At 40.1% G+C, this 288,358-nt stretch overlaps 5 protein-coding genes across 8 annotated transcripts in view; 4 read left to right on the top strand and 1 right to left on the bottom strand.

The window, feature by feature from the left end:
* SPMIP4 (sperm microtubule inner protein 4) overlaps positions 1 to 8,484 on the top strand; it is a gene marked incomplete at its 5' end in the record, with an annotated part of 12,103 nt that extends 3,619 nt beyond the window's left edge. Inside the window, 7 exon segments of the mRNA XM_059490133.1 lie at positions 2,582 to 2,766; positions 2,876 to 2,883; positions 5,346 to 5,367; positions 5,370 to 5,465; positions 7,643 to 7,659; positions 8,095 to 8,146; positions 8,297 to 8,484. Of these exon segments, the coding sequence (XP_059346116.1) occupies positions 2,582 to 2,766; positions 2,876 to 2,883; positions 5,346 to 5,367; positions 5,370 to 5,465; positions 7,643 to 7,659; positions 8,095 to 8,146; positions 8,297 to 8,484 (568 nt within the window).
* A 9,603-nt stretch (positions 8,485 to 18,087) lies between these two features.
* Positions 18,088 to 19,702, top strand: LOC132072144 (cytochrome c). Its single transcript, XM_059470185.1, has 3 exons — positions 18,088 to 18,216; positions 18,985 to 19,161; positions 19,310 to 19,702. The coding sequence occupies exons 2-3, from the start codon at positions 18,993 to 18,995 to the stop codon at positions 19,456 to 19,458; spliced, it is 318 nt and encodes a 105-aa protein (XP_059326168.1). The 5' UTR covers positions 18,088 to 18,216; positions 18,985 to 18,992; the 3' UTR covers positions 19,459 to 19,702.
* A 39,601-nt stretch (positions 19,703 to 59,303) lies between these two features.
* Positions 59,304 to 145,725, top strand: OSBPL3 (oxysterol binding protein like 3). Its single transcript, XM_059476546.1, has 24 exons — positions 59,304 to 59,419; positions 78,671 to 78,790; positions 99,778 to 100,020; positions 106,351 to 106,470; positions 106,672 to 106,725; positions 106,934 to 107,047; positions 107,792 to 107,962; positions 111,780 to 111,906; positions 112,702 to 112,805; positions 112,950 to 113,042; positions 113,650 to 113,806; positions 116,200 to 116,330; positions 118,805 to 118,912; positions 121,660 to 121,794; positions 122,546 to 122,639; positions 125,658 to 125,908; positions 127,710 to 127,847; positions 130,571 to 130,634; positions 133,658 to 133,736; positions 135,850 to 135,994; positions 137,300 to 137,444; positions 138,110 to 138,236; positions 138,779 to 138,901; positions 140,461 to 145,725. The coding sequence occupies exons 3-24, from the start codon at positions 99,928 to 99,930 to the stop codon at positions 140,555 to 140,557; spliced, it is 2,670 nt and encodes an 889-aa protein (XP_059332529.1). The 5' UTR covers positions 59,304 to 59,419; positions 78,671 to 78,790; positions 99,778 to 99,927; the 3' UTR covers positions 140,558 to 145,725.
* Positions 145,726 to 155,922: 10,197 nt separating this feature from the next.
* On the top strand, positions 155,923 to 181,629 carry GSDME (gasdermin E). Of its 2 annotated transcripts, none has more exons than XM_059489411.1 (11): positions 155,923 to 156,149; positions 157,598 to 157,709; positions 159,988 to 160,185; positions 161,346 to 161,538; positions 169,090 to 169,261; positions 170,245 to 170,365; positions 175,120 to 175,308; positions 176,930 to 177,057; positions 177,174 to 177,360; positions 178,727 to 178,800; positions 180,006 to 181,629. In XM_059489411.1, the coding sequence occupies exons 2-11, from the start codon at positions 157,619 to 157,621 to the stop codon at positions 180,234 to 180,236; spliced, it is 1,584 nt and encodes a 527-aa protein (XP_059345394.1). In that variant the 5' UTR covers positions 155,923 to 156,149; positions 157,598 to 157,618; the 3' UTR covers positions 180,237 to 181,629. The 2 variants fall into 2 exon arrangements, with proteins under 2 accessions (XP_059345394.1, XP_059345402.1); XM_059489419.1 differs by having other exon boundaries at positions 156,129 to 156,149; positions 159,955 to 160,185.
* Positions 181,630 to 182,308: 679 nt separating this feature from the next.
* PALS2 (protein associated with LIN7 2, MAGUK p55 family member) lies at positions 182,309 to 241,301 on the bottom strand. 3 transcript variants are annotated; one of them, XM_059480119.1, is made up of 12 exons: positions 241,167 to 241,301; positions 213,226 to 213,344; positions 208,451 to 208,603; positions 200,159 to 200,311; positions 199,429 to 199,656; positions 198,130 to 198,261; positions 196,052 to 196,151; positions 195,470 to 195,538; positions 194,772 to 194,933; positions 192,058 to 192,260; positions 191,500 to 191,628; positions 182,309 to 189,212 (listed from the first exon to the last, which is right to left on the bottom strand). In XM_059480119.1, the coding sequence occupies exons 2-12, from the start codon at positions 213,340 to 213,342 to the stop codon at positions 189,036 to 189,038; spliced, it is 1,623 nt and encodes a 540-aa protein (XP_059336102.1). In that variant the 5' UTR covers positions 213,343 to 213,344; positions 241,167 to 241,301; the 3' UTR covers positions 182,309 to 189,035. The 3 variants fall into 3 exon arrangements, with proteins under 3 accessions (XP_059336102.1, XP_059336094.1, XP_059336112.1); XM_059480111.1 differs by having other exon boundaries at positions 241,162 to 241,293; XM_059480129.1 differs by having other exon boundaries at positions 213,226 to 213,347; positions 241,167 to 241,272.
* Positions 241,302 to 288,358: the final 47,057 nt, after the last annotated feature.

The raw sequence follows: 288,358 nt of genomic DNA, 5'->3' as shown, positions 1-288,358 counted from the left end.
AGCACCACACATTAAAAGCAGATCTTTTGTTCAGCTCAGCTGAAGCATGAGTTATGCTGGCACAGCAATTTGTGAGATATCACACCTCATGTTGATTGCAGTGAGTCCCAGAGCATCACAGCACAGATTTCACAATGAAGTGCATGACTTGTGTATCTTGTATCAGAATGTGTGAATAAAATTGATCAGGCAGTTGAAGTTTATCTTTAAAACACCCGTGTTAGTATGGAAAGAAATAAGCACACGACTGTATTTAAACTCTTTTTTGTGAAGGGACTTATTTCCTCTTTGTAACTCTGCAACGCTTATTTTTATAGAGATCAATTCAGTGATGGAGTGGCCCAGCTGCACCCTGAGTCACAGATGACATGGAGAGAGCTTGGGTGCAGCTCCTATGCCACAGCTATGTCATTAACCAGGCTACTGAACAAACCCCAGCCATGGGAGGATAGAGCCCCTGCAGGAACTGCTAAGGCTGAAATGAAAGAATTCCTGCAGGGCTGATTAACATCCCAACTGTTCTATGTCCTCAAGATGAGGAAGGGGAGGAGCCTTGAAGTTACCATCACCTCCTGCTTGGAAATTAATCTGGGACATCACTCTTCTCATTGAGGAAAAGAAGGGGTTTTAGCAATATGCAGGTTTTGGTACACAGCTTTTGAAAAAACATTGTGTGACAATATACAAATAATAAAGCTTTAAAAAGGGCTCTCATCTGACAACATCTCCTACCCATTTACAATAAATACCCTTTGAAGCAAGGCCTGGAAGATAAGCCTTTCTTATGAAATACACAAAATTTTGGAGCTCTAGGTGAACTACTTAGATTAGCCCAGTAGTACTTCAGGCATTTGTTTTATTTTTTATTATACCAAAAAGAACCATTAAGCAAATAATTACTTTTTCAACCTTAGATGTTTTCTGACTTGGTAAAATTGTCAAGAGACTCTTAGCTAGGCTTAGTGATTAAATTCTTGCCCTTTAAAGTTAGTGGGTTTCTTTGCTTGCCTTGAAATAAATAAGTCTCCAAGGTAAAATATAAATAATGTATTAGCATAGTATGAAGAGGTAATTTCTCTGCAAGTATAAACAGGGTATGATTTTTGTTTTGCATTAATGATAAAAGGAATTTTTTAAAAATTATTTTTGTACTAATAGCACATACCATTGTTAACTAATATAGAGCTTATTACACAAAAGTCTAAGGAGATAGATTTTTTATTCCTTCACTCTGTTTTAAAAAGACATTCCACACATTACATGTTCCTGATGTCTTTTCAGTCTTTGGCACCCGGCAACACAAAACATTCCTCATGTAATGAATAGTGTGAGTAAGAACACTGCCTGCACTGCTTACACATTGATTTGTCCCTGACGTATATTGACTGCACCGATTCAGATAAAGGGTGGGAGATGCAAATGACAGTGGGTCACTTCAGATAATTCTTCCCTTACACAGGCTTCCCAAACCACCAGACACTTTGCCTAGGTACATTTTACCTGTATCTTACCTTTCCTTAATGAAATAAAAGGGCAAGTTGTTGTTCTCAGTCATAATTGCACAGTGCATGTTCCTTGGCAATAAGCAGCAGCAACACTATAAAGCACAAAAATCTCTCTATTGAACAAAGCATGCAAAGATTAGGTTTAGAAGATTAGCACTGTTTACTTAGCACACACACTCTCCTAACAAATAGTGATCTCACTGACTTGCCTATGGGTTAACTGGGTTTTCTTGGCTGTGTTGTTCATGGCTTCTTTACCTGATGTGAGTTGAAGTGTCTAAGAGCACCTACAAAGCACAACTTCTCTCTCATAAAGCAGATTTATGAGAGAGAAGCCTCAGAAAAGTCCAGCTTGGTGAGACCTCGTTATGTCATGACACACAGTTCCAGAAACTGAATTAATCTGGCTCCTGTACAAGACCATGACTTTGCTTTACACAGCAGCTGGGGGGAGGTGTTTGCTCTCAGCAAGCTGCTGTATGCAGTGGTGCTAAAGTTAAATGAATCCAAACAGGGATTCATTTAACAGCCTGCTCTTTCTTACTGGAATAAACTGCCACATTAGTTTTCCTCAGATTTCATGATACTCCTGATTTTATTAAGTCTTAAATTTCTATCATTAAAAATTTATAGCTGAAAAGAACAGCCACAGGAACATGGGCGCTCCATGAAATGCCAGTTCTCAGTATCCCATAAAATCTCCAGCTTAGCTTTATCCTCCTTCCTCACAGAAATAAATGTCATCTTAGAGGCAAGTTTTGATTACACAAGCACAAACTCAGTTACTATTAATTGGAGCTGTGCAAGAATCTTAAATTCCCTTAAGCCACATAAAAGTAAATGAGAATCAGTATGATTGATCATGTAAAAAAGCTGCAAGGGCAGCATCATTGGGAATTCTTGCTTGCAGGGTGCGAGAAAAAGGGGATTAAAAAACTAAGATATCACCTTTTTGATTCTCACATCTCTCCCCGTTTTTGCAAAGTGTTATATTTAATCCAAAGCTCAGTGAAATGTGATATAAGGAAATTTTCTTTCTTTCTGTCCTTCTTCCTGACAACTTAAACTAACCCAAGATCATTGTGCCTGCCATTTTCCCCCTCTTACCCCTACCCTACACACATTTCTAGGTGCACCATGTTCCCAAACTTCAGATCACTTGAGGGTTGAGACACTGGGGTCAATTCAAGCAGTCATCAATCTTTCTATCCCAGTATCTCTAGCAAGACTTTTGACCTGGTTGTTCTGAGGAAGACCAGAGGCAAGAGAGAACTCCACTGGTTTACCCTTTATTCTTGAAACTTACCTAAAACCACTATGGCAGCTGGGACTCATTTCTGCTGAAGTTTAACAGAATCTGACTACACCAGTGGTCAAGGTAAGCAGTTTGGCCTAAAATAAAGCTGTATGTGCTGATAGTTGCAGTCTCAATGGAGGATGTCTCAGCACTGAGAATAAAAGCAATTTGTGGCCCCTTGTAGCCACAGAAGCCAAGAGAGCTATTAGCACAGCTCCCATTCCGCACAAAAGCTGATGGATCTCTTCGTGTGTCTGATATCTTCTGCCAGACAACTAACTCTCCACAGTTCAAAACAGGGAAAGAAAAATGAAAGAAAAAAATCATCAGTGGGACACAAAAGTAGCATTTTTTGAGCCAAAGTCATGCCTGCCACCTGCATTGGGGTCAACAGAAATACCCATGGAACAAGAGCTGAATGATTTAAAACATTTTATCACTACACAAAGAGTAGAACAAGATCCAGAGAGAAAAAACAATTCTTCCTATCCCTTATGAAGCCTGAGACGAAACCCTGGACATTCACCATTTGCAGAACACTATGAAAGTCATCATGAGGTGCTTGTTTTTAACCCCAGCAGCATCTTACCCTGAGAGTGTTTTACATCAAATATTAGAGGAAAAGGGCATGAAATTATTGTTCTTAACTGACAGGTACTATGTTTCAGAAGACTTCAAAGATCATCTTTGTGAACTGATGAGGAGCACTTGGCAGCTACTGACTGCACAGGGTTAGGGGGAATTTGGGACAGGAAAAAGCCAGCACCTCTGTGTGCCATGGCAGTGCTTGTCAGGAAAGGTTTGACAGCAACGGTTTGAAACACAAAAAGCACATGCTGGCGTGGATAAGAAGCTTTTCAGGAAAGTAAAAGCTGATAATGTTAAGTGGGAGGTCAATTTGCATTAATTAGCTGCCATTCCCAGTCAGTACAATGCTGTACTGTTATTTATATAATTAGGTATATGAGTGATTTTTAGTGAAGTATTTGTCCATCCAAAACCAAAATCCTGCCATAGAATATGTAATGCTAGTAGTAGTAATTTTTAGTCAGTTTTCACTGATCACTGGTCAATTTAAGAAACACTAATCGTGTGGAGGTGGATTTACAAAGCCTATTTTTGCACAACAGGAGGATCATCAGAGACCAAAATCTATTTCCAGCAACGTTTAACAGGTTCAGAATTATCAGCTAAGGGGACAGTTACCATGGGCACTAGGGAAATAGTTTAATTTCATTTGCTGTTCCCTCCCTATGTTTTGACTTTCTCAGAGACTGGGACACTCCAGTTCTCATGGCCGAAGGAGAAATCCCTGGTTAAATACAGATAACCCAGACAACAGCCTGGTGACTTTTACGAACAGTTGATTGTGCTTAAAAGCTTTGGGTCTTTTCCACATCTCTCCTTTAAACTCATAATATCTATTATGTAATTAATGCTGGCAGCATCACTGTGAGGTAAATAAGGGAACAAGAGGCAGAAGGACTGGAGAAAGAAAAAACAGTGACAGAAACAGGGTTGGAACTAATTCCATTGCAGTTTCATTTTTAAAAGACATCTAGAAAAACTTAGTTATTCCTGATGGTGACATTAGGAATTCAGAATGAGCATCACAATTCAATAAGTTTTAGAGTCTGCTGTTCCTGTTTGTAAAATCATGCACAGAAAATGAAATAAGAACCTTCCCTGCTGGTGTGTGAATCAACCCAGAGATCCTGCAGTTGGCAATGGCAAGGTGGCCTTCTGCAAAGGCAGCTTTTTTCTGGTATAAGATCGAGCTCTCAGCTGCCTGTCACCACCTCTTCGCCTGAGACAATTAGATTTCCAGATCTAGTGCTGCAGATGATCATGTAGAGTACTTCCACTAAGACTTCATCACACATCATTGGGTTAACTGATGCTGATAAAATAGCTTATCTGGTCTAATCTTGCTGATTTTGTACCAAAAGAGTGAGCTCTGTTTGCACATCCATCAGCCCAGTTTCCAAAGGCAAAAGAGACATTAGCAGCAGCTCACAGAAAGCACCTCTCCCACCATCACAGCTGTCTTTATAGTGAGCATTCATCTACAGCTAAAAATGCAGATCCATCTGTCATTCTGCTCCATGCACACACTGTTTACAGATGTGGCAATGGAAACAACAGGCAGTTCATTTTAAGGCAGTTTATAACTGTGACTACGACAAAAAAAGCTTACAAAGCTTTCCCTGCCTACCATATGTGACTACCATGAGAACTTGGATTCCAAGTTATTTGACCCAAGTTCAGCACAAGTACATACCTGTTGAAACTTCCAGTTGAGTACTAATACTGCAGCAAATATATTTTCCTCCCACCAGATTTAAATTTTATTAGCATTTGCTAAACAAATAACTGAGGGAGAGGAGGGTTACCACAGCTTATTTCAAGTCTTTAAAATAGTCTTCCCCATACAGCACACATATTTATTTTGCACCTTAGCTGTTTCTTCTTATCCTTTGGCTTTCCAAGTTTGAAGAAGAAAATGGTCAAATATATTATCCAAATCTAAACATTATCCAAAGATAGTGGCCCCTAACCCCATTTTAAAGAGCTCAAATATAACTTTTCTCCAATTATAACCAATATGCTACAAAACACTGAAAGGGCTCTGAAGATCACAACATACAGTCAGGTCTTCACAGGTAAGCAATTTTTATTAAATTAATTTAGTTGGGATAGCAATGTGAGACCACAAATTTTTAGGCCCTAAATTACTCAAAGACACTGATTTTTTGTCATTTAGTAACAAAGGACACATAAACTGTAAATTATCTGAGGCTTTTCAGGGGGATTGTGCATTAGTCCTTATTTTCCTAACCCATAAAAATGTGTGACAATAAAACATGTCTCTGTTTAGGAAGAGTTCCAATATATTTCCTTATATAAAAGCAGTTTGCAGATTGGCTGAACAACTAGGTGGAGAACTAATAAATACTGAATTTGCTAAGAATCTCACACTTCCACCACAAGTAATACTGGCAGGAGTATTATCAGAATCAGCTGACAGAACTAAGCCTTCTCTTTGACAATACTTAAGCACAGGGCAAAGCTCACTCCAAAGCAGAGGCAAAAGTTCAGAATACTAAATCAGTCCTGACACAGCAGGCTGACAGAATGGATTAATGGCTTCTTTGGGGTTTGCAGAAGGGGAAGTTACTGTGATTATCTGCTTACTTTTTATCTTACTCTTTTAAGTCGGCACCAACACACAACAGAAATTCAAAAGACCTTTAGCCTTGAGCAGTATGTGTAACAGTGTCCATAAAATGAGCTGGCAGCTGTCATGTGAATGGGGACAATCAGGACAGCCTGACTGAACTCACCAATTTACTATCCTTATTGCATTATGTGTTTGATAAGTGACTTATTACCATTGCAGACTATTGCTTCCTTACTAACCATACCAGTTCAAGTTTGGCAGAGTTTCTATGATTCCATTCCCATGAGTGATTTGCCTTTCTTCCTCCAGGGTGCATCAATAACACTGGCAAATTCTATTTTAATGCCAAGATTTACTCTTAAGGATGTATAAAACAGTATTGAAAAACTGTGTTTGTTGTCTTCAACACTTTTTATATTCTCTGTGACCTGTATAAAAGTGAAAAGATATTATCTGCATTAAATGTTACTCATGCAAGCAGGGCATAATGTGGTATATAAGCAGAGCAAATCAAGTTGAGAGTTGTTTTGCTAACGCCTCATTACTTGTGATGGCTTTATAGACACAGTTCTGATTGATTGCAGCTCTAAGCAATTGTAACTGACTAAGCAATTCTGCAGGTAAAACAGAAGGAGCACATTCCTGCTCTGCTGGCTTTATAGCACCTTGTCCTAGGGTGAACTACACCAGAACACACTTCCAGATTCAAACTGCATGGACTTACATAAAGCAGGGCAACTAAGTAAGATGCTGTCATTTTCTTAGTTATAGTCCCAAATGGCCCTGGATAAGAAGTTCCCAGATTGTCCTGCTTTTCTTCTATTGGATTAAAACAAATCCAAGTAAGGAAATCCCTTCTGATTTACATTTTACATTTTCGGATGCATTTACAAATTTCTGATAATTGAATCTCTGTACCTGAAATGGAAAAGATGTCTAACTTTTTTTTCAGTGTGATGAAGGAAAAAAAAATGGCTTGCTTTATGACTTCAAAGAACACTTTCAACAGTTTGTCTCTGGAAATGAAAATCCAGACCAGCACCTTACATAATTCAAAACTGAGCAGTTTTATTGCCCTCTGGCTTCCAAAGTGTGATTGGCAGAGGCCTATCCTGGGCCATGGTGATTTACCTGAACAACACTCATCTACCTAAAGCATACATATGTTGAATATCAAACACTGACATTGTTCAGCACAGTAACTGCTGAAGTTCATTCTTTGGCCATGGGACTCAAATGTACTTTATGTTTGAACAGTTCCTTTGGCTCTGCACCAGCATCTAAAGCCTCAACAATGTAAAGGATTGATAAAGGTTAACAGTATGTGAGCAGTGGATCAAATTGTGGTTGAGAAAGCTAAAAAGTCACATGCAAGTGAGCATCCTAAAAACCACCTGCAGCTGCTCCTAAAAGAACTTAAAAACACACTAATTCAAGTCACCATTTACACGATCACTCATTTGAGAAGACAGATGCTTATAGAAGAAAGAAAAAAGCACAAGACATTTATACCCATTTATATCTTATGCACCAGGGTGGAAAAGAATATTTAGTTCTCCAAAGTATAAAGAGTGACTCTGAGTTCCCTATAAGACAGAGCAGTAGTGAAGGTCTGGGCTGTTTCTCTTTACTGAGTGACCTCTAACTGTGCCTTTTCAGGGCAGTCAGGGTCAATGGTCTGCTAAAATAAGCAGTCCCTGCTAAGAGACATAGATGGCAGTATAAATCCTGCTACGTTCTTCATACAGAAACACTTCTGCTGGTCTGTCACAAGTGACACCTCCTGAGGGGTGAACTGCATGCTTACTTCAAGGTGAACATCCCCATTAATCAATTCTGCAAAACAATACTCCTTCAGAAGCCTTCACCTGTACTCAGCATTCCCACTGTTGTCACCAGCTACTAAGGCACAAAGCTGAGTGAAATAAAAAGAGCAGCCAGCCTAGGTCAGCAGTGCAAAGTGACAGAAAGCACAGACCAGAAATGGGATGTCAGCCAAGAGCAGGACACTCTGTCTCAGAGATGCTACCAGAAAGTTCCTTATCTTGATTCAAGCCCCACAATAAACCACCTTCTGAAAATCACTGATGTTGCAAAAAGAGGCATTGTAGAGGTGGCAGCTTTCAGGAAGGCCCAAATTTGAAGCCCTTCCAAAATCTGCATGTTCACTTTCCTATGAAGACTTCAAGCCCAGATATTTGGATCAACATACAATATTGAAAAACCCAGTTAGCCTAAGTAAGCCAAGCTTGCCACTGGCTGTTAAGCATGAAGAAAGTGGAATTTTGTTGCACAGACTTTGCCATCAAGAAGCATGTCTGCCTGCATGGAGACCAGAGGATGGGCCAAGAGAGATAACACTGCCTGAATGGATCCCCAGCTGTGAAGTTCCCCAGCTCCAGACAGGGCTGATGGAGCTGCAGCATTCCCTCTCTATGACAGCAGCACAAAAACATGTACATGATTCTCTAAAAGGAGAGAGAGAAAATCCTCACAGATAACACTACTGAAAAAGACACAAGAACTATGGTTTCAATAATTTTTTTATTTCTTTAATTGACAATTTTTTTTAAAAATGGAGTAACAAATAAAAAGAACTTCAATACAAATTGTCTGGCCTTTCCCAGGGAACCATAATAAATTCAAACAGTAAAGAGAAGAGCAATTAGAGTAGCCCAGGACATGTGCAGACCATTTTAGAACACTAGAAAAGCTTGAGCTAGAGGCCATGAAAATATGACTACTCTAGAGAAACACATTAGTGGGAAAAACACTAGTTTGGAAAGAGTTGGTTCATTAAAGGCCAAATGGATTAATAAATGAGCATTACAGTCGGACTGGGAATAAACTTAGGGTGGGTATGACAAGATGATTTTTAATGTTCACAGCATGGAGCTTCAGGAATAGCTGAGGATCAGAAGAGGCTGAAAGAGGAGGATCAGAATAGAGGCTGCTTCCATTTTTGAAAGGAGCCATGACACAGTTGCCAACAACAGCTGGGGACCAGCGTCACTGCCCCAGTAAGGCCCTTTGCAGGCCCTCCCAAACAGCAAACTTCCACCTGAAAAGGATCCTCTGCTACTCTGCAGAGGGTCAAATGCCAACAAAGACAGCACTGCTGCACACACACACATGGGGACAAACATGATTCTTATGAGCCATGGTGTCTCTGTGCACAGAACATTCCCAAAGTCTCCAGCTCTAAGGCTGACCGGCCTCTCCCAACACACATTCCTATATCAGACTATTGTGGCCTGTGTTTCACACTCTACTCTCTCCTTTTTCACTCATTGTCTGAGGCAGGAATGTTTTAGAGAACTGGAAAGGCCACAGAGACTATTTAAACTGAAGGGAAGTCTGGTAGAGGGAGAGTGAGATTTAGTAGTCCTGCCAGGGATTTGAAGAACGTTTAGGATGAAGTAGGAAAGCTACCAAAAACATGCAATCTGTTATTAGGAGTCAGGCCTAAGTGGCTGAAAGTGATAAATATAGTAGCCAGAGATTAATAATGAGCATTAACTTGGGGGTTATAAAAAAATTAATACAAAGAGATAAGGAAAGAATAGTCCTGCTGCCATGTTGTGGTCACAGAGCTGTTTTCAGTTCCTGAGAAGTGTGAACAAAAATCAACTAAACAAAACAGTCCCCAAATACAATATATTTAAATATCTAAAGTAATTTTGTAAATATTTTTGAAAATAAGGAAGCAGCAAAGGAAACTTTTGTGGAACACTATCTCATAATAGTATGCAAAGAATACACTTAAATTGCTATTTTCTGTGTGCTGACAGATTTATGATGCCGCTACACAGATTTCAGGAACATAATATTGGAGCAGCTTTTTCAGGAACAGCTCATATTGGTTCAATGCATTTCTTAAGAAGCTGCAGCCAAGTGGGGATTAGAGAAGCAGAAACTGCACACAGACATTCATTAGGGGCTTTTAAAACTTTAAATAAATGAGGAATTATTCAGTCATTTCCTAGAGTGAACATGAAGAGGGAGCAAAATACCATTGTGCTTTTCACTGAGAATTTTTTCATTGCATTCTTTCAAGCTGTCCCATCAAGGAATCAGATATATTTCCCTCTCCCTTCAAGCAAATCACCAGAGTTCAGGAGACTGGCAGGATCATACCCCGAATACAAGGCTCAAACAGAACATTGCTTCCAGCTAATCCTTATCAACTGAACTTGCCCTTACAAAAAAGAGATACCAGCAAAGAATCATGGCACAAATCACTTATGACTTTATTCATGTGTGAGGTCCTCAGGAGGTTAGCCAGGACACAGTGCCCCAGCAGTGCACTATTTTCTGGGCAAGTATTAAGAGTACAAAGGGCTCCAAGGCTACCAAAAGGATACAACTAAAATGACATTGCAGGAGTCAGAGAACTTATTTTCCACTAGGAGAAGATACTCACTTTCTATCCCACCTTCACATATTTCAGAAACAAGGAGACTTTTAGCTGTTAAAACAGAGGTGATTTATGCATTTATTAGGACACAAGGAGAGTACAGGAGAGCATCTAGAGGACTTTGCACAAAAATAACCAAGCAGCATAATAACAGCTGAAATTTAAAAGTGAAGTATGAAGAAACTTACTGCAAAGATCTGCTCATGACAACTCAGCCATAAATGGGTTTTTAGATGGTTGTTACCTCATGGAGCAAATATTTTAAAATAAATGCAGACCTCTGCCTTTTGCTCTGCCTAGTACAGAATATTTTGTTACTTGGATATCTTGCATTTAGTTTTGTTCAGCACACTTCCTAAGTAACAAAAAGCAAAAAAGTTTGGGAATATGATAAAGGCAAAAGGATTGACATAATTTTTTTAAAAGCCTTAGAGATATGTCCTAACATCATAAGAAAAACATCATCCACCCTAGCAGTTTGGATTAAGTGTTCTCAGAACTCTGAAGCTCCATGCCTTAGGATCATAAACTCATCCTGAGTAGTTTACTGTGTCTGCAAAACATCCAGCATTCATCACTGTCAGAAACAGCACAAAACCTCTAATCTGGTCTGATAGAAAACCTGACACATACCTGAAGTCTGATGTAAAAAGAAGCAATGAAACTGGGCTATTAAAATCTGGTTCTAAAACTACCAGCCAGGTGATTACTTGGTGACCAAACTCATGAAAACTTGACACAACAGGCAGCAAAGATCCTTACAGGGAGGAAACCCGTCTGTCCACTGACAGGAACACCCCATGTGTTCCACCACCTGCAGGAGTGACTTCCTCTCTAGGAAGAAGACAATCCATGAATGTGTTGTCTTGGGACTTGGTCAGGCTTCACATTCAACAGAGGCCTCACAGCTCTGCAGAGAGCTGGGTTTACATTACAAGAATTAAGCCTGCCAAAGCACACCAATTCCCTTTCTGTCAGAGAGCGGATAGAAATTCACCAGTTTATGGCCTTATCTCTATTTATGTTATAAAAGGTTTCTCCTTTGAAAATTCTAAGGTGAGCAAAGCTTTTCTTTTTAAGATTCTCATGTGATTCTTGGGATCACACTAGTGCTCATATTTCAGGCAAGGTTTTCCTGTCTGGCCTATACCTTAAGACACAAGAACTGCATAGGCTCTGGTAGATTACATTAAATTAGCATCATTACATAAGGAGACCAACCATACAAATCTCCTTACAAAAGGACTCTTAATTTTAAGCTTTTCTTGGGGCTAAGTTGATGCTTTGGAGACTAATCTCACAATGTGTGAATTTAGGCTGTTGCAGAGGTACTTCTCACTCGACAGCTTGGATTATTCAGAAGACTATATCCTAGCTGATCATGTAAGTGAGAGGACAATAATCCTTGGCTCCCACAGATAAACAAAGCAAATGTGTTATCAATGTAACTAATTATCATCCCCTCCAAAGAGGATATTCCAGAAACTTTTTCCAACAGTTTGATTCATTACAAAGAAAAAAAATATGGAAAATGGGGTAGTTTTGACCAACTAATTGCCATCCAAAAGTTGAAATTGAGGCCAGTAAAAATTACTGTTATCGTAGCATGATTTTTGTCAGATGAATCAGACAATGTTCAAGGACATTTATTATACCTCTATTATTTTAAGCTTTCCAGTAAACTGTGGCAGGCTCCACAATAGCATGAGACTAACTCTAAAGTTAAAAACATAATGGACTGGATAAAAGAATATCCTTTCATTTGCCCTTCTGTTACTGAAGCCCTAAAGTTAATTTTGAAGCTCTATTCCAAAAGAAAAAGTTATGTCCTTAAGAAAAGCTGAATCTTTCAAATGTGAATGTCCTTCTTGGTTAACTTAATTAACTCTGTCCTTGAAATAAAGAAGTTTTTTTTTTAACCTACTTTCACTATGTGAACTGGATTATAATGATTCAGAATTATTTTCCTGATAGTAAACCAGAAGTTGATGCAGTTCCATCCTAGGACAAGTCTTGCATTCAGTCCTTTTTTGCTGTTCTGTGCTTCAGAGCAAATTACCCCAACTTAATGCACTTATGTTTCATACTCACTACTCCTCTGTACTCATTCAAACAAGATGGCTCTGTTGTGTCACTTTAATCAAACCATCATCTTATGACAGAGAAGTTGTATCCCACACATCGTATTTTAAAGCCCAAGGATATTTTTCTGTGAGCCCACAGATAAGAAGGCATCTATCAGTAGATGCAAACAGCTACTGGGGCAAGTGCTTCAGCAGGGCAACCCCATATCTCCACACAGTAAAGGCAGGTATTGAGTCAATGTGCTCAGTTTGGGGTCTGTGTTTGCTTTAAGTGACAAAGTGTGACTCTGAACCCTGGATCTCCTTATCTGCCAGGCCAGATGAATGACAGAGACTTCTACCTATCCCAGTCCTGGGTCGCTTTATCATACAATAAATGGCTGCTGAATAAATCTTCATGCCTGAGGCTTAGAACCACAGCATCACAGAATGGTCAAAGTGCTTTGCAATTTTCACACCTGTTAAACTCATCAGTAAATTTATCACTCAGTAAGCCATGGCATTATAATGGTTGTGCGATTGATTCAGCTAGGAAAGCTTGGCAATCTCCCAGCTTCCCACTCTGGCTGGATTGGCTGCTGTCTCTCCCTGTGCCTCCTGTAGTTTGTTTTTTTTACAGCTCACTGTGATGCTGAGCATCATTGCTTCACCCTCTGCCTAAGTGGAACCTACAACATCCTGGCCAGGCAATTCTCATTACTTGGAACTTAAGAGACATTCTTACGTCCCTTAGTGCCAAGTAGTTGCTTTCACAGTTTAACAAAACTCACTCTCCAAAAACTTAGGAACAGAAGCAAGAATTCCAAGTTCTGCTTTCCTCTGTCAAGACAATTCTTTCAACTGCCACTCTACGCATTGGCTGTGGAAGATATTTTTATGTCCCACTTCCAAATAATTTGTCTTTATAATATAGGAATGGGAAAATACATCAGCAGTTCTTTTAAATGTGGGAATAGTTTTTTCCTGTTCAATTATGGCAATTAAGCATTGAATGCAATCTAGATACTCAAGTCAATGTTATATTTGTCATTAAAAAAAAACCCCACAATATTGTCAGAGACAACTGCACAAGGAATAAATATATTGCCACAAGAAATTACTAAAAGCAGTCCTTAAAATAAAACCAAGAATTGTTTGGTAAAATATTACACAAAAGCTTTGTCTTAAGAAGGAATACAATCACCTTTAGGAACTGCAGCATCTCAGAAACTGCCCTTGCAACTATTTAAAGCAGTAGCAAAATTGGCTTCCCTGTCTTAGACTGTACAAAACACAATAAACAGTAGAGATTAGAGGCACACCATTCATTAGGCATTTTTATTTCCTTTTGAGTCTCTAATGCTTTTCAACTTTGTTCCCTTTCTGTTTGGGTATACATGTTCCTGTCTTTCCCCAGAATAGCCTGTAAAAGACATAATAAACATAAGGCCAGCTGTATATTCCAAGTGACAGGACATGTCCCATAAATGTGTTGGAAAGTAACCCTAAACCCATATATTTGCCACTGTGGAATATTCCTTTCTGAAGGATACTAGCATAAAAAACTTTTCAAGCCCAGCCCAGAATAACTCTCATCTTTTTAAACTGGCCTATGCAAAACCCAGGAAGAGATATACCTTTCTCCCAAACACTTCCAAAAGCAAAAATCAGAAGAAAGAAGAAAAAAAACCCTTCAGGTTTTCTGAACTGCTTCAATACAATTTAGAAATCATAATGGTGCAAATCAGTCAGTACTGCTCTGTGATGGGGTAAGATTTATGACTCAGGTCATAACTCCAACTCTTTCTTAAAACCAGCTCACACCACAATGCATCCAGCACAAATCACACACTCCCCATTGCTGGCACAGTCTGCTGATAACCAGCAACAGCTCAGGGTTGTCCCACTTCCACATGGTAAGGGGATGAAAACGAGGTAGTCAAGCTGCTCAGGGATGAGGTGATGATTTCCATAAGAAATGTGTTCTAAGTTATTCGTCAAAGACCAAACCAGAAGTTTAGCCAGAGTGGAAAAAAAAAAAATCACACTTTCTCCTCAGTTCCAGTGTAGGTCTATAATTCAGGGCAACATTTTTTCTTTCATTTGCAGTGTCCCTTTTAAGGAGATCTGGATGCCTCTTTTGACATACTTTATTTGTTATTGGACTTGACACATTTGGTTTATTTTTCCTTCCTTTGGGACAGAATTACATAGAGTTACACATGGAATTCTGACTGCAAAATAACTGTAATTCCAGTGTGTAATGGCCTGAGCTAGGAAAGAGTATTCCAGGTGTAACCAGAGTGAATAACTGAAAGACTAAAATATGAGCCTTCTAGGCAAACCACACCAAGGCAAACAGTCTAATGAATGTTAATGTGTGTAAAGTATAGAGCACTGAAATTGCACCCCAAGTAATTTTCATTTACTCCAGCAATTCAAACCCACAAAACCAGAAAAGTCCTGCCTTTGTCTTCAGTGCTGCCTCTCAAAGTCCCACACCACGCTCTGCCCTACACAGAAAGCCAGATGCAGGATTTCACATATATTTCATACATAACTGCAACGGATGTTGCCGATGCCACATTTAGCAGAGAAGGCAAAAATGTCACTATTAGTTTGTCCTATCACAGAACATTTCAAAAAGCAAACACTGGGCACCTTGAACAACATCCTTTCCTGCACCTTCTACGTTACTTACAGGTCAGTTCTAACCACAGTGTTGCCTCAGAATCACCCTTAGTAATGCCCAAGTGGCCTCAAACAGATATGAAAAATCCTCTCCAATTGAGATACCTCTTTTTACTGGTGAAAACACAGCCCTAAGCTACTATCTTGTTATATCAGAACCTCTGCTTCCAGTATTAATACAGTAAGGGAACCCACTAATACTCTGTTTGCATCATTTACACCTTCAGGAAAGAATATTATATCATGAGTGCATCCAGTTGTCTTGAATTAAGCTGCAGTTTTCAAAAAAAGCTTCTTTTTTCTTGGAAAAAAACTAAAAAAAATATTGCTACAGTGTCCCTCCACATCAGAAAGGTTAACTGTGAAACACAACATGCAATTCTCAGCATGGAGCATACATATTTAAAAGGCAAAATGCAACAGAAATTAAGAGAGCTACAGATGCCTGAAGTGTGTGTTCTGTGAAGAAAGGGAGAACCTCAGAATAGATGTCAGCACAAATCAGTCCACAACAAGTGCTTAAAGAGGCTTAAGAATTCACACTGGGGCAATTTCTTAGAGCAGCTTAAAAAGTGCTTTCAGCTCCCTTCTTCTTTGCAAATAGAAGAGACATGATTTTATCACGAGTCTTGTGATTTTAAGCTACATCTGGCCCTTGGAATCATCTAAGACACAGAAGCCTTACTAAATGAAATTCAGCCCCTACAATCATGATAAAAAGTCTAAAAACAAGAGTGAAAGGCACAATGAAGGTTCAAAACCAAAAACAAATACAAGAAAGAGAGGATGCCTTTAGTTTATAAAATAATTTTTTTCCAGTCAACCTCATAATTATGGGAGTCTGACATGATTTGAGGTTTGAGTTGGGCAACAACAGCAGAATTCAAGATCCTGATTTAAAGCGGTTTCATTGCACATATTTCCTCACTTTTCATGAAGTACATGAATTTATCTGTATATTGTAAGCAAAACAGTTTTACTGTGGCCAGTGAGCTGTCAATAAGATTACAGCATAAATTGTTAAAAGTTTAAGAATGCATATTTTGCATGTACCTTGTGATGAAGTGTTAAAACATGCACAAAACCTGTGTCTTGTCTAAACACCATGAGCTTTGGAAGGCAATGCACTGTCTGAACTAGGAAGTGATGATGAATGGTCTTGTGTATTATATACAAAATTCTGCCACCAGAGGAACCCGTGATGTATTTTTACAGTCCTCACTCCTTTCTGCTTCATGTTGACACTTCACATGAGCCCTGCCCCATAGGCAATTACAGGGGCACACCCATACCAGTTCCAGGACAACATAAAAGCACACACAGAAAATAAATGTTTTTCCAGTGCCAGACAATAGAAAATTCTGACAGTTTTGATGTCCATAGTTAAATCAAACAGTTCAACTCTTTTGAATACTGGACATTATTACATTGGGCTTTTCCAACAGCTCTTCCTCCTCCTGGCCAAGCAGAGTGAGATGGCAGTCATGTCTGGAATTCACCATTCAAATTCTGCTTGGAAGGCCACAATGAATATTGGCATGTCCTCTTTGAGCTTGCACCTGTGGCCCACCAGGCTGAGCCTGGGCCATGGCATTTCCAGCACCAGAGGGACTGAGCTGAGCTGCAACCTGGGGAGCAGACTTTCTGAGTTTGTCATCTCTTTTATGGCAGCAGAGTTTTATTGTTTAATATTGCTTAAGTTTTATTGTTTAATAAACAGGTTCTTTCCCACTTTTCTCCAAAGAAGTATTTTTCTGCCGGATCAGTTGGGGGGAGGTACCAATTGAATCTGCTTTCCTTGAAGAGCCCCTTTGAGGGGTTCTCTCCAAAATTTGCCCTGAAGCAGGACAAATACATCTAGTGGACTGGCGTTTGGGATGTTTCCATCCCTCTCAGTGGCAGTCCCTTCAATAACCCTTTCTTTTTTGTCAGAGCAGTGTGGCTGTGGTGTCCCCTGCAGATGGAGGATCCAGCCACACGCCTGCTCCTCTCCAGCCCCTAGTGGGGCCATGGTGGCAGGCATGGGGATTCTCCAGGGGGATTTCCCCTCACTTTGGCTACTACAACACTTCCACATCATTACTCCCTTGGCTCCCCTGGAGAAGGTTTTAAAATTCATGGACAAGCTAATGCAGGGTCTGGAGCACATGCCCTGTGAGGAAAAGCAAAAGGAGCTGTGGGTGTTTATCCTGGAGAAAAGGAGGCTCAGGGAACACATCCTCTGTGCAAGTGTCTGAAAGGAGGCTGTAGCCACGAGGGTCAGCCTCTTCTCCCAGGCAGCCAGCGACAGGAGAGGATCCAGTCTTAAATTACCCCAGGGAAGGTTCAGGTTGGACATCAGGAAGAATTTCTTCCCAGAAAGAGTGATTAGACATTGGAATGGGCTGCGTAGGGAGGGGGTGGAGTCGCTGTCCTTGGCGATATTTAGACAGGGCACTGCGCTTAGTGCTGTGGTATAAATGACAGGGCGGTGTTCATTCCATAGAACGGACTCGGCGACAGAAGCGTTTCCCGCCGTCACCGATGCGGCAATTCCGTCACCGCGCCCTTCGCTCCCGCCCTCATGGCCCGGCCGCCACAGGCCGCCCCCGCCACCCGGCCGCGACTCCCGCCGCGTCACTGCCCAGGCCCCGCCCACCGCCTCGTGCTGAGGGCACCGCGCGACCCTTGCTTCCACTTGCGCTGTGCGCATGCGCCCGCAACACTCTCACGTGGCTGCTGCGCGCCCCCTCGGCAGCAGAGGGACGTCTGACGTCACTCCGCCGCGATTGGAGGGAAGAGGGGCAGGAAGGAAGGAAGTCCGGGGGCCCGCCGGTCGCAACCTACCCCACTAGCTGCCGGCGGCGTGACGTCATTGATTGTAACCAATCAGCACTCCAGAAGCCGGCGCTTGATTGGCTGTCAGGCGGGGAGGCGGGCGGTGGGCGCGCGCAGGGGTTGGTTGCGGCGGTGCCGGGTTACATAGGGCGGAGTACAGCGTGTCCTTGGGCGCAGACGGAGCGGGAGGCGCCGGGTGTGCGGTCACCGTGTCTGAGGGCGCAGCGGGCCAGCCGGGCAGGCAGGTGCGGCCGGGCCCCGCGGGGTGGTGACGGCTGGCAGGGACGTGGGGCGGGCGGGCGTTGCTCTCGGCCTTTCTGAGGGCCGTTCTCCCCTGCCGGGGCCGCGGCCTGAGGCGGCGGCCGGGCTGCGGCGGAAGGTCACCGTGGGGCCGGGCGGCCGCGCCGCGGGCGGGGGTCTGAGGGGAGGCTCGGGGCCAAGCTGGGCGCGGGTAGAGCCGGAGCCGGGCGGTGCGGGCGCCCTTGGGCCCTCCCGCCTCCTCACGCGTGGCTGCCGGCGGGACCGCTGGGGTCATCCCGGGTCACGGTGACCGCCGGGTGCCCGCCAGCCCTCCCCGGGCAACAAAAAAAAAAAAGTAAATGTGTCTGGTGCGCTTTTTCAGCTCCAAAGGAAAAGCCTGCCAAAAGTCCTGTGCTTTTACACGAGGTCGTTCACGACTAGGAAACTCCTGTACAGTTGTACAAGTTATGTTCAATTTGTTCTTCAGAAATTGTCGCCGTACCCTTTAAACAATTCGTTTGTCCGAGGGAAGGTTTTTCCTGCCCTTCAAGCATGTTTAATCACCTTGATACCTTTTGGGTAGTCTCGTGGTTTCATAATAACCTTCAAGCCCACGAGCTGTGGCTTGAGGTTAGACAATGTGCTGGAGAATTGCCAGGTTCACCTGCTGCGTTTGGTGGTTCAGTAAACCTGCAGGATACTTTTTAAGGTTTCAGCTCAGTTGGTGACCTTGAGGTTGCAATACTGACCTCGTGTGTGTGTTCTTGGTCTAGTATTGACAATGGGAGACGTCGAGAAAGGCAAGAAGATCTTTGTCCAGAAATGCTCCCAGTGCCACACGGTTGAAAAGGGAGGCAAGCACAAGACTGGACCCAACTTGAACGGCCTGTTTGGACGCAAGACTGGGCAAGCCGAAGGTTTCTCTTACACGGATGCTAATAAGAACAAAGGTAAACTTAAAGCTGTCCTTAGGGGACAGAAATACTCAGTTCTTGGGGATAATTTTAAAAATCTGCCAAAAATTGAGCAGAGGACAAGAATATTAGTGTTTATTATTTTGAATTTATTAACTGTTTGGATTTTTTTACCTTCTTTTAGGTATCACCTGGGGTGAGGATACTCTGATGGAGTATTTGGAAAATCCAAAGAAGTATATTCCTGGAACAAAGATGATTTTTGCGGGTATTAAGAAGAAGAACGAGAGAGCAGACTTAATAGCATACCTCAAAGTTGCCACTGCAAAGTAAAAGTTATCTGCTGCCTTATTTATTTCACAAAGGAGATGGCAATGGAAATGTATGTGATGAGATTGGTTTTTAAACTTTCTATTTTTACATGTACTATGTCTAACCTGAAAATCACCCATCAGATAACTTTGCTCAAGGTGGGTCACTGGAGTACACACTTGTTTGGCAGCCACTAACTTAACAAAGACTATGTAATTGGGTTTAGTCATCCTTGATGATAAAAATTAAAAAAAATACATAAACATTTCCTGCCTCTTCATTGTTTAAAAAATATGTAAGTAAACAAATGAGTAATCATCAGCAGCATAATAGCTTTGACAGCTCAGCTCTTTAACATCAAAAAGCAGGGTCCTTTTGGCATCTTCTGCCATACATCTTCTCTTACATTAACAACAAAACAACAAAGGCTATTAAAAAGAAAAACAGTCCCAGTATAATATTTTTCTAAATTTAATCAGTGCTAGGTGTTGCAATATGCATTAATCTGTCTAAAGCTTGTGATAAAAACGTATTTCATCTGATTTAAGTACAATTTGTGAACTGCCAGTTGTGCCCAGCCACTTGTCTTTAATCTAGGGGAAGCATGTTACCTAATTCATCCAGACTCTGACAGCTGCATGCTCCTATAGAGTACAACTCCCCTTCAGAAACATCTCCAGTTTTGATGTGTTATTGGTGCCCTTTGCTCAGTAAATCTGATAACAGCCATTCTTAGCGTGAGAGAAAGCATCCTGTTCTGGGAATACGAGTGCTAGTGGCCAAGATGAGAGTTACCTAATCTTCTCAATTCAGCAGAAACACTCACCTAGAATCCATTGTTACAGGAAGTTTCAGATGAAGGGATGCAGGAGTGAATGTGCTGGTAGACTAAAAGACAAAATCAAGCAGTCTTCCTCTGTGCCTGGCTGTAGCCACCACCATTACTTCTGAAGGTTCTGTTTCACACATTGTAAAGCAGTATTTTTGATGTTTTATCTGCGTTTTTTCATACTAAGTTGTTCAGAAGAATGTATTTACTGTGTACCAACAGTAAGGCATAATTTGGAGCAATCAATACTGTAAATTAAAAAAAAAAATTAAAAGTCTTGCTTGCTGTATGTCTATGAAATTAAGTGAAAAACAATGGGAATACAGAGCAAAGTTGTGTGCCCAGATTTACATCATTAGGAAATGAGACCAAAAAAAGCTCCACATGGAAAAAGGTAAGTTCTAATTGAGTTGGTGGGGGAAGTATAAATGTGGCAAAGTTAGTATTTTGGACCAGAGCCAGCAACCTCTTTCAGGGATGTGCTGTTCAGTAGCATTTTCTGCTGTGCTTCCAGAGTGAGATGGGAGCAAATTCAAGGTAACTGAGAAGTTGTAGGATGGGCTGCATTTGATTTATATGGAGTAGTGTACCTAATGATGGAATGGCAAAGTGCTTTACTCAGAGTAAATGAGTGAAAGGAACTAAGATTACTAACAGTAGTCTTGGTGATTGCTGTTACATGTGTTGTGATGATTTTTTTCTTTCCAGACCAACCTGCAAACAGCATTTCTTGCAGTTATGGATCCACTATTAATAGCATTTTTTTTTCTAAAAAAAAAACATTTTTACTTTATTTGTTAGCAGAAAACTTCAAATTGTAGTAGTTTATTGCTGTTCCAATTTCTGTAAGGAGCGTTTGTCATGGCACTTTTATGGCTATGCAGAACTGAGGCTTTTTCCATGCCAAAATCCTGATAGAGCAGTTGTAGATACAGAATGTAACTGTACCCAGCTCTGCAGTCTTCCAGGATGATGATGGTGATGACACTTGTGACACTGTGTTCTGTTAGCACCTTTGTGAAAGAAGACACTGACCTCCAAGCTGCTCTTCTTTACAGCGTGTTTCTTCTCTAGATCAATTAGAGAAGAGGATTTTTCAGTAAAGTGTGGCAATTTCTGCACAGATTACAATTTGCAACAAGTAAGTTACCCATCCTCAGAAAAGCTTGAGGAAGCAGTTATCCTTTGCCCAAAGGAAGCAGAGGACAAAATTTAGCTTGGCTCTTCTATCTGTGTATGCAAAGGTAAATGTTGCTTCTACATAACACTGAAAACTGAGACAATTTAAATGTATACTCAGCATTCATTCTTGATAACGTGTTAGGGAAAAGACTCTTCAGGCCTTTAAAATTTCATCTTTCTATGTGTATAGCCCTGGACTGCAATGGCTTAAAAGTTTTGTGGTAGGTAATAAGCAGCCATTTGCCACTGGAGAAATGCAATACTAGGGTCTTTTACTAATGGATAAGCAAAGAATATTGCAAGGAGGTTAGATTATCACTTGAGTAAGTGTTAATGCAAGGGCTTGCTTGGGTGGGAAGGAGACATCATGATCAGTTACATAATCAAGGTTTAGTTCTTCATTTCTTAGTTTATATTACAGAGTAAAGGGATGGGGTTTTGCCTATGAAGTATCAAGTTTAGTGGTTTTCATTCTGAGGGTTATACCAGTCTAGACACTTGGTATTTCAGTAGTTCCTTTACAGTTGCCAATTAGAGAATCAAAGCACCACTGCCAAACATTGCACCATCCTGTAAAAATTCTGCTTGGCTACTAGTTCACAACTTTGCTTGGGCATGCCTTTGAAACTGATCTTGTGATATTTTCATGTGTAGTTATGCAAATGAATGAAGATAGTTAATGACTGGAAAAAAGGTGAAATCCAAAAGCGCACCTTTTCATAGTGTGACTTCCAAATAAGTAGGATACTTACAAAGCTACAAAACTTATTAGTTGTACATCCAATTGAAATATAGTGATACAGAAGCTGCCTTGTTTATTTAGAGTCTTAACAATTCAAGTGTAACCACTCTAAAACCAGCTTGAGAAAGTTCCATTTGTTGCTGCCTGTACAATTGTAAATAATTTCTTCAGATAAAGATCTTCATTTTGATAGATTTAGTTTTGTATGGGATTATGTAATGCTTTCCTTTTTTTGGTATAAAATATAGCATCAATTTCTAAAAGGAATGTGGTACACTATCCTCCTCCTGTTTACGAGGGAGAACAAAACCAGCCAATAGGTAATAATTAGATATTCTAGTCTGTCACATATATCAAAGCCCATTGATGTGCACACATTTACCTTTATAGTAAGCCTTGTCATTGGCCTTTATCCAAAACAAATCTCATTTAGGGCTAAAGGCAGCAGAAATCTGTTTTACTACATACAGGATGAGTTGTACCCTTTCAAGCTGATGTCCTGAAAACCAAGTGGTTGTGGGAGGTGAGCAGCCCAGAGCTAGCAGTAGGACATGCTAACCCTGGGAAGGAGTATGAAATCCTGCCCCTTCCCAGTGCTGCAATTGCTGAGTCAGGACTCCAGGTAGATGTCCCTCTGCTCATGATTTAGAGCTTGCATATGAGTACTTGCATGCTTTTTTCCAGGATTGTTCTTGTGATCTGAAATACAGTAAGTGTGATGGTCACGTTTTGAATGATTGCTTTCAGCTTAGAGGTCAATGTCACAGGATGTGAAAGAAGTGGGTGGTGTTTGCTTCTGTAACACCATTGAGATTCACATCCTCAGTTTCCAGAAAGCTGCAATAACCAACAAACTGAACCTGTGTTCTGGGAAGAAGATGCTCTATGCCTCTGTTGAAGCTGTCATGAAAAAGGAAAGCCAAAAAAAAAAATTAGCAAAAGAGGAGCTAACTATAGCACAGTGTTCAAAATACATACCTGGGAGCAGGGGAGGTGTGTTCTCTCCAGGTTATTTATGCATTTAATTAATTAATTTTAAACAGCCTTGGATAAAAATAAACCTGTCAGTGGGGATCAGAAGTCATTACTCTGCTGGTTTTACATCTCGTTAAAGCTGTTCAATGCAGCTTGCTTATGCAATGTGAGCCACTGCTTTTTTCCTTTCAGAATCACCCACTCTCCAGATACATCTTCCCTTTCCTCTATGTGTTAAAGCATATTTTTGTGTGGAAGGCTGTGCTGTCCCTGTCTTACCCCACCACCAGTCTTCTGGTCATAAGCACTCAAATGAAAAGCTGTTAGCAGAAATACCAAGCTGTATTCTTACCCTTACAAAACTCACAGAAATTGACTTTTGATGACCCCATTCAGTTGTGTGTGTCTGGTGACAATTTCTTTTTAAGATATCTCATGATTCTTAAGATATGGGACATTGCCTTTTATTGGTGTTTTTTAATTCTAAATTTTTAAGAGCTAAGTAAAGCAGGTGGTTTTATGTGGCTTTTACCTGCACTATGCCTCAGGTGTTTTTTTAGTATGAGATACAACATGATTATATGAGCATTCCCTGATGTCTAGTCCTTTCAGATAAGAAAGATGCACACACACTGCATTTTAAAATCATCGTGGTTGTCACCTATGTGGCACCAGTGCCCTCAGTGATCTGGTGCTCTTACTCACCCAGGTTTTGTTGCAGGAGTTTTCCTACATTGACTGTAACCAGCCTTTCCTTGGAAGTGTGTCTCATATTTCTACTTCCACTGTTGATTTTTTGGTTTGGAGAACAGAGAGGAAAGGAAGTCAGACTTCTCCCTACCTTGCCTTGTTTCCTATAACACTGACATTTTATTTCCAGTTATTTAATCAGTTTGTTTGCTATTGATCACAGAATCACTGAATCATTTCAGTTGAAAAAGCCCTCCAAGATCAAGTCCAACCTGTGACCGACCACCGCCTTGCCAGCTGGACCATGGCACTAAGTGCAAACTATGTCCACTTGTTCTCGAACAGCTCCAGGAATGGTGACCACCACCTCCCTGAGCAGTCCATTCCAATGCTTAACAACCCTTTCCATGAAGAAATTCATCCTGATGTGCAACCTGAAACTCCCCTGGAACAGCTTGAGGCTGTGTCCTCCTGTTGCAGGTTGTGTGGGAGAAGAGGCTGATCCTCACTTGGCTACAACCTCCTTTCAGGCAGAGTAGAGAGTGATAAGGTCTCTAGAGAGAATTGTAGAGAGTGATAAGGTCTCTCCTGAGCCTTCTTTTCTACAGGTTGAACACTCTCAACCCCAGGTCCCTCAGATTTCCTTGCATGACATGTTCTCCAGACCCTTCAATAGCTTTGTTGTCCTTCTGTGGACTCACTCCAGCACCTCAATGTTTTTTCCTGTAGTGAGGGGCCCAGAAGTAGACACAGGACTTGTGGTGCAGCTTCACCAGTGCCAAGTAGGGGGACAATAATTTATCTGAGTATTAGATATTAGGTCTGTATTCCTTCCAGTGGTATTTTTAAGGAAAGGTACCACATTTTTGATTCCACAGATTTTTTGCCATAGTGAGTAATTTTAGTTCCAATTCTCATGTAGAAATTGTCGCTTGTTAGCTTGCCCTTCTGGTCTTACTTTTCTTCATTTCACATATTACTGTTACAATATACTTTTCATTTCTGAACTGCATGCAGCATCTTGTAGTTTACTATTCAAATGTAGTATTTATTTATACATTTCTTAACTCTGCAGTGGACTCTAAAATGTACATCTCTAACTCTAATGTGGACTCTAAAGGTAAAGACTTTACTTGAAGAATCCTTCTACATTGTTTCAAAGTTGTTTTTTTTTGCTTTAAATTCACTGAAAGAGGTTCCGTTTCAACTGGATACCTAAGAAAATCCTTGCTTGTGATCCTCAGAAACACAAATAACGATGGAAGTGCTGAGAAATGTCTTTAACTGGCTGCACCTGATCAGTTTCTTGCTTGTGCTCAATGAACAGGAGAGGGAGCCAATGTACAAAAAAAGCTGCAGAGGAGTTGTATCATGTTCTTGAAGGTAATTTTAAAAAAGCTTCAGTTTGAAAGACAAATTTCATTTGTATCCAAAGCAGTTTGAATGCAAGTGCTCAGCAAAAAACGCTGGAGGTGATTATCCAGCTGAATATAGTGATATGTCTGCAATAAGTCTGTGGAATTCTGAAGTCCTAAACCAATTCATGTTTTATATTTCATCAGGCATGCTCAAGTTTGAAATAATCTGTATTAAATTTCAGCTATTCAAATGGTAAAAGATTCAGCTAGGAAGCAAAATGTTTCTTTCTAACTTCTCAAAAGAATCTTAAATCAAAAGTGGCAATCTCTAATGTGTATTCTGGCTTTGTTCCTACTCTGGAGCTCACTTTGATGTCACCAGTTGAAGTATTAAGCGTGAAATGGATATACAGGTAATATAGTTTCTCCACTAGCTGTTAGGCAGAAACATTGTGACTTTTGTTAGCAAAAAATGCACTTTTAAGTCTGTTTTTAATACTGCTGTATAGGTTGTGTTTGGTGACAGTCTCAAATTGCCCTGAAAACCATGATGCTTTACAATACATGTGTATCTAAATACTTGCATTGATTCTATATAAGATCCTAGGAAAACTAAGATTTCTAACATTTAGTTAGCATTTTACTTAGAGATATTTCTTAGGAGGATGTCAATGTTAATTTAAGTATCAGTATGGATTTTCTAGCACATAGGCATGTGCTAGATCATGAAGCCTTTGCAACTCTTCAAAAGACCATGCTGCCTTTTGTCCTGTCAGTTCATGGTCAATGTTTATGTTTCAAGTTAAGCTTGTTTTGCAGTGCCTAACTCTACCAAGAGCAGTCTGATCAGACATTAAAAATTTAGCTCATATATGTGTTTGCTGTCACTCTGAATTCTCAGAAAGATGACATCTCTCTCTGTACCAGCATCCAGTGACACATCAGAAAAAACTCCTCAAAGAGAGATGCAATCAAAGACAGAGCTTTGCAGATAAAAGATACTTCCACATCAGAAAATCTATCAAAAACATAGGGTAGTCTTCTACAAATGAACTGGATCATAGGATGAAAATCAAGATGACACAAATGAAGCAAAGAAAGGGGAAGCAAAGTGGAAATTAAACAAGGTTAGTTCAGGGTGACATGTTGTATGTTCAACAGGGACAAAGAATGCACCTGTGATTTCACCTATTGCAGAATGAAGAGAAAAGCAGTGGAAACCCAGAAGCAACAAAACCCAAACTTGTGTATCTTCAGTTTAAGTTTTAGAGGGAGTGGGTGTGTGTGTTCAGTGAGTATCTCTTTGGTTGGATGCATTTAATTTTGCTTCAGCTAACTGAAGTCATCCAGTTGAGGCCACCTGGCTCCAGCAGTCTGCACTTCACTTCCACTGGTTTTACTGATATATGTCCCACGTTAGCAAATCAGCCAGCTGAGAAATGGTGTGATGTTTACTCAGTGCACACATCAAATGATGTTTTGTGGGGCTGTCAGCTCTGATTCTTCAGGAACACCAAAGCCTAATGTCCCTACTCACACAATATGCTTGAGTTACACTGCAGTTGGTGGCATAGCTTTAAATTTTGCTCCAGCTTCAGATCTTACCTGAAAAATACAGGTCAGTAATCTTTAGTAGATGCAGTGAACATTTTGTAGATGAAAAGGTAACAAGATGGGCTCTAGCAGAGGAGAGAGTTGTACAGTAGAATCAGCATGAAAAAGAGCCTTTGTTCCTTAGCCAGAATATATAAAAGGTATTGATGGGGAGCTTGGCTTAAATTACATTTACATTGCTGATATATTTTATTTTAAATATAAGGATGATAGTTCTCTGAGCTGCTCTGTGCCAATCCAGAATGCAGTTGAAAGTCAAGTCATCATGAAAGTCTCCAGAAGTGAAGATGAAAGGACCAGTGAATCCACATCTACTGCAGTGCCATCTGTCTGGCTCTTTGCCTGTCTGGCTCTTTAACAGCAGTTTTCAGTTTCTAGGTAGTGCAGGCTGATGTTCTGACTGATCAGGTTAGCCAAATTTATATTTTTCTCTTAGAAAATGGTTTTCAATAATCTTTTTTATATCATCTTAAGATTTCAAGTAAACTATTCCTTTGCTAAAGCGGTTGGTTTTATTTTTTCTCATACAATCAAATCAGTGCTGTGCATACAACTGGTGCTATTGCCAGGAAAGCAGGAGAGGGAAATGTCCCCATGAAGGCTTCCCCTGCTGCCTGAGTGAGCTGGATAATCCCCTCCCAGGGCTTCACACCATGACCCAAGGACAGCACTGTCCCAAATTTTGCACCTGTGACATTTTGGTGTCTGGCAGCTGGAGGGTTTTTGCCACAGCTCTAGAAAGCCTTTCTGGGTTCCATGCCCTCTGCTACCGTGGCTAAAAGGGTGAGGGATGGAGGGAGAGATGGAAACTGTTGTCAGTCTCTACACTGTGGTTGCAGTTTGGGATGGTGTGCCAAGAGATGCTTTTCCACCCAGATTTATTTTAAATCTTGATCTTCCCACTGCCCATTTCCAATAATGTCTGCTGCCTCTCACATCCTCTCAGTGCTGCTTCTCTTCCTGCATGGCTGCAGCAGGAACTTCCAGTAACCAGGTCACAGACACTGGTTTGACTCCTTCAAAAAGGGGAGCAGTCTCCAATTGTCTTACTGGTGTGGGAAGTTTTCTTTCTACTGTGTTAAAATTTCCAAACATCCTTTCTTTTTCATTTTAGGGTTACAGATTTTGGTTCTTACTTTAAAGAACAGCACAGGATCTCAGGATCACTAAGAACAGAAATCTTTACATTTCTCCATGCCTTTGGAGCATTCCAGTCACTCATCTGCTTTAAATGAAAGTGTTGGGATCCTCACTTTCTGTAAGGTCTTCTAAGCTTCGGGGAGTGTTTTTAATTTCTTTTTCCTGGGTGGATTGTTTGTTTCTTTGTTGTTTGCTTGTTCATTTGTTTTGCAAGAGCTACTAATAGGTTTTAATTAAGAGAGTCTTTGAAAGGCCCAGCCAGTCCCTTCCACATGGGAGAAGAATATAATACCATAAACAGGAAGGCTTTTCTTTTATTTTCTATGTGCTTGAATTTGACCCTGAGGGACTTCAAATACAGGGTAATTATTGGGTGAGTATTTCTTACTGCTTCATCTGCATATAATCACTTTTTTGGTGCACATCCTGTGCTCAATTTCTCTTTATTTATGGACCTAATGTAACACAAGAGCTTGTAACTTTACTGAAAGTAATAGTAAGTATAAAGTGTACATTTTATGACAGCACTCGACATGAAAATGTTTCAGAGACAGATTCCTTAACTTTCAGTAGTACAGGTGCTTAATTCTAAGCAAAAGTTTTCTGGTAGCACAATGAGAATCTTTAACTTGGATTTTCATATAAAAACAAGAAAATATTAATGAAATTCTGAAATGTTTGATCCTCTGGTGACCCATCCTGTTTTCTTTTGCTGTCTACAGCTATTACAGCTACATTTTTCCAGGAAATCAAATATATGTTTGTAGTGATTGCTAAAACATTCAGCTAGCAAATGCTTGGTTTAAGCTGTTTTTAGGAGACATTCTGCATAAACACAATAGTTGTTCATTTTTCTTTTATTTTTATTTAATTGAAGGCCTTGGCTCTATCTCACACGCATGGAGGGTAGAAGAGGAAAGAGGGGCTCATGAGCTCTGACTGCTGTATAGAGCTTTTTCCCATAGCTGTGGATGCAATTCATATGGGTGAGACTTTCTTTTTTTCCTGTGACTTGTTCATGCCTGCAGTTTCTTTCCAATCACAGAGAAGGAGACCTTCTCCTTCTTCATGAAGCCACCTTTTAAGGCAAAGCCTGGTGTTTTGTTACCTAAGCCCATCTTTTCCAGTAAATATAGGTACATGCAGTCTGGAGTTTGCACAGTCTTGTGACTTTCTCTGTTTCTGTTGCAAGTTTTAAGTGGTGCAGGGGTTTTATTTTATAAACGGAAAAGTATTCACTCTTCTCAGGAGTGGTATCCACTTACAATTGTAAAATTATATGCTTTGAACTTTCTAGCTGAGGGAAAATATACATTTGTCTAAATTTTGCAAGTAGGTGGAATTTTTCTGTCTTGCCAAGCTTTGAAGGAATTACATAGCACTATAAGCATTTTCTAAGTATTTAATAGACTTTGGTGAGTTCAGAAATGCTGGGGCATTTTTCTTGTGCTTTAATGCATATATGAGACTGGGAACCTGCCAATAACTAACTAATTCCAGAAAATGCAAGTGCCAGGAAGTCTACACAGCATGTATAAAGCATGCCAGACATATGAACTTGACTTTTATTTCTTGTCAGTCTCAGGGAACCCAAGGTCTTAAAACATTGCAGGTGTTGACTATATATCAGTGTGGATGTGTGTCCCACGTCTGCCTAAAATTTGGCTCCTACACCCAGACTTCATTGGATAGGATTTACTCTCCATATCTGCCTTGGTTTTATTTCCCTGCCACCATAACGAAAATTAAAACCTCAGATGGGGTAATTTCACATGTAAACACCACTTATTAAGGCATCTCAATAGGGTCTTGCAAGGCTAGTGTTCATGTATATTTATTTGTTTGTTTATAGGTTTGGGCTTCTGTCTTCCAGCATTGATTGCTTCTGTGATTCTGTGTCTTTTCCTGAATTGTTTCTCTGTAGCTTCAAAGTCTGTCTCAGAAAGGCTTAGAGGCCAATAGCTGTATTTTTTGCTTAAATTCCATATTATGGAAGACATAAAGGAGGCAGCCCAATAATTACACAGAAGTGAATATTTTGCTGCTCTTGCATTGAATGTCATATAGCAAGAAAATCTAATTTAATGACTGAAGCAAAAAAAAAATGGTTAAAAAGACTTCCTATATGTGGAATCCTGGATTTACGTTCTTTATATCCCTAGAGGGATCAACTCTTCATCCTTCATTTATTCAGCATTAAATAGTCCATTCAGGATGAACTTGTCTACCATGAATGGATGCTGAACTTTCCACCATCCCCAGCCCAGATCCTTCTGAAAAAGTTGTGGTTTCTCCATTCTCTTTGAATGAAGACTTGTTTTTGTTTTGCTCTACTGTTTGCTCATTGATTACTATCTCAAATATATATATATATATATATATATATATATATATATATATATGAGTCTGTGTGTGTGTGTTCTGTAGTCTCTTGCTGCTTCACAGTTTATGAAAGATAAAGATATAGAAGATAATTTTTAGATAATAAGACATTTAACGTCTGCAGCATATAAATTATTTCACTAATGATTACATTAGTGCATCAGATTGGATGCAGTGATGGATTTTTTTTTTTTTAAGTAATGATCCCTAGTAATTCAGAACTCACAAATAGGATGTGGGATAAAGATATGTAGCCCAGGACAACGTTTTCAGCAATTCTGTTTTTGCAGCTCCTTTCCTCCTATTCAGATGCATTTTCTTGATTTTTGTCTGAAGCTCAGGAGGAAAATAATCAGCTTTTGTGAGATTTAGGCATTACAGTGCATCTCTGTTTTTAAGCACTCAAGTAATAAAGGCTTTGTGAATTATCTCCTGCATACAATATTACTATCTTCCAAAATTGTCATTGCAGTTGAGTTTAATGGCTACTCTACAACTTAGAAGTAGCTATAAAAATCAAAAAGGATGGCACAACAGCTACAGACTGAAATGCAGAAAGCTCTAGTTCTCACTCCAAGAAAAATATCAAATGCATTAGCAGAACATGACTTCATTAGCAGCATTAAAAATTATCATTTACGGGAAGGCAAGCTCTACTTTGGCAAGTATTTCAGTGAATGACAACAGCGTCTTCATATTTCAAATAAAATGCATTGACAGCTGGTTTAGGGCAGCAGGTCTAAAAGCATTTAAAATTACAGGAGTGTTCCTTAGTATAAAGAATTGCCACTGCACTAATTTTTTTCATTCTAAAAATACATTTTCTCAAGTGTTAGTGTATACTAATATTCATAAGTAAGTAAAGGCACAGATGTGTCTCCTAGCTAATTATTTTGCCCAGTATGTTCTAAAATATAGTTTTTGAGTGGGGGGGTGGGGGCTGGGGGAGTGTTTTGGTTTGGAGTTTTTTTGTTGGTTTGTGGGGTTTTGGATGGGGGGGGGTGAGTTTTTTATGTCACCGTAGAAAAGGAAACATATTCTACATTTTGCTATTTTGTGACTTAAAGTTTTTCTTACAGTTGACTCAATTTGGGGACTGTGGAGAGTTGTATTTTTTCCTTCTGCTTCTTCTCCATCTTCACCTCTGTACATGAAACCTAAAAATGCTCATAATTCCTTCCTTCAGCTCTGGCAGGATTTGTTTATGATCTCATGTTTCTGTGTAGCCTGCAGTGAGTCCTGCCCTAGGCTGCTGCCACTGCCACGCTGAGGTTTAGCTTTTGTGACATTATCCTTCTGGGAACACTAGGATAGATTTCTTGGATTGCTGCAAGCCACCTATCTGAATAAGAATATACCACTCTGTAGTTCAAAGACTGGTATTGTTTCCTGAGCCAGCAAACCAATACTGATAATATTTCTTAGCTGTTTTGACAGATATTTTCTTTCTCTTCAATCTCATGATTGTTAAAAAGATAGCTGCTATAATTTTGATTTAGGGCAGCATCATTCAATGTTTCAGAAAATCAAGATCAATTTTAATTAGGCTTTTTAAATTATCTTTTACTTACAAGAAAAGAAAATTAAAGTGGGTAGAAATGCTATTGTGTCTTTGAGGATTTCTTGTTTACACATGTAAGGCTTGATTCTCTTCTGTTTTATAGTGACACAAATGAGGCATAAATGTTAGGCACAATGTAAATGTAGACTGGTGCAAAGCAGGGGGGAGGAGAAAGAATTTGGGCTTAAGATGGGCAAAACAGAGAATATTTAGATGCAGGTGGAGTGCATGATCTTCAAAGAAGAGAAGGCAAAGACAGAAAGTCCATGAATCTGAAGTGGACAGGAATCTGAACTCAAATCCTGCAGGGAAGTACAGGGGGTAGCTGGTTTGATGCCCCTTCCCAGTCCTGCAGTAATTGTTTCCAAATAGGCCTCTTCAGACAGCAAGATGTGCTGACAAGACATTTGACACACAGAAGGGGAACATAACCATATCATGCAAGCCTTCCCTGCAGCTCCAGGGGCTGGGACAGGAGAGGAAAGGCAGACACGCTGTTCCCATGTCCCGTTTGGTTCTGCCTGGCTGCAGAGACCAAACGCACCTTGCCATACCCAAGAGTGCCCAGGGGGTTTCTGGAAAACAGGAGAACCTTGCCATACCCAAGAGTACCCAGGGGGTTTCTGGAAAACAGGAGAGCCCTGAGGTGCTGCAGAGCCACCAGCACCTGCCTTTGCTGGGACCAGGCCTGGGAGCAACTGGCTTAAAGGAAATTCCTCTCCCAGGCAGTCAGAGGAGTCATGCAAGCCTCATTTGCTGCCACCTCATCTCAACAGAGCCACGAGCCTTTTCTGTAGTGGAGCTGGATGTTGTGTCTGTCCTGGCTGCCACTTACTAACAGGAGCTTTGGCATCCCTGACCCAGCTGCAATGTCACCAAAACAAGAAAAGTTTCCTCGAGTCACTGAAAAATTGACTACATAATTCTCATTTGGCAAGTGTGTGGAGAGGAAAGAACAACTCATGCAAGTGTTTTTAGTGTGCTCCATATCCAGCACCTAGATGGAGAAATGCATGGGTACTTGTATAGAAAGATGAAAATGCAGTTGCAGAAGGGAGTAAGGGAAATGTGGAAGGGGCTGAGGAGATGGTGAAGAGGCTTTGTGGTAGGAAGAAAGCCCCCAGGGTTCCCATTCTCTGGGAAGAAGGGAACAAAATACTGTAGATAATCAAGGGAAAGGAAAGCTGGTGAAGTGCTCCCACAAAAATTAGGGAGGCAGTCATGATTACCTACATCAGGGAGACAGCACTGAAGGGAGGACAGTCATAGGAAAAGCAGGCAGCTTTTAGAAGGAGCAAAGCAAATACCATTTAAAAGAATGAAAGAATTTCCATCGAAAGAGTGAGACATGAAGAAGACTGCAGAAAGCTTATCCAGACATGAAAGGATGGCGGTGGAGAAAAAGAAGGTAAGAATCAGAGCAGGACTAGGATGTTATTGACTCTGTTTTATTGAGTGCTTGGCCCATCAAGCATTCTGCCCTGTAAATGACTAATAGCTTGCTTCCCTCCCTAGATTCTACATTCAATACAGCCTACACCATCCTCTTTTTGCTTCCTTCTGAAAAGCTGCCTGATCTTGCACTCATACAGCTGAAAGTCCATAAAAATTCAAAAAAGTAATCTTACAGCAAAAAGCAATATTACAATAGAGAATCACTGTGCCTCCACAGGCAGCAGCTGCAGGAATGGGGTCTAATTTTCACTCTGATCAGCTCTTCAGCTGAGCATTTTCATATGCCTATGGTCTCATTCTGTGCAATAACTGAGAGGTAACAACTGAAAACTGAGGAGAAGCTTCATGTTATTAATTATGTAGTTACTTCATTAGTAAGTAGAATATACATAACAGGAGTACATATGCACTGAAACAATTATAAATTATTCAGTTGAAACCATACTTACCAAAATGCCTAGGAAAACTGTGTTCTATTTCATATGGTTTTAAACTTTGTATCTTATTTGTCCATAAGATATGAATCCTCTAATTTCTTTCATTTGTTCTTATACAGAAGAAAAAGAACACCCATGATTCCCCTTTCTTTGGAGGAATTTCAGAGCATAGAATAGCACTGGTAGCACTAAATAGCTCATTTAGCTAAGACTTATTTTCAAACTGATAAAATAATAGTAATTTGTGGAAGCATCTTTCATTGCTGAAATTGATAGTCCTGAAGTGTGATCTTCTGGTTAAAGTTGTTTTGGAAATAAAGAGTAGAGAAAAATACTACCCAAGTTCTGTTGGTGCTCCTTTTAATGATATTGGCCTACAGTTCAGTATTAACCAAAATATTGATTATATGTAAATACATAGAAAGTTTCTATCCTCTGATAATAAATAAAAGTCTTGGACCATCTGAAGGTTTAATTTCAACTGAAAATGAAGTTTTAAAATGGTTTTTGTGCCTGACAGACCAGGAACATTATTGGGTCTTTGGCTAAAGTATTTTAATTTCTGATCAGCTTCCTCTCTTCTTCTTAAATGTGTGCTTAGGAAATGGCCTGGTTAAAAGGATGTTTAGCAGTCAAGTAAAAGCTCCTTTAGGAAGCAACATTTCTGTACTCCCAGGTGGCAGCAGAAATGGGGGCTTCTGCAATTCTCTTCCATTCTAAGCCTGCTTATCTTTTCACTCTCAGAGGTAGGTGCACCTATGCTGTACAATGCAGCACAGTGTACAGATTTCCAGGCTAATTTTAACAGAGCTATCATTGGCAGCAAAAAGAGAAGAGCTGCATTAGCAGAGCACTGCATCAGAGCCAAGTCCTCCAGCTGAGAAACAACCCTGGCTGCCTCCACTCGTTTAGCACTGAGCATCACAGGCAGGCACTGTGTGCAGGCATGGAAACACAGGCAGTGTTTCTGAGGGGGAGAGCATTGACCGCTTCCCCCAGTGATTCACCAGCTCAGCCTGCTTCTTAACAATCCATGCTTGGAGTCCTGTGGCCTTCCAAAGGACCTGTTCAGTCATGGGTGACACACACAGGCCAAGAGACCTTTGCATCTTTGGCCCCCGACCAACTCCTCCAAGGGAGAAGAGGCAGCGGCTGCCTGGGAACATCGATCTGGCTATTGGCTGCTTTCTTTCCCTATTGACTGGTTTCTTTCTCTAGCCTAAGCAGAGCAGGATCCCTCCTTTCTAAGGGAACTGGCTGTGCGAGGTCCTGAGGCAGCAGCATGTGTGAAGTGCCCCTGGGAATGCCTGGGGAGGCTCTGAAGTCATTACAGGCAGTGTTTCATCCAGCACCAGGAACAGTGCTATTGATTTTGCTCTGTTCTCTTGTCTTCAAGCTGAGTCAAGGTTCTGTTCTTCTGAAAGCTGCATCAGAAAAGTGTCAGCAGAGGATCTGCTGCACCTCCACATACTGTTCAGGGAGCTCAGGGGTTTAGCTAGGCCTGGTGTGGTAGGACAGTATATCATCTTTCTGATTGATTGCTGGAAATCTGTTGTTATGCCAGGCTCTGTCTGTCCTGAGAAAGAAGGACTATCGTGCCAAGTTTCATACTGAGTGAGTGCAATTCTATAAATCAGCTTTAGTGCTTGGCTTATTAGAACCAGAGGCAAATGAGAGGCTAAATGAGCAATTCTGGTATTTAACTATGCATGAGATATGATTCAAGCAGCACAAGGCCTGCTTGTTGGATGCACTGTCAGTGGACTCAGTAATGAAGCTCTTTACTGGGGAACACTCACTTTCCCTTAGCCAAATGACAAGAAATGCTTTTTGGCATCATATGACTGTGATACTGCAAAACTTGCAGTGCAGAAAAAACCTCGAGAATCTAATTTAACACTGAGCTGATGACTTGCTGATCACAGGCTGTTAGATTTATCTTTAGGTAAATTACCTTCCTCTGGACAACAGCAATTGATGTTTAGACATAGTGGTATAACGGGCAGTTCAAAAAGAAGAGTAATGTCTTCATCCCCATGTCTCCTAAACTCATTGTCCAAAATACATGTAGCTCTACTTAACCTTCACCAATGTCCTCTGCAGGACTTACTGCAAGTGTTCCAGGCATTTACTGCTTAAAGAATGATCAAAAATATGAGATAAAAATGGTTGTGATTTATTCTTGAAGCTGTTTGTTGCAAGATTTGGACCGAGATTCAGCCCTCCTTAGGGCAGTTTTGTGCTGCACCCTGGGCAGAGTGCCCTTGAAAAGGGCAGAGCTAGCATTGTGTTTATGGACTACACTCCAAGGTGTACTAAGCAGCAAAGGTCAAATTCTGCTTGCTCTGTGAACTTTTTTTAAAAAGTCAGAAAAAGCTAAAGGCAAAAAAAGAAAAGTACTTAGTCTGTAAAGAATATGCTGTCTAAAACCTGTGTTGAGATCATATTTGGGAAACAGTGCATTAACAAGAAATCAGTGTAATTCCTCCAGTAAATCTGAAATCAGACCTTATTGTTGAAAAAAAAAAAAAAACAAACAAAAGAGGCAATAAACCATTCAAGCAATGTTTGCACTTCGGTACTGATGCCAGAAGTGCCAAGCTGTCACTCAGAGTCCAGCTTTACAAGCATAACTCTACCTTTTACCTTTTACTGAAGTGCTCTGTTACATAATAGCATTCTCTTCTTTTTTTTTTTTTTTTCCTGAGATGAAATTTTGTCATCCTAGTTCTGCTAAGAAAAAGAAGGACTCATAGGAAACACCATTTTGTCCACTGGCTTTATCTCATACCTGAAATTCATTTTTCTTCTGCCAGTCTGTCCTGTCTGCATTCTCCTTCCTCCCATCCCATTCTCATTTGTCTTCTTCACCCTTCTCTGTCTCCTTGAGCAGGTATGACCAGACACCTCCATGACAGCTGGATTAGAAAGCTGTGCTTTAAAGAGGCTGAATGCTAATGCCAGCTCACCAGATTCCACAGGCTGTGGGTTTAACCTAGCTGCAAGGGTGCAAGGAGTGCTGCAGCAGCACAAGCCCCATCTGTATCCCCTGCATTTTCACATTGCTGTGTCTACATTATTTTGTTTATGCAGAAACACAGCTAATTTCTCAATGACTCTCTCTTGGTCAGTTCTTCTTTTCTAGAGACTCTTTCCAGACATGCTTCAGCCACTGAGATGATCAGCTAAGGGCATCAGTAAGGATTTTTGTCTCACTGCTGCTAGACCAGACAAATTCACCTTGATACATAGCAAACAAAATTTCCTTTCCTTTCCTTTACACACACAGACATTAATACATGTATAGCCTCCTACCTCATGTTTCTCATCCCTTTGGTCTTGATTGTCACACCAGCAGGCTATATAGAATGATGGAATGGAGTCTCCATTCCCATATGATTACATTGGCCCAGTGACATCCCAACCCATGAAAAACAGACAAGAACCAGAGCAGCCCTCATAATCTGGAGTTTGTGGCTGAGGAACACCACTGTGCATTGGGATTGCCAGCAAATATTTTAATCCTCTGTCTGTGAAGAACCTGTACATCACTGTTTTGCCTGAATTGTCTCACTATCCATCTTAAGGACTGAGAGGACTGCAGTTGTTGAACTCAGCACTCCAAACTGTGTGTAACTGTTACTGTCATTCAGAGATATGAATATGCTAGATCTGCTCATTCACCTGGCCTCTTTTACCACCAAAGTTTGCCCAGCACTTTCCACACAAATATCTTTTACTTAGAAATCATTATATAGTTACATAAGAGCACTGATAGGACACTTTTGCATGTCTAATAGAGGAGGCCAGCACAGCTGATCTGCAGAGCCTGGGGCCTAATTCTTCAACATGAATGAAGCTAAGATGGAAATATCTTCCCACACTTCAGCTCATGCAGAAGTCAGAATGCAGAAAACCTTTGCTGTGACTGATAGCACAAGTAGACCATAGACAATCCCAAGCTGCAGGAAATGCATGCTACAAGATTAGGTAAGCATGTCAAAAGAGTCAAACACTGAGGCAATCTGTATGGTTTCTATCAGTGTCAGAGTTTCTGTTTTCCTCATTGGAAAATAAATGCTTTTGTATTTTCTTCAATGGAAGATTTTAAAACAAGAGTGAAGCAGGTGTGCACGTGTCAGGAATAATCCCCATGTTCTCCTTGCTGCCAGTGTCCTTGGAAGCTGAGATTGGATTGAGATTTTCCTTCCTTAATTATGTCAATTTTAACTTGCTGGCTGCTCATAAGAAGCTGCTTGCCTGGAACAGCTGCTGGGGCTGTGTAAAATTAACCTGAGCCATGTCCAGGGTCTAGCAGATGGGTGCTGCTCTGTACAAGATGACGCATTTGGTGCTGACATCCCATCCTATCTTGAAGCTGAATGCAGAAGGCTGAAAGCTGGATATGCCCTGGAGATCAGCATGTCCTGCCTTCCTCTGGCTTTATCTTCTTAGGCCTTGCAGAGATGGATTTGCAGGGGGAAGTCAGGAGGAATGTAATTCTCCTCATCTCTAAGTACTGCAGTGTGTTTTGTGTCAGATGGGGAAGTGCCCATGGCAGGGACTGCTTTCTCCCTCAAAGTGTCATCATGACTCTCTTACAACTAACTCTGAGTGGTGAAATACCTTTGGGAAACCCTAACTCTCTCCTTTCCACCCTGAAGGACATGACAAAGTTTCTTGAACTAAGGCAAACCTGCCCTGGCTGGCTTCCTGCAGCTACAACACAAGGTGATTCCTAGGGGGTAAGGGTGGTTTACCCTGGCATCAGTGTCTTGTGTGCTGCTGGCCCAGAGTGGCTACCACTGGGCTTTTGCCTAGAAATTTTTATCTCATGGCAAGTCAGGTTAGTGTTTTGCCCTGGTTTTACCTGTTGTCTGAATTACATTATTCAGCCTCCAGTGCTCCCAATAGAATCCTTGGCTGCAGTTTTCCCAAGACTAGTTCTGTCCTGTCACTCTAAATGTTCATGTTTCAAATTCAGCTTGTGTTTCATGGGGAAAATCAGCAACATCATGGTGAGTCAAGGAGAAGTATGAAGTCAGTTGACATGACTAGAAAAGGGAGAAACCTGCACATTGAGATTCTATTCTACAAAATGCCTTTGAATCAATTCAGAGCACTCTTTCATCAAGGACTAAATCCCCAAGGACTGAGGACCACTTTAGTCACATTAGGACCGCTTTAATCCTAAAGGAGCACAGCCATTTGGGGCTTAGTGCATGCTGATTTTCCACGGACAGATAAATTGGCTTAACTTGTTAAAGTGTGTCTCTTTGCTTACAAACCCAGATCTCCTTTGTTTTGCACTTGTGCCGTGTCCTACAGGAAAGGAGTGCTGCGTCACGCCCGCTGCCCCACGTGTGCACAATCCTCTTTCCTTCTCTAAGTCACTGACTCATCCCTTCCGGCAACTCCTGACTCTCTTTGCAGAGTTTTGTATGCTGCAAGCTATATAAGGAAACAAATTTTATTCAACTGTATTAGCAAGTAGCCTGGAGGAGTTTTTATTTTGGGAGGGGTGAGGGGGGCTCTGTACAGAAACCAATTTTCCTAAATCTCCAAACTTTCTGATAGACTTGACTCATATTCCTGAGTTGTCAGGACTACTTTGTGGTTGTGTCTTACTTCTTCATTCACTGTGTTCTTTATTCAGAGCTGATATTTTTTCCAAAATTATTCAAATGATGCTACAATTGCCATATTTCACATAAAAATAACAAGTCCATCTATTCTCTCACTGTAATTAGAGATAACATAATGCATTTGAAAATAAATAGCCCAGGCATGAGGTGGTTTTATGGAACAATGCAGAACAAGTGGGTGAACAGGAATGTGGAAATAAAGCCAGGATTTGAGTGGTAAAAATTGGCTCATCTCCCTTAGCTTTCCAGAGCTACAATAGCTTGAACTCTTGCATTTGGCAATGAGTGGTAAAATTATAAAAATATGTAGTATCAGGAGAAACATGTCCTTTTAAGCTTTCTTTCAGTGAATTTCTGCTGGCAGCAGCACAGCTTCAGAACAAATGATCTAAAGTTAGATTTCTGTAGTTGCACTCTTGGATATAACTCATGGAATTACAGCAGAGATGCTGTATAGAATGGGGGGGTGTCTCTGTTATAGTTGGAATGACTGATAATATAAGATTACTCCATATTGTAGTGAACTGAATGACTAAGAAATACAACAGCACAGACCAACATTTTATGATTTGTAATTTTATGTCACTGAACAATGGAGAGTAAGGAACATTGAAAAATTTCTTTGATTTTCCCCTCTTCTTGCTAGCATAGCGGCTTCTTTTCCGCTGGAGGGCTGTTTTTGAACAAAAGACATAAAAGGCTATATACCTTTAATAAAAATCAGGATACAGGTTTCAAATCCAAGGTGCTGCTGGATGTTGTATTCCCACCCTGCCAGTCATCCCTAATTTCATATCACGAGTCTCCTACACCACAGCTTCTGTTTATAGTTCCTTACAGGCAGATTTCTGGTTTGTGTAGATTGGTTGGTCTCCCTTGGCATCTTTCAGAAGATCATAGCCAGTGCTCAAAAAAGAATGAAGCACCTAAAATCTGCTTCAGCCATCATTTTGTTAGCATTAGGAGGAGAAAATTAGATCTTTGTGGCCCAGCTTTCTGGTGCAGAATCTATGGATAGAAAAGTGCATTGAAATAAGACCTTATCTACTTGTTTGTTGCTGCTTAAGGAAGTCAGGTTCATTAAATCCAGTTATTCATATCAATCTTTACTTGAGAATTTTGTCTGTTCTATTTTTTCTACAAGTCAAAATATGACAGCTTAGAAACATCTGATCATAGCTGTGCTATATTTATTAGTTAGGAGTCTTGATAGGATGTGGCCTTATGACTCTCCAAATATATTCTTTCACTCTTTTCAAATAGCACATAAATATCATGAATTTGCAAAATATGGAGCATCAAAGGGAAGACTTACATCATACTCTGTCCTCCCTTATTTCTCAGGCTAATATAAAATGTCATATGCTTGTGTTATTGAACAGGAAACAAGTTGTTGCTTTTCTTAAAATTTAAGTTATGGTAAAAGGCTAAACTCCTACACACTTCCATGGGAAATATCATATATATGAATAAACATCACTGCATTTTCCTCCTCCCTGATGCCAGCTGTAGGGTTTCTGATCTCTCCCAGCAGTGAGATTGTGTTTGCTGTCCCATGCCTGGTAGGATGGCTGAGGTTGTGACCTGTATGTGGCTTTCACAGTTGTTGGCTGAGTTTCACACTTACACTACTCCTATCCTGAAATTAGCAAAAGTATTTACGCAGAGCTCTAGTGAGCTGTTACATTGTTTTGTGTGGCTATCTCAGGTTCCCTACAATGACTGATCCAACACTCCTCTGTATTACCACCCATCAAGCTGGAGTATTGGAGGACCTAAATTCGTTTAGAATTGTTAATACTGATAACAGCTGAGGTATCTGTGACCTTTTAGATGATATCTGCAGCTCTGGGAAGGCTGAGTAGGGAGAAGTCAGAATTGAGAACTTGCTCGGTACCTCCCTTGTCAGACGACAGCTGCCAGGGCTTGCCATCATCACTTATGTGCAGACAGAAGGACATGAGTAATGCTTTGGATGTCACCCACACCTCTCCTGCTGCAGAGCAGTGCTCCTGCTGCTGCTGCAGAGCCACAGTCGCCCCCTGGAATCCAGGTGGCAGCAGGAATGCAGTCCCACTCCTATTTTATACCACTGGGCATAAATGACACTTTGGCCTTGGCTAGGAAGAAATACAGAGCTGATTCTGAGTTTTCTTCCCTAGATTTTTGGTAGTTCTTCCCTTACTTGGAGCAGCACACACCTCCTATCCTTCACCAGGTTCTCGCTTCTGTAGGTTCCATTGAATAAGGATGCTAAGTGTGCACATCCTTTGTGGGTTGTTTTTCTTAGAGAGAGAAAGAAAGAAAGAAAGAGCAAGTTGATTTGTATTTCTCACTGACACATCTTAAGAAAATAAAGTGTATGTCAAAGAGGGATGGCTGAGCAGCCATCTCTGAGATGTGAAGGTCTGACAGATGACTGGATGGGAGCAGGACAGAGGGAGCAGCAGGGGGAACTCAGATGAGATTTCTCTCTGATAGCAGCTGGTTAACCAGTGACTGAGGTCTTCATGTGCTCTTCATACCATGTGTTCATTTGTGCTCATTTGTGCTCAGCAGAAAACCCAAAGGCTGTAAATAAGGGACAAAAGTAGATCTTCGGATGCTGCATGAATGGGACAAGGGACTGTAAGAGGAGTTTGAGGTGAGGAGAATTTACAAGAGACAGAGACTGGGGACATGGTAATGGCAGTACTGCATGAAACATGGTGAGGGGATGGATTACTAATACATGTTAGGGCTCAGGACACACAACACATATTTGTAGCTTGGTAGACTTAGTTTGCTTTTCTGCTAGTGGAATAAGTTATTTCCCTCTTTAGTCCCAATCACCATAGCTTTGTCATTGTATCAGCTCCCCCATCAACAATGACTAGGAAGGCAGACACAAACTTCCACAGCAGCTTGAAAATTTTGTGTGGCAAAAAAGAGTGTTTCCCAGCCAGGGAACATCTCCTGAATAACCACAGTTAGCAGATGGAAGAGCCACAGCTCTGAAGTGTGTGTATGCTTGTGTCAGCACTGGTTCTCTCTTTTGGTGCAGCAATCTCTACAAATTAGAGGCAGAAGTCACTACAGAGCCAGCTCATGAAAGCAGAGCTTACCCAAAGTGTAGTGTTCAGCACCTTTTCCCAGTCTTGGACTTCTGATGTGTTTAGTGTGGGTGTTCTGCAAACATGGATAGGATTTATCAAGCTGTGACCTTGAAAGAGCTGCTGCTGTGCAAGAAACCAGATTCTGCTGTACAATGCCTGTGGAAAAGTCACTAGCAGTCTACAGTAGAGTAATCTGCCACTTCCTTGGTGACTGGATTTTTTTCACCTGGCAGCATGCCTAGTTCAGAGTTAGTACCAAATAGAGACTGTGTCTTGATCTGTTACCTACTTCCAAGAATACCACTTGCAGTAGATCTTATCACTGTTCCCTTTGTCAAGGTATGGTATCACCCTTTTGCAGTTCACTATTATGTTTTCATATGACTTGTGTTTTATGGAAGTCCTAAGGCAAAACACAACAGCAATAATATTTTTGTAAGCCTCCAAGGAAGTAGTGGGATATAAAAAAGTGAAAAGACTTAGGGTAATTACCGCCAGATTTCCAGGATCTGTGTTACTCCTCACGTATGTGATTTGATGTAAAGCATTGTGGAAGTTTGTGGGACCTGTTAAAAAAAGTGTTGTGCCTTGTGAGGAAACCAATGGCCACTGGAAAGCCTGGTGTCAGAGAGTAAACCAGAGGCTTTGCATGGTATTTTTTTCACCAGGCTGAAAGATGCTGCAACAGTATTCTTTGTAGACAGAAAATGGGTCCAGTCTGCCAAAAAAAAAGGTCAGAAAGAGATCACAAGTTTGCTCTTCAAAAAATAAGACAGCCAACATTTTTTATTTTCCTAATCTAGGCCTGTGAAGATTTAGCAGTAAAAGTGAAATGGAAATTGCATGCCAAACTGATGACACCATCTTTTTCCTTCCAAGAGTTCTATCACAGACAGAGTTCTCACTACTTTGTCTTGCTGCCCTTATTAGTAAGTTTCAGAAACTCTCTAAGAAGATAATTGTTTGCAGCTTTTATGATTGCATCACTGGAATGCTGTCAGAAGAAAATGCCTGCCCTGAGCAAGGTATTGAGCTGCCAAAGAAGGTGGCTCTTTGTAATCAAGGAACTAGAGATCTCTGACTTTTCTCAGCTCTGCTTACAAGGCTTGGTTGAAAACAATGAAAAAAACTGCTACATCCACATGGACAGCTTAACATGCCCTTAAAGCAAGTATCTGACCTTCAGAAAGCGTTGTCAAGACTGTGTGGAGACAGAGGAGAGAAGAGAAGCAGATTGCTAATACAAGGCTAGTTCTTATTATCTAGATGGGCTTTAAACACAGGGAGACAGAGGATGTCATTGCAAATCTCCAGTGCTTCACTTCACGCCACAAAAAGGACTTGGGCTTAGTTACTCAGGAATATTCACTGTTAGATGTGGGCAATTCCTTTGAAAAATAAATATTGCTATGACTCAGCCATACACCAGTCAATTTTATTGCATTGTAAATCAATCATATTCCTGATAATTTAATTTTTCTTGCACACATTTTAACAGTTTACAGACTTCTTAATATTGATGAGTTTCCATATTAAATTTTTCAAATTGCATCCAGAAAAGGCCTTTGCCATACACATACTTAAAATACCAGCTTTTTTTTAAAATCAGACCAGTGTCTACTTTTCATGCTGCATTACTTTGGTTCAGGTGCCTCCTTTCAAGGTTAAAAGTGTCAGTGTTCCTTTCCCACTGAGAGGTGTGCTTTGGAGTGCTTTTGTACCAGCTGAGAAATCTTTGGAGGAAAACAGTAATTATATGACAATGTTCTTTTTTTGTCTTTTGTATTACAATAGCAAAGAAATGCACAAAAGTCACAAGATCTGACATCATCACTAGCCCTGGAAATTCAGACTGCTTTAAATAAGGCAATGTCACGGATGAGACAGAGCAAATGACAACCCACCATTGATCCAGGAACTGAGCATTACTTAAAAACCAACAAGACTATAACTTTTACCCTTTTTAATTATTTCATCTACTCAGTCCTACTGTCGGTGTTATGACCTCTAAGTCTCCACTTCCCAGCAGGATCATCACTATTCAACCAGCAAGGCCATCCCCTGGCATTCACCTACACACAGCACCCAGGTCTCCAGGGTCTTCCTCCACATTCAGGAACATCCCTCCAGCTCAGACCTCCACCTTTCTTTTTGCAGACCACCTTCTTTTTATTCAGACCACTTCTTATTGAGAACCTGTCATTTTATCACCAGCTCTTCTTTACAGAATTCAAGGACCCCATTTTCTCTGGTCTCAGTAGTCTGAAGCACAATGAATATGATCAGCCTTGTGACTGGTGGCTCTGTCTTATGTCTCTTCATTAATTGTATTAATTGATTCAGGATGTACCACTTCTGTTTACTCCAGGTGTTACCAAAATTTGCTGTTAGCCTGGACCAGTTGCAGTTAGTAACTGGCTTCTAGGCTGAACTTGATGGTGGAGAAGTTCAGCTTTAGACATTCTCTCCCATACACATACACCCAAATATCTCTCCCCTATAGCTTTCACAATTTAAGTCTTTTTTATATAGTGCAGACAGGACGGAGACTTTCTACCTTCCTCACCCAGTGTTAGCCTGGACCAGGATTAAATTCTTGGGGCAAATGCTTGAGGACAAACAGACACTGAAGAGTATTCTGGCTGGGGAAACACTGCTGAATCCTACCTGGGTTCTGCTGGAAGAGACTAGTTGGGAATAACTTGTACATTTCTATAATCTCTGGCAGTCTGTAAAGGTCACCCTCAGGTTGCCAAACCAGATTCAGCAGCACAATCCTGCAAAGTTAGTCAGCATAATCCTGCAAATTTAGTAATGAGGGAGGTGTTAGGATGAGTTAGACTAGACAATCCCAGAGTTAATAAAAACACTGGTAAAAATTGACATCAGCACACACAAAGAGTAGGCAACTCAGTAGGCAACTCTGCATTACAAGGCTTTTCAAACTAGCATAAACTCAGTGCAATAAGTCCTCGAGTGCATCCTCATGAGACCATGGCTGTATTGCCTCCAGATTCAACCCAGCTCACATGGAGCCTCTGGGGACAGACATCTCCACACTGAGCAGAGTTACCATGCCACCTAGTTCTCTCCCAGCTGACTAGGAGGAGACTGTCATTATTTTGGGTTTTATAAACTCAAGCCCACTTGGCTATATTTCATACAAGCTATAAAGGACAAGAATTAATCTGGTGGCTAAGATGATATTATTTTACTGCAAATCTCCTCCGCATTTGCAGTACTTTCAAGGCAGATTTTATTAGAGACACTCCTGTCTTTTTCTTCTTCTGCATTTCCAGGAGCTAATTCCCATTTGCAAAGTTATTTCAGCTGGATCAGATAGCTAAGCTTCACTTCCTTTAAAATGGCTGAAAATTATTTAAGTCTGTTCATTGTGAAAAGAGTCCCCAGAGTGTTGGGCATTTACCACAGAAAACTATTTTTAGACTGTTTTCTTAAGGAAGCAGTGCCTGTTCAGCCAAGTTGTTTGTTCACCCATCTATCAATTTAGCTCTAATAACTATGAACATCTGACTGATTTCAGGCAGATTTGGCAAATTTGCAACATTCCTGCAAATTGTATTAAAACCCTGTAGTTAGGTAGGAAAAGCCTATTATTTCCTTCATGATGCAGGAAAAGGAGGCACTCAGGCACTGATCTTTTGGGTGAGAGCAGGCTGACCTGTTCATCTTGTTACTGATTGACCAGGTGCTGAGCTTGAATTCAGCTGCAGCACATCTGGCCTCTTCCCTGCCTGGTAATTAGAGGACCTGGAGTGAGGTGAGAGTGAGGTGAAGCTATTGTAGGAGAGCTGAGGGACATGTAGGTGAACTTTGCAAGATGAAGGGAAATCCATGGCTATTGAATTGAGCTTCGTGAGAAGCATGTAAAGAAACAAATCTGTAAGACAGCAAACTGCTTTCATTCTGCTGCCCATTTCATACTGTCTTCTCTTTCCCTCTGAAGTTTCTTACTCTGATTTTTTTTTCTTCCATTTACGTTCAGCAATCTCACCTGAGTGATTCAGATCTTTTCAGCTGCCAGTTTGAAGATGTCTGTCATTGCCATTGAGCCTACATTTGCTGAATAAAAAGACAGTCAGTCACCTTTCTGGGCACCTCCTCCCTGAGCTGCTCAGGCAGACAGAAGTTCGAGCAGCACATCCATTCTTTGCCAAACATTTTGTGTCACTTGCCTTCCTTTTATTTTTTGGGCAGTGGATACTGAATATACAACTCACATTGACACTGGGGACCTTTTATGGTGACAGTTATGATTTGTCATGCTGGTTATGTGTGGATAATTTTCTTTCAGGTGGGAGATTTCAAGAATTGAAAAGATAGAGATTTTTAGCAAAAAGGGCTTTTCAAATTCAGCGTCAAATATATAAGTGATAGGATGGCCACCTGAGGAAGTGAGAGGGGGGAAAAAGGAAAAATAGCAGAAGAATTGTTTGGGTGTGCACTTAATGCATTTGTGAGTCTGGTGAAGGAACAAAAGAGAAAAGAGGGTGATGAAATGAGGGAGTGAAAATGCAAAATCTACCCAAAAAAGCAATGTGGGATGCCTTTGAAAAATGCCTTTAAGTTTCAAGGGCTCTGATACAGCCTGTTGTTAACTGGCAAAGTGAAAACCAAAGGAAGGCTGCATGGTATCATATTGTTTTGTCTATTACTTTTCATTTTCTTCTTAAAAATGTTAATACTTCACTCACTTCTTGACAATTGCTGAGCACTCAGCAGATGTCTTCAATGAACTGACAGCATGCATTTGCATCCTGAGCACCACAAATTGATTTGACAGCTAAACTGGACAATTTAAACAAAAAATGGTTACAATCAAGACTACAGTTTATCTTCTTGTCAAAAGACACCCTGGAAAACACTGGTTCATTTGATGCAAATATTCCATTCAGCCTCCAAGAAATACTTAGCTCAGAAGAAAAATAGAAGAAAATTTAGTCTAACCCTCCAATTTTATTGTTCCTGCTCCTTCAGTGAGTAAGCTTGTAGTGGGAACCCTAACCTCCTGTCTAAAGCATTTTCTGAGAATCAAGCATTTCCTGACAGGAATCAAGGTTTTTTTTTGTGAGGGAATACCACTAATTAAACACACTGGATTGGCAGAGGCATTAAAGCACTGCATCTTCTTAGGAATAGCTTAATCACTGCCAAGGTCAGGGATTCATTATTTTCCTTTTTATTCTGCCAGGAAATGAAACAATTCAATCTGCACCCTCTGGCACGGCTTATGCTGTGGTAGCCCTGTGGCATTCCCCCATGACATGGGGACTTCCCTTACAGGAAGGAAGGGGAACTGGCTCTCATGCATCTTTTCCAAGTGTTCCAGTTACTACTTCACTTTTCTGAACCTGGCCCTTGACATTTTTTGGGTCTTTTCTTGCTGAAACTCTTTGGCTAGTCAGTTCATATTTGCAAACAGTCTCGAGATGACAGCAACTGCACACTGGCAGTTCTACTGGTGCTTTTTTAATGGTCTTCTTGCCATTTGTGCTCAGGGCTGTCCTTGGAGGTTGCAGTTCAACCAGAGCCCACTGCACACAAGTATGCTAAAACTTACATTCCTTCCAACAAGCCTTATCTTGAGCTTGCTTTCTTGGTGTCCTGATTTTGGCTGAGTCAGGGTTAATTTTCTTCCTAGCAGCTGGTGCAAGGCTGTGTTTTGGATTAAGGGTGAGCATGATGTTGACAACACACTGGTGTTTAGTTGTTGCTAAGTAGTGCTTTCTCCAAACCAAGGACTTTGCAGTTTTCCATGCTTTGCCAGTGAGGAGGCACAAACAAGCTGTGAGGGAGCAGCACAGCCAGGGCAGCTGATCCAAAGTGACCAAAGGGATATTCCACACCTCAGAACATCATGTTCAGTACATAAACTGGGGGGAGTTGGCTGGGAGGTGCAATCTCTGGTCAGGGATGGGCTGGGCATCATTCAGTGGATGGTGAGTGACTGTAGTAGTGTGCATCACTGGGATTTTTTCCCTTGAGTTTTATTTCTCCCTCTCTCTTTGTTACCTCTCTTTTCATTACTATTATTATTAGTAGTATTAGTATTATACTTGACTTTATTTCAATTATGAAACTGTTACTATTTCAAACCACAAGTTTTACCCCTTCTCAATTCTCCTGCCTGTCCCACTGGGGTTAAGGAGAGTGAGAGGCAGTGTGGTACTTAGATTTCTTGCTAGGGTTAAACCATGACAGTTGGTATTTCATTTACAATTATATTGCTTCCAAACGTTTACAGTAGCTTTATTAGATCCATCTGGCACTCTTCATGATCCTCCCAAACTGTGCCAAACCCAAATAATCTGTATCAGAAACAAATTTTACTACCAGACCATTCATCCTGTCAGACTCTGAACACTGCACAGAACAGTGGCTCCAGACAGGCTCCTTGGGGCCTCCTGCTATTAACCTTTCTCCACTTTAAGAGGCAGTAATTTACTCTAGCTCTTTATAGTCTCTCAGATAGTTTTTAACTCATGATGTGACTTTACCTTTCCTGTGTGATTCTCAAGTTCCTTTACAGCTTCCTGGAAAAAGACCTTATTGACAGTGTTTCAAGGCTCTCAATTAATTTCATCTCTTCATCCTTCACTAGCCAGTATTTTAATACCGAAATAATGTTTACATCTTAGAAAATAAATGCTCTTCCTGACATTTGTAAGTGACTTGATTTTGGCTTATCCAAACCGGTGCATGGGAGGCATATTTACTAGTTTTTCGCCCCCTATTGTTATGACTGTTTGCTTCCAGTCTATAATAGTCCCCCCCAGCTGCCACAGAAATAGACCTTAAATTCTTTACCTCAACACTGATTAAAAGTCTATAACCTGTGTGATTCCTAAAATCAACACGAGTTCCATTTTAGAGAGTGAATATTGTGTTTTTTCATTTTCTCCTTGCAAAGTAAATGTTTGCCACAACACATTGTCTTAGCTTTTTGAGGTCAGTTTAACAGCCCATTTAATTCAAAGGGCATTTTTCATTTTGTGGGATGGATTTTTTGAATTCAGATGCTTCTTATTTTAGTTCTTTCTAGACATTCTTATGTCACCTGCTCCCAGTTATGTAATATGATTTAATTCACCTTTTCAAAGATGTCTCCAGGAGTCTTTTGCCTATATTGCTTGTAAAAACAAAGAAACCCCTGAATTCCCCGCAGGCAGTTATTTCCTGCCATTTGATTTTACTAATCACTGTGATAATCATAAAATCTTTAGGCTGGATAAGGCTTTTAAAATCAGCCATTAACCCAGCACTGCCTGTTTCACCTCTAAACCATGTCCCAAAGTGCCATATCTACATTTTTTTTAAAATACTTCCAGGAGTGGTGATTCCACCACACCCCTGGGCAGCCTGTTCCAATGCCTCACAACCCTTCTGGTGAAGAAATTTTTTCTGATGTCCTATCTAAACCTCCCCTGGTGCGCCTTGAGGATGTTTCCTCTCATTCCATAGTTAGTTACTTGGGAGAAGGGGCTGACCCCTACCTGGCTACACCCTCCTTTCAGGCAGCTGTAGGGAGTGATAAGGTTCCCTGGAGCCTCCTTTTCTCCAGACTAAACTCCCCCAGCTCCCTCAGACACTCCTCATAGGATTTTGCTCCAGACCCTTCCCCAGCTCAGCTGCCCTTCTCTGGACACTCTCCAGCACCTCAACGTCTCTCTTGTAGAACGGAGTCCAAAACTGAGCACAGGGTTTGAGGTGTGATCTCAGCAGTGCTGGGTACAGGGGGGAAATAAATTCACTGCCCTGGTCCTGCTGGCCACACCTTTGCTGATCCAGGCCAGGATGCCACTGGTCCTGGCCACATGGGCACACTGACAGCGCATGTTCAGCCACTGTCAACCAGCACTACCAGGTCCTCTTCTGCCAGGCAGCTTTCCAGCCACTCTGCCCCCAGCCTGCAGCACTGTCTGGGGCTGCTGTGACCCAAGTGCAGGACTCAGCACTTCACCCTGTTATGTCACAGCCTTGGCCTTGGCCCATTGATCCAGCTTGTTCTGATCCTACTGCAGAGCCTTCCTACCTCCTGCAGGTCAAAACTCCTGCCCAGCTTGGTGTTGTCTGCAAACTGACTGAGAGGGCAGCCAGTGTCCTTACCCAGGTCATGGATAAACATATTGAACAGGACTGGCCCCAACACTGAGCCCAGGGGGATGATGAGTGTGCATAAACAGGTCTGTGTCTCTGCCAAATGTTTTCCTTCTTCAGTTATGAATGGAGCACTTGGTGTTTTTGAAGGTTATAGTATACACTTCACCCTCAGCTCCTTCAAATGTGTACAGACCAATCACCTCAACGTAAATATTCAGCAAATATTACTGAAATATTATTTCAGTAATATTTGCTGAACTTTTCAACAGCTGGTGAATCTCTATCTATTTGTATTCAAAAATAAATTTTAGAGGTGGCTGACTTAAAAACCTTATACAGATATCTGTTTCCAACACCTCTTCTGGAGGCAGAAAAGTGGAAAGGCAGCTGCACATCTCTGTCGTGGCTGAGACTGAACTTGTGCTAAGTGACTGAGCAGCAACTGAGCTGACTGAGATGACTGAAGAACTGGCTATACCTGGGCTGCAGCTGAGTAAACTTCCCTTCATACCTTTTGCTCATGACCTCTCTATTTGTATTTGCCCAAGGTGGACTGTGTGGGAGGTTTGCTTTTCCTCTATTTTACTTTGTCAGCCAGTGTGTCAAAGTGTGGCACTAGTGCCATAAATGCTCTTGTTCTTCTCTTTCTCAGCAATCACCTTTGAGTTCAATTTTCATTGCTTTGTCATTGTCAAAACTTTCTTAACCACAGAGACCCATTCTCAGCAGTAAACCCTTAGAAGAACAGCATGGATGAAAGGATGGATGCATTGAGCAACAGCCTGTGTGGCACATCTCAATTATCACAAGGCAATAGTGACAGGGAGTACTTGTCTTCCCTGGATTCTCATCAGTATCTTAAGATGCAAGGGGAAATCACAGCCACTCAACATTTTGATCCATTAGGTGAGGCATCTGACACATTGAATTTACAGGATGATTTTTCCATTGATTTCAACAGCTCTAGATATTGTCTGATGCTGCTGTCTGGAATGGTAATGTTACTTCAAATAAAGCAGAAGATTTGATTTCTTGGATGTTCCTTCTCCCTGGAACCATTGCTGACCTCTGGCAAATAAAAAGATAAAGTCTGCTTGGACTTATTGACTTGTTTTGTGTGGAGCCAGGGTTATGGTGTCTGGGAAGACATATTTTTCTGTCAAATAAGGTCCACTAGCAGCAGTAAAAGTGGGAAGTAAGCTTACTAGTATGCATCTGAGCTGTTTTAAAACTCAGGCCATGGCACCAATGGCTGCAGTACAGAAAGAGCAGAGGCTGCTACTGTACCCCAGCAGAACTCAACCCACCTAGCTTATTTTCCCTCAGCTAACAGTAGCTTGGCAGTCAGACTGAATGGTTTTCCTGATGGAAATCTCTAAATGCAAATAAGCAGTTCATTCACAGCAGAAACAGGCATGCTTTCTACAGTCATCTGGTGAAATTCTGACCCATGTACATGTGTCTAGCAGCTGTGACAGTGGTTAGTTTTGCTACATTAAGTGTTGGTGAGGTGCAGGTGTGGGGGGTTGTGCTTGTTTTAGCTGGGGCAGTGCTAATTTTCTTCACAGTAGCTAGACTTGGGCTGTCTTTTGAATTTGTGCTGAGCACAGTGGTGATAGAGGAGATAGTTTTTGTTATTGCTGAGCAGGTCTTGCACACAGCCAAGGCCTTTTCTGCTTTTTATACTGTAATGGAGGTGAGGGGACTGGGGGTGCATGAGAGGTTGGGAGGAGACACAGACAGGTGACTCCAGCTGTCCAAAGGGATATTCCAGACCATGTGACATCATGTATATAAAGTGGGGGGAAGAAGGAAGAAGAGGGGGACATTTGGAGTTTGTCTTCCCAAGTACATGTGGGACATGATGGAGCCCTGCTCTGCTGAAGATGACTGAACACCTGGCTGCCTTGTGAAGCTGTGAATTCCTTGTTCTGCTTTGCTTGTGTGTGCAGCTTTTCCTTGCCTATTAAACTGTCTCTATCTCAACCCATAAGCTTTCTGGCTTTATCCTTCTGATTCTCTCCCTGATCTCACTGGTGGGGCAGTGAGGGAGTGACTGAGGGGTTAAACCACGATAGGGTGAGAGGTATCAACAGGCACAAAGTGGGTGTAACTGTGCCCAGTCTGAGAGCCAGGAGACTGTCTGATCACTGGAGCAGGAAGGCTCTGGAACAGCTCTTTGGTTGGAGGCCAGAAGCCTAACTCTCAAGTGAGTATGAGGAGAGTTGGTTCTCTGTTCTTCTGCTCTGATGCCGGCCAGGAATAACTGTTTGTTAAGTTTAATGTCTGTCAAGCTGGACTTGCACACATTGTCAAGGTCGTGCTTGTTACTGCCATTATTGACACTTGCTGAGTATCACATGCACTCAAATGAAGTACCAGCAATTTCAGGAGTTCACACAATGGAAAACATTGTTCATACTGGCAGGAAATGTACCTTGTAGATCAAATTTACAAGGTTTGAGCAATATAATTTATTTTCCTTTGAATCTAAATGCAAAGGTATCTGTCCCATGGTTTATCACTGGCTGGGGGTATAGGTACAAATCACAAGTGGGATGGGATTGCTGAGGAATGTGCCTTGAGCTGGTTTATTTTTCAGCATCAGTCTCATTACATGGTTATAACAATGGGAAGATGCCATCAGCTCACATCCCAGGCAGCAGACGAAGAACTTAATATTACAACTTACTTTATAAGTTTTTTGACAAATCACACAAAGCAAAAGCATATTGACAGTAGTTCTATCCAACCACTATAAGCATATGTACCCTTGGTTAAAACAATCCTTGCTTATTTCAAATACAATACTACTTGTATGCCTTAAAACACAATGCATAGAACTCCATTATTGAGCTTCAGACTTCCTAATGTCTTGCTAGATAAACTTTTCTGTAGCTTAGGGAGTTTTTCTACAGGAGTGTAAATACACAGACCATTGTTCTACTTGTCCTTGCTTTTCTACTTTTTAAATAATTTTTCTGCTGACCTATCTCATGGCTACTGCTTAGCTCTAATCACAGTTCTGCTGTCTCTGAGGCCTGCCTTTTGCAGCTTTCCCAAAACTCTCTGATTTTGTGGACTCCCGCACCATGGTCTTCCAGATAACAACTCAGTGTCTTATCTTACCATCTGTGTCTCAAAAGAATTAAATAACTTGGCATCAGCAGTTTTTGTGTACTAGTGTATCTGAATTTTTTCCTCGTGTGTATTCAAAGGAAAGGAACAGCAAAGCTAGTACTAATAAGAGAAACTGGGATCCTACTCTCAAAGCAGAAAGCATGACAGTCATCAAAGATTAAAGAATCTGCGTGCAGATCCTCTGAGAAAAGAACAGGGACCTAACCTCTGGGTTTGAAGTGCTCCATGCTGTGTGCAATACTTGAAGGAGAAAGAAGAACACGAGAGGTGTGCCTGGGCCTCACCCAGAGGCCAGAAAGTAAGGAGAAACTTTGGTTGCAATAGACAATATATTAAGTCTTCCATCTGCATCTAGGTGAGACTCTAAAAAGCTGAAGGAGCCATGGGCATGGAGTATTTTGCTAATCCTTTGTGCCCCACAGGAGGTTTCTGTCTCTCCTAGTCCAGGCAGAACCCCTCAGCAGCAATCTGAATAACCAGGCCTGCATCAGCAGGGAGGGATAACCTGGCCTGCAGTGCACTGAATTCCAGAGTTGCCCAATGGCTGCATTGCCCTCTGCCAGCTGAACAGCGTCTGGCTGCCAGATTCTGCAGAGACCTGTATCACATCTCTGTAAACATGCTTTCTAAATATGGTAAACCTCCATGTACTCTGATGTTTTTTGCCTTAAGTAATACAAAAAAAAATTAGGACTAAATTTTTTTTTCCATCTGACTGCCTTTTAGATAAATACTAAAATCCCAGAACGCTGGGACAAATGAGTAATAGTCACCAATGAGGGGGAGGAGGACAAATGTTATAAAACAGCATCTGGTATGTATGAAACCAGCACAAGACTGAGAAATCCAGAATCTCCAATTGCCAGTTTGTTTATCTTCTCTTCTTAAGTACTACAAAAAAAAAAAAAAATCAGAATAACTTTCTCTTGAAAATCTTGGATTTTCCTCTCATTTCTGAGGCAGTATTAAGTTACTACTTGAAAAATGTCCTTGTCTGTGTGAAGAAAAAATTCAGTGATTCTTTATTCCCTGTTTCTCTAGAGGTCTTGATGTTAATTTTACTCATCCACCACACAGTGACCACTTGACATTCAAAACTGGCTCTCAAATGCAGTAAGCCCGGGAGCCAGACCAAATGCAAGTGAGCCCGCACAGTTTCCCTGGATCTAAGTAAAGCAGACAAATAAAACTCAAATCAACAGCGAGAAATGTACTTTTAATACTCATGATGAACATTACTATTTGGAATTCAGTGACTGCCAAGTCCACAGATCCTACTGTGGCAGGTAATGCACAAAACCACACACACTCACAAAAGACAGGGTTCCTGGGAGTCTGCATTTTGGCTTTTGGGTCTTTTCTGAGCAATATATGTTGCCTGCCTTCTCTATTTCTTTGGTGTGCATTGGTGCCTTCTGGGACAGATCAGCAGTGTTGTGGAAAGAGGCTGTGAAGCCATGTTGTGTTATGTTATCCTGTCATGTTATGTATGTCATGTTGTGTTGTGTATATCATGTCATGTAACACAGCTATACACTATGCATGGTCATTCATGGCAGCCACAGTAAATCTGTGCATCTTTTTAGTGTTTGCTGCCTGGCTCATCCTATCCAGCTCTGTACATTTGTACAGGTCAAACTTCTTTTGACCATTTGGCACAGGAACTCTCTTCCTGAGGGCCCAGCTGGTGGATATTAATTCCTTTTCAGTTTTTCATCTTCCCATTTTGACTTCCTTCTGCCCACCCACCTGCTTTGCCAACATGGAAAGACTACAAGCCTTCCTGCTCTCTCTCTGCCCTCATCTGAATAAGTAAACAAAAATCAATATAAGAAGAAAAAGAGTAAAGGGTGCTGTGACAGCAGGTCTGCTTTCCCCCACAGCTGTAGAGCTCTTATCACCATACAAATGGTAAGGCACAGTCAAGATTGCTAAAAGTATTGCAAAAATTAATGAATTTTGCAACACATATGATATGCTTTTGCCTTGGAGGTATCCAGAAGGACTCCCAAGGGAATCTGACAAGGCTAATTCTAGCTGGGAAGCCAGACAAGTCATGGAAGACCCAGTAACCATGGTCATGTGAAAAGAGGCCTGGGCAGCCCAGGGAGATAAGAATTTAGAAATACCAGCAAGAAAGACACGTGAAAGGTGGTGCCAAGAGCTTCCATACTACCAGCCAGTAAGTGCAACAGGACAACAGCCACGTTTGCCACAGCACTTGTCAGAGGGATAGAGGCTCCTCAGTGGTGACCAAGAATAACACAGAAGGGACTGGCATAAGGACAGACATTACATCATGGGGAGGGCTGGTGGAAAGAAAAAAGCTCTCAAGGACAGATTTATTTTTGTGCATGAAGAAAGATGTTTCTGAATTACAAGATAGATAACTCCTGTCCAGGATTGAAAATATATGTGCATAGTCATCAGAAGAGTTAGACAGATGAATGCAATAACTTTGCAATGTGCACAACTTGTGCTGCTCACATCTCAGCCACACAAATGCCGATAAATATATCCATCTGCTGTAAATGTAGAAACTCTTTGCAAAACTTATTTGTCAGTTGTTCAGCTCAAACCGCAGGACAAAACTTGTGTCTCATAATGAGCCTTTCTCTTTGTGGTCCATATACGTGGAATGGAAGCTGGCTCACTCACCAGACTAAGACTGCTTAAACATGAGACATCATTTCTTTGAGTTCAATAGGGATGCAATAATTATTTTTACCTAATAATTAAAGGAAAAAATCAAGCTGGAAATCAAAAGACAATCCCTTTCATTGCACCACTGGAAACATTATTATGAACTGTCTTTACAAAACCACAGGAAAGAGCAAGCCGAAAGAACACACGTTTTGGTAGAGTTTTAATTCAGACCATGTAATTTAATTCTGAATTACAATAGATCAAAGGGAAATTGAATTAAAAAAATACCTGTTGGATTATGCAGAATGGAGTTCCTCTTCTTAATAGCTCTGAAAAGATTACTGTGTCATGAGGCTCCATCAATCAGAAAACCCAAAGAGCAAGGATAAATCGAAGGTTAAGTGCATGTTGCTGAGGAACACCCTAACCACCTTCCTTTTATGATTATAAACCGGATGAGTTTGTGTTGATGGATCTATTAAGAACAAAAAACCAGCAATCTATATTCACACAGAGGCTTTCTGCCCATACATTTCCTCCAATGTGTACGACCACATTGTATCTTGCCATCTCAGATAATGAACTGCCACTATTTCTCTGTATGTTGCTTTTCTAACAGAAAGAACCTTGTTCTCAAAAGGCTGGTTATTACTTTATTTCAAAACTTTTCTTTAGCACAGGAAAACAGAGCACTCTGATATTTTTTCATTGTTTCTGTGTGACAGAAGGAAAGAACAAAAGGAAAGGAAACAAAGCCCTAAATCCATAAGAAGATCAAACTCCTTCCCAAAGTAACTCCAGGGAAATAATGTAATACAGCCCGTGGATGCACCCAGGCCATATTTTTTACACAGGAACAATAGAAGTCCTAAATATTTCAGGAATCTCAAATAGGCCAGCATCTATACAGAAGGACTCAATATGAAGATTTTGGTCTGGAAGATAATTTTATTTTTGCAGTTGGGGTCTTTTTTCTTGCAGGGTCTGGAGTTTGTACATTTTCAGGTAGACACATGGTTACTTTCTAAATAAAGAGGTGGTCTGAGTTTGATTTCAATGGAAATTGGAAGAGGCCACACATGCATAGGAAACATGCCGTTACCTAGCAATGTGCATCATTGTGCATCCTAACATCATGGGAACAATAGAAAGGTATATGATCAACATATTCCAGGTGTCTAATTTTTCCTTAACTGAATGGATGCTGCAGGCTGTTTGGTGCCTTTAGTTCAAAAATTGTGCTCTTTAAAATGACACACACTGGTAATTTAGTCCTAAAACTGGGATTTATAAAATCAAACTTTTATAAAATCTGAAACCCAAGGAATTGATAAATGTTATTGTTAAACTCTACTTGCTTGCAAACAGATATATACCCTCTGGCAATGCCTGAACTCCCACAGCAGTGACTTGGAGCTACAGTAAACAATACTATGAAAATTAAAACTACTTCTGTTGCTTTTCATTGAGTTTGATGCTAAAAAGTCATTTCTTGAGCTTTCATTGTGTAGGCAGCATCTCCTTAAGCCACAGTCAGTCTGTACAGCTGCAGCCAGCAGCAGAGGCATCAGGAGCAGAAGCATTTCTCCCTGCTGTAGCATCACACAGGCCAGCTCTGAAAGCAGCTTTCAGGGTGTTTGGGTCACGCTGCTGCTAATGGTTTGGGAAGCCTTCCGTGGATGCTGTCCTTACTAAAAGTGATGTTCTGCAGCATCTCTCATGCCCTTACAAGACTTTGTTCAAGGTGCTATGTACTATGCTGCCTTAAGTTCCAGTCTGTAAACACCATTCCTAACTTTCAGGATGTTACTTAAGCTTGCTCTTACAAATGCTTCTGCTCTTTTTTAATGCTGTATGAATGCTATTCATGAAGAAAAACGTTTCTGTTTCCCTCCAGTCGAGAAAAGCACCAAATTCTGAATGGAATTGAGAAGCAGCTGATCAGTTTTGGGCATGTGAGTCTGAGTAAAGAAACCGGGGTGGTTCTTCCCGCCCCCCTCCGTTTCCCCTAAGTGTGAATTAAATCGCACTTTGTAAGTAAAGACGGTGTGAATGGTGTGCCAGGTCACATCCCGTCTACCTCCTCGCAAGCAGTAACAATTTCTGAAAGATTTAGTGCACACATTAAGGGTTCATGGAAGCCGTCCAGCGCGCTTCCAACGGCTTGGATGTAATTAGTCATTCAAGATGTTTATTTTTAAATAAGGTACAGAGAAATTTTATAATTTTAGGATGCCGGTTCAGGGAAGGAGTAGCGGGGGAAGGCGGGGAGGGGTGGTTCTCCCACGGAGGAGCCCTTCCCGAGGCGGATGGCGAGGTGGGGCGCGGGAAGCGCTCGCCGTGCGCGGGAAGTGATGCCCGCAGGCTGCTGTGGATGCGGCGATCCCCCGGCAAACCCTCTGCCTCGCACTTCGCCCCTGCGGCGCGGGGAGCGCTCCCTCGGGACCCGGCGGCGCCGGGAGCCATCGCTGCCGAGGCTCCCTCGGGTCGCTGCGGGATCAGCTCCGCGCCTGCCCTGCCCCGCCCCAGCCGCTTAGGGCGGGCTCGGGGGCTCAGCTGCGGCTTAGCCCGGGGCTCCTGTCCCCGGGGCTCCTGTCCCCGCGTCCCCTCGGCTCCGCTCCCCACCTGTCCGCGGGCGCTGCCCCTGACGTCATGGAAACACCCCCTGCCCCCGCCCCGCCGCCCGGGAAGGCGGGCACGGCACCGGCAGCGGCCCCGGGCGGCGGCGGGGCGGGGGCAGCGCAGGCTCCTCCCGTTGGCCGGCGCGGCCGTCACTCGAGCGCGGCGGTCCCGCCGCCGGTCCCGCTCGTGGGTGTTCCCTGCCAGCCGAGCGAGCGCTCCGCTGGACCGGCCCTGTATGCTGGCTGTCGCTCCTGCCGGGCTCCTTCCTTCCTCGCTCCTGCCTGCGGGGCGCCGCTGCCCGGGGGCCATGGCGGGGGCGCCCGGCCGGCCGTAGGCGTGGGGCTCAGGTGGGTGTCCGCCGTAGGGATGCGATGCGGTGGGATGGGACGGGACGGGACGGGCTGGCGGGGCGCAGCGGGAGCGCTGCGGGGCGAGCCGGGGCTCCGCGGGACGGGGCGGGCCGGCAGCCGGCGAACTCGGCACACGGGAAAAGTGTCGCTTTGGCGCTCAGCAAGCGCCTTTCACGCCCGGCTGGCAGCGAGGGCGCCCGCGGCTGCCGGCCGGGGCGCGGGCGGGCGGACAGGCAGCGGCTGCTGCTGCCGGTGCCGCGCTCATCCCGCCAGCCTCCTCCCGCCGCCCGCGGGTCTCCGGCCGCTCTGTCACAGCCACACGAGGCTGTTCCGAGCGACTGCCAACTTAGACACCTCCCCTGCTCCGGGAGCTGCTGCTGAGGGGTTCATGCTCCTGCCGGGGCGCTCCATGCGGCACCAGCCGGAGCGAATTCCCGGTGAGCCGGGACGCACCGGGCAGCCGCTGCCCCGGGGACGGGCTGGAGCCGCTCTCCCCGCGGCTGCGGCTCCGGGGCATCGCCCGGCAGCCGGCTGGCTGTGAAATCCCTGGAACTTCAGAAATCTTGGGCGCGTTTGCAAAGCCATCGATCTCTGCTCAATCTTTGGTTCTCTGTGCTCATGTAAAATAAAGAAGAAAAAAAAGCCACCATTATTATTATTATTATTATTATTATTATTATTATTATTATTACTATTTCTTGTCTCTATCTTAAATAGGTTAATTAAATCCAGCTTGTTTTTAGGTTGATTTAATTTCCATTTGAGGACCAGTTAGACAATATGAGCTGTTACATACTCCATTATTTGAAAACTGTTTGGTGTACAGTACTTCACAGCTCAGTGACAGTGAAGTACTCTTCATTGAGCCTGTTTCGTTTTTACTAGGAGGATATCTAGGACAGCTAGAGAAATGGATATTTGATAAATGTAAGGTAATTTTCTGCCGTATGTTTTTGTCCTAGGCCGCTAATGATGGTAACCGTGTTTTTCTTTCTCTGTTTTCTTGAGAAGGCACAAAGGGAACAGTTGCTTCATGCCTTGACTTTCATCGATTAATCATAGAGTTCAGAGTGTTTCACTCATAGAGTTCAGAGTGTTTCACTCTACTTAATTTCAACAGAGCTTGTAAGTCCGGTTTGGGTATTTAAAGCGTGTGTTTTCATGGACATTTTCTGTAAAGCCCTGGGTAGCGACAGTTTTAATTTCCATGAGCTTTGGGTTTTTATTGTTTAAAATGTTTTTTTTTTAAAGATATATTTAAATAATGCTCCCCAGTCTGCACTCCCAATAGATTTAAACTAGTTAATAGATTAATAAATTAACTAGTTTCCCATTGTGGCTTCTGTCCATTTTCAAAGCAACAGCATTTACAAGTCTTAATTCTCTTTCTCTTTACTCTTATACTGCCTTCCCCACACATTGCATTAGGCCCACTTATGTCATCTCTTTTTTGATTTTGTTTGCATGCAGGAAAGGTGGGAGGGGACTTTTAGGTGTTGGAGATGTTCTCTGTGTGTGCACTGAAGAGTTGTGGTTGTGCTGAAATTATTGGTGTGTTCACCAAGGACAGGAAATGATGGTAAGGCTCTGCTGGAGTCTGCCTGTTGCGACACTCTGTGTGTGGCCAGCTCATTCACTGTTGCAAATGTACGTATGCTGTATTTTATACAAAACCTTATTTGGGTTTTTAAGTAGATATGTGTACGTTGTTGTAGAGAATTGGGTCTTGTTCAAACCACATCTATTATAAACAGATGCGTGTCAGCTTAATTCTCGCATTTGTTGCATTCTCTAGATCTTGTTACATACTGAGGAGAAAATAGAGTCAAACATGGCATTTCCCGGACCTTATGGTTTCTAACTGTAAAGCTGAGTTTTCAGTTTCTACAAATGATGCTCTTAGCTGCCAAATGACAAAAGTCTTTCTATAGAAAAGTTAATTCATATCTAAAGTACTAATATGTTTTAGATTAAATTGAATTTGCTGCAAAGTGCATTTTAAAACCATGCAGTGATGAACGAGGCAGCAGAATGAGTGTGTTACCATGCATGGGGTCCTTTTCTATGTCAGAAGCAGTGTACTATCTGTGTCAGCATATTTTGATCTCATTAAATTTAATCTACTTTAGTGCAGGTAAGATTTGACCTACCGAATTAGCAAAGTTTTGCTCATAAAAGGCTGTGGTATAGATACTGTGATGCATTGCTACTAAGGTAGCAAAGGAACTTCTAGGAGAATCTAATTGCTTTTTTTCTGTATCAAGTTTCAGATAATAGGATGCAGATACACTGAGATCTGACAAACAACTCTCTGGACCGGGACTAATATGTTTCCAAATTTACCCTGCTCTGCTCTTTGAGATGCTGGATTTGCATGTCTGTCTTCTGCATTAGTGATTATGTTCAAACATTATACTTTGGGGGGCAGACACTGTTTTTGGGCTCCTGCAGCTGTCACTTGTGCAACGTGCTTTAATACTGTGCCTTGAAATACATATTTGATTCCTTAAGACTGTCATTTATCTGAAGGACAAGGAGGTTTTGGGTGTTGTAACATTCTGTCCTGTTGTAGGTGGGTAGTTGTCTTTATTCTACTAACATAACACGTATCTCTTCCATGTTAATTTCTAATTACCTTAGAGGGAGGTTTTCTGTCTGCCTTCAAGGTTGAGTGATGTGGGTGTTGATGCTAATGACTATGATAGCCTAGGTGAAGCTGCAGGCATGATAGCTAAGAAAAGCACAGCTCTGGGTCTGACCCTGGGAGGCAGGATATCTCTAACTCCTTCCTTAAATCTGTTTTAGCTTGTTACATGGGCAGAGTTCTTGAAGATGCTTGTGGCTTTCACATAGGGTGTATGCTCAGAAATAGATTCTATTATATATGAAGTTATGACATGAATGAACAGCGTTGGGGTTTTGGAACTCTGTCAGCATGGAGCTCATGCACGCTGTTGCAAGTCACTTGAAACATTTAAAAATAAAGTTGAGGACTGCCTCAGCTGGGGAAGAAAATGGCAAACTTGAACAAATTCTTTCTGATTTTCTGTGTTCAGCTGTTGCAACTAAGATAATTTTTAAATGGTCAGAGCTGTTGTGGCTGCTGGGTTTGTTTGTTTGTTCAGGGAGTTTGGTTTTGTTTTGTTTTTTTCTAAAATACAAATTCAATGGCAAGTCTGGTACCTGCCTTGCTGCTAAAAGCAGTGAGGACTCTTGGAATGGTAGCTGAAAGTGGGAAATGTACTTGGCCATTGCAGCTCAGCCTCCGCTGTCCTGCCTGTCTGGTGTGCCTGGCTCAGTGCAAGCTCCTTAGGGTACGAGTCACGTGTTGGTGTGAGGCACTGAGCGCAGCAGGGCCTAATCCTATTGCAGTGTCTGGGCACTCCGTGATGTTAACCATGAAAGTCAAGAAACAGAGTTGAGCTGCTTTCAATCTGGCGGGTGCTGAGCAGGTTTTGCAATGTCTGTTTGCTATTTGCTAATGATTCTCAGTCTTTGAATGCAGGCCATTCTAGACATGCCCCTTGAATTGTGGAAAATACGTACTGATAAGCAAGACTTGACAGGAATCCCTGTCATGTGCAACAGGAGGAACAAATAGAGAGAACTGACTTTCACTGACATCTAAGCCCTAAGCTTAGGGAGTACACTGAGAGCTGCTATATGCATCTAGCTCTTAGAGATATCTCTAAACTAAATAATTGTACATCTGGCCGTGAGACAGACATCCTGACAAAAAGATAGTGGCTGTCTAATAGCATCTGGTAAGTCACAGCAGAAAGGCTGCAGATAGGATGTCTTGTGTGTCTCTGTTGTTTGTCAATATTGTAACTGCTTAGACTGAATGTGAGAACTTGTCCTTTGAAGTCATTAAAAAGCGTACTAGACAAGCTCTGCATTCCTTGTGCAGCCATGAGGTGTGTATTTTATCTGTGGTTTTAGATTTGACATTTTAAAGTCCAGTTGTTAAACTACAAGTACCTGAACTGAACATTTGCTTTCTGGTCTTTAAGTTGTGGGGGTTTGATACCTGAATCATATTTAGTTTGGCAAACACAGCTGCTGCCATGTCAACACTTAATTATTTCCTTCTGAACATTTTCTTTGGCAATTATATTAACAAGAGTGTGCAAACAAATCTCCCTTTCCTCTGCTTTCCAATGTAATGCATAGGCTGAGAATTAATGACATTTTTCTTTTGATTCATCTTTATATATTAGCAGCTTTTTAACTGAATCTTCAATTCAGAATCTTCAGATTCTGCCTCCGTGCTAGTTGAACTTAATCCTGAAAAAATCACAGCAAAACCATGGTAGTATGTGGTGCTATAGCTGTCATGCAGCAGTTGCATGTAATTGCTGTACTAGAACAAAGACAGTAACAAGACAAAGCAGTAAAGGTGAGAAACTCATCCTTATTTGTGTTTCTGTGTTTACTGTAGTGGTATCTATTGAATTTCAGTAGTGACTTTTTATTATCATTGGGGGAAAAAAAGTATTGGGCTTTCTGGCTATTCTGTGTATCCTCTGATGAATATTTTCAGGCTAAAAATTTGAAATATTTCTTTTACTGAATGTAGTCATACTTTTCTCCCATCTTGGCTGCAGCCAATTTTTTTTATTATTGCTAATGATGATACTGCAGAGTCTGTTATCACACTGTAATCTCCTATCTCTTGTGCCAGTCACTTGGGCCACTTCTCTCTTATCTGGTGCCCCTTACTCTCGCCATTCTGGAGGCTTTTCCTAGTCATAGTGAACACTTTTTTACTGCTCCAATTTTAGTCTGTTCCACTTTCATGGAGCTGTTGGTGAAAATGAATGAAGCTCCTGGTGTTCATGGTTCTGCTAAGGAGCAGCTGTGTGGATATACTCCATTTGCCTCCCATGTACACTCTGCCCAGAGAGTAGCTGAAACCCCTGGAGAGACAATTTCTGAACAGCCTGGCAATCAGGGAAAGAACCATGTGTGCTGGAGACTTTATCCTTCTCAGTGCACAAGCCCATCTGTGTCACTGTTAATTCTGCTTGTTACAGAAGGTCAAGTCCTGCCCTTCAAGTTTTCATGTGAGCAGGGTAGGATGTAGGTCTCTGGTACTACTTTTTTCCATCTTGCCAATCACACATGTTAAAAACATTTTGTTGCAACCTCTCCCTCTTCTCCAAGATAATTGCTTTGTCAGTGTGCCTAGAAAAATAGCCTTGAGGAGGGATAGAGTTACTTCATGCTCACAGTTGCTGAAGTGAAATATACAGTTCTTATTTTTACAGGACTTTTTCCATCCTGTCTGCAGTGACAACATACGACTTTGAGACCAGTCTTGCTAAGTGTGTCTGTCAAAAAGGTTCTGGTGCTACCTCAGGCTGTGAGGCATAACCCTGGCAGCTGCCCTGAATATGATGTGGAATGCATCCTGCTCATACTGGCAGCCGAGACTACTTTAACTGTAACTGTGCTGCCAGAAAAGAAGTTTGTTTAATAGTCTGATAAAATACCGTATTCTGAAGGAGGGTGAATGATTCTATCATTTTTCAATATTTCTTGCTTGTGACAAATATGAGTGCTGAGATGCCCTACAAAGCTTTGACAGCATAAAATCTGAATTCAGGTGCAATTTGTGATGGGAGGAAGAGAGGAAGTTTCACTATGAACGTGATTCAGTCACTGGCAGTCTCGTATACCTCAAAAAAGGAAACAGCAAGTGTCTGTTAATCTTCTGTGGTATTCTTGACTGATTTAAAAGAACAACGTGTAAATGATCAGCAGCAACAGCAGTCCTGAAGACAGGCAAGTGATTATGCTCTGTGTGTTTGGGGGCAGATGAAGTGAGCCCCAAAGGAAGTGGCTGCTGAGTCTCTGCTGGTTGCAGATGACTGTGGTTAGGAGGTTGAGGTGGCTCTCTCAGGTTCACTCCCTGATGCCTTGCTGCTTGCCAGAGAGATGCCTTTCCACAGTTTGGTAGCTGTGTGGGGTTTTCCCCCTTATTTGCATGTATCTGTGTCTGTGCAGCACAGAGGCACGTGAGCTCTTAGCTCATGGCAGCTGTGCAGCCATTTAGCTAGCAGGTCCATCTTTTTAGCAATGATTCACTGCCTCCAAGGAAGGTAGGCCACCTAGAATGCATCAGGCTCTTTGGAGCTGATATTTTTGCTGAAAGATTGAAGGTATTTGCTTATTAAATAAGCAATATTGGAATAAAAAATAATAAAAAAGAAAAGGTGTTAAGATTATGCCTGAAGAGAAGGCTTCTCCCTAACTTTTTTTTTTTTTGCTAATGAAAGTAATTAACAGGACTCTGTGGTCTACCCTGGGAACTTGTCAGAACTCCATCTTACATGCTGTTACTGTTACGTAGGATTAGCTGAATCATTCAGAACAGCCGTGTTCAGTTTCCTTAAAAGATAACATCCTGATAACAGCTTTGTCACTTCTTAAGATATGTGAGAGGACCGGAGACAGTGGGCATTGAAACTGGGGAAGTTCCATATGAACATCAGGAAGTTTTTCCTTCACTGGGAGGGTGAGTGAGCACTGGCACAGCTTACCCAGAGAAGATGGAGTCTCCCTCCTTGGAGATGCTCAAGAGCTTTCTGGACGTGATCCTGGATAACCCATTTCAGGTCATTCTGCTTGAGGGGGGGGTTGGACCAGATGCCCTCCAACTGAGGGGATCTCTTCCACCTTGAACCATTCTGTGATAATTTTACTAGGGTATTTTGAAGCTCAGTGTGGTTCAATTCTGCTTTTCAAAATCTTAGACAAACAAATTAATTTTTAAAAGCCAGCCAGGGTCTTGATCTTTTTTTCCAGTTTGGCTGTGCCTTGAAGTCAATGAGCAGCCTTGTGGTTGGGGTACAGGTCATCTCGCATACAGCAGGGTGCATCCATTGTTGGAGTAGGCTTCCTGTGGAGATTGGTGATGTCTGTCTGAGACAATTTGAGTTTTAAAAAGAGCTAGAGCTACTGGGGTTTTCTAATTGGCTTGATACTGAAGTCAAGTAACAGCATTTGTATATGAAGAGAGGAGAATCTCTGCTAGATCTTGCCTTGTTATGGAACTCTAACAACCCTGTTAGGAAAGAAGAGTTAATATTTCTTGTTTGCTTTCTGGTTAAGGTCAAACAATGGAAGGAAAAGAGTTTAGGTGTTGGTCTGCAGGATTTTGTCATGTCTTGGCAAGAAAGATGCTGGTTTTTAACATGTGAATTCAGTAGGTGTGCTCTTACTAGTGTCAACAAATACTATTTAGTGAATAGAATGATGGATGACAAAGATGTATCATGGACCCTCATTTGCTTACAGTTGTGGTATCTGTACCACTTCTAGGCTGAGAAAGCAGCCAGCTGGGTTTAGATTCCAGGAAAATTTCTGTGCCAAAAATATCGAGTCAAAGTATTATGATTGATTCTTGTCTTCCTTAACTGAATGGCACTGATATTGTTTTACTGAGTGACCTAAGTAGGAAGTTAACAATTCATAGTTCTTACACTACTGCCACAGCTGCTGAAATTCAGGAAGTATAAAACAGATTCATTCTTTCCTGTTGTTTAAAAAGAAAAAAAAAAACAAGGTATATCAGTGAGTTCACTTGGAGATTTCTTGCTCTCTTTCAAATCCACCAATTTCAACTGTAAGGCATTAAACCAGAAGCACTCATAATTATAACTTTGTAAACCTTATAAAACTAAGGTTCACTTATCAAATATCTCCCAGTGCTTAGAGAGTGTCAAATTGTTGAGGAAGGAGAACTTGCTGGGGGAGGGAAGTGCTACTGTGGATAAAGTAAGTTCTTGCCTTTTAGCTGATAGCCAGATTGTTTTGTTGAAACAATCTTTTCTAACATCCTATTTCTTAGAACAAGAATACAAATGCTTTGCTGAAATAATGTTTTTTCACTCACTGAATAAATATGGAACTTCAGATTCAGAGATAAGAGATTAGAATTTTCCACAGGATGGCTGAATCGTAGTCTTCTCTCCACACATGGACACAATTTTACAGCTTATTTTCCTGTGTGTAATACTATATTGTACTTTACTACTTGAAGTTCAGCAGGATCAATGCTTGCACTTGAAAATCAACAGCAGAGCTATTGCCAGGATAACACTTTCACAGATGACACTTGCTGTTTGTTTGCTTGTTTTTGAAAGAAGAAAAAGGAAGTAATGTCAGGCTTTTACAAAGTGGCATATTTTATGTGTGGTTTATAATTTTTTTTCCTTTATTGCCAGAATGCTTAAGTGCACAATATCACTTTCTTGTGCCATGTCACATGTGTGCAGTTGTTGGTGTACTGAAGATCCCTTACAGATAATATTACATTTTAAAAGATCAGGTTTCAAGTAATGGGACACCTTTGAGTGTTTTTAAATGAATGCAAGTAATTGTTTCCACCAGAGAAGTTTAATAATCTGCTTTTAGTCCTAGTTGATTACATTGATAAGCTGAGTGGGGAAAATGCAACTTCCCATTTATTTCTGGTTGTAGTATCAGCCACCTCTGTTTTTAAAGTGGATTCCTTAATCTCATAATAATTTGGTGCTAGAACAGTGGCTGTATCTCAGTGACACCAAGTGACTGTTCTCACTTTGGGAGATAACAGCTTCCTATTTGAAGAGACTTGGGAAATCTTGCTTTTGGGGCACAGCTCAGCATTTGAAAATATTGATGTTTTCCTAAGTGTGGATGCCATTTCAGTCCTGGCATTCCAGACATGACAGGTCACATGGAACTACCTAACACTCCTTGTCAAGTGAGTTTGCATTATTTACTTTAATATGACTAGAATGCATGGTTAGCATAAACACACCCTTCTGTTCAGTGCAGGATGAGAGTTATTTGCTCAAATTTAAATTGCAGTTCAGTCTCCAGAGCCCTTCTACAAAAGAATCATCTTTGCTTGCTGTTAAGTGAATTTTGTGTTCTAAGCTAAAAAGAGAAAAAGTTGTCTTTTGACCATTAGAAAGATGCAATGCCTTTCTCACCACAGCCTGTCTCCCAGCACTCACATCTTGCAGAACTAGAATTCTTGAGGGATTTTCTTTCTTAATATCATTACTCAACACTCTTCAAGTGCATTAAGAAGAGAGATGGTACAGGCTGTGCATTTGTTGTACATTAATTTATTGATAAAAACATGTCTTATATTAGTCCAGCATAATGCACTTAAAACTGAGAGGAGCAGTGGTACTCAGTAATGGAACTAGGGATGAAGGGCAGGGAAACAGGATTTTCTATTTTTTCTTAAATATTAATGTCCAAAACTTAAATTCTTCTCTTTTGATTCTGGCTTACCAACTTCTTTTTTATTTCCTTGTGGGTTTTTTTGGCCCTTGAAAATCATGAGGGTGTTTTGAGTAAACACAGCTACGTCATCTTATGAAGCTGTTTTGCCCAGTCTTTGAATGCCACTGACACATTTGCACGCAAAAATGCTTTGTGAAATGTGGGAGTGCAGAAAAATTGCAAGGCATAGATGGGTTAGATTTGTGCTGGGATTGACTTTGAAGAAGGGAATTGTTCTATAATCTCCCACTTCCTCCTTGCATTGAGATTCTGAAGTGCTTGTTTCTCTGTGTCTGGGGAGTGTGGCTGTCTTTGGAAAGGCAAGGACATGCAAAGCATTGACATCAAATCAAGAAGAAAATATGCATAACTTTCATTGTCAGAATTGATGTAATTGAAGCCAGCTATTACTGGTAGTCTAAACATAGATTATAAAACCTAAACATAGATTCTAAAACATACCATTTCTGTGATCTACCACTTTAAAAAATTGCATTCCTTAAAAAATACCCATAAAGACACACAAAAACTTTGCACAAAAGAAATACATGTAAGTGAGTAAAGATGCAGTAATTTCTTTTTATTAATGGAAACCTAAGAGTATTAAAGCAAGGTCAGTTTTCAGCTCAGATTAAATCAGCGATAATAACATTGGCAAGTGATATATAAAGACTTCCTTGCTGAAGCTGGCTGTACTGACACATAATACAACTGGAAGAGAGTTCCTGGATTCTCATGTTCAGTATTTGTTGCAGTCAATGCATTTGTATATTCCCTTTTGCAAAGTTCCCAAGCATCATCTTAAAGTAGCCAAAGCTTGTCTCATTAACAAATTATTTCAAAGCTTATGTGTTTGGACTAAAATTTTATTCCAGGATCCTGGCTAAAAGTACTCACAACCAGCTTGTATGCCCAGTTGGATAAAACTGGTATTTTCTCTCAGTATTTATAAAAGCATTTCCACCCTTTGTAAAGTGGTTTTCTCTCTGTTTGTGTAGGGGTGACTCTCTTTCTCCCAGTCAGTGAAGGAGACTTGCATTTAGATTTGAAGAGATGCAGGGAATCTTGTGATTTGGCTGATTAGGTATGCTTGTGGTACTCATTTCAGAACAATATTATGCTGTCAATCTTCCTTGCATAAACTTACATATATCTCACCTGTGTCTTAGGTGCTATTTTTAAATCTTCTGACCAGATTAGATACTGGCAGTGCCTTTTTTTGATGTTTCCCTACAGAGCTCTGAAGGAAATGCCTTAATTTATGTAATGGGTGGCTCTTTTCTCTTTTCATACCTTCATTAATTTGATAATGTTGATCAGACACATATTCCATGCATGTGAGTGCCTTCCTCTCCTTGGTCACTTCCCAGAGTCTCAGCAGGACTTGTGCTTGGCTTAATCCTTGGACCCTGACTGTGAAAAATGCCAATCACTTGTTTTTAAAATTTTATAAGTTTAATAGCAATAAAATGGTTATAAAAATAGTAATACAATTAGAGTAATAATAATTTGGACAATTTGAACTGGGACAATATGAGACAACAGAAACAAAGAGTTACGGAAGTCTGGGTACCTTTTTTTGGGTAGCATAAGCCTGAAAAAGGACACCCGTTAACAGAGGATTAACCCTTAAAAACAGCAGCCTGTTGCATATTCATACATCTCACACATGATGCATAAATTCCATTCAAACACAGGATTCTGTCTGGTCAGTGTCAGCTTCTTCCTCTTAATCCTGACGGCGTCGTCCTGACTGTGTGAGGCTGGAAGAAGTTCGTTTCTCCTGATAAGGGAGCAATAATTCTCGTTCTCTGAAAGATTTAGGTGTCCTGTGGCTGCTATCTCAGTGTGAGTCCTTGCTTTAGGGGAAGAAAAAAGTATCCTACATAGCATAGTTTCTATTTTAACATTTTGTTATAACCTAAAACTATATTTACCACACTACTTAAGAGAATTAATACAGGATTACTTTCTAACACAACACATTTAATATTCATTTTAATATTTGCGAAAGGCCAATCATAAAATACGCATTTTTCACACTGACCTTGCCTCCAGGGCTGATAAACTGCATTCCCTGTCACTGCTTGTGTTCATGTGGCTCCTCTCACCTGGTGTCCTAGTTGTTCAGTGCATCAGATGTGCCTCTGTGCCTTTTGTCAGCAGCAACTTTTGGTAGACACCTCAATTCCCTTATTAAATAAAACTAGCTCCCAGACAATTCTTGGCAACTTCTTCTGGTGATCCAGGTCCAGCCTGATAATTTTTTATTGTCTGTGGCCAGTCAGTCACTTTGCAATTCTTCTACCAAGTAAGATCCTTACTAACTTTTTTCAATTCAGCTATTGTCAAGTCCGGATGTGATCTAAGATTTCTCCTGTTTGTTTTTAACTGTTTGTAAAAAGTTACTCTGTTACTATGGACTGCATGGTACTGATTGTAGTAGGGCTGATGTCTTTTTACTTTTCTCCTCTCTGTTTCAACTCTAAAGACAGGTATTCTGTTTATTCTCGTGCCATCATCTCCAACTGTGTTTTTTTGTGTGCTTTAGAAATACAGATTGTAGGTTTTAAATTATTTCATTGGCTCAATGTAAAGTAGACACAAAAGCTTGAGAATACATCAAAGTTTTATTTGCAACTCTATGTGCAATCTTCCATTTTTTTTTTTTTTTTGCAGAAATCTGCAGTGGTTTCATCTATTTTTCTTCACACATGCTCAAGAAGATGTTACTTTTAATTTCATGCTGGTTTTTGTAGTTTCCAGGTCTGTTTCATAGTCAACATCCTATATTTCTTTCTTTACTCAGAAATTTTCACTTCCAGGTTACTACTTCTCATAGTTGCTATGAGGTATTGAAGAATTTAGTTTCTAATATCTTTTAAATCAGAATTTTTTTAAGCTGGAACTTTATTCCTGTACTTTAACATCTGAAGTGCAACTTCTTCAATCAACTTGTTCTCTGTCTTTTGGGAGCTGTGGTGAAGTGCTTATCTAGTTGGGGCTGCTGCATCCCATGAGGCATTTCCAGATTTGTTTATGCACATTTAATGAAGCAGCAACTCAGCATTTTCAGTTTAGAGTCTGAACTCCTCAATCTACATGACAACTTTAAACTTCATGTGAGTCATAAGTTAATCTCTTCTAATGCCCAACTCACTGGGATATTTTTCATTCTAATAAAATAAAGTCTGTAGCAATGCTGGTTTCTTTGAATCTACTGCAGACTCTGAGCAAGGCTGTCCTTTTTAAGTGTGCTTGGTTTTGGTGTTTTTTTGGTTTTTTTTTTGTTTTTTGTTTTTTTTGTTGTTTTTTTTTTGTTTGTTTGTTTTACTCAGTTGTATTCTGTAAGTTCTCTTGCAATGGTGTGTTTGGGGTGTTTTTGGTTTTTTTAATCTATCACAATATTAAGTGGTGTATATTTAAACACACCCTGCCTCTATGGGCTTTTTTTGAATAGCATGTGCATTTCATTATGTCTTAGCCACTAAGATGCTGTTGTCCCTATGATATTTAATCTTGTATTTAATTCAGGTGCATTAGTTTTGTAGAGGAGGCCTCTTTTTTTGTAAGTACACAAATGCTTTAGAATGTTTTATCTCGTCATGCCTGTTTACCCGGGCAGACTGCGTTTCTGCCTGAACCCTGTTCTAATCTGTGCTAGGACTTTCAGCCCTTTATCAAAACATCAGAGATAAGAGTCCTTCTTGGTCACATTCTCATTTTCCTTTACTTGTGCCTTGAGGTTGGATGTGAGGTTGTGTGGGTGCCCAACGACTCTCACTGCTCACTTTCATCTGTAATTCCCTCCCTGGGTGTGTCACCTTCATGGTCAGTGTCCTTGTCTCGTAACTGAGAGTCCTTGAGCAGGAGAGTCCTGCTGAGTGACTCTGAAATGCTGTCATGTTTCACCCATCTTTCTCTCTGCTCATTATTTTAATGCCTTTTTATCAAGTCACTTGAGATGTAGCTGGATCAATTGTTTGAAGTCTTGCCATATAAATAATCTCTAGAGTCTGTCCCCCCCTCCTTAAGTAACCTTGTACACTCAGATAGAATATAGCTTTGAATCAGCAGGGAAATACTCAAAGAGCAAGAGAGGAGGAGAAAGCCAATACATGTGAAACTGTTCACTTAAATGTGGCTTTTTTATATTTTATAAACATTAGAAGTGCCTCATGTTGCATTTAAGTGAGTATAAATAATTAACTGAAAATTATTATATGTAATTTTCTTTCAGTCACAAGTACAGTAGTAGATGTTGCCCAGGTTGCTATTGCTACAGCTAAGGCAAATTTGCAGGTCATCAGATGCAGAGGAAAACATCTGGTAAATAAATAGATTCTGGAATTTGTCGACATCTGGACTGGTCACATCTGTTTGATTTTTTTTTTTTCTTCCTTTTTTGTTCAGGAAAATGTCTCTGAATAAACTTACTGTGATTAGGTTGAAGCTTCTGCAGGATGGTATTTATTTATGCTGGTGGATGCCATATATTTACTCTGATGGATCTTCGTGTTTTAACATAATTGCTTTTGAATTAATGCTTTCATGACAATTTTGGGAATATTTAGGCCACAACTGTCCTGACCTGAAGCTGATAATGCCTTTTTTTTTTTTTTTTTTGTGGCTTTTTTTATATACATGTGACTCTTAGGAGGGGAAGGAGTTACACTGTACACGTTCCAATTTTGGAGAGGAGAGCAAAATCTCTTCAGTATTACGGATGATGAGAAAACAAATTACCTTTTTGTGGTATCTTTTCTCTCCTGCTAATCCCCAGATCCAGATTTAGAGGCACTGTGTGTCTGTGCACCGTCGCTGCGTGCTTCCTTTCCGCTCTGATGCTGCAGTTGCCTTGGCTGATCTCCTCTGTTCCTCCCTCCCTTCTCTTGTGTGGGTTTGTCGCTTTTTTTCTTCAGAGGCAGCATGTGGTGTGTCCCTGCTCTCTGCACCTCACATGGTGGTTTCAGAAGTGGTGGTTTTGGGACCTGTGCACCCTGGCTGTCAGGCTGCCTGCCCTGCCCCTGCCTGGTTGGCGCTGCCTGGGAGCGGAATGGCTCAGCTCGGACGGGCCCCATGGAGTTCTGGGGCACTGAGCTCTGATCCATGGCAGCTAACACAGAGCTGCTCTAGGACTATATTTATCCACAGTACAGGCATGATGTTTTGTACACTTTGGGATTTTTCAACCTTCATTTGTTCCAAATAGTCTGTTGTGATCAGCAGAGTTTTAAAATAAAAACGTATTCTGTCAGAGTAGCTAGATCTAGTATACAAAGTATCCTCCAGTACTCATCCTTATTTTTGGTGCTATTTATCCAAACTTTGATTTGTTACTTCAGGAGGAAGAATCTTAATGGGAATGAGTGCCATGATTCTGTTGGCAAATGAAGTCTGTGCCTGCGCTGACAGTAGGGAGCCTTTCTGTTCTGGGGCAGCTCAGCTAGCAGCAGAGCACACATTTCCCAGTGCAGAATGGCAACATGACAGGAGACTTGCTTTAAAACCTCTCCTAAACAGCAAACAGACATAGTTCCTTTAACCTGTTCTATTCAGCCTGGTCTGCACCTCACAAATGGTAGGTCAGAGGGCAGAAAAATCAGTCGCATTCTACCTTTGGTCTTGTTCAGTGTTGTAGGTACTTCTTGGCAGCCCTCCAGGCAGTGTCTCTAAAGTGCTTGCACAGCTCTAACACAGCCAGTCTTGGAGTTTTACAGCTCAAGTGAAGCGCCAGGTAATGTGGCATTTGGTGATTCATATGGTCTGGTAAATACTTTATTTTCCATAAGTAGCATTATTCTTCTTTTCCCCACTCAGTAAAGGAGAGAGGGATGGATGAAACCAGGGAGAAAATAGTAAGATGGTCAGATGACAGTTTGGGGGAGAGAGAACAAAGTTTGGAGTTCTGGCCTGAGGGAAAGTGGGAAGACTTGTCATTGCAGCAGTGGTTACTTTTAATTTAACTCCATGGATTGTGGAAAAACTGTGAGCACTTTAATTACATAATGACCTTTAAAATGAAGGTGAACAGAAATGCTGAATTCAGAGAACACATTTCTAAGCTGTCAGCCAAATTTTCTGAGTGAAACCCGTTATCAGCACAGAGAGGAAAATGAAGCTTGCTATATGAGTCTTTTCGTTACATTTTTTGAGATCTTTATTGGGTATTAGAAGGCAGAGGACAGAATTTGATTCATGCCTTTATCAGAGTGCTGCAGTCTCAGCTGTTCCAGCAGATTTTGGAGCCTCTCATGCAAGCTGTGCCCATCCAGTGGCTGCAGGGAAGGGGCAGGCTGTGGGTGAGTGTGTAGCCTTGCTCCTCTTCCTGCCCCATGGTGCCAGCGAGGTGGCACAGGAAGAAGTGTGTGGGCACCACAAAAGCTTGCTGGCAAAGACACATCTTTGACTGGAAACACAGGGCAAGCAAGATCTACAGTCTGCTAACAAAGCAGCAAAATGGCTTAGTTTAAAAAGGTATGCATGCTTCCATCACCTGCTGTAAGTGGAAGCAGAGTGGTGGAGCAGGGAAACATTTGGTCTCTGGAAAAGCAGGAGTTCTGAATGAGTGTTGGAGACTAATGTAATCATCCAAATGGTTTGCTTCCTGCCTCGCTGTGCTAGCATGCCACTCTGCATGCCTGGCTGCTTTTTCTAACAAGAAGGTTTTTCCCTCCTTGAAAGACAGAAAAGCTGAGGGGGAGCTATTAAATTCTGAAAGCTATATTTAGCTGGGAGCAATTAAAGCTAGCACTGTATAATGATACTTGAGATTAGCTTATCCATCAGGCAAACAGTAAGATTTTAATGTTTGGTTTCAGTCAGACTTGGCTTTACTGTTAACTTCTGCTTACATTCATGAAATTACACATTTTAGAAGGTGTGTCTGGTGCAGGTTGTTCTGGAGAAGTTATTTGCTTGCTTACCGTTCCCACTTTGTTCCTACTTCCATTTTCAGTGTAAACCCTGTAGTCCCATGTTGCTTTTGAAAGAGAGAGTTCTGCTCTACCCTCCAGTCAGCAGATGCCTGGTTTGTTCTTTTCATCATCTTTATGCTTGCAGCATGTTGGTGCAGTGAAATGACTCTGCAAACACTATGGCTAAAAATTTGGCTTTTTCCTTCTTCAGTTATTAATGGAATTAATTTTCTACTCTAATTCCTGTCTGTAGTGGTGTTGCTACTGGCTTTAGTAGAACATGCTGAGGGCATAAATGGCTAACTTTGAGAAGGGAGGGAACTGGCTGGTTCCTCCCCAAGAGCCCAGTTCTGCTTGATGCAGGCTTACACCAAATTGCAGTCTATTGCCAGACTGAGTCTTTGTTACACTCCTGGTAGGCTCTTCTGGAAACTGTTAGAAATATTAGTCCTTCCTTAGGACTAATACAGTACAAACCAGCTTAATTAATTGCTGTAGATTTGTTAAAAGGTCACTTATTGCATGTTCATTCTTTTTTTTTCTCTTGGGTACGAAATAATTAATTTTCTCCATTCTGCATTAAATGAACATCCCTCTGTGATGCTCACATGATCTATGGCCATCCACTGCCAGACCTGTTTATTGCTTAGTTTGTTTTTCTATTCCAGTGCATCAGGCTCGAGAGTTTTTCTGGTTTAATGTTCTTGAGTATGTCTGTACAACTATGGGTTACTTTTTTATTACACAGGCGCAGAAAAAGTTAAAAATCAATCAACAGTGCTGTTAAGCTAATCTTGATTTACCAGTTGGTTTTAGAATTTGTGTACCTGTGTTGCAAAATATTCAGAAACAAAATCATAGGTGTGCTTCTTTATGCTCACTGATCAGAAGAGATCTCTTGAGTGCAGTGGTTTGGGGACCAAGGGGGAACATGGAGCCTTTTTTGGACCAGCAAACTGTTGGGGAAATTTCATTTTGGAAGGAGGAAAACTCGATGTCTGTGCAAAAATGGGGAAGGACTGTGGAATGGCAAAGGCATCACTTGGCTTTATGGGGTGCCTAAGTGGTTGATACCTTGGCTTCCTGAGCTGCTGATGGCCTAAGGTGCCCAGTGAAGGATGCTTAGACTGTCTCCTTATGTCTGTCATTTTCCTTTAGGGTCCTTCTAGGGTCCCTCTTACTTCAATACGATATGTGATATACTCCTAGTAACTAACGTAGTTCTTTGTAACCTGTATCAGATAATTTTTTTCACTGTTTTTCTTACAGTGTTCATGCAAACAGCACAGAGAATTCAAGGCACAAATTTTTCAGATCTAGCTTGTTGGGTTGTTTTTTTTTGAAGGCTTTTTGTAAGGTTATTCTGTTGCCTTAGCCATGAGAAGTTTTTAATATATGATTACTTGGAAGTTTTGAATGTAGAACAGCTTAATTTTTGAGTTACTGGGAAAAATGCCAGCCATAGATTTGGGAAAGTCTGAGTAATATAATCATAAAGCTGGTTCATCACTCAAATATGTTGTTATTTCAGCTGCCTCTGCCCACTGCATGTTCCTACAGGCTAAAAATGTCAATAGGCTCTTATATTAATAGCTATTTTAGGACTCTAATCTTAAAAAGCAGTACAATGAAAGAACCTTAGATTAATCAAAAATATCAAAGTTGACACATCAAGTGTTCTTTCTTACTCTAGTTTAAAAAACTTCCACCCTTAATACTTAGATGATTAAAAATACACAAGTTCATGTGTTGACTTATCCTAAAATTAAATCACAGATTTTTAAGCTACAAACCAGATGGGAACAGTGGCATTTTTAGGAATCGATATAGAAGAAGCAAGAAATTGAGTGTAAAATGTGAAATTAGGAGATATTAAATGTAGACAGATGATAGGAGAAGGCAAAAGTATAGCTCAACACTCTGAGTCGAAAACAGGGAAAAGAAATTCCTTTTTCCTTGGAAAATATGCGAAGACTGTAAGAATAATATTAAATAAGGGCAGTAATGTCAATTCAAGAAATGCAGAAGAATTTAATTTCATTACTGAATTAAAGCTGTAGTCTATGACAGCATGTAGAAGTAATAGCTAAGAAAAAGTTAAATGGTAACAGTAACTGAAATTCAAAACTGTTATCACAAGTAATTTGAAGAATTCTCTTTTTCTCAATTTTGGAAAAAGATCAGGAAAGCCTCAGCCTCAGAGAAAGCTTAACAGTGTGCTTGTTTTTATAAACAGTATGTGGTAGTCAGACACTGGTTTGTCTGGGGCTGATTGATTGCAGACTTTTGGAAAATTTATCATCCAGCTGATATGGGAACTGACTCGGGGCAATAGAAATTCAAATCTAATAATTGGAATGAAGAACCATGCAGACCATGAAAATAAAGGCAGACTAAACCATTGTTCCTTTTTAGCTGAAATGAAGCACGCTAAACTTTATCATAATGTCTTTTTGGTAGTGTTCATGTTGTACAGAAAAGTCTTGCAGGCTGCTAAAACTGTAAAATTGGATGGTCCTCAAAAAAAGTGCATTTGACTAAACATCAAAGCCCTGTGTTAGCTGCTTCAAAGCAATGGCTGAGTAATGTTACAAGTTTGTAAAGAGTAGTACCCCGGCATCTATTTCTATTCAGGATTCTTCTTTCTCATTTTAGTGCTGACAAGGTGTTTGGGTGGGTTCCCCACAGCCTCAGGAGTGTTACACACTTGTGCAGAGTTCTGCATCTTTGGAGAAAGGAGGGTTTCTGTTACAAAATGCATTGTTCTCATACTGTATTAGTAGACTAAACACAACTTGCTTAATTATATGCAAGAATGTGGGTAACCTTAATTTTTAATGCATATTTTCCAGGGAAAAAACGTCACCTGTAGATGCTGTAATTTAGGGAAATGTTTTGGGAGGGGAGAATACACAAAAATCAAGGCAGAAAAATTTTCAGCTATTCATATATGCTACTTGTTACTTCCCTTGTGCTTCTCAGGTATGAAAGGACAATGCAGCGGGACGTTTTATTTCTCATCTGATTTTTTTGGTTTGTTTTTCAGATCCAACACAAGACTCATGTGAGCTTGCCACATCTTGCCTAATGGAATAGCTCATCCTTTCACTTCTGTGAGAGAAGAGATTTGGATTCTTCCTGGTGGCAGTGATCATACCCAGTCACTGTAAGTCAGCCATCCTTCTCTCACAGCTGTGTTGCCCTCCTTCTGGGAAAGAAGAGGTTAAATTGCTGTGGAGCCTGTTCTAGCCTAGAGAGAGCATGATCAAAGAAGCAGTCTAAGAAGCTTCCTGGTATGAAGAATCACTCAGTCAGTGGAGAATGGGAGGGGTCTGCAGTGTAGCTGAGAAGGGGCAGCAGTTCATCCCCTTTTGGGGTAAGACGTGGTGCTTAATTAAATGTCTAGAGAAGAAAGTTGCTAGAAGAAAGTAACAAAGAAATAGAATAGGTAAACCTGAAGTTGTGCTAATGTAACCTTTTATTCTGCTTAGACAAGAGTAATTGTTCAAAAATACCTCAAAGCTGTGTTACTTTTGAGGGAAATGGGGAAAAAAATACCATTTGTTGGGTTGTACTGTGTTTGGGCTCCCTTCAGTCCAAGGCTTTGGGGTTTTCACTGATCACCCACTGAGTCAGGAAGGGGGACTCTCACCCATTGCAGCACTGGACTGTGTGGTTTGTGGCTCATTCTGAAATGCTTTCTTAGACTGCAGCCAAATATAGGACTTGGGCAAGGTTGAGATTATGTTATCAGTGACATTGAAAAACTTCCTGTACTGCTGGTGGGATTTTTTGCCTGAGTGTTCACTAATTGTGAGATTTAGCACTGGGAGAAAACTCTGTCCTGAGTCATAATTCCATGGCACTTGTGGCATTTTATCTTCTCTAATAGTATGTAAATGTAGTCACAATGCATTCTGAATACTTAATTTCTCTCTTGGTGTAGGAACGTTGATAATGTATTTGAACTTTCTGGCTAGCTGCTTGGGCTGCATTTCAACTTTTAATGTTTGTATTTGTGCATGTGTTTATAAATATATCTATTCTTGTCCTTTTAAACCTGTAGGGACTAGATTAGTATTTTAGAGCACATAAGCTGGTTAGGATGTTTTAGGCCTTATGTGCATGTAATTTACATATTTTATTGCAGTTTTGGAAGGCTGGGTGTTCTGAACTTTGCAGTTCTTATAGTCCTGTGTATAAATTGATGTTTTTAAAGTCAGTCTTGATAGACTTACGTGGATCTCATACTTGTAGACCAGAATAGAGCACTGCTGTTTGCACTAATTTCTTACTGCATTTGCACCTGTGTTTGTGTAGGCTTAATCACTGTTTAAAGTTGGTGAATTTTTAGGCAGAATTTCTGTTTCTCTTGTGAGCATGGAAAAGGTATCACTGGCTCTGTGGTGCCCAGGAGGAACTTGGTTTCCTCTGGAAAGCTGGAGAGGAGTCATGAGAACTGAAGTACGGAGCAGGCACAAGGACTGAATCTTTGCTGGATCTGACTGCTGTAAAGCACATTAAAAACCACATATGTTTTCAGCTTCTCTAAATTAGAAGCTGTAAAGGTGTCAGTGGAGGAGAGCAAGGAGTGGAAAATACTTTCACTTGGTTGTTTCTGTTGGTAGGTACTGCCATGCTGCTCCAATGGGAGGTGCCCAGTTGCATAGGATCCTTTTACCTGTGAAGATAGTGGAGTTTATCAACACTATTATAAAACAGCTCACTGATAAAGTTGGGAAGTTTTATGTTTAAGTAGCAAGCCAAAGATTTTTTTATTGCCTAATGACTTTCAAAACATTTCTGTACCAGGCAGAAATGAACACAGACCTGCCCCACCCCAGTGTGCAACACGTGGCAATTTTATTTACAGAGGGGGTTCCTGTGGAACATATAGGCTTGTGAATTCACATGGAGTCATGCAGGAAACCTGTGAAAAACTCTGGTCAAGACCTTATCTGCTTGTCCTAATCTTTCCAGTGTTCCCCATTGAAAGGCAACTTGGATAGCAAGGGTGGTAGATTTACAGGGATACAGAACTGACAGCATTTGAACAGTTGCAAAAAGGGAATTTTTCATTGCTCCTCTAACACTGGCAGCAGAATACTGAAATGAGAATTAGGATTTACTTTAACTATAATACTTCCATTTCCATACTGATGCAGTGCAATCCTGTCGGTGTATGTTCTTGGAATGCATTAACACTTTTGTAACACCCTGTTTTTTGAGATACATTAAATCTCACATTGACACATGGAATAATTTCACTAAATAGCTCTGTGTCTTTTGAAAAAGGAAAGAAACAGTAGCTGGTGCTCAAAGTGAATTCACCTTTAAGGGGCTATTTAAATTCATTTTTACAAGCTTGAAAATTGAATCCATGGCTGTTACAGAAGCAACTTCCATGTCATTGCGCCCTTAGAGGAATTCTTTACTGCTCTCCCAAATATAGGAAAATATAGTGAAAGAATGATCCCCAGTCCACATAATTTTTTTAAAGAAACTTAATAGAAACCTTGTGTATTCTGGTCTTTGTTGGTATCTTCTGTTAGTTTTGCCAACCTAAAGTTCCAGCCTGAGTTCTTTCGTACAAATATTATGTACCTCGACTATTTGGTTTTATCTCACTTGTGAAAGGTATTTAATTTTACTTTTTAAGCTGAATATCAGCAGCTCAATGCTGTCTGCTGCTCTTTACTAATAGCGTTATATGAAAAACTCTTCATACAGAACAAAATTCTCTGTTAAAATACATCATTTAATACTTCCTCTGAAGGAAAAAGAGGCCAAATCATAGCACGCATATGCTTGTAAATGCAAAAATAATATATGTACAATCCTAGTTTTTGTGTACAAGCTCAGAACTATAAATTTAAGCCACTTCTCTCAGATGTGTTTCTTTTGGAATTAGCTATGAATATTTGTACTAACTTGTCCAGTGAATAGTAGCATAGGTAAACCCCCTGCAAAAAAAAGTGCAGGGAAGAAAGACTCTTTGTTAACTTCTTGTTTCACTAGTGGCTATTGAAACAAATCAGTTTTGTTATTTTTTTAAGACTAAAACAAACTGTTACAGCTGAGTATAATGGATTGCATCTTTGATTGGGGGAAGTGAATAAGCAGGTTACTTACCTCATGAAAGCATAATTTGTATATTTTAGTTTTATTCATAGATACTTTGGTCTAAAACAGAAAACACCTGTTTAGACAGAGGAACTGTTTGAAGCAAGCAGACTGATGATTTTATACAATCTCAGAATAAAGTCATTTTTAAAGACTTGTTTCAGTAGAAAATAAGTGTGAAATTACAAAAAGGTGAATGAAATATACATCACAATTTCATTAAGACAGTAGGATATTATTTATCATTTAAATGCATCTTTTAGGGAAAATTGTTGCTTGTGCCAAACGTGTCAAGCTGATGTTTGGCTTGAGGTGGTGTGACAAGCTTGGTGGTGCCAAGGTGACAGACCATTCTCCCTGGATTAAGGGCACACTATGCCACACACATGCAAATTCAGGTCTTTTTAATAGTTACTGTTTCCTGCTTTGGCAGAGACCATGAACTTTAGGTGCTTGAAGCAGCTAATTAGCATAGCCAAAAGTAACTTAGGAGATCATGAGTCTTGTCTCCTGTTATGGAAACTTTTGATTCCTCAAGCTTAAATGCAGAGAAAAGTAGCAACTGCTGTGTGTCTGGTTGTTCCAGAGACAATCAGCTGGGTCACCCTTCCCATTTCAGCAGTGGGAACAAGTTGCCTTCTTACTGACATTACAGTGAGGATTTTATGAAGTGAGATTCTGCATTTTGCTTACAGAAAGTGATACAGATAGTCCCTATTCCTGCACCAGTGAAAATGTTTGCATCACACCCTCACTGAGCAGAAGCATGCACTTTTCATGAACTCAATCCTCTGATGTACAGAATTTTTTGCTTGGAAAAGCCAAAAGAACTTGCATCTTCTTTTAAGAGTAGCTCTAAGAGATCATCTCTGTCTTTTAGTATATGCTTGAACATGTACTTCTGCCAGGCTTATCTTTTTTTTTTAAAAAGATTTTTCCTGTCTTTGCTTATGTAGACCCTGGTAATTTATTTGTCCACCAGCTGAAGAATAAAATAAAGAAATAATAGTAAAGAAATAATAGAAATGATGCCACAGATACATCAGAAGATTTGTCATGTTTCAAAGGTGGCCTTGGAAATTAATTATGACCAACAGCTGTATAGCTATGTAGCTTCAGGGCTCTTGTGTGCAAAAGAAATGCAGGAGGATGGAAGAGAAGGTTCCAGTGCTTGGTGGGCTCCTCTAGTGTGGTAATGAGGATGTGAGACTGAATCCCCAATGCTGCCATGTGTAACAGTGAATGAGGGATGGCTTTGGCCTCTTAGTCACTGCTGCTTATTCACTGATTCCTAGTTTATGTGCCTTATACTCACATTTGCTTCAGGGAAAAGGTCATATTCTTGTTTAGTTCATAAGTCAGGTTCTCATAGCACCAGGTACTTGAAGACAAAATGAAAATTAAATTGTTACCTTAGGTAGGAAAAGGCTTCCTGCTAAGCAGAAAAATATGATTATTGAAGTAGTCACTTCTCAAGGAGAAATAAAGATTAAAGGCTGAGTAAAATGTTAACAGTATAATTTTTTTTGAGCTACATGTATAAAGCTGAGTGGCTTTTTCGGTTTCCATCAGTGGGCTTCTCTTACATTAATGTGTTTAAATTTTATCCCTGTGTGCTTTCCCAAGAATCGTAGATTTTTTTGTTGCACTTCTTATCAAACCATATAAGAGGGATGAAAAATGGTCAAACCTGGTGAAGTATAAGTATCAATAGTGATGAATAAACAGAGATTTTTTATGCAATGTAAAATCTGCAGTATTTAATGAGTTTCTTTAACTTACCCAACTTTATGCATCTCACAAAATGTCTGTTGTGGAGACATGTGCATAGCAAGAGCTTTTCAGAATAGAAGTACATTCTCACATCAGCTTATGTTTCAGGAGCATTAACATTCTGAGAGAAATCCAGGAAAGGTGTTACCTGATAGGGAGTAAAACACACTGTCTGGTAACTTGGAGACACAAGAGTGAGCATCAGAGTAAGGATGGAAATAAATTGATGATAAAATGATGGTGATAAAATAAAATGATGAAAAGGCTTTAAGAAGCTCTCAGTGCAGCAGCATGTTTTACTGTGACTTTCACTGCTTTTACCTTCAGAAAAGTACAGGTGACTTCTCTGTCTTCAGATCTGGAGGAGACCTTGGCTCTGCTGCTGTATTTTTGAAGGTTGGCAAGTTATTAAAGAAAGGAAAAGATTTTGATCTAAGACCAGATTTCATATGATGCTTTACTTTGAAAAGTAACAAAAATTTTCTTTTTTTTCCCATTAAGTTCTGCCCGTGGTGTGTTTGTACCCTGGAGTTTTTTACTTCCAGTGCTTAAATATCTGAACAATTTGATGACTGTCCACAGGTGTGCTTGAACTTACTTCAAGATGTATTTTATTTTAAACAGCAGGAATTATGCTTTCAGAAAAATCAAAGATACTCAAGTTATTATTCTACTATAGAAGTCTAATAATAAAGGATTAATCAAAATGTTGACACTAATCTTTCTGTAGCACAGCATTTGTTTGGAACTTCTGACAAGCTGTCAAATGCTCCAAAAAGAAATAATTTTAATTATTGGGGGCACTTACATTAGCTAAAAGGCAGAAACTCTCAGCTGCTTGAATGGTCCAGAGGTAGCAATACTCACTGTGGTGACAGAAAAAAAGCTGTGTGTTTCTGGCTGAGGGACACCAATGGAATTTGGTGTTGGTGATGGCAAGGTGGACTGGAGAATGGCCCTGTCCCTTTGTGTGTGATTTTTTTTTTTTTTAATGCCAACTTTTACTGGGCATTTTTTTGCTTCTAAAGATTTCAACTGTTAATGTTGTTTCTAACACATTGTAATGAAACCTGCTTGTTTGTTTTTTTTTTTTTTTTTTTTGCCAGCACTGGACAAGATCATAGTAACAGGTGGTTAGCAAAGTAAAATGTACTCTAAGAAAAGCTGGTTTATAGTTTTACCCTTAATACCATTCAGCATCTGGCCAGCAGCTTTTGAGGGAAAACCTTTTTTTTTCAGGAGAAATAGGAAAAGCATTCATTGTTTAGTTCAAGCTTTGGGACTCTGAAGGAAATTGGATTTTCCACTCTATGGAGTGAGACAGGCTGTAAAATCTAGAACTTAAAAGTTCAATGGATTTTGATTTGTCATGAGGGTAGTATAAAATAAACATTTTCTATGCCTGTAATTGGCTGTTTGTTTTATCTTACACAAATTATAGTTTATACTTCACCTTTAACATTTTTACATGTGGTTTATGTTTTGAGCTAGAATTGTTGGGTTTTTGTTTGCTGGGTTGCCTTTTTTTCCTCTTTTTGTTGTTTTGTGGGGTTTTTTTGGTTCCATATAGCTATTGAGGAAATCTAAAAGAAGGCACTAATTAAGAGGTGGCGCTGGCAAAGTGACAGCTGGTAAAGGCATGATTCAGCATCTCCTGCTACAACTAGCTTCCCCTGCAAGTTGTGGAGTCTCAATCTATTCTTTCTTTGCAAAATCCTTGGTGAAGTGCAGGTAACCAGGGTGCAGGGGCTGCCACAATGGCTGTGTGGTGGGTTGGCAGCACCTAAGCCACCCTGTCACTCCCCTCGGCTGGATGGGACAGAGAAAATGGAGTGGAAGGCTCATGGGTCAAGGTAAGGACACACAGAGATCACTCAGCAATTGCTGTCAGGGGCGAAACCGAGGGAAAGGAATGTAATTGAATGCCTGTCAAATATGGGGTCATGAGAAATAAACCCAAATCTTAAAACACCTTCCCTTCAGCTCTCCCTTCTTTCTGGGCTCAACCTCCAAATCCTCTCCTAGTGAGCAGGGAGTGGGGAATGAGGGCTGTAGTCACATCATCACACGTTGTCTCTGCTGCTCTTTTCTCCTCAGGGGAAGGACTCCTGACTCTCTTGCCCTGCTCCAGGATGGGGTCCCTCCCATGGGAGACACTCCTCCAGGAGTTGCTCCTTTCCATGCACTGCCGCTCCAGCGTGCAGAGCCACAGAACTTGTGCTGTACTTCTGAAATGGGATTGTGGCTTTAGGCTGGAGGCCCTTTTAGCAGTACCCTGTAAGAAATGAGGAACCACTAATGCAATCTTTGCCTCGGTGGCTGGCTCTGTGTGGGATGCTCCAACTGTGCTCTACAGGCTATTCACTGCAGACTTGGACTCAGTGATCCTTGTGGGTCCCTTCCAACTCAGAGTATTCTGTGATTCAATTGTCACTTGTGGGAAGATAAATTCATGGGTTTTTTTCACTTACATAACCATGCATCACATTTCATTTAACTTATAGCCCAGAAATGTGACTGTAATGCACTCGATATGATGTGTGCATTTAAAACACAAAGGCACTGTCATAGAGAAAATAAATGTGCATATTAAGACTTGATTAAAAAAGGGATCATTAACACTTGAACAAGGTGCTAGTATACTTCAGATGCATATATAGAAAACATGAGTATCAATATGCAATATACCAATATATCACTATACCTATACATAGGTATACCTATGCATAGGTCTTGGAAATGAAACAGTTTTATCATCACCAAGAATTATGGGGTTTGCCATGGCAAGTGCAGCAGAAGTTCTTAGCCTGATGGATGGAACAGAGCTGGTGAAGGTGTATTTGGAAGAGAGGAAGGCTGCAGTCCCCCTGAGTGCCCACTTAGGCAGATGGCAGGCTGACTGACCTGGGTACAGGGGCCAGCTCAGAAGGCCCAGCCATGCAGGTGCTGAGGGAAATGTCCAGATCTGAGTCTCTGCAGTGAGTCAGGGCTTAGGGGCTTCTGCCTTTGCTTCCAATTGTGCTGCCATCAGTCTGGTGTAATCTAATAGGCAGGGACCTTTAATTGCCTTTTGGCCTTGTGGCATCAAGCTGCTACTGCCACAAATGACAATTAGGAAAATTCCTCTCATTAGACAGCAGTGAACAAGGGTTAACATGATAGGAAGATGTATTTTCCTTTATAAAGGATATTTTATTGCTATCACAAAAGCATCCATATGACTGCATGTGTTTGAATTTCAGAGTGTTCTGAAATGATTGTGAAAACTGGCATTGTTGCTACTTATTTATTTAAGTTAGCAGTTGCAAAGAAGTTCTGGTTCAGTATGTTAAAAGGAAGATCAAATGGAAGACTGTTCTGTGGTTTTGGATAAATTGTGGCAACTCAGTTTGAATTGTTTGCTTTCACCTGATTTATTTAATTTGCTACCTGTGAAATACCCTGTTTCTTTCCATGGGCACATGAAGGCTCATTTTTGTTGTTGGAATAATGTCTCTCTGTTTGCTCAGCTGAAGAAAAATCAGGCCAGCAGCATCCCTGAAAGTGGTTCTGAATCTAAAAAACAGTGGTTGCTTATGTACAAAATGTTAATTGTCACTCTGCTCTCTTCAGACATAACTAATGTGTGACTTAATTTAGATATGTTAACCGAGAATCATTATGTTCACAGGGGAAGTAACGCATTTGTCACATGTATTTACTTTCTCATGCTTAATGCATGACATCCAACTTGACAATTCCTGCACTTGTTGGTGAGTTTAAGCTCCTTAGATTTACTGTGTAAGGTGGTTAAGCTGCTGGTTTTAACTTCCAAATGCCTAATGCTTTTTCCATGTCCTCACCTAGCTCCAGAAAAGTATCCCTGGCATGGGCAATGGGGCAGGGAGGAAGACAGAGAGAAATTGAGCTCTTCAGACTGGTAAAAGGAGATGTGAACTCTGAGCAATTCGTGAAGTCCCCAGGCAAAATTAATATAAAGTCAGATTCCTGTGCACAAGGCAGCAGCATTTATTGGAAGCTTTAAGTATTTTAAAGCACTGTATGCTGGATTTGTATGAACAATCTGTAAGAACAAATAACAGACTTGTCAAAATTAGTTGCTGAATGCCATGGGGAGCAGAAGCAAATTTACATTCCAACTTTGGGAATAATACTGAAATTTTGACTAGATTGGCAGTTGGTAATAGGTCAAAATTTGTATTTCTGGGAATGCTATCATTTATGTGAAAGAAAAATGTGAAGTGTGAAAGCTTTTCCTGCAGGTTTGGGTCTAAATGAACTTCACCTTAGGGTGGCTGTTTTAGGAAGCACGAAGATGCAATCAGCTTTCACTGGATGCTGTTCAGAGCCTGGCATGTGGCTACCATTTGTCCCATTTTCAAAATCCTTTTACAAAAACCTAATGTGCTGAAAGGAGAAAAACATAAGGAGAGGGATGAGAGCATTCTTCTCAGAATAATTCAGTAACTTTTTTGTACTTGACACAAATATAAATTATTTATATTTTTATGTATGCAGTTCAAAAATGAACTGTTGTGTGGCTCTAGTAGTATTTTAATTCAATTGGCCAAAATGACCACTTGGAATACAGCACCAGGTCCCCAAGAAATGCTTTATGTTGTACCTTTTAAAAGTGTGATACCCATTCAGCTTGGTAAGCAATCTATGCCCAAAATCATCTCTTGTGATGCTGGAGGGTGGCAGGAGATCCTGCTGGTTTTGTCACTGTTTTTCATGGTTAAATAGTGACTTGGAGCAGTCATCACCCTCACTGTGATCTGCCTAACTGGTATTGTAAAATCACTCTAGAGAACAATTTTTTGCTCTCTCACCCTGGGAGCCATATGGGAAGAGTTCCAACAACACCTCTTTTATTATTCCCACTGTTAGTGTGAGTGTCGTCCTCTGGAAGAGGATTACAATGAGGGATCTCATGGGGCTGGTGAGCAATCAGGTGAGTCAACAGGTTAGAGAAGAGCCTGAAATAGGAGCTGGGGCACTTCCAGCTCCCGTGGCCACCTTGTTTGTTTGCAGCTAGAACAGACAGTGGGTTGATTTTCTTATTTTTTGAGTACTGAAGAGAGGACTGTCAAACTTCACATGCTGATAATGTAGCTTCTCCAAATGTCATGCTTCCAGCTGCCATTGGCCATTCCCAGATTTATTTTTCATGGGATGTTGCATGTAAATCCTTGTTATTTTGGTGCAACAACACTAAAGATTTTTGGCTTTTTGGACATATTTTATTATGTGATCTCAAAAACAGTATAGCATGTTAGGAGAAATAATATGGTACATTTTTGTATGGAAATCTTAGGGGCTTTTTACTTAAATTACCATTCACTGTAAATTTTTTCACATTTCTCCTCCAGCTCCTCCTTTTCTACATATATTTAATTTTTTTACCTTTTCACAATTAAACAGGTAGAACAAAAGAATGAAAGTCAGTTCAATGGTTCTGGTTTAACTGCCTGTATTGCACAGGTGTATTTTTTTCTACAAGGCAGTGTGAGTTATGACAATGCTTTAATGTCTCCAAATGTCATGTTTTCCAGTCAAGGCTGGATGAAAACTTTCTGAATAGAGTTTCAATGCTGAACAGCCTTTGAGAAGACAATTTTATGTCACAAGTCAAATTTTATGTCCTGAGCGTTGTAAAGGTGTTTTCCTCCTTTATGCATTCTATATTTTATATTATTAGAAATATGTTCTTGAATAAGTATCTCAAAGCTTTAATGCTAAAAGTATTACTTGGTGGCAAAATGGTAAAAAAACATATTCAATGAAACATGAATATTAGTAAAAGTTAAGAGAAAAAAATGTAGGTCAGCATGGGTGAAGTAGGCGTGAGTGCCATCTGTTAGGAAAATAGCTTGCAGTATTATGTTTCCTGCAACTTCATATGTTGATATTTTAGTCATTTTAGACATTTTTATTAAAAACCCCGAACCTTTTAATGTCTTCCTCTAAGAAATTGCTTTGTTCTACTTTCCTTTTCAGAAATTCATCAAGAGAGTTACATGAAATAAGACTTGTTAAGTATTGTCAGTACTCACTTTATGCACTGTCCATAATTAACCACAGCTTTGATTTGTTTTTGTGTTGCAAGTCCTGATGGTCTAGCAGAGCCAGTGCCATATGTCAGCAGCTTAAAAACTAACACAAAACTGATGGAGGATTGGAAGGAGAGTAGAGAGAGAAAGGGGAGTGACTGGTGGAACTCTTTCAATATTTAGCTATTTAAGGGGAATCTACATCTCTTGTGAAAACTTATGTTTATTTCTGGTTTTATAGCCTATAATTAAAATCCAGCTTGCTGGTTGCTGTTCAAGTACAACCAACCTCAAGAATGCTATGAAGTAACAAAAATGTTGGACAGTACACATTACAAGACTTACTGTTGTTGTCTGCCATCTCTATGGCCTGCTTGCAGTGACTGGAGCTGAACTAAAAATTATTTACTAGAATTGTTACTACTTAGAAATAAAAAATCTGGATAGTTTATTTGTACCACTCTTTCACTGAGCTCAAATAAATTTCTATGTAAATTATTCATTCTCTCATGTTGCTGAGGCATCCTAATTAAAACCTTCCATCTTTTAAACCTCTAAAAATACTTGAGAATCAGAGCATAGCTAAAGCTTTTTTTAATCACGGAGTGTTTAATTTGTATTTAATTAAATTCAAATAGATAGTTGCTAGCTTGCACTAACCAGAATCTAAATGTAAAACTGGGGGCAGAACTGTCTGGATCAATTGAAAATAACACTACTTCCATTTTCCAGCTGGTGATGACCATCCCAAAGCAAAGTGTGGGAACTACTTGCTGTGACAAAAATCTTGCTTTACTGAAGTGGAGCAGGGAGGGCTCCTGTGATTTTTTTAGTTTTGTATTTGTTTATTTTTTTGTCAGGGAAGCTACTGATCTCCAGGAAAGGACCGTAACAAATTGCTTGGGAGCAAGAATTACTTTAATTACTTTGGCAGATTTGAAAGTTAATATGATTTTGAGCTCTAACCCATCAGTGGAGGCACTCTGAGCTGCTACTGAGACCCACAAAAGTTCTCAGCAGCTTTGTGTTAACTCTGAGCTCTACTGCTGGAAGCAGGCCATATTTTTACATTGGGACGTCATATTGTAGTAGACTTGTATAAACAAACTTGGTGCATTAAAACTCTTTGGGTCTTCCTTGTTCTGGGCTGTCTGTAATAGTTACATTACTACTTTTTTTCTGGCTAATCTCTGAACTTGCTTTTAGATTTTGTACCCTTGTAGCTAGTCAGAGGTAGGGCAAGATCTGACATGAAGTCATTCACCCTGAGATGGACCTTCTGATCTTCTCAAATACAGATTTGCAATTTCTGCAACTTCATGTTTAGTTTCTTCCCTTTTTGAGGGCAGAAGTTCTCTTACCAGCTCTATCCAAGTTGAGCCTTTGTGGTAACCCTAGTTGGATTTGTCTTCCCCTCCTGTATTTCAGAACTTGGGGACGTGGTGGTGGGATTGCATCATTTGAGGTGGGGAGAGGATCCCCTGTTTGGTTCTTTGCTGTTCAAGAGCTGCCCTGTTAACCAGTCAGAGACCCTCACTTCTGGCCTGCATCTTTTTTGTCTGACCCAGCTGTTGTGATTGATACTTTCCCATTTATTATTAATTAGGCAAAGCATTGCATGGAGTCATTCAGATTTATAACCTGCATTCCCACATCTTGAATCTCTCTGCTTCTTGGTCTCTTCCAGTTCATCTTTTCCCTATGCCATGAAGATAATGTTGCAGAAAACTTGATCCATGGAACCATCTTCCTGGTTCCCATTGTCAAGGTGTTCATTACGAGCATAAATATGAATGGATTTAAGAGCAGATGTGATGCAGAATCTTCCAAGAGTGTGGTGCTGGCATCTGTGACTCATGGTTCCTGTCATCTGCATACATGTATGTGGGTCATGTGTTTCCAGGGAAAAGGACAGCTGCAGGCATCCTCCTGTCTGTCCTGCAGGAGCTCCTGCTAGAGCCCTAACAGTTTTAATTTGTATTGAAAATGAACACATTTCTCTGGGAGATGTAGATTAGATATTCAGAAGAATTTCTATTAGGGTGGTGAGGCACTGGCACAGGCTGCTCTGAGAAACTGTGTGTGTTCCAACCCTGCCAGTGCTCAGTGCCAGGTTGGATGAAGCTCTGGGCAACCTGGTCTAGAGGAAGATGTCCCTGCCCATGGCAGGGGAGTTGGAACTGGGTGATCTTTAAGGTCCCTTCACACCTAAGCCATTTGATTCTGTGGTTCTCTGTATACTTTTTTCCTTCATCCAGGCTTTTGGTTTGTTTCTTTTTTTTTTAATTGAAAACTTGGAATTAGCAAACTCCTACCTTTTGGCATTAATAATAAAATTACTTAGCACCTGTAGTACTAATTGTTCTCAGGACGCTTTATATGTTATTATTTTCCACAGTGCATTTCTAAAGTGTTGATATTTGTTTGCACATTGTGTGTTTAGAAACACAGCATTAAGAAATTAGTGGCCTCTCATCTAAGGTGGTGTTAGAGTTAACACTGATCTGCTGACAACTACCTCCCCTTGTTCAGGACACCACACACCTCTTTTGTGGTTTCCAGCTCACTTAAAATGAAGGACCTTCTGGAAAAAAAAAATCTACATAATATTTAAAAGAAAGCTGCAGTGCTACATATATAAATGCTAATGCTGTAAAGTACCTAAAAAGGGTGTCCTGGAGTGGACTTAAGAGACAGAAGCCTCTAAAGTTATGTTAAGTTGATCAAGAAGAAATACAAGATTTTTATAGCTCGTCATCATTGCACTTTAGAAAATGTGTAAACAAATTTCCATGCATCCTAGGAAGAACTGAATCTTGTTACCTCAGTTATTAAAGTTAATAAGATTTAAGTTTTGAAATAATAGGCCTGCTTACAAAGGAAAAATATGAAACATTCTCAAAGGAAGTGCTGGTTCCTTTGTACCTTTTTTCTTTTAGCAATTAGTGATATACAGGGCAAATGACAATTCCCATGTGTCATAGAAAAACAGGTTTCTTAGTGGGGGATTAAAATTTTTGTTTGGTTCATTTGGTGTTTTTTTGTTTGATGTTTTTCATGCTTTAGTTTGTTTTGGGTTTTTTTATTATTTAGAAAGTAGATGATGCCAAAGTATGAAAGGTAAAAAAGCTCATCAAAGAGGACAAAACAGGATCCTGCTTTGTTGAATCCTGCTACTCTTTAATGAACATGTCTAGCTCTCCTGCATGAGATAAAGGATAGGTAGTGTGTTTGCTCGTCATAGCACCCTCATGATATTTTCCTTCAGACTTTGGTCAGGATCATGCCTGACCAAAACTCTTCAGTATTTTTATTTGCCATTCTACTTGAAACCAGAGGTGACTGGGTTTGTGTTTCTTTCTCTATAGTTAAAACCAATAAATGTCAGCTGGTTTAATAAAATATATTGTTTAATGTTGGGCTTGATGGATTTATGGATCTCACAGCATTATGCAGTTCATGAGGTCACAAAGAGCCAGTCTGATTCAAAGTTACACTGATGCCTTCAATGATTTTACAGAAAAGTGGTGTCTTTTGCTTGATGTGCAGACAGTTCTGTCTTAAGATCTTGATCTACTACGTGCTGGCAGACTGACAGAGCTGACATTGTGCATATCAAAACTGAATCCGGGACAACAAAGTGTGTATTTCACTAACACTTTAGCATTAGTGACTGCAGTTTTGAAAAGGAATAAGCCTCAGGGCACAGTGAAATGTCTTTGTTTCAGTGAACAAAGCAAAGCTTTATCTAGTAAGAGCAGAAAAATGAAAGACAACCAAGCTCCTTCCAAATGTTTCCCACTCAGGGATGTTATCACTAAGAGATGGACCTTTCCAAGGTTTTTAGTACAGGCTGTAAAGTGATACCATGTGCCTGTTCTCCTGTTCTTTTCCTTTCTGAAGATGCTAAGAAGCTTGTCCCTCTCTTTTTTCTTGCCTGATCATCTTTTGTGAGGTTTCTCTAGCTGAGCAGCAGTTGAGTGCAAACAGCCCAGCTCCTGGTGTGTAGTTTGAGCAGAGCGAGGACTGCACCTCCTTAACCCTGCCCCTCCTAAGCTTCTCTCTCTTTTCTATTGCCTGATCATGTTTTGTGAGGTTTCTCTGGCTGAGCAGCAGTTCAATGCAAACAGCCCAGCTCCTGGTGTGTAGTTTGAGCAGAGCGAGGACTGCACCCTGTTAGCCCTGCGGTGTGCAGCGCACCTGATCCCAGCCCAGGGTTTGATCCCAGCTCAGGAGCTGCTGTTTTATGCTCCACCCTCTCGGCAGAGAGGCTGTGGACGCCTCTTTTAGTGGGTCACAAGTTGTTTCTGGTGTCCCTCAGCTTTTGGGTGGTTGGGGAGGTGTTGAGCCCTGCCAAGAGCTGGACGGGGCGCATGCGGCTCCCTCGGTCCTGCTGCTGAGGCCTGAGCTCAGGCAGGCCCTTGGCAGGACTCCTCCTGAAAGGGACGGGGAGAGAAAAAGAATTTTAATCATTTAGGACCTGCCTGTGGGCTAGGTTAGACCTGTTAGTTCTGATTCTCAACCGTGATTGAAAGTTGTGTGGAAAAGGTAGTAAGACAGCTGACTAATTATGTAAAAATACTGCTATTACCGCGTGTATTTTCTGTGTCACTTGTCATCAGGACTTTTAACATGTCTCTCTAGTTTATATTCCCAGTAAGTTTGGGTTTTTGGTACAAGTGCAATCTATCACAGATCTCCTGGGGAGATGGAAACAGTGTCAGGAGTATGCATTTAAAATGAATCATGTCATGTGCAATATTATAGACAGTTTCTGTGGCGGATGTGAGGAAAAGGTGGTATTTTTATATGTACTCATATTTCAGGATGCTGAATGACCCGTTTCTAAATTTAAATAAGATTTTTATAATGTAAGGATTGAATTATCTTGGATATCTATAAAGCAAGGATTGACTTATTAGTGAAACAGCAAATATTTGCTTTGCTGCCAGAAGGTCAAATTAGATTGACATTGAAGCATGTTCTTTGATGTCTTGGGATGTTCTACTGGATTGTTTTTGGGGTTTTGCTTTGTGGTTTGTTTTCTGTTTCTGTGGTTTTGGATTTTTTTTGCTTTCTGTTCACTGAAACATACAGGATTTTCTTTCATCAAGTGATGAACATTATACATGATAAGCAATCTCTCCTTAAATGCAGTATGTTTGTTGTTTGTCCAGCTTTTCCCCTTTCCCTCTCTGTCTGTCTCTCTTGATTAGACAATTAGGAGAGTTTTCTTTGAACTAAATTTTCCTCTTTTAGGTCAGTGACACAGCATGATTAAATTACTACAAAAGCCTCCTTAAGGAGACGGGCTAGATTGAACTGTTTCTTTGCATCACAGACTGCTTCCAAGTAGCATTTTTCCATGGCCGATGAAAACATCTGCGCAAGAGAAGTTGTGATTTGGGTGATCACTTATCTGATGGAAGGCAGTTCTGAAATGCTTCCTGTTATTGTTAGTCTTCCTAAGCTGTTTGAACCTTTGCTTTCAAAGATAGGTTTAATAACCTATCAGTAAGAGTTGTTTTAAACTGCTTTGTGTTTGTCTCTAAAAGTTTTCTTTAGTAAAGAGAATAGCCAGTAACAGAACAGGATTCACGTGCTTTGACCTTCAGTAGTGTGAATCTTACAGTAATTGAGGAACAGCAAATACCTGCCTTGGAAAGACATCTCCCATAGTTGTACGTGGTTCATCTGTAGCCTATAAATAAATCTTTCGTATCTTGAGGTAGATAAGACACTGGGATAGATTAAAGCTGGCAAACTGAACTATAACTGAGAGAGACATGAAAGCAATACTAGGAAAAGACTATTGCTTTGTTTATCCAGGCAGATGTGAGTGAATGTAATTTAATAATAGCTGCAGAGCAAAGGTTTCAGCACAAAGTCTTTGTTAATTCTGTGAAAAGTCACTCAGCATTGCTTGCAACTCTGATTTGGATTGCTCCGTTCCATGCTTGCTGTATCCACCTGACTCTCATCAGGCTTTATGTTGTTACTATTCTTCTATCCAAAAAAACCTTAATTGACTACAGAATGAGATGTACACTTCCAGTCTTGCTTCTCAAAGTCTCTAGTGTTCCTTCACTGCTGAATCAGCTTTGAAGCAGCTGTTAAGGCTTTACTTTTCCTCCAGAACCATGGCAAAAATAATTGCATAATGTTGAGGGGGTTTTTACTGCAGTTTTACATATTTTTTTTCTGAATTTCCCTTCTCTTCTTTTGTGAGATGTGAAAAATCTTTGATTTTGCTATAAGCGTATTGTTTTCAGAGTTGTGAGAGATGAAATGATACTGCAAGGCTGCTTTGAACCTGTGCAATTTTAAAGGTTTGAGGACAACCTGGGATGGTACTTTTTTTAAAAAAAGAATTGTATTCCTGTTTTACATATTAACATATGTTTACATTATCTTTAGTTGATATAGAATGATAAGGCTACTAGTAGCAGATGATAAGTAGAAATAAGTGCTGTTTATCATCTTATGGTGTAGTAGCTCTAACCAATATTTGATGCTCATGTATTTTTAATTCTTCAAAACGCACCTGGTGAGGTCATTTGCAGAGGCACTCTTGGCCTACTTTTGCAGCTGTTGGCTTTATAGAAAAGAATTAGGGCAATACTTAGCACTTGTGAAAATTACTGTCCTAAATTTATTTGGATTTGCCTCAGCCTCACACCTTTGAGTTGTCTTTGTTGAATAGACAAAAGTGGCCCTGTGTGCTCCAGAGAAATGTGGGAACAAATACAGTTCTGAGGCCACCCTGTGGCATGGAAAGGAGCAAATTTTAATGAATCTGAAGCAATTGTATCATGATGACCTTAAAAATCAGTTTTAGTTGCAATCTTCTCTTCATTAGCATAACACTGCATTTTATGCTCGCTTTAATGTTGTAATTGCTTTTATACCTGGTGACCTTAATTTCCGCAGGTATTGCAAAATATCATTTGCCCTAGAGAGGCCCAGTCACCACTGCTGTAAGCCAGTCAAGTTGGGATGCAGGATCAGTGTTTTCTCACCTTCCCAGAAGAATGAGTGTGTTATTGTTCAAGGGCAGCCACAGTTTTCTTTTTTCTCTTCTAAACTTGAAGAAAATTTTTTAAAAGGAGCACAAAATTGTTGCTGGAATACATAGCATTTTATGTAGAGGAGTTGGGGCCGTGATAGTTATTCACATACACTTTTTCATGCTCAAATCTGGAAGTCTCAAGGTAATAAGTTAAATTATTACCTTGAGAAACACCTATAGAATAAAGCACTTTGGAGAGAAGACATATTTTTCACTCCTGAATTCTTCAGGGCTGGTAAGAAAAGCCTTTCATCCAGCCCATGCAGTAACTCATTTGAAGGAATAAAGGAAAATGCAAAACCCCACTTTAGAAGTAGACTGACAAAATACTTCAGGTGCGCTCTGCTGGATTTACCTCACCTGTCACCTGCTCCTTGTTCAAGCACCTCTTGTTGGGTAGTGAGTCATCTTCAGCTCATTTGAATTCTGGAAACCTGCCCATCACACTCTTTTTGATTCCAAAAGGACAAATGACATTGCTGTAGGAGATCTTAAGAACTTTCTTAGTGTCTCTGACGTCAATGTTAGCAAGTGGAGCAGTGCAGTGAAGCTGGATCCTTGTAGTCAATCACTTTGGAAGAAGACCTAACATCAGCCCCTGCATAAGACTCCTCAGCACTAGCTCTGGTCTGGTGTTGTGCTTTGAGCACTGGATGCAGTCCTGGAGCACATTTAATCCAAAAGAGATTCAACCTCCATGTTCCAAGACTGCCCTGCAGTGCAGACCTTGTTACTACAGGAGATTTGCAGAGGAAGCCCCCCTCTGCTCTGCCCTAAAACATTGGTGTAGCCAAACCTTGAGTTCCTTTGGACTCCACACCAGAAACATGATGATAGAAAGATTCCTCTGATTATGTGGCTTCTCTCTGTGCTGAAGTCCAAGAGACCGCTAGGGGTATTTTTTTGGGTTATTTGACACTTCTAGGACATCACAACTATTGTGCTGTGTGTTCAAACAAGCAAAGGACATTGTATGTTTTAAATTTAGTGTGTCCTGGAGATATACCCAGTGCTTTTTGCTGCAAAAGTTTCCAGTGCTTTTTGCTGCAAATTAGAGCCTGTTTCTTGCCATGAGCTCTGCCAATCACTGCCAAAATGCCAGATAGTCACCAGTGAAAGCTGGAGGGGCTCATTCTGAACAAGAGCAGTGGAGAGAACAGGGATTTATCTGAGCAAAGTGTGTTTGCTCAGAAGCAGAACACTTGCTGCCTAGTTTCAAGGGGATATCTGAACAATGTTTGCAGGAAGAGTGTTTCTGTTCTTGTAAATAGAGACATTACCATTAAACTGTCTTGCTGAATGCATCTTGCAAGTAAGGAAGAAAATTATCCTTTATATTTACACCATAGTAAAAAACCTGAGATGCTTCTACCTGCTTTAAAAAGAAAATGGAAATGAATCTAAACCTGTTAAAAGTATTTGTTCTTCATGAAATGCCACATAAACTTATCTTCCGGATGGAAAATGACCATACCTTCTCCAAAATGCACTGCTCCTAATCTCAGTCATAACTTCAGTCTCAAGTCCCTGTGTTGGGCCCAAATCACAGAGACCTTGCTTGCCACAGTGCTGTTCTGGGGTTTATTTTGGCCTTCATTGTGCTCACTGTGTGATGGTTCCTGGAATATTTACCAAGCTGACTCATCTTCACTCCTGGAAGAACTCCAGGAGCGTTGATTTCTCACCTCACTTGTGGAGGTTGGCGCTGTAGAACAGATTTGTTCTGGAGGTTACAGAGTATTTCTAACTAGGTAAAGTAAATGCCATGAGGAGAGATTGTGTTTCAGGTGAAAAGAGGGCATGTTGATTGAAATGTTACAGCAAACTGTATTGCCAGAAAGCCATGTAGGTTGGAAAAGGTTTCTGTTTAGAAGATGGATGCTTCAGACTACAGCTGCAGGGAGAGAGGTTTTCTGCTGCAGAGTGCTGTCTTCGTCTTGAATATAGCACCTGGTTTTAATTTTGTGTTCTGGATGGTTTTCCTTGTCTGTGGATTTTGATGTATTTTTGTTTTGTTTTTAAGGAAAATGAATTCTTAAGATGCACAAAATATTTTACTAGGGATCTGACATTACTGCTTCTCTTAGAATAGAATTTAAGGCTTTTCAAGGAAAAAATGAATGGCAAACTTCAATAATCAGTGATCCCAGCTCAGGACTGTTGTGACAGTGCAAGTGAGGGAATTGGGAAGTAGTGCCTCCCTGTTTCAGCAATGAAATCTCTCTGTGGAAACTTCCTTACCTTTATCACTGATTGTTCTTGGACTCTTCCTAATTGTGAATTCTTTGTGTGAAGCAATAAGATTTGAAATGTTACACAATTTATATTGCCACCTCAAGTTTTGGAAAGCATGACTCTTTTGTAATGTCCTCTGTTTGTGTGTTTTGGGGTTTTGGGTTTTTTTAAAAAGTATTCAGTTACCATGACAGCTTTTACCCATGCTGGAGCTCCGTTACTGGGAGCTCCTGGCATGGCTCGTATTTGCATGTGCTGTGGGGAGCACTGTTATTAAACAGACTGCTAATTATTCTTCTAGTCACTTGCTGAGACAACTGATGTGAGAGTAGATAGAGCTTTCTGATTCCAGGTAAAAGTGCCCATGCACAGCTCTAGGCAGCTAAGTTTTCATGCTCACTACTTTTAGGAATTACTCTTTTATGTAGAGGGGGTTTTCCTTATAACATGAATCCATGCTTAGTTGTTTAAATTATCAAGAAACAGAGAAAAAGAGACATTTATTTAATTACACCATCATTTTTTGGTGGCAATTTATTGGATATTTGCCTCTTACTTTGGATCTATTTTGGGCCATTTCATATAGATATTTATGACTTTCTTTGTGAGTTTTTATTAATTTTTTAAATTAATTTATATCTGTAAAAAGATGCTTGATACGGTACTTTGTCCTCGGAATAAATAGGAACAATTAAAATGTTTTTGGCATTCAAAATTTATATAATTCCTTTTTGAGACTTTCAAATTTATCTTAAAGTGGTTGTTCAATTTATTTCTTATAAAATACAGTAATGTGCTCAGCTTGTGTTAACCAAAGGCTTTATTATGATTCATGCTAGAATGTGGCAGCAAGAGACCGCATCTGATAATCTGTTGTGTTTTTTTTCTTTTCCCTTTTAGGAGTTTCCATGGGGTACAGATCATGCCACTGGACTGCATTTGGATAAAGGATGAGTTTGGTGTTTCATTGAGGAGTCTTCCAACACATTTTCCAAATTACCTTTTAATGGTGTTCTAAGTGAGCTTATGTGACACAAACAGAATTGGATCATGAGTGAAGAAAAAAACTTTGGTGCATCCCAGAAGATGTTGTCTCCTTCAAGAAGTACCAGCAGCTGCTCCTCCAAGCAGGGAAGTCGACAGGTACTTTTTCACCAAGCTGAAAGCATTGCTAAGATTGGCTGTTACTTTTTTTCTTAGATATCTGCAAATCTCTCAAACCTTGTTTTCCTGTTGCTTGCTTGTTTTATTTCATCACTTCTTTGCTTTCCTCTCTCTCTCTCTTTTCTTTTTCTTTTTTTTTGTTGGTAGCAGCATCTTGTTTTAAGTCAAATGCATTAAACACACATTACTGAATAGCAGGCATGTGTAAAACTGGGATGCTTACAGTGAATTTTGATTTCTATCTGTATCTTTATAGTGAAATAGAGATGCTGTAGCATCTTGGTCTCAGTAGTTTGATCCTAAAATACTAAATCTTTTCTGTTAGGCACTACTTTTGTGCTAAAAAATTGTGTAACTGCTCTGTTTATTTCAAGTTTCCAAGGAAAAGTGTGCATGGATGTGTGAAAGATAATTCATTTTTCATGAACGTGACACAGGGCTTCTTTGAATGCCCTGGTTGATGCTGTAGAGCTGCAGATAGCAAAATGAGCATTTGTGTAACACGATGCTTCTGCGTGCCAAATGTGAAGGTTGCTTTGTTTCCTGCTAAGAAGTTGCTTCTGTTTTCTGTAAACCTCTCAGTTTCAAAAGACCTGTCTACAAGTGTTTGCACCTGACAGGTGAGGCTGCTGAAGACAACTTTGTTTGAGGGCAAGAGACGCTGACCTGCAGCTGCACTGAGAATTAAATTTAAATGTGCTCAATCCATGTTTGCAAAGTCATGAGCAAAGTGCTCGGCATAAACTTTTATCTGTACAAGTGCTGGCTTAGTGGAGCTCTTGGAAGCTGCCTCAGGCAGATATTTTAATTGGAATTGAGCATCCCAATCCCCCAAAAGCTTTGGAGCCCTCAGCTGTGTTTTGAAACAGCAGCTGCTCTTCTAGGACTTCTGGCTCTGCTCATGCAGTTGGCATGGCAGACAAATGTCTGAACAATTTATGACTTTTGAAGTGCTGCACTTGTGAGAAATGCTGTGCATTACTGTACAATAAAATTCTTGCTCTCAGGATGTCTTTTTTGTTTTCCTGCAGTACTATTTTTTATATGCTCCATATGAGATTACCTTTGAAAGTATAATTTAAAAGATTTGGTATTGTCTGTTAAACAGTTCGTGTCTATCAAGTGTTATAATTTATTATGTAAATAATGGGATTTACATGAGTATGACTAAGTTCACTGGTGTGTAGTACAGCCAAGGTAAGGAAACATAATAATGCCATTTATTTGCCCTTTCCATCTGTATATTAGTTTAAATGACAATACTTTAGGTGTTCCATTAAAACAACAACAACCATCTAAAGTTGTATGAAATGGTTAAGAATCCCCTAATCAAAAAAGGACCACATGTACAATAACCTTCAGGAGCTTTTGTTCATTTGTTTGGATTCGTTTTGGTGTTTGTTTCAAAATCCGGTAGAATAGTGGGATGTAATACTGTTACTGATACTTTTTTATTAAAACTATCCTGAAAGTTTAAATGATGTTGCCAGGTGCTGTGCAGGTTAGGGAGTGACATGCAATGATTTTGATATTCTTTTCTTCATATTCCAGCTCCATGGAGGGCTTCTTATTCCTCCTTCAAACACTGGCATCCCTTGTGCTCATGGCTCATGGGTTAGTGACAGATCTTCCTGAGGGGTGCTTTTCTCTGTGCTGCTGCTCTGATGCAGTACTTCTTTGAATCTGATTAAGTAGAAATAAGGTCTGACCATTGGGAGGGGAAGAAGAGTTGGAGCAGGGTGAGATTTGCCCAAAAAATAGCAGGATCTGAATTCTGAGCCTCTCTGGATTTCCTGCATGCAGACTTTATTGCTGGTGTATGCCAGCACCAAATAGGTGACCTGAGGCTGGGATGTGGAAACACAGTAGTGCCAGGCTGCTGTGTCTGCTAAAGTTTAGTTCCAAGTTGGAGGGCTGTTTGTGGGATTCCTGTGATGCAGAAAATGAGCCACTGTGCTAGAAAGGAGTTGACTTAAGCAGGGCTGCAGGACTTTGAGGGATCCACTCCTCCCTTTGCTACATTTGGTGCCCATTTCCAGCCTGATTTGGTACACTGCTGTGTGAACTGAACAGGTGAACACTTAATCCTCTTCCACTAAATTCACCTTCACTTTGAAGCCCCGTGGAAAGTTGGAGGCTACTGCCACTTCCCACCTCTTTGCTTTTCTGTTCCCCTCTCCTTCAGTTATGGAAAGGGATCTCTTCCACAGAGACACAACTCAAATTCAGTTTTGTGAGGAAAGAAAACTGGTGTTGACCTTCCTTAAATTTAAATTGACCTGTAATCAAAAGAAGGTATGTTGTGCTAGTTATTTTTAAATCTAATATGTTAACTAACTTTTAAAATATATCCACCAGGGAAAAGCTTTGTGACAGGAGAACTGTTTTAAAAAACCTCCTGTTCCATAAAAGAAAATTAAATCATTTCTGCCAATTTTATGAACCGTAACAAATGCCTTAGTTGCAGCTGATGCCAACCCTTATCCTCCACAAAGTAGGTTTCTATTTTTGGCAGTTTAAAATATTTGGTACAACTGACTGCATTTTGCACTGAAAGAGAGTGTGGCACTGTCATCTGTTTCCTTCAGGGAGCTGCAACTGCAAGCATCAGTCTGAGAGCCATTCAGTCATTACTTCATACTTTCCCCTGAAATTTCCTTAAGGAGCAATATGGTGCAGAATGTTGCAGAAAATGAGAAGGCTTTCATTATATTAAACAAATAAAATGAATACATTTACCTAATAATGGACTTATCTCTGAAGACCAAAGTCTGTGGGTATTTTCCTCAGCCATAGACTGAGTATGCACCAAGGAACGTGTACAGAGGAATTTTTCAGTGCCTATCTGAAATGAGCACCTCTAGACCTGAGAAAAGCAAAGATTTTGTTCCTCCCTTAGCCTCAAGTGAAATTTCTTCCTGGGCAGCAAATACAGTGTTGATAATTTTGTGTAGATTTTGGCCCAAAAATCTTTTGTAGCATCATAATGTTAAAACACAACCAATCTAGACAGCAGACTTATGCTAGAATTGTTAATGCCATTCATCTGGGAGTTTTGGGGGTTTTTTTAGGGGGGAGTGCAGTTGTTTTATTTCAAGTTAGTGCCGTGTTTTGGGCTATCTCTTTCAGTTCCCTATTGTGGGGCAAGAATAAGCAGAAGGGAGTATAATCTGAATGCTTTCAGGAAATCCTTTGTCTCCAGTTTGCTCCTCTGCTATTTCAGAGGGATGAGTAGAGATGATAATCGACCAGCCTGATTCATTTGCCTTCATTTTAGAGAGTAAGCAGTTTTCTTTCACTTCTGCAGCTGCTCCCAGGAATAGCCAGCTGACGCTTTTTCCTCATTCAGTGAGGTGTCAAATCTCTCACAAAGCAAAAAACCTGGTTAAGATCTGTAGGGTCTGGTGGAAAACCAAAACCAGTCACAGCAGCAGTGTTTTTGAAAAATATGAGAGTTTGTTCAGGTGGGAAAGGTTGGATTCATCTGGAAGGATGTATATGGAAGAGGACCAGATTCTGTCAATGCATCATGCCACCTTGCATCTGTCCAGCAGGTCCCCAAACTGTTAATTCTGTGAGATTTTAAGAGGATCCATTTCTAATTCAACTCAGCCACCTTTATGTATAGCTGACAATTGAAGTGTGAGATTCCCAGGGTAGAGAGATGAGTAGCAGACTTGCCTTCTACCTGAGATTTGGCAGGGTGTCCAGCCTGCTTGAAGGGAAGCAGTGCTTCCATTTCAGATTTTCTTCCCATTTTCACACTTTTTATTTGAGAAGGCACACTCTAGGACACATTGCTCACCTGGAGAACTGTGATAATATGACTTTCCTGCAGCAATGTGAGAGACACCTTGTGTCTGGACTGCAGGAGAGGTTCAGGCAAAATTGGAGTTCTAATGTAGGGAACATTGTATTCTGTACTAAAAAGAATTTTAAAAAAATTGTATTCTGATCAAAACTATTAACACTGTGTTTATTCCAGATGAGTGTAATTGGCTGAACTATTTCTCAGCTGATTCTTCTCACCTCACACATCCAGTATCATGGGTCTGTCTCATTTCAGGAGTCCCTTTCTTTCTAAGTTTATCCTTACAGAAAGATGAGGCTGCATGATGACTTATTGAAGCCTTTTTGAGTACTTCATGCAGCAAATAAAAAAGACAGAGAAGGCTTTTTTACATAGTGATAGGACAGAGGGGATTGGTCTTAACCTGAAAGAAGAGAGATTTAGATTAGCTGGTAGGAGATTTTTTTACTGTGAAAGTTGAGACCACTGAAGGCTGCTCAGAGAAGTTGTGATGCCCCAGCCCTGGAAGTGTTCAGTGCCAGGTTGGATGGGGCTCTGTGAGCAATCTGGTCTAGAGGAAGGTGTCCCTGCCCATGGCAGGGGGGTTGGAACTAGCTGATCCTGTAAGGTCCCTTCCAAACCAAGATGATCTATGATACTGTAAATCTTCCTTGACTGAGATAAAATTTCTGCTTGTCTCCTTCAATCAATGATGTATTCTGTTTATGCTTAACCAAACTGTGGAAACTTGATCCCAAAACTGGAGAAAGTTCTTTGGTTAGGTACAACACTAGAATATTGAAAAAGATCCACTGTTCACTACTACCAGATTAATTCTCAGTGGAAAAATTACGTGCTTGGGTAATGCAGTTTAATATATTTTAGCATGACAAGAGAAATTGCTTGCTTGGTATTTGGGCAAAGCAGCTTTAAGTTCTTCTGGATACTTTCAAGAAGAAAGAAACAAAACCATTAACAGAACATTTTTCTTAATCTCACAGCTGTAGCTGTTAGTTCTTAATTAGAATTATATGACAAAATGTGTTCCCTCATAAAAACTTTGGTTAGGACAACTGCACTTCTGGCTTGTGTTGAGGTAGTCCAACATCACTGGATGGTCTGTAGGGTGTTGGTTGGCAGGAGCTGCCCAGCCCCACAGTCCCACTGCTTGTGGCTCATTGTGTGGTGAGTGTTGGCAGGCTAAACTCCAAGCAGGAAAGCAGAGCAGCTTACCAGTTTGTTCTATTAAATGAGGCACAAGGAAAACAACAGAAATAACAGAGTGCCACCAACAGTGTGGTGGAATTATTAGATGCTTTTTCAAAATTGACTTGCTTGTAATGCCTTATTACATAAGTAATGAGCGTATTACCTGATGTCATTTTTTCCGAGTTTATAGAGATTAATTTTAAGGATCCTGAAAATGTGTAAATGAGGAGAGCTAGCACATTTGCTGATTTTTTTTTTTGTAATTTTTTTTTCATTTTTCTCTTTAAGTTTGTTTTTTTTTTTAAGCCAGCCAAGGTATTTTTGGGAATAATTCACTATGTATTTTACAGGGAGCACCATGAGTACTTACCTATCTAGAATAGTTCTCTTCTCCCTAATGTGCTTCGTACTTGTCCTTTTCTGTTATCATACTCTATGTATTAAAGTATTCTTTATCTTTTTCAAATATAAGGGGATGGTACTAGCACACACCATTTCCTGTCAGTTATTTATAATGCTACATCTGCCAAGTCCTGGCAATAAATAATTCATGAGATCTCTCATCAGAAACCTTGAAACTCATGTTACATTGTCATTTGTAGTTGTTCCATAAATAAAAGCTATAAAAATACTGTGAGATTTAGACTCTTCTGGTTTGTTGCTGTAGGGTCTTTCATTTAAGAGTTCCTGGTGGCAAAAAGAGCGATTCGCTTTTAATTAGTTTTATCTGATGAAGGGTGACTTCTGTTTTTCTTGTAGTTTCTATTTATGTCATATTCCTCACAGTACTTCCCTGGCTTTTTATATTGTTTTTAGTTTAGTTACCTTATTATTTTTACTTTAGGGAGGCCGCGATTTACACCAAACACAAAACCTTGAGTTACTGAGTAACAAAAGAGTTTCATATTAGAGATCTTCATTTTTAATGTCTTATTTTTTGCTTCATAACCTACAAAATCTATCCTTTTAACATAGAACATTTTCTGTCTCTGATGACAGAAGGTTTTTTGCTAAATTGTAACTATGCTATGGTTATGCACTGTGTGTATGCAGGAAAATATACATAAAAATTCAATGGAGGATGGTGTAATAAAAATTGTGTTTTGTTTAATGATGTTGTTTCCATCAAAATTAAAAAGAATCTTATCTCTCTAATGATACATAACAAAGTGTCGAGATGGAACCTTGGTTATATTTCAACATCAATTGGGTTTTGTCTTTTTTTCTTATAGCCTTCTTCTTCTTGAATCTCTCTTAAAAATTCAGTTATTTGGAAGAAATAAGATCTACATTTGGATTTTCTGTTTAAGCAGGACAGCTGGGAAATTGTGGAAGGACTCCGGGGAGCAATGAATTGTACCCAGGAGCCACAGAAGCAGGAGGGCTGCTTGCTGAAAAAGAGGAAATGGCCTCTGAAAGGCTGGCACAAGGTAGGAAAGGAATGTGCATCTGAAAGCTTGAGTGGGACTTATTTGGTGTGGTTTTCTGACAAAAAGGTTACATAAAAGCAGAGAAAGTTTTCTCCAGAGTAATGGAAGCAGAGAGGATGTGTTTGTGCTATTTTTCTGATTGTGGCTTTTTCTTTTTGTGTATGTTTTGTTTGGTTTTAATTCTCTGCATTTCTTTTACAGAGATACTTCTTTTTGGACAGAGGGATTTTGAAGTATTCTAAATGCCGAGCTGATGTAAGTGATCTGAAACCCATTAAGGCCATTACAAAGTAACAAGGATCCAAAATAACAAAAATTCCCTACTGTTGGCAACGACAAACAGAGTTTTCAGTAGTTCTAAACAGTAGGTTGAGAGGGGAAGAAATGCTGATTTCAGAAGGTAATATTTATCCTTTTGCTTTCATCTGGAGTGATTGTGGTTTTACTTTTTACTTTTTTGCAGATAGAGAGAGGAAAACTTCATGGCTGTATTGATGTTGGACTTTCTGTCATGTCTGTAAAGAAATCAACAAAATGTATAGATTTGGATACAGAGGAGCAGATATACCACCTGAAGGTAGGTCTTCAAGATTGTTATAACCTTGCTCCCAAACTACTGCCATTAGCTCTGTAGCTTGGAGCACTTTTTTTTATAGCAAGAGGTTTCTCAATTGCACTAGTAACTTTTTAGTCTCATCAGATTAGTTTGCACTTAATAATGGGAGAGGTCCTATGGCACTGTTTTAGGGCCCAGAATCAGTAACCGTGTTCTGAACAGAAACTTTGAAGATGCCTCATGTTTAGCAGTGCTTTTTTCCTTTCTTGCACAAATTTTTTTATTTTCAGTATCTTCATCCTTGTCTTATCTAGAAGACATGCTTCCCGTGGTCAAGTATGAGGATTTCTGCTTGCAGAATAAATTGTTTTGAAATACATCAAGAAAATAAAATTTCTGTTTGTAATTAATTAAACACTGACCTAGCTTTAAGTATGGTAGTTAAGAAATGATAAATGTGAGGGGCTTTATTCAAATTTTAAGGGTTTTTTTAATCTGTAAGTTGCTCTAATATTGTGTTCTGCATTGGAAGGCATAATTACTAACTGTAGTTTCTTTTTTCCCTGACTTTATCTTGTGATTGATTTTCTGTCATGCCTAAGCTCATAGAGTTTGCATTTTGGTAGGAGCATCCATAGAAAAAACTTTCCTGATACTTTGCCAGTAAAGGTCAGCCAGGCTAGATGTCTGATGAGCACAAAATTCCATCATTTCTTTGTTAGTTATTTCGAATGTGAATGTCATCGGCCCTGAAATTTTGTGCAGGTGAAGTCTCAGGAGCTGTTTGATGAGTGGGTAGCAAAGCTTCGCCACCACAGGATGTACCGCCAGAACGAGATCTCCATGTTTCCTCACGACGCCAACAACATTTTCTTCCCCGGGTCTACTACCACGGACTCTGTCCCAGGTTTCTGTGACTCTGCACCAGGTAGAAAGGTAATAGTTTTTATTTATAAATAATGAGCTTCCATAAGGAAGTAAATTAGTCTAATTTGTGTTCATTAAATAAAGAGCGTCATGGAAGTTGTTGGTGGCACTTAAGTTACGTTGTAAAATGTCAAGAGGAAAATTTATTATTTATTGGTTTACACTCGAGCAGTTTCCTTTATTATGTTGTTAAATTTTTAGTAGTTTTTCACTATTTTAATCCAGTAAATTGTACTTTCACAGTGAATTTCAAAACTGTATATTGAGTTAGAATCCTCATAATTTTTGGGACATATATCAATATTTGTCTGATATGTCCTGGTGATTATTAGTCACAGAAGACCACTCAGCTAGGTTTTTTTTTTCCCTTTAGCTTTTTGCTGTGTGTCCTTTAGCTTATAAACCCTCTCCCATTTTACATGAATGAAGCTGACTACTTAACTAAGGAGTATGTAGGAATTATGCAAGAACTCACTATTATACAAGAAATTATATAGACAAGGAATATATATTATACATATGTTATACTATTTATATATTATATATTATATATTATATAATATTGTATATAATAATATACATTAATATTAATATTTATATATTTATATTATGTTAATTTATTTAGTATATTATATATTTTAATATATTATATCTAAAAGGAATTATACTGGAAGACCACTATTTATATTTTAACTGAGGCAGAAGCTTTACTCAGACCAATCCAAGGGCTGTGCTGTGGGTGGATATGGGGTCTGGATGGGTCCAGTCTGCAGTGTACTTCTCTTTTGGTAAAGTCTGTGAATTAGTTTCACAAATGGCCTGACAAATGCTCAGTCCAACCCATAAATGACCTCTTTGCAGTTTCATGGAAGATGCAGGGTGTTCTGTGCCTGAGCACAGCCTCTGTGCCTGGAGCTGTCTGTACATTGGCTGGCTGACCTTCACCCAAAGCAGCTCTTCTGCTCCAGTGTAGAATCACTGGTTGCTTTTGAGAATCAAAAAAAAAACCCCAAAACTGTTCTGTGTTACTACAAGTGAGATGTAGTAACTGTTTCTGTCAGCTCCAGAATGACTCCTAAGCAGCTGTGCCCTTCTTGTTCTCCTTCTGCCCAAGGCTTGCTTTTCCCTGGTGGAATTACTTTATGATCTGAGCAGGCTTGTTCTCCAATACCCACCGTTCCTCACCTTATCCTGTGAGTGAGAATGAGTTGTAGCAAACACGGACGTGTGTCTGAGCAGCTTTTTGCTCGTGGTGGAGCAGGATGGGGGTCAGGGTGAGTGGGCAGCTGAAGGAACAATAACTCACCCTGCGGTAACCAGGCCGCTCTGCAGAGAATTGTCTGCAGCACCTCGTGTGCCAGCAGCAGCTCCAGGGCTCTGACAGCCTGCTCTCCTGACAGCCTGCTCTCCTGAGGCACTGCCTGCCAGGGAAGGGCAGGTCTCCCATGGACATTCAGTTATTTTCTCCTGAAAGACAGCAGGGATACAAGCAGGGGAGAATATCAAGGGCAGAAGTGGAACATAGCAAAGTCTGTGGTATATTTATGCTGGTGCCCTCAAAAAAAAAAAAAAAAAAAAAAACAAACCCAAAAGCCCACACCAAAGTAACCTATGTGATCAGCGTATCTAAAATCTATTGCTTACTGTCAGGAAACTAACCATTTCTTCTTTGGCATGAAAAGCTTTAATTCAGACTATTAATCCAGATTTGCACTGCAAAGAAGCCCTACTTATTTTCATGTGAAAAATAGAAGGGGATAGTTCTTAAGCTGCAGTTAATCACCTTAGCTGTGCTCAAGCTAAATGGAAGTCTGCCAATTTACACCAGCCTTAGCTTGGTGTTAGTTGATATCACTCCAGCACTTAGGTTATTTTGAGAAATATATATCAAGTGAAATTTGAGTTGCATTTTATTTGCTTTTAGCAGCACCTGATTGGTTTCCACATTTTTTTTTTATTGTTGTTGAGAGACAGGTGTAGTTATCTACACATGTTTATGTGGAATTCCTGGATTCTAAAGCTTAACTGTGCTGATCCAAAGCAAAACTATGAAAACTGGAGCTACACAAGCTCTCTCTTGTCTGCTTCTTGGTAATCCCTACTTCCTTCTTTCCTCATGCTCACCTCACTTATGTATTTGAGTTCTGGAAAAACTGGTTAGGTGAGGCCAATTAATGAAGAGGTAAACGTGAAATTGGTTCACAAAATGCCAATATAATTGCCCATCATTAAATTCAGTTTACTTGTGCTTTTAAAGGTGCTGATATTATTATTTGGATATATATGTGTGTGTGTATGTATATGTCTAAATATATGACTAAAGCTGGGACAGCTTTATGTAGGAATAAGCCAGCTAAGCTGCATTGATTAATTTAAAAACAAGTGTGCTCACTGATGCTTACTGCTATTGCATACTGACAAAATACCAAATGGCATTACATGGATGGTGTATTTTATTTTATTCTGAAACTCAGGTTGGTGGTTATGCTGTAAACTTAAAAAGGCCAACTAAGAAACGTGCAGCTAACTGAGATGTAGATGAAGTTTCTTATTAATAGATTTAAAATTACTACTATTGGAGTTCTGATATAAGGTGAGCAGCAGGTTGTAACAAAGTTTGTAAATTGCATGCTTCAGAGAAGAGCCAAACAATTTAGTCAGCTTTATTCATGACCATAAGTAATGTGGCTGTGTAAAGGCACTAGGACGAAACAGTTTAAAACTGATTATTAACAAGATGTTGACAAAGCATGTGATTTGTGCATCTTCCTACCTGGGTTTTTTTGAAAATGAAAGGTTTAGTAAGCTGTACAAATAATTAGGTATTTGAATGGCTATTATTTGTAGTTAGGTTAGAGAAGAAAACAGCATAGTAATAGTACTAGTACTGGGTAAAAATTTCTTGCCATTGGAAGCTATATAATTATACTCCTCAGTTAGCTCTTATGCAGAATTTCCATCATGTTTTGGAGCATCTGATGATGAGTACTGTTGTAATTGAACTAATGTGGAAATGTTTACTGAGATGTTGTCAAAGGATAGTTTTTACCAAGATAAGGTTTATGGCCATCCCTGTATTAAGGACTGTTGAGCTAAATTCATGCTGAAGCCTTTCAAACTTGTGTAAAATTTTAAATGACATCTAGCGTCAAAATTTTAAATGATATCTTGTTTTTACACAGAAAAATAGCATTAACAAATGTGTTTGTTACATCTCAGCTACTTTTGGGGCTTCTTTGGGAAGCGTGGAGGAGGAACAGAATGTCTGAATTTGGTCCTCTTCAGATATAGTACTTTGATTATTTTACACAATCAATAGGTTGGAAGAGACCTTCAAGATCATTGGGTCCAACCCATGCCCCAACACCTCAACTAAACCATGGCACCAATGCCACATCCAGTCTTTTTTTAAACACATGGTGACTCCCCCCACTCCCTGGGCAGACCATTCCAGTACTTGATCTCTCTTTTAGTAAAAAACTTTTTCCTATAATCAACCTATATTTCCCTTGGCGCAACTTAAGACTATGTTGAGTTGACTTAACTTATGCATAACTTTGCCCTTCCTCAAAATTTAGTTTTCAGCAAATTTTCATGGTTCCTTGAGTTTTTCTGCTGTTTGTGGACAGCAGTTACATTAGTTATCATGCCATTGTGCTCAATGACTGTATACCTAGTCCAGATCATACACTTCTTCCCCCTCCATGTAATTGATGCCTTCAGTCCTTGTCCATGATCATGGTCCTCAACTGCTGGTTGTCAGAATTTGTGCATAAAACATTAAAATATTGTGTGTTAATACTTCACTCGTTCTTCTTTGGAACAGGCAGGCAGCTTGACCAAACAGAATTCAACATCAACTGGAGGTAATTTGTCATTTTCTTTTTCGAGTAATGAGTCAAGGATTTCATCTTGGCTACAGTCTTCTGAAGACATGGAAAAATGCTCAAGAGGTAATTATATTTTAAGAAAATTGAAAGTAGCCTAATATTTTCCCTAGTTTTCCCTTAACAATGAGAGTATTATACAGTAAGTAGTCATTGCTGTTAGAATTTTCTCTGAAACTGGAGGGAGGAAAGATGTGGTTGTCAATTAAGTGGTTACTCACTTTTTTTTTCAAAAGAACTGGTAATTTTGGAAGTGGGGGTATCAATTGTGGGCAGCTCTTCAAGAAGCCAAGAGCATTTCAGTACATTTTCTTTTATATAGGAACATCATGTTCAGTAGTAAGATTTGAACATCCAAAACATAGTAACTTAAAAAGCACTAAGTCTTTGTACTTCAAAGTCACCTTCTGCTTTCATGCTTTACTAAGAGCAGGAAGATCTTTCTCATGTTGGCAATGTCTATGTGATATTTGTTTTTTAAATTTCTACCTACCAATGAGCTTTGTCTCTAATGCAGAGGAGCCTCACCTCTAGGTCTGAATGTACAATTCAGTGTTGATGCCTGTGGCATTGTTACCCTCACCATGAGGAGCTCTGACAAATCTCAAACTGCAGAAATTGTTACATTATTCTCATTTTTCTGCATCCAGCTAGGAGAAGATATCATAATCATTATACACACCACATAGATGCATTTCAATATTTTGAATTTACAATAATTTTATCCAGCAGTCTAATGCTTTTAGTCAATGAATAACTTAAGCTAGCTGCAATCAAAATAGGCTTAACCTCCAAAGAAAGAAAACTGTCAGTGTGTCTGTTACTTTAGGGCAACTGAAAACATTCTCTTGTTCCAAACAGACCTCTCCAACTGTCACACATATTTACTGGAAATGAACCAGCTGTTACAGAGCATGGATGTTCTTCACAGGACATATTCAGCGCCTGCTATAAATGCTATGCAGGTTTGTTGTTTAAAAACAAAACCAAAAACTATTTTCCCTTTCAATTCCAAAAAATAACCCCAAATCCTAAAGAACTGAGGTGTTTCTTAGCGTTATTGGATTTATGGCAGTCTCTATTGCTTTTGTCCTGTGTGTTGTTAAAAGGTTGGACCTTTTGAAAGCCCAAAGAAGGAAAAGAGAACACACAGGAGGTGGCGATCCAGAGTTGTTGGGAAAGAGGCTAAAGGAATGTTACAGGTAACTTCAGTCCTTTCAGAGCCCACCTTCCTCCAAACCTTAGTTATTGATCACTTCTTGGCATGACCACTTAAGGAAATATGAGTCCTTTTTAATAGAGTCCTGTGTTAGCTCATTTTAAGTGGTAATATCTCAGACAAAACACAAATGTGGTGTCATTGATATCTGTAATAAATATCTGTCCTGTTACCTTCAGACACTGGTTGTGTTTTTTACCCATTGTCAGTCTTCTCTAATTTGTTGGGGTTTTTTGTTTTTTTTTTTTTTAATGAGTACAGATTTTTGCAAATTCCCTAGATAGCTTTGTGCACATTTGCATCCAGAGGCCATGTGATTAGATACTTATAAGGGGGGGAAATAACCTAGCACATGTAACAGATCTCAATGGGCTTGTTTTTTTGAGTTTGGGAATCTCCCATTATGGCACCTTGGGCAAAGTTATATCTCTGGTTTCATTTGCCAGGTGTCATCCATTCAAAGTTTCAATTGATAATTGACAGTAATTTTTTTCGTTTTTGGTGTCTCCAACATGGAATCCAAGTGGGTGCAATAAAACAAGATTTTCTTTTGTTTATAAAACCATCACAAATTACTATCCTACTTGCAGGTGCCTTCAGTATTTTCTGCCCCTATGAGACTGCATGCTTCCAATCCAAACTTATCTACAATAGATTTTGTAGAGGAGAAAAATTACTCTGATGGCTCTGAAACATCATCAGAATTTACTAAAATGCAAGAGGACTTATTTCACGTTGCACATAAAGGTAAATGAAATTGTCTTTTATAAATGGTTTTATATCATCCCAGTTTAGATAATGATATGACTTCGGAGAATGCTTCCTGTTTATTGTTTAGAAAACACCCTTCCTTTAATTTTCTTGAGGAATTGCAAGTGTTGAGATCTGGAGTAGTTTGAAAAAGGTGGCTTAATCCCCACTTTTTACAGTTTTTATTTAATAGAAAACTACTCCTTATTTTATGTGCTAAAAGCCTAAATTGTTTAATTTGTTGCCAAAAGGTAAATTACCTAAAATCAGCTGCTAGAAATACATACAGCAGACTTTACTCTCTTGTGCTTGCATGCCTATTTGTGCATAGGGGCACATTTATGTTTCTATATTCTGTGTGCTTCACTGTGGTTCAGAGTCAACATTTGTTGGTGATGCAAGGGTTGCTATGGTAGTAACCTATTTTTAGTGAATACAGGAGAGTAAATCATGCAAAGCAGCCAGAGGGGGAGCTTGACTAGAAATATTTCTTCCCTCAAAATCATTTTTCATTTAGCAATGCTTTGTTCCATCACCCTCTTAGCAGAAACATTTTTATTGTTTAAGTGATCTTGGTGAGGGAGGCACTTAAGCATTTATAGCTGAAAGGCTTTTGGGAGGATTGGCTTTGTCCCCTTTGGCACAGATAATGGTTGATGGTATCAATAAGCATTCTTTGCTTGCTGCTCCCCTTTGGTGCTGATGTATCTTGATTCTGTTATGTAAGGAATGTATGCAAGTAGTAAACTTCATAAAGCCAATTACAGTCAAAACTGACGTATGTTTTCCTGAAGAAGAGAAGAAGTGAGGGTGGGATGCAGTAGGAAAAGCTGCTGTTAAGCAGAGCAAAGAAATCACCTACTCAAGATCATCTTACTGGAATTGCCCAAGACAGAAATTTTGGTTAGATTGATCCACACATTTGAAGGGACAATTAACTTTGTTGTAGTGACTGCAGAATCATTTTACTAAGAGGATAAAGAAGATAAAGAATTTTTCTCTTAAGTTACTTCATAGCACCCCTGTTCCAAGAAAAAGTAGTGGAGAAACCTCTTGTGTCACTTTTTTGATACAAATTGCATAAAATGTAACATCAGTCATTTAGTAGGCAGAAATTCTTGAAAAGTAAAGTTAGTATACAAAATATGAAATGCCATTGAAGGTCACTGAAGATTCTGGTCATGTTGTCTATATATAAAAGAAAGCCTAACAGAATAGATCACAGTGGACATATTCCCTTCCCCACCCTATGATACTGTTAAAGATTTATTTGGGTAGTATAAGAATAGCTTTGGTAATGGTTTGCAGTATTGGAATATACCTTAAGAATAATTTTTCAGAAGACCAAGTTGGGTTACATAACTACTGAGTGAAATGATGAAGATTCAGGTTAACTCAGAGTGGATGATCAGGAGAGAGAAGTATTAGGAATTTCTTGTTTGCCCTTCTCATGCATCCATGCTCAGATTTTCTATCATTTTCATTTCCCTGTAAAGGAATTCATTTTGCATTTGCAAGTCTCATGGCTGTATTACAGGGCTTGATTAGGTCCTCAGAAGTCCTCTAATGCTCCAGTCAGATGAGTGTTCAAAACCTACACCAACAAGTACTGCTCAAATAAATTTTTATTCCCTGTGATTAAAGAGAAGATGCAATGTCGTAGTGGTGAAAAAAAATTCTAAAAGTACATTTCCCCTATAAACTCCCCTGTAGTGATGTTAAAATTGCATGATCTGTTGTCTGATTTAAATGTATTGGGCTGGTGATAGTGCCTCAGGAAGGAGCAGAAGTAGCAGCACAGCATGCACATCATTCAGGATCTGACCCTTTGAGTCACTAAATCATCTAACAAGCTGAAATTTCTCTATCACAGAAAGAGATAACAAAACATAATACCACAGTTGACTTGCTTGTGGGGAAACTACTAACCCTATAGTTGTTGCACAATATGTGTTAGAACTGCCTTTTTTTTTTCCCTATTTGATTTTTTTCCTTTTGTCTCTTCTTCTCTCCCCCACTGAAATTTATAGAGGAATATGGAATAGACTCATGACCATCTGAAGATTCAAGCTAATTGGGAAACAAAAGCAAGTGAAGAGCAGATGTGGTTAGTTAGCTTTGTTGCCATCTGTCACAAAGAATCAGAGGAATTTTGGCTGTGGCTAATATAGTCAACACAGTAGCCTTCACCATAAACATGTCTCCTACGAAAAATCTGCCCTATAGCCTTGATTAATATTTCTTGGTTTTAGTAACCCACTCTGGATCTCTCGAACTAAATTCTTGCTTCTGTCACCATAAATGATGCTTTATTGGAGTTTTATGTAATTGGTGTGTATACAATTGGCTGCTACTGTTTTTAACTGTCTCTTTTTATGAAATGCTTCCAGTTTACTTCACCTTGAGGTCAGCTTTCAGCACCATATCTACAGAGAGAGAAAAGCTGAAGCAGATGCTGGAGTACGATGCATCCTCATCTCCATCTGCACAAATAGTGGGCTTGAAGAATGCCTTAACATCTGTAAGTGACATGTTGAAGCTCACAAAGCTTCATTGTCATCAGATACTACTTTTAAATTTTAGAGTAGTTAATTTGTTTCTTTAGTGTCAGCTGTGTGCTAAAATTTGCAGAATTTAATCACAGTAAGTTATTCTAGATCACATTTTTCAGAGACTTTGCTAAATGTTAAAGGTATTGGCAAATCATTGGAGTTTGATAGATGGATTGATTTAGGTATGTAGTCTAATTGTATCATTTGAGATGGAGAATCAGAGGGCTGCTCTGTGACTATGAGTATGCTTTCTTTCTGAACATGCTACTACTCACTTCTGATGGGTTGCAGGTTTCCTTTTCCTTTTCTTTACCTAAACAGCACTCAAATATTCTGTATATGACTTGGCATAAAACAAAGGTGATGGTGGCTGAATGCACTCAGCTGTCCCTTCTAATGCACTAGAGCTTCACCATGCTGCACCGAGACACTGCAAAGCAAATTCAAGTACAACTTGCTATATTGACTTCCAGCCTCAATTATCTCTCACTCCTCTAAAAGCAGCAATGGAGCTATTAGGGCAGAGTTCTAAATGACAAAAGATTGTGCTCTTTAAAAAGGTAGGGGTCTGGTTGGTGTGCTTTATGTAATTGGTAGAGATCAGAACTTTTCAGCTTGGTCATGCTTAAAAATGACAACAAGACTGATCTGATTCCAGGGCAATGAGGGCAATCATTACCAGGGTCTTAAAATTTCAGAGTTTATTACAAACACCACATCAGGGGCAGGGAAGACTCTCTGGCACTGATCAGTGTGATGTAGATTCTCTCTAGAATTATTTCAGTATGAAAACTTCCCTTTGCTTTACAAAAGCTGCATGTGATCACAGTTTTTAAGAGTATGACATGCCTCTTTGCCTGGACATCACAGAGGCTGTGATGTCTCCACAGTGTTTATAGAAAGTTGAAGTTGTGTAACAACTCATTCACTTGCACTTCTTTTGTTTTTGGCTTTCAGATTTTCCACTTATGATATTTGAATAGGTGACTTTTATTTTTTCAGTGTTACTTGTTTACCATTTTTTATCAGAAAACCACTTTTAAGATTGCTGAACTTAGTGAACACTCAGCTTAGCATGAATTATTTTGTTTTCTGGGCAGTGAAATGTGGTTGTCCATCTTCATCCTGTACATGTCTAAAAAACAATTCTGTTAAGTTTTATCTGATGTTTGATCAGTCTTGTAGCCCATCCAGAAGTCATCTGTGAACCTTGGCTGTTTCAGCAGGGTAATCACCTATGAGGGCTCTTTTTAATCTGCAGATCTGTAAAGTCTGTTTTGCTCCCATCAGCCTGGCAGTGGAAGAAAAATAAGCAGCTTTAAAGTGAATAAACCACCACAAAACTAGCACATCTGCCTCTGCTTCCCCTCATTAAGATAGTAGCCTTGACCTACACACATTCTAAGTAAGGAAATACAGAATGGGAAAAGATACAATATTTCTGGTTTGGGGTGGAGGAAAAGCCAGCAGAAAGAAGAAAACATTTTGTAGCAAATAATGAAAATGGAAAGTTGTCATTACAGGTGAGCTATTTTGCACTTGCCTGATGAGGATTTAACACAGTGCTGAGCATTTGACACGGTAGGGATATATAAACCTTTATGGCAAATTCAGACCACATATAGCTAAAGCCAGAAATAAGTTTTCTCCCCTCCATCATCACATTGAGCTTTCCGGCTTTCCTGCACCCAAGATAATTTCCAACACAAATTACTGCCAGGAGCAGAAGCATTTGTGGGATAAAGTGTATGTGTAAACAGCAGGGTTCTCCACATCCTGCTATTGATTCAGATCACTAAAATGGGATGTAAGTCTTCAATACTGTCCCAAAATTAATAATACAGTCTTTTATTTTAGAGACCTTTTCATTGCAGAGTTAGGCTCTCTTCCTACAAGTCTACTCTAATTGACATCTGTCTATCAGATGCACCCAGAATAATTAAATAACATATAACAAACATGAGTCTGCAGTAGAGGCTTTTTATTCTGACCATTGCCATTATAATCTGATAGGACACAAGTTGTACCTGTTACCTGTGTGAATTTATGTCTTGTTTCTCTGTCATTGAAAGGCAAAGGAAACTGCCAGTATGGGAAAATCAAATGGTTTTGGATGTGGCAAGAACTAACGTTGAGTGAGGCTATGTTGGAGATGGGAGTGAAGGAAAGGAGGTGTAAAAGAAAAATATCCCTGCCATCTTTGACTTTTTTCCTCCACTGATGTCTCTGTTTCCTCACACTAGAAAAAACAGTTTTAATTTGACAGATAAGGAATAAGGTTTGAAGCATTTATAATAAAGGATTTGCGGAACCAGTAAAAAAGGGATGTGGTGGTGTTTTATATTACACTTTAAATAGTCTTTGCCCCTTTCTATACAATAAAGCCCCATTTGAGTTAGCTGAGAGAACTTTATATCCCCAATATTTTTGTTAAATGTTCCAGGCAATAGCACAAAACACAGATCTTAAAGACCGGTTACGCAGAATACATGCCGAATCTAAGATCATTGATTCAGCATCTAATGCAAAATCAAGCCCAGATTTGGTGAAGGTGGGTATGGATTTCCTCTTTCAGTGATGTCCTGTTCCTCCAGCCCCTACACCTAGACAGTGCTGCATAGCTGCCTCTTGTCTGTTCTTGGTGTCTGCCCCGTGGTGTGGTGTGTTAGCAGAGCCAGTCTGCTTTCCTGGCTGTGAGTCATCTCTGGTGATGCATTGTGTGGTGTTTGGTTTCAAAGACTTGCCTTGTGAGCAGATTTCCTGAGCACATCTTCCATTGCTTTCTGCTGCTGGTTCCTGGTGTTCTCCCTCGCCTGCTTCTCATTCAGCATGTACAGAGCTGCCACCTGTCACCCTTCGTGCCACTGTTTCTCTTGCCCATTTAATCCTTTGTTAAGTTATGTAGATCTTCTGTCACCCATCCAAGTGCTGTTAGCCCAGAATGTTGGCTACCATTGTGGATCATGTAAGGTTTAGAACGATTTTCAGACATTTCTATTAAAGGATCAAAGTAAATGGGACATAAAAGAGCCCTTTCAGCCATTTAGTTGTCTTTGTGTGAAGCCAGGGACTCTTCTACATCCAGTTAGCTGGTTTGAGATTCCACTGATGTTCAGACAGTTTTTTGGCTCGCTGCAGAATGCATGTGAAAATGGTGTAATTATAGGTCATAAGATGTGGGTGTTAAGGGTGTTAGTGAGGGAAGCCAGAACTGTGTTATTTCTGATGGATTTTCCTAAATGTTAACTCATACAGAAACCTCTGCTGTGCTTGTAGTATAAATCTTTCATTAGAACTTGAGGGCATGTAATGCTGGGGCTTTTACATAACTAATTATTTCCTTTTATTTTTAAAGACAGTTTAGTCATTCCAGAACAGATTCCATCTGTTCGCTTCTGGTTCAGTTCTGGTGTAGTGGAGCTGTGTTTTGGTCATATTTAGCTGTTCAGTTTTGGGTTTTTTCCTTAGGTAGTTGATCATTCTAATGCCTTTTGCTTTAAAACCCACAAGAATTTGAACAGCCCTTAAACTGCTATCCAGAAAAGCATTAATGCATTGTTACTTCGTTTCAGGAGTTATTTTCTTTTTCAGTGGAGGTCCTTGCAATGACAGTGGGTTATTTTTGAATCTTGTGCTATGTGCTATACACACACAAAGAGACACACATGACAAAAATAGCTTTCAGAAGGTCCTTTGAAGGTTGCATTCACAAATTCCCTCTGGCATGGCTTGGGCTGGAACTTGAGGATGAAATCACTTATACTGGAGAAGCTTCATTTTAAGACTGTGTGAGGACTGTGATACAGTAGTGCTGCTTTGAGGAAGACAGGGCCACTGCACAAAACTTGTCACTAAATGATACACTGGGTGCTGTGATCCACCTGTGAAAATTGAAGCAGTATAAAGTGGCATCTCAAGCCTTTGCATAAGGGAAAAGTTTTGTTTGTCTGTTGGGTAATTTAACTGTAGTTCATCATGCCAATGTGGAACAAGAAAAACTGAAGCTTATGTGTTAGATATATAAACCTGATGCTCTTTTATGAGCCTTTCCTGCTTGCTTTCCTTCTCAGATTCAAAATAGTATTGGAAATAATCCCAGTAGCAATGCTTATGTGTGTAAGGTTGTTTTCTTTTTTTTACTTGTAGGCTAGTATAACTGCCTTCCTCCAGGAGGAACAATGTTGAGGTTCTCTTTTATCCCTGCTGTAAAAGGAGGGATTTTTCAAGTATTTTTTATAGCAGTTTGTTTTCTTTCCATGTCACCATTATCAGTGTGTACCAAATAACATTCCATACCACAGCACAGCCTACCAACAGAAAAGCTTTGAAAGAAGTTTTGTCAGCTCGATTCTGGGCTTGTCAAGTTGTTCATTATGTTGTTCTGAAAATAAAATACTACAATTCCTGCAAAATTATGATGTGGAAGTCATGGTTATAAGCTAGTAAAGCATCTCATGCAGAAAATCTTGAGAGCAGCTAATACACTCATTTGGGCCAGCATAGCTCATTCCCTTTGCGTTGGTGGAGTTATCAGGGAAAACAGTAGCACACAAGCTTCTGCGCAGAATGAGAGGCCTCACTGGTCACCCCACTTTTGCCAGGCCACCCACTGGAGCTCTGCTTGCACCAGTGATCTGTAGTGCATCCATGGGAGGGGCTGTCAGGATCTCTGTGGCAGTCAAATGTGCCTCCAGCAGCAAAAGCAATTCTGGTTATGTGGCTTTAATAATATGTTGGTTTTGGGTAACGTGGAGATATCTCAGGTGTGGATATGAAGGAATGACTTCAAAAGCACAGCATAGAAAATTAGGGAATAAAAAGAGCTAGGAAAACATACTATTATAAACAAAGCAACTTTACCCCTCTGAGTTTTATAGACAGGCAGCAAAGCTTGAGCAGGAAAAGATTTATTAATTTCCTAAGATCAGGATGGAATGTAAATCCAGGGTGTAATATAAAGAGATGGGAGTTTTGTTCTTTTGTGGGCTTTTTGATGATACACTTGGATATATCTGGTTAAATCATTCAAATAGCAAAGCATTTTTATATACAGCACCTTAGGTGATTTAATTAATATGCATTGCTTTCTTTTCCTTCTTTTTCCTTCTCTTTGGTCTGTTTTACTTTGGTTTTAAATCCCACTTTGAAACACATGCTATCTTTCACATAAATTGAAGAGGAGCATGTGCAATCTTCTCCCAGTGTTTTACAGCCCTTCAAGTTAGGAGACTGTGGAATTGCATGCCTGAATGTTGTTTGTGCTTCTTCCCTGCTCAAAACTTTTTTTCTTTTGAACAGGAAAATTCAAGAGAGGAAGGCAGAGGTCTGGTTCACCAGGTGTCCAATGAAAGCAGACTGTCTATTGCTGACTCTCTCACAGAATTCTTTGATGCACAGGAAGTCCTGCTGTCTGCTAGTTCTTCAGAAAATGAGGTCTGAGCAAGGAGATTGATGTCATTCAGATGTATTTTCTTATCTGCTTATTGACTGGCAATCTTTCTGAGCCTTAACTGTACATCAGAAGATTGCCAGAAAATCTAAATTTTCAAAACTTTTAGAAATTAATATGTCATTTATATTTATTTGTTGTCATTGTCTCTTCACTGTAAAGGGTAGCAAGTATTATGAAGAAGTCTTACATACACAGTGAGGGAGATGGCAATTAAGGAGCTTGTATGCAGATACTGCAGACATGTAGTCTGCTTTGAGTCCATTATACAGGTGCCCAGGGAACTTGTATTTTTGCACCACAAATAAAGTATTTTGCACCAAAAAAATACTTGTTCATACCTGTCCTTGTGGTACCTGGAGGTGCCTTGAGGCCGATGTCAAGCATATTGAAATTTATTAGATCTTTGTTTCCTCTCTTGAGTTCCATAAAAACCTTGAGTTTTGATATGAGGAAAGCCTTCTTGGTAGTGAAGCCGAGGAGAGGAAGCATGTCTCCACTGAAGTTAAAATTTCAATTATAGCAATCTCTCCCAAACTCAAACAGAGTGGAGCAAGGACTCCACTCTGAGAACATCTTAGCACTTTGTAGTACTTTTCTATAGCATTGAAAGACAGCTTGGACAGTTCAATTATATTAAAACAGTAATTGCAGCTGAAAGTAATAATGTCCACATGCACTTGGGATTACTTTAATGAGTGATATATCTTGCTTTTTTCCCCACCCTACACTCAGGTATCAGATGATGACTCATATGTAAGTGATATCAGTGATAATGCCTCAGAAGATAACCTAAGCAATGACATGGAGAATGAAAGACAAACTTTAGGTAAGTTCAGTGAGGTTTTTATGCCATGTTTTGAGAATTTTGTTTCTGCTTGTTTTGGATATTTTTTTCTTCTCTTACTAGATAATTTGATATTATGGGTTTTGAGATGTAAAAAGTCTGTGTTTTTTTCTCATATAGACTGAGATTGGTTTGGAAGAGCAGATTCCAGGTAATCTGCTTATCTGGGCACTGTTGATTAAGCAGGATGATGGATCTGTATCAGCAGGGAAACACCTCTTTCCTTGGCTTCTTTGAGTGACTCCCACTCTCTCTCAGTTTCTCATGGCCACAGGATTTTTCAAAGTAGTAAGGACCAGCTGCTTTCATTTTTTCAAAAAAGTTATTTTTCCTTGTCACACTGTTTTTTTCAGTCTGCAATTTAGCAACTGCATTCAGAAGTCCTGTTGTTTTAGAAGAACTCAGTGTTTAAAGGAACACTGGCAGCTCTGGTGCATGACCATAAGAATTTCTCTCTTGCTTGTATTACTCATGATAGTCTTGAGTAATACAAGCAAAAAAGGTACAGGCATAAGTACTTGATAATACCTATGCTAATATTTCCTCCTAATGGAAAGAGACTCAAAAAAAGGAGAAGAATTGGTCATTACAACCTATTTGGCTTTGTGCCTTCAACTCATTTCAGCTAACCACAATGTTCTTCCCAGTCTAACAATATATTTTTATTTTCAAAAAATGCTGAACAGTGATTTCTCACTAGCAGCTGTTTCCTGATCATCTCCAAGAACCAGCAGATTCCCATTAACTTAGGTAGTTTGATATGTATTCTGTAACTGGTCAAAATGAAGAAATTTCAAATTTTTCCTTTAAAATAGGAAAGGATACAAATGAATTTATTTCATGATCTGGACCATAGAAAGCTGTATTAATGTGGCAGTTAATCTTTTTTTAACAAAGGCTGTCACTGAAGCTCTTCAGTATAAGAAGCACCTCTGCATGCTTCTGGTACCTGCTATTTCTGTGCTTTGGGCAGCCTGCCACTGCCAATAATAGAAACCTGGATGTCATTTTCCTACAGGGCTTTAGCTGCACCATAAATTGTGGGATTATGACAAAATCCTCTGGCCACTGTAATGTAGAAGGTCAGATCAGATGTTGATAATGGTGCAGTTTGGCCTCAGAAGTCATTGATTCCCACTGGAGGTCAGATGTCTAAACCTCCTTTGGCATTCATCCTGTCTGTCACAGCTCCTACAAACCAGAACTGCCTGGGCCATTCTGTGATGGAGACTAGGCAAACTTCACTGCTTAGAAAATTTGGTATCTGAGTACTGAAGTTCTTGCTCCACTCTGTTTTTTCAGCAGCTTACCTCAATTAATGGACTGGTCCAGAATACGTAAATGAGCCAATTTGCATTCTGTTTTTGATCAGAAGCTGTCAAAAGACATAGCCAAATCCCATTTCTGGGAGCTCTTTTAAACAAGGATTTTAGCATTTACCTCATTCCTGAGGTATCTAAGGGAACATCCTTCCTTTTGGCCTCTTCTGATATGAAATAAATTCTTCCAATAGGGAAGTATAGAAGTGAGGTCCATAACTCTCAACAGTATAATTGTTTCAGGTAGGTTTTTGAACCCATAGTGCCCATGCCATTTTTTAAGCAAAAAGAAAGATAGAGGCAAGGAGCTGCAAATGGTTCATCTGACCTTGTTAGAGTAACTCAGTCATATGAGGTATTAGGAACTGGAGTTTGCCAGTGGTAAGAAAGATGGAAACTCCTTCCTCAAAACTCTGATGCTACTGATTACCTTTTAAATGTTCCCCGTGAGGCAGGGGCTGGGAGGCATGGCAGGCATGGAGAAGTTTGTCCTTGTGGTCAGCTGTCCCTGCTATAAGCACTGCTGATACCCTGCTTATGTCAGTGGCATAGAAGAGGAAGTACTGGTTAAGTGCATTTAAGTGCAGGGATTCTCCAGGCATGCGTAGCTCAGAAGGAGATGTGCAGCCCAGTGCGGGTTTAATTCCTTCAAGACAGAGCTGTGTGAGGAAAGCCAGAAAAGGACAGGGCTTGACAGACTGAGGTTATGACTGGGTGTCTCCAAATAGTAACTGATCCTAAGGCAGGAGCTTCCTAGGTGCTCCTGAGGATGTGGAAAGATAAAATATGTTCTTGTAGTGGCAAACACACTCTGAAACAAAAGTGATGTACAGCTAAGCAATATAATCACTTCAGACTAGTGCCTGTTGTGGAAGCTTGTAGCTCTATTTGGATTTTGCTACAAATCCTATCATGGCACACTTAGAGCTATTTATCCTGTTCTGACTGCTTTGATACAGGAACACAGAGTTCAGATATTCATGTCAAGGACTCTTGACTTGAGTCCTTTTTTTTTTAAATCTTGAGCAAACCCATAGCTCTACAGTTGCTTCAGTTTTTGCATCCTTACAACATATCAGTTCTCCATCAATATATGGGGGGTATATCTCAAAGTAACATCACTAAATTTAAATGCTATGGGGAGCAATGTGGAAAAGCCTGAATGTAAATTCATGGTACAGTGAATTTCCCTGGTAGGAGTATGCAAAGAAGTAGGAAGAGATCAGTAGGAGTAGTTATTATCCTTGCATCTGTAAGTTACATCTTGCCTTCTGAGAAGTGTCAACTTAATTGAAGCTCTGTCAAGGAAGGAGGTTTTATATCCCCTAAACAGATAGGAATCCATCTTCGTTACAAATAAAATGGTTATAATATTTACTCTTTCAAATTCAGTGGAAAGCCTGAGCCTTTTCTTTCAGACTTTAAGGGAAAAGAAGGTCATTTTTATGCATTTCTTGTACTTGGCATTTTACTTCCGCTAATGCACATAAAATGTGATTCTTAATTTTGTCATTTTTATAACAGGCTATCTTCAAACCACAAGTGAAATACTTAAATGATTCGTGGGTGGAAGGAAGTTTTGACAGAAGGAAAGATGGTTGCATTTTAATGTATGTTTGCAGAGGGGGATGAAACTAAGAAAATGTGAATTTAATTGTTCTGCCACTTCCTTCCTTTTCAGATTGTATTTCTGAAAGCGGAATCGGATGCAATTCTAAACGGAGAACGTGTTTACCAGCTCCATGCCCTAACACCAGTAACATCAGCCTGTGGAATATCCTGAGGAATAACATAGGGAAGGATCTCTCCAAGGTGGCCATGCCTGTAGAGTTGAACGAGCCCCTGAACACGCTGCAGCGCCTCTGCGAGGAGCTGGAGTACAGCGAGCTCCTGGATACAGCGGCGCACACGCCAAACCCCTTCGAGCGCATGGTAAACTCCTGATTCCAAACTCTCAGAACACTCAACAGAGTGAGAATTAACATAAAAGCAGTGCTGAACAAGTGAAGATGTTCTAGTCCGTTGTTTTGTTTCTCTCAGCTGAGAGGCAAACTCTCCAAATGTCTGTACATACTCACACAGCCGCTATTTTTGACTATTCTGTTCCATTTCTGTTGCTTTTCCAGAAAGTCTCTCTCTCCTCAAGTACCTTGCTGTACTGCAAGTTTAAACAAGAAAGGAGCTTAGTTCTGTTTTGCAGCTCTTGCTCTCTAATATTAAAAATTACAACAAAAAGAGAGTGTGGGATTGAACTTAGTTCCCTCTCAAAGATGAAAGCTACAATAGATCTTTTTCAAGGGTGTCTGATGTGGTAACACATTTCTTCATAGAGATGCTGGATCTTCCAGCCTACATGACTGTGACATCTTTATATTAACTAAATGAGCTCCATTGTTTTTGTTAACTGGTTTTCTGAAGCTTTTGTGTTTATCCAAAATGTTCAAGATCTCAAAACCAGGCTGTATGCTGTATGTTGGGTACAATAATGATGTCATCCTCTTCCAGTGCAGAACCCTGAATTCTGCATTTGGCAAAAGAACAAGAGAGAAATGCATTTGTTGCTCTACTTCCAGGTGTACAAGAGCTACTTAATATGCAATCCCATAAATAAAGGATTAGAAGCTCCCTAAATTCTCTTAAATGAGAGATAGAGATTTTCCCATAAATTGAATTAAGCCTTTCCAACTGAATGTATCTTATCTCAAAATGAGGTTATTAATGAGAGTAGGTAATCATGTTGAAATACTACTTGAAAAGTCTTTTTCCTCATTCTGATACTTTCAAGGGTTACAATTTAGGGCCTGTTCCCATGATGTGGTCATTCAATGAAGGTTTCAGTCCATAGCATTTTGTGTTCTCTTGAGAACATATGCTAAAAGGAAAAGGAAATGAGCAGTAGTTGTTCAAAAGGGAGGGAAAAGAAGCCTTTTCCCTTCTCCCCACACCCAAGCATCTGGAAATTATCTCAGACTGGTGTATTCTTTGCCTTTGAGAAACTCCTCAAGCAAAATTTAATGCTAGCTGTTGCATAGTAATTGCAATAGTTCATAAAACAGCCTATCCTCAGTGGATTTGTTTTCTGAAACTGTGAAAAGAGAGTATCTACACTTTCACAAGATGAGGAAAAGGGAATGAAAAGAGGAAAAAAAGTGTTACAAAAAAGAATCAAACAACCCTGAATTCTAATTTCTCATGTTGTGCTTGAGTTGACAGCAAAAATTTGGAAGGGCTACCTGTGTGTCAGTCATGATCAACAGTTTCATGATTAGATAATAGCACCCAGTAGATAAAAAGCAATTTAAGTCAAACAGCATTAGAAATAGCAAAGCTGGTGAAAAATCATCCAATACTGCCTGTGCCATGTTTATGAAAAGGATAGTTGGTACTTTTATTAGTCACAGATGTAACTATAAAAACCAGTTATACTAAATTTAACAGTGACTTTAAGGTTACTTCTTTAAACTGTGTTGCAGAATGCTAAACTGTTTCAAACACTTTTCAGTTGATGAAATTTGCAGTATCTGACCCTAGAAATTCTATCCCTGACCTATTGAATGACTCTGAAAATTGAATAATCCTCTAATGTGTGAACTAGGGCTTAGCTTGCTGGAGGCATGCATGTCCGTAGCCTGCAAATGAAGGGGAAAATACAGAATCAGGATAAAGTTTGTTTTTATTTGTTTTGTGTCTGTTGTAAATTAATTAACCTAAGTCCCAAAAATGTACTTCCCAGGTGTACATAGCTGCCTTTGCAGTCTCTGCCTATGCATCCAGTTACTACCGAGCTGGAAGTAAGCCATTTAATCCTGTGCTTGGAGAAACCTATGAATGTATCCGTGAAGATAAGGGTTTCCAGTTCTTTGCAGAACAGGTATTGTATGCTGCAACCCTTAGAATTGCTACTTGATACACTGCTGAATTCTAAATGTGTGCCTGGAATTCTCCAGAATTACTGGCAAAATACAAGATTACTCTACATTACCTGAGCCCAGCAAAACCCAAGGGACTTTGCTGAATTATAAACAAAGGGAAATGTTTTTTGAGGAAAGTCTGCTAAATTTGGTGTGGAACATCACAACCAGCAGCTGACACTGGAGGAGCACAGGCTGGCAGGCTGCCTGCTCCAGTAACAAGATATCTTGGTTAAGTAGAGTGCAATTCCCCATGCTGAAATATGATCACAACCACAACAAAAATTTACATTCTTGTCATTTTCTTTTGTGTGTGATCATTAAAAATACTGTATCTTCAGCTGTTTAATGCCTTCTTTTATAACAAATGTATCCCTTGTATAAGTCAATCAACCACAAGTATTTCCAATGGCACCATGACTCTTTATGCTTCCGAATACTTAGTAGGCTAAGCCTTGAGAATTTGCTACCACAGCCGAGTAGGTGAAGGATTTATACAGCACATCATGGTCTGAGTGTTTATGAAGATAATTCCCCAGTAGTAGAATAATTATTAAGTATGAGTGAAAAATACTAAATTCTAAATTTAAACCAGCCAAGCTACCAAAATTGCTTAACTTGAAACATATGTTAAAAAGATGAAACTCAAATACCTGGTGCCTGGTAGCAAAGTAAGAATGACTGAAAGCTGTCTCATTCTGTCTAGACATAAAAAAAAATACAAAAAGTGCAAGTGGGCAAAGGTGTGCAACCTAGAAATTTGATCAGAGAAAGACTTCTCAGAGGCTTCCTTTAGGAAATGAAAAGTGCTTTTTACTGCCTGTGAAGCACTTTGCACATTATGTTTTAGAATTGACAGAAAAGAATGTTATGTGATCTTTCCTTAGTCTCAGGAAATGTCACAGGCAAGAGTAAAAATGAGGGGGAAAAAAACCCAACAGGAAGTAATACAGTCAAAGCAAGAATCAAATTTAAAGTTCATGTATCTGGTTCATCACTGTGCTACTTCAGTACTAAAATGATGTGTATGGAGCATTGCAAGTATCAGCACAGCATCAAATTGGAGTAGCAAAGTGGTGAATAAAAGTTAGCGCTGAGTTTAATGTTACACTGAATTAAAGGAAGATATTTTCACTTGAATATTGGGTAAACCAGTACAAAGGCTAGTTTTTATTAAGAAGAATTTTACTACTTGAGCAGGCTTGTGCTATGTACAACTGTTGTTCTAATACGAGAAATAAGCGAGGTGAATTTAGAGTGGTAAATTTATTGTAAGAATATGGGGTAGAGGAATATTAGGAAGAGAGCACAGTATGGGAAGAAAAAAATTAATGCAGCTTGCAAGCATTAAATATTTCTCTTTACATCAGGAACAGTGGCTTATTGCTTGCACTAGCATTTTGGTGCTTGCTCCAGATACCTTGTTAGTGCAGGCAGAATGTAATTAATGGCACAGACTGACAGAAGATACAAAAGTAACAAAGATTCTGTTTTATCACTAGAGGGAGTTTAGAATAACTCCTGTAAGCACCATGACCTTACTCTGGAATTATAACAGTTTAACTGAGAGCTAAATTTAACCCACGTATTACAGTGACATCTGGGGTTAATCTGGGTACAGTATGTAAGAGAGAGAGAGAGAGTGTTGCTCTTGCTGAATTAGGCCATAGCTGAAAGTAATTAGTACTTCTTTCTTTTTTTTTTAAACCAAATAGAGGATGTTCAATAAATAACTGGATGCCTGTGGGAAAAAATGCTTAGTAAGAGATTTGTGAAATGAGTAATAAAAAAAAGTAAAAGTTGACTTAATTTTTTTGAGGTGATTTTTCATAGTGAAAAATAGCGGTCTGACTTGAAAATAAAGTTGCCCAAGGAACAGCAGGCATTGCACATCTTAAGAGCTGGTGCTGGTCAGTTGTTAATTGTGTTCACCCAGAGGGGAGAATTCAGGTTGAGGAGGAGTGGCTGCTCCTCCTTTCACTTTGTGCTTTTTTATTTACTGTTGCATTTTAATAGTCTGAATTGTTTATTTGCTCACAGTCCCTGCTTTGCTGGTTTGGTGGTTGCCCTAATTTCGGCACATGCTGCTGCCCAAAGGTGATGAAATGCAGTGCATGTGGTTAGAGTTTCACCTAGAAACACCTGGGGTGTCACTGCGGCACTGGTGGGGATTGCTGGATGGAATTTCCTGGCTTCATTTCTTCACCCCTGACCCCTTGGAGATGCTGATCACCGTCTGCTCCCTCATACTCAGGGTTTTGTGGTTATTCACTGTACAGGAGCTTTTGGCCCTTTCTTGTGTTTTTGGTTTTTTGAAAATTTTTGTCTGTGCACTCAAAGTGTGGTTTTTGTTAATCTGTTAAGAGGTCCTAAGGGTAAATTTAATTGTTACCTTAGAGACAATGTACAAAGTATATTGCTAGATTTTCACTGGAACAAAATCTCAGGCCTTTTAAAATAATTGTTTGCCATTTCTTTCAAGGTTTCTTGGGTCTGAGAGCCTTTATTAATCTCACTGCCTCCCCCTTCAGGACACAACTGCAAAGTGAAAACTAATGTTCAAATTGTAGATGCCATATGGGAATGAAGGAGAAAACGAACAAAAGAAGCCAAACCAAAAGAACTCTTCAAGTGTTCATATGTTAATCTGTTTTCCCCCTCTCTTTTCATGTCTTGCTATTAGGTCAGTCACCACCCACCTATTTCTGCATGCCATGCTGAATCTGTGAATTTTGCTTTTTGGCAAGGTAAGTCTTCAGTCTGTCATTTACTTTTACAATGTTCATAATGTTTTAATTGTATGTCTAACACAAAGTATCCAGAAATTAGGAAAAGTTGAAATTCCTTCCTTAAATTTGTATTAGAGTGGTTTTATGAAATCTTAGCCTATCCTTACTTGCATGTTTCTTACTTGGATCTTCTGCTATTATAAAAATTCTCAAGAGATTTTGCTTTGTTTGGATTTTTTTCATGTAACATTAATTGATTATTACTTTCATGTACAAATATCTGTTCTTCTTTAAAATCAGGTTTGTTTGGGGTGTTGGGGAGGGATGTTGTTTTTTAATAAAAAAGAATTGTATGTCAAGCTATTTATAAAACAAACAAGCCTGAAGACAGCATGAAAACACTACAGGTTAAATCCTGAACCTTGGCAATTCTTGTAAACCTGTTCTGAAAGCAATTTTCAGAAATGAGCATAACAGCAAGGGTAAATACATTTACCTTCTCTTTCTCTGCTGGCATTATTACAGTATGTAAGATTTTGTGCTATTTGACTACTGGTTTTTTTCCAAAGATGTGTGTTGGAGCTTTGTTTGCTGTGTACTGTAGTGAAGGTGTCAGCCAGTAACAGCACCTGTGTGATTAGATAATTTTGGAGTGCACACAAAACATAACCATGCCTTTTAACTCTCTTAAAATCCTTCACCCAGGGGTTTGTCAAATCACAATGTGGCCATATTGTCATCTTTTTTTTTCCTGATTGGCTCTGCTGACTTGATTATAGTTATTATAGATGGAGCCATACTGAACAGATATTGGAACCCATTAGTCTGGGCTTTATTATTCTGTGTAATTCTTTGCTTTGTAAATAAATACAGGGACACAAGAATCCTTTTGTTCATAACCCAAAAGCTAAGATGACCAAAAATTTATTCTGTAACTTGAACACTGTTTAAATAAGATCAGATAGCACCCTGTCTTAATAAAGATAAATGAGACTGATTTGTTTAACAGATTTTGACAACTCTTATCATTCAAATATTTTAACACTTCCATTTAGAGAATGAAGTTCTTCTAATGAGAGCTGAGAATCTGATTAATGTTAGAGTCTGAGATTTGGTCTTGATGGGCACAGGACATTCAATCAGGGTGCAGCAGGATTGGGGATTTTTGCTTGTTTTGTTTTTAAATATGGCTGGCTGAGCTTATGGGAGGGCTAGACAGTGACTTTTTTCCATTGTAAAGGCAATTTTAAAATGCTTTGACCTCTTGTAATGAGGCTACATTAACTTACATGGAAAGATTAACACCAGTTTAATCATAAAGGCAGCTCGTCAGTGAGTTCAGTTCTTTCTGTGTGCAAAGACCTTTTCACTTACTGTGTCACCTTCTCAGCTCAAAAGGAGACAGCAACATTGCCAGGGTAGTGCTGTCAACCCACCAGGCACTGACCTTAGTTCATGTGTTCCATCACCAAGGAATCTCCTGATCACATCTTGTGAACTGAAGACTGGGCTCTCACAGGCACCAATAGTTTGGAAATACCTTTCCATGACTTAGGAAGCTGGCTCTGCTTTTGCAGAGGAGTGTCAACACATGAGCAGTGGAAATGAAGGAAGTTTCAGCTATTCCAGCATCTATGCATGAATTAGTGTGAGCACAGCTTTGAAATAACACTTTGCTTTTTCTCTTCTGTCCTAAAATTCTTGTGTGATCAAGTTGTACCCTGGCTCCCAAGATGTTTCCCACATCCTGATCTCTGTGGGACAGCTTTGCCATTTATGACAGCACAGAATTTGGCACAATCTGGTGATGCATTTTAACTGTTTAACTTCGTAGGGTGTACCCTTGCCCTTTCTCTTCCATCCCACTGCAGAAGAGAGACAGCCAGGACAGAATTTGCCTCAACATTACCATACTGGAAGTAGCTTTGGAGAACTTGTGCAGTGTAGGAATCACAAGAGAATCACTGTCACTGAAGATGCTGACCCAGCACCAGACTTCAAAGCCAAAAAACTCAAAAGGTCCTTTTCTCACATGATAAGAAAAGTAACTTCTTTGTGTGCAGAATTCTGCCCTATATCCCATTCTAGTCTTGGCAATGATAGGCAGCCCAGTGGGGCTCATTCCTCACTTGCACATACACACTCAGGGGATACCTGAGTAATTTCTTAGCTGCGGTTTCAGCATCCATCTCACAACCAGTGTAAGAGTTTCCCCCAGAATTACACAGGAAATGGTGTTTTGTTTTCCTTCTGTTATAACTAGCATCTTTTTGAGACTAGAGTTGAAGTTTCCCCTCTTTTTTAGGTTGGGCAGGGAATGGAGTTTCTAGAATCTAAAATAGGAAAGGTACTATTCCCTTGAGCTCTGAAGTTACTGTGAAAGTCACTGCCTGGTTATCTAGCCCAATTTAACTGTACACACATTTTGCCATGCTTCTCTCTGTTTCTTTCTCTTCCAGGTGCTTTAGCTCCATAAATTTGGCTAAACTTGCGTTGAGTTTTCTTATCTTTTTTATATTTTTGAAGAAAAGGCATGAGACTTGGACACCTCTTTCTGTGATTCAAACAAGATTTCAAAAGACCAGTTAAACTTACAGAGGGTGTTGGACTAAAACCCTCTGCCATTTTATGCCATTTGAAACCTTCTTTAGCCTCTTGACTGTGAATTTTCTTGTTATATTTTTGTATTTGAAATTCTGCTTTTGTCTTTGAAAATGTCTGCATTCATTGAATAGCAACTGAATTGCAGACAAGTATATGCTGCCTATGGTTTATTCAAATTCCTTTATTTTAAAAAAAATTTTGAGAGGACTGTTAAACATCTGTTACTTTGCTATTTAAATAACCAATATTATGATGAAAATCAAAAAAAGCAAACAGCAACAACACCAAACCCACCAGCATGTATTTGAAGGTCCCACAACATTCTTTGAACGCTTCTGTTGCACTTTGTTATTTTGAATTTCTTGAAAATAAAGTAGAGCCCAGAAAGAGAATGATTCACCTACCTGTGACTACCTTTTTTTTACTTCTTGTTCCAGATGTCAGATGGAAAAACAAATTCTGGGGGAAGTCCATGGAGATTGTTCCAGTTGGCACAACACACGTAACTCTTCCAGCGTAAGTGCTGCCACTGGGCTCTGCTGTTCCTGCACAGGCACTGGTGCTTGCACACACTGCAGCCACGCTCATTCAGAGGACAGCCAGCTCTGCTCTGCCCTTTGGAAGGACTGGGGGCTTTGAATTCATTTAAAGAGAAAAGGGGAGGAAGAAAGACCCCACCAAACCAAAACCAGAAGTGTAAATCAGAAGCACTGACTCTTTCAAAAGTTATGAAAAACAAACAATGAAAAAACCCCTTTACTTTTGTGTACCTTGAAAAAAGAAAATACCTTTTCATACTTTCTTTTTGAAAGTATGAAAAGGTATTTTCATACTTGAGTTGAATTTCAACTTTAATACATTTTAAACTCATGGGAAAAACTGTAGGGTAAAGGAAACTATGAATTATTTTGCTTGAGTATGGGTTTGGGGGAAGAGGTGGTGGTGTTCCTGTCTTTTTTAACTGTATTTGTAGGGACCCTGACACCATGGGATGTTCTGGGCTGTAGGCAAGGCAAACAACCATCATCACTGCAGAAATAATGACTGTAAGTGATAAGTAGAACCACTTACGTATGTGGTGTTCATTATCCAAGGAGGCAGCCACTGTAGTGAAGTGTCAAGTACAATTGGTTTGTTTCCTTTTGTTTTTTTAAATAAAAATCTGCAGTGTTTCAATGCTGGCTTGTCAGAGTGCCCATTATTGATGAGCAATTAAAATCCCTTAAAATTTGGCCTATATCCATCATGTTTGCAGAACCAGAGGTATAAAGATTGAGTATTGTTCCAATTAAATCTGTTTTCCAGTGAGAAAGTACAAAATTAATTAATCTGCTGTCCTGCCATCTGAAAAAAAAAAAACAACAACCAAAAACAACAAAGAATTCAAGTACCTAGCACTCATCAAATCAAGTATGTCTTTTTTTTTTTCAAGTGGATAAAGTTGTAGTCTAGTAAGATAGTATCCAAAAGGTGATGTATAAACCATGTTATGTTCATAGCACCTGCCCTAAGCTTTGAAATGAAAGGATGTGAATGAGTGCTCAGAGCCAAAATAATTAATATATTAGGGCCTATGATGGGCTGATGAACTGAGAAGCAATCTGATTCATGTGTGATCTCCATGTGTTGATTTGTATCCCTGTTTATTTGATACAGAATTGGGTACAAAAAAGGTGCCCAGGCTATGGGGAAAATTAAGCATTAGTATTAAGGTTCATTTTTAAACTAATGGATGTTTTTAGCATTTATGATAAGATGTGACATGCATAGGTAAGGGCAGAAAAACAAGTTACTGTGGGATAAATTGGCTGCATATCTGCAAGTCTGTACAAACTGTCCTTGTGTGTGCCCTTAGAAAGCAGCAAGTGAAAGCAAGTGATTAAGGGGAGGAAGGGAAAGATTCCAGTAACTTCACAAGGAAGTGTGTGAGGCACTTGCTGTGGGGCAAGTGGTGCTTTGTAAATTTATATTTTACCTTACCTGTGGTGAGTTGGCCATCCACACCCAGAAGAAATTGTAGAATGTATGTCTTCATGAGACTTTCCTTTCCTTGATGCTTTATAAGGCTGTTTTATAAGAGCATCTACTTCCTTCATAGAAGGTGAAATGTTGCATTCACTATTGGTACTTGTTTATCTCTCCCTGTCTGCTGTTTCCCAGTGTGCAACTGCATCTTGAAGTGCCTGGTGAGAACTTTGGCTCTTGCCTAAAGCACACATCTTAGGCTCAGCCTTGAGGGCTTGAGCCAAGCTTATTTTTGAGCCAAGTACATGTTCTGGTGGCCCATGTCCTTGTCACTGTGTTACAAGCTTGGATGGGCATCTCAGACTGTAGAAGATACCAGAATGATTACTTCTGGAAACTTAAAACTGGTTAGAAGGACAAGTAGATGGAGAGAAAACTGAATTCAAGACCAAAGTATCTAGCAGAAGTGAAAAGGATTTTCGGGGAGGTGGAATTGTTGCCATAGGGTTTGTTTTTGAAAAGATTTGGAACAAGATGAAGCAGTCTAGTAAAAAAAAAAGTTTATTTGGTTTCTCTAATCAAGTTGCCTCCAAATGTTTTTCCTCAAGCCTGAGCTCACTTGAACATGGCATGACAATTTTCTTGTGTGTATTTTTCCTTACAGTTTTAAAGACCATTTTGCATGGAACAAGGTGACATCCTGCATCCATAACATCTTGAGTGGGCAAAGATGGATTGAACACTATGGAGAGATCATCATAAAAAATCTAAATGATGACACGTGCCACTGCAAGCTGACTTTCATAAAGGTAACCACAGCAGTGCTGGCTCTGTCTTTTCTAACAGGCACAGCAGTGGGAGGATGCTCCCTGCTGAAGCTCAGTACTTCTGCTTACAAGCTGTAATTACCTGTGATTCCTTGAAAACTGTGACTTTGAAGGAACTGCCACTCACTAGACACAAAAGAGAAGCAACAGGTTTCTTGAGTGATTCCACTGGAAATGGAGGAATTATGGGGAAAGGAATATCATGGAATACCTACTCTGGGTTTGATGAGAGACAAAGGCACAAGGTGGCTACTGACATTGGTTACCACATGCCTCCTGCTGGCCCACTGGCACATGCTGTGCTTGCAGCCATTCAGCAGCTGTAGGACCAGTGCTTATGCAGGGTGTTTCTCCTGATGCTCTTTTCTAGCCTTTTGCAGGTACTCAGAGGAGTTTAAGTAAGAGGCTGGGGTGTTACTCAAAGCTTTTGCTACAGTACAAGTACAGTATATGACTTCCTCAGGAATTGTCCTTATAACTGAAATGAAATTCAGTTTTTGGCAATAGATTACTTTGTAGTAAATGAAAATCAATGAAAATGTCAAGAAATGCCAAAATTTCTAACCTGAGAAGTACTTTTATAAATCATCCTAAGAGACTTACCTTAACCTGCATTTTGTGTATCTCATTGATGGAGAAAGGCTCTGCTGGACATAAAACAGACCATACAAATACAAGGGATACAGTACTTCAGTGTACCTATGCAGCATGGCATGCTCCCCAGCAACTTTGGGGTTTTTAAATTTGTTTTCCTGAATACTTTGTGCTTTCTAAGAAGCATTAGGATGACTTTTTTTTCCAAATACTTACTTGAAAGTACTTTCATGTATTTTCAGAGCTACTCTGGATGCTCAAAGTTCAAATATTTAAGGCTGAGAGCCTGCAAATCTCACACCTTTGATATTGTAAAGTGTTTAAAGTGGAGATTAACGTATGAATTCCTTCTCTTTCTCTTCTGCAAATTTGGGAGAGATGTAGATAACCAAGTCAGGACTCGGGTCAACTGTCCTTGGGCAAAATTCAGGGTCAGCTGCACTTCACCTCATACTGCTCCTAAAAAAGGCAAACAAAATAAATACAATTCTCAACATCAGTATTTTAAAAAGCTAACATACTAATAGGTTTGTATTTTAATGGTACTAACAGTTGTTGTTTGCACTTGACATTGTAATGCACACCTAAATGAACAGTTCTCATTGCTCTGCAGCCTGGTGCTGCTGGCATGGCAAAATAGGCTGCACTTGAGCTCTTATGCACCTTCTTTCTCCTTGTTCCTTTTCATTCTAGGCAAAGTATTGGAGTCCAAATGCACATGAGATTGAAGGCAGTGTCATGGATAAATCTGGGAAAGTTGTGCATCGACTCTTTGGGAAGTGGCATGAAAGTTTATACTGTGGGACAACTTCATCTTCAAACTGCATATGGAGAGCAAGTTAGTGATCAGAATTGCTCATGTACACAAACTGGGATCTTCAGTATAAGCTTACTGTTTTCATATCTTTATTATGCCCCAATTTCTTGTTATTTTTCTGTAGAATATTAGATTTTTGTCAAGCATTTAAAAGTTACATCAGAAGAATATATAATTTAAATAATATGAGAACTTAATCCCATGGCTGAATTTTCTCCATTCTCCCTCATTTTCATATTTGGGCATGAAGTGAGTATTGAGGACTCTAGCAGGAAGGGGAAAAAAAGGAACAAACTCCTACTGCTTGTGCAGAGAAGTGTTGTTTATTTCATGTGTTGAACACTGCAGGATAGCCCACAAAGCTCAATTCTGTAATGACAGTGATAGCTGAATTTCTCCCAAGCTTGTGGGGTTTTGTCTACTGTGTTTTGAAAAAACATTATGATAATAGCATGGCCTTCATCACAGTTGTGCTGTGATTCAGCTGAGAGAACAGAAATCTGTCTTGTTGCAGTGCAATTATCAAGGGGGATGTTCTCTTTTGTCACATTATTAAAAACCTCTTGTTCCCCCAGAATTGACACTGTGGATCAGGCATAAACAAATGACTGGAGGGAGCTTGAAATTTTCTTTCTCAGTGTAATAGCATTTAATTGGAATTCTGAATGTACTCTTTTCTTCTGTAGATCCAATGCCTAAAGATTATGAACAGTGGTATGGATTTACACAATTTGCACTGGAGTTAAATGAACTGGACCAACAAACTAGGTCATTACTCCCATCCACTGACACACGTTTTAGGCCAGACCAAAGGTAAGAAGCTTTAACTCTGAAATATTTTCCTTAAATAGTTCTTAATCTTCTGTACACTCACTTTACCCTGAACTCAGACTATTTTCTGTGGATAACTGCAGTGTGTTTCTATTTTTACATTAATGTGCATCTGAAACAGACATTGTAATCACTTATTGAGAAATGGTCTAGTTATTATGGAAGTGTATCCTAAAATTGCCTCTTGGATGCTTCTAGATAACTGTCTTTCCAAGGATGTTAAAACCTCAGTACTTCAGGTACTGGATGTTGAGCATACAGTATTTGAGTAACCTAAAACTGAGACACTTGAAACTCCTTTCTGCAGTGAAATTTTAGCTTTTGCAAATTTCCAAGTAGAAGAATCTAATTTAACTGTGACTCTGAGCTTCTTACAAGAGTCAATTTTCCTTAAGTGCTTTTTTTCATAGTGCAGTTGTCTGCAGAGGTAGCTGTTTACCTTTCAAACACTGTGAAATACCTGCTGGAAAGATTAGATTCTTCTGGGGGCAGGAGACCAATTGTTTATATCACTGCTGCTGCAGGTTTCTGGAAGAAGGGAATATTGAAGGAGCTGAAATGCAAAAGCAGAGGATCGAGCAGCTACAGCGAGAACGACGGAAGGTGCTAGAAGAAAACAATCTAGAGCATCAGCCTAGATTTTTCAGGTACTAGATAGCATAATAATTAGCATATACTATCATTTATTGAAATGCTTATTATAGATCTGATTCTGAATTTCCATGTGAGAGGCTCCAGTGTTTTCCAGGACTCCCCCATATACTTTGGGTTTGTACTTTGGTAATGTAGAATACTCCCGACTTGGTTAAAACTCAGTTATGTATTAGTTTTTTATTAGTGCATCCCTGATTTTTTTTTTTTTTTGCCTTGATGGCAATTGGTCTACATTTGAATTTGCCTGAGTGAATGTAGCACCTTTGATTCTTTGAAGCAAACTGGAGTAGCTGGATTTAGCTCAATTACCTCTGCTGAATTCAGTGGGATTGCCTGGTGTGGAAGTGTGCAGAGTTGGAGCCTTTCACTTCCAGGGCTATTTTTGAACATGCTTCCCCTATCTTATGGGGAGAGAATTATTGTTCTGAGGGCACTTTATCTCTTCCTATTGTAAATCAGTTAAACAGGAGACTTGAGGCATCAAAACACAAAAAGGAATGCTGGTCAGGATGTGGTCTTTTGCCCCTAGTTTCTCTGTCCCCCTGCAGTGAAAGAGTTGGAGGCAAGATAAATGTTGTATGGGCCTATTAGCAGATCTAGGATCCTATTTTTTCTGGATATATCTATACTGTACTTCTGAGGAACACTGGAATGGTTTAAATAGGTGCAAAAGGGAATGGCTTACACTACTACATCTGACAAGCTGGTGAGCTAACTCATCACATGCCAATCACATCTGCTAACGGGAAGCAAGATAAAGGCAAAGTCTAATATTTGATGGTGTTCACAGGGGTCTCAGGTTGAGGGAAGAGACAAGGATTTGACTCCATGTTTCAGAAGACTTGATTTATTTATTTTATGATATATATTACATTAAAACTATACTAAAAGAATAGAAGAAAGGATTTCTTCAGAAGGCTAGCTAAGAATAGAATAAGAAGGAATGATAACAAAGGTTTGTGGCTTGGGCTCTCTGTCTGAGCCAGCTGGGCTGTGATTGGCTATTAATTATAAACAAACAACATGGGCCAATCACAGATCCACCTGTTGCATTCCACAGCAGCAGATAATCAATGTTTACATTTTGTTCCTGAGGCCTCTTAGCTTCTCAGAAGGAAAAATCCTAAAAAAAGGATTTTTCATAAAAGATGTCTGCGACACTAATACTTTGTGATTGTATATTCACAATGAGAATTGTGAATAAGAATGTGGATTTGAATCCTTACAATGAGGATTTGAAAGCTGAGATTTATCCTGTAGATTTAAACGGTGGAATAAAGAATTTAATTATTATATAGCAAAAGTATTAGAGCAGATAGGAGTTAATGCATTTGGCTCTTTAATAGTGATGTTCTCTGGTGAACATGAGATTGAGATGCCTCTCCTTGGCCCACTGCAGACACACCAAGCTGTACTGCCTTGTTTGCAGGCTGCAATGAGCTGCACTGCTCCTGGTTTGTGGGCTGGATTTGGTATCTGTGCATGGTGCTACACTGCATTACACAGCATATAGATGGAAAATATAAGCTTACATTTGTTTAATCTTTCATAGGAAATCCAGCGATGACTCCTGGGTGAGCAATGGAACCTACATGGACCTTAGGAAAGAACCTGGTTTTTCCAAACTGGACAATCCTGTCCTCTGGTGAAAGAGGAGCTAAGTGAAGACATTCTGTGCTGTATTCTTGAATCTGATTTAAAAGACATATATATAAAATATAACTATATATCTATATATACACACACGTACAGAATGTGTGTGGTGTGTGCATATGTGCAAATCTCCAGAATCATGCTTAATTTAGAATCTGATAATTCATTTGTTTCCTTTACTCAACTATTGCAGTGATTGTTTGAATGTATAAATATCCTAACTTCCTTTTATAAAATATTTAATAAATAGTACTGAATGTTAACAGATGGAAAAGAGAGGAGCTTTTACACTACTTTTTCAATGTGTAATAATATCAGTTCTGAGTTAAATTATGCCTTACTGAATTGCATTGGAGACAGTAGCATCAGCATCTCCTAGCTGTGCTGAGGAAGAGTGCAAGCCTTAGTAACTCAAATTGTAGGTAGGCTTCCACAGTGCAATGAGTAGTTCAGCTGTCTCTGGGCTGGTATAAATTGCTGAAACAGATTATCAGCTGGTGCTGGAATCTGACTGTGATCTTTTGCTGTCTGCAGGAAAGATTTAAGTAAGCTTTTGTTTCTATTAACTTTCTTCTGAGCTTTGTGGAAGAGGTAGTTCTGAGCTTACGTCGGTGGTTCTACTGCCTTATACATAAACTGTACCCGGTTAAATGTAGTGCTAGAAAGTCAGGAATCGCCAAAATTTTCCACTGGGAAAAATTTTCACTTCAAATTTATAGCCCCCAACAGGGCAAAAAGAGGAGATCATTTGTATATACTGCTTGAGCACTGATTAGATGAAGAAGCTCTCTCTTTTTCTAGTAAGTGAAATCTTATACAGAGCACGAAATCCTGTGCTTCCTTAGCTTCATTTGTTTTTATTCACTTAAAAATTACAACAGTAAGACTTTTTAAAAAGTAAGCAAACTGATTATTTTAAGCTAGAAATTTTTTCCTAGTATTTTGATATTTTCTACCTCTTCAGAAATAACGTATTTAAAATCTTATATTTAAAAAATTACCATCTGCCTTATGGAGAAGTGTATGGAGTCTTTGATCTTCCTCTGTTTGTTTGTTAAGTTCAGATAGATATTTAAACGTCTTGCACTAAATCAATTGCATCCCTTTCCTGTAATTTTATACATATGGTTCAATTTGTGAAGCTACTAAACCATAGGTCAGAAATTTAACAGGAAGCAAATGTAGCAGAAGCCTCACTTTTGAATGAAGATTATAGAGATGGGTAGTATTGTTGGGTTTTTTTCATCAAATCACAATGCCACAGTCATTAACAGACTAATTTAAAAGATAGATCAGAAGATAAAAGATAGATCAGTCACACATATCTGCAACCCAAGCCTGATCCATGGTTCTTCAAATCTGCTCCGTGTGTCTGCAACTCTCTGGCAGCAATGCAGTTTTCTATGTGATAGACCTGCATTCTGTCATCACACCCTTTTCTTTTCTTTACATGCCACTGTAAAGACACAAAACAAACCCAAATGCTGGGTTTGTTAAATTGGCTTATGGCTGGAACAACTGGATATGGTATGGATAAAGTAGACTCCTAGGAGGACAGACTAATAGCTTAGAAAAGCTTGCACTTTACTGCAATTGTGCTGCATTGTTCTAGAGAAAATCTATTAAAAATGGATCTTTGTATTATATGTATCATGAAGGAAATACTATGAAGGCTTTAAATTTTAAACAAAATCTGTGGTGTCAGATTAGATGTATATTTGTACTTTGGTTTCTATTACCTTGAGGCCTCATTGTCTCAGAGGCAGATGAATGCTTTTTCACCATTTTTCATTTTGCCCAGGATCTGCCTCACCATCATTTCCATAATTTATTACCAAAGAAGTTAGCATAATTATATCTAATTAATATGTCTTCAAAAAACTTGACTACCATGCCAGCAGCTTTAAACAAGGCAAGGTTCACACTTATATGAAGACAAAATCTGGGCTTTGATTCCAAAGGAAGTCTCAAACTTTGGGGGCTGTTTGGCTTTTCAAGAAAAATGAGGTTCTCTTCATGGCTTGTTCCCTTCCTGTCTTTTATCCTTGTATTAACTGTCAAAACCTGGCACAGAAATGAGTTGATAATTGCAATTATCCTTGCTGTTGGTAATTACAATTTATACTAAAATTAAGGTTCATTTAAAAACAAAAGAGGGTAGAGGAAATAAAAGCTTTTAAGAAAAGGAGCAAAATTTGTGGAGGCTGCATTAAGCTTGCTTATTGTCATATTTGGCAGCTACTGTGATACTGCCTGATCTGATTGCTGAGTTTGTGTGTTCTGTGTGTGCAGGGGATTCCCCCACGCAGGTATGAAACAAAACAAGTCTCATATGGGGTATTTGAGTCAGGATTTTTGAGAAATCAGACTGGCAGTGCCAAGTCTGATTTCTCTAACACTCCAAACTCTCTGAAACACAGACATGGGATGAATGACAAGAAGCATTGGGCTGAGCAGTGCCTTATATAAAAATTTCTTCATCAAAATTTCTGTAGCAAGAAAGTAAACTCCAGAGTTTTAGCACTGTCTCCGTAAAAATGCCTGAGAATAATCTAGGGTGTTTCTTAAATGCATGAAACAAAATCATTGAACAAGTAATTGCTCCTTTTGTAAATCTCTAGTACACACCTCCAAATACAATGTAACCAGTTGTGAATGATCCTCTGACCCCACATTTCCAACTGCAGTATAGTTTTCCCTGCTTACTTTTGTATGAAACAATTGGGTTTAGTTGTTAAATTTCTGTTATCTGTATATTAAGAAGTGGAAGAAATTTGTCTTGATGTTAGTTCTGTGTATTTCTGCATGTAAATATATTCAACATTCACAAAGTTAATATATTCTATAAAGTTATTCTTGGTAAAATCTGAAATTTTGGTAATTTTCTTCCCCAAAACTTCAGCTGTGTTAATGGGTACAAAATTTATATTAGCTTTCTGCAGTATAACGAAGACAACTGTTATTCTTAATAACTGACACTGAGGGACTTTTTACCCACTATTTCTACCCTGAATGGTAAAAAAAAAAAAGAATGCATCAGGCAACTTAACTGCTTCCTTTCATACACAGCTGTGATCCCCAAGGTGTGTGGCTCTATGGACCCGTGTTAAAATTTCCTGATGACCCTTGCCTGCTGTTGTAGCTGTCTTATTTCATGACTTTATAAACACTGCTTAATATGAATTTGGAGGCCAGTTTGAGAAGCACTCATGCAGCTCTGTCTTTCTGTGTGTGTCTCTTCATAAAGAAAACCCTCACTATAAACTTCCATCAAGGTGATGGAGCAGCTCAGGCCTTTGGGCGTTGAGCCCCTGTGTCATTATTCAAGTTGTAAAGCATAGAAAGAAAAAAAAATCCAGGGAAATATTATACATAGGAACAGAAACCCACAGCTCTGCTTTCAGATTTGCAGTCTTGATGCTTAGTTTCTGATTTTGTGTAAATTTGGGATTACAAAACAGCATCACTTGCCCAGGAGGCAACTGTGGGTAGTGTAAAGTGCCCTTTAGACCAAGTGGAGCTAGAATGCACCATTAATGACTGCATTCCTTTCTGGATCTCTGTTCTCTGAGATATCCTCGATGTGGTAGTTTGCCAGCACTGAACTACTTCTTTTAGACACTTTTTGAAGTACAGATCCAGCAGTCTGTACTTAGATCCTTTATGCAGAGCTTGGAAAGTTAGATGCCTGGAAGGAATGCAAAAACCAGCCCAAATTTTGATACGGAAACATCGTGGAGATCTGTTCTTACACCAACCAGTTTTCTTTGAAGGACTGGAAACAGGATTGCTGCTTTCTTTTAAAATCTGGCCTCTGAAGGACATAATAGTTGCAAACACATTCACCTGTACTGCCTGGCAGCTTAGTGTTGAGTCCAGATCATGGTACAGAAAGAACACCAACTCACGGGACCAGAAATTAGGGCCCAACCAGGGGCAGGTGGTTTCACATTGCACAATGGTCCAGTGCTGGTCTCAAAACAAACAACCCCCCCAAAAAACCCAACCTAACAAAGACTTCACACCTTTCCATGCCCCCCACTTTCCCTCAGCTGTTTACAGTCCTGCTCGGGTTTTCTTTGTGGTCCCTTATTCAGTGTCCTATTTTTCTCTTTATTAAAATAACCTGATGAATAGGAAAACAGTCCATAGCAACAAATGATAGATCATACCTAGAGGCTGTAGTTAATTTTTTTCCCCATAAATTCCTTCTGTATCTTTTCTTTGACTGTGAATAAGACTTTCTTACCAGTCAAACCTGGTAAGGGTAGTGTGCTATGGAAATACGCATCTATACCTGCTCAACAGATCCTAATTACAAATGTCCTTGCATCTGCTTTTGTGTAATCTCTTGTGTTGTCTCTCCAAATGACCAGCTTGGCAGAGCAGGAAACTTTCAGCAGATCCTGCTTTGTTCAGTATGGCTTCTTTTTTGTGTACAACTCATGCAGAGGGGGCAAGCTGAAGAGGAGTGCAAAACTTGGCCCATGGTGCATTTTAATAGCGAGAAGGATGACATCCAACTCGTCCACATATCTGAATACATCTTGCAAGGGCTAGAAGAATGAGATGGTGCTATTCAAATGAGTGACATTAAAATTACAGGGTTTTTTTGGTTGTGTTTTCATTCCTGAATTATTCCTACAATAAATAAAATTCACAGTGTTCAATAATTCATCCTTTCTATTTTCTAGCTACTGGTGGGTGCAACTTACTCCAGCAGCTGTGGGCTTATAAGAAACTGCACATTATCTGGCTTACCTTTTGAAACTTAGTACATGCTGTAACCTACCACCAAATGTATTACTGTACTGCTCAGTTCTTAGCTACTGCTCTTGCTGCAGCATTTTGAAAGCAATAAGAGAAATTTTCCCTGTAAGTAGTTGCCATATGTTCAAGAATAATTTTAAATGGTTCATTTTTTTTAAATATAAATTGTGGATTTGGTGTTTTAATGTGTAAAACAAAACTGAATTAAAGCTTATGAGAATGTTTGGGATGCTGATCCACAAGAGGTGATGATGTCCATCAGCTCCACACATTGGAGATGATTGGCATCCCTGAGAATCTGATCTTTGTGTTAACAGTATTTTCCTAGTTCCAGTATTGGAAAACCATCTCACATGTATGAGGTATTACATAAACAAAGCTGCTAAATGCTGAATTTGTTGTTTGTCTTGATAGGGCATTAGTGATTTCAGAATGAGGAAAGGTATCTTATGTATTAGAATTATTGCTGACTTTCAGATATTTGAGAAGTCTCTCTGTAGTCAGGACCATCCCTGTTTTCTGCTTCACTCCAAATATTTGTAATAACATTGGAGTACATTGATGCACAACTTGATTTATTATTTTTGTCTCTGTAAGCAATTTAGTTGGATGTTAATAAATCATATTTGCAAAAGGTCATAGAGCACCCTGACTTTTTCCCAGGGGTTGTAAGCATCTTTCTTCAAAGTTTGTTAGTGGCAGCTGAAACAAATCTCACTGCTGTAGTGATCTGTGCTTTTTACACTTTGCAAAATGGCAAGTAGGAAAGAGCTTCCATCTGCTAGAACCCTTATTTATCACTCTAACAATCTGTCTGGAAGTTGTGCAGTGTTCCAGTTGTACTGCTCTGCACAGCTCTGCTGCACAGCCAATGTGCCAGACACTGGGACAGGAAAGGGGGTAAGCTGATGGAATCCATTTACAGCTGGAAGTTTATTCTTAAAAGCAGTTTTTAGCATACAGATGTCCAGCAAAATATTATGCTTTTTTATGAGTGCAGAAACCACAAACTATATGTTTTCCATAAAACAACTTTTAAAAACAAGGAAACGTGATATTTACTGGGTAAAATAAATAACTGGAAAGAAAGGATAGAAATGTGGTAGTTTTCCCCTTAGAGATGGTGATTCAGGACAGCTCTGCCAATCAGACCTCAGTGATGTCTCACAGTCCCACCATAGTGTATAAAATGCAATATGGATGGACTAGGATGAGAGTACAGTGAGTGTAACTCCTGACCAACATGAAATTCCTGACTGCAGTTCTGCAGCACTTTGCAGCCTCAGTGTCTGCAAAGATTTGGTGGGAGGGAGCATGGAGCATTCAGAAAGAGCCGGGAAAACTGGATCTATGGGTTTGTTACCATGCCAAATATCCTCAACTGTGGTACATGGCAGAATCAGGATAGAGGCCAAAAGCAAAACAGTCTTTACAGTGGGCCAGAATCAGCTCCTGGATTTTTGAAATCCAGCCATTTTGGTTCTATTGGGTTAAGAACTTTGGAACTTTCTCATCATGTCAGGGGGAATTACTTCATTGCTGATTTATTTCATAGAGATCTGATACTGTTTAATTGGTATCTAAAATAACTAGCATTTAATTCAAGTTGCTGGGAAAGTTCTGGTTTATAGAAGCAGTAGTATTTTTAAATTGCAAGGGATGCTCATTATTGGTGCCCTACTCATGAGCACCCAGGGCAGCAGGAATTTCTCTTGCAGAGTGAATTTCTCATGACTGCCCTAAAAGTTAATACCACACCAAGTACCCACAGTGTGGTCAGTGCTCCCCAGACAAAACAGGCTGTTCTCCTCTACAGAAGTGCAACATAAACTTGGCAAGTGTAGAACTTGCATCCAATTTGTGTTTAAGAGCAGCTGTCTTTTCATTTACAGTAATCTCTATTTTAAAGTCATTTTGCTTACTGCAAAATGATTCAGACCTTCATAGGGTGAGGAAAAACACTGACAGCTGAGCAAAGCTTGCTCTACATAGTAACCAACACATCTTGGCTTTTTGTTGTTGTTTTTTTATGGTCTATAAATTCTATATTATATATAGAATATATAATTATATATTACTTATATTGCTTTCATGTTGCAAATGTTGCTGTCTGTGCTTGGTTTATTGATTTTTAATTTAGACCTCTCTGTTTTATGCATAAGAATTTGTGGAGTTACTGTTTTTAAATGGGGTTAAAAGCTGGCCAGAATCGAAATTCTGATGTATACTTAGGAATTTGTATCTTTGCTTATTCTGTACCAAGGGAAATATTTGAAATTACTTTGTGCAAACTCTCATTTGAGGTAAATCAACATTGCTCTACTGAGCTGAATGTAGCCGAGACTTGAGTTAACTGAGAATTTGTCTCTGTGGGCTCACTGATGTAAGTTTTTACAGGCTCTTGAACCAGTAATGAATTCCTGGAACACAAGATGTTGTGTATTAACATCCGCCATTTCTGACTGTAATTTCAGACTCCAGGAATTATTGTCTTCCTCTAAATATGAGGGTACTACTTATCCTTGAGGATTTTATGTGCTGATGTTTCACATGCTATTCTAGTAAAACCAGCTGTTAAAATTCAAAAGTACTTATTTTTTGCTTGCTTAACATTTTAAAACTTCTTGATAAAAATCGTTTTCCAAAATTACAAATTCCTTACTTTTCAGCTTGTGTCAAAAAAAAAAAAAAAAAAAAAGAAAAAAAAAGAAATAAAGGCTGCAGTAAGGCAACTTTGAATTACTGCAGTACAGGCCTTGAAAAATCCTCTCCTCCTTTGGTTTTTATGAGGATGTGTCTGCAATGCCTAGATTGCTGCCTAAGGCAAGGAAGATTATGTAGATTTATCAATAGATGAGAACCTGTCTAATAGCTGAAAGAGATTTACAGTTTTGTTTACTGCAAGGTTTGTTATAATTTTGGCAATTGACAGAGTGAAGATGGAGTGAAGTCAAGAGGTCATCCTACTTGTATTCATTGTTTGCTACTTGCACTTCAGTCAATGAAGCAAACCCTGTAAAGGCAACTGGAGCTATATAGGGTTTTTTTGGATGGAAAAATCAATTTTTCTTTCAAGGTTTAAAAATAGTGCACCAAATTATGAAATTCTTTGGTGGGGAAAATCTTTTACTAAGGATTTTGCCTAAGAGAGGCACTGCAAATAGGTCAGTTAGGGCAAGTTTCACTTTTCTGATTTTTCTAGTTACTAAAGAATGGTGAGCCTAGTCCTTCCTTAACACGTCTTATTTCATTCTGGAGACAGACTAAAGCTTCAGTTAAAGGTGATGCAGGGTAGAGTACTCCAGGATATTATATTCTCATCACCTGTGAATATCAGGAACTGAAAAAGAGCATAAAAAGAGCATGTGCCACATCACAGGGAAAATAAAAAAGCCCTAGTAGGAGCTCCATTGTACTTTATGTAGGTGCAAAGCTTCCTAAAGCTGATGCTCGTGTGAATGCTTTGGTGTTGATAACAACATGAATTGGTTGTTTGACATGGTGGGAGAAAGGAATGAGAGGAAAGAGTGAATGTTGAAATATGATTCTCAGTATTGAAGTGTGCAGTCATGAGGTCCTAGGAAAAAGGAGTAACTGCAGTTCATGCTTTCCCAGTACCAGCTGCTCATTGTTTCCTTTCCTGACAATGCTCCCTCTCAGGATACAGCTGGTCTTCCTTCTCTTTTGGAAACTGTATTGCTCACACTGTGGTACGTCGGCATTGGCAAGGCTGGACAACTGGACAATAACTGTGGAAGAACCAAATAAGCCCCTGCAAATAAATCTCAAGCTGACAGCAACTGGTTCTGCAGGAGAAGCACAATCCCATCTCCCCGCTGCAAAGAGCTGTCTCTGGCAATAAGAAAGCCACCCACCCCAGGGTACTTGCATCATCTGTTACAGATGCCATTCACCCAAATCACTGCACCATCCAGATAAACAAGGGCAGTACAGGCAGCAGGGACACCAGTTTTAGTCCTGTGATGAAGCAAATAAACTACATTTTTAACTGTCAGAGAAGACACCAGCACTTCATTTCATACATGAGGTTCTCTTCCAGCACAGTGAAGACCTGGTCTGCATGTGGAACTGCAATGTAACAAATAGTGTCAACAACCTGGAGTTGTGTGACTCTGTCCCGGGCCACCATCAGTATAAATCTGCAGGACAATGACTGCTCTTTAGTTCCCACTCTGTTCAGAAGGGCAGCTGCAGCCTTTTCACAGAATCAGTCAGGTTGGAAGGGACCACATTTGATCATCTGGTCCAACCTCCCTGCTCCAGCAGTGTCATCCTAGAGCACGTGGCACAAGATTGCACCCAGACAGTTCTTGAGTGTCTGCAGCAAGAGACATTCCACATCCCCTCTGGGCAGCTTGTTCCAGTGTGGGGTCACTCACACAGTAAAGAGTGACCTTTATGTCACTCATGTTCAGGTAGAATTTCCTGTGCAGCAGTTTCTGCCCATCATCTCTTGTCCTATTGCTCAGCACCCCTGAGAACAGCCTGGCTCCATCCTCTCTGCACCCTCCCTTCAGACACTGACAGACATTGGTGAGGTATCAGACGACATCAGTCATCTCTTCCAGAGGCTGAAGAGGCCCAGCTCCCACAGATTTCCTTGAAACAGAGATGCTCCAGTCCCTTAATGATCTTTGCTGGACCTGCTCCAGGAGCTCCATGTCTCTCTTCTGCTGAGAAGCCCAGATTGGGACACACTGCTTTTATATCTACCAATCTGTTTTGACCCAAAGCACCCTCTTTATGGTACCTGCTGTCCTTTAGGGCAACACTGTTGCATAATATATAAAGAGCTCCCATGGAATTACCAGCCCACACACTTTTTAGCTGCTTGCCAGCCCTTGCTCCTTGTTTCAAAAAGAAATGTGTTCCTTTTCCATCCTGTTCTCTTTTATGCAGAAAACCCGGGTATGTTCTTACCCACTGTTCTTACCACTGCCTGTAGGACATTGAAAAACAAACACTTCACATGCTGAAATTAGGGGGAGCAATAGCAAGCTGAAAAATGAAGTGACTAAGAAGAGATATGAGGCCTTCTTCTTGGTACCCAATGGGGCTGTCACCCCAGTGGGAAATGGGATAGGATTTTAACTTCTGTCCTCCTCTGAGTGTGTGTTTCTAGAGCAGAAGATTCAGACAGCTCCTGGCAGCTCCTGCTGCAGAGCCCCTGGGAAGCTGCAGGAGTCCCGACTCACTTGCAGGAGCAAAGCAGCCTCACCACTCCTCAGGACCCTCTGTAGCCACTGACTTCTTTGCTGTTTGTGGTCTTCTCCTCAATCTATCTGCCACTTTTATGGGCCATGGCTTGCTTCAAAGACTGATAAACAAAATCCTCAATTTCTATCTTTGTGGGCACTTAAAACTACTTTTTAATTTTTTTTTTCTGTTTTGTTCTGGAGAAACCCCTTTCACATTGTCCTGGAACAGGAATTTCTGCTATTGCTCCTGCAAGAGAGACTGAGCTGACAACAGGTAATCAGAAGGGGGATTATGGAGTTGCTAAACAACTAGAAAAGAAAACAAAAAAGACACAAAAAACCAAAAGGGAGAGAGAAAATTTGTTTTAAATCACAATAAAGCTATTGCTACAAATGTAGTATATAACATGCATCTGGTGTTACTCAATGAAATATTAATGTTAGCTTCTGAACATTTTGCAAGGTTGGACTATGGCCATACTCCAGTTCTGCAGCAGCACAACACGAACACCATCCAGCTGGCTGCCCCATGAGGGACTGCAATCACATACTGCCCATTCTTCAGAAAATTCTGCCCAAATCATTTGCTTCCACCGGTGGATAGTGAGGTTTCTTGAGGATGCAAAAGGAATTGCAAGAAGCATAACATATCTGGAGAGCTGATCAAAAGCAAATTTACAGCCAGTTTTTCTCTCTACAGGCAGCTTCAGCCATGGGCTCTTTCCCAGGGATCTTTTAACTCCGTTTGTTGCTTTTGTTGCTTTGCCAATTTTGTCCTAAATCTTCTATGCATTCTTTAGATATGCTTTCCTTAGTATTCCAGTAACTTTAGGGTTGTCTATAAATAGCAAAATCACTAGGAACTGCCCCAATATTAGGGTGACATTTTTACTGATCTGAAAATTTAACAGTAGAATAATTATGAGTGGAAGTGCAATTTATTAAAACAATGTATATTATGTAAGCATTCACAATCAGTTGCCTAGCTGCCCATAGTAGTAGGCACTGTCCAACGCTGAATGGTGCCCTGTGCTGCTGCACAGTTAGATTTCAGAGCAGTGCCAGAAACCCTGACAGAGTGCTTACAGTCTGAAAAGTGTACATGTGCAGAGATGAAGGACTTCATTTTTTGGAGGCATGGTGACAGGTATTCTCTGTTTGCAATGTTTTATTGAAAAACAAAATTCTAGTAATTTTTATTTAAATACATTTTGTCATTTTGACTTTGTCACTCCTGTTCCAACTGGCCAAGAATTAAACATGTAGAAAAGAGAAAAAAATTAAGAAGCTTGAGGAAGAAGCTAAATTTTATATTTTATTACTGATACATTTTCTAGGCTTTGGAAATTTAGTGTAGTCTAATACTTTTAAAATAACTGTTTATATAGGACATATATGAAAGTTGTTTGGGGCTCCTACACAATAGTTTGAAAGCCATTCTTTTTGGCTAATTTATGAGCAAGTTTTACTACTAAATAGCTTGAACAATACAGCAGCCAGATGGTATTTGATAAAACATTAATGAAACCAGATGGTTTCTAATAAATTATTATGGAAGGCTTTTGAGATGTGTAAGAAATGTTATCTATTCCTAAGTCTTCATTTATCACTGTTGTAAAAGAAATAAAGTTCTGTGTCTGGCATCTAATCTACAATTTAAAGTTAGAAGCAACAAGTTTATACAAATTCATGCAAATTTTTCTCCATAATATTATTGGAGACATCACAGAATCATTGCATGGTTGGACAGAGTGACAGAGGGGAGCCCTGTGCCACAATCTGTGCACTACAGAAAGGTGTGGCACTACTTCCCCCCATGCCAACATGAGTGCTGAAGGCAGAGCTCTGACTGAGCTACAGCAAACAAGTTGTACTGAACACATCTGTCTCCTGCATCTCACCATGGCACTCTCCAGTGGTCCTTCCAAGGGACTGGAAGGTCTAGAAGTGAACTCTGTTTTCCTCATATTGGTCTGTAAAGGTAGCAGAGTTGAACCTGGCAATACAAGATAGCCTCTCAAGAGTGGCCAAAGTGATCTCACAGCAAAATCTTCAGATGGGTAAAGATGTCACCCCCCCATCATCAAGAGCAGAATGCACAGAAGCTCACAGGAACGGGTAGGGGAGCACAGCAGAACGGTTCTCTGGCTGTTCTGAACTCACACAGCCCCTCCTGGCTCACTGCACCCTCCCACTCATCCCCCCTTCTCAGGACACGGTCCCTTGCTAAGCCTGTCACTTGCTGCTGGCACGGTGGCAGGGCTGTGACAGCCGTAACAGCAGGAGAGGGAGAAAGCTGTTGTGTGCAACAGGAAATGTTTCAGAGGACACAATGATAGAGGCAAAAAGTACAGAGCATCCCAGCGAACCAGGACATGAATTTCAATGTGGAAGAAAAATGCGGCTGGTTAGTTGATTTGAAAGAAATGCAGAAACAAACAAAAACTGTTGCTCAGATCTTCTATTCTTACAAAAGGAAGTGGAGAAAAAAAAAAGAAATTAATTCTTTTGCTGGTGATTTGGCTTATGTTGCTGGACCCTCTTAAAAGATTTGCTACCCCAAATATCCTTCTCTTGTAAATAGAAGCCCAAAATAGCTTCACATTTTCTTCCTACTTCCTCCACTAAGGTCAGATGAGCCTTCTCCAGCCAACATGAGGGTTTTATAAAGGCCTAGCATGCAGCAGCAGAGAGCTCTGGATGACCTCTGGACACCTCAATATACAGGCACAATTTTAGTGAGTGCTTTCTAGCCAGGCTGGATGCAGCCTGAAACAACACATTGATGGCTACAAGGTATTATTGGCCATTAGTACTGCTGTTCATGCTGTGAAAGCATTTTTTAAAGTTTTTAAGATAGAATTAATTCAAAAAAGCCATTTAAGAAGTTCTCCCTTGCAACTAAATTTGGACAGACATCATAATGTCAATGGTTGAAAAAAATAAAGCCAGATTATGCCATCATACAAAACCAATTAAATTAATACCAAATGCATATAGGATGCAAAAACCTTTTCTGTTTCTGGCAGGAATAACCATTCTGCAATGCTGACATCTTGTGGTGGCATGCTCAGTGACTTTTTTAAGTGTCATACCTGAGGAATTTCACACAGCCATACTCAAAAAGCATACAGCTATTTTGCTGGGATCTTTTTTCCCTTTCAGATTACTATCTTTTGTGTTATTACTCACTTATTATGTGCATTACGTATTTTTAAAGTTGTGGCTGTGAAGCCACTTGCCTCACTTCACTTATTTAAGAGGTAGCCAGAACTTGCCCCATACCAAGAGCAGTTTGTTCCAGAGGGAAAAGTTTCTGGTTTTCTCTCCTCTGCTCCTTCTCCAAGATGATGTTCTCAGGCAGGAGCAATGCAGAAGGATCTTCCAGGACAGCAGTGATGCACTTGATGCTTCAGCTCAGGAGATGGAGTCTGTGGCTGACAGACCACGCTGAGATTGTGTATTCCTCTGACTCAACATTCTCCCTGCTGGCATCCCAGCTGGTCATGGAGTAACCACGGGCTGGGAATTTTGACTGTGCAGTGCACCTGAAGAGTATTTCCATGAAGACTGAATGCTCAAGGTGGGTGTTCAGTCCTAAATGTCTCTTATTTGCAAGCACAAAGTTAATTGCTGCATAGCCCCAAAACTGTTTGCTAACAACCTGTGTTTCTGTTTCTTCTAGTCAATGAGACACATCTGAAAATTACCCTATATCAGCTGGTGCCATTCAGATGGATAGAAGATTTCTGTTAAAGACTTTTTCTTAAAAACATTTAAATATTCCTGGTGTGGATACTCTCTGGTGTGCATGCAACTGCTGGTAGTGTCCTTAAAATTACCAGCAAGTTTCACTGGTTTTATTTAAGTCCCACCTCCCCAGTGGATATTTCCATAGCAATGTGGTTCAGTGCAACTTCCTCCCTATTTCTCAAAATATGCTTTAGCAGGCTCTTGCATTTGAAATGATCACACATTGCCACTCCCTGGAAAAACACATGATAGCTTATGAAACGTGTGCTATTACTGGCCAGATTATTACTGGAGCTAGCAATTCTGCAGCTCAGTGCTGATCCTAAAAAAGAGATCTCCCGAGGATGTGTGGGTACTTTTTTCTCAGGCAGGGACTCTAAGAATGGAGCTTTATAATATAATTTCATTAGTTCATAAAATTTAAACTATCACAAATACAGGTACTTAGTTCCGTTCTGGCTATTTGTTCAAATTTCTGTAAGCAGGTGCAACCCCAGAATGAAGATGTTTTATCATTGAATCAATAAGGATGTCACCTGGGGAAATCAGGAAGGGGTGATGGATTAAAATCAGCTGAAAATCATTGGAAGGTTTGGATGCTGCACGTAGCTAAACAGAAGAAATAGATCTACTTTACCTATGTGCATCTACTGTTCTCTTTCACCCAGGACTGTTCATTTAAAAACATTAAGCTTTCACCTTCCTTTTTTTCCGAAGTCAGGGCGTTAGTCCATTACAGTCTGGTGATGTGACATTTGTGACTTTACCCCCAGCCTCAAATGCTCCCTGTTCAAACCACAAGAGAAGTACCCAGCCTGCAGCATGGTTCACTCGAAAAAGATTTATTTGGTATTTATTATAGTGAAAAAAACTATTCTTTGGGTTTTTGCAGACTCATCTGTTTCTTACTGGATCATTCCTTTGGCATCATGAACAACCAAGTTTTTTCATTGTAGTGTTTTGAGACGGCTGAGATACTGTGACAGCACTCAGGATTTCATACTGTGGTTCACCAACCTGCCCCAGGCTCCACTGACCACACTTCTCATTTTCCACACTGCTGCCGTTCAAGGTCCCTGGACTGGGGACCTTGACTTGGGAGCTCCCGTTCGGTGCACGGCGGCTTCACAAGGCCCGCAGTGCCAACCCAGAGCTGCAAACTCGCAGCCAAAATCGTGGCAGCGCTGGTGCTTCCAGCGGACTTGGCACCGGCCCCGTGCACTGCTGAGCACGGGAGACCCGAGCCGGGCTTGAGAGGCTGTCACAAAGATGTCCTTATCGCTCGTGTCCTAGAACATCGCTGTCACGCAATTAACTGGAGGGAAGGACACCTGCCAGTGCTATCTGCCAGGGTGCACCATACAAAACCGTCTGTCCCATCCCAGTGGGAATTTTCCACTTACAGGGCTACCCCACACGACACCTGCCGCAGGGGGCCTGTGCCGGGCCACCGCCCCACGCAGAGGGACACCTGCAGCGCTTCGTTCCAACCCTCACGGCAGAACGGTCAGCGCCCGAGGGAGCTCGGGCAGATGGGCGGGATGGCGAGGGAGGCAGAAGCCGCCCCCAAGGCTCGCAGAGCATTGCCCTGCGCTGGGCGGCGGCTCCGCGCCTCAACATGGCGGAGGCGCCCCGGGCGCGGCTCCGACCCACCCGCACGGCCCGGGCACCCGGGCGGGGCCTGCGCTCCCCCCGCCGCGCCCTCCCGGCACGGAGCCCCCGCTGCTGCGGGACCTGCTCGCTGAGCTTCGGCCGCGGCCCCTCGCCAGGGGCGCGGCGGGCTCGTCACGCCCCGCGGGCGGAGTGCGCCGCATCCCCAGTAGCAGCGGCGAGCGCCGGGAATGCCGTGAGTACGGGAGCGGGCCCGGGGCGGCGGCGCGGCCCAGCCCGGCCCTGCCCCCCTCCCCCGGCCGCTGCCACTCCGCCCTTCCGCGGCGTACGAGCAGCGGCTGCGGCCTCCGTGCCGCGCCCCTTTGTCCGCCCGCTCCGCAGGAAGCGGAATGGCCGTGGTGCCCGTGCGGTGGCACGGCGGGGCCGTGCTCCCCTGCTCGGGCCGCTCCCGGAGAGATGGGCGGGACCCAGCGCGGGGCCTTCCCTCAGCCCTGGCAGCCCGCAGGACGGCGCCCACGGCCGGGGAAAGGCAGGTGCCGCATCCCTGCGGGGTGCCCGAGGCTGCGGCACCGGTGTGTGCAGGCACGTGCTGCAGAGCCCTCGAGGAACAAACAGAGGGCTTCAGCCAGGGCTAAAACATTTTGGAGGTGTTTTTGGGGACTACGTACGTTCAAAACCTGTAATGCATTGTGTGGGCAGCGCTGCGAGGCTTTGTGTATTAGCTCTTAAGGGGTGCTTTTTCTTTTTCTTTTTAATTTTAATTTTCTAGAGAGGAGGTGAAAGTAACTCTGATGTTCTTTAATAAAACATGTAACGTGCATGTCGTCACTTCCATGCTCCCGTTCCCTTCCGATACGGACTCATACTCCTGTAGGATTCCAGGGCCATTACTACTCCTACACAGTGGTTAATGCCTAACAGCCCTTCTAAAGCTAAGGCTTTAGTCTTAAAAAAGCTTCCTCTTTGGCTTTCAGACATTGCATTTCCTTACAACTTGGGTCTTAGGTTAAATGCAAAAAAAAAATTGTGTTTTATGTGAAAGATACAGAATGTAAGAAATATCAGGCAACTGTTTGCTTGCTTTTTTACTGACAAAGGCAAATAGCAATTGCTCATTAAATGTCGCTTAGGATTTAATGTCCCACTATACTGAGTTAGGGAGCTGTAAAGCAAAGCAGGGATGAGATTTGTTTAGGTAAATGGTGAAATAGGTTTCATTGTCTTCACTTGTTCTCATTCTTGCCATTAAATAATCCTCTTGTAGTCCAGGTTCAGGCTAATTTTAGATTTTTTGGTAGGCAAGGAAGGTACTACTTCTTTTCTCTTTCATGCCTAGCTATCTGCAAGAGTGAATTCACTCTGACAGGCATTTCCTACCAGCTTGATACCTTCCCTTTTATTTCTGTCAAACCAAGCGCAGCTCTATTAAAATTTGCAGGGGAAGAAACTCCCAAGGCAGAGCTTTCTTTAAGCTGGGTCTGTAACTGCTCCCTGGCCATTGGTTCAGGATGCCACTGAGCCTTGCGGCTGTATTAAACCCCTGATGTTTGGGGGCATAATTGCTCTGTGTCTTTGGTCTGGGAAGTAGTGAGGCAAGGTATTTGGGGACATTGTCAAATTTGTGTGGAAGGTGCTATATCCAAAGATAAACAGGAATTTGGATAGAATATTCTTGATTTGCAGGTACATCTACACCAGCAAAATATGCTCCCTGCAAAGACATTACCAGCACAGCAAAGTGTGGGAGACACTGCCATCATTTTAAGCGTGAAAACTGCCCCATCTCTCCTGCCTGGTGAGTCTTGCTAGTCCTCAGAAGCACTCTGTCCTCTTCCCTGGCTGTTCCTTTTGCTAGTCAGGAGTGGTGATGGGGAATGAAGGCAAAACACTGTGAACTGGAAGTTTTACAGACCAGTGCAGTGGTTCGTCTCATGAGATTTAGTGAGTTTGTAAGAATGCCAAATATTAGGACCTGGTTTTGCAATTTGTTTTATTACACCACCAATATACTCAGAAATTGGTGGCCTTTTTAATTTTTTTTTCCCAGAGACTATGCCTGTGTGAGCTGGCTATGTAGCAAGGGGATCAGGGTGAGTGAGCTGTCCTGTAAAATACAAAAATGTTTGTAGAAGGTTTTGCTGGGCAAAGGCAGCTAATGCAGGCAGTGAGAATTTTTTTGGTGGTCCCCTACATAACAAATCAGTCACTGTCTGGCTGTTTGCAAAATACAGACTCCTGCAAAAGAAGTCCTGTGGATGAAGAAAGCTAGTTTTTGTTTGAAGCTTTATTTGGTTTTTTTTCCTTTTTTGCTGCAGTGGATCTGCACTGCATTATTCTGTTAAAAGTGTTCTCATTGAGATTAAAACCAGAGAGATTAAGGAGGAGACATAAGAATGTAAAAACTCAGTCTGAGTTGAGTTTAAGAGAAGGTCAGAGAGCAAGAAGTCACTGGAAATACTCCCAGTGCCCACAGCTGAGGTTGTGCTGCAGGGTTTGCTGCAGTTGCAGTGAAAGCTCCAGATGACTCCTCAGTAAAATGCTATGTGACTTAGACATTCCTCAAATCCTTTTGACGCAGGTGTTGTTGGAAAACACCTTTTATTTGTAACACAGACTAGGCTACAGATGATTCATGAGGAGGTCAGTACCTCATCATGAATTGGTAAATACTATGTGGAATATCTGAAATGGGACTTGGGAAAAACTAATGAAAAGGTTAAGTTTGCTTCTGCAAAAAGGCTTTTTTTGCCAATAATAAAAGAGGGAGCCTGTGGTCCAAGCACTAATAATCTGTATTCAGGTTTTTGTGTTCTGTCAGTAATCCTGAGTGCTCACTGCAATATCAGTTTTTGTTTGAAGTCTGTCCTGCCTTACTCTAGTCTGTGTTTGTAAATGAGAAATCCAAGATCTGTGTGGAGCAAGACAGGTAATTAATCATGGAAGTGTGAATACCCAGCTGAGATGTCTTATGATCTTAGTTGAACTTTCCAGTCAGTGTCAGCTGGGGGACTTAAAGGAAGGCTGCTGGATTTAAAAAAAAAATTATTTAATTCTGGAGATACCATTAACTCAGATAACACAGAGTTGAAAAACTAGAAAGACTCTTTAAAAATATCAAATATTAATTTATTAGAATTGTTTATTTGGCACCTGTGAATGGTTGTTTTTACCATTTATTCTGTGACTTCAGCCAGTCTCCCTTACTGGAAGACATTCCTTGTAAATACAGTAAAATACATTCCCAGGGATAAGGAAAACCTTACCTTATAAGAGATGCTGGTAATTTTTAATTAAAATCATTGCAAAGCAACAGTAAGATAATGTATGTAGTTGTGTAGGGGATATGAATAACAGTTGTGAATAACAGTTGCAAATAATGTATGTTCAATTTAGCTGTAGTTATGCAAATGAAAAAATAGAAAATTGGAAGACATTGAAGGTAAAAAAGAGTTCATAAATAAAAAAATTAATTGGAACTTTCCAGGGGTGTAGTTCAGAAACAAAATTTAGTAACAAAGATGCCAGCTCACGTATTTGGTGCTTTTTATAGAACAGTTGTTATTATCCATCCTTGTGTTTACTCCCTATTAAAAAGATCAAGATAATTTGTGTGAGTAATACCTAATTGCCTTGTGTGGAGTAAGTTTTATGTTAGGTAATAAAAGAAGGATCCTGTGGGGAGGCAGAAAATCCTCTGCCGTTGCCCCAGTGCTCTCCTCATCACAGCTGGTCTCTACAGGGTGCTCATTAGTAGATGCTTTTTCATAGAATTTCAGGTAAGCTGTGTAAGTTTTTCCTCCCTGACAGATTAGTAACCTGTGAATGTTCCTCTTAACTAGAATTCTTTTATTAGTTACTGAGAAAACTTGCACTGGGACAAGTAATTGGAACTCCTTTCCAGCTTGGAGTTGAGAAGATAGAGTGAAAACACCATGGTATTCCTTTGTTAATACCAGTTCTGTGAAGGGCTTGTTAAAAGGACAATGTAAATATTTATAATTTCCAACTGTAGTTGTTTGAAAACAGATGCATTCTTTCAGGCTTTAACTGATTTCCCACGATGTTTGCAAAAGCAACGAAGAATTTTGTGAGAGAAACTGACAGTGGAGGTGACCTGATCCCTGTCTCCCACTTGAACGCCTCAGACAAGCTGCAGCTTTTGAGCTTAGTTACGAAGAGGAGGAAATTCTGGTGCTGGCAGAAGCCCAAGTATCATTTCTTGACAGTCACCCTGAGTGATGTGCTTACTGAAGACAAACCAATAAAACCAGGTAAAGCCATACTTGGGCAGCACTATTACTGCAGATAAAAACAGTACAATCCCTAACCTGTTCTGTTATTATTCTCAATTATGTTATTAGAGGGCTCCTTTCAGAGGAATGTTCTGAAGGAATCCTCCATCCATGGGAATGAGATGAATGGATCTTTTCTCACTTGACCATTTATGTAACTAAAACTGGTAGTAATAAATGTTGGTTAAAAAAGGAAGAAAGTTTTGCCTGGGTAGAGTTATTAAATTAAGTGCTGAATGTTGTCAGGCTGTATAGTCCTACTGTTTAATAACAGTAGCTGTCTTGCAGCTACAAGAATATCCCTAGAATATTATAGGGGCTTGTATGTGATAGTAGTGTGAAACTGTACTGTAGTAGTGTGAAACTGTACTGTACTTCAGGTCAAAATCAGTGAATAAACAGTGTCTGGTTGGTGTTAGTAGCCCGGGGAATGCTTCTAGGACAGGCCAGGTGAGTTTTACCACCCATTCTGTTTGTCTTGCACAGACTGTTAAAAAAGGTTGACCTTTGTACTTTTTTCTTCATCCAACTGTAGCAGTCCCACCCATTTTGTAAGATTAATGAGAAGGAATCCCAAATTCTGGACATGTCATAATTCCATACAGTAAAATAGATAAGTGCCTAACCTAAGGTCTTAATTGTAGCTGGCTTGGAAATATAGCTGATTCTGAGTCAACTCTCTGGTTTTTAGGTATATAAAATTCAGAGTTGTTTTAAACCAGTTAGATTTTTCCGTTGGTTTTCAGTGAGCTTTGGGACAGCCCTATGATGAGATGTGTCAAAATAATGCCAAAATACTAGCACTGTTGTACAAGCAGGTCTGCTTTGTAGTTTTCTTTGTAGCTGAAATAAATTTAAATAATTCTTTATAAATATTTCATAGTGTTTGAGTTCAGCACTTCAGTCACCTTATGTTTTCCTAAAATGGCAAAATACTAAAGATAGTAGGGCAAAGATGATGAAAACATGAAGAGAGCAGATACAAGAGTTGCAGAAATGTAAATTTTATTATTTACCTCTTCATACTGTTTCTTGGCTTTGCTAACTTGTCATATTTTCTGTAAGTGTCTGTTTCTCCAATCACTTAAGGACAGTTTCAGCACTTCTCTTCACAGAAATTACTGTTATTGCTTTCCTAGTGATTGTGGAGTCTGACTTTGCAAAATACATGGGGAAGTTTGAAGATTTTGTTCAAGGAAGTATTGAAACATCATTTGTGAAGTTCAGCCTGGGAGCTGGAGGGAAAGGTTACGTGGAAAACCAGTCCTCATTTGGAAACCTGAGGAAGCAGGAGGTTGACTTGCAGCAGCTCATGAAAGATGTCAAGGACAGGTATGTTCCTAATGTGGGTGTTGTAGTGGCCAGGAGAAATTACTGAGCTGAAAAGACTTGGACCAGCTGTGGTCACTCACCAATAAATTTTGTGGTGTTGCCACAGTTTGAAAATTATTTTCATTGTAAACTTTCATATTCATGACAAATAATATTTACAAAAGTGAAATTCTCCATATTTTGAAATCTTGTTAGTCAGACTTTTCCCTTTCTTGTTTTAAAAACATCTCTCTGTTATTTCATTTTACATTTTTGCATGAATTACCAGCTGGGACAAGAGCCAAATCCTCCCTTCTTTGGGGGACTGTACTGAGGTAACAATCTGGAAAAAAAAAGAATTAGTTCTCTGTGTTAATGGGGCATTGAATATGGAAATTGAATTCAGAACTGCAAATGTTCTTGTAAGCAGGCTTTTTAATTTCGTGTGTGTGAGTGACCATGTTAGAAAATGAGATTATTAGAAGTTAAAGTAATAGCAAAGGTAAGCAAGCATAATCAAGGTACATTCTACTAGCTGAAAAAAATATAGATATGTTGCTTCCTGTTATACCCTCTATTAACTGAGGGGAACCATGTCCTTTATTTTCCAAGATATGTAACATTTCCTCACTTCCTGTCCTACTCTGAAATCGGATCTATTTAATGTTGCAATGGAGTGTCATGGACCAAAGCCTGTTTGGCAGCCAGCTGACAAGTCAGGGGTCTGCTCTCTATTGCAGGTCAAGGCTCAGTGGGAGATGAAGGTGCTTTATTTGTGACAGCATTGTACTCTACATCTGTGGCAGGGGCTGTAATGAATTTAAATAGCCTTTGCTGATGCTCTGAAGATAAAGATGATAGGTTTTTGCTATCAGTGCAGAAGTTGTCAGAAGCAATGTAAATTTGCTTTAGATACACTGATGTTCTAGAAATAATCAATTCTCCATTTTCATGGGAACAAATGGCTGGTGTGCCTCTTATTGTGAGCATTCACAAGTCAACAAATTTATTCTAATAAGGCACCTTGCTCTCTTTGTACTAAGTGCCTTATTAAAAGCGGAAAATACTGGGCCAAATGTGTATACCAAGCCTGTAAAATTAATCTGCATCTAATACCAAGACAATAGTATCAGTCAAGATTTAGAGTCTTGTTTGTAGCACTAGGTAGAGTCCTATGGAGAAACAAACTACAGTAACTTTTATTTAGGATCAGTAAGCTTTTACTTGAAGTTACCTACTCTGTTCACAAAAAGAATCCTCCCACAGCAAATCAGCACATCTTGGAGTTACAATCCTTTATGTAACTAAATACTCAGAAATATATTACCTTCTTTTGAGTGTTGAAAATCAGTAGCTGTACACTGATCTGTGTGTGACTGTTAACTGAAGTTGATGTGTGTGCCACTTTATGTGAGGCCGTAGGTCTTAGTTCATAAAAAATATGCTCATAGCTTATTAAAGCTTATGATGCACAGTGTATAATTGAAACTAAGTCAGTCTGCTTTCTGCCAGGTCACTGAAAATGATGAGGATAGCAGAATTTTTATTTTTTTCGCCAGTGTAATGCAGAGGCTCACTGGAAATTGTTGGCAATGCCTTGTAGATGAAATTCTACTTACTTGTTCCTAAATATTCTATGATTTATGATTGATTGTGTCCGAGCTTCAAACTTTCATCTCGTTCATGAGTATTGTGTGAAATTCACAAGTGCTGATGCCTACAAGTTAGTGCTTTTTGGATGCAAAACATAACAGTACTTATAAGAGCATGTTTACCTGTCAGGCCTTGTGAAATATGAGGCAGCAAACTGTTCTTGATGTCATTTAACAGCACATGGTGCTTTTGCTTGTTTGATCAATCATTGTTTCATTTAATATTTCTACATATATAACCTAATTAAGTTGCATTTTGAAAATGTTCTTCTATTAGGCTGATTAAGTCAAAGCTGCCTATTAGTAGCAATAAACTCTAAAAAGTCAAAGCTGATGAACCTTTTAAAATAAGTTACGTGAGTCTTCAGAGTTGAGCAGGCTGAAAGTGCTCAGTGGGCAGCAGATCAGTTTCCTGTCACTTCTTAGGTGAACCTTCTGAAGGAGAATCCTACTGATCTTTTAATTAGATTCCAGATGCTGCATTAGCTCCTTTTTCTGAAAAAGGGTGGAAGCTGAAGGATGTGGGCTGAGATGCTTCCTGATTTGCAGAAGCAGTGACATTGTAAATGCAGAACACAATAATTAACATAATATGCAATACCTAAAGTACAGTTAAACGATAGTTTTAGGTACACAAACTTGGCATATTTGCCTTTACATTATTTTTGATTCTGTATTACATAGTGCTTGCTAGTTCACAGAGCACTGTAACATGCTGATACCTGATTTGGGACAGAGTCCTGTGCCTTTAGCTCAATTGATTTGTTATGGATTTAAGATATTTATATTCCATCTTCTATTTTAAGGCTTTCAGTACTGTCTGCCATCAGGTCCTCTTAGAGAAGTTGATGAAGTATGGGCTGGATGAGCCACTTTTCAGTGGTGCCCAGAGACTCAGCAGAAAGCAGTAGGCACAATCTGAGACACAGGAGGCTCTGTCTGAACATGAGGAGACTCTTTTTCACTGAGAGGGTGGCTGAGCACAGGTTGCCTGAGGAGGCTGTGGAGTTCCCCACCTTGAGACATGATCCTAGGCAGACTGCTCCAGGTGGCCCTGCTAAAGCAGGAAGTTAGGCCAGATGACTGTCCAACCTCAACCATTCTGTCTTCTTCCCTCCAGTAAAAAGGATTATGAGGATATTATCATCTCTGTACTTCTCATACATTAACAGATTTGCTTGTTTCTTTTATACCATTTCACTAGAAGTCATGGAAGGTGATTGAATGAGAAGTTCTGAGAGGACAGGGCTAGCAGTCAGGCAGTTTACATCCACTGCAGAAAAAAATGCCTGTCACATTTCCATCATTTTGTGTGAATGATTCCTAACTCTGTGATTAGCATGTTAGGAAAAGAGTTGTGTTTTTAACAGCATGCTCTGGCATGCCTGAAAGATACTTTCATACTGTTGCATATTGCATTTTAGTTGAATTAGTGAAACTGCATGGTATTGTCCATCCAGAGACAAAAATAAATATCTATTCTTAATCTGAGTACAGTGGAAATTCAGACCATTTTGTGATTTATTGTTTAAAACTCTTTGAGCATTTATGAGTAAGATGAGAAAACCATTCAGTTTCCTACCTAAGCTGCTACATGAGATAATATGAAGTCACAAAGTGTTGTGAGACAGGATTGAATAAAAGCAATTGTGTGTGCCTGTGATTTAAAAAATAAGGAGCATGTTAAATAGAAAATAGAGAAACTACCTTGCAGTCTGAGATGTTGCTGTTATTCTTAGGGAAGATGTTCTGTGAAGTACATGTCAGGTTATTCTGTAGGGAAAATAGTGAAATGCTATCAATAAGCTGACTATTGCAGATGCTGTGTTCTGTAAGAAGTAGGTCAGAGAGGTTATATTTGAAGTGGATTAACAAAAGAAATATGCATCTGTGCTTGGTGGAAAATGGCAGAGTGAGATTTTAGTCTCTGACACTCATCTCTATTAGAGCAGGAACAAAGCTGGGTGAAGGCTCTCACTTGCAACAAGCACTATTTGTATGGAAGAATCAGACTGCTGCACATTATAAATGAAGTGGAGAAGAAGCTGTGAGCAGGAGCTGCCTGTGTCTCTGCAGCTGGGAGAGGAGGTGTATTGAGGTGACATTGCCCAGTACAGGACTGAAAAGGTTTTTTACTTGTAAGCAGTTTGGACCAGTGAAAATTTGTGCAGAGAGGCAGCAGTGCTGATTTCAGTGTGAGGATGGAGAGTACTCACAACAATACCCAATTCCTACAATACTCTCGGTATTTGGAGGAAATTGCCAAGTTCCTTGCTTTGAGGATTTGTGGGTGGGTTACTGAGACGGTTAGACAGGACTTGATGGAAAATGTTCTATGGCCTCTCCTTTGTGGGAAATCACGTCAAGCTCCATGCCTAAAGGAAAGACCCTCAGTCTCAGCAGTGGGGTTTGGAGCAGGCTCGCACTCTCTACTTTAACTGTGAGAGCCTGCTATGTTGCCAGGTGTTGTCTGTTTTTTCTTGTCTTTACTTGGTTTCTGCTTTTCTCTTTTCTGACTCCAGTCGGCAACAAATTGCCTTTGTGTCTCTATTGTCTACTACTTTCCTAGTGTGAGAAGAAAAATCCTCAGTGAAGGTGAAAGAAGTCTTTGCATTATAGGAGAATAGAAGTGTTTAATCTAGTTAAACATGGAGTGAGACCAAAACGCAAAGAAATTATTTTATTTACATGTTTGACCTGTAAAGCTTCCAGCATAGTAAATCATTGATCACAGGAAGATTGTTTAGGCAGAACAAATAATCAAGCAAAACCCCTAATTTGTATTTTTAAAATAATTTTTATTTATACAGACTTGTACTCTGTGTGTTTATAATGGGACTTGGCAGACCAACATCTCATTATATTTTCTGTAGTGTTATTTTTGAGTGCTTCAGCTCAGCTCCTTGGGGTGGGAATGGCAATGGTGATGTAGTACAGATGGCACAGGGTTGGTGGGGGCTCTTGTATAGTAGAGTGTGAAAGAGGTGGTAGGAGCCATGGTTGTAGAATAGAAATAAAAGCTCTGAAACATGACCTGTAAAATAAAAAAAATCAATGCAACTTATGTGCCTTGCATGCATATATTCTCAGGGATTTAACTTGGCCATCTTGTGTTACTCAGATATTTTCTTATATTCAGTGTTATGCTGGCAAATAAGTTCAGTTCTTTCATATACAGTCATAGACTCAGCAGCCATTGCCCTGCAATACTTGAGGCCCTGCTCTGATTATCAAACTTTAACCCTGTTGTGGATTGCTCTTGATGACTGTTTTCAGTGATAATTTAGATAAGATACTTGCTTACCTCGTGTCATCTCCTGTTCGAGTTGCTGAGGAGAGCAGAATATTTTGCCTTCAACAGGCTGTGCCCCAGTACTAACTCATGATGTGCACACATGCAACCCCAGAGCTCTGTTTTATGATGGAAAGTTCAGTGCCAGAAGTCTAGAGGAGAGCACTTAACTGTGCTGTCCTCAAAGAGAAGGTTTCTGTTGCTGTGGGCAAGGCTGTGTGTTTGAAAGCTCTGAATTTGGAGCTCACTGAACTTACTGGGCAGAGGAGAACATTTCTGACAGCTTTACAATGGGACACATCCCACTGAAGTCATTTGAGCCTTGGGGCTGTGGCAGTGGCTGGCACACATTCAGCTCTGTGCAGGGGATCCCAGGGTCACCTCTGGGCACTGCCTGGGGAGTGCTGCTGCAGCAGGTAGCTCTGTGTGTCCCTGTGTGTCCCTGTCACTCCACAGCCCTCAGTGCTGCAGCAGCTCCTCCAGCGTTGCCTCCAGGATTTGTTCACTGCCCCTCTCTGCAATTTAACATCTTCTGACTCTGCTGCTGCTTCTGCATCTGGGCCTCAAAGCCAGGAGTGTGGCAGGGTCTGAGCCAGCCCTGCCTCAGGCAGAATCCTGTAGAAGCAGGTGGAAGAAAAAGTCTCTTGAATTTGTTTGGTAATTCATTTGCATAGGTCATATTCTGTAGGTTTCTTCAATTAACACTTACTCAGAAATAGCAAATCTTTATTTAATAGGTGTTTTTCTACCTTTGTTTGAAGGGCTTTTTTTCCTGTAAATTTTGGAGATATCCAGCAAGTTTGTCATCCTCTTAAACAGTCAAAAAATACACGTGAAAGCAAATGACAAATCGTTTTTGTGCTTCTTCACTGTTATTTCCCCCCTGTGGCTCCCTAGGTCAAATGTTAAAACTGCAAGTTCTTAGTGCATTCATTTATATTTTCAGGATGTTTAGCACACCACTTTAGAAACATAAATAATTATTGTGAAGTGCATGATAGGCTTGATAGACTGTAACTAATGGCTCTGGTTTGGCAGACACTTCTGAGAATGGTGAGGTTTGTGGTTGCTTGATGTTTCTTGAATTTTTACTTAATCCAAAGGTTCATTGCATTCCAAGCATAAAGCATGACTTTGCACCAAATGAAAAAAGGTTATATTAATAATCTCAGGAATGTTTGGGGCTGCTGCATTGCTTCAGAGATATTTTCTTTCCCTTGTCTAAACAATCAACTTTAAGGTTTTCAGACAGTTCATTCCAACTGATTGAACTTTCATATAAGCATGTAACTCTCCAAAGATCAAAAATTGCCTGAGGATATTTTTAATTCAATAAAAACCCCAGCTGACTTCAGACTTATACAGACTGCATAAATTCAGAGCTCCAGAATCTAATAAATCTAAAACTTTTTAATTAAAAGTGGAGATATCTCGATTTAAATGAATTGGTGTCAGACATGTCTTTCTGTCACATTTTTGGGAAATTGCCATTTAGCTCCATGAATAGCCATTTAGAATAAAAGGGAGGAGAAAAGACTGAATAATTTGAGTCAGGGATAGCAGTCCTTTAATCTTCCAATAGTTTTTCTATACCTGTTCATAAAAAATATAACATCTCATCTGAGGACCTCCAGTGAATATTTTGCAAAAGTATAATATAATTGATACATTTTAATCAATTAAATACAATTAAGAAATTGCTTTAACTGTTACCAGAAAGTCTGTTAACACCCCAGAAGAGAAGGTAGTAGATTTTGTAACATTTTCTTAGAAAATAAATCTCCTGTAATGTTTCTGTCTTCTGCTCATTCTAAGAAGAACCTAACGTTAGAATCATTTCCAGCAGCATTTAAACAGATGCTGAATTGTGCTGTGGAGTAGGGATGGTTTATTAAGTTGGTGCCTGGGCTAGGGTTTTGAGCCCCCCCCCAAGTTAGTTTTTCTTTTGACTGTGGCAGTCCTGGTCACCAATTTTGAATTTTGTGTCTATACCAATAAATAACACAGGATTTTGAAGCAGGTGAGTAATCCCCAGTCTCAAAATCAATGATATCTTCTGTTTTCTCATTCAGCCCTTTGAAATACTTGGTCAGTGGTGCTGATCCCACTCAGCCTGTTTGGGGTTTAGGTGAGCGCTGAAGCAGATCCACAGCAAGCAGTGGGGGTTGGCAGTGAGGGATTGCTGTCCTTGTGTCCCCCAGCCAGCACCCCCTGCCATGGCCATGGCAATGTCAGTGTGAGCTCACAGTAGGAGAGGATTCAGTCCAGTGTCCAAGAGCTTGACTGGTTGGTTTTGTATTACCCAGGAAACTCGAAGTTGCCTTTGCTTCCCTCTTGCTTTTTTCTTTGCTTAGAAAGTATCTGGACAACTTCCATTTTTGCTGAGACTAGGGAATCAAGAATTCAGTATATATTCAGTATGTATGTGAGGATTTACTGTGGAAAACAGATATTTACTGCTGCCAAATAACAAAAGAAGACATCGTAATTTTAAGGAGGTTGCTCATACAGAAACCATTGTCATTTTTGCAATAAAACCTTCTTCAATTAAGAAAATGTGGTTGGTTTTGTTTTTTGGGGCTTTTTTCACAATTATGGTATTGTTAATAGTGTATTTTTCGTTTTCAGAACAATAGACCTAAACAGTAGTTTGCTGCAACAAGTAATAGAAAGAAAACGTGAAGTGTTGTGCATCTTGAGAGAAAAGATAATCACAACTCAGAGGTGTACAATATCTGAACATATCCAGACAGAAGAGAAAGTCAGTGGTGTGGTGGGATGCACTGCAAAAACAATAAAGGTAAAAGTTCCTAAAAATCTGCAGAGATCAGAACATTTGCACATTATCTGAGAAGAAATTATTTCTCCAAATGGAATTCAGAGTATTTTTCGTGCTTTCCTAATGTGCTGAACAAACTGCAGTGCTTGATTGTGAAAATTCTGTATGGTAAAATATTTTTTCCATTGCCTTTCTGGCAAAAGGTGCCATATTTTTGTATGAGCCTGGAATGTAGTTTCCATCAATACTATCAACTGGGTTTCTCTGTAGATTCCTGCCTACAGCAGAACATGAAGCAAACCTAAAACTATTCATTGCAATTGAATAGCAAAATGCATTGCTGAATCACATTTATTTGAAAAGCCAAGTAATCATTCATCACAAATGGTTGCAGTGTCTACTGAGTTTTCATATTTATCGGGAAACTATTTGTTTTTGATCATGGGAGTAGAGATTAACTGCATTATGAGGCTATCTGAAAAATTGCCTGTGGATTGAGAAGGAATTACTGAAGTCAAAACATGCTCATTCACTGCAAGTTGTTTTTTTTTTTAAAGCTGGAAATCACTTGTGTGTACACTGTGTCTCCAATCGCAGGAATCTGGGAATTGCAGTGTAACAGCCCCCTTTGCAAGTGCCACCTTCCTGGTGCCAGCCTCCAGCTGGGCAAAAGAAATGTCACAGTGGAATTGGGCAAGGCAGGACACTCAAGTGGGTGCCCATTTCCCATTGACATGGGGCTTCATGTGTGACAAAAGCTACGCCTGGAGCTCAACTTTGTGCTAGGACAGGGTAGCTAAGAGTGTGAGAGCTGCTGTTGGCACTGTGTTTCTACCTCATTCTTCATCTAGTTCCTTTCTTAGATGCCAGATGGAGGGTGTAACACTTTGATGAGACATCATGGAGAATAAAGGATATTCTCCCTCTGTATTTTTCACCTTAATTACATGTTTAAGCTATGCAGTAGCTGAATCAGATAAATGGTGAATAAATCTGTCTTGTAGGTTTCAGTAAGTGAGAATGGAAGTCTGATGAAGGATTCTAGCGTGATCCTTGAAATTCCTCCTGCAACCACTATTGCCTATGGTGTAATTGAACTGTTTATAAAGCACAATGGCCAGTTTGGTAAGTGAAAAACTTTTTTTTGTGGCACACAGTTCAACTGTGGACAAAGCTGTTTGTCAGACAGTGATTTTTGTGTTTCCCTGTGTGTGAAGGTGATTATGTTGTCCTTTGCCTTGATAGTTATTTGTGCTAGAGATGCAGATTTAGTAAGTTGAAAACTTTGATATAGTAATGCTTTTTCAGTGGCTTGAATACATTGTAAACTCAGAGTGACTTAGGTTTCAGGGAACCACAGGAAATTGTGTAGCTTGAGCCTCTGCTTAAGGCAAGGCCAATTTTTGAACTCTGATCTAAGTTCAGTTAGATCAGATTGCTCATATCCTTATCTATTATAAAGTTTTGATTTATCTTCAGAGATATCATCACTCCTGGGCAGCCTGTTCCCATGTTTGACCACTGTGGTAGTGAAGTTGTTTTCCTCAGTATCTGCTGTTTGCTAGATAGCTCCAGTCTGTGAATGTGGGCCTTGTTCTCAAGAGTCCAAAACTGGACATAGCACTCTGAATGCACTTCCCCAAATTGAAAACTCAGTTCCATCAATCCACCAGCTACAGTCTTGTCAGTACAGCCCAGTATGCAGCTGTTCTGGTTTAGGGCAAATTTGAGAGCAAACTTCAATAACTGCAAGGGCAAGCTACTGATCCTCTCGGATTTATTGTCCACGTCTTTCACTGCAATTTGCTTCCAGCCAGCTGGCCCTTGGCCTGGGCTATTCCCTGTGCTTGTTGCAGAGAGTGACCTGACTGTAAATCAGATATCAACCAGGAGTGTTTAGACAACAGTCATGTTAAGAACAGAATCCTACATTTGGGACTGGAATTTAAACTTCTCTAGCTTACACTTGCATTTAAAGATTGCCCTCAGAGTGGTTGCAGAAATGCCCTTGTACTGTTGTCTGGTCATGCTTTACTTATGTCAAGTTGAATATTTTTCAGGTTAAAAAAATGTTGAAATTGGCTTTGGGGGGAGTTGTATCTCTGCTCTGCACAATCACTTGGGTTTTCTTTCTTGTCTATCCTCATTTAAACTCATGGACCTAAAGGAGGTTTCAGAAGATGTTATGCAAGGAGGAATAAAATCAGATAGTAGAGGTGGAAGATGGGAAGGACTGATGTGGAGAGAAACAGGAGATACACTGAAGAAATAATTGGAGTAGAGTTGAGATTTGAATCTGGGATGTGCTTTACTCAGATGAGAAATGCTGAAGATTAACTCTCCATCATACTCCTTCTGATATAAAGAAAGTCTGTAGGCTCAAGAAGAGAAGTAAATATTATGTAATCTGTAAAAAGTTTCTGAAAAGTGGAATTGCTCTGATGTAGCCTGAACACAGAGATAGTAGCAGAGGATGTTGACGTCATGGTTATAATGGAGCTGTAATTCAGAGTAATGAGGTGCAATTAAGGCTGTCTGACTGCATAGGTATATAACTGATAGCCTACTTAGATTTTTTTCTACATGAAATTATGATGTCCTGCTAGCTAAGAATACATAGGTCTTGTTAATGATGTGTATTTCTCTGCTCTTTTTCCTCTTCTGCTGCTTTTTTCACTTTTTTTTTGTATTTAATATTAACATCTTTTAAGCTTCAAAACCAGTTTGTTTCATGTTTTATCTTAAACAATCTATGTCCTGCCTCTTTTTTTTTTTAATTTGTGCTATTTTCCCTTGCCTGAATGACATTGAGAAGGTAAAGGAGAGGAGCTGACAACAAAATTATGGGTTTGCCAGCAAGAGTAAGTATAGTGGAGCCTAAACTTCAACTTGTTAATGTCTGAGCAGCAGGGATCAGTGTCTGTTTATGGGAATAGAAAAAGCCTTTGAAGTTAAATCCAAGAAGTAATGTAGTCCTTTCTCATGAGACTGAAAGTGACCAATAGCAGGTGTAACCTAATGGGATTCTCTTCACAGATAATTATGGAGTAAGATGCATGTAAGCTTTTTATTGTTTCTGTTTCTTTTCCACTGCCAGTACCTGAGTTATTCTGTTAGGAAAAATGGTATATATTTCTTCTAAATGTTTTGACTAGTGCAACTAGACATATTTGGATATTTTTATAAATAAAATAAATTAAAAAAAATAAGAAGGATCTTAACTTTTCTGATCCATTTACCATTGTGCTTTCCTGTAATCATTCTCTTTGATTTCTACAGGCTAATTTTTCACTCCATGTAAAAGCTGTTTCTGCTTAAGGCTTTGCAGTTTTGTGTCTCTAAAGTTGTGCTGAAGTACCTCTTGTTCATGCTTTACAAATCAGGGGATATAAAAGCACCCAGCTGATTTGTTTTGTTCTGTTCATGGCTATATGTGTGTGGTTTGCTTTATCTTAAATGTCTGTAAATTAAGCAGTCCCAATATATCCACTTTTCCACATAAAGGAGTCTCTTTGATTGTTTTTGTTGATCATCTCTGGTTTTCTTGCATTTTTGTTAACATTTCTGAGTAACTAACAAGCTCGAACTGCACTGTTCTATGTTTGTCATTGATGAATGTAATAGAATTCAATACAGAATTTATTAACAATCCTCTTAATACAGAATTTTGAGACCTGTGTTTTCCTGTGAATTGAGTCCTGCTACAAGATTAAACAACATAATCTGAAAAGTTCTATTTCCCTTATTAGCATCATTTTGCCTCAGGAGGGGAGGCAGTGTATTAGCAGAGTTTTCCTCCTCAGGGTTCATGTGAAAGCCTTGTTCTCTTCAATGACAGTAACATGAATGAGTTGGCCTTGTGGTGCCTCAGCTGCTGTCCAGAGTTTTGTTGCTTTGGGAAGTTCTCAGCTTGTGTTAATCACTTTCTGCTCCTCTGTAGCTCCTTCTCTGTGAAGGGTTATGCAAGCATAAAGGTCTGTCATCTTTCTTTCTCTATGGCAGGGATTTCTTTGTCTGCTTTCCCTTTGAAAAAGCTTTTTGCTGATGGAGTGCTCTCCATGCTTTCTCATCTGCTTTGAATGTCCTTAATTTAGTAAGACAGACTCTTACAACTGCAGAAAGGTTATATTTAGGTTTTGTTCCTGGTACATCTGAGCACTGTGCTTGATTAGTTACATTTATTTCGCTTTGCTGTTAGGTATTACTTTAGAATTCAGTTTCTCTTGCTAGCCTGCCTGTGTTCTCCTCAGACCCACTGCAGAGTGCCATAGGTACACATTCAAATCTTGCATTTGAGCCAATAAAAAATTATCAGAATCTGCACAAGGCTTGACTGTATTCTGCGTCTTTAGGGCATGGTGTTGGACACATGAGCCCAGAATTTGATACTCCAGATTTCTCAGCATAACTCTTACAAAGGCTCCTTGTACCTTCCAGGAAGCCCTTAACTTCTGGCTGGGGGCACTGGGATGGCAGGATAAGGACAGTCCTGTTTGGGTGACTTTGCCAGTGCTTATCACAAAGATGAGGCAAAAAGGGTAATCCAACCAGGATTTACTGTGATGTTACTGAAGAGAGACAGTTATTGCAGAGTGATTCTGTGAAACATCCCTGGGTGATGTCCTTTAGAGACTCTCAGAAGTCTCCTGTTGTCCACTCACCTGGAGGACTTGAGAATGGACCCGTGGCTTGGCTGGGAAAGAGGAGTCTGTCAGTGCCATGACCAGCAGAAGCTCTGTGAAGGACTCTCAAGAGTTTTTACAAATCTCAGAGAGTACTTTCATGTGTCACCTTCATGAGTGGATCCCCTTTGCCTGCATTTCAGCATGTCTTAGAGGTAGAAAAAGTACAGAATGGGGAATGAGAAGCTGGAGAGCAGTGCCATGGAAGGCAAGGTGAATCTGACTCAGCAGTGCCCTGGCAGCCAGAGGGCCAACCCTGTCCTGGGGTGCATGAGACACAGAATCCCCAGCTTGGCAAGGGAGAGGATTGTCCATTCTGCTCTGAGCTGGGGCAGCCTCACCTCGAGTGCTGGGGGCAGTTTTGGGCCCACAATGTAAGAAAATTCTTAGAGAGTACCCAAGGAGGGCAGTGAGGATGGTGAAAGGCCTTGAGGGGAAGCTGTGTGAGGAGCAGCTGAGGACACTTGGGCTGATCAGCCTGGAGAAGAGGAGACTGAGGGGAGACCTCACTGCAGTTACAACTTCCTTGTGAGGGGAGAGGGGGGCAGATGCTCATCTCTTCTCTCTAGTGACCAGCAACAAGAAATGGCCTGAAGCTGGCTCAGGGAAGGTTTAGGTTGGATATCAGGAAAAGGTTCTTTACCCAGAGAGTGTTTGGCCACTGGAATAGGCTCCCCAGAGAAGTGGTCAGCACAAACCTGACAGAGTTCAAAAAGCATTTGAACAGCACTCTCAGGCACATGGTGTGACTCTTGGGGATGGTGCTGTGTGGGACCAGGAGCTGGATGTGATGATCTTTGAGGGCCCCTTCCAACTCAGCTTATTCTGTGATTGTGTGAAAACATCAAGAATTCCTACCTGCGTCTCCTGTCTGCAGCATTCTGGTTTCCAGTGTCAGCAGGAAGTTTTCATGTTATTTTCTGTCTACATTAATTTAGTTCACAGGAGCTGGTGTCATGTTCTCTAGGAAGCAGCTGCACCACAGGTCTTGTCTGTACACACTGTACCAAACATCAGGGCTGCAGGAATGCTCAATAATTCACATGCACAGCAACCACGGGCATTCTCTCCATCTGGAAGAGACAAGACACGGAGAAATGACATGCGAGAACACTAGCAAAGACAAGCTATCATCTCATTCAGTAATTGCTCATCTATTTTATTAATTATTGTTTTTGATTGAATTTCTAATTACAGAGTTCTGTCTGCTAGATGAACAGCAAGGAGGTTTTGAAAAAGAAAGTACAGAAGGCTCAGCTTCTCCCCATTCAGTTCAATTCAGAGATGCTTCGTTCCTCTATCAGCCAGATGCTGTTGATAATGAGATGTACTCTGGGGCTAAAAACCTCGTTCCCAGTGATGCTTCTATAACTATATTGAAACAAGGTATTACCAGAAATGCTTTGCATGCTTATATTACAGTGCATTAAATAACCTGATAGGCAGAAATAATCTGGTACAATAGTAAGTAAGAAATCTTGTTAGTTCATTTTAATAGCTCTTTTCAGGAACTCTTGGGAGAATGCACTGAAAGGATATAAAAAAATCAGTTTGCAGTGAGTGTATGCAGTGGACTCTTTCTGTGAAGATTCTGAATCCATCTGTCATAAATATCGTCTTACAAAGTCAGATGGCTCTTTTGCATTCCAGATAACCTCTGCAAGTTTAGTGATGATGGATGCTTTCATTCAGAAGGGGTCACTGAAAATAGTTTCTCATTATTTGAAAAATACGCTCAGTAAAGCATCTCAGTTACAGGTTAAGTCTCAGAAATAGACATCTCCCTTGCCTTCACTTAGCCTCATTATTTTCTGAGAAGCTTTGTAACTGAGAAAATCAAAATGTGCTTTAAAGGGAGATTTGCAAATTGGTATAATGGCCCAGGTACAAGTTTTTATTGTAGGAATGTGGAAAGAAGAGGCAGGAATGTTACTGGTGGAATGGAATGGAAGAAGGGAAAACCAGTCAAGGTTTCAGAACACACTGTGCTTTTCCTCAGTTCTTGGTGGAGTTCTTACAGCTGGTTCTCCTGATGAATATCGCCCTCTTGTCTCTAAGTTTCCCCCATGATAAATAAACAATATGTAAAAAACACTTGTGAAAGAATGGTATGCCACTGTTCTATTTTTTGTTTTAGTTTGACAGACCTATTTGCTTTTCTTGCTTAAAAGGCTCGGAGATTTCTTTAAATAATTTAACCTTCCCTGTCTCTTGGAAAATGAAAAAGCTAAAAAAATTGTTTTTACTAAAGAATTTGGAAGTACATTTCATTTTCTGTTATTTGTATAGACAAATTCATACCATTGCATCATATAAACAAAATATCTGCCTGTGGCTGGGCTTTTTTTTTCCCCAGTGAAGTAATTTTTTAGTTATAAAGGACGTCTTTAAACAAAGCGTGTTTCTTGACTGGAGTGACATGAAGGAAAATTTCTTTTAAACAAATTTGAGAACACTTGTATGCCCACATTTTTGGAATGTGGAAAAAAGAGCCATTCCAGCCTTCCAGTTGGCATTATTGATTTGAAAGCTTCATATTTTTTAGCAACATGGTAATTTTATGTCACAGAAGATTTAATTTCAGTATCATAGTTGAATTGTGAGAGAATGAATGCAGAGCATTCCCTTGTACTTAATGAGTACTCTTCATTCTGTCTTATAAATGAACATTCTCTGGAGATAAACTTCAAAGTGGAAGACCTAAGATGTAGTTAGTTTGTTAACATTAAAGTATTGAATTTCAAAACATTAGAAATACTATACCCCAAAATGTTGATTCTTGGTAGCTGTTCTTCTTTCTTAATGTTTGCATTGAGGTTTCATCAGCTCCTTAGGAAATAAAATCAGATCTGTTCAAACCTTGCATTTTAACTTGTGCTGGTGGAAATCAGGATGTCAAGGTGTGGTGACAAATGAGCTTGTGAAACACATAGCAAAATGTTATCTGGTTTTACTGGCATTTGTGTAGAAATACTTAGTTTTATTTTCCACTGCTTTCTTGGGAAAGATCTGTCACGGTTGAAGACCCAGTTCCAGCCCTTTGTGAAGCTTCCTGAAGACAAGCAAAGAGCTTTATATAAAACCCTTTGTGAACTCTTGCTCCATGAGGAAATGGTGACTGCCTTGGGGGACATGGTAAGATGAAGAACCTTTGGATTTCTTCCTAAAAGTAATTTCAGAATAGTACTGGCATTCCCCTTTGCTTGGATTTTTCTCTTTTCAAGAAGTTTTGCTTATTCTTTTGCTTTCAGTTCGATGATATCTGCGCAGGAGACAAGCCAGATCTGGAGGAGTTAAAACTTGAAGAACAAAGAGACCTCCTTGACTTCTTGCAGCTCTTAGGGTGCAGTTTAAAGAGTGAGCTGTTGTTGCAGAAATGTCAGCCTCAGGATGAAGAACTTTTCTCAGCTGCTCACCTTCTTATCAGTGCTATATCTGGTATGTTGCAAAAAGCCCTTTTAAAAATTTTGTTTTCCTTTTAGAAGCTCCCTCCATGATAAAGCTTTTATGGCTTTCTTTGAGCAGTTGGTGAGCTGCATGAACATAAATTTTTCTGTTCCCTTTTTATGAGTTTGGTATACTATGCTTAGCATTCCTGGCTGTGAATTAAATTCAGCCCTCAATCACTGACAGATTTTGTGTGTAAATTACACATTCCCCCAAGACTGCTCAACTTTGCTTCTGCTGAGTGTGAGCATTTGCAGTTTGGCAAGCTAATTTTTGTACTTATTGCATTCCAGAGTCCTTCCTGCCTAAAGGCTGAGAATTACAAATTAGGTGTTGTCTCCTGTGTAACAGTGTATATTGTTCAAGTGCAAACTAAATTTAGCAAAAATGAGTTTAACACAGAGACACTGCAATTAGAGGGCTCTGTTGCAGCTGCTGAAACAGGAGATTAAACATAAATGTCAAACAAATGCCATCCTCACAATCTAGTTGGCACCACAGTGTTAATTAAAAGCTACCTGCAAAGTCCAAGACAGACAACCCTGGATTTTTCTCTTCTGTCTTGTATGTAAAGAATTCCCTGACATTAAGATAATGAAGGAAAGTCCAGTGTAAATTGTGGCACCGTGCAGCAGAATGTCAGTGTGCATCCATATATGCACAGGACCCAGGTGGGAGAGCTTAACTCATTTGTGGAGAGAGAAAAGAAATAGAAAACAGAAACCTGCTGATGTGGTATCAATTGTCAGATGCCATTAACAGCAGGGCACAGTTAATTGAGTGTGTTGCATTATTACCTGACTTTGGACATAATGTCTGCTGCTAAAGTCCAGACATAAAGGTAGCTGGATCTAGATTCAAAAGCTGTTTTATGCTTGTTGCTTGTGGTAGGAATTACAGCCTCTTTGTTCCAGAGTTGAAGGGCACCACAGGGATCAGCTAGTCCATCAGTCCATCTCCCAAGGCAGTCTCAGCTCTGCCATTCCTCTCAAATTGGGCATGGCAGAAGTTAGCATCACCTATGGATTTGGGAGCATAAGTTCTTGGTTTATTCAAGGCCTAAGTCATTCATCCAGATTCCAGACTCAGAGTTAAACACTGAGGAGATACTTAGGGAGAGGCATGGTGTTGGGGAGGAAACCTCCTTTCCTACAAATGCCTGTTCTCAAGGACAGAGATAGTCAGACCCTCTGCCCATCCCATTTTGTTCTGCTGGCAGGAAGGGGCTGGATCAGCCCCTTGCAAACATCCAGCTGAGGAGGAGCTGTTAGCTCCCTGATGAAGCTCCAGTTCCAGCAGCCAGCCTGGTGCAGGGCTCACTGGAAATGACCTTTGCCTGTGCATGTGCCCTCCACAGAGCTGCCTGATGACACCCTTGCCCTGCTGCGTGCCTGCTGCGATCTTCAGCTTGTTCCAGCCTTGTGTTGTTTGGTGAGTAATGGACATGAGATGTGCTCGTGGGCACAGCAGCAGGAGTGGCTGTGTCCTCTGCCATATTTCTCCCCAATAAAGGAAGAGATGGCAAGCTCCAGTGGGAATTTCAGCTGTAGGCAGTGCTTAGCCAAGGTCAGAATCTGACTTGGCAAATGCAGCACGTAATTTACTGCACGTGGATATCTAACTTCTGATCATTGCTGCATTTGGGAGATTTCATGGTTTAGTAGCAAAAGAAAATTGTGACTTAAGCTCTGTTTTTCTTATAGTCCCACTGTTTTAAAGTCTCAGTAACAGTAAATCATCTCTCCTTGGGAAACAAATTTCGCTATGATAGCAACTGTGCTTGAGCCTCGGCAAACCCTGAAGTCTCAAAACTCTGAGGCCATTTATTGTAACTGCAGAAGGAATGGTGCAGGGCATTGGAGTAATGGAGCACCTGTCCTGTGAGGAATGAGTAAGAGAATTGGATTTGTTTAGCCTGGAGAAGAGAAGGCTTCAGGGTGACCTAATTGCAGCCTCCCAGTACCTGAAGGAAACTTACAAAAAAATTGAGAGAGACATTTTACTAGAGCATGTAGTGACAGGACAAGAAGGACTGAAGGAGGGTATGTTTAGATGGGAAGAAGCTCTTTACAATGAAAGTGGTGAGGCACTGGAACAGGTTGCCCAGAGAAGTTGTGGATGCCCCAGCCCTGGAAGTGTTAAAGACCAGGTTGGATGGGGCTTTGAATAATCTGGTCTAGTGAAAATTGTCCTTGCCTATGGCAGGGGGATTTGAACTGAATGATCTTTTAAGGTCCCTTCCAGCCCAAAACGTTTTCTAGGATTCTGTGATTTTTCTAACCTTTTTAAAGTCACTTAGAAAAACAGTAGTAAAATCCTTTAAATATGTAGGAGCAGGGGGAGTTCTTTTGTTTGCTCAGAGTGATAGGTAAGTGTGATATGCAGTGAGAGAAGTGGAACTCAGGGAATGACACAGTAGGAGAGATGTTTCCCCTTAAATTGTGCCATGGAGCTTTGGTTGTGGATCAGTACATCGTACTTGTCAGGGCTAATAGCAAAGGAAATCTTGACCTTTTGCTGGTGCCTTGTCAGCTCTCCTGTGGTTTTATATGAAACTGAGCTGTGCAGTGGCAGGAACAGCAGTGCCTGGAAAATGTTTTAATGTCTCTGTCTTCTGCTGTCTCTCCTGAATGCAGCCTAACGTCGCTTCAGCCGATGGCACTGTGGCGCTGAGCAGTCCTTTGGTGGCCACTCTGGCTGACAGAGGAAGATTTGAGGTCGTGCAAAGGCTGTTTGCTTCATCAAACATTAATCTGGAGATGACAGAGTCTTCTGTAAGAGCTGTAACCATGAAAGAACCGAGATTCTTCCCACTTGTTCTTTATGTTGCACTGTATGGATTTCATGCTTTAGGTGGGAATGTATAGGAGCTGAACTGAGTATTCAGTTTTTGCGGTAGCCTGTTGCTTCTTTTGTAGCTCTGTGATTTTGGTGTGTTTGGGATCAGCAGTAGAGCTGTTCTTTTGGTACTTAAGGCAGCACAGCCAGGAATTAGGGTGACTGGGGACTCTGCAGTCTCAGTGGAAAGTACATAAATAAGGGATGAAGGGGAGAAATTAAAAAAGAGAGGCATGGGAGAGAAGCTGAACATAGCTGCTCTGGTAGGTGTCAGATCTGCAGGGCAGTGAAAGCCTGATTGCTTGCATTAATATGCATGGGAGAAAGCAGCTAAGTACAAACTGCTTCTTGTAAGCAAGCAAACAGGCAGACCCTGGAAACCCAGGGTTCTGCAATGCAGCAACTGCTTTTCTCCTTAAGCCTGGGTGTGCAGAATGCCTTCACTCTGGAGCAAGTGCAATGGAGGGCTCTCGAAAGATACTCGATTAGATTCTCTTAATTATTGTTTGACTTTTATGGATATGAACTGCACACTGCAGGAAATAACAAACCCTCTTTTTCAACCACCAAGACCCACTTCAGGGATTCATACCTCTGTACAGCATTCTGTTTTCTGGTATGTTTTTACTTGTGTTAGCATGTTTCAGCTGCATTCTGAACTTTGGCGTGGCAGTGCCTTCTGGTGTGTGCACATGAAGGGTCCCTGCTGCACACCACAGAAATCATCATTTTACCATATGACATTTTCAATGCAGATATTTTGCTTGTTTCTTTGACTGACAGAAAAGTATTAGTAAAGCACTGTGTGCTTGAACTATTTTGCCTGTTTTTTCATCATAATCTTTTATAATCATGGGTGGTACAGAAATGCAGCAGAGATCACTGTAAATGTGGGTTTGGGAAGATGTTCCAAGTAGGTGGAGTATCAGTTGAGATGGCTGAGAGACAAACAAGCAGGCACCTGTGTGGGAGTGATCAGTAACCAGGCCCTGCAGCGTAGCCGGTGGGTAGGAGTTCTGCTCACTTTCCTGCTCTATTCCCTCATGGCCTTGAGCAGATTGTCTAAGAAGCCTCTAAAAAGTCTTCAGTTCAGCTTTCCTTGAGGACATGGACTTTGCAGGAAAGCACCACGGTGCCTCTCCACTGCCTGGGAGCTCAGGGTAGCTCTGCACGCTGGGCCGTGGGTGTTTCTGCAGCGAAGCTGTTCAGTGAAGCTGTTCATGGTGTTGCCTGAACTTTGTGCTGGTGTAGAAGGAAAGATCCTTGAGGAGCTGAAGCATGGAACTCTGCTTCTGGGAGCTGTGTGTAAGTGGGACAGTTGTCTTTTACCTGTCACTACTAAAAGTCACCTCTGTAATGAGTTTATAAAAACTTTCCATTAAATGCTATAGAAAAAAACAATAGAATAACTTACACGTGTCATTTCCATTGTTTTTCTTTTGGGGACTACATCTTTGACAAACAAGCGACTCCAGGCTGGCCTCACATGGAAAATGCTTTTCAAGCTTAGATGTGGTCTTCCCTAGCAAAGGAGGGGGTAAAAGACCCTTAGGGTGCTTCAGAGGAGGCTGAAGCTGGTCTGATGAAGGGTGTGATTTCACACCCTGATTTAACCTCCCCAAAGTCCTGCTTCCCTTTGCCTTGCCCAGGAGGAAGGTTGGAGAATCCATACCTTTGAAATGCAGGAGGAGGTCAGCAGCCTTTCAAGGAGTATGTGCTGCCTGCAGAGGCCAGCAGGCTCTGCCTTGCTGCCAGTCCCCAGCACCTGCCTCCTTCCAGCTGCCCAGATCCCTCCCTGGGCTTTGTCCACTGGCCCATTCCAGTGTGGGCCCAGGAGATGGACTCCCTCTGAGCTGCACTGCTCAGAAAATCACGTGCCCACATTCAGCAATGACGACATTCCCAGGGTCTCCCTGTGCATGGAGTGGGGATTTGGCACATTCATGAACAGGGAGATAAACAAGACTAACTGAAAAGCTGCTTTTATGTAAGTGGAGCACCAAAATCCAAAGATAAAAGGCAGATTCAAAGACTGGTCCTTGATACCTTACGTGGCTTAAATGCAGACTATGACAAAAAAAAAAATCAGAGAAAAACCCAATTACATTTTTTCAATATTAAATCTTTATTATATACAAAAATATTTTGTTGGGAATTAACAGAATTTCATCATTTGTACATTAACATTTTTATGTTTGGCTGTGTTTATTGTGAAAATATTAGCTGTGAAAAAGACAAGGTGGGGGAGGGTCTTAGAAAACAAGTCACAATTTAAAAACATCCCACATAGTAGCTGACTTTATCAGTATGAAGTCACAATGCTAACAAGTCCCATATCCTAGGCCTGCTCTACAGTACTGTATTCAAACAATTAAGTACTAAATAATTTCCAGGTTTATATTAAAAAACTCAGCTAATTCAGGTTAAGATTTTTCTTGTAGGAAGTTTTCAGCTAAAGAAACTATTTTTTACAGGAGAGCAGTTTTGGAAGTTTTACAAATTCAAATCCAGGTTAATTTAATATACTGTAGAAATAAAAAAAAAAACAAAAAAACAAAAAACCCACGAAACAAAAAACCATGAGAGCTTCCAACTGGCAAAACCAGTTGTGAGAAAAGCAAGGTAAGGAAATGCCTGGTGAGAGAGCACTAATACACATTTAAACCCAAACACAACCAAGATCCTACAGTTCTTAGCCTGGTGTGAGGGTGGAGAGCAGCAACTTTCTTGTGTTTTAAGCCCCACAGAAGCAGTTCCCCTCCCTACACCACAGTGCACAAATGTTACATATGGGCAACACAGGGGGAGTGGGGAAGGGATGCTCAACATGCATTTTCCTAGGGGGAAACAATATATTTAAAGAGTTATCTCCACACATAATTGTGTACAAGACCTAAACCCACAAAAATCAGTCAAAACCTTTTTTTTGCCTGTACAAAGCAGCACTGTTCATTTTGCTTTATGCTATGGATCATGTGAGAAGTCAGGTAACAGAGAGATGGGATTTTTGGAAGAGGCTCTGCTGTACTCAGGTAAATGTTGGCTGCTTGTGGAGTAACCAACAGTTGGCTCAGCCATGGGAACAACCAGAATTGCATGGAAAAGTATTAGCATGGAGCTACTGACATGAAAAGGAAGAGGCGAAATGGGAGAAAGTGTTTCCAGGACTACTTTAACTCTGTTACCTGACCACTGTCCTAGCAGCAAAAGGAACTCCATACCCAATGAGCAAAAGAAACAGTTCCAAATACCAAGAAAAAAATTACTTCAAGTGTCACTTATTCTATAAAATATAAATATTGCTGAGCCCCTGCTAATAAATTCCATTTGTAGGTGAAGCTACATCACAGCCGTCACCAAGCTGGGGTTTGTTTTTAGGCCTGTACCAGTAAATCCCAGCTACAGTACCAGCAAATGAACTGAGAATTCAGCAGCTGACAATGTAACTGTGGAACAGGATCCCACTGCAGAGAACTCAGGTAATTCAGTAGACACTGCCTGAATTGTTTGCAGCATTTACCCCGAAGTTTTATTTATATATGTATATATATGGGTGTTTGTGTGTGTGGGCACAAGCACGCTTTTAATACGATCAGAAGCCAAAGCTGCCTGTAAAAATAACCAAAACTGATTATTTTACAAGTGTTTTCTATTTTTATTTTTAGGATCTGTCTTGGGCCTAAAACCAGTAAGTTATACAAGTCCTAAATACTGATGTTTTTGTTAACTACTATTTCCTCTATACGACACAAGTTGAGAATCCCAGACAATTTCCACTAGCAAGCCTGTTAAACATATGTGAAAACTAAGAAGTACAGGCCAAAAAAGAAGAAACCCAGGGAAAACAAAAGGAAGGGCCAGGACTTCACTTCAGCACTGTCAGTCACAACAGTCCACCAGAGAAAGTAAATTAAAGTAGCCTTAAGGATAGAACCCCTTTCAGTGGCCCAGGAGAAGTTTTTATTGCAGGGAGAGGAGGGTGCTGGGAGCTGAGGGGTATTTAAGGCAAGAGGCCCAGCAGACTGCGAGTCTTTGATCCAGTACCCACTACACAGACACCAATAAAATCATCTCACCACTTCTGCAAAGTAGCATCATGAATTTTGGCAATAACCATGTGGTACTTGAACTCTTTGGACTTTGGGTGAGGCAGGGAACCCCGCATGAAGCAAAGAGCCTGTACAGATGTGCAGGACATGGGACAGAGCCCAGCTGTTGGTTATCCCAGAGCTGCCCCCACAGGCACAATGGGCAGCGGGGCAGCTGCTGCAGGAGGCACTGTCCATGCACTGGGACACGGCCTCAAGGTTCAGTAGGAGCAGAGAAGCAACAACCTCCAGGAAGCCTGGCTGGGAAACCATGGGAGAGGTGAAGGGAGTTTATGTTCACATGATTGGCTCATGTGTAAGCACAGGTAAGAACCCAGTTCCTGATCTCTGGAGCGCTCTGCTTGATCGCTGTCCGCTGGTCCTTGAGCATTGCAGAGGCCCACTGGGCTCAAGGGGGTACCTAGCCAGGGATTTTCTGTGTTTCAAAGAGAAAGAAGTTTCCTATTTCTTAGCTGAATCACCCTCTTCAAAAAACAAACCCAAACCCAGGTGACTTCCTGAGCGCTGAGCTGCAGGCAATTTGTAAGCAAGTCACTTAGGTAGGATTTTAGAAGATGCAGCGAGTAGAGAGGATGAAAGAAAACGACGTCACAGTTTGAGCTCAGCCAAGATGTGACCGTTTATATAAACAGAAATTCAAAAGCAATGAGCTGATCTGCCATCCTGCTCCACAAAGCTTTTGTACAACTAAGTACACAGAGCTGCCCTGAGCCGAGAACACGGCACAAGTCACAGATACTGCCTTGGCTATGAACTTGATTTTCCTTGCCTATGAAGATCTGTGATTCTGCTCCATGTTTATCTTTGTTGCAAAGGTTTGCAGAACATTTTGAAAGACCTTTATAAATCTATGCAAGATGATGTATTCCATTATAATTATCCCACTAAACTTGGACTGCATCTTGATGCAGAACCTAAAGCAGACCTGCTATAACACTTGGAGACAGCAAGGTCATCACCTGGGTACACAATGCACCACAGTATTTACAGGAGAGTTGAGACTGGTGCACACTTAAGTGAATTTTTGGTGAATTCAGGGAAATAACTTAGAGGTCTTGGCATACCGACTGTACTTCTATGTATAACTTTTCATTCACGGGGCAACTACAGTGTTTCTTCTATAAGTCTCTATATGTACAGAATTTTACAGCACCTCATGCACTGTCCAAAACAGATAGAAATTACAGATAAATATAGTTTTTTTTTTTAGATTGAAATATCTGTATATTTAGAAAAATATACATTAGTAAACACAATAAACCAGGTAGAGAAGTGTACCAGTTCTAAAGTCTCACATGCAGGTAACATTTCTGGATTAAGTCGTGGTAGCTTAGTAATGTGATAACCAACATGAGCATTTTTTGTTTTACCATCCACATACATATACACAGACAACTATTTGATAATTTACTTTTCCTAAACTACTTAAATATTTATCTTGTGATACATACCACATATCTTAAACATTTAGCAGCATCTTCACCTCGCTCAGACACACCTATTGTACTCTTTAACAGTCAATGTAATGTTTTCCTGTTAGAGTCTGGAAAATGAATGTTTAGTACAGAATGAGATAACATGAAATCCCAGTTATTTTAACTCCTCCCAAAAAGCTCCAAATAGCTGTTTTATGAAATGTTTTTGCTTGCTCAAAATGAGCCTCTCATAGTGTCTTCTCCCCTAATTGCACAATGTACAACAGCTGATGCAGCACACCCTGGCAGGTAGGGACTGTCACAGCTGTGGACGTGACTGAAACAACACCAGCATTTCAAGAACCTCCAAGAACATCCCTTTTAAAAAATAGTAACTGTTTTTCTCATTCCAGTCATTCTACCAGGTGGGGACAAACTAAGCAAAGTATCTGATGAAAATCTGACTATGCCAAAACCCAAAACTACCACAAAGAAACAAAGCAATCTCCCTCCCCCTCTCACCATTAAACAATCCAATGTGAGCACTCAAGCTTTAACACACAGATGCACAGGGTGTGGTGTTTGGGTTTGGGTTGTTTCCCCCCCCAACCTGGAACACAGACAACCAAATCAGACCTGCAGATACTTCCACACCATCTTTGTGCCAACCCAAGCAAGTCACCTTCTCTTACTGCTTCAGAACTGCACTGCAGAATTGCTCACTGCCATCTACATCACCACCACCACCCAAAGCTCAGCCACAATACCCCACCTCCTGACTTAAACCCACAGAGTGAACCTGAAGCAAACATTCAAGCTTTAGGCTTTAGCAAATATGTGACTATTCTGGAGATTGCTAACTAGGGAGACTTTTGACAGTATTCTCCCTGGGATGGAAACAGAATGAGCAGAGAGAAGCTTTCCTGACTACACCTTGGTGGCTGTGTTTCATGTGTTTGGTTCAGTAAATTTACAGAAAAAAGATGAAAATAAGTGATGTCTGCAATATGAAGTACTGAGGTGTGTAAACTGAAGAATCTTCTCATTCCATTCATTGGGGAAGAGTGAAGTCAGCCCACTTTTGGCATCAGAAAGAAGGGTATATTTCTAACTCATAATGAGAAGGCATCTTATCTGTCCAGACAGCCTATCTTATTTACAGCATATGGAGGACTCCCATGACACAGTACACAAACACAGTTCAGCCATGTTCAGCACAGTGCCAAAAGCAAACCACTGAAATAGCCAAGCAACAGCCCTGCTGTCATTTGCTGCTACACACCACACTCCATCCACTTCTCAAAGCAGCCTCTGAGCAACAGGATCACAGAATGTGTCTCCTGAGAAAGAAAACTGCAAGTCCCATGCTGGTGCCACAACTGAGAGCTCTGCCAAACTTAAAAAAAAAAAAAAAAACAACAAAAAAACAGAGAAAACACATCCTGGAAAGCATAACAATAAAAAAGCAGTGGTACAAATTTTCCTTAGAGAATTTCATGTTCCCTCTGAAAAACATTTTGAAATCTCAGTATTAAGTGCCAGGAAGATCTCCTGTGCTACACACAAGTTTAACTAACATTTTCCACACACACACTGGGATTTCAAGCCTCCTCTGTCCCTCTTCCCCCACAACAACCAACTTTACAGGCTGTGTAAAAACCATCTGTTGCATACGGGTGTTTTGAGGTTTTTTCAAACAGTTTTCCTCTACTGCATCCACTCAACTTTTTCTTTTCCTTGTGCACATAAAAGTCTTTTGAGAGCCACAGGAAGCAATGCTGTTTTACAGTGCCTAAGCCTGTCTTCCTCCAGAAACAGCTCTGAGGAAGATGCCTTTTGATAGCATTCTGGGTCACACTTTGGTGTTGAAAAGGAATCCAGAGCCAGGTGCCTGTCACCAGATGGAAGAGGAATTAAACAGATGACTTCAGTTTAGACACCTAAGCCAGTAGGTGATGGTGAATGTGACTATATACAACAGCTGACAACGTCATATAAAACATGGTCACAAAAAGAGCTCATTTGAGCAACAGGCTGTATTCTCCTTCTGTTCCCATTAATTTACATCAGCTTAAGTTTTGATCAATGAACCTGAACCTAACCTAATATGAATTATATCAATGAGTGTACTGAGGGGAGAATTGTCACTGAAAAGGAAATACACTGTAAACGAAAAAACCTATAAACAACATTGCTTTTTAGCAGTAAGCTTCCAATTCACAAGCTATCTAATGAAAAAATGCAATTAAAAACAATGTAAGAAAAAGCACAGAAATGCCATTACACAACACTCAAAATACAGCAGTTGATCACACACAAATATTTAAAAGATAATTTAGAACCCAGCTAGACATCACAGGAAATGAAGCCACAGATCACTACACAAATACAGAACAATGTCCTAGGAAAAGAAAATGTCTTTTTTTTTTCTTTTTTTTAAGCAATGTGTTTTCACAAGTGTGAATAAATAGTCCTAAACATTAAGTGTCACCTACAAGGCTCCACATTATCAGGTTCTCTCTCAAGCTACTTCACCATTATTCAAATTGCACTGAATTACCTTGCCTATGACTTTCTAATGTCAGTACTTCAACTGTAATGGGCTAACAGGTTGGCTCCCAAGAAAGCATAATAAGCAGCTTGCAAGGTATTGCTCTATGTTATTTTAGGAGACAGATAGAAGGGAATCTACACAAAAGTTATCTAAATCAAGAGATATCAAGAACTTTTGAAACATCAGGAATGCACCAACATTAAGCTGAAAGCAGCTGGAGCAATGGACCTGTGTTTTTGTTACTGCTTTGATTATTTAAAATTCTGCTCCCATGAAATTATTATTTTTTGAAGAAGAAAAAAACCTCAAAGAAATTAGTGTTCCTTCCTAATAAGAGCTATAGACTTTTGATCAGTTAAACACTGACATTAACAAATTTTACAAAAATTGTTTCAAGTATCCTTTTTTAATCACAGTGAAAATGTAAGACCAAGATGTAAATGTTGAAGTGAATGAAAGTTTCTTAGATGAAAAAGGCAAAGATACTAAATCAAAACATAGAAAAATGCTTAAACGCATTTCCTTCATGTGATATGAATAGAAAGGTTATCTGTAAAAAGTTAGAAAAATTAAAATAAATTACATATTTAAGTACACTTTCTCTTCAACATTTTTATAAAAATTCAGAACAGTGTACTTTTGAATATACACAGAGTAAAAATGCACAGGTGCTGTAGGTTATCATCAGTATCTACATGTCACGTTTGCTGCTGCTGACTTTATTTGTTACTGCAGCTCCCTCTGGAGCACTCAGTAGACCCAGCTGATGGGGACCCACTGGGGCTCCAGCCTCAGTCTCTCGATGGCCGTCTGCAGCTTCTCGAAGGCTTTGTCCAGGTTGTCATTTACAATGGTCAGGTCAAAGTAGTGGTTGTACGCTCGCTGGATCCGCGCGCTCTCATCCACTGTTTTTTTCAGATCAGTGTCCTGTGCAAGAGATTTTTAAGGATTAGTGAATCTAAATCTTACTAAAGATTTAAAGATAAGACTTGGCAAATCCTTAGAGATGCAGGAGAAGATCCCTTCAGTACATACTGCAACTGACTATTTAAAGCTAGATACCACCTACATTTTAAAAATAAGGAAAGTTCATTTATAATACATTCACACAGAAATTGAGCTAAAATACATTGCAAGGGCTGAGAAAGTTCTGAGTGGTGTCAATAATGTTAAATATGGCAAGCAAATGTTTGCCAACCTTACAATTTTGAAGAAAATCAATAGAAGCATGTGAACTTGGGCTGGTGTGCACAGGGAGTAGTTAATCACTTTGTAAGGGCAACTGATGATCCAACCAGAATAAAATTAATGCTTTAGGAATGACTGGGTCAATCAGTTTTGTAAATATATTTGTGTCCCTTTTATTTCCATAGAAGACATCAAAAAACCCCCAAGATTTTAAATTAGGATGAAATGAAAGACAATTTCTAGCAGAATAAAGCTCTAGAATACCTTATGGCTCTTAGAGACAACATTTTAGCCTAGCTCACCTGACATCAGTCCCTCATTTGTAAACTACTGCAACATTACTGTAGTCCAGACCTGAGCTGCAAAGTATGCAAATTTATTCCTACATGATGAAGCCTTTATAAAGTGCCTACATTCATTAAAAATTCCTCTCAATTTTTGTGCAACAGCAATTTTTTGGAAGTAGTTTTGAGATTTGTCTCCCTTTACAGTAATTATTTCAATATTTTCAAGTCCTTATACTGCTGTCAATATAAAAACCAAAATGAAAAACCAAGTTTGTCAATAGCCTTTCCTTCACAGTGAATGAAGGAAACAAGTAAAGGTATGAACCCAAGAGCCAGACTTTTTGTAATGGAATGGGTTAGGATGCTAGAAATAATACAGCCAGGTCTAACAAGTAAACTGTAATACTTTAAATGACATTTGTTTTTCATTTGTTCAGGAAGCACAAGAATATGAAATAGCAAATCATACTCCATATACACGTGCAGGGATGCAATGCAAAATCCATAAAAACACATAAATGCATATCTGAAATTTAACGACCCTCTCCATTATTTGTAAGAAGTAATACAGAGCCAAAGATGTCTCTTAGGGAATCAAATATTAGGAAGTGCAGGAAATTATTTTTATACTTGTCTGGATAGTTTAAACCTTGCCTTCCTGTATATGCACCATAAAATTCAGGGTTCATTTGGAGCAAGAAAGAGGGATGACTGAGCATCCACAGAGATAATAGAATGCATAATAACTAGAAGCCATGACTAAAAATTATACAATAATTTAGTGGAAATACTAACCCCCCCCCCACCCCATTTTATAGCTTTGAGTGCCCTGTCAGCATTTATTCAAGATATTCCTATGAAGCTGCAGCACTATCATTATGAGGCATCAGAAAACACAGCTTTTTTTCTGTTGGGGAGTTGAACTGCTCAATCTGGCTTTTTTTCCTTTGCTCCTGAAGCTGGGAAAGTTCATGCCCACACGGAGTGTTTATGCTTAGCTGCATTGGAGGAATCGTCTTATTTCCCTCTGCTACACATAGTGTCTAAGAAAAGGAGGGAAGATCTAATGAACAAAACATGCCACTTCACTTTATATGACAAATCCAAGGAACAACAGGGAAGTTGTTCAACACTTCTTATTCTGGCAGCTGTCAGCCACTCTCAGTGCAGCACATGATGCTGCAGCAGTGAAAACAAGGACAACCTGCATTCTTGGGGGTTTTTGTGGGTTTTTTTTGGGGGGGAGGGGGTTGATGGTTTGTTGGTTAGTGAGATTTGTTTGCTTTTTCCTTTTTTGACACAAGCTGCAATATCTTTCCCAAGCATTATAGATTCCATTTTTAAAGCACACACATATTTGACAAACAGGAACAAAAATTTGGGTGGGGAGGGAGATGGGAAAGTCAAGGAAAGACATCTGCATAAAAGAACAATTGCAACCATGAAATATCTACCATTTGCTGCAAATAATCAAAGGTGACAGTTCCCAAAGTACACATTACAAGTAATTTTTGTAATCAACACTTCTCTGTAAGAGGTCTATTTTTAAGAAAGAAGCAATCTCCTTTATACATAGTATTTGATTAACTTCTACTATGTAATCAGCAAAAGTCTTGCCTAACTTTTCTTAAAGACATTTGTTTCAGAACAAATTCCACCTAAAATAAATGATAAATTTTTTTTAAAAGATCTAAGAACATCTTGTTCAAAGAAAACTAAATAGGAAATGATCTGCTTACAGTGAGAAGTTTGGTTGTAATTCCAGCATCTACCACAGCCTTGTGCATAGCTCGCAAAGTCTCTAACTCTGGAGCAGCAATAAACACCACATAGGGCATGAATTCTGAAGTCCTCAGTATTTTTAGAGCCTAGATGCAGAGAAAAAGAAAAAAAAATTTAAAAACCACCAAAGTTTGAGAGTGACTCACCACATCTCCCCCCTTACTTAAGGGACACCACAAAACTCATCTGTGATGATGGGCAGCAATACATAAGTGAATATTCTTATTTCTATTTTGGAAATTCCTACATTCCTTTTGAAATGCTCAGCATCATTCTTTCCTTGGCTAAAAAGACTATTTATTACTCTGCAAGACTCCTCTTTCATGCAGAATTTAAGTTGGGTATTTTCCATCTTTCTAATCCATTCCAAGTAAGTGCCACAAACACAGGAATCCAGCTGATAATTGTAACCTTGAAACCAGATAAGAAGCCTTCAAATTTGAAGGCATCTCTCTTCACCTCTTCAACATTATAATCCCACACTTGTTATAATAATAACATTATAAATCACATACCTGTGGATTTACATCCAAGATGCAGGTCCTTCCTGTCTGAACAACTTCAAGGATGGAATCAATTTTGGTGCCATAAAGATTTCCTTCATACTCTCCATGCTCTAAGTATCTGCCAGCTTTAATATCCATCTCCATTTCAGCTCGTGACACAAATCTGTATGCTTGCCCATCTTTTTCATCATCCCTTGGCTTCCGTGAAGTAACTAAACAAAAATTAAAAATATAAATTGAATGTTTTCATTTTATATTTGGAATATAAATATGAAACTGGACTGCATATTAAGTAGGGAGACTATAATACACATTGTTATACAATTGTAATTGCTCCATGTACAGGTTTATTCTTCATTCTAGATAAATTTTAGAACTGAGCACAGCCCCTCCTGTTCCCTTTATTTATATTTTTTCCTATATGGTGCTTACCCACCCATTTGCCTGTTTCCTTTGCCTACTCCTTTACACTATATAAAATACTCATTCATGCAATCTTTTTAAGTATTCACTTAATAAAATACTTATTTAAGTGACTTGGAAATCAAATGGAAGTTTAACTCTCAAATGCCAAATGTACTTTTGAAAATAGCTGAGCACAACAAGATCTGTCCCATCCCACCCCCAAAACCTTTGCCCTCTGTATTTGTCCTGTTCTTCAGGGTAGAATTACATGGGCTAGCTATAAAGAAAGTTAGTTTAAATATCAGAAGCAGCCCAGCCACCATAGTAGAATCTTAGTGGAAGCCAGCTAATGCTGCTTTCCAGGACAACTTTCCTTTTAAAGCAAGGCAAATTCTCTGCAGAAAGATTAAAGCCAGTATTTGAGTAAATCATTATCAGCTATCCTGGGTATTGGCTACACTGTGCAGTATAGACATTACTTAGGCAAAAAAATAAAAATAAGATTTTAAAAAAGTAAAATAAAATATAAGATCATATTATTATTGACTTTGCTGCCCTATCCCCATATTAAGTACCTGCTACTTATATTTAATTAGATTTGAACTCTAGAACATGTTAAACCTAACAGTCAGTGCATCCCTTTGGTAATACTTCTATCATCATTTGGTGCAACTTGTTGAGACAAGTGGAAAGCAATCTTTCCCTTCCAGTAATTCCTATTCACTTCAATCTTATAGAAAACACAAATGCAAAAAACGATCATCTGAAGCTGTTTAGAATACACATATTACTAGAACATCTAGTTTTAGTCAAGATTCTATTGAAAGATTAAAGCTGTAGTGGTTAATACAATACATTAAAAAGAATCACATATCAGTTTGCAATTAATTTTGGAGAGTAAGCTTTAACATCTTACAGCTAAGAGATGATTTAACAGTTCAGTTATTCACACTGAAGAAAACCACAGCACCACGGGCTGGATCAGAACTCAACACCAAGAACATGCTTCTCCCCTAGAGCACTGGGTCAGCTCAATCCATTTCCCACCTCCCAAAACACATCCTACACAAATCTCTTTATGAATAACCTGGAGAATTTTCTTCTAATCAAAGACCAACTAAGTTTACTGATTCTCCCACTTAAAATCTGAAGGAGAAAAAAAGGTTCTATATAAAATAAACTGGGTATTGCATGTGCATGATTAGACTATCAGATTGGGGAAAGTTTACTTTTATGTCTTTGAAGAATGTTCAACAACTGTGCTGCATTACTTACATATATTCAAGCATCTATATAGCATTTTAGAGAAATAAGTAATTCTGAAGGCTTTTTTGAAATAGAGTAAGAATTTTAGAAGCAGTAAAAAGCCTCTTACTATTTTGCCAATATAAAATGGAATTCCCAAGAGAAGATTTCTTTTTAAAGGTAACACTGAGAAGTCAACCTTGTAATCAGGCCCATCAACCAATTTTAAGTGCCCTGACCAGTTTTGATGATAGAGATTCACCAAATGAGAGAGAGAGACTGGTTCTCTCATCTCGTACAATTCATCTTTCAGACCTGTCCCTCCTCCCATTATTATCAGATCTATTTCTTGCCCACTGGAAACAGAAGAGAACAGACTGTTTTTGAAATTCTGAAAAGCACATGTCAGGAGAATAATAATGTAGCTAGAGTGGGCTTCTCTGGTCAGCAGCCAAACAGGAGGGAGGAGTTGAAAAAAAAAAGGTTAATGAGCAAAGCATCTGAAAGAAAGGCAAGAAAACATGCTTCAGGTAAAATAAGTTTTTTTTCTGCTATTTATAGGGGGAAAAAATAAAAGATTGTGTGTTAAGGCTAGATATATTAAAATACTGTTATGCAAATCTTGGAGATCACAAACACTTCAGTTTTATTGGAAGTTTGCTGCTTTTCCCTACATTTCTAAACTAAAGCAACAATTTATAATGCCTAGTCCACAGGTGGAAAACTAAAAGGTAGACCTGAGAAATTCCACTGGCCGTTCATTACAGAAGGCTACTGGGAACTTATGGAATGACCTCAGTAATGGATGGTGACTGACACTGAGGAAACCCAGATTGAAATACTGCACAGACAAAAACTGCTATTCTGCAGCATCAGCACCATTTAAGTGCTAGTTACAAATGTTTTCATGGTCATATGTTAGTTCAGTTTTCTGAAAACAGGAAGTGTTTTCCCACTCTCCACAATTTTTATGCTCTGACAAAATGACTCCAACACTGAATCACAAGGATAAACATCACATACTTTCCAGTTAATCAAAGGATGATGTTAAGATAGGAATGCTGAGAACTTACATGGCACTGTAGTTCCAAATCTAGTAGGATTCAGCACAATAAACCTGTTCTTCAAACTCCTTCGCCCCACTCCTTGGGCCCCAATCAAGACCAGGGTTTTCCTCTGAAAAGGAGGCATTTTGGCTACCTCCTCATATATCTGGATTTCATGGCGATCAAATTCTACATTGAGAAACGTACAAAAAACTTTAATACACACTCAGGGCTGTAACAAAAAAAAAAGGAGGTAGTCCCTCCCTTCAGGTATTAGTACACATTGGTGAGAGCTGCCCTGAGCCTCCTCTTCTCCAGATTGAACATTCCCAGCTGTCTCAACTTTTTCTCATGGGTGAGATGCTCCAGTCCCTTCAACATCTTTGTATGTCCACATCTCCCTTGCACTGTGGAGGTGCCCAGTACTCTTAGGAGTGGCCTCATCAATGCTGAACAGAAGCGAAAAATCACATCCCCTCAGCCCACTGGCAACAAACATTTCACTGTTTTTGCTTAGCACCCAGTTTTTCTCTGATTTCCACCCACCAAATTATGTACTCAGCACAGCCATGTCTGCGCTGATCGCTATTGTTTTTAAACCATAAAAACTATCTGATCTATCAAACTTATAATCAAATGTTTTACTGCAAATCTTTAGCTTTGGATACACTACACTCTGCAAGTTTTTACACCTAAAGAACGTTTCATGTAGTATTAAGAGATACCTGCATTTCTTGTAGTGAGATACATCATCTTTTTCTTTTTTTTGCTGCTTATTGTTCCACAGAAAGGCCCTAAAAATAAAAAACTAGATGAACTCTCAATTTCTGTTTATTTCTAAAGCTTATTTATATGAATACATGAAACTTTAGATTAATACATTTATAAGGACTATTCTAGAATTGTATATATCCTAGGGCAAGAAATTACATCTATTTACAAACCCATCAAATGGTACAGGAAGAACTGAACACAGAAAAAATTATTTTCCTAGAAAAGAAAGCAGTTGAAAAATTCAGTTTAGCTTATTAACTTTCAGTGCATACCATACAAAAAATTTTTTAAAAGTGCACACTGCCTGTTCCACCTCATTCAGCTTTCCATCACCAGGTGGCAAAACTGATTCATGTATCTTTGAACACTAAACAGACTTCACCCTTTGTCCTTCAGCAAAAGCCAAAATATGAAATTCAGCATTTCACAGTAATCTGTGTAATCTCACATAGCAGTTTTTCTATTATTTATGAAGGCAGGAAAAGCAAAAGGAATCAGAACAAAATCTACTCCTGAAATTTACTAAGTCTCACCTGAGTTGTCCCAGTCCCTCCTAACAAAAGCCTTCCTCTTCTCTTCCAGGAACTGGCTAGGAATTAGACCTGCACTTCCTCCTTCTTTGACATGACTAGCCTGGGAGGGGAAAAAAACCCAAACAAATAATTATATTTAACTTGCAAGAAGCATTTTTCTCATCAAGATGGTGTTGACTGACTTCCTCGCTGCCAGTTTCTCAGTGGTGAGTGTTGATACATTTACTACTGAGATTTAAAAATTCAGAGTCAGATGTAAATATTAAAATTCTCTTTTAGAGAAATAGTGTCTTGATATTGAGTATTAAAATTCAGAAAACTTAAGTAAAATAGATGCAAGTTCCATTACTTGTTCTCATCACGTTAGTACGCTCCTCCAGACATAAAACTTTGGCATAAAATTCCCAAGTGTAATTCTCTGGCTCCAGACACTGTAGTCTCAGGTGACAAAAGTCAAGTTTTGCTAGTATCCAGTATACTTATTTTATATTCTTGAGCTGCTCCAAACAGGCTTCAGTGCAGTTTATTAACTGTCATTTCCCAGTGAATGCAGTAACACATCCCTAATCACGCCTTCAAGCTTTTTGCACTAAGCAACTACATATTTAAAATCTTAGTAACTTAAGCATTCCTAGTAATGAATTGGCTAAAATTCTCTATAAAATAATTTCATGGCAAGCTCAATTCTCAGCAAGCTTAACACACACAAACACAGTTATGAAGTGTTTAATTCTCCATAAATCTTTTGCTTGCAATAAATCCTTCTTTTGCTAACAGGAGATGTTTGCTTTTCAACTGGTATGCTTTCATCTATGACTAACTGATTTTTTACAGTATGAAGTTTCATTAACAGTCTAGCATTTCTAGAAAGCATGAGGAAAAACTAAACTTCTTTTTCCTGGGGCATGATCTGCATAGCAATACACTATACTGATTTAACACATTTCAATTTTGCCAGATTGAGTGTTGAAGATTTATTTCTCCAGGACTCCTACAAGTTACAACTGGAGAGATTGAAAGGCAATACAGAAGTCAGCATGAGCTAAACATCAAATTCCTCCAGAGTTTTGGAGTGTCTACTACTGAAACTAATTAAGTTGGCAGCAATAAATTCTCAGCCTTTCCTCACACTTTTTATTGTCTTTCTTTCTTTTATTACTGTCACTGAGAAGCAACAAAATTCAGCAGCTACTTAGGTATACTGGAATATTTCTGTTGCTTTTAAAGAAGTCATATATCTTGTTCTCAGGTAGTCTGGCTCTCTTCTGCTTGTCACCTTGCAAAGGGTGAGCAATGTAGGGGTCGAAAGAGAAATTAATAATACTCTCTGCCAGCTTTGAGGATCTCAGCTGAGAAAAGGGTCTTAAAAGTTCGCAAAATGGTCTTAAAAGTTCTCTTGTCCCATTTTCAGAGGCACTGATAATGTTTAATTCTGTGCATAGTGTCTTGTAAAAAATAAACATAGCATAAGCATTGGATTACATTTCTACTGCAGGACTGAATGTAGAAATACCACCTTAAAGCAGGATGAATGGTTAATATTTGAAACAGTGCCAAACACTGTGACTATGAGCATGCATGATACACAGCTCACAGACACTGACCACTGTAGAAATAAAACATACACCCTCTCCAGACAGCTATTCTCACTCCCTTCAAATCCACAAGATTAATTTCTCTCTCTGCATCTCTGACCACTCAGGAAGGGATCCACGTCTTCCACAGCTGCTGTCAGGGAAGGCTTACCATAATTATAGTCAAACTAAGACCTTTTTTCTAGAAATTGTCCACCTTAAATTTATTTGTGGGAATGTCCGGGCTTATGATACAAGAACAAAGAAAAATAAACACAACTAATTGTAAAATGAATGTTACATATACAATTTAAAACATTACTTTTCTTTTAGTATTTCAACTTCATATCTTTATATTAGCTTGAAATTGGATTGCAGTATAAATATTTTTTTCATGTATCTACTGTTAAATGGAAGTAGATAATAATTTAAAGAGTTTATTAGTAAGGCACCTACTGGTGCTTTTCAGTTTTTTATTTTACTTATTTTAATCTTTTTACCAACCTGCCACCAATTCGGATCTTCCCGGTTTACAATCTGAAGAATTTCTCCTTTAGAAAATTTCAAACCTGCTTCTTTGCATGGGATGAGGTTGTCATTATATGGATTATAATCAAAATGACACTTGACAAAAACCTGAAATGTGTAAAAGTAACAAAGCTTAAGCATTATAAAATACATTCTGACTAATCTATCTGTCAAACTGAAGTAATGTCTTTACCTACAGCATAAAAACCTTGACATGATCAAAGCTGCATTTGGCATGTAAAATACAATCTAGGGGGAAAAATTATTCACTAACTGGGATGGAATAATCAATGGTACAAGCCTTGGCTGAATTAGCTTCATGATAAAAATTTAAAAATCTGTTCCATTTGGGCATGGTATTACAAAATGGTCATTTCTGCATTTCAGCATATACAACTCAGTTAGAATTTTGACTTTCAATTACTTAAAAATACAAACAAATTTTTGGAATGTGAGCACTGTATTTAAGGCTGGTAGAATCTTAAGAATTACTTTTAAAACATTGAGTTCATGGCAAAAATAACAGGAGATTGAGCTGCTTAAGACTCAAATTTAATGCAGGGGAAGAAACAGCAGGTTGCATGACTGAACTGAAAACATCTTTGACTCTCTTTGTACCAGGCTGGGGAGCAAAGGAAGCCCCTGCACCTGCCTCAATAGAGCACATTCCCTCAGCCTCTACTCAGTGGAAGCACAGCTTGTTACAGTCACAGGCATTAAGACCCACTACTTGAAGGAGCATCTTATAGGCTGTTTCAAAGCACTGATTCAACTCAGGAAGTCACTTCTGCCATGGAGAAACTGACAGCCTACAGCAACAAAAGGATAAGGAATAGCCACCATCCAAGTTACCACTGAAGTCAAGAGAGTTAAAGCTTGTCCGATGAATTAAACACATACCTGCATCCCGTTAAACTGATTATTTTGACACTAACCACGTTATAAACACACACACACTTTACTGCATGAAGTGTGATTGTGGTCAGGACATCAGAGGTCACTTAAGGTCAAAGAAACGTGCTTTATATGTAGCATACAAATGCCTAACAATTTTAGACACTAATCCAAGTTTTCTAAGCACACATATTAGGTGAATAAACTAATTTCTAAAATGTCATTAAAGGTAAATACAGGTATCTACATTTTACTCTTCCTCCTAGCATTATATTCACAAAATAATCAAAACATGTCTAATCCAGAATATTAGAGAATCTTACACAATAAAGTACTAAGCAGAAGTTCTTTTCACAGAATCATCAGAAATGTGCTCCTGACCTGTTGAGGAATGACAGTGTCTCTGTAGCTGGGGAGAATTTTCAAAGTGACACTTCCACTGATGTTTTTCAGCAGTTCTTGCAATTCTTTTGGGTTGTTTCCAACCTCGTGGCCATTCACCTCTTTAATAATGTCCCCCACATGCAGAAGACCTTGCCGATCTATCATTCCTCCATGAAGAATTCGGGCTATCACCAGATCGTTGTTCTCCACTCTGAACGTGACTCCCTGAAAGAGGTACAGGACACCCAGTTTACCACTGTTTGAATTTCAGTTTCATTTCACCATTACCTCAAGCACAAATACACAGCTGTGGGATATTCCACTCCAATGAAAACAGTCACAGCTACTACAGTGTTAGAGCTCCTGATACAGAGAAGTATCAGGTGACACATTAGTGCTTTCACACAAGATTTTCATAAGACTGAAAAATTACTGTTGTTCTTGATTGCACGCAATCCTGTCATCTTTTATCAAGATGTTGTGTTAGTCACTTATGCCAGCAGTCATTCAGGCCAGTGACGCCTAATAACTATCCCATTACTTCTTGGAGAGAATGGGATGGAGTACATGAAAGTATCTTATTTCAACCTCTCAATACTGAGCTTATCACCCATTAAATTACACAATATAATGAAAATAATTAAAACATAATGTAAGAAATCAGGTAAGAGCAAACATTTCCACTAGCACTTTAAAGACACACTCACCCTCACCCTCAATTACTTACCAGTGGCTCTCCTGCTCTTTTGTGAATTCCAAGGATGCGAATAGCATCTACTGGAACAGCCTGGTTGTTCACGGAAGAATTATTGACTTCTGGGCTAGAAGGAGGGGAATCATAACATTTTGAAGCCACAATATCATGTGCTTCCAAGAGTGACTGCAAAGGAACAGAAAAAAAATCTTTTTTATAGTCATGAAATAACTTTTTGTGAAAGGATTTAGTGCTGAATAACCACTGAATCTGTCCTTTTGGGATCAGGTCATAATACCATTACTTCACATGAAATAAAGCAAAAACAGACACAATAAGTGCTCACATGAACTGATAAGCCTATTGCCTTGGCAAATATCCTATCTTGTACAGAAAAATGCTGCTTCTTAAGGAAATATAGGAGAAATGTAACTAAACTGGGAGTAATGTGTGAAGGGAAGAAGGCAGAAAAAGGAGTACCTAAAATAGTCTTCCACCTAATGAGACAGTATCTGAGCAAATGGTTACAGTAAATGAACAGCCCACTGCAAAAAAATGAAGACAACTCATCATTAGATACTTGTGTTTAATGCAATAAAATTTTCCTCCACAGTAATTTGGATAATGACAAGTATGCAAGGATTTCTAGCTATCTGCAGAATGAGTGCTTCCTGTTTGCATAAAGCCAAGACAGAATTCTAGTAATAAATGAATCCAAGCTTACAGATTTTATTTTCTGGAAGACAGGAGCTCAGACCTTAGAGTTAACAGTGTTTTCTCCAGTCCACATACGTAAATGCAAGGTAGAAGGAGGAGGTCCAAATGAATATAATCATGTTTGGAAGACAACGTAATTTAGGCATGATTTTTTCATAAAACGTATCTTAGGATAAAGAAAAATGTATAAGACAATACATACAGGTAAACCAAGATCAAACTTGTGCACTAAGACAGAGGAGAGACTTTCAGACTTTCTGTCTTTCTGTCACCTTCTAGTGTAAGGTGTCCCTGCCCGTGGTGGGGGATCTGGAACAAGATGATCTTTAAGATCCCTTCCAACCCAAACCATTCTGTGATTCCATGAGAGGAACAGGGACGCCCAATATCCATCATACACAGTAGTCCAAGGTAAAGCATCCTACAGCACAGGGAGTCACACTGACAGATACACAGAGAGCAGCAGCAAGCAGAAGAGATGCCTACTGGGCCTCCAACTACACAGCTTTGTTTCCAACAGTGACTGGTCAGATATGGTCTAAAGGCAGGTCACTGACTATGTCACAGAAGTAGCTAAAAAAAAAGACACCATGGGACTATCAGTGATACTGACATGCACATGCCAGAGGAAGACAGCAAACTACCAGAAAGCAGAGCAGGCAAGCAGGTAAGAGTCATGACTTGCTATGCAGTCTGCCCCATCCTTCTGTAAGCCACCTCTAAGCTAAAGGCTGTGCAACCACATTAGGTTAGTGCTAAGCTCAGCATGCAAGCCCTCAAAATGCCACAAACCTGAACAGTCATTTTAATCTGCCCATTACACGATGAACCTGCTTTTATTTCAACTTGAGGTTAGAAGGAAGTATTAATTCACCGATTTTGCCCCTTCCATTAAGACTGTAAAGACAGCTGCTTATTGTGGCTGCTCTGATACTGTGGACACAAACCAAATCAAATTAAATAGGAAAAACAATCATTTATTTAAATCAAGCAGCTGTCAGATGGTAGCAATTTCTAATTCTTCACTATCCAAGATACATCCAATCCAGAAACCAGGAGAACAGATCTCTCTGCCAATGTTTGCAAGCAACATATTTTTGGATCTTTCTGCATTTCCAAAATGAAACTAATTTGCATCAGCAACATATTTTTACAGATTAGTACTCATAAAACCAGGTAGATACAGTGGTATGAAACGGACAGTTTTCTTCTGGTCACATGCTAGAACAAATTGTCCCTGAAGTTTCTGACCACAACTCACTATTATACTTCTCATAAAGCCTCACACACCTGCCTGGACAGGTCTCTGCCCTTTAATGGTAATGCAATTTATAGATTATAATCTGATCCAAAAAGCCTACTAAGATAACAGTCTGTGTCATCCTTTTCAAATTAAAATGCTCCATAAAATTCTTCAGTTCTTAAATCTGATCCCATTTCACATTCTGATCCTTTTTAACCACTCAGTTTTATGGATAAGCATGAATTCCTACAACAGCTACTTAACCATCTCTCAGTCAAAGGATCTTTGTCCGATTTCATTTTACACAAAGCCTGAGTCACAGAAGGACTATCAGGGACTGCCCTCAGCTCTAAAGTGTTTTCTTTAAAAAAGTAGTTCATTGGTTTCCTGAAGGCACAGTCAACTTATTACTGTCCCATACCCAACTCTCAGTTCTGAAACTCAAGAATCTGTACCAGTTTTATGAGCTTGTTTCCAGGCAGCCAGGTCATGACCTACAGTCCTGAAGAACACTTAAGTACAGGCACTTGGCAACAGGTCCCTGTGTCTGTACCACTGCCGGACTACTGGCCAACACTTGATGTCCTAAGTTACTTTCTTATTTCAGGAGCATGGCTGAGAGAACTGAGAAATACAGTTACATTTACTTCTCTTGTTTCTTTCTTGTGATACCCAAAAAAGTTATATCCTGTGCTCCTGCAACTCCAGAGCTCTACAGAAATCTGACCTTTCCATACTGGTGCTGGAACACTTATAAAACCACTGCCAAAGTCTGCAAAACAACAGGGACTGATCAACAACCATAAAACAGTTCAAAGTTTCCTCCATACAAAATTTCCTCCTGTAAACAAATCAGCTGATCATTCAAGATTGCATAGGTGTAGAAATGTTGTCATGAAAAAATGCCAATATTGTCCAAAAAAGGCACTTAGGAGAACTGCTACAAATCACAAGAAGTAATACACAGTCCTGTGGATACACAGTCCTGTGACAGACAGTATGGTCTCTTTATGCAAGACACTGTCAAAAAACAATCCATAAACTTAGAAGATATTGATCTCTTTACAGTAGTTTACTGTGACTGCATATATTTGACAGGTAAAAATATTTTAAAACATAAGTGAAAATTCAGTAAACAGAGAACCATTAAACATGCAAGGCTCTCTGCAGAACTGAAGCCAAGTTCAAACTCAACATTTGTTTTTCATTTAAAAAATTCTCAACACAATCAAAACATGTTATGAAGCACTGCCCTAAATAACAGAATGACCATTTCTCCAATTCTGATCCAAAAGAACAGTTAAATTACAAAGTGGGGGCTGTGGTGGGAGGGAATATACAAGAGTAGAATGACTCTATAGTCTTGAATTCAGGCCTCCTTTCCTAACATTTTAGGCCTAGAAGTATCTAAAATATTTCCTTTCCTCTTTTATGCACTAAATGTGTGCTAGTCTTCCCCGATAACCCTGTTTAAATATTAGAACTTAATAAATAGACTAGAGACTCCTAATGTTCATGTGAAAAGAACACATTGTAAAGGCTCTCCTGGAAAAGTGAGGGAATCATGACCTTAGAAAAATCAGAAGAGATGGTAAGAACACAAGAATATGTAGGGAAAATAGCCCTATACATTAATATCTGTCTAGGATACAATTTAAGGTCACTTTTTCTAAATGAAACATTTAAAAAGTATGATCAGCCCTTACAAACTGGCTGCTTTTCAGATTAAGTATTTTATTGCCAGCATAATCTATTTAGGATGAATGGTTTAGCTAATTCTTGAAGGGTGAAAGTAACAGAACAAGCTCTTCCAAGAGGAAGTAGAAGTGATTCTTCTGCATGTTTAACCACTCCAACAGTGTGAAAATTTTTAAATGCTGTTTCTTTCCTCAAGGCAACCTCTCTTACCACTCCTGTCTTCTGCTCTCCAGCTACTGTCTGGTAAGATTTGCTACAGCCTTTTTCATGCGCAGCATGTGCCAGCTGGCTCTCCCACACATACTGACCTACTGGCCAGCCATCAATACTGTGAAACTCATTAGAACTTTCACACTTTGACCTCTGAAAAGTTCAGTTAAAACTAAAAAGGGTAAAGAGTGGAAGGGATGAAAAAACAAGGAAACAAGAGGAGAAAAGAAAGGGAATAATAATACAGCCAGGCATGCACCTGTACTCCAGAGTTAGTCCTTCCCAAATGCTCTTCTACAAAAATGTGTAGAAAAAATGAAGTCCTGTAATTTGGTATTTCTAGCACTAAATGATCCAAACAATCTACTGCACTGATGCCTTGTATATCCACATTTTATACTTGCATGCCAAGGCAGGTTACAACTGTAAGGTGAGGCTGTGATAAAGTGGAACCATTCATTTGTAAAATACAGTCAGCCTCTAACCAATTACACAGTACTGTCCATGGAACTTTTAAAGAGTCAGGTTGAGTTGTTAGCACTTTTACTGAACTGGAGAAAGGATGTAAAAGACTTTTTCTATAAATGCAATTGACATTGTATTTTTCCTCTTTCCCTTCTTGCAGAATTTGGAATATGCCTACTTGCATCAAATGAGGCAGAAATGATAGCACTTATTTATTGAGTATTTAGGTAATTTTCTGTTTCCTTTTTGCAGGAGACACACAGCTTTCCCAAGCCTTAAAAAAAGATACAATATCTACATTTTGGTCTGCAATTTGTCCTAGAAGTACTTCCAGAATGGTCTTAACTGTGATATCAGTTCAATAAAAACAGTACTTTGACCTCAGCTGATTTTGTTGCTTGCACATGCGTAATGGAAGTACAAAATTAAGGGCTGAAAATTCTCCCTAATTTTCGGCTTCAGAAATGAATCACAGCAGATATACTTTGAAGAAGTAAGTAGCTAGCTAGGTGCTTTTGCCCATACACAGCAGCCAAAACTGCTCATTGTTTCTGCAAATGAGACTGAATGCCTCACAACAGGCACACAGAAAGTAAATTTTAAAAATACAAATTAAAACTTCTTCAGACTTTTTTAAAATGAATTCCAATTCTGACAGAGTGATGAATAGGCAGCATTTAACTATCTTAACCACCTATTTTCTCTTCCTTTCACACTTTTTTGTCCTTTTTCTACAATCCAGATTTTGCAGCAAACAAAGTTGCACTGCATTTTTCTTACATGCCCATGACTCACCCAACACTATAGGGAAAAAAGCAGCATGTAAGCAATAACCATGACATGAATATTTAAACTATGTTCCAAGGAAGAGTCAACAAACTGCAAAACTAAGTGTGACGCTGATAATAAACAAATCAGAAGTCTCCATAAAACCCAGAATGACTGGACAAAATGGATCATGGGAAAGCATCAACATGCTTAATAAAGGAAGTTATGCTTCTCAAATCTAGTCAGATTCCTTGGAAGAGTCACCAACAAGCATGGCAACAAGGCAGTTAGAGTTGTTAATGTAGAACAACTTCCATAGCCCTTTGGCAGAAGTCTTTCAGAAAAACAAAAATATAACAGGAAAGACAGTAAGGCTTTCATATGGAAGAAAATATTGGTTAAAGACAGAAAAATTGGTGTCAGGAATATGGAATTTTTAGTTTTCAGAATTCATGTCATCAGGTGATTTCCACAGGCATCTGGGCTCAGTTCTACACCTGCCAATATAGTGACATGTCAGATAAATGGCCTAGGAAATGGGGATGAGAAATGAAATGACAGTTTGCTGATGCTGATGCACTACTCAAGGACTGAAACAACTGCCTGTAACCTGCAGAGGCACCTCATGAGCAATAGACTGAGAACAAGGCAACTTAAATTCAACACAGACTACAAGGGAAAACACAATCCTAGCTTTATGTATTAACTGAAAGACTCAGAAATGGTATTTCAAAGATGTAAACAATACAAAACCAAACTGAGCCTAACAAGCAATCCACCTCTACTCTCCCTGAGCCTAGAGATACCTCTTCCTTACTGACAGGGTGGTCAAACACTGGAACAGGCTCCTTCCTAAAGAGGTGGCTGATGCCCCATGTCTGTCAGTGTTTAACAAGCATTTGGACAACACCCTTAATAACAGCCTTTAATTTTCAGCCAGTTCTGAATTGGTAAGGCAGCTGGAGTGGATGATCACTGCAGGTGCCTTCTAACTGAACTTTACTGTTCTATTCATCAGCTGTTAAACAGGCAAACCAAGTACTAGGAACTTTTAGGCCATGAGTAGGAAATGCAATGTAAACTATGACACTACTTTAGAAATCCATGCTGCATACAGCTTTGCTTCCCTTCGTTTTATTTATTTGACACAGAGAGACACAATGAGGTCTCTCAAACCACAAGTAACATGGAAAAGCTGATTAAGAAAAACTGTTCACTTTCTTCCTACACAAGAAGACAGGAATATTAAGTGAAATTGACAGGAGACAGTCTCAAAACCAAAAGAGCACAGTCTCCACTCAGATGGGGGATGCTATGAATGACAGATTTTCATATGGGTTGGAAAACACAACTGAATAAGCTCATGGAAGAGAACCACAGGTGGATGACACTACTTCTCACTCAGAAGTCTTAGCAACTAATCACTAAATCTTCACAACACATTTTGGAAGGTATCGTTGTTGGAAAACAGAAGAGATGTTTGCTAAATGGACCTTTAACATACAATTAGGAAGCACTAAACTGAACAAAACTGTAAAATTAAGATAGAATATATGCAGTTTCATGTCTGCTCCTTGCTCATATCAAGCAACAGAAAAGGTACAAGAAAGAGCATAAATACTGACACTCCAATTCATCAGCTATTTTGGAACTTTCACACTACATGTTTAAGTTGCTCAAGCCTGAACTAATGAAGTATCTGACACCAAGATCACATTCTGCCTCTCTGTAGATCTGACCACAGAACAGGAATAAATGCTGGGTTTGCCTTAGTGTTGGCTATTCACCCAGTAATTCTTATTTGATTCTTAATCACCCAAAAATTCTTATTTGATCTGTCTCCTACAGGCCATCTCCAGTTTCCACCCCAAAGATCCTTTTCCCAAGCTTGTCTCTGGCCTTTGCCATCTCTCTCCAGAGATCACTGCTACTGAGCCTTTCAAAGTGCAGCACTTCAATTGTTATGCCCTTTTCATCTTTTGATTCATCATCCTCTTTGACTTTCAGCTTTATTTTCTCTGTCTAACACAATAGACCACTGTCAGGTCTGTCAGTGCACAGCTGGCCCTCAGTTCTAGTCCTTGTGCATTTTAGCCATCAATTCCTCCAAACTCATCCAGTCCTTTCCAAGTACCAATTATTTTCTATGGGACCAAAGACTGATTTGCAGGTTTATGCACCAGTAAGTCTCCAATCATAGTTTTTCATCACTCTGCTATGATGCCTGTCTGGAGAAGTAAGAGCACAAGGGAGGCCAACACAGGAGAGGCAGAGGAATTGCCAGTACTCAGAAAAGCTACTGCCCCAAAAGCTGAGTTCTTGAAGCAATTCCTTTCCCAATAGGACACAATACAACCAAAAGCATTTTCAGTGTTTATCCATGTTAAACGGTAATATATCTCACTGCTATGTTTGTAAAACATGTAATGAAAAACCTGGGGGGAAAGTGTGTTTAAACTCATCTATCCCAAAAATGCCTACGACTTCATAGCTGTCTGCCAAAAGAAACCCACTTATACTATGGCAAAAAGTTGTTTATGTTCTTCTACAGAATACCTTTAGCTTAGTAGCAGTCTCCACTGAAGTAGCAAAGTCCACTGAACCCTACCTAGAAAGGCAGAATCCACAAAGCATTTTCAAACCTTGATCTTTGAGGCTCAGTACAGAAGCTAGTCATAGAAACAGCAAAATGGAAAAACATCTGCTTTTGACAAGCACATGTCAGCACTTCACTTAAGCAGAGCAACAGTGAGAGGGCTGCAGAGTGTCAGCTTCAGCTGCAGTGCAGATCAGCTCACAGAAGAATCACGTTCATTCACTCTGCAAACCATACATCTTACACACGAGTATGAGTGCAAACAGCTCAACTGAAATGCACAATGCTCATGATCAGAAACTGAGATCACCTGAAAATGTTATGGATGAAGCAAGCCTTTGGGGAATTTTTATGGAAACTCCAGTCATACAGGAAGTAAAAGCTTGTCCAAGCTTTATAACAGCAGAATTTAATACAGTGAGTAAAGGTAGTTTTGAAATTATATCAAAGAATAAAATCATGTTTATTTTTAACACGGCTTCTGATTTACCTTTTATTTGGAGTAAAATCCTTTACATTACAATCCATTACATTTTGTTATAGTTCAGGTTTTGTTTCATTGTCATTCCTAAATCTGTATGTGGACACTGATACAGTAAGTTGGTAACATACAGTAAAAAGGTGGCACCTGAAAATGAGGCTCCTTGAGTATTCCAACCAATTCTGCAACATTTTCATCCTTATTTACTAAGGGACTGATGTCTTCAAGAATTTCATTCACCAGCTCCAGGTTGTTGTCACTGACAGCCTCAAGCTTAGAATCTTCCAGTCGCTCATGAGCCTGTGAGATTAAATACACAAGACTATAATGTAAATAAGTTTTGAGTGGTTCAAATCTATAAACTTTTCAAGTAACTTCTCAGTGCAATATTCAGCAGAAAAGCCAGAAAAATTACATATAGGATAACCTGACTGAACTGCTGAAGGATTTTGCATGCTCAACTACAGGACCCAATACACTTTATAAGCAGCACATACCAGAGAGGCTTTGAAGTGCATATCTCCTCTATGCTACACACACCAGGCATTGCTCTAGCAACAGCACAGCACCTCAGGACCTTTCCTGCTTTGGAACCCTGGACAAGTACACCTTTTAGAAGAAGGGCAGAAGAGGAGCTATGGGATCTTTCAGAGTTGGCAACAAAAACATTTAGCTCAGACTCCTCCCATTCAAACACCTTCTGAACAGCACATTCTACCTGCTAACATCTGCCTAACTGAAGGAAATGCTAAAGAAAAGTTGGAGTCAAAGGCAGCCAGCAGTAACCTGGGCTGCATTGAAAGTGTTGCTAGAACAGCTAGTGTTACTCAGCACTAGTGAGGCCACACCTGCAACACTCTGGACATTCTGGAAAGAGCTCAGTGAAGGGCCACAAATATGATGAAGGGTCTGGAGCACCTCACATTTGAGGAAAGGCTCATCAAGCTGGACTGTTCTGCCTGGAGAAGAGAAGGCTCAGGGAAATCTCATCAATTGCATATGTATATGTGTATAAAAGGTATACTACACAAAGAGGACAGGGACAGCCTGTTTCCAGGGATGACTGGTGACAGGACAGCAGGCAGGGGCATAAAATGAAACTCAGGAAGCTCTGTCTGAACATCAGGATACACTTTTTCCAGCGTGAGGGTGACTGAGCACTAGCACAGTTACCCAAAGAAGATGGGAGTTTCCAACTCCTTGGAGATACCCAAAAGCTGTCTGGATGTGGTCCTGGGCAACCATCTCCAGGTGGCCCTGCCTGAGTAGGGAGAGTTGGACCAAATGCCCTCCAGAGGTCCCTTGCAGCCTCAACCATTCTATGATTCTTTGATAACATTTCATCTATTTCTAGAGCTATTCCTGCAGACATAACCATTTCCTGAACTCTGCAGATACTGAAATTCATTGAAAGGTAGGTGCTTTGAGCAGGAAGAGAAGCATCTCTGAATGCTTAATTTATTTATTACAGACAGTGCTCTATCACAGAACTAGGGTACAAGGAGGCCAAAAATAACAGATTCTCAATTAAAAGTTATTTTCAACACTGTAGCAACAAGAAATTTACAAAGGAGCAATTACTTTGGTATATAAAAACCAAATACATAATAGATATAATTCAGAGTCATCTATATATACTTCCCACAGATATAATTTGAAGGTATGTGAGCACTTCTGCTCTCTTATTACTGCTTTAAAACTGACAATAAAATAAAATTTTGCTAAAAGCACAGAACTTTGCTTCCTGAAATCATCTAAGTATTAAATTGTTCTTCATATCTATAAAATGCTGTTTCTGCAGGCCTGATGGCTAAACTCTGGAAAGGTTAACTTAACAGAAAGGCATTTCAAACATTCTCCAACACCAACACACACAAACCAAATGACTGTAATTCCAAAGTTATAGGAAGCTCAGCACCTACACACATTCTCCTTTATAAGGAATGCTATTTTGTATAGAACACACACAGTAAACAATATCCTTCTTTTAAAATTTAGTTCTTTTACAGCAAGTAAAAACACAAATCTAGTGATTTTTAGTCATAACCCAACTGCAAAACCTTTTTAAGATTAGAGAACATGGGTTACCTTTTTTCTCACTCATTGTTTTCAAAAAAACACCACTAACACTGAGTGATATAATCTAAATGCAAATATTCTCACCCTTCACTCCAAAATCAAGGCCATGTATATACTGGGGAACATAAAGTTTTATCAGTAAACAATCTCTGATCCTGTAATATGTTGAGGAGTAACAGGATATGGAATGGTATGAGTAAGTTAAAAAACAAACAAATAGGAATACCTAACTTGGATATTGCAATATTTTTTATTTCAATAGAACATTTCAGAAATATTGATACTGAATTGAGCCTTTCTGTGCATTCAGTATATATCATACCTGCCAAATGTTCAAATAGTAAGGCTTTTACCTCCAACAATCTGACATCTTAAATACTGGACTAAATGCTTATAGATTACTCCCAAGATGTCTCCTTGGCCTGGGCTGGGCATTCACCTGTAGGCTGTGATATAATGCTAAAAGCAGTAGTGTAACAGCAGAAGGAAGATAAAAGTTTTGAGGTTTGAGAGAACAGTTAACAATCCAGGAGAAGAAAGTTTTGATACCACAGTTCAGCAGCAAAACTGAGGAGAATTCATGCTTGTTCCAAGTTCAACAGTTATTTTCCAACAGTTATTTAGGACAGGGCATCATGATTTTAAACTAAAAGAAGGTAGATTGAGACTAGATATAAGGAAGAAAAGTTTTAGGATGGTTGTGGTAAAACACTGCAATAGGTTGCCCAGAAAGGTTGTAAACACTCCATCCTTGGAAACAATCAAGGTCAGGCTGGATGGGGCCCTGAGCAACCTGATCTAGTTGAAGATGTCCCTGCTCATTGCAAGGGGGTTAGACAAGGTGACCTTTAAAGGCCACTTCCAACCAAAACTACTCTATGATTCTATAAACATCAGTGACAGGAAAAAACATTTTACAATGATAATAGTTCTCCTTTCCTCTACCACCTACTGAAAAGTGAAAGGTTCAGTGAAAGAACCCTATCCAACAAAAACCTCTGCAATTTCTACCTTATTACCTTTATTCTATACAGGAAAAGTGTGAAATGAATGTAACCCAGTTTTAAAAGACCAGCCAAAATGCACTGCAAAATACTGCAAACTAACTACTGTACTTATCATTCACCTTCATTTATTTAAGGACCAAAAGGAGAAAACAAGTTTGGATAGCTTTTGGCACATTTTCCCAAGTTTTTTATTGTCCTTTTTGGTGTACTTTACATAATGATTAGTCTTAATAACTGGCTAATAAAGGAAAATGAAAAAGCTTTTGCATTTCTGGCTTGCTTTGAAATGATTCTGCTGTAACAATGTAACCATCTCAGAGAACTGAGATGACTGAGAACTGAGAACCAGCTCTTCTAATAGAAAAGCAAGTTTATGTATTTTTAGGGACAAATATGTGAATTACATACGCTTCACCAAATGTGTTTTGATCTTATCCTTATTTAGCACTGCTTGTTAAGACTGAGGATTTTTCCAAAATAATTACTAAGAAAATATGAGTGCAGTCACACCATGTGAACACAATTAAAACCTTTAAGCATTCTAGATAAAGCATGTGTATAGTTAAGAATCTGTTTCTGTTACAAGCACTTTTTTTACATCTGCTAGTCATTAAATTCCACCTAATTGTTACTACTGGCCATTAAAGCACAAATTCTTTATAAGAAAAAAAGGCTTTGCAGTGAACATTTTCTTCATGATAAATATTAAAGATGACTTATGCAGCAGACACTTACAGTTGTTCCCATTGTCAGTAAAAAAATGCTTTTACTTACTCTAGTAAATTTAGTACACAAATCTTTCTCTCTGCAGTCATCTCACCAGCAGATAAGACACTTCTATTACTTTTAAGTTTATTACTGTGCCATGTCTTCAAATTAAAACCAGTTTTTTAAACAGCCAAACAGAAGTAGATTCTTATATGAATTCTCATGAGATGTTTTCCTTTCCAGATTTTTATACTGAACAAAATCCATGGGCAACAATCCTTTAGCTTTACAGAGGATTTCATACCTGCCCAGAGGGCACTGCTTTCATATGTCTATTCCTATTAAAGAGACAGCTGTATTTAAGTTAACTGGGTTTTCCTCTTGAAAGGAGCTTATTTTTATGAAGTAAGATTAAGAACATATATAAGTGATGTGCAGTATTTGACTGCATTTCCTACTGGTAAGACCAGCTACATTTTAATTAAAGAGTCCAAAGATTTTTTTGCAAATATCACCTCACATATTTATAATTGATTGCTACCACCCATACATAAAAGATTTTTGTAATCCAAGAACAAAAACTTAGGATAATCCATGTTTTAGAGAGCTGAGAATCAAAGATAAAATTATTAGTCTGAGATCCAGTAAAGGGCATGGAAAGAATATTTTCCTGGCATATCAGAAAGTAGTTTTGAGCTGAAGATGAAAAGAAAACATTTTTTTGCCACAGGATAATGAAGGTGACTGTTCTCACTTTTCATCTCTGGCAAAACCACTAGAAGTCAGAAGGCATATGAGTTATGCACACAACAGTGGTTACAAGACTGTGTGGTTACATTAAAATCAGCTGCTTCTAATTCCAAATATTATGATTTTTCTTCCTAAATAATGTAACCGCATTATTTCTGTAATCTCTGAATTTTTTATCTTCCTCTAGATTTTTCCATAGAACTATTAACCAGCATGCACAGAAATCATGAACTCTTCACCTTCAAGCCGGTCTTCAAGTCTTTTAATAAGATGAACCAACAACGTGTTGTGGATACCTCAATACACACTCAATGTTCACAAAATAATGTAAGAGTTAAAACATTTCCAGATTCTACTCAAAGTAGCAAATTTAAATACCTTAGCAAGCGATCTTACGATGGGGTTTTCCATAATTCCTTTAAGAAAAATCAGGTCTATTTCTTCAGCGCCTGTCGATGTCGGCAGATCAGTAAGGTTGTCTAAGACCTGCTGCATGGCTGCTGACAAAACAAAAACAAAAAGTAAATACTGACCAAAACAGGCTTCCATAAGGAGCAAAAGCTCTGGGAAACACCACAATATTAACTTTAAAGATGTTAAGCAGTCAAATACATCTACTGAGAACAAGGGGACAGAACAGAAAAATAACTTTTTTTGTGTGTACGTCTGAAATGAAATACAGGTTGCATCAAACTGAATCCAGGCCGAGCACATTCCTTCCAAGATTTGCTACTAAGGACTGAAAAAACAAACAAGTATAAACTATGTATAAAGTATGTATAATCTTCCAAATACAGAAAAATCAACTCCTTCAGTACTCTTTTTATTTCATATTTTTCAGAAGTTTTCAGCCCTCATACATATAGCAACCCACAAGTTTTACAATGCCTGTAGAGTCAGATTCACTGTTGTAAAAATGACCACGTAGTTCCAAACCAATTTTTTTAAACCAAAAATGTGCTTCCAAGGCAGCTCTTACTGTGGGAGCACTCGTGCCCACCCCAGCAGCCCTTTACAGCCAGCCCTGACCCACTGCACTGTGGCACTAAGTGCACTAACACCAGCCTGGTCCCACAGCACACTGCAGTAGTGGGAAGTACTGCAATGAGTGCAATGAGTACCCTACAATGAGAAATGCGTCGTGCCTGCCTGCTACCCTCAGACTTGCTGAGAGAACCACTCTTGGCTGAGAGTCAACAATGCTGCCCAAGGAAATGTCAGGAAATGCCACCATCCCAGCTGTCTGACCCCCTGAAGTCATCGAGGTGAATTAAGAGAATTTGTTCTTATTCTTAACTTTACTCTTTTAAACTCCTGCCATATATAGATATGCATGCTCAAATAGACACGCACACAGGTGTACTAACAAAATCTCCTGTTGAGATCCCCAACAAGCCCAGAAGCCTTGGAATAACCACTGTGTTCTGCAATGCTCTGCATGTTGCAGAGTAGTATATATCAAGAGAATTAGAAAAGCCTATATGCCCCTTCTCCCACACAGGAATTTACCCTTAAATTTCCTCACTGCTTTATAATGAAAGCTATTATGAAACTGCAGAGTAACAGAACAAACTGCATTTCTCAACACCTACTTTCTGACTCTAATTCTTCCTAGAAAATTCCATCGGAAGAAAAAAAATTCTGGCCATTCTTTCTGTTAAGTGGAACTGACTTTTCAACAAGTAAATCAACTCACGTGCAACATTTTAACTACAGCAGTACATGTTGAAAGACCTGTATTATGTTAAATGTTTTAACCACACTTTTCGTTTCAAAAAAAGTGAATTTTCTGTGAAGCCATGAGTAGGAGGGAAAATAACATTTTATGTTTTCAGATTTTGAAGCAGCATTATTTCTACTTTGTAACAGACAAAGTGCTGTCAGCAACCACACATTATATAAAGTCACAAAATTACCATGCAAACAGTTCACAACTTCCCCAGACTAGGTAGGTCCTACATCCTGACTAGTTCAGCTGCAGATGAAACTGCCTTCTTCACATTTTCTCAATTCCCAGTTTCAGACTCGTGACTTTTAATGTAGTCACGCAAGCTGTACTATCTGCAGAAGTGGGCAGATGTTTCTGGCCAATTTACGTCATAGGTGCTGCATAATAATGCAAGTGTTAGAATAATAACCTTTCTTTACATTTTTAACAGTTATGCAAATTCTTTTTTAAGGGATTTCAGGTTAGCACTTTTTCTCCTACAAATAATCGGAGAAAATGCAAAGCTTCCTTGAAGTCAAAGTATGCATCACAACCAGCAGCTGCAATTCCAGCATCTGATGGTGACAAAGATATTTATAATAAACACATTGGTCATATTATCTGCATGACATTATCCTGTTTCTTACTTAAGCCTTTCAGAATTCTGCCTTAGATCAAATTTTAAAAATAGTCCCTAATAGTCCCTTTATCATCAAAAAGAAAATGTTAAGAGCAATGTTAAGCTTCAGAAAAATGTCTTCATGCAAGTAGTCAGGGTATTTTCAAATGAATATTTTATTCAATAAAGGTTTCACAAACATCTAGCATCAGAACTACTTAAGTATATTTCAGCATTTTTAGAAAACAGCAACCAGCTTTATCAACATGCAGAATTCAAAATATTCACAAAGGCAGACTTGCATTCCAGGTCATCAAAACTAAACCCAGCTGTTCTCAGAAACAGCTTCCTACAGTTGAGTGTTGGCTGTCTCATGGCACAGCCATCACAGCAAGAGTTTCTTAGTTATAAATAGTGTTGTCTCAATATTAGAAAGCAAACCAAAAAGGCAGGATAAGGCACCTTTACTCATACTGTATTGTTTATGTTTAAACACAGTATGAGGCTCAATATTGCCTCAGTGTAGATAGTTCCCCATCTTAAAGGGAAAATCTTTCAAAGTAGTTGAATAAAAAATAATACCTTCAAGTATGCCTGTATTTTAATCAGTTACAATGTTAAGCAAAAAAAATTTAGACTGAGAGAAAGGTTAAGTTCAACAGTTTTTGCACCTGTTACCTAGCACAGGGTAGGCAGAGGAACATTTATATGCCTCACCATGTTTCACTACTTTACACTCACCTGGCAAAATATGCAGAACATGATCGAATGTTATTTGCCAAAAAAAAATATCAAGAGCATATTCCAACAGGAATTATGTCTGCTGGTTTATTCAAAAAGAATAGACCACAAATATATGGATACTTTTTTTGATGGACTAGACAAACATTTTAATCTCAATGTTTTATGTGTATTATACAAGTCATGGGCCACTTTCAAATATGGTTCCTGTTTAATGTGAAAAGCTGGTGTTTGTTCACATGTGAAAATAGCTTTGAAAGTCTAAGCAATATACTGACTACATATGCCTTAGATATTCATACATGTACTTCCAAAAAATTTGATTTATCTAAAGACTAAGGGCAGAGGTGGGAGGAGGGGAAGACACTTTGGGAAATGTATTATGGAACCGTTTCTTCTGTATCTATTCAAGAGGCTTTCCTTTACTCATTTCTAGGGTCTATTAGACAACAAACAACAGGAGATACTTTGTCTCCAGGCTTAATTATAACAATCTCTCAGAAAAATGTAGATTCACATTGAATTTTAAGCAGCACTCATTTAAACAACTTCACTTTTTTCTTTCCAGGAATAAAGCCACCTTAGCACTTTTGAAAAAGCATCTTATCTTATTCCTGAGCAGCAGGAATGAAAGCAGAAGATGAAAGTACTTAGGTAGGAAAGTTTTACTTAAAAGATCAGCTCCTACCAAGCAAGAAACAGATGGAACTGAGGAGTTTTGAGACTACCAAATATAAATATCCCATCAAGAATTGCCTTTTGGGGTTCACATCTCTTTTGCAGTGAATCTGCCCCTGAAATGTTGATAAAAGTTACTCACTGGGGGGTAGAAAGCCCTGTAGAACTTACATTCAAGTCAGGCATACTGAAGAACTAAGGACTACATGAACAAACTGCATAAACCAGGTTGTCAGAAGTGCTTATAATTATTGTGTACTTTGGTGTACAATAAAGAGAAAATGTGTGCTTTTCCAGTGGAAAACTAATTGGGTCTCTCTTCCCTCTCTTGTCCCATTTTTACAGTAAAATACTAAGACTATAGTGACTTTGAGAGCTCTACCATTCACCTCCCTCTCTCTGAAGACAAGGCTGTTTCTATATTCAATAAACCATATCTGGGAAAAATGTTAAACTCTCATCACAACACATAAGGATTTGTTTTAGTGAGGACACCATGAGACAGGCATGGCTGACTACAATGGTTTACACAACCACCTAGGAACACACACATATTACAAGAAACCCACTGACAACAGCCTCCACACACGCCAGGAGGAACTGGGTGGCAGAAACAAACTCTCAGTTGAGGCGAGAATCCCTGCTGAAATACGGGGATTCTTAGGAAAGGGTGACAACAGAACTGAGTCTGAGCTGGGACTCCTAAGAAAAATGAGATTACAACTCCAGCCCCCGGCTTTCGTGACAGGGAATACACACAGAATTAATTTCCACAGTCAATTTTCAAAGAACATCTTCATAACCGCAGCAAGTTTAAAGCCTCAAGCAAGACTCAGCAGGAACATACTGGTCTGCTGTGTACATGCACTGAACAATTTATTCCTACTATTCATATGACCTCGCATTCAGGCAAACTGGTTTGTCATTTGAACTCCATTTCAAAAAGGGAAAGGGGGCAAAGAGATGTTAATTGATCTCTGTGGCAAACGGCATGCATCCTGAGGTGTGGGAATACAGAAATCCCACTTCCTAATGCAAAATTTACTAACCAGAACTATATCCTCCTAATTCCCACAGAGTTCTTCAGACAACCAAAGGATGTTTCAAAGGTTTAATCTACACATTGTACCTTACAATAGCAAGTTCAGATCAAACAGACATAAAAGATACCCTGATAACTTCTTTCTTCTTGTAATTGTAACAAAAAAGCAAGTTTTCACCAAGCTCTCAGCTGTTATTCTTCTACCAAATTTGATTTTTATTCTTTCTTTCAGCGCCTAATTCTTGTCTACATTAATTCTATGTAGAGGAAAGAGGAAGCATACATTTAAATAAATTTTCCAGATTTGCAGACAGAAGACAAATGTGTCACTCGCTGGGGAAAATTAAAGCTTTTCAGAATGAATATTTTGCACAAATTTTTTAGCTCAGCTTCATTTTATTAGTCTCCAAGCTTACAAAATAACAGAAATGAAAAGAAAATTATGTATAATATATTTAAATAAACATGCATATTTATTTCCACATGGCCTACTCATCTGGATAGAAAGTTATAATAAATACCTCAAGGACTACTAGAGAGGCAGGTACTCCACACAAAGTCTAGAAAGTTAGATTAAAATCTTGTCACATACATAAACTTCAGAAATAGTTTCTTGTGTAATTTGAAACTTTTTCAAGAGGGATATATTGAAGTTTCACAAGACACACAATAAGCTCAGACAAAAGAAGATTAATTTTTAACTTTGCCAGCCCTTAACCAATGACAACTCTGTAACTTTTTTCCCATTTGTGTCTAAGGGTTTTAAATAATGATCATTATGCTTAAATAAAAGGCAAAGGGGAAAAAAAAGTTATTTTGTCTTGGCCACTTCTCTCCCCAGTCACAAATTACAGCATTTTTGGCAGTCTGGAACATAGAAAAGGAGTACCTATGAACAAGTTAACATTCTGAGAATATTTCACAAGTTCATTCACAGACAGGCTATTGACCAAGACTATAAGAAAGGCTGACAAAGCTGTCTTACTACTGCTAAAGGACACTTCAGAAGCCATATTTTCAGTCAGAAGTCTGGGGAAGCACTATGCAGTGAGCACATACAATATTATGTTTGTGTTTTCCCAGCCAGCAGCTGCATGCACTGAGCAGGATCGCTCTCAGCAGCAGCTCCAGAGCAGTGAGTGCTACAGGAGGGCTGGAGCTCTGCAGTTCCACCCCAGGCTCCTCTGCAAATCAGGCACCTGCCCCACAGCCACTGCTGACTGCAGCAGGGTGCAATGAGAGTCCTTCAAACACCCAGCCACACAGCTTGCACCTCTGTCTGACACACACTGCCAAGCAGGGAGCGCTGGGCCAGCCCTGGACAGCCATCTTGACTCAGACATTGCTGGGCAGCGTTCCATTGTAACACCACTCAGACACCTCTTCTGAACAGGACCCCTTCCCAGGCAGCAAACACAGCACATCTCCTCCAAAAAGACAGTAAGACTGATTAATGAAGAAAGCTGTTGTCTGCAGCATGAACACTTTACTGACTGCAGAATCACATATGGCAATGAATTTTTAAAGGAAGCAGGAAAAGCCTAATTGATAAGAATGAATGTTCCTCTGGATATTCAAATTCTGCCCACTACATTTCTGCACATTGAAAAGAAATAAGATAAGTGCTAAGAAAAGTTTAATAATTTTTTTTTACTTCATTTTCTCCAAGTCTACTGCCAAGTCAAGATGGAGCTATTTTAACACACCTATAAATAGAAGCTCAAGCAGTCCCTACCCTTATCAAACCTGGCTCAACTATATCTTTCATGCCCATGTTTCATGACTGTGAAGGTCACAAAAGCTATAGGGAAGAGCCAACAACCCTTTCCCAGCTTGAACACTGCAGACATACTTCTTTCAGGCTGAGAAGATTGTCTAAAAAAAGACGAAGCACAAATTTTCTGACGAACAGATGGACCTCACAGCTGCATCTTTGGAAAAAATAAAAGCACTATTTAAAAGTAATCTCAGCAAAGATAAAAAGGGAACAAAACATCCAAACTCCAAAACTAGCAGATTAAAAAGCTTAGGTCTTATTTAAATACATGTATCATGACCAACAACAAGACATTGAGGACAGATACACTAAAATCTAGTTTTAAGGAAATTATGTCAGACTTCTCTTTCTTAAAAGATTGCCAAGAAAAATATTTCCCAAAGTACAAAGGCAATTAACTTCATGCTAACTAAGCTTGATGCTTTGAAGATAAGCCTATGTAAGTGTTAGGTATTACCAAGTTTTCTGACCTTTTTTAATTAGAGGAAGAATGATACAAGCTTCAAGCACAGAAATTATTAACTGAGAAAGGACACACATGCACACAACACACAAGAATACAGAAAAAAAAATCTTTAAGCACCATACAGCACAAAGCAGAGCATGTACAAGCAAGTCAACTAAAAGTTTTTTAAAAAGCTGAATTTAATTTTTTTTTTTTGTGTTTTTACTTTTTCTCTACAGATATTAGGAAAGGATACACTGATGTCACGCAAAGAGTACTGTCCGTTAAATGAGTACTAGGACGTGCCCCAGGAGAATTTTCAATTTTGGTGAAGAAAGACTGTACTACCCTTAGTTCTTCAACTACCTGAGTAGTTCAGGTACGGGAGAATATATTTGAACAGATTTTTAAATGAAGGCAAAACATTCAGTGGATAGACAGTCTAAGATTCTACTTTGTAATCAAAGGTTATAGGAGAAACTCAACAAAGTTTCAGAATGCATCCTGCACTCCACTCAAGTTATACAACAGGCTGAGATTATTGCACACATCCATCATTCTCCCTGGTATTTTGCAAACAGTAGCTGGATGAAGAAACCTGCATTCTCTGCAGACCTCTGGTAATTAATGCCAGTTTTTATGAAGACTAAAATGCCAGCAAAAGAGATACAACAACCTAAGTACAGCTTTTGAAGTATTGCTTTCTCTAATGCACACTCTTCCAAATGAATCAAAAGCTTTGTATCTGCATTTCTGCCACAGTACCCAGTATTATTTATTTGTTGCAGTACTACAGAGCCTGAAGAAAGCAGGACTGAAAAAATGCTAATATAAGTAAAGAGGACTGTTATATAGCAAGGAAGAAGTCATGTGTAACAAACAAACAAACAAACCCAAACAAATGTAAGAATCAGTTTACTGTACCACTTTTCTTGGTGAAACACTTGAAGGAAAGCCATGCAGAACCATCTATTGTTTTATCCCATTCACAAATTCAGCCTAAGGACAGCTGGAAATCAATTAAGGTTTCTTCCTCAATTAAATCTCTTCTTCACACAAGTAAAAAAAATCAGACCTGAAGAGAAAATAATGAACACCTTTCCAAAGGGATAGCAGACTTCCAGTCCAAGAACATACTTTCATCTTGTTGCTGGTCTCCAATCAACACTGTCATAGTGGATAAAGGCAAGCTGCATGTTGTGTCCCACTTCTGAGACCAGGAGCCCCAGGAGCAACTGGCCCAAGCTTGGCCAGCAGCATCTTTTTCCAACCATTTGCACTTTCATCTAGGAACACTGGATAGGCATTTTTTCAAAGAAAGGTAAAATTCACAAGGCTTATAACGTGCTCTATTGTCAGTGCAAATGAAACAGTTCAGAACATTAGTCACAGAGCTGTTCTGTAGCGTGCTTTGTGCATGTCTGCAAAAAAGACAAGGTACTTCAAATAAACAAAATTAGATACTCCACTGTGTAGCAAAGTAACAACACTGCACCTCCAGAGATCTGTGGTGAATCTTATTACCAGGGACGATGTTGGTTTCACTGCAGTTTGCATCCCAGGGGCGTCTGCATCCTTGTGTCTGAAGGCACCTGATCACTCAACAGAGTATCAGGAGGATATCATTAAAAACAATCCACACTTCAGATATCTGGGCATTTTCTTAATCTTGGTTAATAGAAAATCTAGATTAAACAATTGTCTCTGCTCTCTGTCCTTAATCCAATTTTTTTTACATCTAGAAAGCACAATGTCTCAGTTTCCATTATTGGACAAGTCTCGTGAGTGCCTTGCACGACACCATTAATACTTCCCTCTCTAGTGATAGGGAGAGATAATGAGATCTGTTTTGACCTTCTTACAGTTACATCATACTGTCAGCTCAACCTACTGGTCTGTCACTAAACAGTACAAAGGTACACTTTAAACATCACTCTCCTCCAAAATGAAAAACCGTAACTGAACAAAAAGTCCTTTTTCTTCAGTGAAAATACTTCACATATATTTTGTCCCACTGCTATTACTCTAGGTTTCAAATTAGTTTTTGGCAATTTGTTTTTGTGTTTTGGCACTTTTGCTTTAGTGAAAATGCTTAGACAAGGAAATGCACCAGAAACCACATATCATCCAGATACTACTGTTGCTTTTAACACTACTTCCTTTTACAGCTTCAAGCATAGGAGACACTCAGGAATTCTAACAAATAAGAATTTTATAATTAAGAGTTTTGATATCAAGCGAAATAACACTGTCATAATACATTCTCAGAGTTATTTTATAACAACAGAATGCTTTTTTAAATTAAAGCATCCAAACTCAGCACTTTCAAAATCTGATTGCTCCATTATGATGCAGCTGTAAAAAACTACACCTCTGCCCTTTTACCAGTCACACCCATATGTTAACATTTCATGCATTCACTGTTTCAAGCCTCTGCTACTGGGAAGTATTTATTGAATTATCCCTTCCAAGGTAATACACTGGAGTATTTAAATTAGAGCTGTACCAGTGCAGACATAAAATTATTTTTGAGGTTCTACTATGGATGCTACACAAGCATTTTAAAGCTGCTCGATAAAATTATATGGAGAAAACAGAAATGCAAGACAGCTTTTTGGAGCACAAAATAAGTTAAAGCACTTTAGAAAATATTTAGACTATGTCAACATATTCTTTAATAAAAAAGAAAAAAGATATTTACTTACACTATTATTATACCTAGCCCATTTTTCCATCAAAAGGAAAAGAACTACCATAAAATGCTTCCATAGGGAAGTGTTCACTTAATCTCACTCAATTTTCTACTGCATCCCAGTCTGAAGACAAAAAATTTAGCACAGGAGTGAATCAGCAAACAGGAGTGAATCTGCAAAATTTATAACATTTAAATGAAATTATCTCTGTCCCAGGACCTCAGTTTTCAATTTTACATGATCACCTAATACATTTTCCAAAAATTTCACTTGAAGTTCATCCCTAAACTCTAGTGCTCCCACTTCCACTAAACTAATCTCTCTCATGCACACACTCCCATTTCTGCCCAACAAACTTATTTGGAAGCAGTAAATGCAATTCACTAAATGAATAATGCTCTAGTTCAGGGTGACTTGCAACAGAAAAACAATAAAAAAAAAACATTTACTTCACTACCTTTGTCATATGACACAGTTCTTGCTTATCTTAAGAACACAGCTAAAGCTTTACCTACAAAGAAAATTTCCAAAACACGGTTGGAATGTTAGTAGCGATGTAGTGGATAGAAAATGGTTTTTCAAACTTGTTTGCCAAAAAACACAGCTTATCTTTTTAAATAGTGAAAAATGCCACATAAAAACTTTGTGTTTTAATAAAGAAATGGCAAAATATGGCATGTTAAAGGCTTACTTGACCTTCAGGAATGCTCAAACTACATCTCTGTCACTCCTAGTGAAGAGACTCCACCCTAAACCTTTCTTTCAATTCGATGCAGTCAAGATTAACACAATTGCCTATTCATTACCCTCAACAGTTCTGTTCCTTTAGTCCTGTGAAGGCTGTGTTCAAGAACCCTGGAAAAGGAATAAAAAGATCAGCTTGACACTTGTATTTTGAAGGGAACTGAAAAACTTCATGGAGTAAGTCACACTGCCCTTAGTCATGTGTTTTACCTCCTGGACTACTTCCCCACGTTATGTTATAAGGATTTATTCACAATTGCCAATATTTAATGAAAAGTGGGAAATCTAACTTCAATTTAAGAAAGTCTAGGCACAACAACATCAGGAAAAAATTATTTCTAGTGGTCTTGGGGTAGCTTGGATTAAGAACTACATGCTTTTAAGGAAACTGCCACTTTGAATACTCTCTTTGAATGTTTGCCACCTTCGCTTTAAAGCTACTGCTGTAAACCCTGAAGACAGTGTTCTGTCTTGTATAAGGTGGGCACAGGCAGTGAAACAGCAAAGGGTGTCTTCAAAACTGTGTGTGATGCATACTGACATGTCTGAAGTTTTCTACTTCATTTCCTCAGAATACCAAGTTGGGTTTCATTAAGTTTTGCTAAGAACTGAATTTTCAGTCACGTACCCCACCCCTCCAACTCAGCAAAACCAGAGATCTTTCAAGTAAATTTTGCACATTTTTCAGGTAAAATGTCTTGGTTTAGTTTTTTTTGGTTGGGAGGGAAGGGTTGTTTGTTTGTTTTCAAAAGAAGCACTGGCAAATGCAAAGACAGCCGAACTTTTCTTCTTGAACAGTTCACACCACTGCAAAACTCAGTGAAGAATAATATCTGTCAGGATTTTCATCCTTTTCTGAGACAGGCAAATTGCTGTAAATCTGAAAGGTTTGAAACAACAACTTCTACTGATATGACATCATCTTTTATAATGGCTTCTCTTGTAAAAAGTTCCATGATGGAACTTGCTTTTTGACTGCATCTGAGCCATGACAAAGCCTACAGAAGGGGGGAAAATTGTAAGATAATGTCTTTCTCAACTTCAAACTGCAATTGCTGTTTCTCAAAAGCAGTTCATACACATCTTCATATGCTAACTCTCTTCAAACCTCCTTATGCTGAAACAATAAAAGCCACATTATCTTAATTTTCACTCAAGTCCTTTGTTCTGTTGTTTCCCACACTTCTTAGGTGTCTCAGAGAAAGGAGCTGGGAGAAGAGAGGAGGGTACTAGTACAAACAAGTACTAGTACAACCCTTGTTGGGTTTTGACTATAAAACCTCTCAGATCTGCACAAGTTTTAAGACCCAGTCACCTGGGTAGCAGCAGTCAGAACCACTTCTAATGCCATCCACAGAAAAGGAGAGGATTCCCAAAATAGCCAATTGAAGTCCTCCCATGTACAATCAGAAATGGTAGGTTAGGGATCATGGGTCTCTGTCCCCAACCTTGGAATTTCACTGCAATAGATAAATAATAATTCCATGTTAGAGCTTTTCCCCAAGAAGGTTTTATGAAGTCCAGGTCCCGACCTGGAAAAGATTAATTGCTTTACCAGCCACCTTCAGTGTGGCACTTGAGAGGACTGTCTCATCACACCAAATGAGTTCTCAGAGCAGTCAGTCCCATCCATGGTTGTTTCTGCTTATCTTACTTCCCCACTGAATTCCTCTTTCTTTGAAGAGTATTGGGCTTGAAAACACTACAAAAAAGAGAGCAATGTAACCTCCTATGGATAAATTGGTTCTTCGGATACAACTAGTTTTAAGATTGTGGAATAATATAACATGAAATCACCTTCAAGTTCCCAAGAAAACCTGAAAGGGCTAAGATGTCTTTTTACATAACTTTCTGGGTGTTACAAGGTCAAAATTACATTGTTGCCAGTACTTATTAATGTTATTTAAAAAAACCAAGTCCTATCTCAGCAGACAGGTTATACAGCACACAAGGTAGCAAAAAACAGATGGAGTAGTCATTGTCTCCACAAACCTGACACATAAGTGAAATGGCCCCACTCCTCCTCAAGATTTTGAAAGGTCTGAAACATCATAGTCTAGGGATGCATTTTCAGAAGTATAAATTCCTCTTTGCAGAAAGAATATCAACCTGTTAACTTATTTTTTCAAATAATCATCTCTCTTTCTTTCACTTTTCACTATACTTTTCTTCAAGTTGCGCCCAACACCAAATGAAACTTTGATCCTGTTTCAGTTTCTCAGAAGCCCTATCAATCAACATAGCCCCCAGAAGACCTGCACACATTCCACTTGTCAAGTGGAAGAAGAAAAGTCCTAGACTCAGGACAGAACCTGGCTGACGGTCTCTACTCAAAGAGCAGCTGATAATTTTAAGCAGTTCAGGCTTGCACTTCCCTAAGTCAACAGATCCCGATTCCTCAGCTACATGTATCCTAAGAGTCAGCTACACATGTGTGCAAAGTTGTAAAGACTGCTGGACTCCAAGGACACATGCTGGACTTTAGCTTGCTTTTTGGTCCAGTGAGCAAGGAAAAGCAGCTTGAAGAACCAGATCTAATAAAGTAAACCACATGCAGGTAGAGTCCCAAACACCCATCCCTGGACAGACCCAGTGGCACCAGCCCAGCAGCCTGGTAAGCACTTACTGGATTGCTGATCCAGCCTACTGGCATTAGTTTGTACATTGAGAGATCCTTTAGAAACATCAGATCACTGGGCCCAAACTTCCTTTGGAATACTGTTTGTAACAAACCTCAGCAGTACTAACACCATATTGCTTGGAAAGGTACCTTTTTATCTTCATTAATATCCTTTCCATAAATCAAGCTTACTGATGGCACCCAGTATTCCTCTACACTAACTTGCCATAGTTACAGCAATCCCATTTGATCCTGTAAGAAGGAATTTGTGTTCAGTGACTGAAGCATTTGAAACATGAAAGAAGCTTTCTCAGCTGCAGAAAATCTGGCAGATATTCTGTTTTTCCAAAGACAGTGTCAGGATTTAAATACCACATCACTTCTCAGCGTAAGTTTTCAGACCCAGACAAGCCAACTTTCACACAGAAGGAATCAACACTTGTTTTTTAATACCAGAGAGACTGCTCTGAATCAGCTCCTGCCAGTAGTTCAAAAAAGAAGCCAAGTCTCTGTATTGAAAAAATCTTTTCACAAATTAATTACCATGCCTCTGTCCAGAACAATGGACATCAAGAGCTATGAAGGATAAAGATTCAATCAGGCATGCATTATGTTGGCTCAACATAGGATTAAATTATGGCTGAAAGGTTAGAGAATTAAATAGTCTCATGGTAATTTTTTGATATACACTCTAAGTACTCGAAATTCACTCTACAGTTACATAAATTTCACATGTGCTCAAAACTGTGATCTTCCTGTGCTTAACAAACAAATTGCTAGCATGTCAAACAAGTTAGAACAGAGCACTCCAAGAAGACCTGCAATTTCCTGGTTTTGTGTGCCAATCAGAAATTTAAGCATGAACAGAAAAACATTCTCATCCATGTTAAATACCAGCAGGATACTGCAGAACCCTTCCCCTACAGGATTTTTACCAGACTTACACTGTTGATCAGTTTTCCTAATTCTTTAAATAAAGTCCACTGCTGCCTCACTCTGCAGGCAGTTCTTGTTCCAGAGAGATACCCAGAACCTGAACAGCTATCTTTTTGTGAGAAAGGAACACTTACACAGCGCTTTATCTGCACACATCAGACCTCTCATTTTAAATTATCAGAAAGACTACCTTAAGTTCAAGACTTAATAAAATGAATAAATCAGTATAGTAATTTTATCAGTCTCGCTCTTCAGTTCTGAGGCTTTCCAAGAACAGGTGGGCACAGATTTTTCTGTATGACAGATACAGAGAAACAATGCAAAGACTGATGACATGAGAAGTTTATAGCACAGCACAAATCTGTTTCATACAGCAGAGCTGCAAGACTCCACCATAAATTTGAAGCATGGAAATATCACTGCAACTGCATCCCAGTCATTCTTGCTTCACCAAACATTTTTACTTGAATCTCCTGTGCTAACAGCACAGCAAAGCCATACAATACACAATGTCCTATGACTTTCAAGATTCCATAAAAGACACATATAACATAACAGGACCCCAAACATATTCACAGACACAGCACTTCCAACACCATGTACAAATAATCCTCTATAAAAACTCGCTGACTTTAATCTTCTGAAGACTTTTGTTGGATTATATTTCAGGAGGGGTAGAAAATATATTTCAGTGAGTTTAATCACCACCAAGATGCACAAATTCCAAGATCATCTTAGTGTCAGATTATCTCTCATGGGTTTTTTGCAGTCATCATACCAGCCATCAGAACACAGGCCTGTGCACATACACTGACATCAGAATTCAAATCATTTAGCCAAAGGCCCTACCATACACAGAGAAGTTGGTCATCTCTCCATCAGACATAAAAGTAAAATTTTGTTTGAGAGCTAAAAGACCTGAACACTTATTTAATAGTAAATAATTTGAAAATGTATCTAATAAAAGGGAAAAAAATGGCTGCAAAGTAGGCAACACATTATAATGAACTTAGAAAAACCAGATACAGCAAAAGGAGTAGCTCAGTAGGAAAAACAAAAAATGTGAAATGTCTTATATATTCCAGCTAATGGCCCAGGAAACCACACCTCATCTGTCATTTCTGTACACAGTCTAGCACTACCACATGGTGCTTACACCATGCTGGAAGGGGTAGTGTTTAAATGGAACTATCACCTGCTCCACCTGTCTTCATGTACACAGACTGGCACTCGTGCCTGGAAGATGACACTATGCTCATTCACTGATGTCAAAGAGAGGCAGGTTCCCAATGCTGAGTCCCTCACTGTGCCCCTCTTTCAGTCTGCTGCCTTTAAAAAAGTTTGTTAGACAATATTCCAGAGAAGTAGAATTTGCAAAAATATTACTGAAAAGGATTTAAGTGTAAGTTTAGCTGAAAGCAGGTAACCAGCCCCAGTGACTTCCAAGTTAAGGCATCAGTTAAAGTTGGTTTGGGAATTATGTCAAAAAAAAAAAAAAAAAAGGAAGTGACCTACTTGAATGAAAGACTCATTCAGAGGTTTATATGTTCAGATCCCCTCAAAACAGGCTGACAAGAGGTATTTGCATATATTTCCTTAAGTACAAACTGTGAAATGTCACACAGTATAATTCTTGATTAATCCATTAGGTTCATACAGACTCGAGATTTTTCCACTATCTTTTTATTCACTGCCTATTTCTGTTTACACAAGAAAGTACCCCTTCTGTTTCCTAAGTATACCCAAATGCTTAAGAAACAGTAGATACTAAAACTAAAATGGCAGCTTAGCTGCAAAAAAAAATGAGTAGCTTGAATAAAAGCAACCTGTGCTATAGACATTCAGAGGTCTTTCTAACATTTTTGAATTCCAATTTAAAGTAGGATGGTCAAGATCTCAAGAGTCTCCTTATGAGTATTCACTTCTTTAGCCTTTCTTCATCCTTTTAATTCGCTCAGAAGCTGCCAATGAACTCTAAAAACTACGTAACAGAAGCTTCAGCAGGATTCTAATTTTGGTCACAGATAACTAAGTAGAGCAATTCTAGATAATATTAGCTGAGATTTATGATGCATTCAACATCTTCAGATGCACAAGAGTATTTTTGGGCATCACTTGGAAAGACAATATTCAATGTACAGCTGGTAAATTTTACTCCTTTTTTTCTCCTATTTCGCTACAAGAAGCAAATTCATGCTGCACTTTCTCTCTTTATTTTTTTCTTTTTTTTTCCCAAAGGATCTATTTCTTCAGCAAGAGAAAACACAAGTCAGGTCAAGTCTCACTTGCAATGTATCAAGATGATGAATCTATTAGGTTCTATTACAGCTGGTTTTGAGAGTAGAAGTTAGATAAACCTTTGTCACTTCTCTGAGCAAGATGTACCAATAATTAGAAGAAAACCTGCCCTCTTGGTGCAACTCCGGACAAGAAAGGTCAGTCAATTTTTTCTCAACTCCACATATGTTGTGTTATATCTTTTCCATTTCTGTTGCATTATTACTAAACTAAAAAAATAAAAAAAAACTTTACATAATGATCTGTTTTATCTACCACTATCAAAATCTCTTCTCCAAAGAAGAAAGAGCACCTATAGAAGCCTAGATCAAGTTCTTGGTAATGGAACTGTTCTTATTTTTATACGCTTCTCAATTTCTGTCAAGCTTGAGAGCTTCCACATTCCACTCAGGCCAAACTAGGGGTTTGTCAGTGATTACACTTCCTATTAAAATATAAGAAGAAAGTCACCTTGAAAAAGTACTTTCTAAAACCTTTCTAGAGAACTGTCTTGGGACATTGCTTCATTATTGCCTCTTTAAATGATGAAAGGATCGAACACGAGAGGTGTGACCTTTACCAATGAGTGAGAAGATGACAGACTGGAAAGTTAAGGGGAAAGAGCTCTTTACATCTCTCTGAATCCTTGGCACCACATTTCCAGCAGGTAATACAAACTATTTCTATAACACTAAGCCTTTAGTCTGTATGGAAATCACTGCTTGGATTCTAAGATCTCCTATCAAGCTGATTTAGCTCGAAAACACATCTCCAGGTCACTGCTAACACAGGATGATCTAGAACACCTGACTCCATTCCTCTTCCTTATATCACAAGACTGAACCTAGAAGCTTTAAAGGCACTGCTTATTGCTGTAAAACTGAAGTGTTTTCCAAGTGGCACCAAACCTAAAAAACTGCTAGCTACCTGTAGAATGACTGAAGTGAGGGAAAGATGAGCCAGTTGCTTCAGCTTGTTCCCAATTCTGCAGATAGATACAGGACAATGTGAAGGGGGATGTTAGGAAGGATGTTTTTTAATCACAGCAATTGAGACCGTGATATTTCCTTATAATCTATGCATTTCCACGATCAGTTGAACATGCTTCCAGGCACAGGATACCATACTGTCAGCCTAGCTTGAAAGAGCATTTCTATTGCTAATTGAGAACCCTCCCCTTTAGCTTCAGACAACCACCTTTTACCAGCTCACACATCTAAGTATAAAGGACTCTGTGACCAAACAACCCAAAATTCAAGCTATTAGAATGTTCTTCCTTTAGCCCCACACACTTTATCTTTCTGTGTTTATTAAAACCCCACACTAAAAGCAGAAAACCCTTAAAGCCACACCAGGATATTTGGCAAGGCTAGGTTTACCTTATTCAAGGTGCCTGTGTGGAAGCCAGTATCAGAAGGAACATGTCACACGGCAGCAGTCAGATTTCTAGAGAGCAGGTAAATATGTAAACAGGCTTGCAAGCTCCAGTGTTTGGAGGCTAAACAACTATTTCTGTTGTTTCACCTGGACACATCATTAGGCAGAATGGAGCAATGACCCACCAAAGACCAACCTATGGGTATCCTGGTCAGTCTGACATGCTTCCTCAACTCAAAGATGGGTAATCATTAACCTGCTGCAAACTTGCCACCAGCTCTGTTACCAAAACAAGAACTAGCAGTGGTTCAATCTTCACAGAAGGCTACAAGGCTGCACGTATCATATCTCAGTTATCAAGCACTTCAGTGAAAATCCATGGTCAATTATTTAAAGAAACTAAACAGTAATCCAATCCAAGGATAAGAGTTTCTCATGTTTAATCAAACAGATCTCCAGTGCACACTAGCAATTTATGTATGAATACAGTCCATTAAGGAGTTGAAACCGGTTTTGAAATAGAAGCGTCTTGAATGGTAAAAGCACTCAACCCAAATTACAAAAATAATCCACAATCTAATTTAATTTAAAAAATCTTCAGGTTAAATGTTAGCCAGATTCTGGGAGATTACCTAGAGAAAATGTCATGTATGCGTACTTGGTATTTATGCTTTCCTAGACAGTTTATGGATGTTGGGCTTTCTGTTTACAGACAAGCGTTCTTTTTTTTTAAGATACATATGTATGCGTATATATACACCCACATACATCTTAACACACACATATAAAATACTGCATTTTATTAAGAATTCCTTCTTTTTCTGTATGTTTCCATATATGTATGGAGTTGCATGCACACATAAAAAAAAAAAAAATACGTGTATTTTTAAAAGACAGACTGCCACTTCCAATCCATTACTGGTATCAATCCTGTCCAGTTCAAATGGGTAATATCCTAACATAGAGGAAGATATACCAAAACAGAGAAAGACCCTGATGCAGGGTCTTTCTTCGGCGCAACATTAGAGTAGGAATCTTCCTCTTACAGGTAGCCACACCCACAGCTAACGTGTGCCTGGTATTTCAGGTCATCCTCTTGCATTTATACTGGCTCCCTAATGACTTGCAGAAGAGCAAGAGAAAAAAAAATGAATGGCAAATGAGTAATCTGTTCTCTACTCAGAGATGGACTTCCTGGAGCCCTGCAAGTCTTACGCCTTTAGCATTATCAATCATTCTGCTGTCTTAGTTTTCAATCCCCTCTGCAAAGCTATAAGATCGTTTTGGAAGCTGCTAATTTGCAGGCCCAGGGCAATTACATAAGATGTTATTTTAGTCATGAACAATGCACTAATTTTTGGAATCTGCTGCTGTTGCGCATTAGCACAATGAATTCTTCATCGGTTTTTGGGTGATGATGTCTAGGCACTTGGGGACCATGCTATGCTTCTTTATGCCTATCTGCAAGCTGAATTTAAGGTTATCCAGACACTAATTCTTCTGGCCCCAGCATCTTCTCATTAAGACACTTCCATATCTTCTGTCTTATTGAAAATCTGCTCAGGGATAACACTAATAGGGGCTCCTGACAGATTCTGCATGGTTTCAGATGCTGCACTGCATGTTAGAAAAACGAGCTTGATGGAACTTCAGTCTGACCCCATGACAGAACTTATTATTTAAAACCGACTGTATTCAATGGGACCCAAGTACTTTCAGGTTTGCAATGGACTTACATGTTACTTAGCTAGGCTGTAGGACTTCACTGACAACGCAAGTAACAAGTTTCACCCTTTAACATTGTACTACTTTTGCATTAGTACACAATACTCCTGCACTTGGATACCAGATGCCAACTACAGAACTAAAATTACTGCCTCTACAGATATCCTGGCTGGTCCTGTATTCAACACAAACAGGAAGTCATACTCTGAGACCTCAAAAGATTTCCTTCTATTTCAAAACAGCACTGTATTATTAGAAGGTTAATTTGCAAATTAATCTCTGTAGTCTTCTCTCATCTACTGCTTAAGTGCATTGCTGCTTCTTAAAGTAAGTAAAATCCAAATACAAACAGGTCATTTATATAAATGCATTTGCATCCAATCATGGTTCACTATCATCTATCCAGAGATTTGCCCTTCCTGCTGAAGTTCATGAAAAAAATAGGAAAAACATTTTCCTGACTATCTCCCCTGACTAACTCTGCTCCCCTGTTTATTTCACACTAACTGGGTTTCTGTCCAAAGATTTTGTAACAGAGGTAAAAGTAGTAACTTGCTTTATTCATGAAGCTTACTGTCAAACTACTGGAAAGATTTCAAACCCAGAACTCTGGAAATACAGACTTAACAAAAACATTGCTCTAGCTAGACTTGGTTAAATGTCACAGTTGAAAGATTTAGTGTGCTTACTCTCTGCTTATTAAGTAAATATTTCCAGTATTTCCAAATTAAGAAACTCTACAACTGAGACTAACTAAACACAGCATGAGCTGTATGAAGTTGAGGAGCGGAACAGATACCTACCTGAAGGAAATTAAGTTATAGATGAAAAAAAGTTAATGTCATCCCCTCAAATGCAAGTATTCTTAGCTTTCCCAGTCTAGTTATAAGGAAGAATAGTAAGCCTTAAAAGTGATCTAAATTTTGAAGTAATTACAGAAAAATAAAGCTCAGTGTATTAACTCACCCTGGAGGAAAAAACAGAGTAATCTAATTCAAACTAGTCTATGGCTGTCCAGAGAGATTACCTCCTGGAAGTACAGTAATTATATTTGTAAAGTAAAATCATTTATGCCTGGGGTAGGGAAGCCCAAGGGATTTTATTTTTTTATTATTATTTCAAATGTGTAAAAGCTTTATAGTGACACCCATAGTGAGAAAAGTGCTTTGTGCACAAAAGTACACTTTCTGTGTAATGGGTTCATCAGAAGTGGTAAACAGATAACTGGTATGACTGTATCACACCAGATGTCACATATGAACAGATACACAGTTGCACTTTTCCATATTGGGCCCATACATTCTAAGCTAAGTAGCAGACTGTTCTGAAACTTATTACACATGCATTTTTTGCCAAATTTGTAATTAGATTAATTCTTACAATTCTTAAAAAAGGATTCTTAATGGTTTCACTGAATATTCCTCTATGTAGTTTTTTTGCTAGAACCTTACAAATAAAATTTCTTTGAAAAATCCAACCAAACACTACATTCTTACGAGCTCAAACTTACTTCAAGTGTCTTAGTTTAACAACTCCAGTTAACAGCAAGATCTAACAGTACCATTCTGGCAGTCACACTGTCATATAAAAGACTTGTGGTTTTTGGAGAAACAAGGCGTGTGGTCAAACAAGGGCTAACTCAGGTCTTGTCTACAAAAGAGAATGCTATCAGGAGCCAAAGTTCATGGTTTGAACAGTCAAAGAGAGCCAAAGTAAAACAATACTAGAAACTTGAAATCATCTATGAAGCAGTTATCTCAGAAATTTCAAATTACAACAATGTGCCTTGAGACCCTCCACCTTACGATGAGTCCACCTGCTGAACAGTCCACCCTTCTCTTTTCCATTTCCTATTCATTAGTGCCAAGGAAGTTCTTCCTTCTGAAGGCCCCGGCTGCTTTCCCGAACAGCATGGAATCTGATGTAAGACCGAGAACTGTGTGCTAAACTTGTTAAAAACTACACATTTCTTTCTGCTGCTGTTTAGTTAGTCTGTGCTGTTTGCAGAGCTATTTACCAAGATTTGACTCAGTTAAATGTGCACGCTTCAATTCATAGCTAATAAATTCCATTCAGCAGTAAACCTGCCTGCTTCCAGGCGTCAGCACAAAAAATCCCAGCAGAGACTGCAGCAATCTCCCCATTTAATAGACTGCTGGATGGGACAGTCCTTTTTTGACCCAACTACAAGAGCAAGATTCCTAACTGAATCAATTTTTGGCAACAGCAGATTTTTTTTTTTTTACGAATTTAGCCACTTATTTGTTAAGAAGCGCCAGCTTATTTATCAGTGTGCTCAGCTAAGCAAGCAGCCATCCGCACGGCAGGAGCTGGCTGCTGTCACTCACCGGCGCGGTGGCCCCGACGGCCCCGAGCCCAGGCCGGCGCCGCTGTCCCGGTGTGGCCACTGGAGGGCGCGCTTGAGCCGCCTTTCCGAGCCGGCCCGGCGCGTTCGGGCGCCGCGCTCCAACTTGCAAATCCTTACATACAAAACCCTCTTCTGCCCCTTTTCAACAGCAGCCGAAGCCTCTTACCTTCTCACCGGAGTACACACCCAGTTAACCTCTCATTTCAATGGCACGATTTCTAACAACGTCTGGATTCCTAAGACTTACCCGTTGGGTGTGTGTGTGGCAGACACAAAGATGGATGGATTTTTTTTCCTATCAAATTATGTGTCAAACTCAAGACACAATTCTACTCTTCGGTGCTCCCATACCCCCTTCTTTTTGTGTATTTATAGCCTGTCCTCAAAACTGCCCAAACGTTTCTCCCCTGCAGCAACAGGAACATGAAACAGATGTGAGGGCTCTCAACCAACAGTGAGAGCAACTCAAGCACAGTCATTACTGCCCTGTGACCAGGTAATGTTACAGACGTGCTGATTAAAACCCAGCAACACAAGTTACCAGTTTATCTTGCTTCCCAAAGCACAATGACTTTGGTATTGGTCCAATTGGTATTGGAATGGTAGTGTGTCCATTTGATCCCTCTTGAGACAAGACACCTGTGAGATTATTGCAGAGCTAATGATGGACAACTCCTCTCACACAACAGGCTTACACCAAGGTTGAATTCTATCCATGCAGCAAGTGGGCCACCCCACATAAAGCTATGAAAGAATAAAACAAAATTCACAGAACTGAAACCAAGTGTTTCACTTGATAAATAAGCTGCAGTTGAACACTGCCTTAAATACCACACATAGCAGTGTACACCCAGAGTTTGTCCTCAGGGAAGATCATGTAAAACAAATGCCAACTGCAACAAGTTCCTGGAAGTTGTTAAAATACTACAAAGATTAAATACGTATAAAGGAGCTTCACTGGTCAGAAGTGACTGAATCAGGCACTGCTCATCCCATTTTGCTGTTCTGTACCAAATGTAGTGTAAGCAGCAGAGCCGCACCAGTAGATCTGAGAAGAGAGACTGTCTGTCCGATTTGAGTTCAGATGACTGAATGCCCTACACACTCCATGAACATGAAGTTTCACTTACCAACTTCTCCCTGCCTGCATGCTCTTTACCAAAGAATGCGTAAACTGAACTTTCAGTTGTTAATTACAGCTCCTTCTAATGATCTGAGGAATGTGTGAGAAGCTGTAAGCAGCACTATGACTACAGCAAAATTAATAATGTTCAAGCAATTTCTGTGCAGCAGCCCTGTCCTTTTCCACAGCACAACAACTCACAATACAGTAAGCCAGAATAGCTTGGAAAGGAGAAATTAACTTTTCTCTCACTTCATTTACTAGAACATAGTCTGTCTTCCCAGTCTGAGAACTTCTGCTGCATAAGCAGTTTCATCTTGCCAAAAAGACCTCTGTAAACTTCAACAGAGGATCAGGAAAGGAATGGGATGGAATTTTAATAAGATATGTAAAGGCTGACTTACCAACTGGCCCACTGACTTGTTAAAAAATAAATCAACATCACATAAAAAGTTGTTGACATGTTTTACATGCCAAACCTCTGACATGATCCCTACAGTCAGATCTCTGAACAATTAATGAATGAACATTGAACAAAATATTTTTTAAAAATTTATCCATTGGAATGGAATAACACAGCCAGAATGACTGACACATCTTTATTTTATTCTCCTGCTGATTTACTTGAGGGCTCCCCTACCTTGTGTTACTAGTCTTAAAAGAAAAACTTTATCCAATCTTTTTACCCTCAGTCTGTTTACCCTCAATCTACTTTCTTCCATCCTGTGTTTGGATATTTTAAAAGGTATCACTTAAACTTTTCATCAATGCATATTTGACCAGTGGGTGGAAATAATTAGAAAATTAAACCCAAACTATTTGAGTAGCCACTCTCAATACAGAAGCAATATTTGAATGCCACAGCTCTTTCAGTAAGAGCATTAAGAGTAAACTATCTTAAAATAAAAATGTAAACATTTTCTTACTTCCTAATTTTCATTGTTTTAATAGTATCTTGATAAAATGTTTGCAATCAAAATGTAAAGGCTTAAGCTTATTTCAAATCAACAATTGTCTCCACCTACTGGAAAAGTGAATTTAACTGAAACAGTAATTTGATCCTTTGGGATTTCGGTAAGCAGACTGCAAGAGGAGCAATGTTTTTGTGTTAGATACAAAGAATTTGTGTGTGTCATGTGTCATCATGTTTTGTGTCCCTCTTCCCCAAAAACAAGTTTATAGAAACCACAGTCATTCTCTGCAGTAAGCGTGGATTTCACTGAGTCCCTGCTCTCAAACAGTTCCTTGTCAGAATGTAAAACTAATCAATACTCTTAAAAATCATGTATAAGTAATTTATTAAATAACATTTGTTTGTTCCTAGTAAATCTGAAATGTCATCTGATTTCAGTATCTTTCTAATTCCCACCATGGTTTCATGAGACCTGGGCACTAGAATGAGTTATTTAAAGAACTGATGCGTAAAACCCATGGAATAGTTGCTAATATGAAACATTGTAACATTACGAAACACTGTATGAAACACCTTTTTCTTTTAAGCCACAGACATTGAAAATAATTAGAACATGATGATAAAAGCAGCCAACATCCCATTTTTCAATTCTTATTGTTATTATTTAACAAAGGTTGTGAAATTACTGTAACTTCAAAGACTCTAATGAACCCAAAATGAGAATGTAAATGTTTACATATGGAAGAACCCCTGTCCTAATCTCTCTTTCTATCTTCTTTTTGGTCTCTGTTATTCTTGTAGGAGTGACATCAGCCACAACTACATAATTCAGGCATGCTTTATTCTGAAAAAAAAAGCAATTTTAAGCCCCAGGACAGCCCATTACCATCACCATGCTTTGTTGCACTACAGTATTGCTGTAGTATGAGCTGAGACCCAACTGCAGATGCTTACAATGACCACAGAACCATACAAGCCCTGTAACAGAATTTACAGGGTAAATGTAAGAATGCAGAATGTACAGATGTGAGCAGCACATCTGTATTTCAGCCTGTCTCTCACATATCACACCCAACTAAACTCACCCCTCTCCAGCACCTCTACGAGCTCCTTCTCTTGTGTGGGACAGCAAAACCACTTTTCCCTCTCACAGACTCGCTCTTAACCCTGCCAGCATATTCTGTGTCATACTGCCACACAATAAGTCCAATAGTGTTTGTACCACTCCAGTTGCTGGGTGCTTCTAAAAATTCAGGTTTTTACCACAAGTGCAAGGCCAAGCCTTCCAGGTTTTATCCATTTCTAGTTTAAGCACACAACATGATGGAGCATTTTATTTTCACATATGTGAGCTTTTCATCCTTTCAGATCTTGAGAGTATTATTCCTTCCACATCTGCATGGAGGCTGTCACAATCCCAAGTGCATACCTGTCTCTTGAGCAAAAAGAAATTCCTCCCACTCCCTCAGCATGAGAAAGGATTCACTGATCGGTGTCCTGCACAGAGGATCAAAGGGCACTCACAAGCCCGGGACAGTCACACTCAGTGAGAACTTTAAATCACTCAGCAGAAAGTATGGGTTTAAAGCAGGACACTGAACTTCTAGAAAATGGCATTCAACCTACAATTTCTACAAACAAATACCTTTAGAACAACACAAGAATTCAGAGACTGAGTCACTCTACAAAGAGACTCATACTAAAGAGTCTTTTGCTTGTCATTTTGGTATTATAAAGTTTTCTGCAGATCACTGACCTCTGTTTCTGCACACAAAAATACCAAACACATGGACTTAACAGCAAGCTGGATCTTGACGCTGACCAAAGATACCCAGTGTTTGAGGATAATGCTCTGATCACATCCTTAACAACTTAAAATAAAGCCAAATTATTTGATCAATTACTTGGTTTTCCTGCTTTTACTATGGTTAAATATCAACTAAAAATGCCAAAACTACTAAGTCATACCGCCAAGATTTCTGTTCCTTTCTGCCTCCCTGAGGTTTACAAAGCCTTTACTTTTCCTTTTTTTACAAAAAAACAAAAGGAAAATAAAGATCAGATTAAAATTTTATGCTCTAAGTAAGAAATGCCCTAAAAGTCAGGGTTCTTGCAGATATTCATCCCATTAGTGTTTGTTAAGACTCTTTTGTATTATTGAGGTGCATTTTCATTACTTCCTTTCTTATTTTTCTTTTATTAAAAAAAAAAGTAAAAAAACCCCATCATGATTTAATAGCTTCTACTATTTTTTTAAAGGGAAAAAGGGCACAAGAAAGAGGCAGCTCAAAAAAGGTCCAATTGCACATATGTTGCAACAGCTTTTCAATCATTCTAGAGACTTAGAGTACGCTGTTGGCCCACTAATAGAGCAGCAGAACAGACACCATTCCACAGAGCTGGTACAGGATATTTGTCAATAATTTCCATATTAATTAGTTCTCAACAAGACAAGCTGAAAGAGCAGTGATCCATAAGATCTAAAATAAATGCAAGCACCCTGAATTCAAGGAATGTAGATCCTTTTGGTTAGGTGTCAAATATTCCATTAAAAAAAAAGAATAAAAAACTCCAAAACCTAAACAACTAAATAAAAACCTAGTAGAGCTACCAGCATTGTGATGCCATAGCTCAGTACTGCAGATTTTTCCCAGCAACAGAGATCTCAGGTAATCTAGCTAGTGCAATACTTTCAGAACAAATTAAGGACATAAGAGCATCAATTCCAAGCATTTCAAGGGAGGGAAGAGGAAACTAAAGATTTCTCTGAAGGGTCATTTAAAAATCTCATTTAAATGAACTCAAACTAGACTCCAATTGTCAGCATTTCATTTAAATGAGAATTTTCTCTATGTCCTTTTCAGGAAGAATTTTCTGGCAAATGTTGTATGGTCCAGTCAAAGTGTTAAAAGTCAACCACCTCAGCAGAAATAAAAGGAAACATTATGATGCTAGCGTCAACCCAGCCAGTTTAACAGACACTATCTGTTCAGAAGCAGCATGCTAAGATTTCAAAGCCTCCTCTAGTCTGACATCTATTTATAGGTGCCCAGTCTCCATACAATTCCTCACAGCCTCTTCTCTTCTCAAAGCCAAGTGGGAGAACTTTAACGGATCTAATCCTGGGCCTTGTGCTGCAAGATGGCCAGATCTGTAAGTCTCCTCCAGCAAACCCATGTGCAGGGAGACCAGGTGTTAGGAGAGACTGGTCGAACCTACGCAGGAGTCAAATACATGGGATAAACCTTCCCCCTCTGTCTGAGGAACACACGCGTTTTTCCTCAGCCAGCAAGTTGACAGTCATGAACCACATCAGCATCAGAGCTTCAGCAAAAGGTACCAGCCTGCTTCCTCCTCAACACCAAGCAACAGCCTAAGCCAGCTGCCTTTCAAGCCAAGACAGAAGCTACCGTATCCAAGCCAGCTCTGACCCCCAAACAGCAGCAATGTCATCCAAGCACCTTCCCACCTACAATGCTACTACCGTACATTGCACCTTCCTCAAAGAAACTCAGAGGCTGCTGGCTTTTTTTCCGTGCAGCCTCTACCACCCAGCACCCATGCACGTCTTTATAAAGCACTGATCCAGGTCGGCTCTCCTTCATCTCCACCAGATGTAACATCGCAGGAAGGGTGCAGATATTTCCCTGCATACGGAGCTCAACGCCACAGGCTGAACTCTGGTCCAAGCTCCGCACATCCATCCCTGCTGCCTCCTCTCCTACACCTACATCCACTTGCCTGTAGTACTCGTACAACGACCGAGGAGATGACAGCACTGCTGGAAACTCCTGCCCTCCTCATCACAACCACATTTTCGCCCCTTTCCCCAGTCAGAGGCAGACGGAAGGGGAGGGTTGACTTCCTCAGGTAGAAAATAGGCAGGGAAAGGCCGGGGCAGAGATCAGGAGAGGAAGAATCACCCCAAAGGGAGAGCAGATAATCCCCGAGAGGCGAGGCTGCGGAGGAGCATGAACGCGGAGGGAGGGACAGCGAACTGGGGGGATAATCCGGCAGGGAAGGGGGAGATAATCCCCTCGGAGGGGGGAGCTGGAGGATCCCGGAGAGGGAGGGGCGGGAAACCTGATAATCTCCAGGAGGAGAGAAAATACCGGGAAAGAGGGTGGGGGGAAGGTGGGTGGGCGGGTGGATAATCCGGAGCGGCAGATGAAGCGCGAGTCTCCCGGGGACGCATCCGGAGGCGGGAGGAGGAGGGTTAATCCCCGCTCTAGGGGCAAAAATCCCTCTTCCCGGACTCCGGCGCTGCCATGTTCGCTCCCCTGCAGGCCCGCCCGGCCCCGCTACCTGCGGACGGCTCTTCCCCCCTCACGCCACACGCACACGCGGCGCCCCCGCTCCCGCCGCCGGGTCGAGGGGCTCGGCCGGGATGGCACCGGGACCCCGCCTCCCACCACCATTTCCCCGCCGGCTGGGAGGGACGGGAGAAGCGAGTAGCCGGGCGGGCGAACCCTCCCTCCTCCTCCCCCCCCCCCCCCCCGCGCACGCGACCTCCCCGCCGGTACGGGACCTCACCGGCCGGCACCGACTCCCGCTGCTCCCCGTCCCCTCCTCCCTCAGCGGGCGCCGCTCGGCCCCATGGACGAGCGCGGGGCTGCCGGAGGGACGGCGCGAGCCGGAGGTGCCGCCGCTCTGCGCCCGCCTCGGCGCGCGCCGCCGGCGTGGCTGTAGCACGCGCTCCCGCCGCCGCTCCTCTGCCCCGCCCACCCCCGGCCAGCGCGAGCGAGCGCGCGCGCGGCCTCCGCGGCAGTGGCGCGGGAGCGCCTCCCCCGCAACCGCCCGGAGGGAGCGCGCGCGCCTTTGCCTCAGCGCCCCCCCCCCCCCCCACCCCTTCCCTCTGTGAGTGTGAGCGAGCGAGTGTGTGAGTGAGTGTGAGAGAGAGTGAGAGTGTGAGTGTGTGGGTGAGGGGGCGGGAGGGGTCGGCGAGTGTGAGAGAGCGAGCGCGAGTGTGTGGGAGTGCGCGTGACTGCGCGTGTCACCGCGTGTGTGCGAGGCGGCCGTGGGGGGTGGCGCGGGGCCGTGCGGGGACACGCGCGCGTTCGTGTGAGGGCCGCCGCGGGCGGGTGCCGAGCGAGCGAGGGGGTGCCCGTGTGCGAGCGTGCCCCCGTCCTCTCGCCGTGTCCCCGCCGCTGCCCCCGGACGGGATTCGGGTCCCCCCGGTTCGTGTCCGGGACCCGGTCCCGAGTCCCGCGAGGGGACACGTGGCGCTGCCTGCTCAGTCGCCGAGTGCGAGAAACGCTAGCCGAGAAATCTCACATTTCACTGGGGAAAGTGGGGAGTTTCCCCTGACGCCAGTAACCTGCAAGACCACTCAAATGGAAATAACACTGGGAAAGCGATTTCCCCGCACTTCTGGTCTCTGTTCAAACATTTCGTTTGTTTTGATCAATGATTACAGAGCAGCTCTCGCTTTTTTTTTTTTTTTTTTTTTTTCCAGGAGAGACTCTCACCTTTGGATACTCATGGACTTAGGAAGATTTGGGTTGCACACAGTCAGTCCTGCATGCAGAATTCTTGCTAACTAAAGCTGGACTTTTTTGGTTTTCACCTAAGGGTAAAATTTGCTCCAGAAACGAAATGCTCATGTCCAAAACAATCTGTCATTCCTCAACGTGTTTTCATTCACTTATTCCTCCTCATACCGACTTTCCTGGAAAATTTTTAAATCCAAGCATACACTTCAATTGCAATCTGTATAATTATGCTGTTTTAAGAATACCCAGTAGCCCAGTGTGACATAAGGTAAACCTTCATAACAAGCTGTCTGCAATTCATGCTGGCTTTTTCTTAGGAACCCATTGAAGAAAAAGGAAAGTCAGAGCTATGAGGGAGCAGAGTTCTAACAGAAAATCCTCTAGTTACCCATTTTTATCTTAATGGGTTCAGATTCTGCTCTCCTACCAGATAACGACTAAACTGATTTCTATGCCACCAACAACACCAAAAAAGCAGCTGATATTTATGATGGGCATAATTGCAGAAACTGTGGAACAGCAGCCAGCAGGTGAAAAACCTCTCTCAGATTGTCCAATAAAGTTGCATCAAGTAAATGAGGTCTTGTGCACCTCATCTTAGGAAAAACGTGTGTAAAATTCCTTTAGGAATTATTTTTACTTACTCTTCAAATTACAGTAGCTACCCTGTGCTGAGAGCTTCATAGGCATGTGGAATTTTACATCCCCAGGTCGAAAGAGCTTACAGCCCTCCTGCAATTTCTCAGTAAAAAGTCCAAATTGAACATATTTTTGGTAAATTGCTTCACAAACAGTTATCTTTTCCTTGTTAAACTGAAAGGAAACTTAAAATGGCATGAGGGATTCTAGGCAACATAATGACCTGTACCACCCTTTCGGTGTTTGAACCCCTGCAGCTACAATGGAAAAACTGACAGGCAGAAAAAAATCCTCACTCCCCAAAAAATAACTTCAGGTCGTTTTCTCTCCTTTGCCTGTAATTTAGTTTTTTGGTGATGTTCTAATTGAGCCAGAGCCACAAAACCCATAAGTGCCATCTCATCCTGTATTTCACAACTCAAGATCTTGTTGACTTCTTCTCTCACAGTCTCTGCATTTGTGAAAACTGAACATTATTCTATTAAGGAGAAAGGGTTGTAGCAATTTATGCTGACATCTTTCATGATATCCTGACTTTACCTTCGTGGCCAATGAAAGAAAATTGCTTTGCTGCAAAACTTAGAGGTTCCTTATTACAGTTCAGCTCAGAGCTTGAATCCAAACCTGTGAAATACAAGAGCCCATTTTTGGCTGCAACAGAAATATCTAAACACGAAGTACTCTGACTGCTCCACAGTTTTTCGAGCGTCTTCCATTCTGGCCTCTGCAGCTGCTATTTGGCTATTAAAGCCCTCTAGGGAATGTGTCCCAAATGCTCACACACCATTTTTTGCCCACTATTTAATGCATTTGATCCATTAGGGTCAAGGAAGAAATAGAGATGTATTGTTTTAGAGAAGAACTTAGAAATTGTTGTTTACCCTCTGTCAGGAATTGTCATATCCTTTGGGCTTTTTGCTACTTACATTTGCGTGCTGCTCATCGCAGAATTACCCCGTACAAGGATGGTCCTTAGGACCCTGCTGGTGCTGCTCAATCGGAGAGCTTTGAACCATTCCCGCAGTGCAAAAACGACAGTAAATCTCTTTTGTCCATTTAATGGGCAATTACTGCATCTCAGCCAAGCCTCACCCTGTTCCCAGTTTGTGGCAGAGAAGGCAGGACCTGGCCAGGGCTGACTTATGTCCCAGCAATTTCTGGCTGGTGATCATGGTCAGCCAGGCATGGGTTAGAAGAGTGCCAAACCCGACTTTCTTTATGCCAGGGATTATCTCAGTCTCTGTCTAACCACAGGATTCAGGCAGCGTAAGGACTGTGTGGCAGGGCAGCCCCAGCCCTGACACTTTTGGGCTGATTGATTTGCATTCACTAGAACTGGAGTTTATGACTCCTCAGAGCTTTGAACTCAGCCTTTGATGATACAGATCTCACTTGAGCGCTTTTGCTGTTAAATCTTCTGCTCCTTTTTGTAAAACTGCAGGGACCAGCGTGGCTAACATTCTGTCTGTTCTCTGCTGATGCTACAATGAACAAGGTAGAGGCCTTTCTCCAGGGTCTTTAGGTTTTGCTAGAGCTCTTACTCTGAATTTAGAGGAGTTAGAGGAGCAGACATTCCAGTTTACAGAATGTGGAAAGGAGAATGTGGTTTTCAGTCCCGTTATAGCTCTGGATGTACACAAAACCAAAACCCTGTAATTACCACAGCACTGCCACAATAGTGGAGAGGTTATCTGCTGGCTGGGGTCAACTGTGCCGAAATTTTCTTTGTCTTATTCTCTGCAGAACTCTGGGTTTGAATTCCAAATTCTCTATCATTGTTCTGATGACTACTTTAATGACAAAATGAACAGTTGTACCCACAGATGAGGTACTTCTTAGAGTTCATTCCCCTGTCCATATTTATTGTGGCAAACTGGTGTTGAGTGAAAGACTTTGGGGTGGTGTATTTTTGTTAAAGAAGATTTTAAGCTGATTGCTGGCATACTCAGCAAGCTCAATGTTCTGCACACTTTGGTTAAGCAGTGTCTAATTTGGATAATCATTTATTATGATCGGTCTTAAGACAGACCTAACTTTAGACTACTTCTTTATTTGATAAGCACCAAAATATGCTGTCTTCAAAATCTGAAAAAGTTAAGATAATGTTTCTTTGCTCTATTTATCACTGTTTGGAGATCTTATGATGATAACTTATGTATAACTTGTTTATGGATGGTATTTACCTACCATCCAAATTATTTTTTACTAAGTTTTTTTGTGCCAAAGAAACAATCTAGGGAATTTTTAATTATCATTATTCTTATTTATTTTTTGTATGTAGTTTGTTTTCATTTCTCCATGCAAGATATCATAGAACATTTTAAAAAATCCAGCAAATACAGCAAAATTTCTAAGAAATTATGCCATTTTCCAAGCTATTAGTTGCTCCAGAGTAACTCATTAAAAGATCACATAGGTAATTACAAATATTGATGGTAAAATAACACCAGGTTTCTTTCAGGAGCAGGTGATCAAACCCACAGTATTTAGAAGAATGTTGATTTACATGGAAGGGTGGTATGAAAGAAGAAAAGAAAACAGTACCTACGGAGTTAAAAGGCTACATGTGTAATTCCTGTGCTATTTTGATCACTGAGGTCTGTATGCATGTGGAATTCAACTCCATAGAAGGAGATAATAAAGACAAATAGTATGGCTTTATTTTTAAAAGGGGTGGATAATTTCATGGCAGCTTACAACATTGGTAACTGGGCAGGCTAAGATAATAAGGCTAATCAAATCTCATGCTTCACAGCACTCGCTCCCTGCGGGGTCAGGAAAAATCTTTCCACTGTATACAACACTATACAATTAGCAAGGTTATTATTGGGGAGCAGAGGTACAGCCTTCTAAAGCAACAAGCTTTTGCCGTTATCAGAGAACAGAGGCTGTATTTGACCCAACAGAAAAAAGCATTATTTTCTTGTGCCACTTCTGCTTCTCTGCACTGACAGAGTTTTGTAATTATAATTCTTGGGGTTTAAAAAAAAAAAAATCCCTGGAACCTGATTACCTAAGTGCATTACTGTCTGAAATCTGTCAAAAAACTCTTCCACCTGTGACTGCTTGCCCAATTCAAAAATAGTTGTCACTGACTGGACACAGGAATCACATTCATTATGCTGTTGCAGGTTGCAAGTGCACATTTCCTTCTCATTAGGTCAGTAACGTTACAGAATTTGCATCTTTGCAGCAGTGTAGGCAGAAAGACATAGTCCCAAATGATGATGGGTTTTTAGCTAGGAGCTGAAATGACATATTTTTTGAATATTTAGTTTGGGAAGTACCCTTCATTTTCTTTAATTGCCTGAACATATTGTTGTAGGTGTTCTGTGTGTATACTTGTAGTTTATTTCCCATCAGTGTGTGCATCGGAGAAATTATATTAGATGCAATTGAAAATATTTAGCTAATTTTTTCTGCAAAATTTATTTCTTTATGTGATACTCCTTGTGAGTTGGTGGGGTTTTTTCCTCACAAGGTGGAGGAAGTATGACAGCAGAACAACATTATTTAAAAACCCCTGTTATGAAAACAAGTCTCTTTTTATGAGCTATACCTCAAAGACAAAGACAGTTATTTCAGAAGTGCTAATTATTTTCAGGTGACCTATACTTTTTCCCTGTGCACAACCTATATGCATTCTCAGCTCTCAGCCCACACACTGTTCAGAGCAGGGAAAAAAATCCACCAAAACACAACTTCATCCCCATCTTGAAATTTGGACTAAATTAAAAAAATCTAAAAACTTAAGAGCTTGCATAAAAACCATTTCAAGACTTCTTCACAGGTGCAAAAGTGCTTATCTTTCTTATACAAGGAATAACCAACCCCTTTTTTCACTAGAATGTGTGGCCATGAGCTGTAGAAGGCTCAGCTAAATGAAATTGAATCAAAAAAAAATTTTTTGTTTCCTCCTTGAGTCTCAGTAACAAGTTCACTAAAGGATCTACTGTCTACAGTATCCTCCTGAATACAGTTAGGCACAAATAATCCATAGAGCTGAACCATGACAATGTTCTGGTACTGAATAACTGGGGTGATTTAGTGATGGCAGACGCAGCTGTTTTAGGTGCTCAATTCCTTTTTTCCTTCATTCTTCACTAGCAAGGTCTTCCAGCCTTCTGTGCAAGGAAAAAGAGAAGTACCAGCAGTAGATGAAAATCATTACAGGGATTACTTGCAAGAACTCAGCTCATGCAACCCAGATGGTTTGAACCTGAAGGAGCTGAGTGGGCTGGCTGGTGTCTTTACAAGGCTGCTTTCTGCAAAGTTTGAAAAGTAATAGAGATCAAAGAAGGTCCTTGACAATCAAAAAAAAAAAGACAAATTTGCACCCATCTTCAGAAAACTCCAACAGGAAGATTTGGGAAACTACTGGAGAGCCAGGCTCATTTAGGTAAATGGTAAAGTCCTGGAGCAAGTCCTCTTGGAACACATTTCTAAACACATGGAGAAGATGACCAAAAACAGTCAGCAGGGATTTACAAAGAGTAAATTATGTCTAACCAGCCTGAAACATTTCTATGGTAAAATGGCTGGATTTTTGGATGTCAAAACCTAAGCAAGGCAGAAAAAATCTTAATAGACTACAGCAAGATTTCTGACACTGACTGACAATGTCCTTTTACCGAAGTTCACACGTTTCAGTCTGGATGAGTGGACAGCTGGATGGATTGGATGGTCAGGCTGAGAGGGCAGTGGTTAGTGGACCATGAGGACAGTAGCCAGAACAACAAGTGGAGCATCACAAGGGTCTGTTCTGGAACATGTCCTGTTTCACATCATTAACAATGACCTGGAGGAAATGTCACAGTGATGGTTGCTTAGTGGATTTACACAAGAGAGCAGGTTGGGGTACAATTAAAATGCTGAGTGGGAGGGCTGCTCTCCAGGAAGACCTTTGCATGCTGAAGGAATGGGCCAACACAAACCTCATGAAATTCAGCAAGGACAAAAGCCGAGCCCTGCATCAGAGGTAGAGCAACCCTTTGCACTGATTCAGGCTGGGGGGAAATGTGTCTGCGTGGTTGGACAGCAGCTGTTCTGAAAAGGCCCAGGTGTGTTGGTACACAGCAAGCTGAACATGAGCCAGCCAGCGGTGTCCTCTGGCAGCAAAAAAGATCAACAGAAACCAAGGCTTTATTAATGTAGGAGGAAAGTCAGTATATTATTGCCCTGTTATCTTTGCTAGATCACATTTAAATACTGTGCCCACTGGGGGCCTTTGGGACTCCCAGTGCGGGAAAGACATTGAATGAAGTGAATCCAGTTCAGCAGAGGGCTACCGAGATGGTTGGAGGCTGGAGCACTTGGCCAGTGAGGAGAAGCTGGGGGAACTGGGCTTGTGCAGTCTGGAGAAGGGATGGCTTTGAGGGGGACATGACACCAGTCTGGCAGTGCCTGCAAGGAGATTACTGGGGAGATGGAGCCAGGCTCCTCAGTGATGCATGACTGAAGGATAAGAAAAAATAGATAAAATGAAACCAAGAGAAATTCAGTCTGTAGACAAAACCTGTTTCACAACAGGAAGCAGTAGAAGTGTTTGCCAAATAAGTCATACACTCTCCATCCTTGGAGGTTTTAAAGACTCAGCTGGATAAAAGCCTGGAGTAACATGGTGTGCTCTGACAGTGCTTTCTTGGACCATCAGGTTGAACTAGACACCCCCTGGGTTCCCTTCCTATATGAATTACTCAATGATACAATGATTCAATGAGTTCACAGAAACTATTTCTACAGTGAATAAAGTTCTGGTGTGTATGGGTTATTCAATACAATGATAAATCTTAAATTATACTGGGAGCATGGACCAGAATCCAAGCCACAGCTGCCCAGCTGTGCAGGAACAAGCTGGCTGGAGTTCCATGCTCCCCAGTGTTTGCTCTCCTCTTGGCCTCACCAACTGTGCACTTCTGGTTGCTCTGCTTTAGGAACAAAGCTTGCATGCTTGGAGTGTTTTTTGGCCATGAGAAAATGTCTTAGTTTTTTTTTTCCATTTCCATAGCCTCATTCCTAGAAAAGGGGGCCCCCAAAGTGAAAGAGAAAAATGAGAAGATTATGAAAATAATGTTAATGAGTTGTCTTGACAAGATACTCATATCTGAAAATAATTTCCTGAAAGAAAATGTAGAAATTCTCCTATTTCACCATCTTGTCAAGGCACACAAAGATGAAATTCCAGAAAAACAGAATACAGACATCCTAATTTTCCCAAAGGTTTCCTTTACATTGCTAAAATGATGTCATTTTACACACTCTTAAAAGTTATTTTACACTATGTGATAGCTCTAAAGGGACTGTAGTTTAAAGAAAAATCAAGTCCCAAGAAATTTTTGTCGCATTCAATAAAATCAGAGTACCAATGAAGAGGATTTTAATTAAAAACTTCAAATAAACTCCAGGGAATCAAATCATTTGTGAACCTAACCATATCAGAAAAGCCACAGCTCAGCAGCCTACATGAGTAGACTCAGCTCATTTCCTAACAGTGTTCTCCTTACAGAGTGTTGCCAGAGAGGCTCTGTATCCTCGTGCTTCAAGGCCAAATTTATGGTCAGCTGAGTGCAGAAAGAACCATACCTTACAATAGAGAAATTAATTTTACATGAGCAGCTTCTACTGAAAAATGCTCTTCCCTAAATTGTTGTTGCTCTGTAGCTACAAAAGCACCTGTAGCCCTGGCTACAAAAGACAGCTCTTTCCCCAAACTCTTTGGCTGCAAATCTTCTCAAGACAAAATACACGGCTATTCATGCCTCCAGCCCAGTGGGATGCCAGCAAAAAATTGTGTCTCCAGTGAAAATCTAGTAGAAGATAAACAGTGTCAGTAGGAAGCACTGCTGCCTGTTCCCTTCTCTCTGCCACGGCAAATTCATTTCACAGAACCCACAGGTCAGTCTGGCAACGGTGACAGCAGCATCAGAAGACACTTTGCTGTCTGAATGGGAGAGTAAAGACTGAGTACTGAAGAACAAAATATGAGGTGCTTTTAAAAGATACATGGATTGGGAAGGAGAACAAAGAGGAAAATAACTGCTGATTGGGTATTTTTTTTTTTAGAAAGGACTCATTTGACTTCGAACCATATTTGTAGATCAAATTCTTATGACAAATATGATACCATGGGAAGAGCAATTCAGGAATTGTTCTGCCAGTATTGATCTTACATAACTTCCATTTCCTCTTTAATTTTCAAATGCTTGTAAGACTATAATATGTAATTTTAAGAAATTGAGCCAATCCTAAAAGTCCTGAAAGTATTTGAAAGAATTCTAATTATGGGCACTACAGCAAACCAGGCTTTTTAAAAAACAATTTACTGTAGGCACATGTAACACAATATCTCAATTTAAAGACTAATTACTTGTACTGCATGGTCTAAACAGACCCCAAATTTGTATTTTTTGTTCCTGCAGTTAATTTCTTTCACAAAATTGCTTATCATTTGAGAAAAGTTGGCTTGTAGGACTAATGGCATTCTTTTGTTCCGAGTTTTATGTCCAGTCAAAACACCTTTTTTGCTGTGGAGTGGATTTTGGAAAGCCAAGGGAAAATATGGCCTCCTGAACCTCTTTGTGCAATTTACTTTGGTAAATGTGGATGGTTAGAATGCAGATGTATGGAGTTGTAAAATACAAATCTGTCTGTGGGAGCTACAGAAAAAAAAAAATCTCATTTCTTTTGCGTCAGACAAATTTCTGGCAAAGGAGGCAAATAAAAGCAAGCTGACTAATATGGGGCTGCACCTGCCAAAGGGGAAGTACAGGCTGGTTACTTTTGCTTCTCACAGGACAAAGGCTGTTGGCAGGATTGATTTTCTGTTCATTGTCCACAGGGTTGTCATTTTTGTTTTGACTTTCAATTTTAGGAGACCCCTTCCTAGGTGTTCTTGAGCATTTTTATGCCTTTCAAAAGCTGTGTACATATCACAGGTCTTCTTCTCTATTTCTTTAATATTTTACTGAGAATCTAATAGTGGGAGTTCAGGATTCTTTTTTAAAGCAAAATTTAGAAGCATCAATGTCTGGAATACTCAGCTGAGTTAGTCCTGTCAGATAAGGGTAAAAATCCCTTATTTTTTCTATTCACAGACTGCCATGGATTTTTAATAGCACTTTTTTTTCTGTCTGGTTAAGATTTTTAGCAGCGCTTTTTCCTATCTGGTTACTCATTAAAGAAAAAACTCCAAAGCAAACAAAAATAAAACAAGTCTTCTATCAAAATTGGAAGTTGGCAGCAGTACTTTCCCAGGCATAAGATTACTCAAAACAAAGGTAAATAACAGTGGTAGCTGCCTGTAACCTCATGGTGCATTGGACTTCTACCTTCTATGGTCCTAATTACTTTATGAACTCTCATATATGTTTTTCAGCTATACTATTTGTCTATTAGTCAAACACTGGAATCTGGAGGGGGGAAGGGAGAAGGAAAGAGGACATGCCATTGATATTCAACAATGCACAGCTGTTTCAGAAAAAAAAATTAAGAGAAGAAGTAAAGTATTCAGCTCTAGGCTGAAGTTTTGAAGATGGTGTACACAGAATTTGGCCAGGTCACAAGGCCATGTGATTTCTTCTAATCACAACCTGATTTTTGTTTCAGGTTTTTGAATTTTTATCTCATCTAGATTCCTATCTGTGTCTGAAGAATGCAAGACAAGGCTCAAAGGCAGGACAAAAGTGACTTGTAGCAAGGCCAGGTACAACCATTCTACACATGCATCCATTCTCAAATCACCAGTACCATTGCTTACAGGAGTTTGTGTTTACACATTCTACTACTGGTAAAGCCAGTGGTTGAGGTTGTGTGACAACTAAAATGCTTGGTCCTCAAGCTGGAAATTAATTGCATTTAATTAAATGCAAAGCAGTCAATGTCAAAATCAGGCTTACAATGCCAAACTCCAGATGCAGGTATCAGCTCTTAAAAATATTGAAGTAAGTTCTTAGAAGTTTGAGTCCATCCAAGGTTCACATTCTTCCCCCAATGGTGAAGGCTGACTTCTGCCACTTAGAGCAAGCACAGCCCTTTTCTGTGCCCTTCAACAGCCTCAGGAGAAAGACCAACTTTAGGAAGAAAGGAGTGTCAAATCATCATTGGGAGTATGACATAAATTAGTCCTTTCCGGGTGAGAGAAGTGTTTCTATCTGGAGCCAAAAGCCAGCACAGAGCTGTCAGTCCCTACTGGGGATCCACCCTGTTGCCACAATATGCAGCTGTCTTCTCTCTTCCACTCAGAGAAGCAGAAGGGAGCATATGGTTTTGTACATTTATCTTCTGTGGCATGACCTTTTTACCTCTGCATAAGGGAAAAGGAATGTTGAGAAAATCCTACCTTTTTAGTGCTGTATTAATCACCAAGTGCAAATTTGCAATCATCTAAGCTAAACACTTGAGTTTGATTTCTATTTAACAGAAATCTTAGCCCAGCAAATATGATTTCTGATTATCACTTACATTTCCAGGATACTATTTTAAAATGACAGCTTTAAAATATCATTATAGAGTGCACTAGAAGCCCTCTCCTTTTATAGAAATATTTTCCATAAATAGGAGTATAAACTCATTGAAATAGATTTCATTAAAATGTATGTTTATTGATAAATATTACAGAATCAAATTACTATAGAGATAGCACACAATAAGGCATATATTACTTGACCATTAGTACAGTTTTGAGTAGCTGATGTGTCCCAATCTGGAGCTTTTTGAAGCACAGTATGTGCATTTTAATAGGCCATTGAAACATGGCATCTTGTGTCTTTCTGCAATATATTATGGAGCGAAACAAGCTGCATTTCACTGAGAACATATTGACTGCTTTTGGCCTAAAAAATGGATGAGAACACTGTGTTCCATACATGTTGGGAGAACTGGCAAATTGTGGCATTTCTCCCTGATGACACAGAACTTCATGGGAAGTTGTGAGTCATATGAGGTAGGAATCTTGCCTAAACTAAGACATTTTTGACACTGCAGGCAGCCTGCATGGTGTCCAGCTGTCTCTCCAGAAGGTGCCAGCCTCTTCTAGATCTTCCTTCATCTTCACTGTAATTTCTACACAGATGTCTTCCATACTTGGTGTCATCTGGTGGACTTCATATGCCTACGTGTTGGCATCTGAATGGCTGCTATTGCAACCTCTATCTCCCATAATAACCCAGCTAGACTAGCACATAAATACTCCAGCCATGAGCTAGGGATAGAGAGACATTTGGATAGACAGCTGCATAGGTAAGCTCTCTCCAGACTTTCCATGGAGCTTCGCTGTTGAGGTATTCTCGTTCTTCCCAGATGATGGGAGATAAGGAACAGAGCAGCCAAGTCAGCTGAGCCAGCTGATGCATTTCTCACCAAGAGCTTCTGTGGCCTCAAAGATTAGTTCCTGCAAGGCTTCTCCCTGAGCTCTTTGGCTTTTCTTCAGAAAAGGTAGAACTAAGAAGAACTGCCTACTAACACCTCACAAAGCTTCTCAAGTGTCCTCTCTGTGGATATCTAACAATGACAGCAGTTTCAACCCAATGCATTGAGTTTCCCTCATCCAGTCATGATTCAGTCAGTCTTACAGAATTCAGAATGACATTGTCACAACTTCTACAGCTACTGGAAAGAGAAAAACTAAATATTAAGCCAGAACAGATTAATTTAGAAATGTTCTAAATTTACCCGCTACTCTATTGGTCTCAATACTTTTTTTTGTTTGTTTAGTGTATGAACTTTTAGATGTTTACATTTGTGTCTAGTACTTTATCAGATCTTAATGAGCATATAACAATAAATTATCCCAAACTTGTGTGCTGTGATAACTTAAAAGTATGGCAAAGCTTTTGAGTTTTCTAGTGCATTAAAAAAAGATTACATTAGTGCTTCAAAAATAGAGTGAAGTAAATAAGTTATGACAGTATAAAGAAATGTTGGAGAGAATAGAATCAAGTTAGGAAAAGAGCATCTCTGTTTATTCAGAGCAGAGTTTGATGTGCTAACTGTTAAACATTAATGTATTATCTTGATGGATTTTGTACCTACACACTATAACATCACAGATGAAAAAGCTTTAAAAATAGCTCACTGTAATATGTGCTTCATTTATTAAAAATGTATGGGAAAAATAGATTGCATTTTTCATCGTCTTCACATTCTTGTCATTGTTCTCACAGTGAAAATCACAAATTCTGTTTTGAAGCTGAAAATGAATTGCAGTTGTCATTAAATGTGGGTGTTTACAGATGTTATTAATTGACAAAATAGTACAGTGTTCTCAGCAAGAGAATGCTTCATTTATACTCTAGAGAGCTACAAGCTGCCCTAAGAAGGAGAGAAGAGCACTTAGAAGCTTTTGAGACATGAAGAACATGGCACATGGACATTATCTGTTTCTTGCCTTTTTTATTGATAACCTGCAATAGTTTTTACTGTGTTTCAAATGTCTTTTATCAAGTTTTGCCAATAACTTCGACAGCCAAAACATGGTTCTAATCCTTCTGGTTTTATCATACCTCTTATGAAATCTTGAAAACTGGCAATATTCAAGGTAAATAAGATGAACAGCATCCAAAAGCTTCTACACCCTCTGTTCCCCTTCTAATGCTGCTGGAGGCCTAATCCACGGAGTCACAGACTCACAAAGGCACAAAATTTCCATCAGCTTTCATTAAATTCAGTAGGAGATTCAAACTCCATCCGTTTTTCAGGATCAGGAAATTAATTTCCATGAGAAATATTTTATGTAAAATATATCTGCTCTAAAATAATCTTTCCTATTTAAGAAGCATTTTCTCCAAATTTTTTTTAACTGCTTTGCATCAGTGGAAATCAGAATTAAATGAGTTTTAAATTATGAAAGGCAAGATTGACCTGTAATTATCTTGCTCCTTCCAAAATAATCTGAATCTTAATAACACACAATTGACTGCTGTGTTTCAGGAATCAAAATACTGGTGATTGAGACCGACATTCCAATTAAACAACTATGTATGTAGATTCTGGTAGGTAATAAAAAATTGGCAAAGTACAGAATGAACAATGCCTATGTTTAATTTTCAAATTAACCTGTTAAAATTTTTCAAAATGTTTCTGTAGTTTTAACAGGAAAATGTAGAATGAATTTTGTGGTCAAAACATTAACTTTTAATTCCCTAGTATGGTGTCCTAAGCCAGCATACTTTCTCTATAGATTTCAGTAGTACCAAATAGCATTACTGTGACAAAAACACACACCAAGATGTCCCTCACAATTTTTTCTAATATGTATTTTTGTTATGTCTTACTACTTTTTGAAAGACAAATATAAAGGCAAAAGTGGTCTATGTAAAAATAACCAAATGAGTTAAAAAAAAAAAATATGATACTGCAGCTGAGATGTATAGCTCATATCTGCACTGCTTCACACTGCAGAACCACTTTCCAGCATCATGGTGTTTTATAAATATGTGTTTGACAGCTCAGTAGCAAAGTATATTCCCACTTTGGGTGGAACATTGCAATTCTGCAGGATGTTGATTCATTGTGTGTTAGTCCAGTTGGCAAGTTAATTAATGTCAGTCAAAAAGAAGAGTTATAAATATCTCCATACACACTGCTCTTCCTTTTGCTTCTTCAGCCCTACTACATATGATGGTTTTGACCCAGGCATGATCACTAGGTTAGCTTGAATTGTGTCTTGCTTAAGTTGATCTTTTGAATAGTTAACCCTTGCTTTAACACAGGAGCTCCTTGCTGAAGGACACCTCAAAGCACAGCCCTTTGAGACTCAGCAGGAGCTTACAGGCAGATGGTGAGTGCTTTTGTGCTGAAAAATGCTTGAAAACAATCACACAACAGACTGTTTGAACTAATTTTCCACCTTAGTCACAACATATTTCTTACAGGATTCTTCAAAAATATTTTCCAAATTGGGGGTCTGCTGAGCATTGTGAGGAAATGAGTCTATTGGGTTTGCAAAACGCTGGAAAAGAAATGTGATTGCACCAGAGCAGAGTATTCTTCTCAGATAAGATGCCAGCAGCGCAGCGCTTGTAGGGCTGGAGAGGGAGGAGCACTGCAATCATGTTTTGCAGCAGCACTGCAAACACATTCTATTTGCATTTGACATTTTGCAGGTCCTTGATCCATACCAACATCTGCAGATAACATGTGCATCATTCTGCACCGCCGAGGGTGGAGGTACCAGCTGAGAGTCTACGACTGCACCCCTGAGTTCAGCCAGCTTGGGCTTTGCTTCAGCTGAAAGTGACCATTGAAGTCTTCCTACATCCTGTCTGAGAACCCACAGTGAGCTTTTTAAGCTGGTTTCTTTCAACTGAGACTTTCCTCTCCACAAATTGTTTTCTTCCTGGTGCCTCTGTCTTGTTGTAATGGAAAATACCAGGTGCTGCTCATGTCCCTGTAAACCAGCCAGAGACACCTGGGCAAGGGATGTGAGCATGTGTGAGAAAGACTGGTGCATGGCCCGAGCATTCCCCATCAGGTGCCTTCCAGCTCTCTGTTTACTGCTGCAAATCCTCTCCTAGCAAGCCGTGTCTGCCCCACACTGGCTTTAGGAGCTCAGGTGTTTATCACAGAGCACAGTGCTTATCACAGAGCCTTTCACTCTCTGGGCCAAGTTCAGCAAAGACAGACATTTCAATGCCTCAGCTTAATTACACACATTATTTATTGGCTCCCACATCTTTCCATTGATTGTTATGTCAGAACCTAATTTAACAGTAGTGGAGTGGCAAGGAACAGAGGGCACCCAGGGGTTTAAGGCACTTGCATTTTTTTCCTAAAATATCCTGAATCATGCTGATATTTTCTCTTCTCTCTAAGAAGCAGGAGAATATACACTAAAATCATAACTAAACATTTTGACACATGAAGTCAAGGAGAGTTTTGCCATCAGCTTTACACAGCATGATTGAACCATAGCTGGACAGCTGCTAACAGGGTAAAAAGCTGTCCATGTGTTAATACATTTTCATGGCATCCAGATGTATACATTTACAAGCCCAGGAAAGGGCAGCCTTGCTAATTTGAGTTGTAATATGTATTTTCTAAATTGACAGAAATGTTTCTCTGTCTGCTACTCTTTAATACATGGTAGATCCAGTCACCTGCCAGAAGGATTTCTAGTCCTATACTCCACTGCTTATTTGAAATATTTATGTCTCATAATAAGTTGGGAAGAGCTTTGTCAGTAGAGAAACATAAGAAGCAGGAACATACAAGTCTAAAGATGCAAATTCCAAGGAAAAGCCTAGATTTCTTCTGAAGGGATCAGCACAGAGCAGCTGAAGTCAAATTGTTAGACATTTGAATGAATGAAGAGTTTCTCTTGCTCTGGTCCTGTAACCCAGCAAACATCTTATGGGGCATTAGATGCATGACCTTCCCACTTGAAAAAATTCAGATTCTTCCATGTCCTGAGGTTAAGATTCTTTCATTTGTAGATAGAATATTGTGTCATTTTTTTGGTTCCTTACAGGAAGATGAGTCATTAGGAGAAATGAACATGGAGAATGCTTGACACTCTGACAAGAGGAGGACAGGAATAACAAATATGGGTGAGGACATGGGAGGAGAAGGCAGAAGAGATGACTAGAGTGTTGATATTGCCTGCAACTGACAGCCTCAGAAAAACTAATTAGGGCTGAGGAAGCTGAAGAATTCCATATGAGAAAATGGAGTTTGAATATTAATAGGCTCTTCTCTATTATTTTCCAATTTTAAATCCATTAAAATTGAAGGGGCTTAAAGTTTGGGAAAACACGTTTCATTTATTCTTGTGACATGATGAACAATGCTAGGATTAGAAGATAATGGTTTTTGCAAGGGTCCAAACGCATGTGTATACTGGGGTTAGCACACAGCTAATGCAAAACTGAAGTTGCACTTACATAATTCCCTCTTTAAGGGTTTCCATGAAATTTAATGGTAAAGCAGGCTCTGTTTCTGAATAAGCTTGGCAATGTCATTCAGTATTTGCCGTCAGACAAGGAAAAAGCGTTGTACACTATATTTTTCATTTGTTTGGCTATTATGCTGTTTTAAGAATGATTTACCATTGCTTGGCTCTGTGATTCATTTGATTGCTTTCCCTCATTTCAAGATGAATCGTGGTTTTTCATCTGTTTGCTGTCATGTCTCATTTCACTGAAACACACATATTGTGCCTATTGCCATGCAAATAGGTGCTATATAAATAAAATGTATTATTATGATTACCAGAGTAAAAGAACCCATAGTCATCTGTTACAGAGTGTGCTCTTTGCCAGACTCAGTGTTCGTGCTCACAGTCCCTTTCTCTGTTTCTGCTGGCATTTCTGAGCCCTACCAGCTGGGAAGCGTCAGGAGGACCAGAGCAAATGGGAGTAAGGGGCAGATTTATGACTGATACTTCCACAGAATTACAACTTGCTTTCCTGAGGCACAAAACAGTGATGAGAATCCAGCTGTGAGTTGTGAGCTCATCAGACCTCAGGGAATGGAGTTGAAATGCAGTTGAGCATTTGGGTGAGAAGCCTCCCAGGAGCACCTGTAGCCACAGTCTGACAACCGAATTCCCTTGTCTCTCTCCTGCACTTACCTGCTGCTTGCTCTCCTGCCTCAGCTGCCTCCCTGAGGAGTAAAAGCAGCAAGTGCAGAAACATGAGAGCATCCCCCATCTGCCTTTGCCCAGCTTTTCTTCAGTGAGGCAGTGCATGGAAGAGCACACATGGAGATATGAGAAGCAGTTTTGGGGTGGGTATAGCTTGACAGGGTCCTCCCAGTCTTACTAACAGCACTGCTGTAATGCAGTGAGGGTGTTTGTTTGAGTGCTTGAATTGTAAACTGATCTCCTGGAGATATGAATGTGACAGCCAGCCATCTCTTGCTTTGCTCAGAAGGATGAGGATGCCTGACATGTTCACTTCAGAATGACATCTGCTTGCAGATAAGAAACCTCAAGGAATGTATTTTGGAGTGCTGTCTGCATGGGTGTGTTGGGGGGGAGGAGGAAGAGATCTTACTTACGTTCTATTAATCAAGTCATTCTGCTATAAACCAGAATATATTTTTGTGCTAAATTAGGCCAAAAAAATTAAATGTGTTTCCTGGATGCCTGGGTGGAAAGGGCTGATCTGTATCTGTTCCAGGGGCTGATCTATATCAGCTCCAAACATACAGTGATTCATTATATTCTCTGGACTCCTGAGAGAGCCTAGTTAGCCTGCCTTGGTTACATCTTGCTGCTGCTGCCACTTTCTCTGCTGGCATGTAATGTACCTACAGGCACTAGATTTCCTAATTACTTGTGTTCCTACTGCAAGCCAAGACTGGCCATATTTTATAATGCTCCTAAGGGAATGAATATATTCGGCCTGTTGAAGCTGAATGCTCTCTGGATTCTTAAAGGTTTTCTTATCATTTATCCCAGCCACCAGCTGGGTGTCTTGCAATCTGCTTCTATTGGATTTTTGATGACTGCATGCAGGGACCATACCAGGGAGCTTGCACATACATTACAGGGGTACCTCAGAGTGGAAAGAAAAGGCTGGCCAGGTGTAGGGCACAGGGAGAAGGAAACTGCCAGACTGAAGTAGCTCTCCATGACATGGACATGTTATTGTAAGGTTTAGGACAGGACACATAGAGGATTTTAAAGGATTTTTATTGTTCTGGGCAAGGGAGCATGGAAGGCAGGACAGCTGCATAAGGAGGCAAATTTCATGTAGTACAGTCTCAGGGGAATTGTTGACTCTGAAAGGGGAATTAGGAGCAGGCAGGGCAAGAGGTGGCTGAGGTATCTGGAAAAAAGCACAGCTTGAGAACAGAGACTACAATGCGTGCATGCGGTGCCCTTTAACCTTGACCTATAGAGACGTACTCCACACCACCGTCTCCCCTTTCCTTGCAGGAGTCTAACAGCTGCTGGTGGCACTGTCAGGCAGAGAGAAAACTATCCTGAGTCCTGGCTGTGGTATCACATGTCGTGTCAGCAGCAGTGGCAACCTGTAACATGCAACATGTTTACAGAGTGAATGCAATGCAGAGAACTCTCTTGAGCGTACTGAAGGCTGGCAAGAAGTGTATGCTGCAGATAAATCAGGAGACAAATGACCTCAAATACCTTTGTGGTGGTGCAAAGGGGCATGGGGAGCTGCACATCTGATGTGGGCCTGAGGAAAGCTGAGCCCACAAGGCACAGCAGCGTGGACACAACTGTGTGAAGCCAATTGGCACGGTGAACATGAGCGCCTGTGCTCACTGCTCCAAGCACCATGGCTGAGTCACTCCCCACTGAGCTGCTCTCCCTGCTGAGCCTGGCAGGCAGCAGAGCTGGGAACTGGGTAAGAAACAATCCAACTTCTTTGGAATTTGGTTATGATGTGGGTACTGCCTTGGTTCTCCACCCCAACACCTCTGCAGCTCAGGGGTGGCAAATTACCAGCACTGAGATCCTCTGCTCTTTTGGTGCATTTCTGTTCTGACATCTGCTGAATCCTTGAAGAAACATCTTATTATAAGCTGCAGCAGAAATATTAGTGTATTTTTAATAGTGACAGTTTTTATTACGTAGCTGGCAAGTCATCCAAATCCACCCCTGTATTTGTGCAGGAGGGTCAGAGAAGAAAGCTGCCAGCTGACTTCCTTGACATCTCTGTTATTAGTTAACATGTCCCCCCATGTCAGCCTTGTCCCAGTTTTCACAAGTGATCCTCTTTTAAATCCAGCTTTTCATAGCCACTCTCAAGGGTTGTTCTAACTCCAGTGGTTGACTTGTATCAGCTCCGCAGCACCTGTTGCACTTTCCACCTTCCCCATTTCTGTGCTGTGCCTCCCAGCAATCAGGGGACAGTGACTTTTTGCTGGCAATTTCTGCTCAGCAAGGAAGGGGCATCCCCAGGGATGCCTGTCTTGCTGGAGTGGTGCTTGATTCATGCCAGGAGCATTCTGCAAATGTACTGAATTTCATTGATTTGCCAAAGGAGAACGGTAGGAATAATTGTGAACTCAGTCTACTAAAAAACTCTTCCCTCATAAGTAAAACCCAGGGTTTTTTTCTGAGAAGTATCACTACTTGCTTTGATGGGACCTTTAAATACAACAATACAACATTTGATATGTGGTAAGAACTATCAGAGAACAAAATCCAATGGTTCTGGATTTATTGCTGATCTCGACAAACTGACGCTGACTCATGGCCAGCTCATGTGGAACACAATCATAAAAAGTTACAATTTCATTTGTTTTCTGGTTAAGTGAAAAGCCTGGAAGAGTTGTTAATGTTCACTGAGGTGTACAATGTCAAGGGACAGATCAGCAGGCTGCCAGCTGCTGAGCACATGTGAGACATTTATGCTGGCCTGAAGTAACACTTCCTGTCTCAGAAAAAACCCTTACATGCCACAGGAATTGTCTGGGGACCCAGTTTCTCTGATTTTACTGTTTCTAATAAAAAATTGTATTTTTCATTTTTGCTATCAAAAATTGAAAGAAACATCAACAAGAAATGTTGAGACAGTCCCAGAAACAGCCCCTAAGTAGAAAAGCTGAGCAAGGAGAATTTGTAGAAGTTTCCTGATACAGACAATGCAAACACCCCTGCAAATGGCTGTGCCACTTCAGAGCTGAGCCTCCAGAGCCAGGTGCCTTGGGCTTGATGGAAGTGGATGAACTGTGAGAGCAAAGCTTGGGCTTGCTTATGTGCTTGGGTTTCACTGCCAGGAAACCAGGATGCTTCCTCCTAGCTGGAGGCAGAGGATGAGACAAAATTGCAGACAGCTGTAGGTAAGAAGGGAATGTCAGGGAGCAAAGATGCAGCAATGATAAATGAAAATGACTGTGTGGGTGCACCTTCCAACTAGCTCAACTGCTGTGAACCATGGGATCTGTGGGGAAGATAAGGGGGTTAGGCGAGGGAAACAGCTAGTTAGTCTTGGCCTGGAAAAAGGGGGGAGAAGTGCCTTCCTCTGTGACTTCACAGAGAATCCTGCCTCTTGACAAAAGTGGTTATTTGACAGTGTGAAGTGCCTTCCAACATTTCCATTTTATTATCTGTATGACTGAAGAGTCTTTCTTACCTGCAAATGTGGAAGAAGAAGGAGAAAATTTATCTGGAGTTGTTGAACTTTTATTTACCACTGAATCTTAGAGACAACTTGAAAACTGCCGTGTTCCGACTTCCATGACAACTTGCTCAAGAGCTAGGATATCCATCATGAAATACATGTTCTAAAAAAAGTCTTCTGCAGAATTTCAGCTACTTCAGCTGAGTAATTCAGACTATCTATATCTCAGTAACATCTGGTATATGTGTTTGTTGCTCAGCTTTGGTTTGTAAATATGTTTGCTCTTAGCAGCATTTGTTAATATAATTTTCCTTGTATGGGTGGATTATTTTTCACTGTGTGGCACTGTTAGGAATTTCCTATTTGTAACAACATAACTTGGCAGTTCTGTCAAAATACAAACAGTCATTAAAAGCTAATAGGTAACCAGTATTAAATTGCACTGAATGTTGGTATGTCCTAGATTTAAGTAATCCTGAGTAGAGGCTATTGATTTTACTGATCTGTGAATGTTCAGCACTTCTGAGACCTGGGTCTGTAAAGTGGTGTTGTTTTTATTACTGTCCAAACTAATAATCTTAATGCCTAAAAATTGTTCTTTCCTCTCTTGAAAATAACAATCACATTCTTACTGTGACTCTTACACTCCCTGCCAGAAGACCAGAGCAAATGACTGCAATTTCTAGCATACCAAAATTTAAAAATAGCATGATAAGACTGGTCTGTACATCATCTGTCTTTATCACATCAGAGATTGAAAATTCCTGGCAATTTGAGAAAAAGCCATTAATACTCATAGCCTTTTATTAGCCAAGCCAGATTTGTTTTAATTTTCCTTTGGCAATAGCGGTAGCTCCTTGAGGCAGCACAAGCAGCTACACCTGAGCAGAATCCAAAAAGGACACCTTGCTCCCACCACAGCAATGTTAACTCTTGCATCGTGGCTGTGAGAGAGCTGCCAGTGCTTTGGTGGCAGGGCAGTTCTCTGGACAGACACACAGACAAAACTGACTGTCACTTGCAGTACACCCTTATTTTACTCAGTATAACTCATGAGGAGATTCACATTACCTGCACCACAAGCCATTCCTGAAGAGCTTCTTGTACTTTTCAGAGGCAGACACTCCTGGTTTGTTTTGCTGGGAAAGGAGACACAATGCAATGTCCAAATATGGAATTTATTTGTGCTATGAAATCAGGTACTTGCAGAGACATCTGTAATATCATGAGGTAAAAATTGGACTTCGTATGACTCTGATGAAGCCCATTTCTAGCTGGTTCGTTTTTGAGGACTGAAGGGTGTCCCCCATAACATGATTTTCATTCTGCTTGCCAAAGCTGTGAGCTTGCAAAATCATTCAGGCCCTCCCTTCTGGCCCAGTTCACCTGAACTGTTGGGTGATGGTGACTCCCCTGACATTTTCCTCCTGAAGGTGATAGCAGAGCTACCTTTCCAGTCTTTTTCCCCACCAACACCAACTATTTTTGTATTCTGTTCTCAACACAATTCTAGTGAGAATCGTGCTTTGCAATCTAAATAGGGGGGGGAAGTGCAGTATGTTTTTATTTTGTTCACAGTCCAACCACACATCTTAAAAACTTTGAGCATTTCATTTTGTTTGAAGCCAGCACATTAAGGTTCATTTATACTTACAAAAATATATATGTTGAAGTTGTGGTTGTTGAGAGCATCTGATTGTTATTCTTTGACAGAGCTGTCACTAGAGGGTCCATTTTGAGCTCATTCATTGAAAGCTGTGGCAGCAACAGCAGCCAGCCTTAGCTCAGCTCTGCCTCCAGAGATTTGCAGAGAAGCTATTTGGAGTTTATCACACAGTTTTGCAAAACACTACAGCCTCAGCAAGCTGTCATAAAGAGCCTCTCTTTCCAACTGGGCTCGTTTACAAGTAGTATTTTATTACTCTCTGCTCTGTTTTACCCTACACCTTGCAAAATCTTTCTTCACCTCTTCTACTCTGCTGATAGATTAAAATATTCTGAAATATGATTCTGAAAAATGCTTGGTATTTTTAATGCAGTTATAATTCAAGAGCTATCCAGCTCTACTTCAAGCAGAACTCTTTGATGCTAAGCTGTTCCATGTCCTGAGCCACCTATACAGGACCTGCAGCTGAGAGCCTTGTGTTGAGCACAGCCACCTCCCAAAGCCACTCTGCAGGCTGTGACTAGTCCCCACGCATGACTGTACCATTTGATGACAATCAGACATTTCCATCTGCTGTTTTCATATGAGAATTTTTAACTGGAGCACCAAAAGCCACTGGTGTCTGAAAAGCAATGCTCTTTCATCCTGTCAGGAGGATAACCAAGCAAATAAAAAAAATCCATGAGGCTGATTTCACTCCTGTACACTGCTCTGTGTACATTGGCTCTGGCACAAATCTGTTTCCCAGGAGAGCTCCTCTTGGAGCCAGCCCAGCAGCCCCATACTCCCCCGTCCTCAGCATAACTTCACAAGGGGCTTGAGGGAGTTCCAGGTTAGAAGTTTAAATTCGGGGTTGTATCAGACTTGTCATCTTAATTACACTGATCTGCGTCAATAGAAACCTTCTTGTGCCCAGCCCATCAGCTCCTGGCACTGCAAGCAGCATTGCTGCTGAATCTCACTGTTTTATCTCAGGGCACATAAACGTTTGGTGCTTTTCCCAAAGTCTCAGCTCCTCAAGTGATTATGTGCACACACCAGCTTGTAAAGGTGAAGAGCCAAGTTCTTGCCACCACTCTGCCCTTTCCAGCAGAGCTAAAATGTCACGGGAAGAGAAGCAATACGCCCTGTTTGAAAGGTAAAATGTAGTGGATGATGTGGTCTTGCAAGCCAGGTGCACACTGCAAGCACATTTCTGGGGCTCTGAGGCACATACACCAGGAACAAGGACACAAATGAAGGGGCTGGGTTTGTGCAGCTGCCCGACCCCCTGGGGATGCTACAATTTTAGTTCCATGTCTGATGCAAGCACATCCCTCAACACCGTGTTTTCCAGCTGAGAGAGGGAAGCATCTGCCACCTGAAAGTTGCTATTTTGCATGACTGCCTGCTATTTTGCATGACTCCCTTCCAGCTCTTACAGTTAAGTCCTGCTCTCTTTTTCTGTGTCTCGTAATCCTCAGAGGCAGTGTGTCCTCACATACTTTTCTAGTAGAGAAGGAACTGTCTTCTTCCCATACATCAGTTTCATCAGTCGTATAAATTCCATGTAAGACTAAAAAACCATTGGCCCGCATGGAATTCTTGTACCTATTTAGTGGCAGTAATTCAGGTGATCTTTCTCTTCCATTTCTTGTTCATCTGCATTAGTGGGTGACAGTCTGTAACAAATGCATTCGTACCTAGTAGATTTCATTAGCATAAATTACATCTCCTTCATGTGGTAATTGATACCAAACACTTCTGTCATTTCATAAGATCATAATTCTGACAACCATTTTTAAACCCATGTAAACAATGATTATTTACAGCTTTGAAGATAAATTACTAAAACCTTCACCTCTTCTTTTTGGAGTGGGCTCTGTTCGTTGTAAAATTAAGTTTTCTCAAAACCTAACCAATAATAGTCTATAATACAAAGCAGAGTCAATCAGATTAATTTGTTTTTTCCAAGACTTTGTGGTACTTAAAATAGTAACTCCTTTTAAAAGCATGTATTTGTGTCTTTGATGTCTGTTGATATGGCAGCAATTTCACGGTTGCCAGCAATAAGTTTTATGGGTGATCACACCAAGAGTTTCACCCTTTTTTTGATCAGAATAACTCAGTTTCCTTGTCTAGCCCAGCCTGGTCCTTCAAATTTTTGCTTTGCCTTCCCAAGCTACCTTTTGTTTCCACACAGCCTGAAGAACCTAGCAGGCAGGTCTGCTCTTCCAAATCTCTTTCCTGACACCACGAAAAAAAAAAAAAAAGCTGAGAATATTGTATCTGATTTAGAAAATGTTGCATAGCTTCTGAAACCTACAGTCTCATCCAAGAACCCCATTACTGAGGGCTGCCAGGAGTTCAGCCGTAATTGCAGTTAGTGCTAGCATTAACCAGAATGGTTTTTGTTCCCTCTCCTTCCTCTTCCCTCTTTAATTTCTGCCTAATGAGAAGCAAAACTGATGCTGTTGCTTGCACTTGTGAGAGGAAGGACAGCCTTGTGCAGCAGCTCCAGGCTGCTGCCTGAAGCCCCATCCATCTGGACGTGTGTTTCTGGATGTCTTTCCTCGTGCCCTTTCCAGTCTGGGCAATGTGGTGTCGCGGTGCGCACCCTGCTCCATCCAGTACCCTGTGCCACGAACCCCGGGGCGCAGCTCTCTTTGGCAGGGGCACAGATCCTTAGTGGGGAGGTGGTGGGGACAGGAACCCCAGGTCCCTGGGCACCCCAAGCCTGTGTGACAAGCAAGGGCAGTTGGGGATGTCAGCTGGGGACTGTGGGTGCAGGTCGGCAGGCACGACACCCTCCGCCTGTTTCATGCCGAGTATTGAAGGGCTCGTCGCACAGCGGCTTTTGATCACTACCCCCTTTGGATGAAAGCCAGAGCAATGACGTAGAGATGAAAGCTTCTGTATCCCAAAAGCAATCCCCTAAGCCATCCAAGTCCTTCTAAAGCTCTGACTATTTGCTAGCTGAAGAGTTTTAGGTTGGATATGTAGCACAGATAAGAGTAAAAACACTCCTGTACAGAACAATAGCATTCCTTTTATTTTGGAAGCTCAGTCTGTTTTCTTTCCAAGTGTTTGTTTGCTTGTTTGTGCTTGCTCTACCACTGATCTTTGAGAGATTCGTGCCCATCCTGTAGTAAGGGGAATGGGGCTGGCTTAGCTTCTGTAAATGTGCTACCACCTGTACCTCTTCTTTTAGTTCAAATAAACAAGTCCTATTAATATTGACTCTTCTATTCAAATTACATTGTTATGTTGCTGGAGTTTATGGACTTACATTAGTTTTAATTCTTACACCAAAATAAGCAGTAATATAAAGCTGACAAACTTGCAGTGCAGCCGGGTCACATTTTTCAGCTGATATGCTATGTGGCTATTAAGGATGCTGATATTTTTTTCTATGAATTGTCATTTCTCCTTCTCCCAAAGTCAACAGAGGAGTAATATTATTCTTCTGCCTCTTCATAAAACTCATTGTGTTCAATCATCTTTGGTATAGGGGCTGAAGTCCGCAAAGCACTTACACATGTACAAAAAAAATCCTCAGAACAACTCCCAAAAGCAGCTGATTAAAATCAGACTGATTTAAGAGGCAGGGAATATACCAGTCTGCCTGATTTTAATCAGCCTGTTGCAGAAGATTGCTCTGAAATTCCATGTTATTTTCAAATGCTTGATCCCTGTGCTACATGTATTTGCTATTACAGCAGGGTCACTAATGTGCTGTCTCTGGTGAGAGCAATGGGAGTTTTGCTACTGACTTCAGTGGAATCAGGATTCACCAGAGATGTAGCTGGAGGTTATTTCCTTTTGATTTGACTGCTGCAGCATTCCCCCATTTCTCATACCAAACATGGATATTTGCATGTATTTGCCATCTGTGGATATCACTGACTTTCACCAGATAACCCAATGCAAACACTAAGTTTAACCATTTAATCATTTAATCATTACAAACAGTACATTTAAAATTATTCTACTAGTGAGGGTATAACATGCAAATATCTGTAACTTGTCTCATTTTTGAGCAGATTAATCTTTGTGAAGGGGTTTGATGATCTGTATAAAGGCTGCTAAAATCACTATGCAGGATTTGAGTGAAACAGAGGAACTCAGAGATCTGAACTCTTATGCAACAATTTAAGTTTGCAGAATGAAAGGTACCCAGGAGACCTCTATTAAAATTTCACTTTTTTTCTAATCACAGATAGATTTAAGAAGTATCACACTCCTTAGCACTCTCAACTCCAGATCACAATGTTTAAAAAATGCCTTTTTAAATGCATGCCCAGAAACATGCCAATTCACTGCACGATTCACTAGAGAAAGGAACAACGCAGCTTGCTGCTAAATGTCTTTCTCTGACCTGCCTCTCAGTTGAATCAGACTGGTGTTGCATGCTGTATAGCTGGTAGAACTAGTCTGATTTCCTGGAGTGATAGTTCAGGGACCTTAAAAAAACAATTCTATACTGAAAAGTGTATGAAGATGTAAATAATTTAATTTAGAGTTTAGATATACAAGAATCATAAATAGAATTAAATTCATTAATAGCATCATTTGGCTACATTCACAGCAATGTGCAAACCCATTAAGAGCCCCAAGTCAAATTCTAAATAGAAAGTTGAGGGTGGCTCTACATTTAATTTAAAAGCATTTTTTTAAACTAAAAGTCTAACTGCATTGTGGGCGGTGTGCTTCTAACTGCTGAATAATTTCTGAACGTCAGAGCCCGCAGCACTTCAAAAAAGGTGATCAGCACCTCAAAGAACATGGACCTACCTCTAGCAAGCAAGAGTGTTTTTATCATTCATTGTTAATGAACCCAAAATTTCCAGTAAATACTAAACATGCAAATGAAATTTATTATGGTGGCAGTAGATTAATGCGTTATTTATTATTTTTATTCAAGCACTAGTCATTATCTAAAGAGAAATGGAGATTCATAAACAAGTTATTCATTTAAGCTGTTAAATAAAACCTTAGAACTCTATAAATCTCTTTGAAATTTCCTTTAAGTTTACATTCCTATCAAGGCAAGGATTCTAATGAGGAAATGAAAGTGTAAGTATGCCCAATCTGAAGTTTTAATTGAGTTTGTTGACAATAGCAGTAGCACAGTGCAAGCAAGGACTTTGAAACAAAGACAATGAGTCAGCCAGCTGATGGATGGCAGCTTATATGCAATTGAATATATAATCATATAGAATATTTCTTCCTAGCTTCCATTAATAAGAAAGTGTGTGAGCGTGTGTGTATGAGTAACGTCAGCTTGAGGCTGAGACTCTGGAATCTGTATCTGCAGCTGATCAAGTCTGGATGGTGGTGGGGTCCAGAGTGGACTCTCACTAATATATTTTTTTCAACAGTCTTAGTACACAGAGGGATTGTTTAATTCAAGCTGCACCTATGGAGATAGCAACAAGCTGGTGGGGAGATTCCAACTGCCTGTGCTCCAGCACCTGAAGAGCAGTTTCCCCAGAGAGATACTCATGTTCCCAATCCTGCATTCACCTGCACTGTACCCCACAAGATCAGAGGTTGCTTTTGGCAATATTTGCTTAAACTGTTTGTTCAGAATTTTTTTTTTTACATTTGCCAAATCAAATAAGCACATTAGCAAGTGACCTGATGATCAGCTAGTAGGGCATGATGCCAGCGGAGTAAGCTACACAACTGAAAGTGCTACTCCAAAGGGCACATCCAGCCATGCTCCTCTCATCACCCAGAAGGCAGAAATCTGAAAACCTCCATACATTATCTCTGAATTCTGTCATTGATACTTCTCATGTACTCAATGCCAGGATCAAAATAAATTACTGGAAATACCAAACCATTTACAAATATAAACACTGTTAACCAGCTGACTTACAGTTCAGTCAAAGAGGAATCACAGTTTTCTTGAAATTCCAAGTCTTATGTAAAATATGAGCTGCTTCTGGCTTCAGAGTAAATATGTGCTTTTGTTATCAAGCAGCTGACATTTGCAGGATGAATCCTGTGTGAATTTTAAAATAGAGAATGAAAGTGAAAATCCTTCTCATTTGATGAAAGGTAAACTGAGTAGTTCCTGGGAAGAATACAATCTTCTGCTCCTGAAAAGAAGCACCTGGGTATTGTCAGGGCAACTTAATTGTCTGTGTCTAGCTGATAGCAAGAAATGAACACTACAGAGCTCTGTTTGTGTCACCAATGTAGATCACAAACCTTTCCCATAGAATTGGTCACTGCTGAGATAACTCAGAAACAGATTTTGCTATAGGAGGAAATAAAATTCAATATCACATTGAAAACTTCCATGTCTATACAACAAGATAACTGTGAGGAAATGAAAAATAGCAACTTCCCAATCAATTTGATATTAAAATCAAAACTGCAATGTTTACTTCAATCTTTTTGTATTCCTGTCCTCAGAGATAGAAATATTTATTGTTAAACAGATAGAATGAGAACTTCAGAGCTTTAAAGACTGTTCTGAGTATCTCATAAATTTTACCTCATGATCACTGTGGTTCAAAACCATTGCCCATTCTTGGCACAATAGAAGGAATGAGTGCCTGAAATTGCATTTCTGTGGTCTGGAGGGATAATGACCTTAAAGAAAAAAATGTTACTAGTTGCCTCACTATATGACTAACAGAGTTATTCCAACAGAGAATGTGTCCATTTTTTTCTGAGAAAAAATTTATTTATTTCTGTATTTTTAGGACATAGGAGTGCCTCACTTTGCATTAATAAAACTAGTGTTATAAATGGTATTTTTTGTACTGTGAAAGTTCCATATTCAACCAGAAGAATAATAAATGCAATGAAACAGAACCAGATTATTTTTTGCTGCCATTTATCAGTAAAATTAACAGTGTATTAATGGAAGACTTGTGCACTACAAAAACTTAAGCCCTTGTGACCTGAGGTTAATATTCATGTATTTAGATTGCTGTCAATTCCCAGGATTTAAGAAAAGCCTGGGATTTAACAGAGTGGTTAGAATAATCATAAGAGGCTGCTGTTAAAAACGTTGGATTGAGCTTGAACTGTCAATCACTTTCAAAAGCAATGTACATATAAAAACAAGGTTATCAGGTGACCATGAAATGTCTTTTGCCATCAGTGAGTGAGAGCTTCAAGAGCTACAGGGCTCTCCAAGTGGTAAAACTCACGGAGGCTGGGTCAGAGAAAGCGCTTGGAAAGCCCTGCAGCTTCCCCAGTGTGGACTGAAGAGAAATGTCTGTATTCCTGTCTGCTTCTGTGGCAAACATTGCTCAGTTTTTGTCAGCTGGAATAGTTCTTTAGGAGTGCCTGTTTTAACAGAAGAGAGCTAAAAACCCAGGAGAAAAAACCTTAATGCAGGCATGCATCTTCATGGGCAAGGAGGGAGCTTACAACTCATGCAGCACCAGATAGAAAGCTTCATGCAGGGGAATGGTTCTGTTCCAATTGTCTCACATACCAATATATTTAATAATGCTGAAAAAAACCCAAGGAAATATTAGTGTTCTGGTTTTGGCTGGGATAGAGTTAATTTTCTCCCTAGTAGCTGGTATAGTGCCTGGAATTTAGTATGAAAATATTGTGTTGATGACACACTGATGGTTTCAGTTGTTGCTAAGTGGTGTTTATACTCAGTCAAGGACTTTTCAGCTTCTCCTACTCTGTCACTCAGAGGTGACAAGAGGTTGGAAGGGGTCACAGCTGGGACACCCAACCCAAGCTGGCCAAAGGAATATTCCCATACCATGTGACAACATGCTCAGCATACAAACTGTGGGGAAAAGCTGCTCAGGGACCTCTCTCAGGAACTAGATGGGCATCAGTCTGTGGGTGGTGAGCAATAGCCCTGTGCATCACTTGTTTTGTATAGCCCAATTATTCTGATGTTGTTATTGTTGCTGTCATCATCATCACCATCATTATTATTATTACAGTCATGATAATCATCATTATCATCATTATTATTATTATTCTCGTTCACTCCCATTAAACTGTCTGTATCTCAACCCAAGGTTTCCTCACATTTATTCTTTTGAGTTTTTGCCCCATCCCACTGGGAAGGGGGAGTGAGTGAGTGAGTGAGTGAGTGAGTGAGTGAGTGAGTGGTTATGTGATGTTTAGTTGCCAGCTTGGGTTAAACCAAGGCAGCTAGAAAAAGTATGTGGAAGAAAAAAAGTGATTTGTTTTCTAGAAGTACACTACTACAAGCCTCAGTATTAAACTGTTCCCTCTAACTTGGAGTGGGAGGGGTGGAAGCCTGACATAATCTGAGGCAGTGGCAGGGACCATCATTCCTCGATTCCACTGTCCCTCCATCATGTGGACAAAACAGAAGATGCCCCAAGGTATTTCAGTGGGCCTGGGGTGATCAGTGAGGTGGGAGGGAGATCAGGAGACCAGCTCTTGTCTGTAGCACTGTCCTCAGCCAACCCCAGGGATTTCTGACTGCAAATCAGAGCTCCAGCTAATGCTGCTTGACACAGAATTAACTCTCCCAGGGCCTCCTCTTTGCTTCTGCAGAGCTGCCACAGAAAAAAATCTGAGTTGGGTTGTGTGCTCCCCACAGGGTTGCACTGCAAGGAAGACTAGAAAGACAGAGGAGAAGTGTGAAAGGAAAATCCCTTAAAAGATCCATCCTGCAGCCCCACAGGATACAGGCTGAGGCAGAGTGCATAGTTTAAAAATATATAAATGTCATATATCTCCCATATCTTGCCCATAGGAATAACAATGGTCTGCAGCAAAAGCAGCATGAGTTCTGTATCATCTTTCATGATGGTGTATTTGGATTGAAACTAGAAAATAAACTTTGTGTTTCATCACTTTTTCAGACTTCAAACATGTATGTAGCACTGCTTTCTGTCTCTCTTACAATTGCAAGATGAAGCAAGTATTTTTTTTTCTGTTATAACCAGTTTATAAGAATATTACAATGATTTTCTCCTCAGTCATTTTATCATCTTACTTTTTAGGTGTGAACCAGTATTTTGTAGATTGGCTAATTTAACATGTACAAATCTGTCCAGTGGAGAATGGTAACAGGATTTTTTACATCTTGAATAATGTGAAATCACTCCAAACTCTGCACCAAGGCATGAAAGAAGCAGTTGTGGTGTGGAGACCCTGGGATTTCCTCAGATCAGCTGCACGGTGTCACAGCAGCCCAGGTGCCCACAGGGGTGACAGGATGACAACACAGGGCATCCCAACCTCACTGGCTTCCTGGGCATGAGTGCCTCCTCAAGCAAGGACAGCCGGTCCATGTGTCTGTCATCAAACAGAGTGCCAGCAGGCAGGCATTTCTCGAGGTTGAATATGGAATATAGCATTTCAGACTGCAAGAAGGAGCCCTTCTCAGAGCCTGGGCTAGCCAAGAGGTGTCGAGGAACCAGGGGCAGCTGAGCCCTTGGCTGGGTGTTTTGTGCCCTTTGCAGTGAGAGTGATGATTTCTGCCCTGTGAACTGGCTGAGAGCTGTTTACAAGAGCTCAGCACAGCCCTGGACCTGCAGCTAACTGGAGCGTGTGAGCCCCGGATCAGCCCGGAGCTGCCTCAGCACTCACGGGGGCTTAACCTTGGCCCATGGAGCCCTGGCTCCAACTTGTTAAAATGTGCAGTCTCTAATGCAACAGCACAGACTCTTCTGCTGACGCAGAATGAACAACTTCTGAGGGATTTTGAGCATGTCATGGGTTAAACATTGCCCTGGGAACACTCCAGGAGCTCCCTTCATACATTGCTTTTTTTCCCCCTCCTGAAAAAGAGGTTTTTGCAAGCCATGCAAATGAGTGAATTCAGCATATAATTCCAGAGTGGCATGCAGCTCCTCTCTTGCCACATACACAGACACTGTTTTTAGTGCACATCATCACATAATGATTAATGGCAACATGGCATTTACTCCAGGGAATGCAGCCAGCTTAAACATGAAAACCCACATAGACTCCGATGGACAGACAGGCATATAAATTCTATTTATTTTGTCAGCCAAGCAAGAAAACTGAAAAAATAAGAATACAAAAATCTGCTCTGATGTTTGCTTTACTCAGGGATAAAGTGATTTAACAGAATTACCAAGCATGATTTTTTCTGAATAGGGTTACACACACTGGCCTGTCACCACCCCTGCAGCTAAGCTGCGCTCGGCACAGTACCAGATGCACGAGAGAATAGAGAGAGGGACTTTCCACCATCTCCTGGTTCCTTTCTTTTGGTGTTCCCAGGGGATACCATGAAGATCCTGGCCCCTGGAACAGCCTCAGCTGTGGTCACAGCTAAGGGGGCTGCTGGGCAGCAAGGGGTCACTGGCCTGGAGTAACATTTACACCCTGCTGCCTCCTCCTCACCCAGCTGCTCCGTGGAGGGAGCTGGGAGGGAAAGGCTCCTCAGGAGATCATTTAAATTGCTTCATGGCCCTTTCTATTCCTCTGGAGTTGCAGAAGTGCTTTATGTTTTGTAAGACTGAAGTTCTGGTCTGATATTTGTGTTTTATCTATATTTCATCTTTTGTAGCCATCAGAGACTATCAATGACAAACTGGCTCTCCAGATACTAAAGGTTTAGTGTGACTGGTACAAATAAATGAAAAGGACAAAGGTTTGGGCCATAAATATGAAATACAGGGTACAATTGAATTAGTTTATTTTTACATCTCAGATTAAAATTGCCCTTTCTCCTTAATTTTTCTGATTGTAACTTAACTCTTTTAAGGTCAGTGGTTCCCAGGTAGTTTTGTGTTATCTGATTTGGTCTTTCCTGATTTTCTCATTGGTGTTCCTCAATAGGACTTTCTCCTACCTTTTTGTCTTTAATACAGGATTTTTTTTTCCAAAGTTGTTTCAAGAAAAGCAAATAAATCTCTTTTTAAAAAAGGTTCTCTTTTTAGAGAAATATTTTTTTCTGTGAGAATCATTCCTTCTAGCATGGTATTGTAATTCAGTTTGCTAGCCATCTACAAAAAGAAGCATTTGTGAATAGGGTTGAAAGGACGTGAGAATAGAAATCAGAAGACTAATGCCACTCAAACGTGCTCCTCTATGTAGCATTTTTTGTGATCACTTTCCCCCACTGTGTTTGACTAGATGGGAGTTTCAGAGGCTAAAAAATATAGATAGAGCATACAAATATTATTGACTATCTAAATCTTAGTTAATGTCCTTTTGAAGGAAAATAAAATCCTCCATTTATTTAGTTTATATGAGTCTAGATGAGCATTTCAAAGGCAACAACATACACAACTTACTCATTTCATGCTGGGAGGGAGGAACCTTTGTTTTCATCACCAGATATATTTTTAATAGCTGTCCATTCAAGGCTGAATTTCAAAATATCAGATATCCAAGGGAGTCAAAAGCAAACATAAAACCTCTCACACAATTCAGGCACACCCTTGCCATATTCCATGCAATTATTTGTCTGTCTTGGACACATTTTCTCGTTTGATGTTTTAAATCAAGCCCATGTAGAGAAATAAGACTAAACAAATTATCACACTGTGTTACATGTCTTTACACAAACATTTACACAATTTTTACTAAAGAACCCCAGATAATAGGAAACAATAATGAACCCCTTTATGATATAAACCTCATATTCTGTGCAAATTGCAATATTGTCAGGAAGCCAAATTTCTCGTTAATATATTACAAACTTCTCAGCTATTTGCATGCAGCAAGGATATTAGAATGATAGTATTTTAAAAATAGACTCACATAACATTTTTTAGTGTAATCAACCATGGATGAGGCCCATCTGTCATATCTAGTCTGTATGACTAATTGTTTGTGGTCTGTAATTGAAATTTAAATTTATTAAATGAACAGAGATGCCATTATAAATGCACTAATTCGATATGTGGAAGGGGGATGGCAGGATATGAAGCTGGGCAGTAGCTTCTGAGCACTGTTTATGTTTATACATATTCAGATGAATGTGATCCTTTCTACAACTGGGCCAGTCCTTCTGCAAGGCACCTCCGAGCTGGCCAGCAGATGCCTGAATCATCACAGACATTCTCCTCCTCTTTTTCCATACTTCAAAGGAGGTTGTGAATGGAAGATGAGCTTGGGCTTGTTGGATGTTTGTATTTTATAGGAGGTCCTGGAAAAAAGAAGAGTTCTTTGTTATCATTGTAAAATATGGTAATGTCCAAGAGATGAGCTGTGGTTTCATACAGACCATAACAGTGGCCAAGGCCAGCAGAGTGTCAAAGAATACACATGCAGACAGCAGAGAGATCTGTTTTACAGACCATGGAAGGAATCTTAGCCAGATTGATGGCAAAACTCCCATCAAATTCAGAAGAGTCAGAATTTCTCTTCTTGGAAATGAAGCGCATTTCTGTGATGTGCTAAGCATCCTCAGCTGCCATCAGGTAAACTCATGGAGAAAGGAGGTCACTCAGCCCCTGCAAAATTGAGTTCTTCATCCCTGGAAAGCAAGGCAACATCTTCATGCTCAGTAAGAAAGTATTTTCAGAATGACTACACTGCTAATTTTTCTTCAGTGGAATAAATAACTACTGAACATAGACAGATGTCATCACCAGATGCAATTTCTTGGTTGGAGTCACTGTAGAAGCAGAAAAACCACCAGTGAGCTCTGCATTGCTTTATTGTTGCTTTTTTACATTGTCACTTATTTTAGAAACCCCATAATTGCTCCACTAATCTGTTTTATTATGGTTGTGTTTTATCTTTCTGTTAGAAAAACAAGGCTAAGCACCAGATTTAATCCCAAGGATATAAGAGCATGCCTTCTGTGAGAGCCTGTAGTTCTTTAATGACTGCAGCACTGACATGTTGGGTATGTGCATGGGCAAGAAGTGGGGCATATTTTTCAGCACTGGTAGCTTCATCCTGCAGCCTCCTTGCAAGTACTATCCTGAGAACTGAGGGCACTTGGTGCCCTGCAGGGGCTGCCAAGGATTTCACAGAACTGGCCCTTTCAAAAGAGTGCAGCTCTGTGTGTTTTCAGAGATGAATTTTGGGACTCCTGCCACACAGAGGTTTTTTTTGTTTTTTTTCCCTGAGTTTTTTCCTGGTTGTTTTGAAAAGAGCTACTTTTAAATATAAGAACGAAACCAAACCCACTCCAAGTGAAAAATGCTCATTTAAATAGATAACCACTTACAGCAGATGTAACAGAGACAAGTGTCAGAAAAAAGGCTGGAAATGCTAAGGCTATTAACATAAGAGGTCAAATCTGACACTGCTCTTGGATTTGGCAGAGGCTCCACAAACAGCTTATGACCAGAGAGGTCTCCCTTTTGATTAGGTATGTCGCTTTTGCTTTTCAGCTCTGCCTTGACCCCTTTCACATTTGCTGTGCAGTTCTTCTTTCCAGAGCACATTTGCAATTAGGGTAGGAAATTTTGGGGCCCTGTTAGGAGACTGCAAGCAGTTTTCACACAGAAATAAGCAAGACCAAGGGCAATGTTTTGGAGAAGAAAAGTAGTTTATGAATATGAATGTTAGGGTGGCTCAGTAGAGAGGAATGAGGAGCCACTCTGGGAAGAGAAATCAGATCCTATCTTTGTCTAAAAACATTAATTCCCTGATTCTGACTCCTAAACATAGAGCAGGATCCACAGCCATTCCATTACCCATAATTACAATGATCAAGCCTGTGTGGCTGCAGCTTAAAAGGATATTTTTATATTCTACAAAACACATCCACAGTTGATGGGATACATTCTTCTTCACGTGTGAGCAACATTGTCCTTGCAGGTCAGTTGTGGTGTCAGGTGAAACCATGGATAAGCCCTGTGTGTGTTCCCACCTAAGCACCTCACTAGAGAAGGGCAGAGGGCCATGGGCCCTTGCTGAAGAGCAAGCTCATCAAACAGCTTCATTTTCCTGCTCATACCATTCAACTCTGCAACTACTGTTTGTTTTATGGTCTAGCAGGCATTTTGCCCACTTTGTGGCACTCAGCCTTCCCTCCGACACGGAGCTCGTACGAGGCACTGCTCTTTCCCAGGGTGTTCAGGACTGTTGAAAATTGACACATTTGTTATTCTGGCAGCTGGAAGAGAGAAACTCTACCATTTTGACTAATCTTCTGTACATCCTTCTCTGGATACTTCTTGTTGGCTTCCATCAACTTATACAGTTGATGATACCTTTTCTCTGTACACCAGTGTCACAAATGCTAGCAGTCTATCTCTGGTCTTCATTATTGTTTTGTTGCCTTTCCAAAATACAATTTTTCTTCTTGGCTCCATCACTTTCATGGTGACTTGCTCATATTTTGAATCCTAGGATTTTGCTTACTTTATGCTGGCAATGCTTCTTGTGGTTTGCTGCAAATTACAAATTATCAAAACAATATAGTATTTCAGAAAATTGTGTGGGAAGAACAGAGGGAAGAAAGGATTCTGTGTTTGTTTGTTTTAAAAAACCAGTCTCCTGCCTGCTTTTACTGTCTCACTCTTCCATCAGGCTGTCTCCCTAAACCTAAGGCATTCTATTTTAAAAACCTTCCAATGACACAGGAGCAGGACTTAAGGAACTTGAGAAACTTGAGCTAATAATTTCCAACAGCAATTTAAAAATGTTATACTATCAGCCTCACAGGACTGTCCTTGTGTCAGTTCATGAGATCTCCTGCAGTGGGTGTGTACTAATGCCTTTCATTTCACTGAGCTGCATGCCACAAAAATCCATCCTCTGCTGCCTGTTCTCTCCGTGGCATCCATTCCCACTCACAAATCCCCAAGTGGAGGCCAAATTCATCTTCCAAACCTTGCAGACTAGATGCCCAGCTATGTAAACCGGCATCACACTGCACTGCTGACTCAAAATCATAAAAGACAAAAACCCCTAATACTTTAAACTGAATCATCATGAAATATGGAAAAGGACTCAGGGCTGGGAAAGATCTTTTGCCTTATGCCTCAGACCATGATATGTAACTAAGATCAGTGGCATCAATAAGCCATGAATGAACTGTCTGGTACTCTGCTGCAGCTATTTTAAGTTCCTTTTCCCCAAGGTCCCAGCCTGGTTTGCTCTGCCCAAGCCACCTGGTGGGAGGTTGTGTGCTCTGCAGCTTGTGGGCTTTGCGGGCTGTCACCCAGCGTTCCCTGTCAAGAGGACATCAGCATCTTCAGATCTAGTAAATAAAACTGAGGTCAAGCCTACAACATTTTCCGCTGAGTAAAAATACATAAATGTTGGCACTGTGATTAAACTCTCTCTTTTCTCCGGTCCTCTGAGGGATTTATTGCTTGCACGCAAGCTTATCAGAACCGTAATTCACTCAGTTTTGCACCTATGTCTCCTAGTTCTTATCCAATTATTTCAGCTCTCTGGTTTTGTAAACTTTTATTTCTCAGGCTGTGCCCCTTCCCATCAGGAAATGTCTTCTGGGGTCAGATCTGAAAGCAATGCACTATGATTTAGCCTCATGCCTTCCATTAATGTCAGTGGGAATCAGGCTGTTAAACCTTGAACACTGTCTTTAAAATGTAACTCACAGTATTTGAGCTCTTGTGCATTTATAAGCATTTATTCTCGTGTCAGACACATGTGTCGTCAGACTGGCCAGTGAAAATGCTTTTATTTTCCTCCTTTTTTTTAATTGATCTAGCAGTGGAGATGAATGAAAGCCTGGGGGGGGGAGTGCAAATAAAAGGGTCAGACAAAGAAGGTTAATGCTTTCTGTACAATCTCATCACAGGACTTAGGAGTGCTATGGCAGCCCTACGGAGGAGCTTTCATGGTTTGGTCAGCAGCATAAACAGCACAGCAGCAACACTGAGCTAATTAAATGAACACAAAGTACAGACAGCTTTCAGGATCAACAACTCGCCTGCTAGCTCATGTTTAAAACTGGTTTCATGTGCTCCCAGTACAGGCAGCTCCATGTAAGATAAAGCAAAGGTGCTAACAAAACTGACTACTACTTCCTTATGTCTCTCCCCCTCTTCTGCGCAGGGTTTGCGTGTGAAAATTTACGCAAAGCATTCAGTCGCTCTTAGTAATGTTTCTGTTATGATCAGCCTGCCTAGGCATCCCGTCCCTCTGCCAGAGAAAACTGAATCAGGGGAAAATACTGACTCAGAGAAATGTGTGAAAAGATTTATATGGTATTTGCTAGCATCCCAATAATCAGCTCTGTAATTGTGCATTTTATTAAAATCCCACATGTTTATTTGAGCTGCTGGAGTTGTTCTGCTTAATTAACAGAAGAGAGAAAGGCCAAACCTTGCCTTAAATTCACACATCCAGACCCAAATCCTGCAAAATCCTGTTCAACTGCTTAATTTTCTACACCTGAATGGCCCTTCAGGGGTCAGAGCTACTCAGTTATGTTGTTAGAGAGATGCTCCACTGAGAGATCCACACTGCAGGCTCCTGAAAGGTGCAGCTAAGTTTGTGACCTGGGATGCACTTGGCTCCAGTTGTTTCTGCAGCTGTTGGAATGCTGTGCAAACAGCACCTGCAGCCTGTGGTCACAGGTGTGCTTGGATAAAGCCAGGGAAAGTCAGTGGGATCATCCAGACAATAAAATCTGTTCAGGGAAGCACAGATTCTGTGGGGACATAGCATGCAGTGTTAAGGGAGAGGACTTAATGAGGAGCCTTGATCAGCTCCTCAGAAGTGTGGCAGAGCACAGATGGTTGTGGTCCATGTGGATAGCAGTTCTGTAGGAAAGGAAAGGCAAGGAAGAGTGGGAGAGAGGTGATGCAAGGTTCTAGAGGTGAAGCTGAAGCTCTGAGGTGCTGACAATCAGGATTTCTATGGAAGCTGTCTCAGAAATGCTCCTGAAACCCACATCTGACAGGGAAAGGGAGGCAGAAAGAACATTTATTGACTAATTAAGAAATAAGGTAAAAGAACTGGCATGTCTAGCCTAAGCGACATCAACATAACAGGCATCAGAATGGAAAGAGGATGGTAAGTGGGATTCTGTAATACCAAATATTCAGCATATAGAGTAAGCCATGCTAGAATCAATAAAATTAACAAATTGCCTTATCAGTAGAAAACATAAAATCTGTGGGGATTGAAGTTTCAGAGCTAATATGGTATTACCACTATAGCAGGGGAAGAACATTGTGTATGATCCTGCCTCTGTTACCAGGACATAGACACCAGCTGCAGAATTCCAAGGGGGGAATTCCAAGATGCCAGAGAGGCAGGAAGGGCAGTAACAGATTCCAGACTTCAATAATTTACATGCAGATGGTCCAGGTATTGTGCAAGAATGTTATATGAAACAGTCAATAACTATTGCATGGAGAAACTGCTTAAGGATATTGATCAGAAAACAGGCAATTATTGAGTTGGCTTGGAGAAGAAACTTATGTAAATTAAGAATTTTGTTTAAAAGAAACAATGCGACGACAAAGAAAATTAATTATTTCCTGAAGACATGAAGTCTGCTAAAGGATGCTGTGCTGAAAGCACAAGGCCAGTGCACATTATTCATCCAGTAGGCTTGAAAATGGGCAGTACATGGTAGCTTTGGAAATGGTGAGATAAGGGAGGTTATTAGAAGAATAACTGCAAATCCTTCAAACAGCTGAAGCTGGATCCAAATGAATAAATTAGAAACTAACAGACACTCTGGAAGATTACATGTACAATGACAATTTGACAGCCAAAAGGGGTCTGATGAGTTTCTAGCAAAAGGAATCACAACTAGCAATAAATCTCTTTTCCTGAACATCAGGATCAGGAAGCTTGCCAGAAAATCAGTGGAGCCCATTGATCACCAGAGTTTGAAGGAAGCACTCAGAGAAAATACAGCTATTAGAGAAACTAAATGAATGCTTTAGATTCCCACATCAGAAACCATTTTGGAAAGGGGTGACTCTGTTAGCAAGTTTGTCTGAAATAGCTGCGCCCAGGAACCAAGTCTGGGAATGCTGAAACAAAATGTAGAGCAACAGGTTGCCAAGACCCAGGTGACATCACCCAGGAGTTTCAATGGACCTCAAGGATGAAATAACTCAATGACTGAGTAGCACACTACAACTCTATGCTTAGAACTCCCTGGATATCCAAGGAGTTGTTATGAAATATCAAATACCTGGCCAACTTTTTTAGCAAAGGTTCCAGGGAAGATGAGGGAGATGTGAGAAAGAACAGACCTGGAAGTCGGAAAACTTTACTGTAGGCAAATAAATAGAAAAAGTAATGAATAACAAAATTCATTGACACTTTAATAAATCTGATTTGCTTGGAAAGAGTCAGCATGACCTTTTCCATTTTTACAGATTGGAGTTGTTTGACAAGATCAATGTACATATAGATAAGGGCAATTCAGTTGATACAGTCTACTTGGATATCTAAATGCTTTCATCAAACTTGTTCCTTGATTCCCCACTACACATTTTTGAGGGAGTCCAAAAACTTCCCTATCAAGAGAAATAAATAATTGCATAATAAAAAAGATATTTATAAGATAATTAGCAGAGGAGGGGACTAGAGTAATTCTGCAGTGCAGTGTAGTGCAACAATTGCTGTCAGGGTGTTCATAAGCCTTGGAAAAGGCAGAGGGGAAAGTTTGGTGACAGCAGCAAAATATTTATATTGTTAAGGACAAGGGCTGACTTTAAGAGTTAGGCTTTAGTACTTTAATGAGACTTAGTGACAAGACAATAGCATGATAAATGTGAGGCAAAATAGATAAAGGGATATGTAGGGGAGAAAAAGCAATCCTAGTTTCACAGCCAAAGTGCATGCTGTGAGATGACCATCAGCAGTCAGGAGCAAGATCTTGGGACCTATTTTGCAGATCTATGAATATGCCAGCTCAGCACTCAGTAGGGATCAAAAAAAACCAACCTTAAATAAAGCATTAGGGCACAGTAGGATAGGAATAATGAATAAAAGAAGGAAGAACATTGTGCTAGTGTGCAAACTCATGGCTCACCTGTGTTATGATTAGTCTGTGAGGTTTGAGTCTTTTCATCTCAAAAATGGTATAGCAGAACCAAAGAAGGTTCAGTGTAAAGTAAAAAGTACAAGCAGCTTCAATATCTGATTAGATACAGAAAGCTTCAGTATAGGCAGTGACTCTACCAGGACAGAATATTCCAGTCTGCAAGAGAGACAATTCAGTGGAAGGAGTATACAGTGTGAAGAGTATGGTGAGGATGCCAGAAACAGTCACTGCCTTTCTTCTCCAATAAAGGGGATGTGAGGATCTGGAGGGGGGAGAGTGGTCTTAATACAAGCTACAAGTTGGACTAGACATTGGAAACACACAATTGGGAAAGCCTTTGGAAGCTAGTGAATACAAAAAACACATCTATCCCAGGAAGATCCTGCCAGACAATAGCTTAAAACTGTGAAAGTACAATTTTGGGTATCTGGAGGAGATGCCAGGTATGTCCATTCTGCTCTTATTCTTCACTAGGCATCCTACAGAAAGATGATCTTGAGCTAGCTCAGTTTTTGGCTTGAGTGTGATCATTTGTGTGTTTTTGTGCAGCCAGCTACACACACTATTGGGTGTTTATTCCCATCCTAGGCTGGGGGTTCCTGTGTGAGCACCCACACCAGCAGAACCATGACACCACCCACAGATGCTCACACAGCTGCACCTCCATCCCTGTCCGTGTCTCCCACGGCCATGCAGGAAGGATACAAAGCCAGAGGAGAGAGAGATGGGGCTCTGTTGGGCAAGCACAACTAAAAGAAAGGGGCAGCTGCTCTGTAGAGCTGCTGAAATGTCACAGCCTGTCTGGAGAACACTGCCTATGCCCTTCCCCACCTCTCCCTTCCCCACCCTCCTGCCCAATGCTGTGATCTGCAGGCAACTTCTCCAGGTGGACAATGGCTTGAGGATCCCTCTCTCCTGCCAGCTGCTAACATTCCTAGGAGTGCAGGGCAGTCCTTCTCACCCAGGGACACCATGAGTGCACCCAGGGGCTGCTGAGCCTGGAGGATAAACATGTAATAGAGCCCAGGAATAACATACTGTTGTCAAGTGTAAAGAAACTTTTCCTTACAGCAAGCTGAACTGGCCTCACCCAGAGGCTGCTGGCAAGGATTAAACCTTGAAAACCAGCCCACTGGTCACAGCCCAATCCACAGGGTGCTCATCCCATCAGAAGATTTAAAACAGCAATAGATAATGTTTGCATACAGCCTTATGGTCCTTTAAGGGGCCCAGACCAGCTATTAAAACTCCACAGTCAGAAATTTTCTTTAGATACCTTGTTTTAAGGCCAGCTAGGCCAATCCCAGCCTTAGCCTTTTGAACCCACACCTTCCCACTGTGTTTCTCTTTGGGCTTATAGAGAGTGCAGTTTGAATATTTGAAGTTCTTCATTGGCAAAATCCTTTATCTCACTGTAACAACCCCCGAGGACATCAGAGCTCCACGCCCTACAGAGAGCTTATTTAGAACTTAAGCTTAAATTGAGCCAAACCTTTCTGCCTTTTCTTTTTTTTTTTTTTTTTTTAAGGTATTATTCATATTTTAATGGAAACAGATACTGAAATGGGAATTTCCATTCTTCATGGAAGAAAAAAGTATGGTAAATCACATGGGAATTCCTGTTTGTATGAAACACTGAGCTTCATTTTCAGTCTCAAGTGGTTAAAACTAGTTAAGTGATTCAGATTAGCAGCTGTGCTTGGGGTGCTTATCTAAATGATCTAAGCTTGGCAAGCTTCTGATGCTCCCTCATCAGTGACACCGCTTTGTGGTACTAAGGATGTAGCTCACAGATTTAATTAAACTGAAAAGTACTTTGGCTTTTATGTTGGGGTTCTTCCTCCAAAAGGACAGAATCTTCTTATGGAAGAAACAAAACTGATGGCATCAATGATTAGAATTGATCTAACATCAGTTGTTGACATTTTATGTCTACATCTTCCTAAAGTACCTGAAAAGAGCCTATGCCCAAAAGTTCTCGGAGCAAGAAAATATTTGGCAGTTCTGTCTGTCAGGTGGACGGGCTTTTCCCCTCTTGCTAAGCAATGCTTCTGCTCCAGAGCCCTGCTGCTGGTTGAACTGCAGCCTCTCTGAAGAGCAGATGAGAGGGCATAAATGCTCTCCTGCAGTTGCAACATGGCTCTGAGCCCTGCAGAGAGTTTATTTCCACTAACTGTCTGCCAAAAGCCTCCCTCCTGTCAAAACACAACAGATGAATTCACAAATTCCAGATTTACGTTCCCTCACATTTGTGGGCAGGTGATCAACGGCAATCATCCTGCAAAAGGCAAAATGATAACCACTATGGCAGCCAGCTCCTGAGCTAAGCATCCTTGAACTCTCCTCTGTTTCAGCTTTCTCTTTTCATGCTAGTAATCAAGTGGGCTGGGTAAAAGGCTTTGTGACAGCAGAACCAATTTCTGTGAACACACAGCAGCCTCCAATCCCTTCATGTCCAATGGATCAGAGGTGGCTGTTCACCTTTCTTCTTCCCAGAAGCCTGGTAGAGGGTGCAGAAGAGTTCCTGCTCTTCAGGTTGAAGACAGTCTCCTGGATTTCCTTAGCCAAGGAGAGACCAATGGATGCTGCTGGAAGTGGTGGTGGCATTAAAGGGTCTGTATTTCAACAGGTTGGGTTTTTTTAATCAAAAACTACATTTATTTTGTGAAGAAATATAGACTCACAGTGGAAATGTGAAATATTTCATTAAACTCTGAGAGTACAAACCCACAAAATAGTATTTTGTTTTTATTTTTTACTTGGTTGAAATGTTAAAATTTCTCATACAAAATAAAATTTAAAAACATACCAGATAGAATCCCTGTTCGGAATTTCAGTGTGATGGGGAAAACCTACAACTTTTAGCTCAGGCAAATCTAATAGGTTGTATGTTGATCTGACTCTAACCTCCTGAGGTTTTTCTTTTCACAATACACCTCTTTTATGTCTCTTCATAAAGTGAGAAGGGGGAACTTCTCACTAACCATTCTTACATTTAAAAGCATGTTATAAACTTAGTAATGCCAAAATTTCCCTTCTCAAAGTTATGTTTTTCTTAAATCACTCTTTAGATTTAATGCTCCTTTCATTCCCCCTCCTTAGGAGTGCATTCATAGCTCTAAATTACTGGAAAGAAAATCGTTCTTTCAGAGAGAAATTGTGTGCATTCTTCTCTTCCCCTGAATAGCAAAAACACAGCAGCATCTCAAAGTGCCAAGTCCTGCACTTGAGTCACAGCAGCCCCAAGCAGTGCCACAGGCTGGGGGCAGGGAGGCTGGAAAATGCCCCAAGGAAATGGATCTGGGGGGGCTGGTGGCAGCAGCTGAACAAGAGCCAGGCTGTGCCCAGGTGGCCAAGGTGGCCAGTGCCATCCTGGCCTGGGTCAGCAATGCTGTGGCCAGCAGGAGCAGGGCAGGGATTGTCCCCCTGTACTTGGCACTGGTGAGGGCACAGCTTGAGTGCTGTGTCCAGTCCTGGGCCTTTCACTACAAGAAAGACACTGAGGGGCTGGAGCTTGGCCAGAGAAGGGAAATGGAGCTGGGGAAGGGTCTGGAACACAGGTCTTACTCATGGGGAGCAGCTGCAGGAGGCTCAAGGGAGACCTACAATGACACAAGGAGGGTGTAGCCAGAAGGGATCAGCCTCTTCTCCAGATAACAAGTGACAGGATGAGAGGAAATTACCTCAGGCTGTGCCAGTATGCATTACATTGGATATTAGGAAAAAATATTTTGTGGAAAGGTTTGTAGATTATTGGAACAGGCTATTCAGAGAAGTGATGGACTCACCATCTCTGGAAGTGTTCAAAGAATGTGCGGGTATCACACCTGAGAACGTCATTTAATGATTGGTGGGCATGGTGGTAATGCTAGGCTGATGGCTGGACTGGGTGATCTCAGAATTCCTTTTGAACTTCAATGATTCAATGATCTTCCAAGAGTTTCTCTTGTTTTTCCCTTGGTGAAGCTCCTTCATATTTCAGGCTTTTACTCCTGTTCTGCCAAACCAAGACAGAGAGCAGAAGTGATCCTGCCACTCATGGCTCTGTTGGCTACAAAGTCTGCTTGGGCTTTTCTTCCTTGGCGAGGCTCCTGGGTACTTCAGGCTTTTTTTCTTTTTTTTTGTTCCTTCTACACGAAGAGCAACTTAGAAATATCAGCTTTCAGGCAAAAATCTTTAGCTAATAACTTGGGTGGGTTGATTTTTGCCTGCAAAATTCCACCTGCAAGGGGGTTAATTCAGGCATGATACAAACATTTTCACCAATCTTTTCTGTAAAAACCAAATTACTTTTACAGCCACACATATTGAATCACATTTTGAAAGAATTTGTGGTAGAAGGTTTATTTTACTGTTTTTTAGTTAAAATTCTTCCATAGAACATCAGCCATGGACAAACTAGGTGCCTGATCACTGCTTATTAGAAATGCAAAAGATTAGATAATGGGGTATCTGGAGAGGAAGAAAGTGGCTTAATGCAATTATTTTAATTTCTTTCACCCCCACTTCTTATTGAATAGTTCCTGAATACAGGAAATGAAATTCTTATCTGGAAATTAGCTTTCTACAACACCGATTTCCATACATCACTGGATATGTTGGCTCATTTTGCATTTATATCAGGAAAGGATCTGTGTTGTTCTGCCTCTGGAGCAAAATAGTCCTTCTGGATACTGTATGAAGAGCAGCCCATGACCAGAAAGAGGAGTTTTTTCTCATCTGAAATGATCTTATCTGAAAGCCAGGGTTCTCTCAGATACTGAGTTCATTTGTGAGTCTGATTTGAGGAATCCAGTTAGAGGTAACTTTCATTCAGGTGTTTCATTTTAACCATGATGGCAATTAATTTGTGTTCATCATGCAGCCAACATCCCACTGAATTCAGTGCTCCAGGCAAACAAAAGATGCTGTCAAGGTCAGTCTAATTTTGCCATGTGGCAATAGTAGGCAAAGGTAAATTGCTTTCTCCTATTTCAATCTAAATGCTAAGTGCTCCCAGCTCTAAAAATGTATGTGTGCTCTTCTGCCGAGGGGATGCCAACCAGGAGAGCAGGCGTGTTGCCCTTAGCCAAGGAGCAGTGACCCAGGAATGGAGCTGGTGTGACTTCTTCCCCACAGTGGGTCTGACTTGGCACTGCTCTAACTGTTCAACCCTCCTGTGAGCACTAAATTCAGCAACAATTCTAAAATGCACTCAATGTTTACATTTCTCATGGTGAGAAGGGCCACGACTGTCTGGAATCATTCTCTGTGGAATATCTTTGGATCATTGATATCCTTTCCCTATCATGTACCTAGGGAGAAATGCAAAAGTTAAATATTCCATTTACTCAACTTCTAACACTGAAAGCTGCTGGCAGCTTTGTTTGAGCTGTGGTACAGACTAGAACATTCTGATATCCCCCCATTTGAGTTAATTGATTTTTAAAAGTCACTGAACACATGTAATGCAGTAGGAGCCAATAAAAATACCAATTTCATCAGCAGAATTAAGCACAGAACATAATAACAATTTAGAAGAGATGAATGAAACCAGGAACCATGAGAGAGAGATGCATAGATACAATATCTGTGGACACATGAGTCTGCATACAGCTAAACACAACTGAGGGGAAGATGTCAGTGCAGGGTGTACAAGGGGGAGGTGGGCTCCTTCACTGGCAGTAGCTGCTGCTTGTACATATTTCTAATCACATAAAAAAATGCATCAAGCCATGCAAAATTCTGCTTCTCTGGTACTAAACCCACGTTAAAACTGAACATCTCTGCTTTGAATAATGAACACGGGACACTGGTGCTGTTTCCTCCCTTCCAGGATGCTCAGCTTCTGATTCCCAAGCAGCCATGTCCCCTGGCAGTGCTGCGGTATTTTTCATTATGATATTCTGTACATGCAGCATTACAAAAAAATTTATCACTTTGTCCCTGAGGCTTTGGCTCTTCCCACGCTTTTATTTGCTCAATCTTTTTCTAAAACTAGTCTGGACTTTCTATTCCTCTTCTCAGTTTCTTATTCCTTC

Source organism: Ammospiza nelsoni, chromosome 1, assembly GCF_027579445.1.
Source record: "Ammospiza nelsoni isolate bAmmNel1 chromosome 1, bAmmNel1.pri, whole genome shotgun sequence".
Classification (NCBI taxonomy): domain Eukaryota; kingdom Metazoa; phylum Chordata; class Aves; order Passeriformes; family Passerellidae; genus Ammospiza; species Ammospiza nelsoni.
Note: the sequence above shows the minus strand (reverse complement) of the source record. Positions and strands in the feature narration are given on the sequence as shown.

Coding starts and splice junctions, on each gene's coding strand:
- PALS2 (XM_059480119.1), bottom strand. CDS start 213,342: ATGCAGCAGGTCTTAGACAACCTTACTGATCTGCCGACATCGACAGGC. Junction 198,262..199,428: donor ACACTGTCATTCCTCAACAG/GTCAGGAGCACA, acceptor TACACATTTCAG/GTTTTTGTCAAGTGTCATTT. Junction 195,539..196,051: donor GAGGGACTGGGACAACTCAG/GTGAGACTTAGT, acceptor TTTTATTTTTAG/GGCCTTTCTGTGGAACAATA.
- OSBPL3 (XM_059476546.1), top strand. CDS start 99,928: ATGAGTGAAGAAAAAAACTTTGGTGCATCCCAGAAGATGTTGTCTCCT. Junction 100,021..106,350: donor CCAAGCAGGGAAGTCGACAG/GTACTTTTTCAC, acceptor TTTCTGTTTAAG/CAGGACAGCTGGGAAATTGT. Junction 111,907..112,701: donor CATGGAAAAATGCTCAAGAG/GTAATTATATTT, acceptor TGTTCCAAACAG/ACCTCTCCAACTGTCACACA.
- LOC132072144 (XM_059470185.1), top strand. CDS start 18,993: ATGGGAGACGTCGAGAAAGGCAAGAAGATCTTTGTCCAGAAATGCTCC. Junction 19,162..19,309: donor GGATGCTAATAAGAACAAAG/GTAAACTTAAAG, acceptor ACCTTCTTTTAG/GTATCACCTGGGGTGAGGAT.
- GSDME (XM_059489411.1), top strand. CDS start 157,619: ATGCTCCCTGCAAAGACATTACCAGCACAGCAAAGTGTGGGAGACACT. Junction 177,361..178,726: donor TCTTATCAGTGCTATATCTG/GTATGTTGCAAA, acceptor TGCCCTCCACAG/AGCTGCCTGATGACACCCTT. Junction 178,801..180,005: donor TTCCAGCCTTGTGTTGTTTG/GTGAGTAATGGA, acceptor TCCTGAATGCAG/CCTAACGTCGCTTCAGCCGA.